The sequence below is a fragment of a genome, unplaced genomic scaffold (assembly GCF_019419815.1).
Source record: "Pyrus x bretschneideri cultivar Hongxiangsu unplaced genomic scaffold, Pyrus_bretschneideri_v1 Contig6, whole genome shotgun sequence".
Lineage (NCBI taxonomy): Eukaryota > Viridiplantae > Streptophyta > Magnoliopsida > Rosales > Rosaceae > Pyrus > Pyrus x bretschneideri.
This window is the reverse complement of record NW_025999798.1, coordinates 3431629-3712111: the sequence shown is the minus strand read 5'-3', so window position 1 is coordinate 3712111 and position 280483 is coordinate 3431629. Positions and strand designations below refer to the sequence as shown.

General features: G+C 37.8%; 35 protein-coding genes, 2 long non-coding RNA genes, 1 other non-coding gene and 2 pseudogenes across 44 annotated transcripts in view; 19 read left to right on the top strand and 21 right to left on the bottom strand.

Moving 5' to 3' along the window:
* Positions 1–2781, top strand: part of LOC125471540 (protein DETOXIFICATION 29-like) — a 6176-nt gene extending 3395 nt beyond the window's left edge. Inside the window, exons 4-7 of the mRNA XM_048572057.1 lie at positions 1646–1702; positions 1785–2142; positions 2254–2340; positions 2511–2781. Of these exons, the coding sequence (XP_048428014.1) occupies positions 1646–1702; positions 1785–2142; positions 2254–2340; positions 2511–2594 (586 nt within the window). The 3' untranslated portion in view covers positions 2595–2781. The remainder of the gene's footprint in view (positions 1–1645; positions 1703–1784; positions 2143–2253; positions 2341–2510) is intronic.
* Positions 2782–6211: 3430 nt separating this feature from the next.
* Positions 6212–21073, top strand: LOC125471539 (protein DETOXIFICATION 29-like). Of its 2 annotated transcripts, XM_048572055.1 has the most exons (7): positions 6290–6708; positions 6919–7460; positions 10160–10246; positions 19827–19883; positions 19966–20323; positions 20450–20536; positions 20702–21073. In XM_048572055.1, the coding sequence occupies exons 1-7, from the start codon at positions 6352–6354 to the stop codon at positions 20789–20791; spliced, it is 1578 nt and encodes a 525-aa protein (XP_048428012.1). In that variant the 5' UTR covers positions 6290–6351; the 3' UTR covers positions 20792–21073. The 2 variants fall into 2 exon arrangements, with proteins under 2 accessions (XP_048428013.1, XP_048428012.1); XM_048572056.1 differs by lacking the exon at positions 19827–19883 and having other exon boundaries at positions 6212–6708.
* Positions 21074–24521: 3448 nt separating this feature from the next.
* Positions 24522–25128, bottom strand: LOC125471529 (60S ribosomal protein L27a-3). Its single transcript, XM_048572016.1, has one exon. It carries the CDS (start codon positions 25099–25101, stop codon positions 24661–24663), a length of 441 nt encoding a protein of 146 aa, XP_048427973.1. The 5' UTR covers positions 25102–25128; the 3' UTR covers positions 24522–24660.
* Positions 25129–25762: 634 nt separating this feature from the next.
* Positions 25763–28069, bottom strand: LOC125471528. Its single transcript, XM_048572015.1, has 4 exons — positions 27569–28069; positions 27035–27187; positions 26715–26920; positions 25763–26104 (listed from the first exon to the last, which is right to left on the bottom strand). The coding sequence occupies exons 1-4, from the start codon at positions 28052–28054 to the stop codon at positions 25897–25899; spliced, it is 1053 nt and encodes a 350-aa protein (XP_048427972.1). The 5' UTR covers positions 28055–28069; the 3' UTR covers positions 25763–25896.
* A 1484-nt stretch (positions 28070–29553) lies between these two features.
* LOC125471386 (ABC transporter B family member 26, chloroplastic) lies at positions 29554–35021 on the top strand. The gene is made up of 18 exons (XM_048571711.1): positions 29554–30150; positions 30260–30387; positions 30694–30736; positions 30846–30890; positions 30994–31116; positions 31231–31334; positions 31739–31793; positions 31887–31957; positions 32065–32167; positions 32317–32527; positions 32774–32847; positions 33210–33266; positions 33353–33427; positions 33548–33622; positions 33700–33981; positions 34073–34137; positions 34207–34267; positions 34497–35021. The coding sequence occupies exons 1-18, from the start codon at positions 29554–29556 to the stop codon at positions 34575–34577; spliced, it is 2250 nt and encodes a 749-aa protein (XP_048427668.1). The 3' UTR covers positions 34578–35021.
* An 836-nt stretch (positions 35022–35857) lies between these two features.
* On the top strand, positions 35858–47773 carry LOC103949822. Its single transcript, XM_048571710.1, has 17 exons — positions 35858–36163; positions 36430–36469; positions 36755–37177; positions 38821–39128; positions 39211–39387; positions 39475–39663; positions 39849–39923; positions 40000–40066; positions 40195–41203; positions 41287–41343; positions 42338–42490; positions 43434–43854; positions 43958–44307; positions 44597–44849; positions 44930–45700; positions 45829–46072; positions 46236–47773. Exons 3-17 carry the CDS (start codon positions 36814–36816, stop codon positions 46670–46672), a joined length of 4875 nt encoding a protein of 1624 aa, XP_048427667.1. The 5' UTR covers positions 35858–36163; positions 36430–36469; positions 36755–36813; the 3' UTR covers positions 46673–47773.
* On the top strand, positions 46967–47773 carry LOC125471250. Its single transcript, XM_048571467.1, has one exon. The coding sequence runs from the start codon at positions 46967–46969 to the stop codon at positions 47603–47605; it is 639 nt and encodes a 212-aa protein (XP_048427424.1). The 3' UTR covers positions 47606–47773.
* A 253-nt stretch (positions 47774–48026) lies between these two features.
* On the bottom strand, positions 48027–51533 carry LOC125471249 (inorganic phosphate transporter 2-1, chloroplastic-like). The gene is made up of 3 exons (XM_048571466.1): positions 50415–51533; positions 49155–49346; positions 48027–48925 (listed from the first exon to the last, which is right to left on the bottom strand). Exons 1-3 carry the CDS (start codon positions 51168–51170, stop codon positions 48101–48103), a joined length of 1773 nt encoding a protein of 590 aa, XP_048427423.1. The 5' UTR covers positions 51171–51533; the 3' UTR covers positions 48027–48100.
* An 8565-nt stretch (positions 51534–60098) lies between these two features.
* Positions 60099–61242, top strand: LOC103949820 (cell wall integrity and stress response component 1). The gene is made up of 2 exons (XM_009360940.3): positions 60099–60377; positions 60465–61242. Exons 1-2 carry the CDS (start codon positions 60221–60223, stop codon positions 61004–61006), a joined length of 699 nt encoding a protein of 232 aa, XP_009359215.2. The 5' UTR covers positions 60099–60220; the 3' UTR covers positions 61007–61242.
* Positions 61243–61276: 34 nt separating this feature from the next.
* On the top strand, positions 61277–62947 carry LOC125471420. The gene is made up of 3 exons (XR_007253586.1): positions 61277–61616; positions 61723–61820; positions 62753–62947. It is a non-coding gene; the product is annotated as an uncharacterized LOC125471420 (long non-coding RNA).
* Positions 62948–75296: 12349 nt separating this feature from the next.
* LOC125471302 (non-functional NADPH-dependent codeinone reductase 2-like) lies at positions 75297–78377 on the top strand. Its single transcript, XM_048571567.1, has 4 exons — positions 75297–75637; positions 76400–76637; positions 76749–76928; positions 77959–78377. Exons 1-4 carry the CDS (start codon positions 75312–75314, stop codon positions 78187–78189), a joined length of 975 nt encoding a protein of 324 aa, XP_048427524.1. The 5' UTR covers positions 75297–75311; the 3' UTR covers positions 78190–78377.
* Positions 78378–90430: 12053 nt separating this feature from the next.
* Positions 90431–92902, top strand: LOC125471323 (ethylene-responsive transcription factor ESR1-like). Its single transcript, XM_048571634.1, has one exon. The coding sequence runs from the start codon at positions 91085–91087 to the stop codon at positions 92381–92383; it is 1299 nt and encodes a 432-aa protein (XP_048427591.1). The 5' UTR covers positions 90431–91084; the 3' UTR covers positions 92384–92902.
* Positions 92903–102689: 9787 nt separating this feature from the next.
* LOC125471385 lies at positions 102690–105267 on the top strand. Its single transcript, XR_007253580.1, has 2 exons — positions 102690–102987; positions 104783–105267. It is a non-coding gene; the product is annotated as an uncharacterized LOC125471385 (long non-coding RNA).
* Positions 105268–112915: 7648 nt separating this feature from the next.
* LOC125471530 (BTB/POZ domain-containing protein At1g67900-like) lies at positions 112916–116820 on the bottom strand. Its single transcript, XM_048572024.1, has 4 exons — positions 116002–116820; positions 115830–115899; positions 114428–115702; positions 112916–113942 (listed from the first exon to the last, which is right to left on the bottom strand). The coding sequence occupies exons 1-4, from the start codon at positions 116058–116060 to the stop codon at positions 113445–113447; spliced, it is 1902 nt and encodes a 633-aa protein (XP_048427981.1). The 5' UTR covers positions 116061–116820; the 3' UTR covers positions 112916–113444.
* A 32144-nt stretch (positions 116821–148964) lies between these two features.
* On the top strand, positions 148965–151894 carry LOC125471480. Its single transcript, XM_048571914.1, has 2 exons — positions 148965–149455; positions 150189–151894. Exons 1-2 carry the CDS (start codon positions 149375–149377, stop codon positions 151284–151286), a joined length of 1179 nt encoding a protein of 392 aa, XP_048427871.1. The 5' UTR covers positions 148965–149374; the 3' UTR covers positions 151287–151894.
* Positions 151895–156316: 4422 nt separating this feature from the next.
* LOC125471611 (probable E3 ubiquitin-protein ligase XERICO) lies at positions 156317–157026 on the bottom strand. Its single transcript, XM_048572249.1, has one exon. The coding sequence runs from the start codon at positions 156897–156899 to the stop codon at positions 156513–156515; it is 387 nt and encodes a 128-aa protein (XP_048428206.1). The 5' UTR covers positions 156900–157026; the 3' UTR covers positions 156317–156512.
* Positions 157027–160571: 3545 nt separating this feature from the next.
* On the bottom strand, positions 160572–165248 carry LOC125471579. Of its 3 annotated transcripts, none has more exons than XM_048572171.1 (15): positions 164848–165248; positions 163875–163959; positions 163650–163761; positions 163403–163558; positions 163046–163150; positions 162531–162614; positions 162323–162438; positions 162138–162239; positions 161934–162047; positions 161778–161834; positions 161616–161682; positions 161474–161527; positions 161281–161355; positions 161145–161180; positions 160572–160992 (listed from the first exon to the last, which is right to left on the bottom strand). In XM_048572171.1, the coding sequence occupies exons 1-15, from the start codon at positions 164912–164914 to the stop codon at positions 160879–160881; spliced, it is 1344 nt and encodes a 447-aa protein (XP_048428128.1). In that variant the 5' UTR covers positions 164915–165248; the 3' UTR covers positions 160572–160878. The 3 variants fall into 3 exon arrangements, with proteins under 3 accessions (XP_048428128.1, XP_048428129.1, XP_048428130.1); XM_048572172.1 differs by having other exon boundaries at positions 164910–165242; XM_048572173.1 differs by lacking the exon at positions 163875–163959 and having other exon boundaries at positions 164910–165242.
* A 3453-nt stretch (positions 165249–168701) lies between these two features.
* On the bottom strand, positions 168702–172230 carry LOC125471571 (chloroplast sensor kinase, chloroplastic). The gene is made up of 9 exons (XM_048572146.1): positions 171715–172230; positions 171402–171563; positions 170980–171309; positions 170792–170857; positions 170626–170694; positions 170438–170530; positions 169910–170118; positions 169458–169731; positions 168702–169309 (listed from the first exon to the last, which is right to left on the bottom strand). Exons 1-9 carry the CDS (start codon positions 172150–172152, stop codon positions 169055–169057), a joined length of 1896 nt encoding a protein of 631 aa, XP_048428103.1. The 5' UTR covers positions 172153–172230; the 3' UTR covers positions 168702–169054.
* A 988-nt stretch (positions 172231–173218) lies between these two features.
* On the bottom strand, positions 173219–173917 carry LOC125471382 (putative general negative regulator of transcription C16C9.04c). Its single transcript, XM_048571707.1, has one exon. The coding sequence runs from the start codon at positions 173915–173917 to the stop codon at positions 173219–173221; it is 699 nt and encodes a 232-aa protein (XP_048427664.1).
* Positions 173918–178610: 4693 nt separating this feature from the next.
* On the top strand, positions 178611–183707 carry LOC103949811. Its single transcript, XM_048571530.1, has 6 exons — positions 178611–179259; positions 179371–179532; positions 179797–179967; positions 180053–180232; positions 180563–181112; positions 182434–183707. Exons 1-6 carry the CDS (start codon positions 178963–178965, stop codon positions 183342–183344), a joined length of 2271 nt encoding a protein of 756 aa, XP_048427487.1. The 5' UTR covers positions 178611–178962; the 3' UTR covers positions 183345–183707.
* A 2472-nt stretch (positions 183708–186179) lies between these two features.
* LOC125471283 lies at positions 186180–188092 on the bottom strand (annotated as a pseudogene).
* A 1552-nt stretch (positions 188093–189644) lies between these two features.
* TRNAR-ACG lies at positions 189645–189717 on the top strand. Its single transcript has one exon. It is a non-coding gene; the product is annotated as a tRNA-Arg (tRNA).
* A 1464-nt stretch (positions 189718–191181) lies between these two features.
* Positions 191182–193966, bottom strand: LOC125471282 (GDSL esterase/lipase At5g14450-like). The gene is made up of 6 exons (XM_048571535.1): positions 193737–193966; positions 192795–193136; positions 192507–192716; positions 192251–192423; positions 191724–191994; positions 191182–191629 (listed from the first exon to the last, which is right to left on the bottom strand). Exons 2-6 carry the CDS (start codon positions 193102–193104, stop codon positions 191376–191378), a joined length of 1218 nt encoding a protein of 405 aa, XP_048427492.1. The 5' UTR covers positions 193105–193136; positions 193737–193966; the 3' UTR covers positions 191182–191375.
* Positions 193967–194733: 767 nt separating this feature from the next.
* On the bottom strand, positions 194734–197924 carry LOC125471520 (eukaryotic translation initiation factor 4B2-like). Its single transcript, XM_048571993.1, has 3 exons — positions 196713–197924; positions 195408–195860; positions 194734–195101 (listed from the first exon to the last, which is right to left on the bottom strand). The coding sequence occupies exons 1-3, from the start codon at positions 197825–197827 to the stop codon at positions 195077–195079; spliced, it is 1593 nt and encodes a 530-aa protein (XP_048427950.1). The 5' UTR covers positions 197828–197924; the 3' UTR covers positions 194734–195076.
* A 3307-nt stretch (positions 197925–201231) lies between these two features.
* Positions 201232–202661, bottom strand: LOC125471647 (sufE-like protein 2, chloroplastic). The gene has a single exon (XM_048572331.1). It carries the CDS (start codon positions 202417–202419, stop codon positions 201709–201711), a length of 711 nt encoding a protein of 236 aa, XP_048428288.1. The 5' UTR covers positions 202420–202661; the 3' UTR covers positions 201232–201708.
* Positions 202662–204450: 1789 nt separating this feature from the next.
* Positions 204451–209184, bottom strand: LOC125471525. Its single transcript, XM_048572006.1, has 14 exons — positions 208841–209184; positions 208116–208254; positions 207701–207958; positions 207305–207479; positions 207098–207159; positions 206754–206929; positions 206559–206656; positions 206198–206256; positions 205982–206116; positions 205638–205900; positions 205378–205537; positions 205147–205222; positions 204980–205033; positions 204451–204899 (listed from the first exon to the last, which is right to left on the bottom strand). The coding sequence occupies exons 1-14, from the start codon at positions 208900–208902 to the stop codon at positions 204679–204681; spliced, it is 1938 nt and encodes a 645-aa protein (XP_048427963.1). The 5' UTR covers positions 208903–209184; the 3' UTR covers positions 204451–204678.
* Positions 209185–210056: 872 nt separating this feature from the next.
* Positions 210057–214559, bottom strand: LOC125471524 (probable alpha-galactosidase D). Of its 2 annotated transcripts, none has more exons than XM_048572003.1 (14): positions 214393–214559; positions 213809–213947; positions 213443–213700; positions 213015–213189; positions 212803–212864; positions 212507–212670; positions 212313–212410; positions 211885–211943; positions 211665–211799; positions 211313–211578; positions 211055–211214; positions 210818–210908; positions 210676–210726; positions 210057–210587 (listed from the first exon to the last, which is right to left on the bottom strand). In XM_048572003.1, the coding sequence occupies exons 1-14, from the start codon at positions 214452–214454 to the stop codon at positions 210367–210369; spliced, it is 1941 nt and encodes a 646-aa protein (XP_048427960.1). In that variant the 5' UTR covers positions 214455–214559; the 3' UTR covers positions 210057–210366. The 2 variants fall into 2 exon arrangements, with proteins under 2 accessions (XP_048427960.1, XP_048427961.1); XM_048572004.1 differs by having other exon boundaries at positions 210833–210908.
* Positions 214560–215780: 1221 nt separating this feature from the next.
* Positions 215781–219734, bottom strand: LOC125471327 (protein PECTIC ARABINOGALACTAN SYNTHESIS-RELATED-like). The gene is made up of 11 exons (XM_048571641.1): positions 219432–219734; positions 219257–219307; positions 219078–219168; positions 218889–218965; positions 218065–218153; positions 217678–217797; positions 217456–217572; positions 217141–217284; positions 216924–217047; positions 216632–216823; positions 215781–216426 (listed from the first exon to the last, which is right to left on the bottom strand). The coding sequence occupies exons 1-11, from the start codon at positions 219717–219719 to the stop codon at positions 216067–216069; spliced, it is 1653 nt and encodes a 550-aa protein (XP_048427598.1). The 5' UTR covers positions 219720–219734; the 3' UTR covers positions 215781–216066.
* A 546-nt stretch (positions 219735–220280) lies between these two features.
* LOC125471328 (ribose-phosphate pyrophosphokinase 4-like) lies at positions 220281–223078 on the top strand. The gene is made up of 8 exons (XM_048571642.1): positions 220281–220766; positions 220881–221196; positions 221301–221396; positions 221518–221586; positions 221799–221927; positions 222038–222137; positions 222242–222371; positions 222866–223078. The coding sequence occupies exons 1-8, from the start codon at positions 220396–220398 to the stop codon at positions 222879–222881; spliced, it is 1227 nt and encodes a 408-aa protein (XP_048427599.1). The 5' UTR covers positions 220281–220395; the 3' UTR covers positions 222882–223078.
* LOC103949801 (anthranilate phosphoribosyltransferase) lies at positions 222950–226429 on the bottom strand. Its single transcript, XM_048571640.1, has 10 exons — positions 225461–226429; positions 225213–225370; positions 225047–225130; positions 224920–224972; positions 224742–224823; positions 224277–224384; positions 223973–224096; positions 223737–223822; positions 223294–223601; positions 222950–223167 (listed from the first exon to the last, which is right to left on the bottom strand). The coding sequence occupies exons 1-9, from the start codon at positions 226329–226331 to the stop codon at positions 223383–223385; spliced, it is 1785 nt and encodes a 594-aa protein (XP_048427597.1). The 5' UTR covers positions 226332–226429; the 3' UTR covers positions 222950–223167; positions 223294–223382.
* A 3067-nt stretch (positions 226430–229496) lies between these two features.
* LOC125471268 (protein POOR HOMOLOGOUS SYNAPSIS 1-like) lies at positions 229497–232076 on the top strand. The gene is made up of 9 exons (XM_048571511.1): positions 229497–229920; positions 230442–230558; positions 230649–230714; positions 230820–230914; positions 230997–231190; positions 231294–231392; positions 231493–231545; positions 231660–231687; positions 231831–232076. The coding sequence occupies exons 1-9, from the start codon at positions 229618–229620 to the stop codon at positions 231887–231889; spliced, it is 1014 nt and encodes a 337-aa protein (XP_048427468.1). The 5' UTR covers positions 229497–229617; the 3' UTR covers positions 231890–232076.
* Positions 232077–233034: 958 nt separating this feature from the next.
* On the top strand, positions 233035–236067 carry LOC125471267 (protein POOR HOMOLOGOUS SYNAPSIS 1-like). 3 transcript variants are annotated; one of them, XM_048571510.1, is made up of 8 exons: positions 233035–233429; positions 234045–234161; positions 234295–234360; positions 234520–234611; positions 234702–235021; positions 235160–235221; positions 235413–235440; positions 235799–236067. In XM_048571510.1, the coding sequence occupies exons 1-8, from the start codon at positions 233070–233072 to the stop codon at positions 235855–235857; spliced, it is 1104 nt and encodes a 367-aa protein (XP_048427467.1). In that variant the 5' UTR covers positions 233035–233069; the 3' UTR covers positions 235858–236067. The 3 variants fall into 3 exon arrangements, with proteins under 3 accessions (XP_048427467.1, XP_048427466.1, XP_048427465.1); XM_048571509.1 differs by having other exon boundaries at positions 234508–234611; positions 235166–235221; XM_048571508.1 differs by having other exon boundaries at positions 234508–234611.
* Positions 236068–236188: 121 nt separating this feature from the next.
* On the bottom strand, positions 236189–237504 carry LOC125471269 (peroxidase 5-like). Its single transcript, XM_048571512.1, has 2 exons — positions 237180–237504; positions 236189–236990 (listed from the first exon to the last, which is right to left on the bottom strand). The coding sequence occupies exons 1-2, from the start codon at positions 237423–237425 to the stop codon at positions 236217–236219; spliced, it is 1020 nt and encodes a 339-aa protein (XP_048427469.1). The 5' UTR covers positions 237426–237504; the 3' UTR covers positions 236189–236216.
* Positions 237505–239242: 1738 nt separating this feature from the next.
* Positions 239243–240485, bottom strand: LOC125471226 (peroxidase 5-like). The gene is made up of 2 exons (XM_048571430.1): positions 240174–240485; positions 239243–240016 (listed from the first exon to the last, which is right to left on the bottom strand). The coding sequence occupies exons 1-2, from the start codon at positions 240417–240419 to the stop codon at positions 239243–239245; spliced, it is 1020 nt and encodes a 339-aa protein (XP_048427387.1). The 5' UTR covers positions 240420–240485.
* Positions 240486–242808: 2323 nt separating this feature from the next.
* On the top strand, positions 242809–244808 carry LOC125471381 (annotated as a pseudogene).
* Positions 244809–245664: 856 nt separating this feature from the next.
* LOC125471638 (AP-1 complex subunit mu-2-like) lies at positions 245665–249229 on the top strand. Its single transcript, XM_048572311.1, has 11 exons — positions 245665–245946; positions 246184–246330; positions 246439–246501; positions 246583–246759; positions 246847–246950; positions 247526–247633; positions 247750–247846; positions 247975–248072; positions 248162–248303; positions 248409–248531; positions 248755–249229. The coding sequence occupies exons 1-11, from the start codon at positions 245818–245820 to the stop codon at positions 248851–248853; spliced, it is 1287 nt and encodes a 428-aa protein (XP_048428268.1). The 5' UTR covers positions 245665–245817; the 3' UTR covers positions 248854–249229.
* Positions 249230–249378: 149 nt separating this feature from the next.
* On the bottom strand, positions 249379–252598 carry LOC125471639 (L-tryptophan--pyruvate aminotransferase 1-like). The gene is made up of 5 exons (XM_048572312.1): positions 252288–252598; positions 251717–252023; positions 250561–250853; positions 250131–250435; positions 249379–249797 (listed from the first exon to the last, which is right to left on the bottom strand). Exons 1-5 carry the CDS (start codon positions 252407–252409, stop codon positions 249598–249600), a joined length of 1227 nt encoding a protein of 408 aa, XP_048428269.1. The 5' UTR covers positions 252410–252598; the 3' UTR covers positions 249379–249597.
* Positions 252599–257393: 4795 nt separating this feature from the next.
* Positions 257394–260932, bottom strand: LOC125471589 (lipase-like). The gene is made up of 8 exons (XM_048572199.1): positions 260001–260932; positions 259777–259871; positions 259515–259618; positions 259279–259379; positions 258829–258932; positions 258213–258650; positions 257989–258120; positions 257394–257891 (listed from the first exon to the last, which is right to left on the bottom strand). The coding sequence occupies exons 1-8, from the start codon at positions 260271–260273 to the stop codon at positions 257732–257734; spliced, it is 1407 nt and encodes a 468-aa protein (XP_048428156.1). The 5' UTR covers positions 260274–260932; the 3' UTR covers positions 257394–257731.
* Positions 260933–268872: 7940 nt separating this feature from the next.
* On the top strand, positions 268873–271059 carry LOC125471296 (pentatricopeptide repeat-containing protein At1g60770-like). Its single transcript, XM_048571549.1, is given in 2 exon segments — positions 268873–269140; positions 269669–271059. Coding segments are annotated over 2 exon segments (1470 nt in total). The 5' UTR covers positions 268873–268915; the 3' UTR covers positions 270914–271059.
* Positions 271060–273614: 2555 nt separating this feature from the next.
* Positions 273615–278172, bottom strand: LOC125471644. Its single transcript, XM_048572324.1, has 7 exons — positions 277301–278172; positions 277125–277211; positions 276660–276872; positions 275881–276045; positions 275528–275581; positions 275266–275412; positions 273615–274255 (listed from the first exon to the last, which is right to left on the bottom strand). Exons 1-7 carry the CDS (start codon positions 277685–277687, stop codon positions 273878–273880), a joined length of 1431 nt encoding a protein of 476 aa, XP_048428281.1. The 5' UTR covers positions 277688–278172; the 3' UTR covers positions 273615–273877.
* Between the last annotated feature and the right edge of the window lie 2311 nt (positions 278173–280483).

The window sequence follows — 280483 nt, the reverse complement described above, 5'->3', positions numbered from 1 at the left end:
AGTACTTAATCTCTTCAAATCTCTGCTGATTACATTTTAATATGTATTTTTTAGAGACATTATCAAGCCTAATTCATCTTCTAAGCGTGTGAAAAAATGTCTCACGGTGCAAGCCGCCCTCTATTACAATAGTAGAGAAGAGTATTGCTCTTGCACTACGACATGAGTTCGAATTCCGTCGATTTCCTAATCTAACATTTAACCTAACAAATCTATTGTTCGACAAAAAAGGAAAAAAATATCTCACAACGGAAGTTTACCAAACATTATAAGGACAAATAAGGAATTGGACCACACTTTTTCTTTTCTTTTTTTTTTTTTGAGCATAGACCACACTTCATATTAAACATGAAATTTGCCACTCAGTACTACGGTCTAGAAGTATTCATTTTCACTGGTAAGTGAGAGGTCTTAGGTTTGATTCTCGCCAAAGGCGAATTTGAATCACATTATTGTTAGCCTATTGTAAGACTTAGCCCGTTCCCTCACCCCTCTAGTGACATGATTATGAAACCGTCCCTTTAATCTCAAATTGCCTGATTGCATAATATATATATATATATATATAGAGAGAGAGAGAGAGAGAGAGAGAGAGAGAGAGGAAGCCTTTAAAGGAAGGGATCTTCATTTTTCATAAAAATGAGGATTAGTTGTAGGGTCCACACGACATCGAATTTTAACGATCCAAACCATCTATTTTTCAAGTTGCATCTCATAGATCATCCTTGCAAAATATTAGCCAAATTGGAAATATTTAAGACAAAATTAACGAATACTTTGTTATATAAGAAACAATGAAATTTTATCTTGATAATTAAATGGACAAATGATTTTGGATTGAATTGAATTTTTGTAAAGATGATCTAGGAATCGAGACTTACAAAATAGACGGTTCGGATCATTAAAGTTCGTGGGCCTCATATATAATCCCTATTTTTTGGAAAAAAGGAGAAACCCTTTGCATAAAAGGTGTGTGTGTGTGTATAGGTATAGAACTTTTTATGATTACCAATATTTTATTCCATTTTGCAGGTCTACATAAAGAAAAGATAAAATCATTTTTGCTTTTTTTTTTTTCATACTTTTGGACTCACGAAATGGAAAAGCTTCTTTCTGTCAAATTTAATTTTTTAGCATAGAAAATTATTATTAGCATTTTAAATTTTTTATTATGCACCAAACTTTTTATATTTAAAAAAATATATATTTGTGAAGAATGTAAAATAAAATTTTTAAAGTGTCAATAACAGTTTTTATAGCATACTCACATATGGGCACACACAAAGTGTGTGAGAAAATTTATTATGTTTGTTTTTGAAATAGAAGGAGAGAGGGAGAGAATGATAGAGAATCACATATCTGGTACTTTTTCTAAAGTGTTTTTGGAACTCAAAATAAATTTCACCAAAAGCGCTTTCAGTCATTTTAAAAGCACTTCCAAACGAGCTCATTATACAGCTTTTGAATACTATCAATATAGACGTTATAAATTAATTTTTCTTCTGGTTTATGAAAAACTGTATTTAATTGACTAGTTTTTTATATGTATTGTTTTTGAACAAACGATATTGTTTTTAAACTTACAAGTGAAGAGAAATATCACTAGAATGTAGTATTAAGTGACTTATTCACGCCGAATTTGCAGCATGAACATACTGGGATGGACTGTCATGGTAGCTATGGGCATGAACGCAGCAATAAGGTCAGCTTTCAATTCATATCAAAGTCCACAAACATTAGAACACACAAAAATGTTTGTCTTAATTAAATCAAACATTTTGTAGTGTGAGAGTGTCAAATGAACTAGGAGCAGCTCACCCAAGAACAGCAAAGTTCTCACTAGTAGTAGCGGTAATAACTTCCTTTTTGATCGGCGCTATCCTCTCGCTCATCCTCATCATCACCCGGGACAAATATCCAGCCTTGTTCTCAAGCGATTCGGAGGTTAAAGCTCTTGTGAAGCAGCTTACACCATTGCTGGCAACCTGCATTGTTATTAACAACATTCAACCAGTTCTTTCTGGGGTTGCAATTGGAGCAGGATGGCAGGCTGCAGTAGCTTATGTGAACATAGCTTGTTACTATGTCATTGGGGTGCCATTGGGCCTAATTTTCGGTTACAAGCTTGATTGGGGTGTTAAGGTAAGTTCTCATAATCCCACCTCTCAACGTGACATTGGTTTTAGTTTTTATATCGAGAGATGTTATTAGCACTCCAATTGTTAAAAATTAACATTTATACATCATTTTCAGGGCATTTGGATTGGAATGTTGTTAGGGACAATCCTTCAGACTTGTGTCCTTTTCATAATGGTTTATAAAACCAACTGGAACAAGGAGGTAAGGGTTTCAATTTACTCCCATTTCCTGTGCAACATAGCATATACTCTCTGTGTTCATCTCTCGAAATCATGTGATGTGTGATGTGGAAAGAGAGATATACACAAAAAAGCATATCGAAGTTGCACTTTTTAGTTATTGGCTAAAAGAGACCGATGTAATTTATGCAGGCATCCAAAGCTGAAGACAGGATAAAGAAATGGGGAGGGGCAGCAAATTCAAAAGAGGATGGAAAATTGAATCCAGAAGATTGATCAACGTCCACAATTTGGCCAAAATTAATTATGAGGAAAGAGTTTTGATATCCAAATATATGTCTAGCAAAATGCCATCTTATTGTTTTTACGTGCATGTACAACTCTTTAGTAACAACTAGCAGGCTACACGGCGGAGGATACATCCCATGTGCTTTTTTTTTTTAAGCGAACAAATAAGGCTGAAGATCACTTGTTCAATATTCACAAAGTAGTTTTAAAATGGGGAAATTGATCAAAATGATTATTTTTCAAATTTAAATTTTGAAATGGATTTTTTTTTAATATATATATATATATATGGAGCAGCTAGTGGCTTCATTGCGTCAGTTCACCCTTTTGGGGACTGGGAAGAGTCACAGAGGCATTTCAGCCTCCTCTTCGTCGCTATCGTGCGATTCACTAGCGTCAGGAATCAAACATAAGACGTATTGTGTGGAATACAAGCCTAAAATTCGTCTACAGCCTCGAAACCATCTCGTGGTAATTTAAAATGTTGAAATGTTGAGTTTTTAATAGTTGATTAATATGTCGCCTTATTTAATTTTGTTTCCATCAACAATTGAAATTCAATTTATGATTATTTTAGCTAATTTCTCAAAATAAAGAAGAGTTTTGGATCAACCTGATCAATACGGTAACGATAAAAATATAATAAACTAGTCCAACTAAGATGATTGTAATGCTAGCTTGCTTTTTTTGTTTTTTTAAGGTATTGACATCTCTTTAAAAAAACAAAATGTTAATTGACTTAATCCTAAATATTAAAATTAGCTTGTTGACCAAAAACAAAATGTTAAAACCAGCATGTTGTCACGTGCCATTTAGCACTATAGTTTAGTAATGTTACTTAATTTTTATTTGTAAATGAGAAGTTTTAAGTTTAGTTTTGTATATACAACACTCATTGGGTGGCTTAGGGTAAATATTTTTATTTTTAAGTGAGAGATTTTAAGTTTAGTTTCGTATATACAACACTCATTGGGTGGCTTAGGGTAAATATATATGGCCCCAATACATCATTATATTCAATATTATATGGGTTAGGATATGGACAAATATTTTTACATTCCTTTTAGGTCATTATATCAAAATAAATAAATACATATATACGAGTAACTAGAATCCCTTATAGTTTTTCCAACTTGTTTAGACTAAACATTTGTTACTTTACAAAATTCGATTCAGATACTTTGATCAATTGCCAACTTAGCATTTTTCTATTTAATATATCTATACTTAAGCTAGCTTACAACTAATTTCCTACAATTTAGGAATTTTAAATTGACACACCCCGACCCAAAATGTCCATCTAGACACCCAAATCTGGATGTGTTGGCCATCCCCTGGAAGGTGACGAAGCGATAAAATGTAGTGATGTGGAAAATGTGAATAAATTAAAACATAAAAGTGACTAATTTAGAGTGTACATGCATGTGAGCGGAACTGAATCCATATCACACAAGTGATGTTAGAGTATAGATAAATTGCAATAAAAGAAGAGTAAGAATATTTATACCGAAAGGAGAAGTCTCCTATGTAATAGCTTTTACCAACAATCCTTGTCGTCACAAAACCTCTGCCACTAAAATCCTGGAGGGGCGAAAAATAAGGGTAAGTGGGTTCGAAAATAAAGTTTTGTAAAACCTTTTCGAAAAGTGTAATCCCTAGATGTAAAACAAGTATATGGTTTCTCAAAAATATCATAATAATAGTATATAGTAGGTACCCTGCAGCAGAAGTATGTCAAAGATGCAGGGTACAACAACAAGGTATCTCAACGTTAAATCTCAAACCGTTATTATAAGAAATCAATGCTCATTAACTTATGTAAGCACACAAGTCCACTGCATAGATATTTAGACAATGGAATATACTGGGTGTAGGTTTTACATTCTAGTACTACATCACGTGAGCTGTACTAGTCACATCACATACGTGTCCAAAACATTACACAAAAACATAGGCTGACACCTAACTCTGGATCCAAAGTGAATGTAAACGGTGCATGTGAACTACAAGTGAAGCTGGTCCATGATCCAGGACAGTACAAATAACTAAGAGACACTGTACAAACATGTAATAATGAGCCAATAAAATGCAAGGATGTCATGCCACAAGTTTATACTCACAAATAATATTAAAAACATAAAGTGTACGACAAGTCTATTTGTAAAGCTAAACATGCCATGTCACATTATAATATATAAAAGCAGTTGTTGGGAAAATTATATATAGGGATAGAATCAAGAGACAAACATTTTAACAAATATTTTTACATTTCTTATGAGCCTTCAAATTTTATAACATCCAATGGTCCTAATTAAGAGTGATGTGGAGACTTTTAGTCATTAAATAATATAGTTGATGAAGTGGATTATTAACTAATATAATAAATAAATAAATAAAGATTAAAACTTAAAATGAATAAAACTGGGAATTTCGCTAAAAAGGTAAAAACCCTAGAAGCCTATTTGACTCTTGTGAACTCGTATCCAAAGCCTTACTACATCTGTGGAGATTGGGGGATGGAGATTTCCTTGAATTCCAACGATGTGATTAACTGTACAATGTTGAGTAGTTTATTGTTTGCTATTTAATGGTTGCAAAAAGTTAAAACTGGGAGGAAAACTAAAGTGGTAAACTCTGCAAACATGAACAAAGATGGTTGGATATTAAAATTTCATGAGGAAATTGTAATTGAATGAGGAAGACAAATCATATTTTCATGCAGATAGAAGAATTTTTTGGAATGACATCATTCTTGTTTAGATTTCCTTTTTTATTTTCATGGCAAAAAAATAGTATTATATAGCCATGAAGAAGCATTCACTGCATCAAAGACAATGATGAATTTCGTCACTGTCATATTGCAAACCTTTTTGTTGTTGTTGTTGTTGGAGAGTTGCAGACTTAAACGGCAAAAAGATTAGGAAGAAAGCTGGATCTATTTTAACTTCACAATATTCCTTTATCAAAATATTTATTTAAAATTTATTTTTATTTCCATGTCATTGCCACATTATTTAGTAGTCATCTTAACTTTTAATTAGAAGCGTCAAATGTAAATAAATCCAAGAGCTTATAAAAAGTGTAAATAAATCCTAAACCCCATATCTGGATCAATCTTACGGTTGAAATTTAACAACTTAAATTTACTTCAGCATTTTTTAATGGGGTTTTTTGAAATGGGTCCAAAGTAACTAAAAATTGAACCTATTTCAAAAGTCAAAAGTCACTAAAAATTGGACATATTTCAAAAGGTAGTCTATAAAATTAGACCTATTTCAAATTTTTCCTTTTTTAATTACAATTAACCATAATTAGACCAAAAGCCTGTCAAGTCATTTAAAACGAACAAAGGGTAGGTGTCGAAGTTTAATTCGTCTAGAACACCAGCTGTCAATCTGTGTTGGAGTGATGGTAACCTGCAAAAATTTCTCGTGCAGCACATGGAGGGATTTTTCCATGTGATCATCACACACGAAATGATATATTACGTGTTTCTATATAAATGATGGATTATGTGTGTTAAAAGATTAATAACTTAAAAATTAAATTTTTTTACAACTTGTATAAAAACACGTGATTTACTATCCGCGTTCTCGTCACAACTAAAAATTTCTCCAGCATACGTGGCAAAAGGGATCCTCGCCCATTTTCCATACACTGACTTAGGCTTCCACGCACGTTTCAGTTGAAAATTTCTCGACACCTACGCAAACGCAATCGCAAACTCTCTCCCTCTCTTTAATGTATGGCGGATAACAAGCAGCCGCTTCTGCCGCCGACAGACGAGTTTGATCATCATCACCTGCACGACCACCTAGAGTCCCTGGCTCCGCCGGCAAACCCATCTTTTACTTCCACCGCTTCCTTCACTCCCGATGCAGACGACATCTCTCCCATCGTCAGCGTCCGCGACTTCTTCCGCGAGTTCTTCAAAGAAACCAAAAGGCTATGGCTTCTCGCCGGCCCCGCCATCTTCACCTCCCTATGCAAGTATTCCCTCGGCGCAATCACTCAAGTCTTCGCCGGCCAAGTTGGCACCTTAGACCTTGCCGCCGTCTCCATTGAAAACTCTGTCATCGCCGGCTTCTCCTTCGGCGTTATGGTACGTATATCTCCCCCTCTCCCATACCCTTCAATCAAATATAAAAAATATGAATATCCATATATGTGGATTTTGTTCCACGCTCAACACTCACTACAAGAACTGGCAATAGTTACTAATATTAATGTCAGTAGCTATTGTCAGTTTTTTAACTGTGACAAAGACCCACTGAGTTTGAATCTCACATATTAATTGATAATATGTTTGAAGCTTGGAATGGGGAGTGCTCTCGAGACGCTATGTGGGCAAGCATTTGGAGCAGGGCAGCTGGACATGTTAGGAATCTACATGCAGAGGTCGTGGGTGATCCTCAACTCCACTGCCGTACTCCTCTCCTTTCTCTACATCTTTGCTCAGCCACTGCTCAAAGCGATAGGGCAGACCGCCGACATATCGAAGGCGGCGGGAGTGTTCGCGATATGGATGATACCGCAGTTGTTCGCGTACGCCATGAATTTCCCGATAGCCAAGTTTTTGCAGTCGCAGAGAAAGATGATGGTCATGGCGGTGATATCGGCAGTGGCTTTGATCCTGCATACGCTGTTCAGCTGGATTTTGATATTGAAGGTCGGGTGGGGACTGGTCGGTGCGGCGGTCGTGCTCAACGCGTCCTGGTGGTTCATAGTTTTAGCTCAGCTGGGTTATATATTTTCTGGGACATGTGGTCAAGCTTGGGTTGGATTCTCATGGAAGGCGTTTCATAATCTTTGGGCTTTTGTTAAGTTGTCTCTCGCTTCCGCAATCATGCTCTGGTAATTAAAACCCCTTTCACGCATCTTTCTTTTGTTTTCTTGTTCCGGCCCTTTGAATTCTTTTGTTTTTTATCTTTCACAATTTCTATTTAATTTTCGACCATTTCATCGAATGAATTAAAAATAATTAATGAACATAAATTAATAAAAAGTGTATGTAAGGTAAAAAGAAATGTGTGCATAACACTATCCTTCTTTTATTGAAAATAAATAAGTAAAAATTTTAAATGCTAAAATAACAGAACTTTTAGTGGTTACATTGTCACGTAGTACTACTAATTCAATTACAATAATACGGTAGTCTTAGTAAATAAACCAACTCATTATAACATAAATAAACTGATGTGACCACAAAAATAAATGTTTATAAGTACTGAAAACACAAAACACATGGTGTGTTATTTCATGTATTATAATAAGAGTGGATGAGTTTAGAAACTAAACAATATCACTTTCTTTAATAGATCACTTGGCGAAGTTTTTATTTATCAGTGTTCTAAAAAACAGCCTAGGCAGCCGCCTAGGTGCTGGGCGTGGTGGTGTTGATGCGATTAGGTCTGAATCGTTAAGAAAAATCGGAGAGCTATTAGGCACTCGCCTAGGCGCTCTTAGGCGACCTGGGCGGTCTAGGCGGAGTGGAGGTTTCCTGAGAAGAAATTCCACCGCTTTGGCTCCCTTTCTTTGTGCACCACCACCTTCTTACCTGTTGCGACTCCCTCTCTCTGAAATCCAGAAGAAGAGAAATTTACAATTCAAAACAGAAAAAGAGGAAACAAGAAAAAAAAGGAGAATGTATAGAAGGAAAACGGAAAGAAAAAGAAAGAAGAAGTGGAAAAGAAACAAGATGAAGCCGATGAGAAAAATGAAAGAAATAAAATGAATAAAAGTTTTCGGTTTTCACATCAAAAAGGAGTCTCTTGATTGATGTGTGAGGGATGGGGACTAGGGATTAAAGGTAAGAGTCACACATGACCACCCACGTGGTGCTTTTTGAAATTTGGGAAGATGCATGCACCTCTTCACATCACACCACAAACTGACACAAGTGGGATTTTTATTTTTATTTTTATAAAAATTAGATATAATCATTCAAAATATCTTAACTAATATGACATATATTAGTGTTTTTAAATTTTGAACTTTGGATACTAGTTTTGCATCTTATCATTTTTTATTTATTATTGTATTTATTAATTTTATATAAGTATAATTTTTTTGTAATGGTCAATATGCACTTACTTACAAGATGTACAAGAAATTTACCTAAATCCGCCTAGGCTGCCTAGCCGTCCGTCTAGACTCCGTCTAACCGCCCGACTAGCGCCTAACGTTTTTTAGAATCTTATTATTTATTAAAATTTCCTTGTTTCAAATAAAATATTTATTTTTAAATTGAAATAGAAATGAGAACTAACTTCATTTCAAAATTCTCGTGGATTTTAGTTGAGTAAAATTTCGTAATCCGATGCCAAACTTAGATTTTGAGTCTCGCGTGTCTACTATTTCACTACCGAGACATCTTAAAAATTCATCGTATTCCATGAACATGATATTGATATATATATATATATATATATATATATATATATATATATATGAATGAGGATCCTCGCCAAATCCTCTCTATGAGGATCTTGAGAAGCCTTCAATCACATTTATTTATCGTACATCGTGCAATAAAAAATCTTTGTAGATTTTTTTTATTTAAAATTAAATATAAATAGCATCTGACATTCATCCTCATAGAAGATTTGATGAGGATCTCACAAAGAAGATCTGGTGAATATCCACCCAGTGCGATGCACATAAGATATGACAGACAGATATCCCAAATATGGTTGTATCAAACAATCACATAAGGGTGTGATATCCACACATCCCTTTTTACTTCTCTCACACCTTTTTAATTTTTGATCGTCGGATTGGATGAATTGAAGAAGATCAATGTACAAAAATTAACTAAGGGTGTAAAAGAAGTAAAAAAGGATCCGTGGATAGCACATCCCAAAACAAATAGTTGTCATACCCATTTCAATTTTATAGAGGTGGATTCAACTTTACAACTGTGCCTTGGGCCATGACAAATGAAAGATTGGAACCACGAAGATAGTCAAAGTACGTACTAAAAATGCTCAGCTTTAAATACAAGTAGAAACGCAACTTTGCGATCACACCAGCTAACAAGCACCACCGTGTCTTTATGTGTGGATAACAATAATCTCCACATAGGTCGGACCGGCTGAAAGCTTTATGTCTTATTCTTCAACATGATTTATAATTGCCGTTTCTTCTATTGGTCGGCCTTTTGCTCCCTAACATATGATTTTATGTTTACTTTTTCTTATGCTTTTCGGCTTTTGCTACCAAACAAGTAGCCCACACCACACCGCACTTACTAAGTTAACCAGTTTAGGATATCTTTGATAATTATTTTTAGTAAATATTTTTATATTGGTAACGGTAAAAAATCTAAATAAGGTCAAATTTTAAAAACTTAATAAAGAAATTATCAAACAAGTTTTAAATTAGTTGTTCGTTATTAGTTTTGTGAAATGCGAATAACAATTATTTACAATATTATAGATTCTGTTAAATTCTAATTTTATATTATATCTATTGGTTTCATAGAAATCCCGAATGATCAAATGAATTTCCAGAACAAGCTCATTTGATTTTATGTTTTTTTAAATCTTGTGCAGTTTAGAAGTATGGTACTTCATGGCACTGATTCTCTTTGCTGGGTATCTCAAGAATGCAGAAGTTTCTGTGGATGGCCTATCCATATGGTGAGTACTTAATCTCTTCATAACTCTGCTAATTACATTTTAATTTTTAGGTATTTTTTAGAGACATTGTCAAGCCTAGTTCATCTTATAAGCATGTGAAAAAATGTCTCATGGCACAAGTGGTCCTCTATCATAGTGGTAGAGGATGTGGATGCAAATTTTTTCCTCTTTGTTTTTGGACAAAATTGCACCTACAAAACAAACAACACTTTAGGTCAAGGCCAAGAGTCTCATGCGCCCACGATGAATTTGGGGGGGGGGGGCTTTGGCCGAAGAATCTCCGATGCCAAAGTTATAATTTTGAGCAAAAAGTGTTTGGAGAATTTGGAGAATTTAGCAAAGGTGTAAAACTTCGTTTTTTTAGAGAAAATGGGGTAGTATGTATAGGGCATGGCCAGTCTCCTTTGGCGAGATGGTGACCAGTCCTTTGTGGCATTTTTGGCAGTTTTGGGTGTAATTTGTAGTTAATTAGCCAATTAATAGATTAGTTAGGTAATAAATTAGTTAATTAGCTAATTAATATAATTTGAAATGAATGTTTTAGGGGTTACCTTGTGGAGAAGATTTGATGAGGATGGATGAAATATGTTTTGAATAAATACCTATTTTGGGCACTTTTGACTTGATTATGGGATGATTGCCCACTGCCCGTGCGTAGGAATTCCAGTATTCATTGAGGGTAATTTTGTCCTTTTAACCATAGAATCCACGTGCCGCCTCCATATTTTTCTTGATTATTTTTTGCTCTACAAATGCCCTCACACTTACTGGGCTGCTAAAGGGCAGCAGGTGTAGATTCTCACTTGGACTTGGAATTAGATTCTTCTAGGAAAGGGAAATAAATCGCCTCCAAAACCTATTTAAGCCTACCTTAAATAGGGGTTAAATCAACTTCGGAGGGCAATTATTTATCCTTACAAGAAAGAGAGAAAACTAGAGAATATTTATTCCCCCTCCCCTAGCACTCTTCTTTGCTTATCCGTGTAAAGAACAATCTTCCATTGATTTCTTTGTCTTCTTCGTGCAGCATCGATGTAAGAAAAACTTAGTTCTCATTATCTTCTTCTTAGGTGGTGCTGTCGTGGGGCAGCCGTCAGGGTGGTGCGGCACGTTGGTCGGCAAGGGTCAATAGTCGTCTTGGCATGGGCCTAGGAGGTGGGCTGCTTGCCAAATATAAGGAAACTGCTTGAGTTTGATTTCTCAGCTGCTGTAGATGGAGCAGTCGGATGAGTGAACTGTTGAGTGCAAAATGGCTGCTGCTCCCTGACCATTCGCTGTCTAGTTGGTCTTCAAGCATTCGATCTTTTGAGCTATGTGGCCTTCTCGCACTGGAGAGCTTACCCAGATGGGTGTTGAGGAATTAGTTTACTCTATCATACTAGAGAGTAATTAGTTTACCCTCTCACACTTAAGAGCAATTGGTTTACCCTATCGCATTGGAGAGCAATTAGTTTACCCTATTTCACTGGAGAGTAATTAGTTTACCCTTTCGCACTGAAGAGCAATTAGTTTATCTTCTCGCACTAGAGAGCAAACCCGGATGGGTGTCGGAGAATTAGTATACCTTATCGCACTGGAGAGCAATTAGTTTACCCTCTCGCACTGAAGAGCAACTAGTTTATCCTTTCGCATTGGATAGCAGACTTGGATGGGTGTCAGGGAATTAGTTTACCCTCTCGCACTGGAGAGCAACTAGTTTATCCTTTTGCATTGGAGAGCAGACCTGGATGGGTGTCAGGGAATTAGTTTACCCTCTCGCACTGGAGATAAATTATTTCTCAGACTGGGGAGTAGACTTGGATGGTTGTCAGGGAATTAGTTTACCCTATCGCACTGGAGAGCAATTAGTTTATTCTCTCGCACTGGAGAGCAAACCCGGATATGTGTCGGGGAATTAGTTTACCTTTTCGCACTAGAGAGCAGACTCGGATGGGTGTTGGGGAATTAGTTTACCCTCTTGTACTGAAGAACAATTAGTTTACCCTCTCGCACTGGAAAACAATTAGTTTACCTTCTCGCACTGAAGAGCTTACCCAGATGGGGGTTTGAGCAGTCGTTGTAGACAATAGTTAAGCCTGGCTTATGAATAACTTCTTGAATCTTCATTAAGAACACATAAATGGATCAATTGTGCTGGAAGGTAGAAATTGCATAACAAACTAGATAATCCTCGGCTTGTAAGGTCTTGTTTGTAGAGCTGTTTGAGACTTCGAACTTATTTGGAAAAGCTTTGACAGGGTTCAGGGGGTGATGAAGATTTCCCCTGCTTATATAGGCCGTGTCGCTAACCTGTCAAGATACTTATCACACTGACCCTCATTTCTTAGCTTCTCAAGGTATTGCTTTCACGTCTGGCAGCCGTTGGTAGTGTGGCCTGGTCGTTAATGGAATGCACAATACTTTGTCTGATCCAGCCTGGTAAGATCGTTTTTATAGGTGGCGGCAGCTTAAACCAAGGTTCCTTCTTGAACTTATGGAGAATTTGGCCGATTGGAACTAAGAACTTGGTGAATGTTTTAAGCGTGGAGTATTCTTTGGTCGGGGAACATTCCATGCGTTACTTTTCCGACTCGTTTTTGTTAGACTACTTGGCCTCGTCCTATAGCGCGTGCTTCTCCGCCAAAGCATACGAAGTTGCTAGGGTCAGTTTTTCTCCCATGATCGATTTTCCGAATAAAGGGTGTTCGGTGGGAAACCCATTTCTGAATGCTGTCATTGCTATGTCTTCGTTGCAGCCAACAATCTTGGCCTTCTCCACTTTGAACCTCTTGACATAGTCGTGAATTGGTTCCCAAGGGTCTTTTATGATGTTGAAGAGATGGTCGGATATCCTTTTGATTGAGCGATTAGACGAATACTCCTTAGTGAAACTAAGGAAAGTTCGTTGAAACTGCGGATTGACTGTGGAGGTAGGGTGTGAAACCAGTCTTGTGCCTCGCCTTGTAGAGTTGTGGCCCAAATTTTGCACATAAGCGCATCATCGTTCCTGAAGATGATCATGGTACTGCAGTAGTGCTTAAGATGTAGATTCGGATCTTCGTCTCTCTTATACAAAGTGAAGTAAGGCATAGTGAATTCGTGAGGGGGATCTGTCCGCTCGATCTCATCCGTGAATGATGACATGCTTATGTTGGTCATGTCTCATCGAAGCGCATCGTCAGTAGCCTTGTTGCGCGAGAAATTACGCAATCATTCAGTCAGGAGCCTGTCAACTTCTTTTTGAATTTGCCTCTGCTGAGGCAGTAGAATTTTCGGCTGCCCTTGTGTCACACCCCAGACCCGACTCGGTAATAAAAACTCAAACCCGAATCCTGCATGAGTTTAAAGTTACATAATTAAAAGGAAATTGGAACGGGTTGGAAACTAAAGTCCTCTTATTAAAATAACTCCAAAATCCTTACAGGGTGTACAAAAGTAATAAATTAAAATCCTTAAAACTCTTATCTAACACAACCTCAGCTCATCCATCACCTGTCTTGCCAAATAACTCATCTGTAAAATAATAGGTGAGGGGTGAGCAACAACCACCATCGCTCAGTGAGTAGAATATGAAATATGCCAGTCAAGCGATGCCATTTTAACGTACTATAAAATAGGATAATAATATCAAAGCTTTAGCCACGTAATTCCTTGTCACATCATCCCTTTATGTGTTCATTATATCCTTCATAAATTGTAACTCACCACGTGACCCCTACTGGGCATCCTACCCTAATGTGCCCGTGTGCAGTTTACATTTTTCCCTCAGATTAATGCAACACTAAAGCTCCATGAACAATTCCAATTACTCACATATCACTATATTAATAATTCCGAAAGCATTTCTACAAATTCCAACATGCTTGACTTGAAATAGAGAGATATTTGTAAATAGATCAAAACCCACGATAGCTCGTGTTTTTCGTTTATCAGAAAATAAGAATATTTTGAAACACATTACATAAACCACTCACCTCGATAATCCAAGCTTTGGCAAGACAACCCAAGTAACATCTCCGCACACCTCAAACCCTAACTTTCCCTTTTCTTTTCTTTCTAAGCTCTCACTTTAACGTCTATATAAATATATACGCACAACATATATATATATATACAAGTATGTATGAATGTACACAATGCGCGTGCGTGCACGCACACACACACCAACCTCTATGTAATGCATGCATTGCATGCTATCTCCATCTCTCTTTCCTACGAGAGCTCTCAAGCTACACACCGCCTCCTTTCCAAAAACAATGGAGCGAGGCTCCTATTTATAGGTTAGGGAAACCGGCAACAACTTAGTTGCAATTGGATGGTTTTGGCAGTCTCAAAGGTAATGATAAACTAGTGTCCTAAAATCTTTCCATGCAGCCACTTTTTGATGAAGACTAAGCAACCTATATTGCTTTTTCATCAAACCTATAATCACACAAGTAAGAAATATAAGTGACTAAGCACTTAAACATATCCACACCTGCCACCTCCAGGTTCCATGTTGCACCATTAATTACCTATAAAATTGGCATCTAAAACTCTAAATAAATATTTATCTTAATTTTAAAATACGGGATCTCACAATCTAACCTCCTTAAAGAAATTTCGTCCTCGAAATTTCCTAGACCTTCGAGTCTACTCTTAAAGTTCTATATCACTAGCTCAATTCAATTCAACCTATCTAACTGGCTCCACAACATTCCAAGGGTATCTAATAACTGGGCTTTGATACCGGTCTGTCACGCCCCGGACTCAGCTCGGTAATACAAATTCAAACCCGAATCCGAAACGTGAGTGAAAAGCTACATAATTAAAAGGAAATTGGAACGGGTTGGAAAATAAACTCTTCTTATTAAAATAACTCCAAAATCTTTATAGGGTTTACAAAAGTAATAAATTAAAATGCTTAAAACCCTTATCTAAAACAACCTTAGCTCGTCTATCACCTGTCTTGCCAAATAACACTTGTCTTGCCAAATAACTCTTCTGTAAAATAATAGGTGAGGGGTGAGCAACAACCATCGTCGCTCAGTGAGTAGAATATGAAATATGCCAATTAGGCAATGCCATTTTAAATGTACTATAAAATAGGATAATAATATCAAAGCTTTAGCCATGTAATTCCATATCACATCATCCCTTTATGTGTTCATTATATCCTTCATAAATTGTAACTCACCACGTGACCCCTACTGGCCATCATGCCCTAATGTCCCTGTGTGCAGTTTACATTTATCCTTCGGATTAATGTAACACTAAAATTTTCACGCTCCATGAACAATTCCAATTACTCACATATCACTATATTAATAGTTCTGAAAGCATTTCCACAAATTCCAACATGCTTGACTTGAAATAGAGAGATATTTGAATATAGATAAATCTCATGATATCTCATGGTTTCCGTTTATCAAAAAATAAGAATAGTTGTAACACATTACCTAGACCACTCACCTCGATAATCCAAGCTTTGGCAAGACAACCCAACTAACATCTCCGCACACCTCAACCCCTAGCTTTCCTTTTTTCTTTTCTTTCTAAGCTCTCACTCTAACGTATATATAAATATATACGCACAACACACACACACACACACACACACACACACACACACACACACACCAACCTTTACGTAATGCATGCATTGCATGCTATCGCCATCTCTTTCTTCTACGATAGCTCACAAACTACACACCGCCTCCTTTCCAAAAACAAAAGAGCAAGGCTCCTATTTATAGGTTAGGGAAACCGACAACAACTTAGTTGCAATTGGATGGTTTTGGAGGTCTTAAAGGCAAGGATAATCTGGTGTCCTAAAATCTTTCCACGCAGCCACTTTTTGATGAAGACTAAGCAACCTATACTGCTTATTCATCAAACCTATAATCACACGTGTAAGAAATATAAGTGACTAAGCACTTAAACATATCCACCCCTGCCACCTCTATTTTCCATGTTGCACCATTAATTACATATAAAATTGGCATCTAAAACTCTAAATAAATATTTTTTTTAATTTTAAAATACGGGATCTCACACCCTAGTCATGACCTATTGGTCTAGGCCACTCTTCCTTATGCTCAACTCATCTATATCATGGCTGTGGTGTATGTATGATGTTTCTGGCGAGCGAGCAGGCTGTTTGCATGCTGTCGGTTGAACTTGAGTCAGATTGAGTGATTGCTTCTCTCCATCCGTCGTGCTGCCTACTCCAATGTGAGGTGGAGAATGCTCATTTTGAGTTGTGAATGAACACTTCGCCTAAAAGGTTGTCCATGTTGATAATCGAAGTATGGCCTCAACCATGAACGTATGCTCGTCCGTGGGCTTGATCAGGAATGCATGCTCTTCCGCGCGCTAAGATGAAAGTATATGCTATCCCAAGGACTCAGGAGGGAGGGTAAGCTGCTAGAACGCTCGGATAATGGCTAGTTGAAAGGCTGCTTGCTGAGACGCTGCTGGAGAGGTTCTTCGTCTGCCCTTATCCTACTTCGGGACACCTCATCAGGGGCACGTTGCATCTCGGTGTGCTGCAAGAGCTGATTCACCAAGGTTGTCTGCTGTGCGAAGGCGCTCGTCGACTCTATACCTTGTCGAGACAAGTATTGTTCTCCATTTGGGTTGGAAAAGCTTGGAAGAAATGCGTTTGCTTGAGCAATGTGATAGACTCTGGGCACGAGATTTGAGTTGGGAAATGTCAAATCCGCAGAGAAATGTGATGAAAATGCCCCCGGCTCAATCTTAGGCCCAGAAATTTGAAGTCGAGATGGTTGAACTAATATTAGACTGATTTGGGTTGCTTAGAAAGCTATGGGAGCAGGTTAGGCCATGGGAGTAGACTGAACCGTGGGAGCAGGCTGGGCCATAGGAGCAGGCTAGGCCACGGGAGTGGGTTGGGCCACTGGAGCAGACTAGACCGTAGGAGCAAGCTGGGCCACGGGAGTAGGCTACTCGGCGTGTGGCGCACGTGGGTGCGAGGCTAGGGCTTACGTTGTTAGGGCAGCGGTTTGGGCTGCTTTTAGTGCTTGGGCTTCCTGCTGCAAAGTGGCGTGGGCCTGAGCTGGTGGCTGCCTCGCAGCCCCCTACTCATCGTGGGCTCACTGCTATGGAGCTGGTCTACTCCCCACTGCCATTGTAGTCTCCATGGCTCGGTGGTGCTCCTTGGTGGTAAAGTTGTTCCTATTGCCATCGTGTTGAGCTTCGTGGATCATCTTGGTGGGGCTACGTCTCGTCTTCCATCATTCGATCCGGATCTTTGAACATAGGAAGTTTTGTTCGTCAAGGTTTCCAAATCCCTTGCCATTGTACTTTATTTTTAGAAATAAAAATTCTAAGAATAAGAACGTACGAAAAATTTACAAATGAACAAGAAAACGAAAAACCTTAAATGCGAGAGTCTTCTATGAGTGTGTGACTCAACTCTTAATGAAGGCACCAATTTGCTGATGAAAGCTTATTCCTTCTTTTTCTTGGATAAAATTGCACCTACAAAACAAACAACACCTTAGGTCAAGGCCAAGAGCCTCATGCGCCCACGATGAATGAGGGGGGCTTTGGCCGAAGAACCTCTAATGCCAAAGTTAGAATTTTGAGGGAAAAGTATTTAGAGAATTTAGAGAATTTAGCAAGAGTGTAGAACTTCAGTTTTTAGGGAAAATGGGGTAGTATATATAGGGCATGGCCGGTCCCCTTTGGAGAGATGGTGACCGGCCCTTTGTGGCATTTTTGGGTGTAATTTGTAATTAATTAGCCAATTAATAGATTAATTAGGTAATAAATCAATTAATTAGCTAATTAATATAATTTGAAGAGAATGTTTTGGGGGTTATCTTGTGGAGAAGATTTGATGAGGATGGATGAAATAAGTTTTGAACAAGTACCTATTTTGGGCACTTTTGACTTGATTGTGGGATGATTGCACACTGCTTGCGCGTAGGAATTCCGTTGTTCATTGAGGGTAATTTTGTCCTTTTAATCCTAAAATCCACGTGTCGCCTGCATATTATTCTTGATTATTTTTTGTTCCACAGAGGAGTATTGCACTTGCATCACGACGTGAGTTTGAACCTCGTTGGTTCCTTAATTTAACATCTAACCTAACAAATTGATCGTTTATGAATGAGGCGGGCTTTGACCGAAGAACCTCCGATGCCAAAGTTAGAATATTGAGGGAAAAATGTTTAGAGAATTTAGAGGATTTAGCAAGAGTGTAGAACTTCAGTTTTTAGAGAAAATGGGGTAGTATATATAGGGCATGGCCGGTCCCCTTTGGAAAGATGGTGATCAGCCCTTTGTGGCATTTTTGGGTGTAATTTGTAATTAATTAACTAATTAATAGATTAATTAGGTAATAAATCAATTAATTATCTAATTAATATAATTTGAAAAGAATGTTTTAGGGGTTACCTTGTGAAGAAGATTTGATGAGGATGGATGAAATAAGTTTTGAACAAATACCTATTTTGGGCACTTTTGACTTGATTGTGGGATGATTGCACACTGCTTGCGCATAGGAGTTCCGGTGTTCATTGAGGGTAATTTTATCCTTTTAACCCTAAAATCCATGTGTCGCATGCATATTATTCTTGATTATTTTTTGCTCCACAGACGAGTATTGCACTTGCATCACGACGTGAATTTGAACCTCGTTTGTTCCTTAATTTAACATCTAACCTAACAAATTTATCGTTTAAGAAATTGGATTTTTTTTTGTTTTTTTTTTTTTAGCATAGACCACACTTCATTTAAAACATGAAATCTATAAATTAATTAAACAAAGAAATGATATGATTAAGAAACCGTCCCTTTAATCTAAAATTGCCTGATTGCGCATAATATATATATATATATATATATATATATATATATATATATATATATATAACTTTTTATGATTACCAATATTTTATCCCATTTTGCGGGTCCACATAAAGAAAAAGATAAAATCAATTTTGTTTTTTTTTTCCCCATACTTTTGGACTCACGAATTGGAAAAACTTCTTTCTGTAAAAGCACTTTTCCCCTCTGTTTTTTTGGGTCAAATCACTTTTCTCTTTTGATTTCATGCTTCTAGTCATCAGAAGTCCTTGACAAATTTGTATTGGAAGCTTGCATCATTTGGATTACTGAGTGAGGTTCCTCTCTGGATCCAATCGTATTCATTCATCGTAAATCATGTGGTAAGAAATCATTGTAAATCTTTTTATTTAAAATTAAATATAAACAATACCTGACGAAACTGGCCACACAATGTACGATAAACAGATGTGATTGGAGGATCCTCAAGATCTTCACAAAGAGGATTTAGAGAGAATCCTCATTCCTTATTACTACGTACACTTAGTTATCTCTATTTTCTAATTTAGATATGTTCTTCCTCTTCATCATAGACTATCGCGTTGGAGTTCTCTCTTCTTTCTTTAGTCTAATTCAAAGTAGAAATATCGCTTGTAGTAAAAATTATCTAGTGTCCTTAATTTGTTCAACATAATATAGCTTTTGAATATTGTCAATGTAGACATTATAAACAATTTTTTTCTTCTGGTTTATGAAAAACTGGATTGAATTGACTAGTTTTTTTATATATGCATTGTTGAATTTGTAGCATGAACATATTGGGATGGACGGTCATGTTGGCTATGGGCATGAACGCAGCAATAAGGTCAATTTTTAATTCATATCAAAGTCCACAAACTTTAGAACACACAAAAATGTCTGTCGTAATGAACTCAAACATTTTGCAGCGTGAGAGTGTCAAATGAACTAGGAGCAGCTCACCCAAGAACAGCAAAGTTCTCACTGGTAGTAGCGGTAATAACTTCCTTTTTGATCGGGGCTATCCTCTCGCTCATCCTCATCATCACCCGGGACAAATATCCAGCCCTGTTCTCAAGTGATTCGGAGGTTAAAGCTCTCGTGAAGCAGCTTACACCATTGCTGGCAACCTGCATTGTTATTAACAACGTTCAACCAGTTCTTTCTGGGGTTGCAATTGGAGCAGGATGGCAGGCTGCAGTAGCTTATGTGAACATAGCCTGTTACTATGTCATTGGGGTGCCCTTGGGCCTAATTTTCGGCTACAAGCTTGATTGGGGTGTTAAGGTAAGTTTTCATTCATATTCCCACAATCCCACCTCCCAACATTTCGTTGGTTTTAGTTTTTACATCGAGAGATTTTATTAGCACTTCAATTGTTAAAATTAACATTTATACGACGATCATTTTCAGGGCATATGGATTGGAATGTTGTTAGGGACGATCCTTCAGACTTGTGTCCTTTTCATAATGGTTTATAAAACCAACTGGAACAAGGAGGTAAGGGTTTCAATTTACTCCCATTTCGTGTGCAATATGTCAAAATGACGTGATGGGCGACGTGAAAAGAGGGAGATCGATTTACACAAAAGAGTATACCGAAGTTGCACTTTTAAGCTATTGGCTAAAAGAGACTGATGTAATTTATGTACATTAACCATGCAGGCATCCAAAGCTGAAGACAGGATAAAGAAATGGGGAGGGGCAACGGTGAAAAGTTCAAAAGAGGATGGAAAATTGAATCCAGAAGATTGATCATCGTCCACAATTAGGCCAAAATTAATTACGACGAAAAAGTTTTCATATCCAAACATATGACGAGCAAAATGCTAATTTAGAGCATCTCCATCTGAGGCTATAATTTCACAGTTGGAGCTCCAATGTTACCGGTCTGCTGAAGCTGAGTTAGACTTTGGCATCAAGCTCTTGGCGTCAAAATAGGCAGCACTGTCAAATCCTTTATTTTGATTTTTTAACTAATTCTTCCTTATCTCTAAAAAAGAAGAGAGAACTTTTTATTTATGTTCTTATATTTAATTGTCTCTTCCTTCGTTAAAACAAAGTCATTAATATTTTCATAAGAAAACTTGATTAATTTGTTAAAATTTTACGTATATTGATATAAAAATGTACCAAGAAATAAAATGTATCAAAAATTCAAATGTACCCATAGGTAATAAAAATTACCAATATAATCAAATGTACCTCTAATAAAATTGTAGAAAAAAATGTTCAACCAAATTCTTAAAAGAAACAGATGTTTAATTAGCAAAATTAAAAAACGAGACACTTATATTAAAATGCCCCGACCGTGTGGTACATGAACAGATGCCCTTGGCACTTCGGTCGACAGAGCAACTTATATGGACAGAAACGCCATGACGATTACAACCACATACGCCTCTGAGGGACCATGCAGTTTTAATGCAATCTATAATCTCTGCAACCGTTTGGTATACGAACACATGCCCCTCATGGCCTCGGTTGGGACAGCAACTTAAATGGGGTTTCTGTGCATATTGCTGTCCATCTAAGTCCTGCTGGAGAGGGGATTGCTGCCTCACATGCCCCTCATGGCCTCTGGGACAGCAACTTAAATAGGTTTTCAGTCCATGTTGCTGTCCATCCAAGTCCTGTTGCTGGAGAGGGGATGGCCACTTTTCTCGAATTTGTCCATAAATGAAAGTACGTTCAAACCAAATAATGCCATCCACAATTATAATAGTACTGATTTTTTTTGTTTACGTTATGGCACTGATTATTTTTGCAGGGTATCTGAAGAATGCAAAGGTTTGTATGTATGGCCTAACCATATGGTGAGTTGTTTCTTCTTCTGCTAATTTGTTACGCATTCATGCAGGGACAGAGCTAGAATTTTTTTTTAGTGGGGGCAACCTGAAAATCAATTAAGAAGATCTTATTATAGTATGGCTTATAACCAATATGAAAATAGGGATGGTTTCAAATGATAATGTATCACAATTCAAATGTTACAAAAATTTCAATGTAGTAGTGGAAAATGGCAAAGTGATAAGAAAAATATTAATATATAATTACACAAGAGTGAGGTTTTTAGGTTTGAATGACAAAATAAGAGCACTTTTGCTCATATAATATTTGATATGGAGTATACGCAGTATGAAAGTATGTTGAATACTAGGTACATATATTTTCTTCAAACATAACGCGTGTGTATTATATAATTGTAGTTTGCAACTTAACAAACGAATCACTTGAGAGGGGACATATGCCCCTAGTGAGCCTTCATTAGCTCTGGCCTTGCATTCGGGTCAGTTTAAATTGGCACGCCTTGTTTGCATGGCATCTAGGGTAGAAATATAGAAATCTTTAACTATGCTTTGAAAACTCCAAGATAACACCAACTCCAAAATTTCCAAAAACTCCAAATGTTTTGAAACTTCGCAATTAGAAAGAAGGTTTGATTCAGAAATTAAAAAAAAAGAGATCTTGCTTCCAATTTGAGCATATTGAAAAGAAGGAAAAAACCAGAGATTTAAAGTTCTGAATCCGAATCCCCTTTTTCCAAGCCCAATTAGCAGTGTGAACATATTTGGGAGGAGATCCGGTCCAGATCTCTCCCATTAAAGGCCCAGGATCAAGTGAACCGGACCGTTCAAATAAGATCCAACAACTATAATTATTATAACTTTTAGAAGGCCCCTTGTTTGTAGTCATTAGATCAATTTTCAACGGCCCATATCACTTGATCCTGAGCCTTTGATTGGAGAGATCCGGACCAGATCTCTTCCCAACATATTTGGATGGACGTTCATGGTAGCTCTTGGCATGAACACAGCTATAAGGTCAGTCGTTCAGTCCCACATCCATACGAAAACATAACAAACTTCTAACTTTTCAAAATTCTTAAAAAGATCTTAAGCGTCTAATGAACTAGGCGCTGCTCACCCAAGAACGGCAAAGTTCTAAGTCATCGTCACCCGAGACATATATCCGTCTTTGTTTTCGAGCGGTGCAGAGGTAAAAGCTCTGGTGAAGCAGCTCACTCCATTGCTGGCGACCTGCATTGTTGTAAACAACTTTCACCAGTTCTCTCAGGGGTCGCCACTGGAGCATGATGGTAAACTGTAGTGGGTTATGTGAACACAGTGTGCTTCTCACAGGCCATCCTGCTGTAATGGGTTATGTGAATATAGTATGCTATGTATTTGTGGTTCCCTTGGGCCTAATCACGGGTTACAAGCTCGACGGGTTGCTGAGGTGAGTTCTCGCAAACTAACCTAACCAACATTTGCTTCGAACTAGTGTCCTTTTTCCGATGATTTGTAAAACCAGCTGAAACAAAGACGTAACGGCGCATATTCTGGTCTGTCCAATAATAAAACATAAGCCCAGACGTATATGTAACGAAATTGCGGGCAGCCGTAGTTGAAGATGGGATAAGGAAATAGGGAGGGCAAATAGTATAGAAACAGAACAGAGACCATACAGATTCAAAAGGAAAGGGCATAGAATTTTGAAGTTGAACGATTAAACAGCATTCAGAAATTGATAAAGATGGCCCGCTCAATCACAATGGAAAGACAACAAAGTCCCTCCCAAAGATTGAGTTATAAATAAAATCGAGTTTTGAACATGCCCGACTCATACAATAAAAGAAAGATTGAACACAAAGGAGGGCTGAAAGTAACATAGATCTTGTGAATCCTTGTATGGCAACGGAAGTCGACAATGAAAATAGTCGATAAATGAAATCTTATGTTGATATTCCTTAATGTTTTATATTGTTGCATGAACTGGAATGCCAAAATGGCGATAGCCCAACCCTATCGACATAAAACTGTGCAATTAGAACACCGCCTGAATTACTACAACTCGCATCATATGCTTATATAGCCTAGGTGAACAAATGATCAAATGCAGCTATATGTAGAGCCTAAGAACATCTGACGTGATAGTTACTAAATACTTATCGGATTAAAAAGAACGACAGAAGTTCTATTCAAGTTTACTCTTCCTCTATAGCATTCGTTGAACATGTAACTAACACAAAAACGCATGACAAACGAAAATGAATGTGAATCTTAAGAGGATATAATATGCAAAACAATGATAAAACTGTTATGCAGTCGGATGACCTCTACCCAAACTTGCACATTGCCACAACCATAGAGACCGGCAAAAAGCATTTGCGGCCATACATCCTGTGCATTGGACTAACAAGATAAAGTTAAGACATACACCCTGCACAAATGTTGTCTAAAAGAAATGAAATGCACAAATGCAAAAATTTGATCTCACACGTACAAGTGGTGTCGAATCGGCATGAATTTCAATACTGCATTCGCAAAGCATACAGAGCAACGATCACAAATTTTCGAAAACGGATAATCCTGAATCATAATGCCAACCAAAATGTAGCAAACAGAAATCCAAACAAACCCATCACCATAACAAAACATAGTCATACATTCACAGAAAAACCATTCATTTGGAAAAACAGAAATGCATATAAATATCCGCTCATTAAACTTCCAAAATATAACATAAACTGTAGCTCAGCAGTCTAAACTGAAAATTCAAATCCAAAAAACAGATACTTTAATCCGAAACCCTAATGCTCAAAAAAACAAAGCAACCCAAACCTAAGCGGTGAGCACGACGGCGCCACCGGCCTCCTTAATTTTCTTCTCTGCGGTCTTGGAGATGAGCTTGGCCTTGACCACGACGGGCTGGTTCTGCGGCAACACGCCCTTGCCGAGGACCTTGAAGAAGCCGTACTGAGTCACATCGATGAGCGGGGCGTTGTCCTTGGTGGCCTTGTCCTTGGCCTCCTGAGGGAGGAGCGACCAGAGCTTGTCGACGTTGACGATGGGGCAGTAGAACTTGTTGCGGAGCTTGTGAAAGTACCTCATACCGACTTTACCGAAATACCCAGGATGGTACTTGTCGAAGAGGATCCGGTGGTGGTGCATGCCTCCGGCGTTACCGCGACCTCCGGGATGCTTGCGGTGCTTGCCGATACGACCGTGACCGGCGCTGACGTGGCCTCTCTTCTTGCGGTTCTTCTTGAATCGCGTCGTCATTTCTCTCTGTTCCCCGAGTCTGCACCTCCTTCTCCCACTCACCTAGCTAGGGTTTCGGCGGCACTGAAGATTGAGGGCGGTAGGGAATTGGGATATTTATTTGGTGGGAATTTATGTGAGTTTACGATTTCGCCCTGAGTTAGGTTAGATTGTTTCTCAGCCCATAATCTGTACTCTTTGCCATAGCCCAATAATCCGGCCCACACAAGAAACATGTTTAGACCTAAGTCCACCGGTGTTTTAATTTTCTCATATTGCACCGTAAGGTTTTAGAATCATATCATTTCGTCTTCTATCATGTTGAACTGACTTCTAGACTGTATAGAGACCACACTTAAACATTAAACGATTCATCGTTGTTTCGGAATACGATTCGCTGATCGAGAAGAAGGGGAAGCTCCATCATGACTTCGTTTGGTAGACTCACCGGGACGACCCCTTATTAACCAATTGGATCTCGCATGAAGAAGTACCCTACGGAGTCTGTAGTGTCTTTCGTCCTGTACAAGCAGATAACACGCTCTCTGCAACAACGTGAGGAATGGAGCAAACCCAGCGACATGTAGCACAAGATGAGTTTGGTGACTCTTGGTGTGTCCGGTTCAAATGTTGACTTCATGTATGAATTGATACAATTTCAAATCGGTGACAAATTGCAACCTTGAGAAAGAAGTAGAGAAATTCAATATATTTAGCCCTGAAATGTACATATATTACAAGAACAACCTAAAATTACATGAACAAGATGATGAACACCTCAATGATACACAAATACAACAAAAGGGTTTGTACAATTCAGTTTTGAATAAAGAGGGCAGCTCCAACTAAACCCAACCACAATATCAAACCTATCCAAAAGGCTTGGTTTTTCTCCAGACCGATTGGAGGCCGCCATACCATAAAGTCTCCGAAATAGTCTTTAGACGAAGAGAGCTGATTGGTCACTGTTCCGCTGCTAATCGGTTCCTTGTCTTTGTATTTATCACTCCACGTTCCAGCATAGCTGCATTGCTCAAGCATCATAAACCGCATTAGTCAAGGAGGATTTGAGATGAATTGCAGGAAATGATAAAACACTGAGACGTAAATGGGTGCTCAAGACCAAAAGCGATATGGTCATCAAACGGCCTCCAAGTTATTCAGAACTAAGTCACTGAATTGTGAAGAAAATACGACCAACGGTTTTAGTTCAATATGTTTATTTGCAGCCCTGCTTCTCTAGAACTAGTAAAGACTAAGATAAGGGTGACACCAACTCAATGCACTGATTTCAGACAGACTCCAAATGTTAAATGAGAGAACTTCAAGATTACCAAATGTTTGTCAAGAGGTTAATTTTCGGTTTGACCATCTTAAACAAAGATTTAGGGATCAACAATGCATCCATTACTTTGGAAGGATCTAATGCTCAACGACGAGGGCACCAAATGTGGTGGCTTTATAATTGATACACTGAGAACTGGAAAGCCCTATGCAGGTAACACAGGGATTGCCCTATGCAGGTCAGAGGAAACACAAACTACCCACATATAATACTACACTAAGTACTAACCATATGCTAAAGGAACAATTAGGCAATTACAACGCTTTTGTTGAGTCAAAAGGACCAATACCTGTCATAACTGGAACCAATGAGTGGTATGGTTACCATCTCCTCTTGGGATATCTTGAGCTTTGGCGCTTGCAAAATGTAACGAAGCTCTGCAGCTTGGCGCCGGATGCTGACACTCGGATGCTTCTTCTCCAATTGATGGTAAAGTTCAATGCAATCGGTATGGCGGTTATTAGCCTCGTAGGCCATAGCAAGCCAAATTTGTATCTGAAAAGTATACCGCCAAAATTTCCATTAGCATTGATCAAACATGTAGTGGCATTAACACGATTGTCAAAAGGAGATCATCATAGTCAATGACTCAATGGGACTTAAACCAACCTCACCACCGAATAACGTGGGCCTAGGAATGATCGTGAGCGCGCCTTCTAAAAACTCAATGGCACGGCCGTACATGCCCCTTCCATACGCCTTCTGCCCCAAATCAAACATCAACTGTGCCGTGGCCCTCCGCTCCGCCTGCTCCTTAGCCACCTGCCCTCGTACCATAACAACAAACAAAATCAATCAATCTCATTACAACTACAATTGGAGCTACCAGTAAATTAACCACCAATCGTGAAATCGAATAACCAGATATACACCCAAAGCAGTGAACTTTTCGAGAATCGAGCTTCAATTTGGTATATAAATTTATTCGGGAAATAATTTCCGCGCAACTCTTTTCTCCTTATGCACACCTTCATCACACGTTGTATACATGTCACATAAGTTATGTGCCTCGTTTTATTCAATCTAAAAGCCAGAAATAAACCGGGAGTGCAAGGGAAAGAGGGTATGCGCAAATCACTTGTCAGTTATCAACGTAAAATCGGAAACTTTACTACTAAACATAAATTAGCTCAAAAGACTGACCTTCTCCAGCTCTTTCCTCACTCTCATCCGCTTCTCCTGCTCCGTCTCCTCCCTGCCGTCGTCTTCAAAATCCTCCTCCATCCGGCTCTGTATCTCCTCCGCCTTCTTCTCCAGCTCCCTCCTCTCCTCGATCTCCTTCACCCTCTTCCGCATTTTCTTCTCCCAATCCAACGGCTCCTGATCGTCCCCGTCCCCGTACCCATTCCCGTTCCCCTCCTCGTCCCTGTCGAAGTTCACGCCGTTTACCTTCGAATTCGCCTTCCCCCGAGCCACGACTCGCTGGCTCCGAGTCTCCCCGTCCGATTCAAACCCCTTTACCGCGATAAAACCGTTGTGTGAGTTACTGTGCGGGTCCCGCTTCGGCAAGATCAGACTCAGGTTCAAAAGGGTGTCGAGCGCCACCGGACGAGTCTTCCGGTCTGGAATTACGGTCCTGGGCGACGTGACGTCTAGTAGCAGAGCTAGGTTTCCGATAACCACGGCCATCGTGTCCCGGGAAGAGTCAGAGCGGAAGAGAGAGAGGAGTAAGGTATGGGATTCCCGCTGAAAAAGTGACGGCGAGAGAGATATTTGGGTCGTTGATTTATTTAGACGAAAATACCCTTAAATTTACACGTAATTACGTTTTTAATCTGGGCGCCATGGAAAATAGATTCTGTGTTTGGCGAGGGCAATATTGTTGGAAAGCATGTGAACGTGGCGCGTCACAGGCGAGAGACGTGTGGCAACTATAGCAGCCTCGACTTGTCTCGGGCAAACACGTTACTTACGCCGTCGTTTTACGACAGGCGCACACGAGTCAATACTTTCGCCGGAATTTCAGATATGCCCCATAAAGTTTTCGCTTCTTTACATTTCATCCTTCAAATTTTTTGATATATTAGTACAGGCTTAACTGTGATTTGGTTTGGTTTGCTTAACTATAATTTTAGGGGATATCCAATGAAAGAGGTAACTGTCTTGAAATGAGCATTTTATACTTTCGGTTGCTAGAAAAGTTCTATAATAATAATAAAAAAAAAAGTAAAATTTACATCTTGATTGAAAAATGTAAGTAGAAATGAAAATTTGCATTTTTTTTACCTCTTTTGGAGGTGGGCTTCACTAAACAAATAGAGAAAAATAAATGGGATTCTAAGTTTGTATCTTTATTATTGGAGCACAACTCACCCTTACGCTTCAAAAAATGTAAAATGAAATGTAAATGTGATGTTTGCACCTCTCCATTAAAAATGTTCCAATCTTGCACCTCAAGATACTTTATTGTGGAATTAACAAGGAGAACACCAATAATATTTTTTATGTACGGAATAAATTATACATGTTATTGTGATTTATAATATAAAATAAAAAAAAAAAAGTTTTAAGTTCAACTATTTTCATTGCACAATAGTTAAAAGTTATTAGTTCAAAGCCAAAATGTGCATTTGCGATGATATAACTTTTAAAGTCAACTATGACTTTTTAACTTTACACCGAAACATTAAAAATAGCCTAAATGAGGAAGCAGATATTGGTAATGAAATATGAGCAGTTGAATTACGGAAAAACAATTTCAAACGACTAAAGCTAAAGATTTCTGGAACCAAAACATATTGCTTTCATTAATTGTTTTCAATGGATATTGGTCTAGTCCTCCTCTTGTTTTACTTTTCCTTTGTCTTCATATTATTAATAAAATCTAGTAAAAAGGGGATGAACAAGGGGTTTTATGAGTGCAATGTTCTTTCTCTCTCGAAGAAGAGTTGATGTCTCATACATGATTGTTGACAAAGAACTAATATCTCATAGTCCTTCTCTGAAAAGAAAAAAAAAAACACAAAACTCATTTTTAAAACTTCATGGACCAATCGGGAACCAAACTAAAACTTAAAAGATCAAAGTGGAACGACCGCAAATTTCCGAGGGTAAATTTGCAATTAAATTTTGTAGTTTTCTATTTTTTTGGGCAACTGTAGTCTTGAGTACCCGCAACAGCTGACCTGATGTGTGAACTCTCGACGTCCACATCTTCGTCTCCTCGACTCAAACGTACCACAGAGCCACAGAGAGAGAGAGATAGAGAGAGGATATATACCAGAGCCATAGCTTTTTCTCCATCCAATGCTCCTTCAACCATGGCCAAGCCCCTCTGCAACTTCCACCCTCCTCTCCTCTCCTCCTTCCGCCACAAACAACCTCTCATCACAATAACCCATCGCAAACTCCGCCATTTCACCTCCGCAACCCGAACCACCACCCCCAACCCTCGCCTTTCTCTCTCCACCCATTCCTCCAATTCCACACGCTTCCACTTCTCTCCCCCGAAATCGACCTCCGTCAACGGCTACGCGACCACCGAAGAGTACAAAAACGGCGCCGAAGAAGCCGATGTCCAGCTGTCAGAGAAGCTCCGGCAACTCTTCGCGTTTCTCCGCTCGATATTACCGGGAGGGACTTGGTGGAGCTTCTCCGATGAGGCAGAGATTAGAATCTTCGCGAAGCCGGTGACTGTTGCGCGCGCTCTCACTCGGATGTGGGGCTTGGTTGCTCGTGACCGTTGGGTCATGTTTGCCGCTTTCTCTGCCCTAATTGTCGCTGCGGTTCGTCGTTTTTTCTTCATTTCAAACTTGAAAGCTTGTAACTTTTTCTGTCAATTTTGTTTTTTGTATACTGAATTGTTTGGCATTGCTGCTGCTGCTGCTGCTTCAGCTTTCGGAGATATCCATACCGCATTACTTGACGGCGTCAATCTTCACGGCGCAGAGCAGCGAAGTCGCGGTGTTCCATCAAAACGTGCGGCTGTTGGTGCTTCTTTGTGTTGTTTCGGGAATTTGCAGGTCAAAATCTTGTATGGACAAAGTTCCCTTCTTCTTTAATTTTTTGAGACACTACTATAATTTTCCGGCGAGCATTCAATTTCCGGTGCAATGCGGTGGCGCACTGCCCCGCCCTGCCGCTGCAATTCAACCTGTTTAATAACCATTAATATCGAAATTACCGCTTTTCTGGAAGAAATCTTGATTAAGTTGTTTTTATGTGCAATCACTGAACTTTTCACACTTGATATTTGGAATTTGTATACTTCTTGGGTGGTCAGTAATTTGACACAGCGGCTGACCTCATAATCTGTTTCTGGACTTCAGTGGTATACGAGGATGCTGTTTCGGCATTGCAAATATGCTTCTTGTGAGTCTTTGTCATGATTTTCCCCCCTGTTCAATTCTGTCCCGTCGTCTCTCATGCTTTTTTCTTTTTTCTCAATTACTTACTTGGATCATTTCATGTCATATTTTAGGTCAAGAGAATGAGGGAAACACTATACTCTTCGCTTCTTGTTCAGGTTCTGAAATTCTTAGATTTTTCATTTCTTGTATCCGTCAAGCTTTAACTTTGTAGATATGCTGGTTTATTCTGTGACTTATTACACAGTATTCCCATTGTAGGATACATTCTTTTTTGACACTGAAACAGTTGGTGATTTGACGAGTAGGCTTGGGGCAGATTGTCAGCAAGTATCTCGAGTTATTGGGAATGATCTCAATATGATATTACGCAATGTTCTTCAGGTAGTTTTACTACTTCAATCATCATATTCTGGTTTATCCACTACTTTATCAATTGATTCTGAGTTTGCCTATGCTCTTGAGATTTATTTTGTCCTTCCCATGGTTCTTTTTCAGGGGACAGGCGCGATGATCTATTTACTAATTTTGTCACGGCCTCTTGGTTTATGCATATTGGCGATATGCTCTACTTTAGCAGCAATTATGCTGATATATGGCCGGTAAAACTTTTCACAGTTTTGTCAGTAATTCTTCCTCTATATGTAGAACTGCCTTGCTATATTACTGTAAAATTTATCTGTTAATATGATTTGGGTGTGTTATAAACTTTTCAATAGAAGAATGGGTAACAATAGAAGTCTGTATGCCGTTGGAGGTGAATGATTTGTTGTAGTTTGGTCTGTGTCGCTTTACAAAGACAAGTAAGGAATAACGTTGGGGAAAAAAATGTTGTTGTCGTTTCAGAACATCAAGATGCCCTATGACTTCACATCAGATATTAATCTTTATTGGGGAGAAACGGACAGAAATGTCTGTGTCACACGCTTGTTGTTACTGAGTCCTGATCTTTCTTTTCATTGTTAATTTAAAAAGGTTGAGGCTTAAAACCTTTCCTTTCTTATAGGTACCAAAAGAAGGCAGCGAAGCTAACTCAGGAGTTCACTGCTTCTGCCAATGAGGTAGAATTGAAAATGTTAGATATAATTGTTTTGTTGAAGCTTGTGGTTTCTTAAGTGATTATAGTTTACCTGATTTTTCTTCGTATAATGTAGGTTGCACAAGAGACATTCTCTTTGGTGAGAACTGTTCGTGTTTATGGAACAGAAGAACAAGAACTTGGAAGGTGAGAGATGCTCTAGAATTGAACCTTTTACCAGTTTGAGATTTGACAAGTGTAGAGATGTTTCTTAGTGGTTGACTGAGATGTTTACATCTATGTATGCTGTATAGGTACAAACTCTGGCTGGGGAAACTAGCTGATATAAGTGTGCGGCAAAGTGCTGCATATGGTTTCTGGAACTTGAGCTTCAACGCTCTTTATCACTCAACACAGGTCTAGCTTTTTCAATGTTTCAGAGAGATGATTTAGTTTCAAAATAGGCACATTCTGGCATTCATGATCAATACAAGTTTCATTTTTATTTTCTTCATCCTGCTATTCCTTGTAGTTGACTTCGTTTATTGGCGCACACAATTTTCTAGGTCATTGCCGTGCTGATGGGAGGAATGTCTATTCTTGCTGGCCATATTACAGCTGAGAAACTTACAAAGTTTATATTGTACAGCGAGTGGCTAATTTATTCAACATGGTTGGTGGGGGACAATATATCCTCTCTGATGCAATCTGTTGGGGCAAGTGAAAAAGTGTTCCAATTGATGGATCTATTGCCCAGTGACCAATTTATATCGAAAGGCAAGGAATTTATAAATTTCATGAACATTTTACATCAATATGTTGTTTCCCGCTAAAATTAGGTTAATTGTTTTTTGGTGCTTTCTGTAGTTTATTTGTTTTGTTTCGCACTATTGACGTGCCTTAAATTTTTTTTGTTGATGTTCTTTGTCAGTAGTGACTATTCAGCACGTCTGCTTTATTTTTTTCTTCTAGTAACTTTTTTTTATATTTTATTTGATTGAATTTTTTATGTTTGTGTGGCAGGATCAAAGTTGCAAAGGCTGGTTGGACATGTTGAGTTTGTAAATGTGTCTTTTCACTATCCTACAAGACCAACGGTATATTCCCTATACAAATACTGCATCTGGGTTCTGTTTATGACAGCCGGGTTTCTTACATTCCTGGGATATTTTTTAACTAGAAGCTGCTTACTTTGGTTTTTTTGTCTTTCCCACTAAAGTTTCTCATCTTCTACCGAGTTTGTTTTTTAGTTTTGTTTTTGGTTTCTATGCCTTTAGGGGTATAAAAATTACTAATTTAAGTTTATGTAGCATTAAAATTTACACCACCAAATTCCTAATGACAACATTTTATTGTCACCTGTTTCATTTGACTAGGCTGTAGCTGATTTGAAATATTTATATAATTCTTCGTTGCTTAAAATTGTTAAAATTGCTGATGCAACTAGACATTTGAATAGGTATCTGTACTGCAAAACGTCAGCTTATCGGTGAAACCTAATGAAGTGGTTGCTATTGTGAGTATCGCTGACTCTCTTTATTTATTTCTTATTCTCCCTGCTAAAGTTAAGTACTCAACTTTGCAATCTTCTCATTTTCTTAGGTTGGTCTTAGTGGGAGTGGAAAAAGCACACTAGTGAATCTTTTGCTCCGTCTTTATGAGCCAACAAATGGTCAGGTAGAACAAGTTAAAGCTTTCCATATATGTGTTTCAACAAAAAGAAAAAGAAAAAAGAAAAGAGGAAGGATCTGTGATGCTGAGATTCGGTAGTTGAAATATACGTTGCTTTAATTGCAGATTTTGATTGATGGCTTTCCTATACAAGGTTTAGATGTCATGTGGTGGAGGGAAAGAATCGGATTTGTTGGACAGGTTCTTATTTTACTTTCAGCATGAAGATGAGCAGATTATTAAGTAGACCTTGTCTTCTTACATTTCATTCTAAACAGGAACCCAAACTTTTCCGTATGGACATTAGCTCAAATATTAGATATGGATGCACTAGAGATATAACACAGGAAGATATAGAATGGGCTGCAAAGCAGGCATATGCACATGATTTCATCTTATCCCTGCCCAATGGATATCGTACGCTTGTCGATGACGATTTGCTTAGTGGGGGACAAAAGCAACGAATTGCTATTGCCAGGGCTATCCTTAGGGACCCAACCGTTTTGATCCTTGATGAAGCCACAAGCGCACTGGATGCAGAGAGTGAACACAACGTGAAGGTAAGCATTTATTGGCAATAAGCTCCCCACACCCTGAACCACAAGGGATTAAAAGGATAAGTAATTTGATGTGGCATTCCCTCATATCCAGGGTGTTCTTCGTGCTGTCAGAAGTGATAAGACAACGAGGAGAACTGTCATCATTATTGCCCACAGGTTGGTTGTCTAATAACTGCTCTATTTTATTGTCCGATTAGGTGATTCTGAAAGTTTGCTTTTATACAGGCTATCGACCATACAAGCTGCTGACAGGATAGTGGTAATGGATGCTGGTAGAATTGTTGAGGTTAGAAACTTTGTCTATCCCTCACAGATATCCCTGCATAGAGAAAACCTTGTAGGATACTATTACTATCGATTGATCTCTCGTACTAGAGCTTTATTCAGTTTCTTTTTTCTTTTTCGGGGTTGAAGTTCGGGTGCATGATGTAGGCACCCACCCAACCAGGAGGCTTAGTGTCTTTTGCACCTGCTATTTGATTATGTAACCTGAATACAACTTTTGTGCTACACAGACTGGCAGTCACAGGGAGCTTCTCGTTGATGGTGGCCTCTATGCACGACTGACGAGAAGACAAGCTGATGCTGTGGCATGATCTAAGAGGATCATGACACCACAAGTTTAACTCGTATTTGTTCGATCAATGTATATGAGATGCATCATGGACCACGGAGGTGCAACCAAATTTCGTACTGGTGACTCATACAACACATGAAAGAGAAGTCGCACTGGGTGTAAGGCTGTGAAGCAAGGTCAATAGATCATGCAGCACAGAAGCTGGCTGGTGTAGTAGTGATGCTTTGCCATCTCCATAAGGTATGCAAATGCCGCTACAAACGGAATCTGCAACATCGGATTTACCTCTTTTTGGGACGTCCGAAGTATAATTAGAAAAAGCACAGATGTATGGATTGAATCCAGTGACCGGAAATAGACTTGTACATCAACTAGAATTTGTGTATGTACTGACCGTTGGAGTCGAGTAAAACGAACAGACAATTATATCAAATATTTTGAGTTATTAATTGTGATTTTACTACCTTGTTTGGCTCTGGGTAAAATTGCTTAATCCTACCACATTTTTGTGACTCACTCACTTTCTTTGTGTGAAGTCAAGCTTTTTTCGAATCTGTGATACAATGGATATTGGGGAACTTGAACACAGAATCTTGGTAGTAAACGCTTTTAACCTACAAGTGCTTTGACCCAAAAAAAAAAAAAAAAAAACCTAGAAGTGCTTCTCGAGAACAATTTATGATAGAGAAATGGTAAATGAGTAATGCTAGAAAGATTAAATTTTCATACTAAATAATATGTCACCAGTAAGAAATTGGCACATTAATCGATACTTGATTAACAATTCAATGATCAATAACCACATCATTTGGTTTAAAAATTTGATCTTCTATCATTATCCTATAGAGAAATAATAAATACAAACTGTTTGATTTATTCAATCTGATATAAAAAATAAAAATAAAATGTGCATGAGAAGCAAAAAAAAAATTGTGTGAAAAAACATTGCCCAGCGAACCGGAAAATAGAATGAAACATGTAATTTTTTTAACTTTCATCTGATTCGGTTATGGGCTCAAAAACAGGCCCACAAAAGGCCCAAGTTATAGAAACCCCCGCGGGCCCGCGGGAGTGGAAAACGTTCCTCCTCCGCCTTCATTCAATTACACTGCACTTGGTGTAAAACCCTCGCTGCAAATCGAAATCGAAACCCCCTTCAGCCCCCCATTTGTCAAAAGCAATAAATAACCAAAAAAAAAGAAAAAGGCGAATTAATAAGAAAAAAGAAGGAAAAAGGAGGCCAAAAATCCAAAAGGAAACGCAATGGATTCGTACCAAGCGCAGCAGCGGTACCTGAGACCGCCCCCGCTGCCGCAACCACCTGCCACGTCGGATCCCTATCACCACCAGCAGCAACAGCAGCAGCCGAGGCCACAGTGGTACCCCAATCAGTACCAGTACCCAGCACCTCCACCACCAGCACCTTACGCCGAGCATCTCCCTCCCCCGGGCTCTTATCCTCAGCCCCCTCACCCTTATCCTGCGCATCCCCCGAATCACGCCCACTTCCCTCCTCCCCCTCCCCCTCCTCCTCATCAATCTCACCCTCACCTGCCTCCCCCTCCGCCCCGCCCTCCTCCCCATTCTTATCCTCAACACACCCAGGTATCCCCTCAACTCTCTCTCTCTCTCTCTCTCTCTCTCTCTCTCTCTCTCTCTATATATATATATATTTGTATATGTATATGTATGCATGTGGGTCTGATCTCTGATGTTGATAAATTGATTATTTTTGGTAGTTTGAACTTGTTGGGTATGCTTGAATCTTGACGTTATTATGATTAATAAAATCGCTGTATCAATATTTGGGGTAAAAGTTATTTGGCATAGTGTAATGCTGATGTTCTAACGCAAAGCATAAACCTTTGCAGGAGTGGGGAGCCGCTCCTCCGAGTTGGCCGAATTACGCAGGTGAGTTCTGTTTACATCACATTTTATGTAAACCACAATTTTATTTGTTGAATATGCAGCAAAACACCATGTTCCCCGTTATATCTCTGTCATCCGCTTAATCTGTTCAGCGGAATTAGTTCCTTTGTGCAGTAAAACAAATTCAAGGTCCTATTTGTGCAACTATCCAATTGCTTATTTGATCTAGTGTAAAGACAAAATGTTGCTGGGAATAGGAGTTTCTGCTTTTTGCGGGTTAATGGCAATGAATTAATTTTGTTTTTTTTTTTTTTTTTGTAATGGTAGCCCAAAATAATCAAGATTGGGAAGCCAAGGCTAAGGCATGGGCAGATGCCAGAACGGCAATGGAGAATCAACATCAACAGGTGCAGTTTCCACCGGTGGGGAGATTAGAAGAACAACGTCATTATCACGAACAATATCCCCACAATGGTGACCTGCATTATTCTGGAAGTCACCATCAGTCATTTTCTACATCTAGCTATCAACAGGTTCCAGTTTCAGGCGCTCCAACACACTACCCACCGGGAATTCATTCCCAGGAGACTTCATCTATTGGCTCCGAACTATCTTCTTATGCTCATCACACTGTTGGAGATGGAACGCCAGCTGGGGACTCGATTGCTGTGTTTCACCATCAAGGAAGCCTATCTACAAGTCCATCTGTCCATCAGCAGGAGGTACCTTATAGTTATTCTTCTGTTACAGGTAATAATTCAAATGGTATTGGCTTTGCATGTGAAGCTTGTGTTCCACAACTGCTGTTATGGAACTCAATTTTAGTATTTAGTTCGACATTCTGGATTTTTTTCAATATTACCAAATAAGACCTTCCATTCAGATCATTAAAGTATAAGAAAACTAATGAAAAGGGCTTGAAAACTTTGAGTTTTAACGATAAGGACAAAATAAAGGGTAAAGTGAATAGTACCAGGATTGACTTTTTAGTGTAACAATGTGGTTTTTTAAAGTGAACAGTACTGGGAGTTTTTCGTTAAAGTTCCCTTAAAGTATCTTTAAAATGTTAGTTGGACGTTGCTTCTTTTTAGCTGTGATTATTTCAACCAAATTAATATTAATCTTGGTACAAGTAGGTGGTTTATACTTATTGGTTACGTGGCTTTCCTTCTTCTCCCTCTTTTTGGTTTGAGATAACTGTTCTCATTCATTAATTATCTATGTTGAATGGATGCTGAGTTTCATTTTCGTAATCCTAATACCATTTTTTGCAGTTGGTTATGAGATGTAATGCAATGAAATGCATAAACTTGACACTCTTTGTGCAGGTGTAGGCCTCCATCTGGATACTTTTAAAATAATAATTATAACAAGGAGAATCTGACAGGAAATTACAACATTAGAATCTTTTTCTGTGGCTGAATTAATGCTAAAAAAGGGACAGAGTATATTACTCCAAACTCCCTTGCAAGACTCGTTACTACCTCTCTAATATATAGTATGACTACAAATTGGTAGAATATAACAAAGCTTATTATGTGTGAATCCTTGCAAGCCGTTGTAATTTACGAATTTCACATGTTGTTTTAAGCAAGAAGTGTGCTGAGACCCACATTAGTCGGGGAGTGTTGGAGTATAAAATAATTGTTGGCCAACATCCTAACAACATATTTTTTTTTTTTTTGGGAATAGTTGTAAATTAAATTTCTTTTAATTGCAAGAGACACCTTAGCAAGCAATTGGTGCAAAGTTCAAAGGAGGTTAGAGTAATTGACTCATACCCAATCAGATACACTGTTATAGTACGTTGGCAATTAAATTATGTTCTCTTTTTAAGCTGGAGGAGTCTTACCATGTAGAGAAAGAATGCATTTTCCATTTGATTTAGTGCTGACCATCTCCATTAAAGAGCAATATTAATTGTCAAGAACCCCATCTTCCCTGTACAGATTCTCCGAGTTGGATTCGTGGTAATATAAATGGGTTTTGGGACATAATATGCCTACCTTAATCAGCTTCTGTTGAGATTAGAAAGAGAATAATTATCCTATTCTAATACTCATAGTTGAAATGGAATAAGATTTTAGAGTCTGGTTACATCTTTGTTCTCACATTTTCATCGGATTTTTATGGTGCATGTGTCTTAAGAATTCAGAACCGAGCGCAATGGCGTTCTAGGATTCATCTAGCCAACCCCACTTAGTGGGAAAAGGATTTTTTGTTGTTGTTGTTGACAATGTGTCTTAAGAATTCATACAAAAGAGATGAGCTTTGCTTGTGTAACTGGAAAGATCCAATTCCTAGTAGCAAATTTGTACCCTTATTTGTGCCAAGGATATTTCACCCCTAAAAAGTCTTTTGATTTGCTGTTTGACTCTTTACTTGAATGGCAGGCAATGAAGGGACTGCAGCTCAAGAAGGACAACATCACATGCAGCCATCGCAGCCCTTTCCTTTTGCCTATGACAGTCAGTCTGCTGATCCAACAACCAATGTTGCTGACCAGCCTTTGGAATTTGCACCCGGGTTTAGCTCTGATCATGGTCCACACATGCAGTCGAGCTATGCTTATCCTGATTCACATGGAACAATAAGAGGTGTCGACCCAGCGACCACAGCACCCTCCATGAATACCTGGCCTAGTTCTGTTGCACCTGGTGTAGGTTATCCTCATAATGTTCCAGTTCCATCAGGACTACAGGTGTTAATTCTGGTTTCATGTGTCTTTCTTCAGTTCTAAGTCCTTCGTATGAATGTGTGCTGACATTTGTTTAATTCTGCAGCATGATCCCTCTAATGCAATACCCTCTCCTGTTCCTGGGCATGCTCCACATTCGTTTGGAAGTTTCCCATCTGCTGCAATGCCCTTTGCTCTCACTGCAGGAACCACAGTTCACCCTACTGCAGCCTTCCCTGGTGATGCATATGGAGTTTCCACAGTTACTGAGCGCCCCAAAAAGGTAAAACTTTGCCATTGTTAACATATGCTTATACTTTATGGTGAGTTACATGATTGTTATTCAATCTGCTCCTGAAATTTATGCCAGGCTCCAGTGCCTAGTTGGCTTAGAGATGAAATTAAGAAAGCAGTCATCACAAGTACGTCTATGGGCCATCCTAAGGAGGAAACTCAATCTGTTGAGGATGAAGGTTTTGATAGATCTTCTGCGAAGGGTGACCAAGCAGACAGCAAGAGCATCGATTCTTCTAGATCAACAGAAGAAGAGGATGATGAGGTTTTTTTCTCACCCGAAGATGATTCATTTTGCATCTGAAGTCCCACTCACCTCTGGTGAAACTGTACTTTCTAAAAAAGTGCAGTTTTTTTTTCTTTATCCATATATACATCCCATAATAATAGCTATTTCATGCTTTTCATTTTCATTGTGGGATTGACATGCCATATCTTTTTGTTTTGTAGGATCAAGTGGATGCTGCTAGGACTGCAGCAATTAACCAGGAAATAAAGTGTATCCTAACTGAAGTTTTCCTGAAGGTTGCAGTGTTTAGGAGTGTAGATTGCCTATTTGACTCCATTATACTGTATCTTTAACTAATTTGTTTCTGTACAGGTTACTGATGAGCTGTTTGATGAAATTGCTACAAAAGTTCTTACTGAAGATGATCTGACAGTTGAAGGTAATTGTACCATAATTGCTCCTTAGATTTGTGCTTATATATTTAATGTTGTTTGTTTAGTCTAGCATTCTTTCTTTTTCTTTTCTCAAAAAAGGAAAGAACTTAACCAATTGTGTCATTTGTTACAGTTGAACAGAGCACACTCACTTCAAATCATAAGGTGTTGCCATCTCTGCCAGCAGTTACAGCTCCCAAGGCTTCTGCAAAAGTTCTAATTGCGGCCAAGTCTAAGGAACATGAGACTGAAGATGTCAAATCCAGTCCTACTTTACCTGGTGATGTATTGGGTCTTGCAGATTATGCTACAGATGACGAGGATGAAGATAGTGATATTCAAAGTTCTGGTATGCCAAATTCTGGGAAAGATGCTATGCTGCAGCAGTCAACTGTCAAAAAGCCTTCCAATGATAGGCTTGATGCCACTGTAAATGGCCGTTCTTCTGTAGAGCTTCAGGAGCATAGTAAAAGTCAGACAATTTTGGAGAGCGGACGGGGTAAAACCAGTTCACTTGAGTCCTATAATAGACACAAGGATGATGATAGTAATGGTGATAGAAATCTGCCAGATGGAACTACTGCCTCTAGGTTGAAGGATACCGTAGGAATATTCAAACCTGAACTACCTAAAGAAAATGTCAATGTGAAAACCACATCAAAAGATGACCCACAAGTTACGGAGTCCAGGATGAAACCTGATAAGCATGATCGAGACGAGAATAAAAAGAGTTCTGTGAAAGACATCAATAAGGAGGTAGAAAGTGGTAAGATTAGGACAGATGATAAGGGTGATGAGAATCGTAAGGGGCAGTATCCTAGAAAGGAAAGGGCAGATGATCGGAATGGCTCAAAAGAAAAGGTGAAAGAGCAAAATGTAAAGGAATCTGAGTCAAGAAAAAGGTCTTCCCATGCTGATGCCAAGGAGGGTAGAAGAGAAACAGAGCGACTCCATAGGGCAAGTGGTAAAGAAGATAAGGAAAGGAAAAGAGAACGGACAAAGGATAAGGAGGGTGATAGATCAAGACACAAACATTCTACTGACTCAAGCAGGCACAAGAGAAGGCGCTCCTCTTCTGTTGGCAGTAGAGGAAGAAACAGCAAGGATGATTCAAGCGATGAAGCTTCTGATGATTCTAAAAGGTTCTCCATTTTGATCATCTGATTATTTCTTTTTCAGTTCAACTTATATTACGCTGTGATTCATATATAATATAATGTGGCAGGAAGCGGCATTCAAGGAGACGTAACTTATCACCATCACCTGTCAGGTCTAGGAGAAGGTACCATTTATGAGTTTTTTTTTCTTCATTTTTTGTTCTTTGTTGCATCGTAAGGTTCATACCATTGAGTTTTACAAAGATCCGATAAATCGAAATTGATAATATGTTTTGGACTGCTGTCCTCTTGTGTCAAAGTTTTATACAGAGAAATCAATGTAAACTAAAAATAATGCCATTAGCAGGTTAATTCAAAAGCTATAAGATACAAAATGAACTGATATTAAATCTATTCATCTGAGGTACTTTTGTGGCTCCAATGTGACTGTTGTGTGAGATTGGAACTTTATTGTGATGGTTTATTTTTTATACTTAGCCGTAAATCAGTGTTTTTATTTTTTATTTTTTTATTTTTTTGCAACTACATTGCACTACCCTTTTTTTGTATTAGAATGTGTAAATCTTTCAGCATTCTCTTTTGCTTTTGTGAATGATTTTACTGACTTAACATTTTGAGGTTATGAAACGTCTAATATGTTTAGCTCTTTCATTTTGAATTGATTTACAAGGTCAGAAATAAAAACTAAAATTCAGAATGAAGAGTGAAAGGGTATACATGGTTTCATTGTATATTGTCTAGTACTGTTGTTGAAATCGATTTCATTTGGATATTGTTGTATTGCCTATATGAATAGCGATCAATCCTTTGGATCTTGGTAACCTTGTATGCAATGCTGCAGCAAAAACATAATTGTAGTAATGAGAGTCAGTATCCTGGATGTCTTTGTCCGTTTTACCATTTGGAACTTGTTTTATGTCTAGTTACAGTTGACACATAGTAATGTGCAGAGAAAAGCTTTAAACCTTTGTTTTCTAAACCCTTTTGAGAATTATGACTTGTTCATATAGGTTCTTTACATGGTCATTAAAGCTGAAAAATATGTTCTAATGGGTCACTCCTTATCAAGTATGGCTCTGCAAAAGGCTGAGCATTTGTCTTCTGAACAATGCATGTTTAAACTCACCAAATAAGTATCATGGATGTTTTCGTTTCTAGACAAGTTTCGCGGTCTCCACATAGCAAGCATTCTCAGCGCAGGCATTCTCCTTATTCTTCTCTTGAGACGAGCAGGTATGTATGTTGCCATGAAATCTTTGTTGTGTATTGTTTTTCAGACATATACAGCTCTATCAATAAGCAACAACTCAGGTGATATTGCCAGGCTTCCGCTTCTACAACTCTAATCACCGTCTGGTCTGTCTTAACTGTTCTAATCAATATGCAGGGGAAGAAGGTCAAGATCCAGATCACCTGTGTGGCGGCAGAGATGATTGGGGGAAGGATCCTACAGCGATAGAGAGCCAGAATTATGTCCAATACTGAAGAATCAGACAAGCGGTGGAACAGAGTTTCGCAACAAAGCCGGTGCACCATGTTCAGCCACCGCAGTTGGGTATTGTTCCAATTACGAAATCGGTGTACTTTGTTCAATGGTTCCATTTAGTACCGAGGATAATGGCAGGTATGGCACAGCATGCACGACAGCTTGAGTCCGGTTGGTAATGTGTGTGAACTGCTGCTGGTTTCGTAGGAATTATAATCACAGTTCTGTGGCATAGCGATTTGTGGTTTCGGGTCATATGTATTGCTCCAATGTTCCTACCCCCGGATTGTGACTCAAGGATCAGAAATATGATGTGTTTTTATGATTCGACCCAGATGATGTGTAATCATAGTTTTTTTGTAGAAGAAAATAAATGCGTTGTGATTAATGGATTTTAAATCGTATAATATTATAATGACAATCGTTCAAAGAAAATCAATTAAATTTAGTGAACTTTAATGAAAAAACATCTGGTACTGTTTACTTTAATGAAAAATCAATCTTGGTACTATTTATTTTATCTTTATTATTAAAATTTAAAGTTTTCGAACATTTTTCATTAATTTTCCATTAAATTTAAATCATCTGGTCATATTTATATCAATTGCATCACTCATCTTTAATTGATTCTTGCCAAGATAATTTTAAGTGACAAATAAAAAAGTGAACGGTTTTGATTATGCCACGTATGCATCTAAAAATTCGTTAACCACAATTGGGTTGACGTGCCGCGTGCGTAATAAATATTGTCACAAAAATGAAATGAAGCGAAACGACGCCGCAGGCTTTGGGGCCTGATATCGTTGACTCTGATGAGTTCCAGATTCAAAGAAGCACATCAAAATCAAATGGAGAAAAAGGTGGCTTAGATTGGAATCTGACGTGCGGAATACGACAAGTCGCACAACTCACATGGATCCCTCACGGCCTTTGTCCTTGGTGCGAGCGACGCTGCCTGCCCGACTGGTGCGTTCGTTACTCTCCCACCTCTCCTCTCTCTCTCTATCTCTCTCTCTCCCCTCTTCTTCTTCTTCTTCTTCTTCTTCAGTTAAAGTTCCATTCTCTCTCTCTCTCTCTCTCTCTCTCTCTCTCTCTCTACATTTATATTCAGCTCAGCTCGCGATTCATACAAGCAAAACAAAATCATCATTTTCTTACGTTGTTGTCGACAACTCCACGTCGAATGAAGGTCACAAACTCCCCTGCTTCTTACAATGTTTCATTCTCTCTGCCATTGTTTCACAAACAAAAACATCAAATCTTGTTCTTGTTTTCGTTTTTGGGTTTTGCAGGCATTTCAAGCTGGAGTAGGGAGTTTATGGTCGATTTGGCTAACTGGGTTGGGGCTAATTGCCCTCTCCCTGTATGCCACTCAATGCTTTCCTTCCCTTAAGGATCAGATCACGAGGCCCCAGCTCGGTCAACGGGCTGGCGGCGGTTTGGACACACCCAGGATTACTATATTCTCGGCGCCTGCGCCTTTTGCTGGTTCTGTTGGGGGTAGGCAGAGTTTGGCTGTTCGCTCGTGGCTTGCATTGTCTCCACAGATTACAGTTGTGCTCTTCAGCAGCGACCCTTCTGTTGTTTCCTTTGCCGGAGCGTTTGGTTTGCGGGTTTTGGTCGATCCTAACATCGATTTCACGTAAGCCTATTACTTTTTCATTCATTTCTTGCTCTTTACTTTATTCAAATAAAACCCATTTAGTTGAACATAAATGTTTGTAGTGAATTTCTGATGATTGAATAAATAAAGGAAGAAAAAAAAAATCGAAATGGTCATCGAACGTGCCTGTAAGGCGGTTTACTCCAAAAGATGGATTTTGATGACTAGTTCAGGCTTCAGGAAATCCTCGACGAGTAATGTAGTTGGAGCTAGAACTGGCGTATATTTATTGCCATCTGATTTGTGTCTGTAATCTGTGTCGGTCTAGGTTCCTTGGTACACCATTTTTTCATTCGATGATGGCAAGATCACAGTCCTTTTCAACAGACATTTCTGTTCTGGTTGATCCTGAAACCATTGTTTTACCTGACTTCATTTCCACCCTGAACTATGCTTACACACTTGACCGAGATTGGCTTCTAGTTGCTTCATCACGAAATGCGTCCTACTTCCCATTCTACTTGGACGAGGATGGAAAAAATTGGCAAAGAGAGGGTGGCAAATTGATGGGAACACAAGAGGTATGAAGTAACTTATTCCGGTCTGATATTTGATCGACAAGTCAGGACAACTCCATTAATATTGTGCTCTCTTCCATCAGTTGCAGGAGATTTTTGGTCAGAGTTGGCAATGGACTCCTTGTGAAGGGAAGTTGCTTATGGCATGGAATAACGGAGATACGCCACTACATTCAGGGGTCCTTCCTCCTTTCTTATACGGTAGAGGGGTGCACAACAGTTGGATCGTTAATGAGGCCTTGTCGTCTGAACTGAGGTTTGTATTTGATACCAGTTGGACAGTCTCAAGCTGCTATCTGATTGATCAGGACCGTCAGATTAGCTGGCCTGTTGGAGCTTCCAATGCTTCAAATCTTGAAAGAAACTGGGAATATGCTGGAAATTCTCACCTTGGGGTACTATATGGATCATTTTCTCATCATGAAACTAACTATTCTAGCCTAGCAAAGCTTTTGAAGTGTGACGGGCAATATACTTTCGTAAACACAGCAGAAAACATTGTTTGTCCAATGGAATACCAAAGTGCAGGGGGATTACGAAAAGGAAGGATATTGCGTTCCTGGTGGAAGAAGAAAACTTTGGGTTTGGTTGACGGTGTTAAATCACTAGGCTGGTTGTCAGATTGCAATCTGATGGTTCCACTAAAGCGTTCGAAACTATTAGACCTTCCGTTCTCCTTGGAGACACTACTACCATTAAATGCAGACAAAAATAACACAATTGTGCTTGCTGCTGCTGGATATAGTTACAAGGACATGCTCATGAGCTGGGTGTGCAGATTGCGCCAACTGCAGATCACAAATTTTATCATTTGTGCCCTCGACAAGGAAATATATGAGTTTGCTGTCTTGCAGGTATCTTTATATTTATTTTGTGAAATTTCGGTAAATGGAAATTCAATGTTGAAGCTAGTCTGTATTGTAGATTGATCTCCACATCAAATGTGTTGTAGTTTTGATTGTCTATTTTGTATTATTGTTAGGGCCTCCCTGTTTTCAGGGATCCATTAGCTCCGAGTGAGATCAGCAGCGATTGCCACTTTGGAACAAAATGCTTTCAAAAGGTGACCAAAGTGAAGTCCCGAATGGTTTTGAAGATACTGACGCTGGGTTACAACGTGCTTCTTAGCGACGTGGATGTTTATTGGTTTGGAAATCCGCTGCCATTGCTCTACTCCTTTGGCCCTGCTATTCTTGCAGCACAGTCCGATGAATTCAACAAAACAGGTAGTCTTTTTTTTTTATGTTATATAATCACTCAGCATGGAGGAGAAAAAAAATGATAGATTTCCCTTGATGTTTGGAATATAACTGAATAAATGTTCTGTGCGACTGCTTAGCTATTAAATCGAGCAACCTAAAACCCCTATGTGGTATTTTCTGTATGAAGGACCAATCAACGTACCTAGGCGCTTGAACTCTGGCTTTTACTTTGCCCGTTCTGATAGTTCAACAATCAATGCTATGAGGAAGGTGGTGGCACATGCAGCAACTTCGGGTCTATCTGAGCAGCCAAGCTTCTATGACACGCTATGTGGAGAAGGGGGTTCCAATCGTGTGGGTGACGATAGATGCTTGGAACCTGAAACAAATCTGACTGTCCATTTCTTGGATAGAGATCTCTTCCCAAATGGTGCATATCTGGAGCTGTGGCAGAGGAAAAACGTGAGGGCAGCCTGTGCGAAGCAGGGTTGTTTAGTTCTCCATAACAACTGGATCAGCGGGAGACTGAAGAAGTTAGAAAGGCAGGTTTTATCAGGCCTATGGGAATATGATACCAGCACAAGGATGTGCCGGCGCGAGTTCAACTTAGCAAACAAAGTTTAATTCCTAATTGGTGGTTTATTATATTCATTAGCATCTGCTTTGGTTTTCAACTTTTCACATCCGACAGTGACAACAAAATTGTTCCCCATATTTTACAACTATGGGAGCCTTGGTTTCATCACAGCTTCTTGTGGAAGAGAATATTATATGAAGGAAAGCCGGCCACGAAAAACCAGAAACCAGGAACTATGCAGTGTGGCCAATGCTCAATAATATCAAGGCAATATAATGCTCACACTTTCCACCGATGGACCATGCTAAAGCGTTTTGATCGGGCTACTTTTAACTGCGGCTATGCTGAAGTGGTGCCTCCAGTTGTTAGGCCTAGGCCGGAATCCTGGCAGAAATCAGTTGACAGGACCTTCCGTGGATGACAAATCCAAAAGAAAGGAAGTAGATGCTGCTTCCATATCATTAGACTTGAGCATGCAGTCGAAGGATATTTTCGTGAGGATAGTTCATGCAGGCGGTCGAGAGGAGCTGTACCAGAATGTAGTTCCTGCATCTCAGTTGATGGAAAAGTATCCTGGTTTGTGCGTCGCCCGCCCAGAAGTGTTCAAAAATCCGCATGAGGCCCTTCTACGGCCAGATGAAATTCTGTTGATTGGTAACAAGTATTATATGATCCCATGTACAACAGCGCAGAAAATTAAGAAAAAACACCAAAACAAATTGCAGGCCAAAGAAGCTGCTGAAGGAAAGGCTGAGGCTCCGGATGGGAAGATCACCGTGGATTCAGGAGGTTCCGACACAGATGATTCTGTTTGCTCCGATAAAGAATATTATGTCTCCAAGGAAAGATGGTCAAAATGTTTACAGAGAAAAGGTTTCAGAGGAAAGAAGCCTTTTGTTCCCCCACTTCCGAGGACAAGATCATGTAGAGGAATAAATTGGGAGCCAAGTCTCACTTCTGTGCAAGAGCTTTCTCCATGATTTTCTGTATGCTGTTAACCTGGCGTTCGGATTCTGCTGCGTGGTTATATTGCTACTGCAAGTATGTTTTTGGTTCCATGAAAATTCTGAGAGAGATTTATCAAAAAATTTATACAACGTAATAAGTAATGTACCGTTTTCCAGCAATATATTCTATTTTCTATATCAGACTACTCGTGTACGATAATCCTAGCAGTTTCTTTGAACAACTTTCCACTGTCAGATTCGTTGAATATATTGATGTTTCCCTGGAAATAGAAGATCAGTTTTGTCACAAGAGATTTTGTAGGTAGATTCAGCCGCAAAGAACATACATGTCTTTAATAATTCTTAAACTGAAACAGAAGAAACGCCCGATGAAAGAAATTTGAGAATAAAAAGGCTTTGAGAACAAGCAGGATCATTAGTTCGATAAATCAAATTCGGAAAAGAAGTGATTGTTTTTAATTAATGACTTACATTAGATGTCCATCACTTCAATCTTCAAATGTAGACTCATAAAATATAAGACAAAAACTTGGTAAAGATCCATGTGTATAAAACTGAAAAGAAAGCACCAGCAGGAATTGTCACAGCCCAAGAAGCCACAATTTCCCTCACAGTTTCTGCTCTAACTCTATTAAGCCCCCTTGCAAATCCCACCCCCATGACTGCGCCCACCAGAGTATGCGTGGCGGAGATTGGCAGTCCCAGCTTTGAAGCAAATAGAACCACCGAGGCTGCTGCAAACTCAGCCGCAAATCCTCTCGTTGGTGTCAGTTCTGTAATCTTCTTCCCGATCGTTGCTATCACACTGTACCCCCACATTGTGAGACCTGCTACAATTCCGAATCCTCCCCATGCCAGAACATCAGTCGGAATTACAATCTCCGGACCACTAGCGCAGCCATGAAGAATGGATAATGCACCAGCCAAAGGACCTATTGCGTTTGAGACATCATTCCCGCCATGAGCAAATGCCATGAAGCAGGCTGAGAGGACTTGCATGTATCCGAAAACTCCATATACTATTTCCAACTGTGTACCGGTTGGACCTGCAATATCAGAGAGAAACCCGATATTTTTTTGCTGGATGGTACCCTCCGTTTGCTCTGCTTCCGATGACATGGACTTGACGAGGAGATGCCCTAGCTGCCTATGGATAATTCTATACACGAGGACCGCACCTGCAACTCCACATGCTAAAGCCTTGGCAAGAGCCAAAGGCAAGCTTTTTCCAAGAGGAAAGACTGCGAATGAGATTCCAGTTACGCCGACTAGTACAGCAATTGGTGCTGCTGCAGCCGCAGCTTGTCCTGGATTTGGAGCGCTGTACACATACTGAAAGGAATAGAGAAAAATAAGGGTTGTAAGAAGTAAGAACTAAGCATTGTATTCGCAAATTCAAACAGAAAATCAGGTTCTAAGCACTAAAACATTCAGTCACGTCGATAGAAGAGAACAAAGTCGAAGAAAATTGAGTAGAAGTGACGTTTTCTCAATCTTTCATTAAAACAAGACGTCCTGCACAGAGTCGGTTTAGTTGCATCTCCAAAGAAGTAGAACATACCCTACGAATGAATTTGTACACAAGAAAGGACACCAGTGCTCCGATGAACGGCGAGATAACCCAAGATGAAATCACCCTCGCCAACGAACTCCAGAAGACAGCACCTGGGCCGCCATAGACAAGTCCAAATCCGACCATGGATCCAACTATACAGTGCGTTGTCGAGACCGGCCAGCCATAAGATGATGCAACCTGACTAGCAGAAAACAATCACTAGTGGATGGAAGAAAGAACATGGCAACGTAGTACATAAACTTATGAAACGAATAATAAATCGTGCACAACTAGGCTAAGAGGAATATCCTTGAATTTCATGTCTCCCAAGAGGAAACGAGATTAGTACCAAGTCCACCAAAGGTTCTTGTAACCATCTCCCCTTTTGTCTCATGGAAATTTTAGTATTTAATCCCATAAGTTGGGAAATGAAGAGAAGGAATTTTGAAAACAATAAGGATACTGACATGCTAACTCCCCTAAGTTGTAGACCACGTTTCATTTTACCCTCTGAACTTTCAATTTAGTTTTCAGCCCTCTAAATTTTCACGCCAATGTCCCGCTAACTATCAATTTTGTTACAATGTTATGTTAAGTCATCTTCTCTTTCTCTCAACTGAATAGCACATGTGAATTAGTCGACTATGTAGTTCTGTTTATTTTATTTCTTTCAACTATTGTTTTTCATCCCATGCAATGCATGCAAGTAAATTTTAGGGGCATGTACGTCCACAAAATGCTTTTATTAAGTGAACAAATAATTAGATGAAAATTCTGATAATCGAGTTGTGACATAAAATTAAGAAGAATCGGAAAACTTATACATTTGCAGTAATTCAAATCTAACGTCGGGGGAGATTGACACGAATTGGAAGTATAGAGACTCAAAACTAAATTGAAAACTTGGGCAACACTGTCGTTGAAGAGAAAATTTTCATTGTGACCGGTACATGAATGATACACCATATGTTTTTATAGAACTTGTGAGAAATTTTATTTTTTAAGTTACTAACTTTTTAACACATATATCTCACTATTTGTATAATGACACGTGATGTACCATTCCGTTTACCAATCACAGTGAAAAAATCTCTCTTCCTCTTTAGAGGCATTTCAAAAAAAAATATTTTGTTTTCCAATAAAACATCATGCAATCAAAAGAATTTTAACGAAAAGATAGTACTGTTTACTTTAACAAAAAAAACACATTTTTACAACAAATGAAAACATAAAACAAATGAAAACATAAGATTAACACAAATATACCTGCAACCAAGTACCAGCAGCAGCAAGAGAGCCAATCAGACCAGCAAAAAGCAGAGTATCCTTCCCCTGAAACACATTTGCCACAAGAATTCCCTTTTGCATTGTGCTCGTCACGTGAGTCCCCATCAGAAACGCCCCCGAGAATTCCAACACTGCCGCCGTCAGCACCGCCTGCCGCAGCGACAGCGCTCCCGAACCCACCGAAGTCCCCATGGCATTGGCCACGTCGTTGGCTCCGATGTTCCACGCCATGTAAAACCCGAATAGCAGAGTAGCATAAGACAGCATCTTGGTCTTCAAGGTCAGCCCTTGCCCCAGAGACTTCATGAAAAACGGAAGGCTCAGAGCCGCAAACGCTATGCAGATGGAAATGGCGGAGGCCGTGCTGGAAGATATGTGGAAGGCCTGCGCCATTCCAGGCGACTCAGCTTGCTCCCCTGTTTCAGCGATTTCGTGATGTTGTTCGGCTTTGACATCTTGGTTTTGTTCTTCGTTTTTGCCTTCGGCATCGGCGAAAGAGGATAAACTGGCAAAGGGTTGTGAGAGTTTGGAGTTGTTGAGCCCCAAAGTGGGGAGAAAAGACTTGGGAAGTGGTGTTTGGGAGCTGAGAAAGTTTGTGCCCTTCTTGGGAAAGTGGGGTTCTGTTGGGAGGAAAATGGAGCGGTGCTTTGGAAGGTAGAGGTGAGGATTGTGGAGGAGGAATGCTTCTGGTCTGGATGTGGTTCTTACAGAAGATAGGCAGTAAGAAGGAATCATGTCTTAGGTGGAGAGAGATGGCAGCGGCTGAGAGGGGAGGAGGAGGAAGAAAGAGGGTTGAGAATCCAGAGGGAATTATTCAGGTAGATTCTTGGCCAATGGCCATGGAATTTGGTGAGGGAGAGGAGGAGAATGCATTTTTTTTATTTGGATATGATTATTATTTTTTGTTTTAAATTTTTTTGGTGGAAAGAAAGGGAGGTGGGAGTGGATTTGGCAGCTCCTTGGTTCGATTGGAACGAGTGGTGGGCGTGTTTCTTGAGGGACTTCTCACCATTCATTCATATATTCTATTGGTCAAATATTCAGAAAAATTGAGATTACGAAAAAGGAGGAGAAAAAAGAGAGAATATTTCAAGCACCATATCCAAAAGAGATGATCCTGATGATTTTTATTGTGTTTGCGACTTGTGAGGATTTTATTGTGAGGAATGATTATATAGAATGTGTTCTTCTTTATTGTGGCATTCTATTTCAGTAAAATAATTAAATGTGCAAGTTTTTTAATATATGAAATTGTGTTATTAGATCAGACCGTCACATGACAATTAACTCGTTCTATGTGAGTTGCAAATGATGCTTTACTGCAATATTAGAAAGCAATCATGCCTAAGCACTCAAGTGTGGGTTCGATCTCCACTAATCTTCCTCCCACTTAGCAACTAATAATTTAACCTAGCAACGTTATCGTTTGGAAAAAAAACTCGTTCTATATAATATGTTATCCTCTGCATGACATAATGAGGTGGAGTGCTGGGGAATTGATCAGCTGTAATAGTTTCTATAACTTCTAGCGAGTAAAGGCTGGGTAAAATTAAATTAAGACAAATAGAATAATTTTTCATCCGAGAAGTGAGCTTCTAACTTTATGTAAAACGAATAAATGAATATCAACTCACCATCGATAGCTTTTAAAAACATAATAATCTCTCGACTTTAAGATAGGTGTGGCCATCATATCTAAGTGCCGCCGAAAAGTTCATTTTGGGTTAAACCAACTCGGTTTTCGATTTTACCATTAAAAAACCAAACCGGATATATTATGCACCAAACTCAAATCATCTGAACCAACATATCTCATTTTACAAATACCAAGCACATCATCCATAAGAGCAGATGTAATCCAAGAAGAAGGACCATGGAAAACAAGGTTTGCCAAAGCACAATTGAAACTCTAGTTCCCCATCTGATCAGCAACACAATTTCGCGCCCCGATAAACATGTGTATTTTGGCATGTACAATAGAGAAGCACTCGTTAAAGTAGTACAGGCTAAATTTCTATTAATTAGCCCAAGATGAAATGCTATTCATTTTTCCTAGGCTGAACCCATGATTAGTTAGGCCTCCAAACAACTGACAGCTCCAGCCCAATAGCTCCCCAATTGTGCAGGGCGGGAATAGACCCAACGTTAAATAATTTCTTTCCTTGACATAACGATATTTTGTTTAAAGGTAAAGATTTTGGGCCAAGCCATACTTCAAGTGAGTTTAAGGATGCGTTTGTTGCATACGACTATCTTGAACTGAACTAACTTCAGAAACTAAGTTGGACTGGCTTAAACTAAACTAAGCTGGATTAACTTAGTGAAGCGTTTGGTGCAGTGTCGGACTAAGAAGTATGATAGGAAATTTTCAACATGCAATTCACAAATCCGACACCAAATTAGCACAAACGACTCAAATTGGGCCCAAACAAGGACTCTTTCTTCTTCTTCTTCTTCTTTGTTGGAAATTACAAGCAGCAACAGCCAATTGCAATTTTCTTCCCACAATCACAAACAAATTTCCTACGTAATCTACTTCTTCAATTGTGAGAAAATCTCAATTTTCTCCCTAATCTAATCCCCAAATTTGAGTTAACTCTTGATGCTTGACCAAAAAATTCTAAAACTTGACAAGAAATGCAGATCAAAATTTTCTATTTTCCTAATGAAAATTTGGGATAAATTGCGAATTAGATTTAAGAAATGGAAAATTGGAGACAAAGATAGATGAACCCAGTCGTCGAAAATCAAGGTCGAGGTCAATGCCGTCAAAAATTGGAGACAGAGATGGATGAACCCAGCCGTCAAAAATCAAGGTCGAGGTCGATCCCGTAAAAAATTGGAGACAGAGATGGATGAACCTAGCCGTCGAAAATTGAGGTCAATGAACCCAAGGCAACGAAGCAGACGAAGGTGATAAAGGATGCAGCGAGAGTGGATGAAGGCAAGAGAGGACAATGGAAGGTCTTAGCTAGCCTCGTGGGTTTCGGGGTCTCTCGTTAAGACCAGCTAGTGAAGCTGTTTGTGAAAGTGAGTCCCACCTAGTGCCATTAATGTTAGTCCCGCAAGCCACCAAACACAAGACTACATTCATACTTAATCCAATCCAATCCAGTAAAGGCTAAGAAGGGCAAACAAACGTCCCCTAAGTTTTTAGTGTCATACTCATATCTTATATCTATGAGAGTCAAATATCAGACCTCTTTTTTTTTTTCAAATAACAAAATAAAATTACTTCTATATTGTAGTATTACGTGGTTAAGTGCAATATAATTTTACACGTACTCACACAGTACTGAGTACTGCAACATACCAAGTATACTGTATACTGGACAATTAGGTGCAATTGCTTTGTTGCTCAATTTATTAAGAATGTAGTCTCTTGCATCGGAGGTCTCATGTTCAATTTTCCTTCTCCAAAATTTAGATTAAAAAAAAAAAAAAGTGATTTAAAAACAATATTGGATAATTAGGTCGGTCTCTTGGGTTAAAAAAGTTCGGGAATGCCAATCATTATAGAGCTTCCTAGACATTGGACGGTTTTCAACCCTTTATGGCTTATGCTATTATCATCGAACACTTTTTCTACTCATTTTTCCAACTTCAAACTTCAAAGATGTAGTTTTCTCTACGAAACTAGATTCCTTGCCGACCTCGACTTGCATATACTCCCAACGCTTTTACATTGTATAGAAGATGGTATCAAAATTAGAGTGTTCAACCTAAAAGTAATATTTTGTAGGCCACGACGAAATCATGATTCCCGCGGACCTCTCACAAAGCTATCTAAGATTTTTTATTTATTTATTTTTTTTATTTTTAGTTTTTTGAACTTACGATGCATATCAAAAGATCATATAGATTGACTCTCTAAATGCAAACAATCAAGCAGAACTTTATTTGTATAGAGTTTAAAGTTTAGGATGAAGACTCAATATCGTTATACACTACTCATGTAACAAAAATTAGTCTGGTTGATTTTTTGCATCTTCTCTAATTTGGGATAACATATCATTAGTTGTATACAACCATGTGTATATCTCTCGTTACATAATTAGGATCCATAGTTGTACACGATCGACGATGGGCACCTAAGAATCTCTTCCCACGTGACCCTTGGAATCTTGGTCCATTTGTACACCAATTAACTTCTCAAAATCTAATCAACCATTTAACAAGAAATTAGTCAAGCATATATATTCATTATATACGTTGGTGGAAGAGGTGTCTAATTAGGAGGAGGCAACTTTTCTAGACTTGGATGAACTAGCATAAAACTACTAACCCTAATAAAAATACATGGATTCGAGTCTAATAAAAAAAAGAATAAAGAATAAATCGTTTTGGTAATATACTTTATAATGGAGACTTGAGTTTCAACCTTCACATATTCTTCTCTGTGAACTTTGTATCCGTTCAATGCTCTCAATTCAGTGACTCGCCATGTTCAACCCACAAAGAATCAAAATGTTCAAAAGTCCAATTGGGAGAGGAGGACCATCCACACATTCACTGAACCGTGTGGTCCCCCACTGAGCTCAGAAATCATAAGAAAGTCCCAAGGCTTCAAGACCTAAAGCTCAAGGTCCACTGGGTCCCAATTATCGACGTCCCAGCCGGCGGCCCCCGCCCATCACTTTTACCAATTCCACATCCAAAACCCTCCACAATGCATGCAGCCAATCCATTCACCATCTGCCACAGTAGGAATCGAACAATATCGAATTCACTCCATACTACCAGACTGGGTACGTGGCACATACGCACGGCAGTCTCAGAGGGAATTTGATAGATTTAATTATTTATTTTTGCATGCACAGTACTATATATTGATGTACATTTCATCTCCATACCATATGTGTAGAAGGAAAGGGTTTTTTTTTTTTTTTTTTTTTTCTTTCTATTTATAAAAGAAACACTTATTTGTTGTTCATGTAGCATTCAACAACTCACGTGTATATATGTAAGAAAAAGAAAGTATAAGTGTGTTACATCTTACTAAAACAAGGGTTAAGTACTTGACGGTTTAAATTAATTGTGAGCCAATACTGTACTGATTGATAACTTTAATGTTCTTTTTGCAATACTTGAATGACATGAACTATATTGTCATGGATCTCAAACTCGAAAAGTTTAAATTGTTTGGCTACAGGAATATCAGTAAATTAGTAAGAAACAAATCACATCTACTGTAAGTTTATACAAAAATACTTGTACTATTCTTAGAAGAGAAATTTATAAATACTAAAGTACTTTAACTCAATTCCTTTTAAATATGTATTAAACGAAGACTAGCAATGAACTACTTAAACTAGAAAAGCTACTACTAAATTAAACACTACAAATGCAGTACTAATGTGTTGCTTCTAGTCGTTGTCAGTCAATCAAGTTTTTAGGGTATTCCTCCTAAATGTGGTCTAACTTTTGTTTAACTTTTACCCTCATCCAAATGCACCACTAAAGATCAAAACTGGCACAAAAAACTTCTTATCTATCCATTTTTATGTTTTAATTGATCTTAATTGTGAAATTCGTATGGTATCAACAGTTTGTATGTTAAAAACTCTACTCATGTGAATCAATTTTAATAGTAAGTTGGTAAGTAGGGTCCAATATGGGTCCTATCCTATTTCAATATGCCGGCACAAAATTGTGTAAGGTGATCATCATTCATCATGCATGTATGGAGACCTCACTTACCAAATTTTTAGGTACATATATATGTCACACACAACAAAGTTTCCACCGTATATCTGATCTAATCATTTCATCAGTCACCGTTCTTGCCTAATATTACAGTTTACGGAAGCATAAATTTTTCATCGAGGAGGGTTTAATACTCTCATCACCTTCGAGCTTGGAGATGACACGAGTGACTCACGCTTTGGAAATTGATACAAACGACAAATGAGGATCCTCCACTTATGTTTGTTTATCGCACATTGTGTGATAAAAAATCATTGTAATTTTTTTATTTAAAATTGAATATAAATAGTACCTAACAAAAACTGATCGCACGATGTATGATGAATGAACGTGATTGAAGGATTCCCAAATCCTCACAAAGAGGATCCGGAGAGGATCCTCATTCCAAAACGACAGCCCACTAGCTATCTTAACACTCCAAGTTGGATGGTGACTTGTTAGGGTTGGACAACGAGGCGTCAGCATCCATTTACAAGTGTCCTCTGTGCATGGGTCCTTGCCAGGCGTAAAAAGAGACTTTGCAAGGTCAGGATTTTTCAATTGTGTTTATATGAATATCCGATCCCAAATATATACCACAAAAGGCAAATAAAAAGTGTGTAACTAACGGAATAAGGAAAAGGTAAAAAGAGCATCACAAAAGAACAGGAAAATGCTTATTATTCTCCACAAGGATGTTGCTAAATCCACACCTTCCCACCAGGAGGACTGTATGAGATGCAAAAATGGAATTGCAAGGAGTTGCGTTTCTAGGGCTTTTTATGTCCTCCACTATGTATTTGGGAATTGGGACCTGCTTATACTATATATTAATATTCTAGTGGCTTATGTATGATGCATAAATGTGAATAAACCAAGCAAAGTGTATGATTCTCTCGTAAAGGATAAGGAGATAAAGGTGGATATCCTCAGCATTTGAAATGTTATGCAAAATAATTATTACAAGACTACTTGCACCACTAGAAATCTCATCAATACACATTGTTTTTAAAGTGTGCGCATTGATGCTTAGACACGGTTCATCCGCGTACGATGTTGTTTAGGCAACAAAACAACACTGAAGAAAATTGAAATTTCACCATAAATAAAAATATGAGAAATAATCAATAGGGAATTGTTATTAACATTCTAAAAATCTCATTTGACACTCCAAACTTTCTATAATTAGAAAGAAAAATACACTTGTGAAGAGTGTAGAATGAGATTTTTGGAATGTTAATAATAGTTCCATAATCAATATCTTATAAGTACATGCAAAAGTCAATTTTCCTGATATGAGATTTAAACTCTCGGATATCACTTAATGGTGCTTAATAATAGTCTTCATTTGAACTTTAGATACCAAAAGATTAGAATGTGGAAGAATCAATATGAAACCCACCATTTGGCTCTCACATTTAAGGTCATTTATTTATAAATCACACCTATTCAAAACTTTTCATATTATTACAATCGCAACCAGAAAGGTTTATGCATGCATATTAAATTCTGCAAAGACAAAAGAAGGATGACTTCTTATAGGTATAGAGCCAAGTAAAAAGCCTTTACTATTGATTAGAATTTGGAGACAAATAGGATAGAGCGTATAAAGGGTTAGAGGGAAGGTGCGAGATAGGATTTGGTCGATCATGGCTAAAGTAGGACCCCTTGACATGTTCATCTTTTACATAATGACAAAGGATTAGAGGACTTTTAGTTTAATATTATTTAGTGTTGAGAGAAGTTATCCAAAAAGAAGAGATAGAGGTCGACCGGATAAGGAATTCATGACCTTTTGATCAAGTTGTCACTTGTCAATGATGCATATCTTTTGGATTTGCCATTACTATTTCATAATCCAAGCACTTACTTTGACAGAGATTTTTTTAGTAAATAGCAACTGAAATGTGATGATCATACGCATGTTATTTGGTTTCCAAATCACTTTACTGTAAACTTCTAGGAGATTAAAGACGATGCATGATTCTTTCGAGTCTATAGCAATTGGTTGGTAGAATAATCCAAATTTGATCCAACGTTAACAACTGTTTACAAGGGATGGAATGTGGGCCTATTGTGCATATTAGTTGGCTTACACAATGTTGGAAAATATATATAATGCACCTAACTACCTCATAATTTAATAATTTCGTGCCTAGATGGGAGACCCAAAGATTATTTCGAACAACCTTAATTAATAACGAGGCAGCATTATTTGAGCGTAACACTTCATTTGTTTGGTAATTTTCAGAAAACCACCCCCTCCTCCTCCTTCCTCCCCCCTCCCTTTTCTCAAATATCTTTTGTTTGGGGAAAGAATAGGAAAGGTGATTTCCTTTTCTCAAATATCTTTTGTTTGTTTAAGTGTATTGTTAGTCTCCAAGAAATTGGTGGGTCGTGGACATCGCAGGACCACATGACCTATCCAACATATATATATGTCAAATTAAAGCGGTGAATTATAGTTATTTCATTATACGATTTCATAGCACTTTTCTTCACTTATAAATAAAATTAAATCTCATAATTGATTATCAAATTAGAATCGCTAACCTAATCCCAAATTCTCCACCACATAATATTTTGTATTTATATTTGAAAAACCGATGGGATATAATTGTGAAAGAAGATATATATGCTGCAGTGAGTCATGACTGAGAGCTATTTATTTGTGTGTACATGTCATATGCTGCCATATGTTAGCGGGAACAAAACTTAGCGACGGCATGATCTACCCAAACTCAAGTCGGCTTCTCCTCTAAAAAGTAAAAGCAAAACAGTGTCTGTGGATCCCATATGCCTTTTCCCTACCTTCCCGTTTGCATCAATGATTAATGACTATGAACCTGACTACTTCTATGTATGCATCATGAACGAGTTTAAGCATGATTTTTTTTTTTTCAACAATTCTTTTGAATCTGTATTTTTGATAAATGATAGGAATTATAACACGAAGTTCATTTAAACTACAGAGATGGAGATCCTAACTTAAACGTAGATCATAATACATATTACGTAATATAACAACTTAGTTAAATTCATGTCTTCATCTTAACCAATAATAAAGGTCAAACAACGATAAATTTCAGGTACCGTCATGTTCAAAATATGAACTTTTTGGTTGGTATCAAGATAATTATCTTAGAGCTTGTGCGAAAATATTCTTCTTTTGTTCACACACACGATAGTTTCATTTCCTGGTTTTGTAATTAGCTAGCTAGTGGCCATGCTTTGAACATTCTCTTTTCCGGTAATCCTATAGTTTTTTCTTTTTAACAAACAATGATATTAGTAGGTTAAATTATTAAATATTAAAGATAAAAAGATTGATGAGATCGAACATGTACCAAAATGGACAAATATTATTATTTTTTACCAATAAAACACCATCTTGTCTAATAATCCAAAGATCAAAAGGAACAATCGAAAGAGAGAAGAAAAAAAAAAGTAGAACACAACGACAAACCATTATAATTTGTTTTGAAATAAAATAAGGAGAGAGAGATGGGGAAGTGATACTGCACTTGTAATGTAAGTGATTTATACTTACGAGGAATGAGTTTGTATGTATAGGTATCATTCAACATTTTTTGTCTAAACATAAAGTTTGTAAATTATGTAAATTGTGCCATAAAGGGGAGTTGTTTGTTTCGTTCTAAACAATAAGGTATCAATTTTTTTTTTTACATTATTTTCATACCTGAATTAGTTAACATAGAGTTCGTAAATTATTTAACCAGTTGGTCAAGTAACATGTCAATCCTCTTATACTCAAATTTAGACCCTCGTTCTCTCAAACGAGAGTAATTTAGAATATCATCTTTGTTGGAAGAAGAAAAGAAGTAAACGTAAAGTTTACAGTTTACTCCGAGTGTAAATCTAATGACCGACGTAAGCTGACCAACCAAATCAATTCTATGTTAGTTTCACTTCCCCTGCTCCTTTCCCTTTGAAGACTCCAAGTCTATAAATAAGGGCCAAAGGGTACCATACATAGGCTTGAGCACACAACTCCAGCCCCATCTTATAATCACTCTCTCTCTCCTAAGCTATCCTCATCTCCCAGTTAGTAGTCGAAGCAAAACCCTAGTATTAAAATCATGGTCGGACCCTCGCCTGACCTCACCAAGGTCACCATCATCAAATTCCTCTGCAGCTACGGCGGCAAAATCCTCCCCCGTTACCCCGACGGCAAGCTCCGTTACCTTGGCGGCGAAACCCGTGTACTCGCCGTTCCCCGCTCTATTTCCTTTTCCGGTCAGTTTATATATAAATTCCCCCATTTTTTCTAGACTTTTGTTCGGAGGATGTTGTATTGAATTTAGGGGTGTGGTTGTGTAACAGAGCTGTCGTCCAAGCTGACTGAGTTGTGTGGGCCATCAGTGACGGCGGTTAGTCTCCGCTGTCAACTACCCACCGAAGATCTCGACGCCCTCGTGTCCATCAAGTCCGATGAGGATCTCGTTAATCTCATCGAGGAATACGACAGAGCAGCCTCTTCCGCTAATATGAAGATCAGAGCATTCCTCTCACTCATCCCCACCGCCAGGACACCCAAAAGCATTTCATCCCCTTCAACTTCCTCGGCCTCCGCCGCCTCCACGACGTCGTCCTCCGGCAACTCCTCGTCGTCAAATAACTACTTCAGTGCTGCTTCCGGGTCCACCCCAAGATTTCCCATGCCGTCCTCCACTCCCGTTGACCGTTGCCTCCGTCAAATGCCGCCCCAGCCATCCCCGTCAACGGTGCCGTTTCAGAGACCCCCCTCCAAGGTTCCTCACTGTGCTAATATTTACCATGCTCGCCAAGGCCACGGAAGCAACAGACGTGCAAGTACTACCGGTAGTCGTCCCTACCTCGTTCACAACGGCAATCACTGGCAATAGCATCCTTTGCATGGTCGGAGTTCCGGGCTACAAAATTACAAATATGCCACGGCCGATTAAAACAAGTTAAATACTACAAAACCCTAAAATTTAAAAACACAAAAAAAAAATATATCAGATATATAAAATATCTGATCAATCATGATGTAATTGGAAATATGGAGCTGTAATCGTTCATCAGATGGACTGCTTTTGAATATCCGTGGCGATTAATGAACTTCGGTCCTATTTCGTTTTTTCAGTGTGCACACAAATACGTACATGGTGAGTGCTCTTTTTCCTTTGCAATCCTTCCCTTTTTCTCTCTTTTTCATTTTCTTTTTCTTTTGTTCTAGTCTTTCTATAGCCGTTGCTTCTGCACTAGAGTTCTTTCCATGGCTGTTTTCCGTTAGCGTCCCGTTAAACGCCGTTGGGTGTTGTGCATTGCATTGTCGTTAAGCGCGTAACCTCTGTTAGGTTTCTGTCAGGTTCCTTGTACTTCCGTGACACATAGCGTTTGGTGTGTGATTAGAGTGTCCACCGTGTTTGGTATGTGTCGCTCTAAGTTTTTACGTGGGATAAACAAGCCCCATCCCCATCTGACATGCTGACTCATGTCTCTTCGTTCGTCGTAAATTCCACTTCCTTTTTTCTCTTTTGCAGAAGTAGTTAATCAAGTTTGTAAGTGTTATGTATATCTTTTTATCAATATTTTTAACATCGTGGACGTACTGCAGGTTCATGAAACAAACAGGATGATGTTCTGGAAAACAGCAGAGCGAGTGCGATCGAGATCAATTTCTGAGGGTATATAGAACTGATGAGCTTGCAGCATGTAAGTACTAAGTAGCGCTAATTCTTTTTGCAAATTATACTTCATGAATCGATTATGTTATTTGGAACTAGTTAATCAAGGCAAAGCCATAGCTTTTGGTTAAATTGATTTATATAATCTTCAATCCTTTATGCACAAAAGGTTTTTTCTCGAAATTAAACTTTAATTTATGTTCTGAGATATGTACACGATGTTGTGTTATTACCATATATTTGTACAATTATTTGTATCATCTCTAATAGTGGTAAAGAACACCAACACAGGTAAATTACATTTAAATTAAAGAGATGATATAAATGATAATACAAATACGTAGTATTACTTTTTTTGTACTTATTTTTTTAACATTCCGAGGTTTTGAACCACACTTAGCCTACTCTTACGTACCACCTTAATTATTTACACTAACCGGTATACTAACTTGGGTGGCTTATTTGAAAGATGTGGAATGCAAGACCCGCGCTTGTTGACACTCTTGTATTTGTAAGGTCCTACGTTACAATGTTAAGACTAATCATAATATTTAGATACACAAAAATTAACACTATTGAATAAATGTATGTCCTACAATTGTAGGCGAGAACTACATATAGAAGAGAGGGTTAGCAGTATGTCTAGTTTGTGGTTTAAATTGTACTACGTAAGACAACTTTTATCTGAAAATATGTCAACAAGTTTCAATGTTGTGGATCTATAATATTTAAACAGTAGTACTATTTCTACGATCTTACCTGCCCAGACTTTTAAAACTTAAATCAAGATATTTACACACACACGCCTCTTGGGTTCCTTTCTTCTTTGTTGGCATTTCTAATCTCGGACGTCAATATGCTTTGACATATTTAACCTTTACGAAAAATGGAGTTCATGATGGTTATAACGTATGGTCCATACATGCATGACCGCAATGACAAAAACATTTTCTTGACCAGATTCGATCGATGGCTTGCTGCGATTAAATGTGGAAGGCGGTTGAAGTACAGGAGAATTTAAGAGATGAGGTGGACCATGCATGGTGATTTCACATCAAATCAAATAAACATATGATTCCAAATATGCAATAGCGATATAGTTTGGAAGCATCGAGGGACCATTCATTATATATACATACACATTGGGGTATCAAATCACAATTTTTATTTATTTTTACAATTGAATACCTACAGCTGCATGAGGGAAACAACTCAACAAATATGGATATAGCAATCCTTCATACATGTCTCTGAGCTAAACCACTAACACTAACGGGAGGAGCCTAAGAAATATGACAGTTATACTTCAAAGAAGGACGAAATTCTGCTAATTTGTCTGCAACATAGTTTCCTTCCCTATAATTGTCCTGGATCCTACATTTGTCATCATGCATTAAAGATTTACAAGAACTTATCAAATATTAGTACCCAAATGTTTATTGAACGTGGAATAAAATGGGACTGAACCATAAAAATACACATTTGTCACATAGATGCCAGCTGGATATTGTATGTAACCTAGCTACACTGGTTCACGATGCTGCACGTAATTAGTTTAAATTCCAGTATTTGTAAACTATATAATACAGGAAGAATGATGACAGCTGATGGAATGACTTTTTATTGATAAAGAAGGCTCTCCAGTCCACTCCACTCACGTAGCATTCAGGGGATTAGATTCCCCGGCCCCTCTCACCAAAAACATAAAAACAAAATTATGAGTTCCATTTATATTTGGAGAATCTTGAGATATAAGATTTGAAAAATGTAATTATATGTCGGAAGCTTAATAAATAAATTCTAACTTAATTATATGAAACAACTACGTTTTAATTGCATCGACATTTTTTGGTAATAAAACTAAACATCCATTAAGTTATATAGATAATTAAGTTGTAATTATTAACTACATTGTAAAAGATGAAGAATTGGCACAAAAGAAGAGGAAGATGATAGAGAGAAACAGAAGAGATTGTAAAAGAAAATGATTATCTGTTACAATAGTCTAGCTATATATCCATAATCTAACACACTTAACAACCTAACAAACTTCTAACAGAGCTAACAACTCAATACATTAAATGATGCCATCTCTCCATTGCATCCAACATACCAAATGACGACACATGTCACTTAATGGTAATAATGTCTTTTTGACTGGTATTGGTCAGGTGGCCAAATCTGAAATATTGTTGACATAAAGATACCTTGTAATCTAACTTATTTATTTGCTTAGGTAAAGTGCCAGACAAATCTAAAAGTGTTGTGAATAATATGTGGATGGCTCACATAAATTGTTTGTTACTATTTATGCACAATATTTTCACTATTCATTTGTGGAAAATTGGCAAAATGAATAGTGTTCTCTTTGCTTGTAAAACGAATGAGGATATAGAAGACAGAGAGGCTCACAGAAGAGGAAGAGATAAAAGAGAAGAAGAGGAAGAGAGAAAAGAGAAGAAGAGGATGAGAGAAAAGAGAGGAAGAGGAGAGGGGATAATAAAGAGAGTTATTTTGTACTCTTATTATTCTAAATTATAATAGAAGCACCATTGCTACTCTGAGGACGTACTCTAGTCACACTGACTATAGAGGAACCTCGTAAATTTTGTGTCTTGTTTTATTTATTCCACTGCACACAACATCGATTTTACAACACGTTATCAGCACGAGAAGCACTCATGTCAGTGGAAAGTATAACGCCATAAATTCGGACAAACAAAGGTACATCAAAACAAGTAAAGGTATGTCCATTTTTTCGTCTCTCCCACCGCGCCAAAAGCGCCCCACCGAATTCCAGTGAGAATTGAAATTTACAACAACCTGTTGTCAGGTACGAGTTTTCTGTAGTCATCACGAGATAAGAAAACTCGTACCTGACAACTGGTTTCCAGAGATCCAGAAGAATCTCATCAGACTTGGAAACCCAGATCGCGTCATTTTCGACGGATCTCAAGAACTCCTATGAATACTCGGTTGTCTGAGATGGTGATGGCAACATTGACTCCACATAGGCCTCCCTCTCTTGTACCTCCATCAACCCCGATGTCATCTATGTTCCTGTATGGAAGTTCTTGCTTCGTGATGCCATGTTCTCTAGACCATGCAAGGAAAATTGAAGAAAACACGGGGATGGGAAATGGTATTCCTTATCTGGCCTCTCCCATGCAAAAAGTAACAGTCTGTGGGTTTTTGCAGAAAGAAAAATGGGCAAAAGCAATGGAATGATGCATCAACACATTTTGAAAAAGCATAAGACAAAATAATAAAATAAAAGGAAAAATGATGGTGCGTCTGACACCATGTGAAAACTAAGAAAAAAAAAACAAAGGTTTTTTGGATTGTTGCACCATATGAATGAATAAGAAAAAATAATAATAATAAAAAAAGATAAAGGCTTTTGGATGGTGTTGTTCCATCTGAAAAGAAAGAAGAAAAATATATACATATTTATTTATGTGAATGGTGTTGGTTTAAAACATTTTCACAAGTTCTATTTACTTTAAAGCAATTTATTTATCATGGACGGTTTTACCGCCTACTGCTTTAAGTTTTGATTTATGTGAATGGTGCTGAATAAAAGCCCTTGTCACAAGCTTTATTTACTTAAATGCAATTTATTTCCTATGGCTAGAATTACCGCATATTACTTTAATTTATTTATTGTACTTATCTTTTGTTACGATGAGTATATACAGGATTTGAAGTTCCTTGATCAGATCAGAACCTGCAGTTTCTTGATCTTCATCATATAAAAATGATTGGACCTGAAGTTCCATCATGCAAAAAGATCGGGCAAAAAGTCCGTAGATCCTCAAGATCAGGACATGAAGTTCCTTGATGAGTACCTTAAGTTTGAAGAGCCAAAGTGCCACAATTTAATTGCAATAAAAGCCATTAGAGTCTCAGTCTACAAATTATTAAATAAGGAACAGAAGTTCCTTATGTTCATACTCAAAATAGTTTAGCAGAAGTATTTATTAAGCGGATAAAATTAATTACCCGCGCTCTGCTAATGAAAGTGAAATTGCCAAGTTTCTACATGGGGACATGTCATTTTACATGATGCAATATTAATTCGGTTGAGACATGTTGCCAACCATCAATATTTTTCAATACAACTTGTGTTTGGGCATTAACTAAACATTACACATCTACGAGTTTTTGCTTGTATTATCTTTGCGCCTATTGCACTGCCACAACGTACTGAAATAAGGCATTAACGCGGTTAGGCTTTGACGTTGAACACCATCTATCATTCAATATTTGGAACCCTTGACTGAGGATATGTTTACCGCGTGGTTTGCGGATTGTCATTTTGATAAGACAATTTTCTCGCCGTTAGGGGGAGAATATAACTTCGTTTCAGAAGAACGATGAGAAAATATCATTCCAGAAGAATGATGAGAAAAGACCATTCCAGAAGAACGAAGAGAATTTGTCTTATTTTGATTCATGAAGCAATCAATATAAAAACGAAGTGAGAATAATTGAATGATGCAACGATATGCAAATCAAATACCAGATGCATTTAATGATGCAATGAAAGTGATGAATTCACATATACTTGCTGCAAATGTGCCTACAAGAATTAATGTTCCTATTGGACAATATAATGAAGTAGTAAATGATTTATCTGTTGCACGCCTGAAGCGTGGCAAACCTTCAGACTCAAAAGGTTCAGTCATTTGAAAAAAGAAGAATATGGCACTACTGAACTATTGCATTCTCGAAGCATAACTGTTGCATGCCAGAAGCATGACAGTCGCTGCATGGATATACGTCCCAGAAAGGATAATCCGCGGATATAGGAATGTTGATGTCTCATGCATTAAGCATGATAGACATATAGGTTCCAATGACTTAACTCCCGGAAATGGAGATTACAATCCAAGCTCTATAACGCTCAAGAAGAGGTTATGATCCGCATTCTCTAAAGTATGACTGTCCTGGAAGAGATAGTGTAATGCCCTTGAAGAGGCAATGGATATCCAAATATGTAAAAAAAAAAAAAATAAATAATTTATGCATGCGCATGCACTTGAAAATATGAGATCAAGAATTGATGATAACCAATGGTAATTTTGGTTTCTACAAGTAGCTACTAAATTCATCAATGAGCTGTGTTGATATTGAGTCCCGTTCTTTTTCCGTCAACAAAATTATTGGCCAAAAATGGAGAAAGGTAATTCCATTACAATTTTGTAAGAACGTGGAAAAATGGACCTATATACTTGAATACAATACAATTAGCCAAAGGATGTTGAACCTAGAAGGTTACATGTGAGCATTTGTAATACCATGAAACACACTCACTTGATATGACACAAGGTTATAAACAAGTTCATATGAATGGAGAATTATATAAGAAGGGTTATGAGTCGCTCACATCATATCTCCATAAGTAAATCCCTCAAATATACATGGAAGCAAATTGCTCTGTATAAATTCCAAAGGAAAATGTGTCATGAAGTGTAGAAAATCCCTGAAGGATTCAAATTGCTTGAAGTAAGCCCCGAAGGGTAAAGCATAAAATATGTACTCAATACTAATGGATTGTATAAATTGCCTTAGTGAGTACTTTCATTATGGTATTGTTGCAACATACTAAAATCTCTTGCAAGAGTTGATGATATTAAATTGGAACTCCTGAAGAGTCAAGAAAGATTATAAAGTGTTGAGAGAAATATTATCTCGAACTACAGATCGAACAATATGCCAACACGAATCTTATCCATAATGTTTATGATATTGAAGAATCATATGGATTAAAGATTATGAGTTGAATACTCAAATGATTTAGACACTAAGAATGATCATTTATCTTCGTGAGGGTAAAGATAAATTGATATTTGGTCCAGAAGTACCACATCTTAGTAAAGTATATGCTTTATTGTATTTGGCACAATACATTGAATGAAATAAAGCTTATATATTGATATCTCCAAGAAATTATAGATATGTGTATACACATGAGTTAGAACAAACAAACAGGATTAAGCCTTCACAAAAGTTGCTCATGTGAAGCCTCAGTACTTCGCAATACCCCAGAAGGGGGAGGCACTGGAGATTGATCATGTGGCACCCCAGTATTTGACAAAACACCAGAAGGGGAAGGCATCAGTTGCCTTTGGAATCTAGCAACAAACCTCTGATGATCACTTTGAATCCGACTTTCGAATTCCTGTAACTAGTCGAGATCTCTTTTTATGCTCGTCGAGTAATTATTTGCAAGCACGTGTAACACTCTATTCTCGTGCTTGAGCCCTCTGATCTCTTGTTTAAGACTTGCCACCTCAGCCATCAATGATTTAACTTGGTGAGTTCGAGCAAGTAGACGTTGACCTATATTGGATACAGAGCCCGCACATTGAACATTGAGAGCCAATGAGTCTTAGACGGCCAACTCATCAGACCGTTTTGAAAGGATTATGTTATCCTTTGGAGTGAGAAGATTCCTAGCTACCACAGTAACGGTTATGTTATTCTTCATCACAAAGTCCCCAACCGTAAGAGAACCATTAGAAGATAAGAAGGACGGACGCCATATATTATCCTGACGCTGCTCGTCTGTATCACTCCTAAGACTCAAATCTAAGCAAATGTTAGATGGGCAAACCATTTTCAGAAATGATGAAGGAAAAATGAGGTCAAATAAAATCTCAGAAGTGCAAGAAAGGGAAAATTTCTACAAGTAGCAACTTTCTGAGCATACTTTTGAACACAATTAATGTCTCTATAAAAGAAGAGACAACAGAGCCACTTGTTCAAAGATCGAAGAATCACCGCTCTCCGAATTTCAAAAACCAGATTTTTAGGATAAAGTTCGTCAACATTTTTCAGATGCAATCACAGCTTTTTCGGATATCGCGTGCAACTTTGTCAAAGATCTCTGACAAAGTTGAAAACGCGTAAATCTTACTGTTCTAATTACACCACAGTTGCTAACAAGAGTAAATGCACATCATCACCACTACTTGCTATTGAAAAATCTCTATATATGTCGATCTTCGTTCTCCATAACAAGGCAGATTTGCAAAAATACCTAACTCTTCCTTATCTCCGAGAACGGATCTTCAACAAAGCATCTCGAAATACTCAGTTTTCTTCCTCTCCGAGAATACCTCTTCAAAACCAGTCATATCAGAGCAAGATTATCTCATATCATTAGGGACGAGAGCAAGAGTATCTTATATCATGCAATCTCCCTGTCATTTCTTTTGTCATTGTTCTCACCTGTAGGATAAGGAGAAAAAGAGTAATCAGTCGCCACATGAAATCAAGCTCATGATTTGGAACTGATTGCCCGGAACTTTTGTTTGGTTGCTTATCTTGCATTGCTCTCGAGTACTCATTTTCAACTATTGATATGATGTTGGTTATTTACACTGAAGCTGACAAGCATGATAAGTTGCTGAGAAGTAATGTTCTGAAGGACCATTCAAATGCAAAGGTTGCATTTCACTGCTGCATCAGGGGACAAATACTACAAGAGAAGATGTCACACCTGCATATGGGAAAACTTGGGAAAATACCACTTCTACAAGGGGAACAGATAAGGCAAGTGAAAATGATACATTGAAACATGTGGAGACAAGCACAGCAAAACACGTGCTAATTCATCCTTGAGAAAGCCTAAGATCACTTGTCACATGAAGCTCCTCATGATCAAATTTCATTCAAGATCAAGTCTAGACGACCCTTGAAGAAATCATAAGTCCGATTCAAGATCAAGTGTCCACCACCCTTGAATCAAATTCAGCTCCAGATAAAAGTAGTAAATTCAGACCTTTTGGAGGAAGTCTAGCAAAAAGCTCTCCAACCTAGTTCAAGAACAAGCTTATGGAAAGTTAACAACAAGTAAAACACCTTTTTCGGCAACTCTTCTTGCTAAGAGACTGAAGCAGAATGATCAGCGATCAGCCTAAATGATTTGAAATCAGAGGGAGATACTCATCAAGGGGAGCATCCACAACAAATCAAGATTTTAACGAGTCAATCGAAGACTTGTGACCATTCAAGGGGAGTGTTGTGAATAATATGTGGATGGCCCACATGAATAGTTTGTTACTATTTATTCATAGTATTTTCACTATTCATTTGTGGAAAATTTGTAAAATGAATAGTGTTCTCTTTGCTTATAAAACGAATGAGGATATAGAAGCCAGATAGGCTCACAGAAGAGGAAGAGAGAAAAGAGAAGAAGAGGAAGAGAGAAAAGAGAGGAAGAGGAGAGGGGATAATAGAGAGAGAGTTATTTTGTACTCATATTATTCTAAATTATAATAGAAGCACCACTGATGCTCCGATGACGTACTCCAGTCACACTGATTGTAGAGGAACCTCGTAAATTTTGTGTCTTGTTTTATTTATTTCACTGCACACACCATCGATTTTACAACAAAAAGAGATGTGAGCACTGCATGTTATTATCTTGAATATCTTGTGGGTAAATTAGTCAATAGATTAAGATATAATTAAAGTGGCTTAAGGTTTGATCATCCTCCTGCCCTACCCCCACCACGTGTGGTTCTTATGATCTGGTCCTTGTTCGAAATTGAAATGTGGCACTAGAGGCCATTGACTTTTGACAAAGAGAGAAAATAACGTTTTACGGTGATGTGCGGAAAAGTGGTAATAGATTGTGTTGGATCCCACGTATAGGCCACGGAGAGCAACAGCTGTGAGCTGTGTCTGATCTGTGTCTCTGATTCTGCATTCTGAAATGTATGAAATTTTAAGGTCGATCAAACGGATAGGTTGGATTTTTTACCATTTGTTTGGTGTAGACTACTTCCAACGGATTAGGATTCGATTGAAACGTGAAAACAGAACATACAAGGGTCGATGGTGTCGTCCAGGGCAGCGAATAAATGGGAGATTGGATTACTAGATGTTAGTCACGCTACAATGGTGATATATATATATATCCGTGAAATAGAAAGGTTACTCGAGACAGTGTGCACATCCACTCGCGCTGATTTCAATCATTTACCTATGAATTCGTTCGGTTGGCTGCGTGCGCATGACACACAACTATCCCACCAGTCAACTACCCAGAACTGTGTTCTTGTCTGTACAATAATTCCATTTAGGTCACCCGATCAAACTCAAACAGTCCTTCCTCAAAAGATGGCATCCTTCCAAATGGCAATGGACACCTCTCCTCTATCCCTCTCTCCAAACTTCATTCTCCCAGAGAATCACAGGCCACACCTCCCAAATGTTTCAGCTCTGGAATCAATCCCCACCATTGATTTGAACAATGTTTTAAAAGACCCTAGGCGCTAGTCGGGCAGCAAACTGGGCGGCTAGGCGAGTACCTAGGTGGACTAGACGGATTTAATTAAATCTATTATATTTCGTATAAATAAGTGTTTGTTTATATTTAAAATATATATGATTTCATCATAAACTACAAAATGGAATGACATATATTTATGAGCTATTGGAACATAATGAAAATATGGAAAACAAGTATATAATGTGTGTGTTCTTTTAAGTATTCAACAAGTCTCTTATAATTTATTGAAAAAATAAAATGCAAAATCAAAGTTATCTATTTTCTGTCTAAGTGAGTTGCAATCTAGGCTGGTGTCTAGGTGGGTTTAGGAGGGCTAGGTAGGTGCCTAGGAGGTATAGGCGGGCACCTCGGTAGGTCTAGGCGCCCCTTCTTAATTTCAAACGCCTAGGCATTAATCGGGACGGTGGCCAACCGCCTAGCGCCCAAGCGGAACCTAGGCGGCGCTAGGCGGGGATTTTTAGAACAGTGGATTTGAACGACCAAGGCAGCAGCAACAATGGAGATGGAGTACGGATTTTTCCAGACCATCAACCATGGAGCGCCTGAGGAACTCCGCAATAAAATGATGTCTGCCGTGAACCAATTTTTCAAATTGCCTCCTGAAGAAAGGCCAAAATACTTTACCACAGATCACTCCAAGTAAGTGAAGCTTTTCTATTACTACCTCAAAGTTGAAGGGCAAGAGCAAAAGGTCACTATGTAGAGTGAACCCTTCTCTCATCTTTGGCTTCCTCTCAATTCTTTACCTGAAAATCCTTCCCAATACCGGTACCAGCTTAATTTTATTCTTTTTATATGAGCGATATGTTATACTTTAAACTAATCTAAACTGTGGAGAGGGAAGTTTGAGCTCTAAGTGAATAACCAATGAGCACGCCCATGTTTGCCTTGCAGCTTAATTTTTAGTTTGTGCTAATTTTATGTAGTTTTCTTGGGAGACGTAACACAAATGTAACTAGTGACTGCTTTTAATAAAAAACTGGGCAAGATATCAATAAAGGAGCAGTACACCGTAAATTATATACATTTTATGGTCTGGTTTGTGTCATCTGATTCTAATTTTATTAAAAGTTTGTAACCGGTTCTAATTCTGTTTCTTCACTTTGTGTTTGGCGGTTTTGGTTAGTGAGGTTTTTGCTGAGTATGCAAGAGAGATTGGACATTGATGAATAGGATTTTGGGATTGATATCCCGAGGGCTTGGGCTAGAGGACTGCTCACAAAAGAAGTTGGGTGAGAATCCTACTCTCAAAGCACAAGGAAACCACTATCCACCATGTCGCTCACACTTGGACTAGTTGTCAATACCGCTCTCAATACACTCACAGTACTTAGGCAAACAGAGGGAGTGACTGGCCTTCAAGTGATCAAAGATAGGCAATGGGTTGCTGTTGATTCTCTCCCCAGTGCCTTTGTTATCAATATAGGTGACCAAAATCAGGTGACTTAAATAAAACCGTTTACAAACTTTTAAAAACAGAAACAGCAGATATAAACAAACAATAAATGAGTACTAAACCGTGATTTATATGCAGTTTTTATTCTATATAAACGTATTTCACAGTTTATGGGTTAATTTGATCCATCTCTCTTTTTTATGTAGGTTTTGAGTAATGGAAGGTACAAGAGTCAGTGTGCACCACAGGGCAGTGAGTCCAGTAACCAACAAAATTCAGCCCCGTCTGTCACTGGCAATGTTTTATGGACCCAACGGGGACACTGTGAATGGTCCAATTGAGGATTTGATTGATGAGGAGCACCCTGCATTGCATCGGAGCTACAAGTATGCAGTTTTTTTGAAGAGTTCTACAGGCAAGAAGGAACAAGAAGGTTTTCAATTATTACTAGGAAAAAATGATTAAAAGATCTCAAATTTAGTTAATTTAAAAATATATGATTTTTAGACAATTTAGATTATTGTGCAACATTATGGAATAAGAACCAAAAAAAAAAAAAAAATTAAATGATAAGATTGTTAACAATACATTTGTTAATGCTCAAAATTGGGACGTCAACAAAGATCAGTATGATTAACTCTTGATGAGTTTGCGATAAAGACTTTAAGTCAGTATGATTAACTCTTGATGAGTTTGCGATAAAGACTTTAAGTAGTTGTCAACAAAATTTAAGTGGTTCATCCCTGAACTGGTTATGTCCACTATAATGCTCTCTATATATTAATATAGGTTACAAGTGTTTTGTAATCGTGTAATCTCTTCTTTTCATTTTTTGTCCGACCGCTTGTAAAAGTCATGGGCTCCAAGTCACCGTTCTAGCATTATGAACTAGATATGTAGACTTATCTTGCTGGCTACTCCTCCTTACTAAGTCAACACGCGGAGATGAATTGACATTTGCTCAGGGCTAGTTGCGATGTATTCTGGGCCAACACATACCGAGTGCTATGCTAGGCTTTGGGTGGTTGAGAAAACACTGCCCCGAGCGCTTAGGGCCTTCGTGCTATAAATTTATCAGTTCACCAACTTACTTCAACCGATTGGAAAGTACCTTTTTGAATAAGCGCTCGTATTCTTTGTTGATGCTTGATCTAGACCGTTGAGCAATCAGAGTTCATTCGTCTTGTTCAAATAGCTCAGAAGCCCAAACTCTGATTTTCTTTTCCTTTCATGGGCTTTCTCTAAGTCATATTATATTAGGATTAATTACACTAATACACTCTAAGATTTATCGAGTTTTCACAAAACTTCCTTCCGTTTGAGATATTACACTAATATCCCCTCAGGTATTAATTCTTTTTCGTACAACCCCAGTCAAAATATGTTCATAAGTTTACTAATTTACCCTTATTAATTCCTTAAAACTAATAAAGAAATACTTTATAATTATATAAAAAATGTTATAGAACGTTAAATACTTCAAAGAAACACAAAAAGAAGACCATGTGGACAAATCTCCCCCGTCCTCCAACCCCTCTCAGTCCCCCAAATCTCCCCTTCCTTCCATTTCTAATCCCCCTCGAAAGTCATCCAACCCCCCCCGACTTCCCCTGCTTCCACAAATCCTTCTCCGCTGCTTCTATGATTTCTTCTTCCTTGTTTAGTGCGGAATCAAATAGTAGGGATTTGATTTTGATTACCAATTATTATTTTATTAGACGGAGATCGTTTTTTGGTTTGTTAAAAGTTTGAATGGGTGTGGTGATGGAGGAAGAATGAGGATATGGAGATGGAGGTGGAGGTGGTTGCTCGATCGGGTGGGAGGGAAAGAAGAAGACGAACAACTTCTTGTTTTAATAAAATACTAGCAATCACCCCACACACTTTGCGTCTGCAACTAAGTTTGCCTTTTATTTTACTACAACTTATCATTAATGAACAGGATGACATTCGAAAAAAGCAAAGAAAAATGAAAAAAGAAAGAAAAGAAAAGGAGAGTGTGGAAGAACGTGGGGAATGCAGAGAGAAGAAGAGGATGAGAGAAGTGGGGTTTTTTATTTAATTTTTATTTTGTAAATAGGATATGTTATGTTTACATGGTTGTGAGGTTGGTGTAAAAAACTACAAAATTTATGTTGGGTGTAATTACTAAATTGTTCATGTTTTTTTGTTCAATTTTGGTAAGAGGGTTAGAATGGTAATTTTACGGAGTTTTAATTGACAAATAGAATTTTATTAATAGATAGTTTAGATTATTTTCAAAGTAATAATTAAGTTTTTTTCTTAATTTGTTTTGTCAACATCGTCTTCTTCTTGTTTTTTAAATGTTTAATGTTTTATATTTTTTTATATAATTATAAAGTTTTTTTATTAGTTTCAAGTAATTAATAAGGGTATTTATAAGCTAAATTTTGACTTAAAGTGTTGTATGAAAATGAATTAAAACCAAAAGAGGTGTTATGTAATGTCTTAAGCGTAAGGATGTTTTGTAAAAACTTGATAAACTTCAAGGAATGTTTATGTAACTAACCCTATATATTAAGGGTCTAAAACGACCGTTAACATTAAAAAAAGTAGTCAAATGGAATTTGGTTACCCTTTGAGAGTTACATAATCGTTGACGATTCAGTTTTCTAATGAAGTATTAATAAGGGAGTTTGAGAGTTACATAATCGATGACGATTGCAGATTGAGAGTTACATAATCGATGACGATTGCAGACCCAAAAATACCAGAAAATCTTGCGGTTTAAAAGCAAACTTCGCCTGGAACTAAAAATCAAACAAGCAAGCTTCAATTCAATACTCGAGTTTTCAAAGATGGCAGCAGCAACCCAAATCCCGGAAGTGTTGCTCGACTCCTCCGCCGGCCCCAAGAGCATGCCCGTGCTCGCCTTCGGCACGGCGGCCGACAACTTACAACCTGACACGTTGAAAATGGCAGTGGTTGAGGCCATCAAGCTCGGCTACAGGCATTTTGATACGGCTTCGATATATGGCTCCGAGCAGACTCTGGGCGAAGCCATTAAGGAAGCTCTCGAACTTGGCCTTGTTGATTCCAGAGACCAGCTCTTCATCACTTCAAAGCTATGGAGCAATGATGCTCACCCTGATCATGTCATTCCTGCTATCAAGAAATCACTTCAGTAAGTACTAAGTAGTTATGGAAAATCACTACTTATCTATATCTGACTGCGACGGTATCTCAAACTAATTGTATACTGTTTCGAGTAAAAGTTAAAGTGCATTGTAGAGTATAATTGATTTAAAATAATGTCACCGTAGCATTTCATGTGTAGGTAAATTTTTTGTGTCCAACAGTCGAATTTTGGAACCCTTGCACTAAAGTTTGTGCTTGGACCAAGTGCCACCCGAAAATAGACCAGCGATCTTAGATTTTTAGGACTCTGCAATAAGGAGTTGTTGTGAGAATGTGACAAAGTCCTACATCGGTGAGAGACAAAATCATGTAAAGGTTTATAAGAGGTTAAGTTACTCCCATATTATTAATTGGTTTTATAGTAGAACCTCAATTTCTTCATTGCATCAGAGCATGTTGATCCACGTGTGAAGCTTAATGGCCACACATGCTCCACTTCACCCCGATTGTGTTGTCCACGTATTAGGCTTGAAAATTCACCACATGTAAAAGGATGTGTGAGAATGTGAGGACAAAATCTCACATCGATTGTCGCGTTAAGTCGAATTAACTAAAAAAGCGTGTGCGCTTTTGCGAGAGAAGGGGCATGTTGCCCTAAAGTATTTCTCAATTTAAAGACTAGTTTATTTGTTAGTAGGTTGATCAGTCCACCTAGTTTAACTCTCGAACACAATAATTTCTTCTCAAGACATCACTTTGACGAAATGGAGTTTATTAGGTGATGATTTGATTGTGTGATAATGTGCAGGAATCTTCAATTGGAGTACCTTGACTTGTATCTGATTCACTGGCCTATCAGTGCCAAGCCAGGAGAATTGGTGCACCGATTAGTTGACCTTATGCCTATGGACTTCAAAGGTGTGTGGGCAGCCATGGAAGAATCTCAAAGACTTGGCCTCACCAAATCCATTGGAGTCAGCAACTTCTCTAGCAAAAAGATCGAAAATTTACTCACTTTTGCTTCCATTCCTCCCTCTGTAAATCAAGTAAGTCCATTTTTCAACCTACCGTATTGCTTCATTTGTGTCTGAAAATTGATTTTTTTTTCCCTTTTTTCAGTCTTTAATGTGTTAGTGTGTGTGCATGTGTAAATATAGGTTGAGTTGAGTCCATTCTGGCAACAGAAGAAGCTGAGAGACTTCTGCAAAGCCAATGGTATAGTGGTGACTGCATTCTCTCCTTTGGGTGCAATTGGTTCCAGTTGGGGCAGCAATCATGTTTTGGAAAGCAAAGTGCTTCAGGATATAGCAGAGGCTCGGGGAAAGACTGTTGCTCAGGTTCGGTCACATTTTTTTTTCTTGATGATATTTTGGGTCAGGGTTGTGTGGCTCGATACAAGTTATGAATGTGAATGGGGTTAATCCGGAAAAGTACCACAACAATATACAAGTTATGCACTCTATAAACAACATTGATGCCTTTTGAGATAAAAATTACATGCATTTGGATGCCTGTGTATACGTTCATTGAGCCTAATCCAACTCAGTATTAGACTTGAGTGATTGAACTGGTGCCAGCGGGGGCGAATTTGATGAAGGGCCAGGGGCTCTCAGTTTTTTTTTTGGGTTCAACAAATATACACTTCATTTTTCGTGAAAGAGACAAGTTCAATAGAAGCTAAACAACATCGATATTTTTCTAGTACAACTCTCACTCGATTCTCATTCAAGACCACTAAGGAAAAAAAGTATATGTTTTTAGCAAAACGACACCGTTTTTAATAAAGTTTAAAGTTAGTCATTTTTTTTTAAATTAATAAAGGGCTCATTAACCAGCCATTTTTCCAGTCATCTTATAAATTTGAGCTCCCAACCATATACATATTTGATTTACTCTTTGTTTGGCCTATAATAATACTGACCTAAAGACACAATTAAAGAGCACTAAATAATGGGGATGTACACTAAGCACACAATAGTATGGGTCAGTTAAGTGCTCGATGAAATGCCTCATCGAAAATATTGAAAGAAAAAAAAAATTTGGTGTTGCACGATATTGTTGGGATGCAATGAGGATAGCCTGCATCCACTACTACTTAGTCGTGTCTATGGTGAGCTAACATTCTAGCTTCGTCACTAAATATCGATTGGGTAAGACTTGATGGTGGTTTGCACAACATTCATGTGGTTTATGTAGTTTACATAAGAGAATATCTAACTAGGAAGTAGGAAAAAATAAGCATACACAAACGTGATTAACAATTTCTCAATCAAAATTAGGATTAGTACCCACCATTAATTTTCATATGTTCACAATTTTGTGAATCAATGGACTGAAACTTGGTGAGTTTTTGGTAAATTTTGGCAGGTTTGCATTAGATGGGTATACCAAATAGGGGCAACACTAGCTGTGAAGAGCTACAACAAGGAGAGGTTGAAGCAGAATCTGCAGGTGTTTGACTGGGAGCTATCAGAAGATGATCTTGCCAAGATCAATAAAATCCCACAGAAGAAGATGCTGCCTAGAGAAGACCTGGTTGCAACTGATGGATCATCTCCATACAAGTCTGTTGAAGAATTATGGGATGGAGAGATTTAAGCATTTCTCACCTTGTTGTGTTTGTCTGCGTCAAAATAAAAGCGCGAGTGAGGATGTGCAGGATTTTCCAACATCATAATTATAAGAAAAAAACTCATATTGTTTCTATTATTACCAATTGATTGTAGAATTTGAACACAACTTTCTTCAGCGAGGATATTGTCTAATGGGATTATTCTCTTTCATTCTTTTCAAAATGTATTCCTTTCTTTTCTTTTTTACGCTGTCGTTGAACTATGTAATTCGTTACAAAACTTTTGCCAACTTCATATACTCCTTAGTTTCTTGGTTTCGAGAAAATATTTTTTATGGGATGAAGGCCCACTTCTTTCGCAAACTTTATAACAACTATATTGATACTCGGTACATTTTGGGCCAACTATATTCAAATTCCTCAATGTTTTAATATCGATTCATCAGCCATTGATTTAAGGGAATTTTAACGAAAAATTTTCGGTACTGTTTATTTTAACTAAAAATCATATTTTTACACTAAAAAGTCAATCTTAGTACTATTCACTTTACCCTTTATTTCCCCTTATCGTTAAAATTCAAAGTTTTCAAGCCACTTTCATTAGTTTTTCTTTGATTTAAACCCAAACCAACCCTAAAATTTGTGGTCGAGTTTCTTTGAGGAACCTATGTACGCATGAATTGCTCCTTTTCCTCGTGGCCTAATTTGCGTAGTTTACAGGACCGGATCACTACCTCGTTGCCCATCCTGGGATGTCCCTCAAATCTTTATTTTTTTTTTAACAAACGATATTATCTATACTAAAAAAAAGGGTGAACTTAGCCTCACAATGATCTAGCAATAATGTGGTTCAAATTCGCCCTTGGTAAAAATCAAATCTAAGACTTCTCACTTACAAGTAAAGAGGAATACCACTAGACCTTACCTTACCTCTCAAATCTTTACTTAGTTCCGAGTTTTAACATCCTTTGCCTTTTGCCCTTTGTTGTCCTGTCTTTTGAATACATACAATATTATTCACTCATGTCCTCTTTCTGGTCATAAAGATGATCGTTTTAAAATCATATTTTGTAAAACAAATGATGTGATAATTAATTTTTAAATATCTTTTTTAATAATTTAAGAAAGAATTTAACAATCAATTGTTATATCATATTATTTGTAAATATGATATAAAAAAAAAAATAATCTCTATAGCATGACCCTATCCCTTCAAATTCTAGGCAACTCTTTTTCATATAATTCCGTCCATACAACATGGAGCCTTGACACTTCTCATGACTGATGAGCCGCATGGCCGATGAGTCTGACAACATTATTATCAACTAATTACTAAAGTGGAAGTTAGCTAATTGTAATTAGTTTAGTGAAAATCATCTTTGAGTACTAAATTTTTTTTAAAAATAAGTGGTCAACTACTGCAGGTGCACGGCATGCAGCCGCCATATTAATAAAGAACAATAGGGGCACGATGAGTACTCTACTAGCACTAGAACTACCTACCTACCACGCTACATGTTGGCTTCTTTTGGAGCAACTCCAGCTATTGGTGGCTAGCGTGTGAAAAGGCACGCATGATTGTTCAATCGGTGCACCCGTGGCGCATGATTGCTGGTGATTTACAAGAGGCAATATCATGGCAGTATATAAGGAATTGGATCCTCTTCTGAGCTAACGAAGAGGATTCTCCTCATCAATCATCGTGGATCGTTAGATTTTTATCTAACGGTTACAATCATTATAACTTTATAGGGACCTCTATGTTTGTAGCCGTTGGATAAAAATCCAACATCCTGCGATGATTGATGAGGAGGATCCTCTCCATTAGCTCAGGAGAGGATCCAGGTCCAATATATAAGGGATCAGGATCCTCTCCTGATCTAAGGATGAGGATCCTCCTGACCAAGGAGTATGGGCCATTGGATGAAAATCTAACGGTTACAAATAGGAGGGTCTCTTTAAAGTTATAATAATTATAACCGTTAGATTTTCATCCAACAACCCATATTCTTTGGTCAAGAGGATCCTCATCCTTAGATTAGGAGAGGATCCTGATCCGTATATAAGGAGCCAACAGGATCCTCCCCGGATCTTTTGGTGAAGATTATGAGAATTTGTAAATTATGTTCATTTATTATATATCGTGTAATTAGTTTTTATCAAGTAATATTTGTGTTTAATTTTAAATAAAAATATTTATAATAATTTCTCACATCTTCTCCTTATAGAATCCGAATCCTCGCTGGATCACTTTTGTAAAAATCTTGAGAATTTGTTAATTATGTTCGTTTATCGTATACATTGAAATATTATAAAATGTGGTTTTTTTAAAAGTATGTTTTTTCATGTATTCTATGCCACTTCGTAGTTTAGCATTAGTTTTCATACTAATATTATAAATGGAATTTTAACAAAAGGTTTCTGGTACTGTTTACTTTAATGAAAAATCATATTTTTACACTAAAAAGTCAATTATGGTACTATTTATTTTACCCTTTATTTTATCCTTATCGTTAAAACTCAAAGTTTTCAAATCTTTTTCATTAGTTTTCCTTATTATAACATATTGTATCAAATACATAAGGTTGCGGATAGTTTGTAGAGAGTTTCATTTTTGACAGACTCATCTATAAAATAGCAAACAAGCTTGATATTAAATACAACAAAAATGCTACTCTTATCATATATTTGTACCATTCATTTATATCATATCTTTAATAGAGATGAGACTCACATGTGTTAATGGATTCTAATTTTATTAGAAGAATGATATAAATACGTAGTAAATGTATGATCTTCTTTGATTATTTATTTAATTTCTTGCTAGTTATTCTTGTTCTTCAAGATACATACAGTACATGACGTGGAAGTAATTCAATTACTGGATGCAGAACTGGATTTATAGCACGAGTTGAAGATTCGAACAACTCATTGAGTTAAAAAACTACACATGCACCGTTATACTGCTCTATCAAAGCTGCCTAAAACAGTAATATTATTAGGTGCTACTCTGATTCTCTTTTATTTATTTATTTTATAAATTGCTTTAAACTAAAACGATAAAAATGTCTTAAAATATAGAGCAACCTTATTTTTGTTTATTTTAAAAGAATTCGGGTAAAATAATAAAAAAAAGGTTAAACATTGAGGATAAAACATTGATTTATTTACGACATAACGGCTACATACTGAAAAATTGATCATTTCTATTAATTAAAATTTGAAAATAATTATTTTGATCTATTTCGCTAATTTTAGTGGAGTCCTTGACCTATTGTGTTTTGTGATTATGGTTGCATTTATACTTCATAAAATGCCATGGACCTTTTAGGAGGAAAAGCTAGGCCATATAAGTATAAAGTGCTTTTTGGGCAAAAAAAATTCAAAACTACTTTTGCTATATTTGTGTAAGTATAAATTTGAAGAAAATTACTGTGGAGCGATCAAATTAGGGGACAATTAGATCAGATAGTCTGTTAAATTTTCAGTCTTGCATTTACATCGATCTTCATAAAAGTGTAAATACTTGTTACTTTATCTAAAAGGGAAGAGAGATTTCTTAGTGTGACTGGAATATATGTTTTAAAAAGTTAATAACTTGAATATTAAAAGTTTCTACTATTTATATAAAAACACGTGATACATCATTCATGTTATGATCATAACGAAAAATTTCTCTAAAGAGAAAAGTTAATTGCATTACTGTTTAATTGCAATACTAGTTACATCTACCCCAATTGGCACAGCTGGTGTGTACGAGCAAAAGTTCCCTAGACTTGGGCATGTTCGGCAGGTGTTTGATTGCAATGCTAGTTACATTAATCTATATGATTAACTTGCATTATTATTAAAAATTTGTTTCAAAAATATTTTATTTCAAAATGTTTTTAGTCATTTAAAAATATTTTTTAAACGAACTCTTAGTTTATTTAAGTTAGTTAGAACAGTGTTTAGCATTCTTTATAATTAGTTTTGAATCTTCCTTAATATAGCTTGTGTTGAGAATGAATCATACATTGACGAGAGAGGAGAATTTGTATGTACTTATAAAAGGTTGAGCTACTCTTCATACTGCCAAATGATTTTATGGTGGAATCACAACTTTCTTCATAGCATCAGAGCAGGTTGTCCCACGTGTAAGCCTAACGGCCACACGTGTCCATATCACCCTACTTGTGTTATCTACATATTAGGTTTGAAAATTTCTCACACATGAAAAAGCGTTTTGAAAATGAATTCCACATTAATAAGCGAGGAAACCTTGCATGTACTTATAATAGGTTGGATTACTATTCATATTACTAATTGATTTGTACTTATAATTTGTAAATAAATAAAAAAATAAACAACATTCTATTGCATGTTTCATTATTTGGACAAAGTTACTGAGAAATCACCACTTGTGAGCATTTGTTCAATCTCAAAACTCCAAATCAGATATGCAACTTAAGAATGCATTAGTACCGTAATTAGGAGACAGTACGTCATAAATTGAAAACCCAATGACGTAAAATTAGGCAGTAGTCAAATTCCAATAGGTTAATCATGGATCTCCAACCGAGCTGGTCAATCTTTTTCCCGAAAGAACTTTGAAAATTCATCAAGGGGACCAAACCTAGCGTTCAGTACAGAATAGCTTAGGGCGGCAACAGCTAACCATAACCCTTCAGAGGAGGTGAAATGCAAGCTTAAAAACTAAGCCGTTTCGCGGCGGATCGAGATGGGATTGGTATAGGGAGAATAGACGGTAAGATGACTCGTAGTAAGATCTAACGAGGACAAGGAGAACATCAATGGACAAGAAGTGAACTAGGGGATGGGGATAATGAGAACAAGGGCGAACATCAATGGACAAGAAATGAACTAGAGGGGGAGGGGATGGTGTCAAGCGAAACGTCTGGACACATTCCTCTTTTATATTGCGATGCAACCCAATCAATTGCAAAATTTCAGAAATAGTGGCTAGCAACAACTTAACAATATATTGTTTCAAGTAAAAGAAGAAATGAGGCTTTAGATGCCCGCGGTCTCTAGCCATTGTTGTTTTATAACTGAAAACTTATTGGTCTCAATGTCAAAAAATGTAGCCACACATAGACATTCTCCATGTCAAAAGAATATAGCAATCTCAGTTTTGTTCAAAAAAGAAAAATCTACCAATCTCAATATAGAAAGGAAAAAAATGTTAAGTACCCACAAAATGTACCCGCGACCTAATTTAGGGTACGTATCAGAATTTAAAATTATTAGTTCAAGGAAAAGACTTAATCCACTTACATTACAGTCTAGTGGTATTTCTCTTCATTTGTAAGTAATATGTCTTAGGCTCGATTCTCGCCAAATGCGAATTGAACCACATGAGACTTAGCCCACTCCCACCCACTTAGTATAAATAATATCGTTTGTTCAAAAAATAAAAATAAAAACTTACAAAAATTAAGGATACAAATAAAATTTTAAAAATATAGGCACAAAAAGAATTTAAATATATGGATACAAATAAAAATTAAAAATAAAGCGGAAACAAATTAAAAAATAGTTGCAAATTCAAAAATGAGTATAAATTAGAAATAAAAATATTTGATGGAAAATTTAACCATAAATATAAATATACCATATGTTACGTTTTGGAAATGATTAAATAATTTCAATAATAATAAATTTACATATCAGCTTTTAATTATAAAATTTAAATATCCTAACATGTAAATTTAAGGTTATTGAAATTGACATGGATAAAAATCAAATGAATTGATCAAAAATTGAAAATGAATAAGATTTCAATTAATAAAATAAAATAAAAAACAATCGAAAACCTAATTTCTTAAAGAAAGAGGGAAGTATTAGTGGCTTAATAAAACGAGGGGGAAATTTATTATCGAAGTTTGATTAAAATACATTGGTTGGTCCACACTCCACAGCTTTGATTAAAATACATTGAAGTAGTTGACCTAAACGAGGAGACTAATCTCATTTTGATATTTCGTCGTAATTTATTGTATGCATTTGCTGCTAGCTAGGTTTAGGTTTAAATTTGTAAGGTTAATGGTACCTTAATTTACCAGTTTCGTATCTGTTGCTATATCTTGAGTAATTGAATTGCATCCAAACCAAAGTATGCCGGAAAGATGGCGACCAAAGAAAAGTAGTGACAGAATATTACCGAATGAGAGTTTGATAATATAAAATGAGAATGTTAATGGCATTCGCAAAGTAACATCACCAAAAGCAAGGAGCAGAAGATATAAAATAGTGGACTTGGAGCAGTCTCGGTAGTAAAACACGTAAAAAAGCAAAATTTGGATGGGGGATATGCATGCATGCACGCTTTTGCTTGCTGTAGCCTGTAATACGAACCCTGAACCCAGCTGATTTTTAAGGAAAGCCATGAGATGATCACAGAATGGTACTGTGCTGTGCCGTGCAAGGATCCCCTGCGCTTTTCCCTTCCTGTTCCTTCTGATACAGACGTACCCAGCGCTCCCAACAGTGGAGAACCGTTAAAAGCTGTAGCCTATGTCATTAATTATTCACTTCATTATTTATTCTCAGGGGCATAAACTGTCTCTCCCATTTTTTTTTGCCCTTTTTCTGGAGAGCAGGGCAGGTGGGCGTGGGTGGTTGTGTTTTCCATGGTTCGAAGCTCTTGGAATTGATGTAATATTTTTCATGTTTTGCTGTTCGTGTTCATGTTTACGGCCTCCCACACCCCACCTTCAAGACTGCTCATCAAGAGATGTGATGTAGAATTCCATCCAACAACAAAACATTCTAGCTAGATCACACATACAGAAAGGTCTTTCGTAGTGTTGCCTAAATCTCATTGTTCATTCATTCTTAAAAGATAGAGTTCGTTTTATAAATCACAAGTATTTTTCAGATTTTAAGTTTCATTTTGTGTACATTTTTTTTATACATTTCTTGTGACATCCCACATCGTCCAGGGGAGTGATCCTTAAATGTATATTCCTATCCTACTTAGCACGAGGCCTTTTGGGAGCTCACTGGCTTCGGGTTCCGTAGGAACTCCGAAGTTAAGCGAGAAGGAGGCTAGAGCAATCCCATGATGGGTGACCCACTGGGAAGTTGCTCGTGAGTTCCCAAAAACAAAACCGTGAGGGAATGGTAAGCCCAAAGCGGACAATATCGTGCTACGGTAGTGGAGCGGGCCCGGGAAGTGATCCGTCCCGGGCCGGGATGTGACCATTCTTGTATATCCTCATTTTTCTCACGTATTTGCTCATCTATATCTAATGAATATCATTAAACATTTTCCCGAGAACAAGCTAAGCAGTAAAAGTTTTTCTGAGTAAATAATTAAAAGAAGTAAAGAATGGGAGGATGATATATTTGGTGAACAGTAATATTAAGGAAACTAAATTTGTAGATAAAATTTTGTAAATTAAATGACATGAAAGTTAATGATTGAATTATTACTTAAACGTTGATAAAAATGTTCATTATTATTAATGATATATCATTTAATTTGTAAATTTTATTTATAATAAAATGAATTTCAAGACATTCCTTACCACTCCAAGTCGACCACAACTACAACCAACAAAATCTTGATTATTGAGAAGCTCAATTTATAAAACATTTTGTAGTAATATTTTAAGATTCGATAATATATGGAAGAAGAAAAAGGTCATAAAGTCTCTGACCTTCTCATTTCCCATCATCCAACTGCAAACAAAAAGAAAAAAAGCTGCCCAAATTACTTTCCATTGATTCTAGTGCCCCTTTTGACTTGTCTTCGATCTCCTTGTCGTTAAAATCTCTGCTGCTCCCCTCCATTTCTTTCTGGTTAGGAAATACTCTTCACCGTCGTTTACTCGCTCTCTGAAACCTCTCTCTTCTCTCTCTCTCTCTCTCTCTCGTGTACTACTGCTAATATTATTTTCTTTTGTGTCGGTGTTCATGAGGCAATGCATATATGATATGCTAGCTAGGGTTTATAATATTTTAGTCACGTACCCTGAAGTGACCGTCTAAAACAGGGAGCTACCAGTATTTTGGATAAAATCTCAGATATTTATTAGCATTGCATGAGATAACATGTTCAGATGATCATAGCGTATATGAATTTAAAGAGTGATAATCTTTGCTTGCGACTTGCGAGATCATTATACAAGACAGACGTGCATCCTGGTTTGACATGAACAAGATAGATGTAGATACATTCATACAGTCACTCAGGCAGTGATTCATGATATGTTTTAGGATAAGGATAGTGATTCAAGGTTAAAACTAATAAAGTTTTAAAAACATTCTAAATCCTAATTATATATTATATAAAAGAAACACGTAAACAAAGTTTCTGATAAACAAAGCTCGAGACTAAAGTTTTGGAGAAACATACTAGAGACCAAACATACTTGGGATCAATAAGACATATTTGGTCAAAACTGATTCTTGTTTGGTTTAGGCCATCTCCAACCGAAGGAGGGTGAGAGTGCTCATTTTAGCCCTCTGACCTTCCAAGAAATTAATATTTTAATAAACAATGCAAGACTATATTTCTTACCATCTCTAACCGATGATCAAAGGGCCATAAAGCTAAATATAGCCCTGTGACAAAAAATCATTTCCAATCGAGGGTCAAAGGGCCAAACATAATTTATTATTTAAATTTAAAAACTACAACAACTTAAATTTAAAAACTACAAAAACTTAAATTTAAAAACTACAAATTAAATTTAAAAAGAAGCATGGAGTATGTGTTTAAGTTTCATGTTGTTAAATGTTTTTTTTTATGTTGTATATTTTTATGTTGTTTAATGACTTAGGAAGTTATAGGAAAAAAAAATAGAATTTTAAAAAAAAATTTGTAAAAAAAAAAAAAAAAAAAAAAAAAAAAACCAAATACGACGGCTAGCTGTTGCATTCAAATTTGTGGCCTGTCCCGAGGCTGGCTTGCTGGCTAGGTTGCCTTTTGGTCCTTTTTTGTCCCATAGGGCCCACAAGCCATTTGGCCTAACCCTCGGTTGGAGACGGTTTTCGGGTTATTTTTAGTCATCTGGCCCTCTGAACCCTTCGGTTGGAGATGGCCTTACACTCTTCGAGCTATCCGAAAAGTTTAGAACACATTAACTTTTAGAAAATGTCAATAAAAAAAAACTTATAAAAGTTATTTCTTGAGAAAATTCTTACTAGTATTTTAAAATTTTTATTGTGCACTCCAAATTTTTATATTTATAAAGAAAAATATACTTGTGACAAGTGAACAATTAGAATTTTTGAAATGTCAATAATAGTTCACTTTCTTTATTTTAATTCTATCATTTTTCTTGATTAAAATTCTTACTTTATTTTTAATTCTATAGTGTATCATTTGATAAAAACTAGTTTATTTTCTCATTTATTGTACAAAAACAACCTTGTACTGTTACACACTGTTGTGGTTCATATAGAACAGCATCCCTATCCGTAATATACGGCAATGAGTGCAATAATCAGAGTTGATTACTTGATTAGATATATAACTAGGTCGGTCCTGAACAGTCCACTATGCTGGGAAATTCTCTCTCCCCTAACTGATATTGAAATTAAATATCTCAACCTATATTCCAATTATTGGTACCGGATTAATTAAAAGTTTGCCAAACTTGCTGAGAGCATGAACTGGGTACTTTCTCAATGGATTCTCTTGGCTAAACCCTAAGGTTTCCTTTTGAAACTAACGGGTTGTTTGGTGCCCTTTGTCCCTGCCTCATTTCTTTTGGTGTTCTAGGATATCCCTTGTTTGGTTAAAAACATAAGGGCTCGTATGATCTTGGACGGAACATGCCCAATTAGTTACATTGGGAAGGAAGAAGTTGTACCGTATCTGTGAATATTTTTTTGGTTGGATAATACTTGTGTCCATTCCAATTAAACTACGTTAATCACGACTGAACAAACAAAAAGATGGACATGAATAGACACAAGTATTTTTCTTAAAATGCAGCATACACACGTGTAACAAAGATGTATACTCGTTTTTAAGCTAGGGCAAAGACTTGTAAATAATTAATTAAGGTAAATATAATAAAGATAATTAAGAAGAGCATTAGATTGGTAGACATTTAACCTCCTTTCCTTAGTCCAGCCAAACAAACACATCCTTTGTCTCCATCTCACAACCAAACAGAACCTAATAATAAAACAAAACTTAATAAAAGAAGGCCTAAGAGCATTTCCACGTGAATTTGGATAACTTACGAATGTTACTATTCAGAAGAGTAATTTATTTTTAATGTACAATTCAATTATTTAGTAAATTATTGAACGGATGAAATTAATTTAGAATAGGTGATTACAATTATTGTAAGAATCATTGGATTAAAAGTAAGAATTTGAAATGGACATCTGAGATGTGGCCACGTGGCTAGTGACCATTGGATGCCCAACCGACTGTTGTGGCAGGCTCCAAACGTTAGTTTTTGTCACGCCATTCTCCTAGGTGGGCGCGTGTAGCGCACGCTTGGTGCAAAAACATAAAAATAAAAATTTAATGTGGACCCGCTGACGTCAATGCCCTGGATTTGGACTTAGACTTAGAATCAACATGGCGCCAGCCATGACTGGGTAGCCTTGGTGACCCCAAAATTGATGGAGGTGTCGTTTTAGTTGGATTTGGAATCTAGACATATTAACTTAACATGGGTAAAAATACTCTAATAACAAAAACCCTTTTATAAAGAACCTAAAAACACCCTAACTATAAATCAGACAAGTCCATGTGACCATTAAATCCTTGGTTTTCAAACCCTAACTCATCACGCTAATGCAAAAAACCGGCGAAGCCATTGAAAGTTTGGAACTGTAAATATGGAAAATTTTGCCAACATGCATGAAACCAATAAAAAATAACAAAAACCAAAGTAGGAGGAACAACTTCTGAGCGCCGCCAGTGTATTCATTCAGAATGTTAATCACAATGGACAAAGAAGGAAAGTACAGAAAGAACTCTTGGTTCTATAGACCACCTTTGCGCGTATCGGTCTCACCCTTCACGTGAGGTTATAATTTCAATAACGTAAATACATATAAAATAAAATAAAAAATATATATATATATTTTATGTTTTTAGATTATATTTTATAAACTTAAGATATGACGATTTATAAAATATAATTCACATAGATAATCTTTTTAACATGAATTAAATTATATTATTAAATTGAAACACCGTTTTGACTATGAAACAGTTTTATATAAATCATTGTTTTTCTTCTCCAACTCCTTATGGCTATAATTTATATTTCTTAATTTATTAAAAAATTAGAAGGTAGCAGCAGCTACTTTTATATGCTTGTCCAGAACTCCAGGCTCTTTCACGGTTTCATTGCCTGTTGCCATTTCCGGAAATGTGGTTTCGTTTGGTTCTTTGCTTTTCTTCGTGTTACTAGTGTTCCAGTTTTTTAAGTGGAAATTAAAATAAAAGAGTTGAGATTGAAAAGCAACCTGTAATTTACGGCAATATCATTAATATACAATCAACATCAATCGTATTCTTACTTTCCCTTTTTTTTTTTCTGTCACCTAAGATCAAAAGATAAATATAAAATATTAATTTAATAGCTGATGTGATAAGTTTCAAATATTAATTTGAAAACCGATAAATATCAAATCATATTCTTATTATGTGTTATTATACAAATTCCAGGATATGTATGTTAAAAAGTTAATAACTTAAAAAATAAAATTTCTCATCACTTTACTTTTATAAAAACATGTTTCGATCATAATAAAATTTTTCTCCGCATGTTACTCTCAGCTGTCAAAGGAAATGTCCATGCGTAACAAGAATATGTAGTGAAATTAATTTTTTGTATTATGTATCATGCCGGTAAAACTCCTTAACAAAAAAAATTAAAATTATATCTTGAAAATTTATAAAATGAAATGAGAAATATTGAAGCATGGTGTTTGAACTTTGGTTCAACTGGAACATCACTTATGAATTAAATATTCGTGAATGTTATTTCTTAATGTGTTATATATGAAACAATGCTTATATTAAATAATATGATAAATAAGAGACAAATGTTGTAGGGGAGTTACTAAAAAGGATCACTGCTCTACATTTTTATAGAGCAAAGTTCCAATTCAGTCAAGGATTAGGAACCAATACTTCAATTTTCTCTAATAAAAATAATGTTTTAGAAATTTTATAGTAGTGTAAGTGAATTTGCATCTCGTATACACAAATCAAGCTGTTTGAATTTGATTTTAAAACGTATTGTTATTGAACTAATATGAGTTAACAATTGTGACACCTTTATACGTTATAAAAAAAATTCATGAAATTCATATATTACACTCAAGAATTAAACTAGGGTTTAGGGTACTCTAATCCACATGTAATTTTTTTTTAGGAAAACTAGTTTCATATCTTCTATGTTAGTGGCAATTTGTCTAAGCAAACTGTAGGTGGTTGGTTCTCTTACGCCGATTTTCATCCAACAACTTCTGGGTTGAAAATATGAACAAAGATGGAGGAAATGACCAGTAGAACACATCCTAGTCGTTAGAATTTTACTCTGAAAAATACATGCAAACAACTTTTAATGTATGAAGTATTTACAACACTACACATTATTTTCAAAATTTAACATACTGTTAGATTGAATAAATTGAAAAAGTTCAATGAACAAAATATTTAAAAAATAAAAAATAAAATGTAAAAGATAAAAAAAAAAATAGTGCTCGAGTAGCACCATCTTAATATAAAACGTGATTTAGACTCAAATACTCCATAAAAATTTCTACATGCCTAGAATTGAAAGAAAATTAAAAATCAGTCACTTTCCAGCTCCTTAATGGATCTCCAGCTATAAATACACCTCCCACAACTGTCTTCCTACTCATCATCATCATCAACAAACCCAACGCACATAATATCACAGATACCCTTTCATCTCTCGCACAACAAAAATGGAAGAAGCGATCAGAAGGATGGACGAATTCACTCATTCTTCTGAACCCGACCCGATCACTAAAGAGCTAAGGAAGTCAACGACTGCCGCCACCAGTAAGCGCTCGCTGAGAGACACTGCGACAGCCACTTCCTCGGGTGCAATGAGATACCGCGGCGTGCGACGCAGGCCGTGGGGTCGTTACGCGGCGGAGATCCGGGACCCGCTGGCCAAAGACCGGCGTTGGCTGGGGACCTTCGACACGGCAGAGGAAGCCGCCTGCGCCTACGACTGCGCCGCTCGTGCCATGCGCGGCGTCAAGGCTCGGACCAACTTCGTCTATCCTCCTTCCCCGCCTACCGATGTCGTCGCCGATCACCCCTTCCCTCCTTTCAGCTACCACATGCACTCTCACCCGTCTGCTAAAACTCGTAATGGTTACGGCGGCGCTAACTACTCTCCTAGTTGGAATTCTGTACCCTTTTTGCAATACCCATCTCCTAATCAGAACAACGGCTACGGCGGCGCTACTACTGCTGCTGCAACTTCTTCTTTCAACATGCTTTTCCTCCGGAATTTCATAAATCCCTCACAAAGCCCATCTCCCGTTTACAATAACCAGTTTCCGTACAAGATAAACGGCTCTTCTTCTACTTGTTGTTCTTCAGCTTCTTTGGTCAACCACCCCTCTTCTGGTCCACGTCATGAAGCCAACATCTCCGGAAGTACTAATTTCACTACTGGTTCTTCTTCTTCCATGGCTACTACTCCTACTTCTACTACTACAACTCTTCCCTTCATGGATATTACTTCACCTCCTCCCACAAAACCCACCTCCAACGACGATCAACACTACTCCTCCGACTTCTTCCCCACGGAGCCGTCCGATTCCGGGTTTCTAGAAGAGGTGATCGACCGCTTCTTCTCAAAACCCACCTCCAAGAAACTATCAAATGATGTTCCCAAATGGACTGACGACTACGCCCATCCTTCCAGTGCAGCTCAGACACCTAGCTTTGATGGGTCTTCGACAAGGTCCGTTGGAGGGTACTCAAAAGACGATCACCGTCAGGTAAATGTTTGTTACAGTTTCCAAGAGCTGCTGCCGCTGCCTCAGCCGCAGAAGCTGGAAGGATGTAGTTTCAACGAATTAATGGATCATCATCATCAACAACAGCAAGTGTCACATCCACAGGCAGTACCGTTTTACAACGATCACGCGCCGTTGGGCGGCGGCTCAGATCACTCCATGGGAGTGGATAACATGTTTCAGTACCCTGAGGTTATGGGTGAGTTTGCAGCCAGGGTCCAAAACTAATAATTCCTATATAGCTTCCTGCAAAATGTTCCCATATGATAAGGTAGCTTAAGATAGCTAGAAAAAAGAAGGGTATGGATGTAACCAGTTTGCATGCAACTTTCTATTTTTCTTCCCAACTAAAATTAGGGTTTCTGTTTTTGTTTTATTTTAAAGAAGGTTAGCGGAAACTGTTTCTGCTGCTTAGTTTTTAGTGAGGAACAGACGGGAAGAGAGAAAAATATCTGAATTGTTATCGTATTTTGATTAAATTATGCAAATTCTGTGTTTCTTTTTATGTTTTATTTTTTTTTAGTTTTGGAAATTTGTCTCGTTTTAATTTTGCTTTTGTTTTTCAGACCTGTGACACCAACTGTTCAGTCTGTTCAGTTGGCCTTAGAGTGATATGGTTGACATTGGAAATCTGGGAACTTGTAAGGCCATCATTGGACTTTTCGGCTCTATCTTCATTATTCTTGTATTGTTGATACCTATATATTCAATGAGCTCCATATCCAATATTCTTGAACTCAGCAAGCGAAAATAAAATAAAAATTAAGAGTGAAAATTGGAGAAAATTAAGTAGAAACAGTTTGTTCTTCACTCTGTTCCAAAGATTGAATCGTTTGAAAAAAAATAATAAGTGAAGTTGCATTTGCCTTGCTTAGCTAAATAGAACACCTCCCTTGTAAGTTAGGGGCATAAATACGTCGAGTTCAAATATTCTACATCTAAAATTCTATGTGGTCTTGGTGACTTATCTACTTAAGTGAAACGTGTTCTTTTAACTTTATTTATCTTTAGTTTTTAAATTTTTATTCATGAGATAATTTGAAAAGTTGACATTGTTAAGTAAATTTTAAATGAATGACAATGTGTCAACAAATAAGATAGGACACAAAAATACCACGAGTTTTGAGGGCAGAAGATTTAACCTAAAAAATGTTACATAAGTTCGTTTTAGGACAAAGTTTTTCTTTCCTTGATTTCTCAGTAATCGGTCTGCCAATGGCAAAAGAGTAGTAGTGCCTCTCCCGAGTCGTTTCCAGGCCAGCCACGGTGTTGGGAGAAATGACTTTCACATCTCATTTTCCTCTAGTGTATTTTCTCTTCCTCGCTAATTTTCGAAGTTCATCTACATCAAGTAATTTCTAAAACAATTTTAACGAGCAAAAAAAGAGAGAAAAAATCAATGCAAACACAAGCAAAATATATATTTAACTTTTTTCAAATTTGTTAGATTGCTCAGGTTTTGTGTCAAACCCTGGAAACATGCATTTGGCAGCTTTCTGATGAAAATGAATCAAGTGGTCGCATGAACCATCAGGTGCCAGGTGGGATACCCTTTTAAAAAAAAGGGCCCTGACTAATTAGGGTTGAACCGACCACCACTAACCAAGTGTTCAGTACTTGCTGTGCTATTTAGGCAAAGGAATAAGGTAGGAATGGTCCTCCAAGCCCCAGCAATTAATTTTGTATCCAGAGTTTATTGCCTACATAAAATAATGCAAAGCTCTTTTTCTCTTGGCCTTTATTTCCCTTTTATATAACTATTGTTACCGAACCCCTTCTCTACTGTTCTATTTATAGAACTAAAATTTAACTACTTAGTCATTCAGTGGTATTTTTTTTCGCTTAAAAATGAGAGGTTTTACATTTGAATCTCATGGATGGCGAATTCGATACCAAATTAGGCTGCTCATTGTGTGACTTAGTCGAACTCTCCCTCCCCTTAGTATAAAAATATCGATGTATTAAAAAATTTACCTACCCAAACCCTTTTAATATATATATATATATATGATATTTTTGGGTCGACCTGACAATTTCATGCTCGACATGTTAATTTAACGTGAAAAAAGGGATTTCGAGAAGAGGTTTAAAGGGAATCGTTCAAGCACCCACTAAAATAACGGGTTTATTAAGGTTTACCCATTGGTAACCTGTTAAACTAAAGCCCTAGCTCTCTTAGTCTCTCTTTCAATTTATGCGGCATGTAGATGTATTGTTAAATGAAACGATTGTGTATCGTTGAATTAAAACCAAAATTATGAATTTAGATGTTAATGTTAAGTATAATTTTCATTTTTCATTCGATTATTTATTGAAGTAATATATTGTCCTAAACGGGTAAAAGTAATACGGGTCGGGGTAGGTAAAATATTAATTTTAACATGTTGAGTTTAGTTTTAAAGTTTAAAGTCCGTTAAGATAACATGTTTGACATGACATAATCCGTTAAAATAACGAATTTAACACGAAAACGATACGAATACAGTACACACGATCCGTTTGACATGTCTACTTTTGGGACAGCCATATCCGTTTTGTTTTTATGAAGAGGGAAACTTCATTAACAACAATACATGGGATACATATATTGTTGCGAATATTGTTAATTATGTGGCGGTCACAAATATGTATCTATGGCCAATATGTAATATACTAATATTTTAGTTCCTCATTGCTGTGAACTTTGAGCCTATAAATAGGCATGCTAATGAGAATAAGACACTAATTTCTCCTCCTACTCTCTCTTTCTCTCTCTCTTGTCTCTCTCTATTTTATACTTTATTTCTAACATATATCTCACTTTCTTTTGAAAATTATATGTTTATGTTTCATTTTATGGATTTCGGAGTATGCATATATACTTAGAAGATGTTGTCTACAAGAATATTTTTTAATTTACGCAAGAATTCAAATTTGTGACCGCTTCTAATATTGAAAAGAAACAAATCACTAAAACTTATACTCATGTTTATGTCTCATTCATTCATATTTGTTGCGTCATGTGCTTGTGCCACACGCATCTGTTAGGCCAGTGGCCCGACAGTAAAGTAGGGCATGGAGAAAACCCCAATGGTCAGCAACGCAAATAACGCAACTCTGTGACACGTGGCACAATTCTTGCCTTTTGATTCAAACTGTCACGATTTATTTCAAGATAAAAATTATAAAAAAGGGTAAAAATTTAGGACAAATTAGAATTTTTTTATACGTAGAAAAGAAAAAACTTCAACGATTCCCTTTTGTCTTCTATAAGTACCAAATCATATTCTTCACTCCACACACCAAAATCCATCCTTAGTTGTGGCAAAGCTACGAGTTTAATTCATTTCGTTGTTCACTTTTTGAAAAGTATTCAAATCTTAAAACGAACACCAAAAACAATATTCACCAAAAATAAAAGATGGACACAAAGCGCAATTATAGCAACCTATTACAAATTAATCTCATCCGTTAAATGGTGAGTAGATCGGGACGACTGCGAAGTCGAGTAATTTGGCATGTTTGTTGAGAAAAGCAGGTGAGGAATCGGTGACGTGCAGAGCTCAGAGTGAGTGAGAGTGTGGTGGGTGTTGTTGGACCATAGACTGAGGGATAAAATACCGAGTGGCGGTTGGTGGTGGTTTGCTGGGGTGTAGGATAAGGAGGAGGAGGGTGATGGTTTCGGTTTGGGTTTGGGTTGGGGTGCAAGATAAGAAGGAGGAAGAGAAGGGTGGGGATTAAGAGAGGAATGGTAGAGGAGGTGGTGGTTGTGGAGAAGGGAGGATAAAAATGGGGGAGAGAAAAGGGAGAGCCAAAAAGGGTGTTGCAGAAGGGAAGGAGGTGGTTGGGGGAAGGTAGAAGACGGTAGTTTTTTTTTTTTTTTTTTTTTTTAATATTGAAGTGGGCTCATATTGACACGTGGCGCTCAATTATTATCCACGTGGGTGCCACGTCATCAGTTAACAGAAGTTCTAACAGAAAACTTAACGGAGGTATGAAACTGTCCCAAACTTAGGACTTGAGGTATGACTCTGGGATGAAAAAAACTTGATGTACCAAATGTTGAAAACCACGAAACTTCAGGGTAGTAAACTGAGATTAACCCTAATTAAAAACTCTGACTTTAATTAGAAATAGTGGATTTATTGTTCCCTTACAATTTAATTTTTAAGTTGAATGCTTAAGTAGTGTGGTACAAACCTTTGCATGACAACAGCCTACAAAACTTCTAGCATTGCGTAAGCAAATTGATATATAATCTTACTATAGATTCATTAAATTTGTAATCGGGACTGTTGGTTGCATTAGATTATGCTTGGATTCTTATTTGTATGGTGTAGATTAAATATAGCCTTTAAATTGTCTCTGAGATTTGCATAACTAATTAGTTTAGTCTCTAAGATTTGAAATCAATAGAAGTGGTCCTTGAGTTTGTCCATCATCACTCATTTTGGTCATTCCATGAAAAATTATATCAAATAAGGATCAAAATGATAAAAACACCCTCAATTTAATAAACAATAGGCCAAATGATTTGACAAAATTGTGAATATTTTTCATGGAATGACCAAAATGATTGATGGTGGACAAACTCAAGGACTACTTCTATTGATTTCAAATCTCAACGATCATTTTAACTAAAATGCCTTAAATATATTTTTAGAACAGAAAAGAGGGACTACTTTTCAAATGACCTAGTTAGTTTAGGGTTTATTAGATAAACATATTTTTAATTTGGTTTTAACTTTTGCCCTTGAGATATGAAAAAATGATAAAAGACGAATGGTTATGAGAGGGTGTGTACGTGAAGAAAATTGGGTGTGAAAATCATTTCTCTAGAAGGAGACGTGAAGAAGGCTAGACTTACCTTATTTCTTGTACGCTTACATGCATAGGGATGCACCTCACAAAAGCAGCTAAAGATCCCATTTCCTCTACCTGTTACGTGTTTAACTCTTTTAAGTTACCTGTTTAGTGCTTTTATAAATGGTTAATAATTGAGATCAATAGAAGCTGGACCACGGTTTAGGAGTAAAGGTTAGACACTTGGACTTCAACGGTGAATGTAAATACAGATACTGTTTAAGAGCTCCTAATGACTCTACTAATTAGCTACTTCACCAAGAGAATGGCCTTTATTAGGTTTGGAGGGAGCTCTCTTGGACCAAGTTTTAGGTCTATGTAATGCCCTTAACAGAGGATAAGTAGTGGGAGTGGATTAGTATGTTAATCCTATCTCTTGTTTGGTTGAGATAGAATATCATTACTCCGAACTCACGACCCCAGGCTGTGGACACATAACCCTGGACGGTATGCGAGAAGCTCAACGCCGTGCACCACGCTCATGAAAATCAAATTCAACTATTCTTGTTAATCCCTCCCCTTAATCATGTCTAGCACTAAAAGCATCATTGGATAGATCTGTACACCTCTTTTCTTCACTTGCATTTTATTTTTTATTTTTTTATTTTTGAACAAACGATATTATCTACACTAAGGGAAATGAGATGAGTTTAGCCTTACAATGAGTTAGCAATAATATGGTTCAGATTCACCTTTAGCAAAATCGAACCTAAGATTTCTCACTTACTGAAGAGATATACCACTAGACTGTAGTACTAAGTGACAAAAAACAAAAAATCTAGAGGACGGGAGATGGCATTATAGCCAAGTTTATACCCATCTCATCGAAGGTTCGAAGCCCAGTTAATCAGAAAGCTCACGATTGAGTTCTCCCGATCTTTCAGAAAGCTCTGCTGTCAGAAGCCCAGTAATCATGAATTACTGTGGGCTAGAAAGTTTAACAGATGGAGATAGGACCGGCCCATATTATGTAAGCCCAATAGTACAAAACAAAATCGCCCGATCCAATTTCTTCCCATTGCTTGAGAAAGAAGAAGCAAAAAGAATTGTTACACTCACCGCATTTGTAACACCTCTTTAATAGAGATGGGAGAAGCTGTGAGAGAATATATATATATATATATTTTTTTTTTTTTCCAGAGCATTTACCTTTTCTGTCCAAATTGATGACAATTTAAACCCTAAATTTGAGGTATGTTAGTTTGTAAATGTATCAAAGACTATTTTAATCCATTTCCTATAAAAGTGTCTTTAATTAATTTGTAACATGTGTTATGAAGGACTTTGTGTTGTCCCAACTTATAGGATCAGAGCCTTTCTGTGAACCCTCTCCCTTTTTTCTTGCAACAATCTTTGCTTTCATGTGAATGTACAACCTAATTGGGGAAAGTCGATATGAATAAGCATTAGAACCCTTCTATATACTGGTTTGTGAGAGTGCCTGCAATTACACAGCACCCTCAATCATCTCTCTCAAAGAAAAAAAAAAAATACATGCACCCCATGATAATGTGTACCATGATAATTTGTGGGGTGTCCCTACATATATAGTTATCTCCATTTGAAGAAAAAAATTATTTGAAAAAAAAATTGGGTAGAGGTGATCAACAGTGAAATCTCTTGTGTTATAAGTATTTTTATATTGATTTTAGATATGCGAGTTGTCATGATCAGACAATATGTCAAAGTTTCTCTTTATCAATTTAAGAGGGTAATATATATCGTCTCATAAAGTTTCTTGATTCAATGCAATTTAAAAAAAAGAATAGTGTTATTCACATACTTATTTTTATCTTTTACGTACTCTTGTTAATTTTTAGTTATTAATCTTCTTTCATCATTCGATCTGACGACCACAAGTTAAAAAAAAAAAACAAATGTAAGAAGTAAAAAAAAAAGTGTGAATGAAATAGAAAAATTAACTAATGCTCGCTCTGTTATGGATGACGATGGTGATGGGTTTTTACAAGTGGTTGTGCATTATCAAAAGGTGATAGTGATGTAGGTGGGACGTTAATGGATTATATTGTCACACCCGTGGAGAGAGAGAGAGAGAGAGAGAGAGAGAGAGAGAGAGAGAGAGAGAGATTGCATGGCCTCGCCTCAAGGTTTTTAAATCAAAGTGTAGATACCCTTTACCTTTACTTATCTTTTTCTTGTCCCTCCTTGCTTTCCATCAATATAATTCAAACTAGTAGTAGTAGCAGATATAGATCCTTCAAGTAAAAATTTCTCCAACAATATTTTCGTGCCAAAATTTTAATTATTGGTTCCGTTTCTATCTTGTCACACCACTCACTAGTTTTCCGGATCACCAAGTTTTTATTAGGTGCACGATTTACTAATTCTTTCTTCTTCTTCTTGTTTTTATTTTCTTTGTTCGCTTTGCGTCCTTCTTTGTCCCATATAATTCAAGGTGTACTGATCGAGTCTAATGGAAAGTCACGAACAAGTAAGCAAGAAGGACGTGATGAAGGTGGAGATTCCATCGGATAATCAGGCTGATCAAGTCGCGTGCGCCGTGCTTATGAGACAGCAGAGCATGACCAAGAACAATTGCCTTTGCTCCCCGACCACGCATGAAGGTTCGTTCCGTTGTAGGCTTCACCGTTCCCCGAGCCTCCAACGGACCAAAAGCATGAACTATGCTTCGCCCCGAGGCCCAGCGCCTAAGGCTGGCTTCTAATGCAACTCACCTCTGCTCATCACCATGATCCTAAGCTTGTAACGCCAACAGTGATCTAAAGAAAAATAAGAGCGTTAATATATGGCATGCCTCTTTCCTAAAGTTTGGAATTTTTGTATTTTCTGTGTACTTTGTAACCATCCTTATTTTGTATTGAGAATTAAAAAGCTGGCATTTTATCAAGGGTTTCATAATCGCTGCAAAACTAGCACATTTGTAGTATAATTTATATAGAATTTCTATATATTGCACGAAATCTGGCTGGTTTTTTTTTTTATTTTATGGTTTGTGTCTTATTGCAATACTTGAAGCTGTGTGTCAATGTTTTTCTATACAATTTGACATTCGCTTCCACACAATTCTGGCAAAATGTAGAGGAAAACTATAATGACCATGATGACGGTAATCATATCAAAAGGAGTGTTGGAGCAGTTATGTTTTTATTTAAATATTCTTATATATATATATTTATTTATTTATGTTTTGTTTTATTAGAAATATTAAGTATATAATTGTTAATTGCTATTAACCTTATCAGTTAATAAGGAGTAATTGGTACCACATAAATATGTTTTGAGATACCTTCTTTGTATAGAGAAGAAGAACAAGTCTTAATCCATAATCATTCTGTATTGATTTTCTTTTTCCGTTTTGGATCTCATTGGTTTTAATTTTTCCTTATGATTTCCAACGGTTTTAAACCCAAATAACTCCTACAATTTTGATTCCTTACAGTTTTGTAATCCCAACATCTCTTTATAAATATAGGCCATTTAAGGGAAATGATCCTCATTTTTCAAAAAAAAAAGGGAACACCCTCTTGACTATTAGATTTCACTTTAATGAAATTCTGTGGCTGAGATTAAATCACAGGCCACAGAATCTCAAGCACAGGATTTCATTAAAGTCAAATCTAACAGTTAAGAGGATGTCTCCATTTTTTTTTGAAAAATGGGGATCCTTTCCTTTAAAGGCTTCCTATATATTTAAGTCATGCGAATTGTAGAAAGGTATAGTGAAAAAAACAAAGAAGAAGAAGTTTTACATATATTGGTTTGATAGCAACATACCGAAAAGGTGTAAGTTCAAGGGTTCTTCTGGCGTGCAAGGAAACCTCATAAGAAGAAGAAGGTTATGAGTTGTTTTATCCTGGGGATGACATGATATTTGTGAACTACTTGCACACTTTGGGCAGAGCCGCGAAACGTCTTAAAGAGAGCGACTTAGTCCACGACTCATCCCAAGAATCATTCACTACTTAAGGCTTCTACATTTTTCGGGTAACTTCGTTCATTTCTATTTCAATTTACAACAATTTTAAGGCAAATTCAATATGCCATGCATTATAAGGAAAACTTTGCTTCTTAGGCAAATCTTGTTGAAGAGCAATTGATTGCAATGATATCAGAAATCAACTTTGTTGATGGATTTGAGGGATGGTGGGTGGACACTGGCGCTTCTCGCCATGTTTGCTACAATCGTTCTCTTTTCAAGACCTATTATGTGGCTCAGGGAAGAAAGGTGTTGTTGGGTGATTCGCACTCAACTGATGTTTCTGGTATTGGAGAGGTGGATTTGAAGTTCATCTCTGGAAATACCATGATTCTGATAGATGTGATGCACGCTCCAGCGATAAGGAAGAATCTGGTCTCAGGCTTTCTTCTCAACAAGGCTGGATTCACTTAAACCATTGGAGTAGATACGTATACTCTTACTAAAAATGAGGTTTTTGTGGGAAAGGGATATGCTACTGATGGAATGTTTAAATTGAATGTTAATAAAATGTCTACTTCTACTTACATGTTGGCTTCTTTTAATACTTGGCATGCTAAACTTTGTTATGTAAACAAACGCTTGGTAAGAACATGAGTAACTTAGGCTTTTTACTTAACTTATCATTGACTGATTTTGAAAAATGTGAATATTGTAGTCAAGCTAAAATCATTAGAACTTCGCATAAATCTGTCAATAGAGTATCTGAACCACTTGACTTAATTCATTTCGATATATGCAAATTTGATAAAGTGCTAACTAGAAATGGAAAACGTTATTTTATTACCTTTATTGATGATTGTTCGAATTACTGTTTTGTCTATCTTATGAAAAATAAAAGTGAAGCTATTGACATGTTCAAAACTTTCTTGACTGAAGTTGAAAATCAATTTAATCGTAAGATTAAAAGATTTCGTAGTGATAGAGGACAAGAATATGAATCCACTGAATGTGTTAGTTTGTTTAAGTCACATGGTATTATTCATGAAACTACTGCTCCTTATTCTCCTGAAGTGAATGGTAAAGTAGAAAGAAAAAATCGAACTCTTTGTGAATTGACTGTTGCTACTTTACTTAGTTCTGGAGCTACTTCTTATTGGTGGGGTGAAATTGTGTTGACTGTATGTTATGTGTTAAATAGAATTCCTAACTCAAAAAAGAATATCTCTCCTTATGAAATGTGGAAAAATAAGAAACCAAATGTGTTGTATTTCAGAACTTGGGATTGTTTAGCATATGTTCGTAAACCTGATCCAAAAAGATCGAAATTGGCTAGTAGAGCATATGAATGTGTTTTTATTGGTTATGCATGTTGTAAAATCCCGTTCCTGAATTTCACTGTTATAATCTACGTATTGTTATTATTGAAATTTTATGTTATTTTTCGGGAATTTATATTAATTTATTTGAATTTAGATTTTAATTAAACTAATTACGAAGTTTGAAGTTTGGAAATTAATTAATTTAAAATGTGTAGACCTTTTGAGGTCACAATTAATGTTTTTGAATAAATCTCGAAACCATGAGCGCATAGGCAAAAATCATTTGTGAGTCCGGATTATAACGGTATAGTTACAGACATTTGAAGTTGTTTTTCTAAACTTTAGATTTTAAGTTAATTAAACTCTCACCTTGTGGGAAAGAAGATGAATCAGATTAGTGATTGTGGACCAATTAGACAAATGGCAGGAGGTCAATTAGGCATGTGTATTGTGGACCAATAAAAAAAATGAGGTGAGGAAGGCAGCAACCAATTAGGGAGGAGGGGGGAGAAAATAAAAATCCTAACTCTCCTTCGGAGGAACTCTCTGGAACTCTCTCTGTTTTCTACTTCCAGATGATCTCATCAACTACAAGAGGGAAGAAGGAAAAGGATTCTCAAAACTTAAATCCCCAGAATTGTAAAACATTGAGGGGGAAGTCCACACTCTCACTCTTGCTCTGAGGCAGAGCTGTAAAGGGAGAATCTCGCTTCAATTTGCAGTGATGGTTATCCAATTGCAACAGCAACAACAAAAGGTGTTGGCAAGTGGTGAGGTTTTATTTATTTATTTATTTATAAATTTAGAATTCTGTTGATCTGTATGATTGTGGTTGTTGATATTTTTGGATGCTGAAGAGTGTGAAACTATGGGTGCTGGCAAGTGGATATTTTTGGTTGAGTAGATAAATTCATTTATGCTTGCAAGGTGTTTGATTTAATACCCAAGAGAACTTACGCTTCGTTTGTTCTATGAAATTGTTGGATGTGGATGCTAAAACTTAATTGTTAGTAAACAACCAAATGTTAATGCGGATCTTTATTAAGTTTTATTATTGATAAGGTTATTATATCGATTAACAAGCAAATGGTATTACCTTCTGGATTTAGAGTTCTATTATATGAAATGCTTTTTTTGTTATCAAGCATCTAGACCTAGAAGGGAATTCTAGTCGAAATAACATCCTTGTTAATTTTGTGCTTATTTGAGTGTGGTTGGGGTTTGAGAGTTTAGATTGTTTACTAGTATTTATATTCAAATCAATGGTAAACGAACCAATTTCTCTTAATACACACACACACACACATACATATATATATATATATATTTGCCGCATTTACATGTCAAAAAGGGGTAGTGGCAGGAGTGAAGAGGTAGTGTTTTAAGTTGAAAATCATTAACTTTAAGTTGGTTTATTAAAGGATAGAGAAAGAAGGTTACGAAGCATAGGCATAGAACCATACAATGTTGATTGCATAGATGAGAAATAATATGTATGGTTACTAGTATGAAAATGTGACTTGGTTTTATAAATGTGTTTTCTATGAAAATGTGATTCTTTTATTTTATCAAATGTGAATGGATTCATGAATTGGTAATATTTGAGAAAAGGTGATTTGAAGTGCATATTGAAATGTTTATGAATTGTGTTATAAATATACATTTGAAATGTTGAGAAATGCAAGGGCTAGTAGGGGACTGTTACCCTAGTGTCACGGGGTTAGGTGACACCGTGTCTACACCATGTAGCAGTGGTATATGGATGGTCATGCTTGGTTAATCTGTGATGGGGACCATATTATTTATGGATAGCGTTTGGTTAATCCACAATGGGCGATCCTTATGGCCATGTATACTTGGGAGTGATCATGCTTGGTTAATCCGCAATAGGTGATCACTACCGTACGTGTGACTTTGCTTGGTTAATCCACGATAGGGAGTCACTACCTACTTAGTTATCTTAGTGTTGCTTAGTTAATCCGCGATAGAGGACCATATTTTCTATGGATCGTGCTTGGTTAATCCGCGATAGGCGATCCTTATATCTTTGGTATGGCCATACACACACACTTAGGGGTGATCATGCTTGGTTAATCCGTGATAGGTGATCACTGCCTAACAGATGCATATGAGTGACTCTGCTTGGTTCATCAGCGATAGGGGGTCACTGCTTACTTGGTTACTGTAGGGGTGGTTCTGCTTGGTTAATCCGCGATAGGGGGCCACTTCCTATTTGGTTACTTATGTAGGTTTCGGCCGAACTGCGTCCCTCTAGCCCTAGTTTTTAATGCACATAGGAATGATGGTTTTTGGGAATCTTGGTGGTTTGAATGGGAAAAGTCGTTGGATGTCTGGATGACTCATTCAGAGTTTTCAGTGACTTGATTATGATTTCATAAAGCATGATTTTATACTCGATGTTTATAGATTGTGATCAATGTTCTGTTTTTATTAAATATCACATACTTGTATTATTGTCACTCACCCGAGCTTCACAGCTTAACTGAGTTCTGATTTACCAGTGCATCATTCCCTTGATGTAGGCATTGATTTTACATATGACAGGTTTGGGTAGATTACGAGAAACTGTTTGGTATTTTGGTTCCGTTGAGTGGTCTGGGACCCGATGTTGTTGGATTCCATTGAGTGGTCCGGAATCTGCCTAACAGATGCGTAAGAGTGACTCTGCTTGGTTCATCTGCGATAGGGGGTCACTGCCTACTTGGTTACTGCAAAGGTGGTTCTGCTTGGTTAATCCGCAATAAGGGGCCACTTCCTATTTGGTTACTTATGTAGGCTTCGGCCGAACTGCGTCCCTCTAGCCCTAATTTTTAATGCACATATAAATGATGGTTTTTGGGAATCTTGATGGTTTGAATGGGAAAAGCCGTTGGATGTCTAGGTGACTCATTTGGAGTTTTCAGTGACTTGATTATGATTTCATAAAGCATGATTCTATACTCGATGTTTATAGATTGTGATCGATGGTCTGTTTTTGTTGAATATCACATACTTGTATTATTGTCACTCACCCGAGCTTCACAGCTTAACCGAGTTCTGATTTACCAGTGCACCATTCCCTTGATGTAGGCACTGATTTTACATATGACAGGTCTGGGTAGATTACGAGAAACCATTTGGTATTTTGGTTCCGTTGAGTGGTCCGGGACCCGATGTTGTTGGATTCCATTGAGTGGTCCGAAATCCTTGCTCTTGTTCATTTCCATAAGGTTATCTTAGTATCCTAGATTCGAGTGAATGAGAATTACCCACAATAGATCTTGTGAATACAAATTAGAATTACCATGTTATTTCTCATAATCCAAGTAGGGAATTATATAGAGTTCATTGGTTAAATTTGTGAAATGATATGTTACTGTATTCATTGATTAACATAATTAAATGCTAAGATCCTGCATCTTTGATTCATGAATTGATTAATTGACGGGTTTGTGAAATGACGATGGATATGATTGTTATTAGTATGATTATTTTAGTTGATCAATGTGGCTAGAAAATAATATTGTGCTTTGTTGATTCTTTAATTGGTTACATGCTATGTATTGTGATTTTATGTGGAGAAACATGATGGTTTATGTGATGGATGAAGTGGAAATATTAATGGTCATGTGGGATTTGTTATGTAACCCTTAACCTAGTAATTTCAAGCATGTCAAGTTCTAATAATTGATTGGTGAGTGCTATGATTTTCCACTTAAAAGTACTGTGATAAAAGTTAAGGATAATGTTTGAATGAACTACGAATGACTTGATCTCTATTTATGATACATAGGCAGTCTAACGAGGATGTTAGATGCAGCCATAAAGTCTACGAAGAATTATTGCCCAATTGGATCTTAAGTTATGTTTTGCCATTTCCCGAAGGCAAGGTATGTTAGAGTTACGGGTATTTGGTGACGTCATGTGTCGATCCTGGACGTATGTCGGGATTGGGGCGTGACGCATGTAATAGCAAAGCATATAGATTTTATGATTTGAAAAACCATGTCATAATTGAGTCACTTAATGATGATTTTTATGAGAATAAATTTCCTTTTAATCTTCGAAATAGTGGGTGTCACATCATGGCCCGGACCCCCACCACATCTCGAGCTCGACTTCACCGTAGCACGATATTGTTCGCTTTGGGCCCTTACCACGCCCTCACATTTTTGTTTTTGGAAACTCACATGAGAACTTCCCAGTGGGTCACCTATCCTGGGATTGCTCTTACGCAAACTCCCTTAACTTCGGAGTTCCTACGAAACCCGAAGCCAGTGAGGTCCCAAAAGGCCTCGTGCTAGGTAGATATGGGAATATACATATAAGGCTTATAGGATCCACTCCCCTGGGCGATGTGGGCTGTTACAATCCACCCCTCTTAGGGGTTCGACGTCCTCGTCGACACACATCTGACTAGGGATTGTCTCTGATACCAAATTGTCACATCCCGGCCCGGGCCCCCACCACATCCCGGGCTCGACTCCACCATAGCACGATATTGTCCACTTTGGACCCCTACCACGCCCTCACGGTTTTGTTTCTGGGAACTCACACGAGAACTTCCCAATGGTCACTTATCCTGGGATTGCTCTCACGCGAACTTGCTTAACTTCGGAGTTCCTACGGAACCCGAAGCCAGTGAGCTCCCAAAAGGTCTCGTGCTAGGTAGAGATGAGAATATATATATATAAGGCTTATAGGATCCACTCCCCTGGGCGATGTGGGATGTTACAATAGGGGTTCTAATTCTTCAAAAATTTATGAACCTATTGTTGTAGAACATAGTCAATCTGCATTAGAACCTAGGAAAAGTAAAAGAGCTCGAATAGCTAAAGATTTTGGGCTTGATTTTCATGTATATAACTTACAAGAAGATCCTAATACAATTCAAGAAGCTTTAACTTCTTTAGATGCAGATTTGTGGTAAGAAGCTATAAATAATGAAATGGACTCCCTGGAGTCAAATCAAACTTGGCACTTGGTGGGTCTTCCACCTGGTTGCAAAACAATAGGTTGCAAATGGATTCTTAACAGAAAAGTAAAACTTGACGGATCAATTGAAAAATTTTAAGCCCGACTTGTTGCCAAAGGCTATAGACAAAGAGAAAATATTGATTTCTTTTATACTTATCCACCTGTGAGTAGAATAACATCTATTTGTGAATATTTTGCTTTAGCTTCTATTCATGATCTTGTTGTGCACCAAATGGATGTTAAAATAGCTTTCTTAAATGGTGAATTAGAGGAAGAAATATATATGGATCAACCGGAGGGTTTTATTATTCCAGGACAAGAAAATAAAGTTTGCAAGTTAGATAAGTCTCTTTATGGATTGAAATAGGCTCCTAAACAATGGCATGCAAAATTTGATTGTTTGGTTACTTCGAATGGTTTTGAAATAAATGAAAGTGACAAATGCATCTATTATAAGTCTGAAAATAATATGTACACTATAATATGCCTATATGTGGATGATTTGCTTGTTTTTGGTTCGAATATTCATGTTGTGAATAATGTCAAATCTTTGTTATGTGCAAATTTTGATATGAAAGACTTGGGGTGAAGCTAGTGTTATACTTGGTTTGAAAATAACTAGGTCCGAAAATGGGTTTTCTTTAGATCAATCCCACTACATAGAAAAGGTTTTAAGAAATTATAATTATTTCTATTGTAAACCAGCATGTGCTCCTTATGATCCTAGTGTAAAACTGTTCAAGAACACTGGTGACAGTGTTAAACAATATGAGTATGCGAGTATTATTGGTAGCCTTCATTATGCTACTGATTGCACTAAGCCTGATATATCTTATGTCGTATGAGTTTTATGCAAGTTTACTAGCAAACCCAGTTTGGAGCATTGGCATGCTATAAAGAGGCTTATGAGATACCTTAAAAGAACGATGAATTTCATATTTCATAATGAGAAGTTTCCCGTTGTCCTAGGATGTTGTAGTGACACTGATTGGAATACCCTTTCAGATGACTCTAAAACCACTAGTGGATATATTTTTAGTATTAATGGTGGGGTTGTGTCATGGAAGTTTAAGAAACAGACTATCTTGGCTCAGTCTACTATGGAGTTAGAATTAATAACGTTAGCTACGGTAAGCGAAAAAGCAGGATGGTTGAGAAACCTACTGTCAGATAACCCTTTATGGGAGAAACCGACTGTTAGATACCTCTTTATGGGAAAACCTGATTCCAGCAGTTTTGATCCATTGTGATAGCACATCGCCAATAGCTAAAGTGCAAAATCGTTATTATAATGGGAAAAGACAACAAATATGTCGTAAGCACAACACTGTAAGGGATTATCTCTATAATAGAGCTGTAAGAGTGGATCATATACAGTCTGAAGAAAACTTGGCTAATCCTTTGACGAAAGGACTAGCATGAGAAAAGGTTTGGAAAACCTCAAAAGGGATGGGACTAAAGCCCATAGGAAATTGAGTCATTTGTGATAGCAACCCAACCTATAGACTGGAGATCCCAAGAAATAAGTTCAAAGGGTAATAACAAGTCACAAGTGATGAGTGAAGTCTTACTAATTTTAATTTGGAATATTATTCCATGTCCATCCCTAAGAAGCATGACATCCTGAAGCGTTTTTAGGTTGAGATTTTTTTCTTAGTAAGGTCTATTCTCTGTGTTGAGTGGGATATCTAGATGCAAGAATATCCTTGATAGTTTTACCTATGTGAATGTGGAAGTAAGGCCCCTTCCTATGAAGTCTTAGGCAAGTTTCTAGAGCGTTCACTATACTGGGATACAAGCACATGGCCGTAATGTGCTGGCTTTTTGAACTTCACCTTAATCAAGTTGTGTGTGTGGTATTGTCAGAGATAGAGTTCAAAACCAAAAGTTATTCTAGTATAATATGGATCACTAACACTATGTGCAGGTTCAAATTGAGAAACACCTTTACTTATGCATAGCTTTATGATATGTTGCTTGATATACAGTTTTTAAATAAAAACAAGTGGGGGATTGTTGGAGCAGTTATGTTTTTATTTAAATATTCATATATATATATATATAGATATATGTATATTTATATTTTGTTTTATTAGAAATATTAAGTATATAATTGTTAATTGCTATTAACCTTATCAGCTATTAACCTTATATGTTTTGAGATTCCTTCTTTGTATAGAGAAGAAGAACAAGTCTTAATCCAAAATCCTTCCATAATCATTCTGTATTGATTTTTTTCCGTTTTGGATCTCGTCCGTTTTAATTTTTCCATATGATTTCCTACGGTTATGAACCCAAATAACTCCTACAGTTTTGCACCCCAAATAACTCCTACAGTTTTGATTCCTTACGGTTTTGTAATCCCAACGTCTCTTTTTATATATATATATATATATATATATATATATATATATATATATATGTCATGCGAATTGTAGAAAGGTTTAGTGAAAAAAAATAGAAGTTTTACGTATATTGGTTTGATAGCAACATATCGAAAAGGTGTAAGTTCGAAGGTTATTCTGGTCTGCAAGGAAGAACTTCATCAGAAGAAGAAGGTTCTGGGTTGTTTTATCCAAGGGAAGAAGTGCTATTTGTGAATTGTTTGCACACTTTGGGGAAAGCCGCGAAACGTCTTAAAAAGAGCCACTTAGTCTGCGACTCATCCCAAGAATCATTCACCACTCAAGACTTCTACATTTTTCGGATAACTTCGCTCCTTTCTATTTTAGTTTACAAGAAGGACAACGATCGCCGCCCCAATTATGTGTCGTGTCACGGACATAGCAGGTGTCCTCCAGTAAAGCCAAACCATACCGGGATATTTTGTAACTGTAGATTATTATTGTACTACCTCGACGTGCGATCCTGCACATCTCGCACATAATTCTTTTGGCTTGTATCCAGCCAAATAACACCATGTTATGAAGCACCAACTCAAAGGTTACACATGCGAATCAATTCCGTCCATCTCTGAAGTCCTTCCCCAAACAGCAAGATGTTTGTTTCTGCATGCAGAATTCGATCTCAATGATACATTGGCATCTGACTCAGTATATTCCTAGCATTGCAACAATAGCAATGGCATTCCTATTGCTCTAATCATTTTGGATGGCAACCATGGAACTTTACATATCAACAGGAGAAGGAAAGTGACCCCAACTTGTTCTTGCAGATTGGAAGTCTCAACTAAATTGCCAAAGATGGTTAAAATTAATGCAAGTAGGTAAAATCCAAATGCAAGCAAGGTAACATTTGTCTTCGGTTGAATCAGCTTCTACAGATACTCACCAATATCTGTCGTGGGAGAGTTATTGAGATTATTTCCAAGATATGAGGTTTTTCTTCTTTTATAAACCGTAAAGTCAATTTCACTCCAGCATAGCTCTCATGAGAAGTGACTATGAGGTGAATTTATTAATAAGATAAAATAAATACAATATGTTAAGTGAGACATGAATCCAAACCTTGACTATTAAAAAATTCATAGAAAATAGGTCAAAATCTGTTGCAACCCATTTGTCCCACATTGGACAAAGGGAAAGAGAAAGAGCCATTTAAATATAATTATCCCACACTAACTAAAATCGAGGCTCTTTGTGATAAAACTTCACACCTGACGGATTGGGTAGGTGGTAAAGTGAGGACACTATCGGTGTTGATGGAGTGGGCCATTGGCCCATCGACTTGAAAAAATCTATATAGTATCACAATCAGGGGACGGGCTTGTACTGCCACGTGATTGGGTGGGCCCTCATTTGGCCCCGCTTGTTGGGTGAGTCCCGACATGGCTCCACGTAGGCCAAAGATGCCATGTGATTGGGTGGATCCCCTTTGGCCCTCGCGAAGGGTGAGCCTCGACTTGGCTCTGCGTGGTTGCTGATGTGTGGATTTTCATATGTGACCCATAAAATGGGGTCTCACGTGCGGGGGAGTGTTGCAACCTATTTGTCCCACATCGGACAGAGGGAAGGAGAAAGAGCCATTTAAATAGAATTACCCACTCTAACTAAAATTGAGACTTTTTGTGATAAAACCTCACACCTGACGGATTGGGTAGATGGTAAAGTGGGGATAGTATCGGTGTTGTTGGAGTGGGCCATTGGCCCGTCGACTTGACAAAGTCTACATGGTATAAGAGGGATTGGGCAGGGGGAGTGTTTAGGGTTTGTTGGAGTGGGCCCTGGGCCCGTTGACCTGAAAAATTATACATGGTATCAATGACTATGAGGTGAATTTATTAAAAAAATAAATACAATATGTCAAGTGAGACGTGAATCCAAACCTTGACTGTTAAAAAATACATAAAAAACACGTCAAAATCACTTTTAGCAAAACCTATAATAAGGAAGCTGAGAAAGGTTATGAGAATAAGCAATTGCAGCATAAGAAGGGCATGAATCCCACCAATAAACATCGAGATGATCAACACCATAATTGGCCAAACAATATGAGAAATCTGAACTTGCATGAAGGATAATAAAACTCGACAACCATGTCACCTAACCAAAACCCTCCAAGGGATTGATGTCAAAGGGCGAAGATGAAGAAAGAAGGTGAACAACCACTGATGAGTCACACTCAATTCATAATGAATGCCAACCTCTATCCTAAGCTAAGATACAACATGAATAACAACGTGTAGTTCAGTGTCCAAAGGAGAAGCCAAACTTATTCAACCCGCAAAACAACCAAGAGAATGTCTTGTAAAATCCCAAAATATACCACCAAATGCAATCAAATTAACCAGGGAAACCTCTTGCAATATCATAAGTATTTACTTGGATCCAAAATTGAGATCGCAAGGGTGCCACAACACTTTAATGATTTTTTTTTTTTTTAATCCTTTGTAGGACGTTCATGAACACAATAGAAGGAAGAATGCAGACTCTTCCAAAGAATTCTTCATAAAGTCAGAACTGAGATAATCAATTTCAAGGAATTGAAATTTAATATTCTAAATTGTATTTGTCTTCTCTATACTGAAGAATACAAATAGGAATACACACAACGGAATATACAAACGAAGTAGTAATTCCCAAAAACTCTAATTTACAAGGTCAACTAAGCTCAGTTGCGCTGAGCTTACATTAACATCTGGCACCAAAGGATGAAAGATTACCATAACTACTTAAAAATCTTGACCTTCTTCGGTTCATAATCAAGTAATTTTGGATTAGATACTTACATTCTAATATGGCCGGATGCTCATATTAAAACAGGAGTAGCCTTTTACTAGGTGCCAAATAGGCTTTAGCATTATGACTAGTTCCATGCAACACAGTACCAGGTAGTTTGATGTCATCTTCAATTTGACAAAATTTGTAAAAAGCAAAAAACATGAAGTGAATATGTCGGCTAGAGGATGCGGTATGCTTGTTGAAATTTAGATTTTGTTCCAAAGTAAATAATTTGTGTCTCTTCTTGTATGTTTTTTGACTTCTTAGCTTTAAATCCTTTCAAGTGCTTTGTTTACAGCACCTTGTCTCAACTTTCCAAAAGATTTCCCTAAACCAACAATTAAAAAAATACATAATTATTTTTGTTTATTTTGAGAATATAATTTTCTGCTACTCAGTACTACGGTTTGGTTGTATTCGTCTTCACTTGGAAGTGAGATGTCTTAGGTTCGAATCTCTTGGATGGCAAATTCGATACTAAATTAGGTTGCTCATTATGTGGCTTAGTCGAACTCTTCATCTTCTAGTGTAAAATTATCAATGTACTAAAAATATATATATATATATATTTTTCTATTAATCTGAGGAATTTAATCTGCATAAATTCCAATACTACAGCAGTGCATTTAGTCAGGTACATGAATTCCCTCTCACAGCACAGGAATAAAATCTGATTAGAAGGTGGGGATCCAATGGAGGTGCAGCAAGGAGACAAAGACAGGTGTTGCAGATTAATTGACAATGACAACAAAATTGGTCCCCCAGATGGTCTGATCTAGTACAACTGATTGAGATTTGCTGCAGCCACTTGATCATGCCCTCAAAATCTTCTTTCTTATTACAAAAGATTACATGAACATTAATTAATTATTGATCCTTCTTAATTTTGTTCCTAGTAAGTTTACAAGGAATGAGGAAAAAAGCATACTATTGTATGCTACTCTCTGGAATATTACCACATCCGAGCTTGAAGAGAAACTTACTTATACTGAAAATATTATTGTCACTTACTTACGTCAAGAAAGTCACTTTGATGAAATGCCGGATGAATCAAATTAAACAAAAATCACTCAGTTCTTTTCACAGCTACTTCTGTTGATGGACCACAACTTACTCAACATTCTTTTGGGTCTAGTAGGAAGTGAGCAAAGAGATTTCATCTTTGAGTTTCTCCCAATTCCATCCGGGTGCATATTATTTTCGTCCAAATCATCATCTTCCGCCAGCTTCATTTGTAAAGTTGACATCCTCGACTTTGGCAATTTCAGGCCTGAAGCGCTCCATTGGTCCTCTGCTGGAACAATGCTAGCGTTGCTTAGCGAGGGCGGAGGCCTCGATGGATCAATGTTATGTGACGCTAGCAGTTCCCTAATGTTGCTAGGAAGCTCGGTCACTTTGCCGCCGGCCATGGCAGCTCGGGCTTGCTCAAAGAAGAGAACTTGGACCACCACTCTTAGTGGGAGTAGCTCATTTTGTGCAGCATGCATGCAGACCTCCATTGAGAGCTTTTTGCAGTCTAGAATTCTGCAAAGCCTCTTCCTTTCACTTTTGTTTAGGTCTGGATGTGCCTGATTTGTAGGCAATAACAACTTTAATTAGCAAACTTCTATAATTAACATCAATAAAGTCCAAATCAGAGCATGGAACAAAATTTAATGAAAAAAATTATGATCATTATGCTATTGAAAATGTGGACTCACCCCTTCTTAATTTCTTGTGGACCTAATCCTTACTGACAAGAAGTTATGAAGATGACAAGATTTTAAGGTCAAGAAAGTTGGTTATCTACTGATTGTGTCCCACATTCGAAAACATGACACTGAAATATACCTAGAAATCTAACAGAATAGTAGTTTACCAATGGAAAAAAACGTACTATCAAATATGTTATGGATAATATGTCAATGTTATTGTTGCCAAAAATGTATGGACAAGTTATCTCTTCGTTTTCGACAATATCAATGCACTTCTGTTCTTTCTGGACATCTTGCGCGGATAACTTATAATACGGTAAAACATGAATGTAGTTTGAGAACTAGTATATTGTTATTACCTTGAGGTAAATGTCAATTGCTCTGTAGAGATCATCATGGTCAAGCCTTGCAAACTCTGGTATTGCCTCAGCAATTGCAATGAACTTTGAGAGGGACAAATTGACATCCCTGGCAATCTCCTGAAGATATTCATCCATAATCTTTGCCACCTTCAGCTTCGAGCTATGTGACGCCGAGGAAGATTTCCGGCTTTCCTGAAACTCAAAATCAATGTTCTCCGCAGAGCGAGACCTCCTCCTCCTTTCAAAACCAAGCTTGGACCTCGGAGGACTAGTTGGGGGACTCTGCCCCTGCAGCAAGAACTGCTCCAAAATTGTCATGACTATGTCCACATCATATCGCGTTGTGCTTTCGCACGACGCACAGGGGATTAGCAAGTCACTGACTGTTGCATCATCCAATTGAAGCCCTACCCTTCTGGCCAACTCCATTTTTGAAGAAGAAGAAGCATTGAGAATGTTGGCTGCCTTTAAAAGTTTAAGCAGAAAGCTAGTGGAAGCAGCACATTTTTCAACCGGAACTAAACTTACAATGGACTCCAAGATCAACCTATGCTTTGAGATTAAATCATTAGCAGAGTTTGAATCCGAATCCAACTCTGCTTGTTGATTATCAGTGTCGCTTTTCGATATTTTAGGCAACCATCGAGCAGCATAAATTTTCAATGCATCTCCAATGAGACTAGAGGGAATTTTTCCACCAGATTTTATTGCAATCGTAGTTCTCCAGTACAAGTCAATCCCCAATTCTGCAATGTCCTCAGCCCACCATCCCCTGCCTTCTGGCCTACCGTTATGCCGGAGGCTCTCGGCACCATTGCAAGACACAATGTCGTCTCTGCCCCTCCTGGAATAGCTGTGTGAAAGGCTTACTTTGGAAGGGTTTGTGAGGACTTTTGTGGCAATTGCTTCAATGCACCTGGATGTGATTCCGAGCTCCTCCGACCACAGAGGAAATGCCTTTGTGCTCTGAAGCGTGGCAATTGAATCCCTCCAACCGTGGAGGATGCAGGAGTTGAAGAACACCTCGAGTTTGTATATAAGGTTTCCCTTCTCGACATCCTCGGTCATCTGCAGGTACTCGGCGGCACAGCGAGAAGCGACAATGTTGTAGGCGCTGAGAGTGATTGTGATGCCGTAGCAGAACTTTGCGCAGAGCTCGAAAGCCTCGACGCCACAGGGGAAGTCGTGGAGATGGATTAGGTGGTGGTTTGAAGATTCTTGGTACTCAGAGCAGAGCCTCTGCAGCCTCAAACACTTGGATAACAGAGGAAACTGCGTGACAAGTGGGAAAATGAACAATTTAGAGAAACCCCATGTGTGATATTGAATCTAAATTACAACAAAACATAACTTTAAGAAATCCCAGAATTTATTTTTGTGAAAAGTAACAAGTGTGAACCTTGTGAAGCAAATATCTGCTTCCTTTCACTTGAATTATGAGATCGCTTGAAACTTCAGAGGAAACTGACCTGAATTGAACCCAAAAAAAAAAACCTTTTAGTACCTTTGATCGATTGAACATTTTTTTTTTTTTTTTCATATTTAACCAGAAAATTCATAACAAATCTTACCTTACAGCCTCAGTAGTGTAGAAATTATCCTGCCGGGATCCAAGTTTCATAAACTTCATGGCTGATTCCTCTGTTTTCTTCTTATGACATCATAAGCTCCTTAACGCATTTGAAACTATACAGATATGTTAAAATTCTCCCTACCCCCTAGTTAATTAGAGATTAGTCCAAAGAGAAAATGAAGGATTTTTGTTGGATGAGATCTGATATGTATCCAAGAACAGAGGAAAACCAAGAGCTCTTGTTTTGTGGGTGTGACAGTAATGAGTATTCAAAAATGACAAAACTCAGACTCAAAGGAGGATCAAATGGAACAACAGCAAAGTCCAGGTCCTATCAGTCAAATTCTATACCCCATGTGACCTGGACATGCAAACAAAGAAACCCAAATCACTCTGCAATCCCAACCAAATCACACACACACAGAGCAAATCCCCAGCAGGTCAATCAAATTATTTAATTATTTTTTAACAAAAAACTAAACCAAAGCTGCTCTAAACAAGTAGACAAATCAAGATTATGCTTACAGAAAAACAGAAACTGCTGCCAAACACTCGTGAGTAAGAAAACTTTTCCTAGAAAATGAAATTTTTTCTGGAAAATGTAGGGGTTTTGGTAGCTTGGAAGGAAAATATGGGATGGCCATGACAGTGTGCAGTACAAAAGGTAAGTCACACGTGCTTGTCTAGAGCCCACTTGTGCCCTTATCTCTCATCATTGCCACACCATTTTTTATTTGTGAGGAGAAAGACCCCTCCTCCTTATCAAAGATTTTTCAATATGCACGAATCATATTTTCGACATACTAAAATACTTCTCCTCTTCATACCTTCTTTAGATTATTTTTGTCAAACTCTATTTTATACACAATATCGTATGTCTCCTTGCTTCGCAATTATTAATTTCTAAAAGGGAATACAAGAGAGGGATTTGAAATAATTGAAAAGCTAAAGAGAGATGTGTTTATGAAATAAAAAAACAAAGATACAATAGGAAATTTTTTTTGGCAATGCCCCATGAATTACGAGCTATTTAAATTTTTAATTCATGTTAATGTTCTTTTCTCATAAATTTTTAATCTTTGCCCCACCCCCCTCTTACCATTAGCATTTACATGGCTACTTTTTTTTTTTCTTTCTGCTGCCAAATTCAGACATTTGCCTTTTTTCTTTCTATTGATATGCATAAGCAACAAATCAAACAATTCATCTCCTTATATTTATCAACAAACAAGGAAATTTATAATCTAAGAACATTGGTAATAAGTTTTTCCTTAGAATTTTCCAATTGCAGAAAGTTTAACAAACCATTCGGGATTGATGAAAAAAATTGAAAGACAAATACTCATCTTCTAAACTTTAAAAAAATTGAAATCAAACGAACAAAATATTCATGAATTGAGTCATACCTTAGTTGGAGGATTCAAAACTTCAAAATCACCATCCATCAATAAAAAAAAATAGACTTGTTTTTCTCTACAAGACGTATTAGGGTTTTAGCCAGAATGAATATAGGATAAACAAGAAGTGATGATAGGGTTTAATGAGTTTATTGATAAATTTGAGTTTTATTATTAATTTTATTTTGTACTTAATAGTAATTATGCAATAGGGTAAAATAGACAATTAACAATTTAAATTTAAATTGGGTGTAGAAAGAGGTTATATGAGTTCAAATAAAATTTCCCTTTCGCTTATTAAATATGACATGTTGGTGGCATATATGCTTCTTAGAGTTAATTCATGGGAATTGTATGAAGAAATGTACCAAAAAGTATATGACAAGATTGACGGTTTGTATGACATTGATACAAATGAACGTTTAAGGCGGCTGAAAACCTTATCTCCCAAATCCTTATCTCTAAATTTCTCTAAATTTATTTCTATCTTGCAATTGGAGGAGCTTGTTGAAATCTTCCCAGTTGTTTTGGCTGTTTGATTGACATCTTTACTCACTATCATTCACGGTTAAATTGTTAGAAACAAAGTTTTATTCATATCTATGTAAAGGCTAGTTGCAATTGCCAACGGTGCTATTTCTTTGAGGACTTACAGAGGTGATAGCGACCCCTCTTTTTTTAATTTAACAAAGTCCAAAATCCAGGTTATTTTTTTAATAAACAATATTATTTGGGAAGGAGTAGGTTTAGCCTCATAATAGGCTAACAATAATGTGGTTTAAATTCGTATTTGCCAGGAATCGAATCTAAAACCTCAAGTAAAAAAAAATACTATTAGACAGTAGTACTAATTGATCAAAATTCAAGTATTATCTCTAAAGCTTTCCCAGTATAATAAAGAGGGATGCTAAACGCAAGAATTGGATACGTGAATCGCTTTCAAGATAGGCTTTTTTCAATCAAGGCTTTAAGCCTTTTAACCATTATCTTCTCCACCTACAGTCTGCATAGTCCACACCGTATCATATAAAATGCCTATTCTCTTAACTACCCTTGTTTTTTGCTGCATCATCTAAACTACCCTTTTTCTGCATTTATAGCATGTGGCCCATGAATGTGAAGCTTTGAATATTACTGGTGTGTGACATGAAAAAACATGCATGAATTATGAATATATATGGTGTTCGGATTATACTTGCATCCACTATAATGTAGGGTGCTCGTATTTTTCTATTTGAGAATATTGTTTTTTGACAGAATGAAGTCAACAATTGTTCAATTTTTTAATTTTCATTTGAACATCAATCCTACAAAAAACCATTTAAATTTAAGATCACTTAATCATCCAAACACATCAAATAAATGGACGATTCATCATGAATATATTATTTAGTACTTACATAGTAGATTTATTATATACATTTAAATGACTAAATGATCTCGAATTGAAACAAATTTTTGTGGAGAGATTTTCAAATGAAGATTAAAAAATTGAACGATTTCAATTATGAAATTTATACAAGTAAGATACTTAATTTGCAAGAGGGGAATGAGCTCACCCCGAATGAAGGAATGCAAGTATTATTCATGATGTTACATATAGACAAATGAAAGCTGTTTTTGGTCCTAAACTTCCATCAATGAAGGCGAAAAATGCATAAATTTGGCGGTTGAAGGTCAATATTTCACATCGGATTATTAATGGTTTGAGATATTTTTTTCTTTTTCTGTTCATATATACAACAGCAATGTAGGGCCATACGAGTTATGATCAAGTGATAGTTGAACTAATTTCATAGAAAGTAACATTGGTATTGTTCATCCACAAGTTTTCTCAGCATTTTTCCTTTTGCCTTAAAAAAGTTTGGGCGGGGACGGACCTTAAGAAGGACTCCCATGTCCGATTACCACCTGAACTCGCGAAAAATGCGCTGATATAATTATATTCCTAACACTGTCTCGCCCAACTCCAAACTCACTTTAACCTATAAAGCTAGCATCGTCCAAGGACGAGAATCGCTTTAAGGATTTAGCCTATGCACTTCGTGCGGGTGTGAGGAGCATATGCATCTTCTCCAATCATAAATGGTTGGTTACATGCAAACTAATTATACGTGAAACGTGTTAGAGAGGTCGGTTTATCAAAAGAGAAATGTCGAAGCGTTTGTCTACTTGAGTGTTGCACCATATTCAAGCATGACAAGGGAGAGAACAAGACCCATTTTACGTTAAGTCTCGATCAATGCCCACCCTTGTTTCATTTCGTTTTAATCCTTTGTCACAATGGTCCATGCCTACCTCAAATTTGGGGAATTGGCAATTGGGACGTTTGATATTTTGAGGCAAATTAAACGGCAAATGAGAAATATGGGAGAAATTTTACGTTTGGAAACACTTGTCAGATAGTGTATCATTTCAAGTGTTATAATATGAATGAATGACGGAATTTATATGTCTTACGGTTAGAATATATTAATCTATAAATATATTTTTATATTATAATTTAAGTAAAATAATAACATTACAACCAAAAATATCTTCAAATTTAGGGCAATTGGCAAGTTTGATATTTTACCAATAAGTGGAGGGTAAGGTGTAGAATGAGTGGTGTTGAATACTGGTAAAGGTCATTGCCAGCATAAGTTGATGTCCACCCTACGTGAGAAAGAGGGTTCACCTCAAATGGCGTCATGGTATGGTCCTCTTGATGCTGCCCAACGGGGTGGCCAACCGACAATATGGGGCCCCAATAGGCTCGGATTCCTCTACATACTTCACTACTTTCTTTGTACATGGGACCCTCGTGGTGTAAGACTTGGGGCCCTTTTACAGTTTGCATGTAGAAGACGACTGCAGTTGAGCTTAGATCACACATTCACTCCCTCTGAGATTCTTACTCCAAAGTCTAAACCCTAATAAAACCAAACCAATGATTTTTTTGTGTGATTTTCTCCACAAAAGTCACCAACAGATTCATTAATTACCAATTGTAATGGACCACAATTCGATAAAGAGATTGTATAAAACGATGATCTTTAAGTAAAAGCAAATTAGAATCCACAAAGATTACGAAAAAAACTAAAAGTTTATTGAATGAATAATATGAGAGAAACAAACCCTAGACTTTTTAAGATTACAAATCGGGAGCAAATTTGAAAAATAACAACAAAAGAAAAACCAAACACGTCTTAAGATCTTAAAAGGCTGATACAAGTTAACAACATAATAATTATAAAATTTGGCCTAAAATCTCATATATCACAAGCTTCATAAAAAATCAATGAGTTGTACTCATGACACCATATATTTTCTTTGACATAGTTAAGCCTAAATTGAAACCGAAACCTAATTAGGCAAAATTTTGGATCTTTCAAATCTGTGCTTTTCAATTTAATCTTCAACTTATTTTGTCATTTGATCTACATTAAAATGTATTGTTAACGTATTAGTGTCGTCACACTATAAATTTAGATCACACATTTGACAAGAATTATCAATCAAAACAACGGAACGGTGAGGCTATGACTTTAACTATTTATCTAAGCAGAGATTCATTAAAAACACAAGGACCCCGCGAATTGTATGCATATAATCCTCTTTTAAAGTGAGAATTTATGAGAAGGGGCACCACTATCCCACATTGGAAAAGCTGAAAGAGACTCTGGTCCGTGCGTTGAGGGGAGAAGACGGTCCCTGCTGAAAATATGAATGATGCAATTCATACGATCTCGAACACAACAAGATTGCACCACAAGAATCGTATCTGGCTAACTGGAATACGTACAAAATTTGATGACCCAACAAAACTAATAAAAAGACCGATGAAAGTAAGAGAGACGGACAGGGACAGTGATTACACAATAAACTGTGCCTGCGTGACATTTGATCTTTCATGTGAGCCGAACAAGGCTTTCGTATCTTATCAGCATTTCCTTGCAGAGATTTCAAGGCTTTAGCACGATTTGGAAAGGTAGGATCAGATGTATCTTACAGGTGCAAATGGAACTGTGGCCCTGACTGGCCATATTTAATCAGTACGTCATCTCATTTTCTCTTGTTTTGTTAGGATTTCAATATTTTTAGTGCCTAAATTTTCACTTGTGTTCTAATATAATTCAGGAGGATATATTTTCATGGAATGGAACACCCTAATGGTGGAGTATTCATTCCATGAAAGCTGATCTCCTAATTCAGTAAATAAACAATATTTTGTTTCAATTTAGTCCATGATTAATTTGTTAACCATACAGTAGTATTGTTTTTCAAGGATTTAATGTTTTTCACTAATATGTTCTCTCAGGCTATCCAAGACATAATTTTCGTGATGATTAATTCTGCCTCTTCCATATAATAATATTTAATTTCTCATGCTGTGGGAGATTGTAAATTAACAGAGAAAGCATATAATTATTGCATCATGCTTATTTATTTTTGTATATAAAACATGAGACAGTTGAGTGCAATTGGCGTGCAAATATCACGTTCATAGTTCCTCCCCCAACATGGTATATATATATATTTTAAGTAACTATTTAAGAGGTCAGAATCTAACGTCAAAGAAACCGGAAACAGAACAATATTTGGCTACTAAAAAATAAATAGGAATTCGTACTAAAAATTCTTAATGTTTTAATCACAAAGTTTTGTGCTTATGATCAAAACCGTTCATACTATAAATCACATTGTAAAGATCATCTCTGCAAAAAATAAATTAAAACTAAAGTCATTTAGTCAATCTATTGTAGCAAATACATAGTGTGACATCCCACATCGCCCCGGGGAGTGATCCTTATATGTATATTCTCATCCCTACCTAGCACGAGGCTTTTTGGGAGCTCACTGGCTTCGGGTTCCATGGGAACTCCGAAGTTAAGCGAGTAGCGCGTGAGAGCATTCCTGGGATGGGTGACCCATCGGGAAGTTCTCATGTGAGTTTCCAGAAACAAAACCATGAGGGTGTGCTGGGGGCCCAAAACGAACAATGTCGTGCTACGGTGATGGAGGGGGCCCGGGAAGTGGTCACTCCCGGGCCGGGATGTGACACATAGACGGTTCGTAATGCTTTTATCAATTCTGTTCATTTGTTTTTAAGCAGTTTAATGACTAAACAACCTTAGTTTTAATTGATTTTTTGCACAGGTGATTGATAGGATTTTTACCATCTGAAAAAATAGGGATAAAAACACTTAAAAATATTAGCAAAAGTACAAAGTAGTTGTAGTATAAACGGTTCAAACAATGTCATTTTCCATAGGGATTGAATAAATAATTTGTATGTAAAACCAACTCTTATTTAATTATTTGAAACAAAGTTTGGAAAATATTGATTTTTAGATTTAAAATAATAAAAACGAATTTAAATTAAAAACAACTAAAGAAATTAACTAGAGAACAATTTAAAGAAAATCAATTTGTAAAAGCCCTAAGAAACACTAGGGTTCTGCCGCCACCTTAACAATCCTATGTAGTTTTTCCAATTACTTATGAATTATACATGCATATTTCGAAGGTTAGGTTTTCCTAATATATATTCTACTTGGAACCTCCAACATAAAACGTATATCTAGCATGCAATCCGTTTAGATGTTCGGATCAAATACGAACATGAAAGACTCATTCAGTTTTGTGAAAACCCTTTGAAAAATTGTGCAATCCTTAAGACGTGGTGTTTATCCTAAGTGAAATTACAATTATTACCCACAAAAAGCCAGCGCCAATTTCAAGGAACCTTCTGACCAAAATTGCATCAAATTACTTTTCTAAATATCATAATGGTTGCAAATCACTAAGACAATTAGATAGTTTAAAACGGTGATGAATAAATCAAAACATACATGCATAATATCATAAGTAAATTGAAAAAAAACTACATATTCTTGCTAAGGCTTAAGGTTTCGCCCTAACAAAAGAAACTAGCTATGAACAATCATAAAACAAAATATTATTAAGAAAATGGAAAGAAAACTCCTAGAAAATAAACTTGAATCGTCAATCCAAAATAGTGCATGCATTCTCTTTCTCTCATTCTCCTCTTTTCTTCTCTTCTAAACCCTAATGGCGAAATAACCTTATTTATAAATAAAACCATAAAAAGTCTTAGAATAAAACTAGGAAACATAATAAAATAATAAAACAAAAAATAAAAGGTTTCCTATTTGAACTAAAATTCAGACTTCTCATTAAATCAGACTTTTGACCGAACAAATCAACTCCGATTTGGTCCCAAAAGATCTCTTTTGAAAGCTTAAGTCATCCCCTACAAATCCTCAGAATGAATATTCTTCAAAATGTGCCATCTTGACCTCCAAAATATCCAAAATGTCCAAAAACATCAATCTGGGAAAGCTGCACGCTGGGCCTTTATTTTATTGCCACAGTCAAACAGCTAAGTAGAAAAATCTGAAACTTTGATACAATCATCTTGAAAGACTCACGAACATCCTCCAATTAAAATCACTCTAAAATTCATCCGTTTGATCACTTTTTACTCCAGAAAAATTTGAATGTCCATTGAAATTACGTAACAAAATATCAAAATTCTACTAAAATAACCAATAAACTATAACTAAGAATAGGTAAAATATGGACTCATCAGTGATATTTATAGGGTGATTTATAATATGAACGGTTCTAATTATAAACACGAAGTTCTATAAATTGACAACGAACACTTTTGAGTAAAAGTTCCTCATCTTTGAGTAACCAAATATTGTTCCCGGAAAAAATCCAAAATGAAAAGTTAATCATTGAGAATGCTATGGAGATTCTGACAAAAAAATGCTAATGATATTCTTTTAAAAGATGGATTTCAATAAATTTTCTGTCATCTTAGTTTTTTTTCCACAATGTTTTATAATGTTTGGTACGGAATTAACGTCTGTAAGATGACAAACAGTTTATAATTAAAGAGTCTTACTTTAAAAGAGTCTCCTTAACATTTCTCTTTACGCATTTCAGGGATCCCACATGACTGCCAATGAGCAGTTGCAGTAATGAGAGTGTTGTTCGATCGAGTGCAGTAATGAGACGTGAAGAGTAAAGCAGCAACAAAATTTCAAATGCACAATTATACATGGCCTGTCGTTTGAAAATTTGGTCTCTAGTTCGGTCGAGAATTTACGTTAAAATTGGAAGTGGAACAAAGACGAACCCAAAGAAAACGAGGAGAGTTTCGAGGGTTATAATGCATCAAAAAGGTTATTATGATCACTAATTAAGCGATTAAGGAATGCATGATCATTCACTCTTGCATAATACCAATAAATATGTTACAGTATTTTAATATTTATCTCTAATTAACATTGAATTCAATAATCGGTGACAATAAATTCTTGATCATCTAAAAATCAAAAGAACGAGTTCCCATAATGTTCCAATGTTTTTTTTTTTTCATAGGTTATTAAATCTTAAGGATCGAGTAGGGCCAGCATGAATAATATGAAGTGTTTTCTTAGAAACTTCTCTATGTTGCATTACAAATTTCAATTGTCACATTGTTCTACAAAAGCAAAAGAATAATGACAGAGGCTACAATCAGTGTTTAAAATATTGGTATCGATGGAAATATCGATAGACAAATTTGTGGAAATATCGATGGATATATCGTATATCTATATCGATTGCCTTCAATGAAAATGATGGAAATTTGCTCAAAAACATGAAAATTTAAAATTATTTTTTAGGGAATGTCATATGAGGTCACAACACACGTATGAATCAAGAATTAATGATTAGATACTGTGTAAACAATAAGTATGTGATATGCGAGAAGAAAAACTTCCTTCTAATGACAAGTTTTATTGATTGAAATTTTCATCATGAAAGCAGTACAAGTTTTATTGAAGTAAACTAATACCATAAAGAAAGAAGGGTTTTTTATCACAAATGGTCCCTAAAATTGACCTACTCCATCAAGATGGTCCATGAAATTGAAAATCAATCAATGTAGTCCCTGAAAATAGATGTCGCAAATTAAATATTACCGCGTCAACACATAACAGAAAATTTGACGGAATTATAATAGAAGGACCACATTGATTTGTGACACCCATTTTTAGGGACTACATTGATTGATTTTCAATTTCAAGGACCATCTTGATGGGGTGGGTCAATTTCAGAAACCATTTGTGATAGAAACCCAAGAAGAATTTAGAAATTAAAGAATACATAGGCTCATGGATATTTCTTGCAAACTTTCTACAAATTGTCTACAAACATTGGATATTTCTTGAAAATATCGAGGAAATTGACTTATTTCTGGAAATATCGCGTATATGGGGTGAAGTCTAAACTTCACCCCCTCTTTTCATTTCGTTCTCTGAATTTTTGGATATTTCCATGGAAATATCGAGCATATTCAGGATATTTTAAACATTGGCTATAACTTGTTAGTCAATGTGTAGAAAATTAAAAATACTTCTCCATCCTAAGATCGAATCTACTCCTTCCTTTTCACTTATCACATGACAATGTACAACGAAAATTGCATGATAAATTAGAAATAAGCTTTTATTTTTACTATATAAGATTATAATTCTTTTTGGAAATATCAGAAACATGAGTCACGTGGTGTATCGTTTTATGTGTTATAATAAGTTTTTATTTATAATAATGATAAAGTTAAAGTTATATACAAATAACCAAATACCATATACAGATATGAGTAATGGTGGAGATCAGAGGGGCAATTAGTCCAAATCAAGAGGTTAAAAGCTTGAAAATCACAATTGTAGTTGGTAAATGATGAGCGACATCTCGCTTCCCTAAGATACCCACCCTTCCTTTGGTTTTGTCAAAGATTCGTGTGCAAAGCATGTAATGGGCAGGATGAGTGTGACATGACAAATATGTTTTTAGCTTTTGCATATTATTGAATATTGACCTTAAAAATAAAATAAAAGGTGATGATAATCTCTTCTTTATGTGCAAGCATAATTAGTACTAATCCAATTATCATAAGCATGCTTTTTACTCTCAAGGCTTTCTTTGACATAAAGAATCTACATCATCATGCATAACATCTTTTCTTTCTTGTTTGCTGGCTGGCTTGAAATTCACACTCGACGTCTGTGTTAAATTATTAATGCTCAAGGTTTACCCAAAAAAAAAAAAAAATTATTAATGCTCAAAACCCAACGAATACAATGGTACTTTTGCGCACAGTTTTCACTGTTGTTGAATATAATGTAAATGTCTTCATTTTAGCAAAGATATCATTAATGTCTTCTCATCTCATTTGACCAATGATTTTCTTTTGTTGTATATAGGACTACCTAGATTTAGGAGTTAAAAATAGGGGTAAATCTCAGTTTACTATTTTTAAATTTCGTGATTTCAATATTTGGTACATGAAGTTTTTTTTTATCTCACAAATCTCAGTTTACTATTTTTAAATTTCGTGATTTTCAATATTTGGTACATGAAGTTTTTTTTTCATCTCACAGTTATATCTAAAGTGTTAATTTTGAGACAGTTTCATACATATGTTAGTATGGGTGTTAAGTTTCCTATTAACTGATGATGTGGCGCCCATGTGGACAATAACTAAGCACCACGTGTCATTAAGGGGTCCACGTGGAAATTAAAAACTAAAAAAAAAAAAAAAAATACCACCCTTCTTCTACCTCCCCCCAACCCCCTCTCTCCCTTCTTTCCTCTGCAACCCGTACCCTCCCTTTTCCCCTCTGCAACCCCCACGCATACTCCCTCCCTTCTCTCCTCTGCAACCCGCACCACCCTCCCTCATCTTCTTTGATCCATAGCTTGCCTCAGATCCTTGCAGCGACATCGACATCAAAACCACCATCAGCAGGATAAACTGCCTCGTCGCAGCCAAAGCGCCAACATCAACAAGATGAAGGGGATGTTCAAGTCCATGCCCAAAACCCCCGCTGACATAGTTCGGCAGACCCGAGATCTCCTTGTCTATGCTTAGCGCACTCCCGATTCTCGTGAAAGCAAATGCGAGGAAAAATTACATATTTTCCTTTCATTATCGATTCTGTCAATCAAAATCGATTCAATTCAATCCGATTGAAATTTTGATCAGATTCTTCCTTGCTTCTATATTCTATTATCTTAAAACATTGAGAAAATTAGGATCGGCAGTGTTTTCAATAAGCAAAGTTGATTGGGATCAGTTGAAGATCAAAGTTTATATTTTTGAAGTTTTTTGTTTATACGGATTTTTGAAATTGGCGATTTTGAATTTTGAAATCGTTAAATTGGTTTGTGAATTCTTCAGTCTAATTAGTTTTTTCAAATGCAAATTGTGATCATAGGAGGTGAGGGAGGGTAGTAAACTGAGATTTACCCTAAAAACAAATTAGGAATTGTTTGTGACGTGTCTTTACTGACTATACATAGAGTTTAAATTTTCAGCACATTTTTTGTGTGCAGTATTTATAGTCTTTATCTGTCTATTATTGATTGACAAGTATAAATAAATTGAACTTTCATTAACTTTGCTGTCATGAACTTAACACGTATCAATCAATAATAAAAGCTACAAAAAAACCGCACACAAAATAGAATCAAAAAAATTAATCTCCTGAACATTGTTTAGAGTTTTTGACAAGTATTTACCAACTACCTCTTAATATGTGTGTGTGTGTGTGTATTTTAATGATAGAAGAGATCATAAAATTGACTTTCCCTTCTCCAATGTTTTACTAAGTTGAGCATCTGCAAAAGCTAAATGAAACAATAATTGACTACTCAAAGCGAGGAACCGAATTGCATATTAATAGTGCCAAGGCCTTGCAATTGATCAAGGATCATGAACTTTTTTTTATGTTATTGTTATTAAGGGAAGGAAGATGATTCAAAACTATTACAATAGTTTGGAAGATGGAGAAGTTTCGAACTCAGAACGAATGAATAGAAACTCAACACTCTTTGTACGAAGATACTGAAAAAGTCACAATGGTACTTTGTCCATTCCTTGACAATCAAGACTACAAATTGAGAATTAAGCATGTACGTACTTGCAAAGTTTGGCTGCCTTCTCCATTCCTTTATCATTTTTTATAGTTTATGTAGATTTGTGTTACTCCCAATGCGGATACTTGCCATCTTTATCGTGATGCCGTTCTAAGAGTTGTAGCTTTCTTCTTTAGACATGGATCAAATGTTAGTCTCTTTTGTTTACTATAAACTCTTTTTGCCTCGTAGGTGCATTATCATTGCTCTAATCTTTGATCATACCTCGGTCTACTTTTTCATTGTTTGGTATTCAGTCTACCTGACGTCTCGAAAGCAGGGCATTAGTAGTCAATATATATACACACACACGCGCACATGCATAGAGGAGCGCTCAAACGCCTAGATGAGTTATTAGTGTACCAAACTATTGCTATTTTTTGTCGAGGTTGTGTGATTCTGGTAAGTGTTGGGTTTTCACTTATGGATCATAGTTTGAACTTTCTTCTCTCCTAATTTAAGTAATAATTTCGAATTCTTTCCTTCTAGAAAATAATAATAATAAAAAAACACTCCTACTTTTTAACTTTTTGAGTAAATATTATTTAGAACATGAGGAAGATTTTAAGTTGAAGTTTGAGTTGTTGAAGTAAACTTTGTTCATGCGCCTTCGAGATATTTCCACTAGTATGTTTGTACGTGTACCATATTCTATTTCCTGCAAACTCTAATGGCGTGTTTACAAACCCATCACCGAAATCAAATTGCAGAATTAAATGTCGATTAAAGAATTCAATTTCTCATTTTGAATGAATTGGACTCCTTGATTGGAGGTGGTTATCGAATTATGAGAGTATGAAGGAATTGGAACCAATTTTTCTTACCCATATCCACTGCTAGCAAAGGGCTTTTTTTTTTTTTTTTTTTTTTTTTTTTTTGAACAAACGATATTATCTACACTAACATGAAGGGGATGGGCTCAAACTCACAATGGGCTAACATAATGTGGTTCAAATTCGTCTTTGGCGAGAATCAAACCTAAGACCTCTCACTTACAAGTGAAGAGAAAAACCATTAGACCGTAATACTAAGTAGCGCTAGCAAATTAATGTTTTTTCTTTTTTGACAAACGATATTGTTTACATTAAGGAGAGAAGTGAGCTTAGTCTCACAAAGGGTTAGCAATAATACGGTTCAAATTTACCTTTGGCGAGAATCAAACCTAAAACATCTTGCTTACAAGTGAAAATGAATATCACTAGACCATAGTACTAAGTGGCACAAATAACTAATGTTTATAAGGTAATTATTTTATTAAGGTTTTATTATGTTCCAAAAAATAATAAGGTATTTTAGTGTCATAGTCACTTATATTCCGATTCAAATGAATTAGTAAACAACTTATATGAACTCAAGTTCATTCTTACTCCGATTCCAGAATATTTAAGTAAACAGTTTCAATTGAAATTTGATTATGTTTCTTCTTCATTTCAATTTCTTCTCAATTTAATTCCTCCTTAATTGAATCTTCTTATTTTGATCACGATTACGTAAACGAGCCATTTTACATATGTTTTCGCAGTGTGTGCACTCCGCCAAAATGGTGGAAAGTAAACAATAGAAAAGCAGTCCATCTTGGTATGGATTTATGTTACCTTTATTAAAGGTGTTAGATTAACATCATCTGAAGAAAATATACTAATTCCTTTCTCTATGTCGGCGTGGGGTTAAAGATAAACTCGATCTTGATGATCACGAGATCAAGCGTACGTGTCATTCAGCTTCCGTCGCGCTTTCGGGTATAAAGCTTTGAATTATAGAGGAGGATTATCTCCTCTCCTTCCTTTCGTTTTTATTTTTTATTTTTTTTATGAAAGGTAAACTTTATTAGATTCTAACATAAACGTTTATGAAAAAATGGCGAAGTGTATGTATGTAGAAAGAATAGATTTTCAACTGTTGTGTATTGAAAATATTACAACCCTAATATATAAACTAGCACTAGCCTTCACAAGGCAAGTCTACAAAACATAACCCAGTCAAGATCCTATAATCAAGCTTCATAGTCAACGTGCTATACAAGGCAAACAACCCTAGAATGAATCAAAGAATATTTACAATTAATACAAGAATTTCAACAGTTTACATCTTGAGCAAAAATATTAAATAAAAACATTGGGTCAATTACATCCCAACGAAAAGCACCTTCATATGAGGCCACATATGAGACCACGACATGGGCATCAGCATTTCCACACTGCTTAACAAAACCAAACCTCACCCTTCCAAATTGAGATACCAGAAGACGTATATTATGAATAACGCATTCCAAAGTAGCATCGATCATTTACTCTCCCGTAAGCATTCGAATAAGAACTTGAGAATCAGATTCAAGTTCCACATCCGCATAACCCAGCTCGCAACAGACCCGCAAAGCTGCACGGATAGCAGCAGCTTCTGCCATTGCTGCCGAGTTAAAGAATAGCCCCCCTTCCCCACCAGCAGCTTGCAACAAGCCAGCGAAATCCCGCAAAGCCCATCCATAACCACCCTTGCATGTCGTTCCACACCATGCACCATCACAATTGATCTTCATCACCCCAAAATGAGGCCTCTTCTATCGAACCCGTAGCCCTGCAAAGCTGTCTACATTCACCTTCGTGGCACCACCATCCTCACTCCGCTTATTGCATTGCCCAGCTCTAAACTCCAAGATATGACCCCTTACCAAATTCACCATCTCCATGGGATTAGCCAAGATTCCCTTAAACACCATTTCATTCCTGCTCTTCCATATGCGCCACATGATAAACACACACTCCTTCATCAATTCCTCCTTTCGGTCATTACCACGAAACCGGGCACAGAGCATCTGCCAATACTCGCAAAAATCCTTGCCTTCCAAAGATGCCACATCCAGCTGCAAGGAACAAAAATACCATAGCACACGACTAAACTCACATTGGAAAAACAAGTGATGTGGGAACCTCATTAATACCACAGCACCGCCATATAAAGAATTTCAATTTATTGGGAACCTCTAATCTCCATATATCCCTCCAACTCCGGTCCCCCACATCCTCCCTACTCCCTCCTCTCATCCCTTTTCTTCCAAACTCCCCATTTTCCCCTATCTCCACGGCAACACCATAACCCGTTCGAACTGTATAGGCACCATTAGTTGAATAGTGCCACATAAGTCTATCTGGGAACCTCATTAAGCTTACAGGTAGACCAAGTATTACATTACCTCCTCAAAGACCCTCTGTATAAGATCCTCCTTCCACAACCCACCCCACCGTACAACCCCGCCCCCCTCCCCCCCAAAGAACGGCTTATCTGGGAAGTACTTAGCTTTAAGAATTTGAATAGCGACTCCGGGTTTAGAAGAAGTTGCCAGCCAATCTTAGCTAAATAAGCCAAATTAAAAGACAGTAAATCTCTAAACCCAAGCCCTCCCGTCCTCTTCCTTCGTTTCAATTTTTGCCAAGAAACCCAATGCATGCCACCCCTCTCTTTATTCCCTATCCACCAAAACTTTGTTATCGCCGCTTCCAGCTCCTTACACAGACCAACCGGAAGCTTAAAGCAAGACATCGCATAATTCGGTAACGCCATAGCCACCGATTTAATAAGCACCTCTCTACGTGCGGGGGATAGAAATTGTTCCGCCTATCCATTGATTCGTCCCTCCAGAGCCTCACGAACCCCTTCAAATACCTCCTTTTTAGATGATCCAAAATCCGTAGTTATCCCTAAATACTTACCAAATTCCTGTCAACCCATAATATTCGTACACGACGCAATTCTCTTCCTTCTTTGCTTCGTACAATTGGCCCCAAAATACAAGGAACTCTTCTCTGTATTAATAACTTGCCCAGACGCTTCCCCATAACACTTCAACACATCCATGACTGACATGACCTCATCCTCTTCTACCCTACAAAAAATAACAGTGTCATCGGCAAAGAACAAATGGGATACTGCGACCCCACCAGTTGCCACCCGCACCCCATTAAGGGACCCCCATTCCTCCCTCCGTCGTAGCAACGCCGAGAATCCCTCGGCACAAATAAGAAACAGGAAGGGCGACATAAGATCACCTTGCCGCAGGCCTCTCTATGGTTGGATAAACCCCGTAGATGCCCCATTAATCAAAACACTATACGTGACCGTAGTTATACACTCCGCAATCCTATGACGAAATTCCATGGGAAAACCTAAGGCTTCCATCATTGCCAAAAGAAAACCCCATTCAACTTGGTCATAAACCTTTGCCATATCCAATTTCATTGCCATCGACATCTCTTCCCCATCCCCTCGGTGATTAAGAGAATGCAAAATCTCATGCACCACCAATATATTGTCCTAAATCTGTCTCCCAGCCACAAATGCCGATTGATTTGGGCTAATGATATATGGCATAGCCATCTTCATACGGTTAGTCAAAAGCTTAGCAATCACCTTATAAGCCACATTACATAGCGATATCAGACGCAATTGAGCCAGTGACCGAGGGCTTGCCACCTTCGGAATAAGGACAAGATGAGTATGGTTTAACTTCCACAGAAGCTTCCCAGAGAACCAAAATGCCTGAACCATCTTCACGACGTCCTTACCCCCACATCCCAATATTCATGATAAAAACTTCCAGTAAACCCATCCGGACCCGGAGACTTATCAACAGGGATTTGAAACATAATGTTCCGCACCTCTTCCTCCGTCACTGGCTGCATTAACTTCTTTGTATCCTCAACCGATATCCTAACCTCCATGCACTCTGTTATCTCCGAAATCCTTACCGGATTACAAGTAAGAAAGAGATTTTGAAAATAGGTCACTGCAATTGCATCCACTTGACTCGGTTCAGTACACCAAACCCTTAAGTATTTTCCAATCCCATAATTTTATTACATCGATGCTGTTTCACCATTTGGGCATGAAAGAACTTTGTATTTTTATCCCCCTCCTGGATCCACAGGACACATGATTTTTGCTTCCAATACACCTCTTTCTCCTTAATCATGCGTTTTAACTCACTTTCCTTCCGTCGAATATCTGCACTTGCAAAAGCCGAGGATTTATAAGCTAGCCTTAGCTCATTCTTTAAAGCATCAATAGAAGCTTTAGAATTACGCCTATTCAATCTTCTCCATTCCTGCAACCCATGCCGTACCCCCCTCAATTTTTCCACTGCACGGAAAGCATAGGACCCCACCACCCCACACCTCCAACATGTCTCAACAACACCATGACACTCTCCCACCTTATTCCATCAAGCATCATAAATAAAGCGTCTCCTTCGACTAGAAAGTGCAACATCCGTACCCAGAATAAGCATAGCATGGTCCGACCCTTCCAAAACTTCGTGCATGACTTTCGCCTTAGGATACATGTTAACCTAACCACTCGTTGCCAAAGCACGATCCAACCTTTGTTGTATGGGCCCCTCATCTCTTCTATTCCTCCACGTAATTGGATAGCCAACAAAACCCAAATCCAACAACCCATTACCCACAATAAACTCACAAAAATCCCTTCTACTTGCCACAGACCTATAGTTGCCCCTTTCCTTCTCCGAATCATCCATAATGTCATTAAAATCACCAATAAGCAAGCACCTGTCTCCCACCACCTCAATCCTACGAGACAACACCTTCCACTGCTCCTTTCTTGTATTATCATCCGTACTTGCATAAATCGCAAACAATCTCCACTGCTTAGTTTTCTTTACATCATTAATACCGACTTCAATGAAAAAATCCGCATACTTAACAAGGACTACATGCTCATAACTCCTCCAAAAAATACACTGCAATTCCCCGTGGCTCCACCGCATGCATGAATTCCATCCCAAGCCTCATCTTCAAATAACTGTAGCGAGTACTCCTATTTTTTGTCTCAAGATGACTATTCATGAAGCACATTCATGCATGAATTATGAGACAGTTAATCCTTACAGCTTATTCCCTCCTTTTTTATTTGAATGGTTACATTTTAGCCACATTAACATTTTATATTGATTTTTTTATAAAAACAATAAGACAAAAAATAATATGTGAGAGGAATGGAGGGAAGATGATGATAATAGGAGGGGATAGAATCATACTCCTTGAATTGTTGCATCGTTCATGGGTAACGTCTCCTACATATTGATAAATGTCATCAAAAAGTTCAAATGGTGGTTTTGAGGTTGGTAGAAACTCTAGGGCGATATTTGAGTGATAGAATTTTACTTAGGTTTTAAGGGATTAAAAGAGACGAATTATAAAAAAGTGAGACATGAGAAATTAGAAATGCACAATATGAGTGTGATGCAGGGATTTACAAGTTACTGACACATGCCATTATAATTAATGCTCTTATGATGAATTTCTAATATCTCATATCTAATACTTTGTAATCCATTCTTTACTAAATTGACATTAATTTTTTAGGAATTTGAATATTCCTCTTGTACCGTCTGGTACAAATATATTGTTTGTAATTGAAAAAATAAAACTTAACCTCAATCTCTTTAGATTTGAAAATTCCTCACCCAAGCATAACCTAACGAAATTGTCTTAAAACATAATATTTTAGAATTTCAATGGAGGAGCTTATATACACCCACAGAAAGAAAAAGATAGTGGTAATCATTGAGGCCCCATTGATTAGCAATGAACACCAAATAGCAAGTCTTGGTCAACCTTGAGTAAATTAATTAAAGGAAAGTGGGAAATCAAATAAAGAAAAACATTTATAGGGTTTAGCCTTTTGAGCAAGTTATAACTGGTCTCATAATTCACAGTGGACCTTGTGGCCAAGATGCATAAGCTGTAGTGATTAGGTCACCCAAAGGAATGTGCTTCATGAATTCTGTTGGACCACCATGCGTACGGGCAGGTGTCTGTAATAAGTGTAGAGTACTGCTCTTCCACACTCCCATATGACCAAAAGTTGAAGATGAAATTGTTAAGATTTTATATAGACGGCGGCGGTTGCCTCAACATGGGATTTTGCCAGCGGTTGCCTCGACATACTAGCCATTTCATAAGTGCTCGTATGTGCATAGATCATTTTCTTTTTAATCACGTGTTGTCCATGTTTATTCATTTTAATTTTCCTTTAATTTAATGTGAGGAGCAAGAGAATACTAAGAAGCAAATACTTTTAAGTACGTGGTCTTGTGGAAGGATTGTATCATGTAATTAATTAGGATATCTTTCTCGTTTTAAATAAACCTCCAGTTATATCCAAGATTTTGGCGTTCAAGTGAAACCAAAAGTTTTGAGGTCCCCGTTTCTTTTTTATTGGTGAGTTTATCAGAATATTGGGCTTTAGGGTTTCTCACATGGAACCTGTTGATTCAATTTTTTTAATTTTCTTGATGGAACCTGTTGTAATATGAATGGATTACAAAATTCACATGACCCACTACTAGGACATATTACTCACATACCTTATAAATTTCATCTTTTTGACCATTTTATACTCTACCATTAATCATGCTATACCACCTTGAGTCTTTGAGATAACAAATTATGCCACCTTCACTTCAATTTATATCCAATAAGAATTCATTTACAGGCTGTACAAATTCTAACCTTATCAGCATTTTCAACAATCACTATCAATCCCACCATTCTCATCTCGGACAAGCTGCGTAAAACTTGGACATCGTCTCCTACATTGCATTTTGGCCTATCAAATATGTTACAAACGGTAATCGGGAACTGCGTATGTACCAGCCATTGTTGACTCCAGCAGCCTGTGGTCCTCTACCTTGGTTCTACTTATCACCGAAGAGGCGGAAAGTGTATCGCAGGGCTTGCTTGTAGAATCCTGGTACCCAGATTTTCTTTTCAAAAGTTGTGCAGAAGTTCATAACCCGTTTTCAGTTATCTAATAATTTAGTAAGTGATGTGAATGATTTCACGAACATAAAACAGATGCAGAATTGGTAGTTTGACTTGAAGATCAAAATATTTTCTCCAATTTCCGACAGACGAGATTCTTCAACAAAATTGATATCACCACTGGATGCCACTATCTTGTAGAATAACTGTATGGTGGGAGGGGGGAGGGAGAGAGTTCAAAATGAAAGCAAACCGCTGCTTGCATAAATGTTGTGTGCTTTGTAACATCTAGCTATCAAATACTAGTCTCCATCTGTTCAAACTTTCACCCAAAAGCTCTCTCTCTCACAGACAAACCCTAGCCGTCTACCCCACTGCCGCCAGCCTCTGGCTATGGCTGGGGGCCGGTGGCAGCCTCTTCCTTTGTTTTCCTAGCTCCTCCCCCCTCTTCCCCATCCCAGCCATCCTCCACCCCTCGCCACTCTTGATTCTTCCCACCACCTCACGTCGACCACTCATTCCCAACCTTTACCTACCTCCCTTCCCCTTCCTTGCTTCTCACCCAAAATCTCTCCCTTGCTTCTCTCCCACCATTTTGGGTGCAGATTTCCATGGATCTATACCCTATACTCTGACCCGGGCCATGCCCTTTCAAGATTTCTTTGATTTGGTGCTCGTTCTCTTGGTGTGGGGTTTAGATTTGTGTTGCAGGTGGGTTGGATCCCCCTTTGTCAACTCATTTCCATGGTGGTGTCACCTTCCTCGATGGGTTCGGTGGATGCACAGACTTGTGCTTTCAGATATGGCGTCTTGGCTTATGCGGCTCAGCTTGTACGTCTTGATGCGGCTCAGCTTGTGTGCCTCGATTCGAAACTTGTAGGTGGCCTAGGCCTGAGTGCCTCACCCACCCACCCCCCCCCCCCCAAATTGTAATGAGTTGCACAACGGATCATTTTTCGGTGTTGTTTAGTTGTGTTTCAATCGCCTTACCGTGGTGGTGCTATTGTTTTGGCTAATTTGGTCTTCGCCTTTGTGCGTTGTGTGTTGTTAGTCTTGTTTGTCAACGATGACTTGATGTGGTCTTGCTCTAATGCGATGACTTTTTGTGGCCTCGCAATTCAGCAGTGACCATTGTGACTGCATGCATCTCTATTGTGGCTATCATTTATTGCGACAGATTTGTACAGGTAGTTTTTGTGCACTTGGCGATTGAATGTTTGCGCTTATGGTTGTCTATTAGGGGTTTATTATTTGTATGTTTGTGCAAATTCATTTCAGATCAATTTATTGGTCACTGGAATTTTGTATCCAATGACATCCTTGTAATGTTTGTGTTGATTAATGAAATACTACTCTATCGTTTCAAATCCAAAAAAAAAAAAAAAAGAGGCTATCAAATACTAGAGAAATTCTAGGTACCTTCATCATGGTCTCAATTTTTCCAATTCTTCCGAGAATATGCAGAGGTTGATTCACAACACCAGTTGAAACTCTAGGTAGTGAGGGGCTCAATCAACTTAATCAATTCCATTGTTGTTCTCCAGTCTTGTAATCTTCATTCCAAGTTCAATTTTCAGTTTCTTAACTAACATAAAAGAAGTCGCCCAAAACAAAAACTAATACAAAAAAAGAACTTAAGGCAAAAGCATAGAAACTATATATAATTCCACTGAAGCAAATTTAATAACTGGGAACATAAATGAAGCAAAACTTGCAAGTATAGAACATGGAACTACTGAATATGGACACATGGTGCTAAGAAAAGTTATTCATCAAACATTAATGTTTGGGAAATTTTTGAAATGTACAGTTCCATCTTATGTAAGGTAATGTTGTATCAGTCAATTAGCTGCTACAAGTGTGCATATTGATACAATGTTTGGATGAATTCCATCTCACGCAAGACTTGTACAGCTTTGTCTAATAAACCATTGGGTAAATTACAAAAAACTAACTCAACTATTGGTGTCACAACACTTTCCTACCTCATCTTTTAAAATTGACAATGTCATACCTCATCTTACGAATTTATGCTAATGTCATACCTCTGTCAGTTTTTCTGTTAATTTCTCTGTTAAGTGCTGACGTGGCTAGAGATGGAACCCATTTTTTATTAAAAAAATAATTAAATATTAAAAAATAAAAAATAAAACCAAAAAAAAACCCATCAACCCTTGTCCCCCCTCCCAAGATCCCCTTCTCTCCTACCCAACCCTTTCTCTCTCGCCTCTCTCTTCTCTCTCCCTGCAACCTGCATCCCTAAAATCCCAAAACCTAGAAATCTTTCCCACCCGACCTATAATGCTTCACCCTAACCTGCCCTTTCTGCAGGCCAGGGCACACCAGCACCAGCGACCCCGCCACCTGCAACACAGCGCACAGCCCCTTAGGGTTCGCGATCGTCTCAACGAAATAGCATCTCGACGACGCTGATTCCACCCCTGTTGTCGAAGTCGTAGCGGAAGAGCTCGTAGAACGGGTAGCAGTTGTAGATCCAAAACCCGTGGTCCGTCCCCACGACAAAGTAGGCTTGGTCTTGGTTAAAGCAGACATGGAAGAGCGACGAAGGCGATTGGGGATCGTGGTTTTCATCGCTAGAGTCAATGACAGATGTAGGGTTGTTATCGGTGGGATCGGAAATAACGGTTGGGGGAGGGATGGGTTTCTGGGTTTTTGGATTTTAGGGATGCAAGTTGCAGGGAGAGAGAAGAGTGACAGGGTTGGGTGAGAGAGAAGCTGATCTGGGGAAGGGGGACACGGGTTGATGGGTTTTTATTTTCGTTTTTTGTTTTTATTTTTTTAATATTTAATTAATTTTTTAAATATTTAATTAATTTTTTAATAAAAAAAAAGGGTCCCGTCTCTAACCATATCAGCACTTAACGGAGAAATTAACAAAAAAACTGACGGAGGTTTGACATTGGCACAAATTCGTAAGATGAGATATGACATTGTCAATTTTAAAAGATAAGGTATGAAAGTGTCGTGACACCAATAGTTGAGGTAGTTTTTTGTAATTTACCCTAAACCATTTCAAGTTGTTTTTCTTCATCATGTCAAAAACGTCCCTGGCCATTTGAGGTTGCCGTGATCTTCCAAAAGCATTGAGCAGAGATGCATAAGACAAAACATCAGGCCGGAAACTACTATTCTTAATCTCATTAAAAACTGATACGCCTCTTTGCTCATCCCAAGTGAAGCATATGCACCTAATAGTGCATTATATGAAACAGTGTTAGGTTTTAGCTAGGGCTCCTGCAAGTATTGTACTGAATACAGCTGTGTGCAATTTTCTATCTGCCCGGACATCTATATACAGATGAATGTCACAATGGCAGGGCCGCATTCTTCCAATGCTGTATTGTTTCATAACCTTAATCTCAAGATTAACATTACAATTAAATGTTGGAAAGCATTTAGGAAGTGTTATCTAACTAGCCTAACAAAATGCGATGGTTTGACCTATAAAGTTAAGGTATTCCACGTGAAGAAGCTTGTTTTCTGAATGGAAATTAAAGGGCTATGAAGCTGCAGGGTATAACAGTTAAAGAAGTTCCATTCCAGAATAAATTGAATAGGTGAAGACGTAACTCAATCAACACTCAGAAGTTCCATCTGATTTTTTTTTTGTTTTTTTTTTTTTGTTGAACAAATGATGTTATCTAAATAATGTGGTTCAAATTCATCTTTAGCGAGAATTGAACCTAAGACCTCTCACTTACAAGTGAAGAAAAATACCACTAGATCATAGTATTAAATGACAGTTCTATCTTAATTTTAAAGTAGTAAAATTCAGAAATCGAGTATGTCTTTGTCGATAGTCATACTAGTCTAATAAACAAATCCGTCTTCATCTCATTCGACGGCCCCTCAATGCCCACAAAATGCCTCCTCGATGAAGACAAAGGGATCGCAATCAAAAGTTCAAAACTCAAATTACTGAAAAATTGTAGATGATTGCTACGCCAACGAACAATCACCAACCAGTATTGTTTCCATCAACTAGTATTGTTTCCAAATATAAGCAAAATTCATATGCTAATTCACACAAACTTTTCATGAAAAAACACCAAACCGGTCGCCATTGAATCTTGATCATACATCATCACTGAAAACCACCAAACACAACGACACTTGTTTAATAATAAGGCTTCTTGTTCTAAAAGACTGACATAACTTAGAAATTACAAATGCATTTGTCTCCACTGCATTCTATCTATTAAATCCTCACAATCCCCAGAGGGCAGTTTTTAGTCGCGTGGCCTTTCTCCTTTCCACAACATTCACAAGGACCATATCAAGGTTTTGCTTCTTCTTCTTCAGGTGTGAGTTTAGTCCCAGAGCCAGCAGCCCTTCGTTCATTGACTTCTTCTACTGTTTGTTTGTGGTTCCGTTGTTAAATACCAACCAATAAACAGAAACAATAACAACATAATATATATATATATATATATATATATATATATATATATATTAGACCCACAAATTAAGTAAACAAATGGCAGTAATTTTCCCTCGAAACACAGCGGATCGACGAGTCCAATAAAATTGATAGTCTTCTTCACAAAACTGTGAAACAAAAATAATCAAGAGCATACCTATAGCCAGCCAATACGCCACCGTACCTAGGGGAATCTCTTCCGCCGAGCGACACTCTTCGTAATAAGTTGATGATGAGAAAACCAAAAAAGAAAAAAATAAACAGTCGGTAAATGAATGGGCTAAATATTTAGATGTTTATTCTTCTCCAAGATGGAGGCACTCACGGTAAATATAATGAAACAATTATATATCAAACGCGGAAAGCAACTAGAATTAGGAAACATAAGGAAACTACAAAACTATGTATATACAAATAATCAAAGTATTGAGCCAGTTACACAAATTCCCAGGCAGCTAATTCCTGGCACGATTTCATTCAAATACTACAAACAGAAATTTTACTACATAAACCCTGAAAGTAATAACTAAAACGAGAGTTGGGACCAACTGAGTTCTAATCCAATGGACAGAGAGATGTTGTAGCATATTGGGAGGTATTAATGGGATTTGGATCCCATCTAGATTCTCTTTGTGATGTTCCTAAGAATTCAAACATCTTATCTATTCATTGTACATCATGCGGCCAAAAATCATTTTAATTTTTTTATTTGCAATTAAACACAAACACTTTTTAACGAAAGATGGTCGCACGATATACGATAAACAGATAAAATGTAAGGATCCGAAGAAGATCCTTATAAAGAGGATCCTCATCCGTATTAATGCAGCCAATTTACCAGTTTCCAGGAAGGAGATGATTTTGTTTGGATTTAATATCCAAACTTCTAATACAACGGACATCGGGACTGATGGGGTTATTCCTATAGAGAGTAAATATATTGTTTGAAAGTTCCTCTTCTTCTGTTTGGTGTAAATATATAGTTAGCAATTAATAAAAACCTTTGAGCTCATTCTCTTTGAATTTGAAAAAACTCCTCATGATTATAGCCTAACAAAATTGTTTTGAAACATAATATTTTTCAAATTTCAATAGAGGAGCATATATAATCCTACACAGAGAAAAAGATAGTGGTAATCGTTGAGGCCCCATTGATTAGCAATGAACATCATATAGCAACTCTTGGTCAACTTTGAGTAAATTAATTAAAGGAAAGTGGGAAATCAAAGAAAGAAAAACATTTATAGGGTTCCAGCCTTTTGAGCAAGTTATTATCTGGTCTCATTATTCACAGTGGACCTTGTGGCCAAAACTGCTTACTGTCTAAGGAGCAAGAGGATACTAGTAAGCAAATACTTTTTAAGTCGTCTTTTGAAGAGATTGTACCTTGTAATTAGAATATATCCTATCTTTCTATCCCTCTCGTTTCAGATACACCTCCTGTTGTATCCAAATTATGGCGTTCATATGAAACCCAAAAGTTTTTGTTTTGGGGTCTCTTTCTTTTATATTGGTTAGTTTACTAGAATATTGGGCTTTAGGGTTTCTCTTGGCTACTCTTGGGTTACAATTGCTATTTAGTTGTATATTCCTGTTAGGCCCAAGTTTTAACAACAATTACCGGCTCCTACTGGGTATCTTAGCATGCTGAGGAGAAAGAGAAGAGACAATGGTGCCAAGGGAAAAGAGGAGCTTAGCAGAGGCCGCGAGGCCATACGACCCAAACAACGTGAAGGCCTAACTTCTTCGGTGTGGAGTTCAAAGGTGACATCGGCCTTTGTGTTTTTTAAATGCAGAATGATACTATATAATTATAGTACATATTATATGATTTAACAAACGTTAATGGGAAGCCTCTTCGTTTGACTTTTAAATGCGCAAAACAGAGCAATTAATCCAAATGCATGCGTCACAATGTTTTTTCAAGAGACATTTATGCTCATAAGCGATTTTGATTATCTTCTCGTTGTTTTAAAAATAGTGCTAAACGAGCCATAAAGTTTATTAAGCCGACAACATGCACATTCGGGTGGTGACAAAACTTTTACCCTTGGGATTATTGTCCTCTTCTACTCATTGATTCTCCTTTGATATATTCAGTCTAAAAGCAATTTACACTCAAAATTGGCAAGGTCAATAAAAACTAGAATAGTAATGTGTCCAGCCTTAGTGGGCTTGAGATTTGCAAATTAAAAAAATGAACAACATGATTTTAGTGGTTCACCCCTCAAAACTAGATTACATCCATTGTGTCTCTTGGATAGATATACTACCCGGCTATGTATAGTGCTCGGCTTAATACAATCTAATTTCTCACCTAACTCGTCCGACCCTGTCTAAGGAATATTCGTCCTCCTTATATAGGGCATTTTCTGAGCCATTAGCCTCTGAGCTCAAATGTATCACTTCCTTTGCATTTATGTGTCGAATGCACAAATTTGACATTCTAGTTGTCCCTCCGGCCTTTGCCTGACATGCGGCAAGGAGGTGACATTTATGCAAGTCCACTTGTGTCCTTTTTTGGGACGACGCTACCCAGCGCCTTGCTTAGCCCTAGGGTTGGTGGAAACCCGTATCCGAGCGCCCTATTTGTCAGTCTTTACGTCCCTTTGTAGGCATTCGTCCACTCAATTAGCCATCACGTGGTTTGGAGTTGATGCTATAGTAGGCCCACCTTCTGTTCCTGGGACCTCGTGCCACAAAGCTGTTAGTGCACCAACTTGCCCCTTATTGGTCGGAAAGTACTTTATTAGGAAGCACTCGGCTTACTTGTTGATAGGACATCTGGAGCCATGGGCTCTTAAAGAGCTTGACTTCATCTTTCCAAGTTCATCAAGCCTTAACCTTCTTTTGGGCCGGTGTTCCTTTAGGCCTATCAAGGTCAAGAAGGACCATGCGTTAACAAAAAAAAAAAAAAATGAAGTTTAAAGAGGAGTGTGACAATTTTGTTTAACGCTTCACCCTTATCATCCTCTTTCGCCTCCAAATCCAATAAGTGGCAAGTGGCAACCATCTAGATGGCTAAATTTTTTTATATCAATAGTAGAGGAGGTTCATAAAGTAAACATGCATGCATGGTAAGAAAATGAATCATACGTAATTAACGATTGACGTGAAAACAGCAAAGATATGGAAAATTTTCTGAGTTAGAAGTATGGTATTAAACGTATAGCAAAGATATGAAAATTTTTCTAAGTCAAAAGTATGGTTCTAGCTTCATAGACACAAATTGTATTAATTATGTTTCATTTGATGTTATTTGCATAGAACGTGATAGATACGTTAATTTGTTCCTTGTAAATTATAGAGTCGATTCTCAATTCTTGATTCTTGAAGATGCTCTAATGGTATGACCTAAAAGCTACTTGACATTTCCAATGGAAAGGTTAACATTGAATTATCATATTTTTTTTTTTTTGGGACTATAATGATATATTTATTAAAAAAACGTGAAAGATTCAGAATAATTATTCGTCCGAAACTACTTTTAAAATAGCTACTTTTAGTGAAAATGTTTTTATACTTGAAGTGCTTCCTGCAAGAGTACCAGCTATGTGAAGTGCTTTTTCAAAATTCACTTGCATTTTTAATAAGGATTGGTTCAAAAAACACTTTTATAAAAAACGCTTTCAGTCATTCTAAAAACATTCCAAACAAGCCCAATACTTTGAATTATCCTTGTTTAAACCACATTGAATTATCAATTATTCGGTGCCTGTTAGCTGCACACATCAAGTAAGCTTGATGCAGTTGGGCATCTAAATTGCTTTGTTCTCCTTATCCAGCAGGTAGAAATGCATTTCCAGATTTTTGTATGTCCAGCCTTTTTATATTTTATCTCATATTGTTCCTTTTATTTGAATGAAAAGTATTTCTATGTCAGTATAGAAAATTAAAATAAAGAGAAAAAACGAATATATATCAAATTATAAAAGAATATAAACACATGACATGTTACTGGAAAGCCAAGCTGGTTGTCCTGTATTTTTACTCAAATTACAAGGAGGGGTCTTCTCCATTAAAATATTAGATCATATGCAGACTTTACACCAATTTATTATTAAAGAAATTAACACAATTGGCAATATTTTAATGGTAATGAATAAAACCTCCATTTAGGGTTCCTTTGTGTTTCTCGTCAACCAAAGCTTAGCTAACTGTCGTTCGTCCAAAACAGGAAAATAAAACCCCACGCTGACCAAAGTCACCAAACTCCAGCGTTCTTTCTCGCCCACGCCCAAAAGCCCTCTTGGGATTGTAAGACGTGCAAAAGCCAAACGGACAAAACCTCCTTAGATACATCATTTGACCAAAATATATGTCATCTTTGAAATCATTTAATTCTTTTATTATCATCTAAATGATCATCATTGATAAGTGAAAAGTTTTACTATGTTCAAATTTTATGAACGATGAGTTCGCAACCATTCCTTTTAGTGTAACTATATATTGTTGTGCAAGAAAAAATCATTAGCTAGAGAAATTTACTCAAACTGAGACGTTTGATTATTAATTTATTCGACATATAACGGTTTTCAAATTAAATGAACTTTTTTTGAATTAGCCTTTAAATGATGATAATTACACAAAATAAAAAGTTTCAATTTATACAGTAAAATAATGTCACGTTAAAAATGAATGAGGACTGTGTTTCCTGAGAATAATGAAAGTTCAAAGTATTACTCAAGCGAAGATGCAAATTAAGGTTTTTCTTTTTTGGTTAGGTCAAAAAAGTATAATCCTATTCTAGTTGACGTGAGTCTTGGGTCGTTGCTCCAAACACTAGATTCCGTACTCTATGGTCTAGATTAACGTTTAAATCAAGTCGATGCACAACTCAGCAAACCAATTATTACGAACCGTTGCTAATTTCTAAATAATTAACGTTCATTTTTTAAGATTAAACGTTATTTTCACTAATTAACAATGATTAACATTCGTAATAACTGGGGTTTTGACGTGTCAGCTGCTGCATGCTCCACATATGGCAGATTATGAGTCACGGTGAAAAACGCAGGAATGAAAGGCAAGCAGATTGTCTGCTTCCTATTTGGATGTGCTTCCAATCCCTTTTTATTTTGTATAGTCACGATTAAACCACGTTAACATTTGTATTAATTTTTTTATAGAGATAATAAGACAAAAAGTAATAGGAATATAAAATATTGACGTGGCTTAACCGGGACCGCACAAATAAGAAGAAAAGAAAAGAGCATCCAAACAGAAAGACAGACAATATGCTTCCAAATGAAAGAGACTAAAGTCCAACAAAGAGAGAGAAGACTCAGCTATTTTATTTATTTTTAATTCGGAATTTGGGTCGATATAATGTTTAGTAGTAGCACATTGACTCATAGATTAGGGTTTTTTGGATGGATTTTGATTCATATCCTAGTTTGCAGTTGACCCGTCGTCCTGGAATCGTTCCAACCCGCAACAAACACTACTTGTTTATGGATTTAGACCGAAAAATTGCCCCAAAAAACAAAAGGATTTAGACCAAACAATGATTGGTTGAATTGTCCACCCATCTTAGTTGTCCTTAGTATGAAAACTATTTAATAAGGATTTTGAAAGTAAAGATCAAAGTACGTAGAAATGTTGTTTGCCAAAGAAAGTAACTTGCTTGATAATTTGGATTTTGGAGAATGAGATGTTTAAATTAAATGGCTTCATGAATATATTCAATGTGACGTTTTTGTATCCGACATTTTTGAGTAACAAAATTGCAACATGTTTTTGAGATTACAAAGTAGAAACAGAGAACGAAGATGCATTTTAATTTTAAATTATTATAAAAGAAATTATAAAATAATGACCTAAACCATTGAAAGAACAATATTAGAAAGAGGGAGAGAGGAATAATTTGGCAAGGACTTTGGTAACCCCTTCCACCAAAGTCACGAGATATTTTTGAATGTGATTGGAACACGGATGGTACCGATGTATTACTATACAAATTGTGAGATATGTGTATTAAAAAATTAATAACTTAAAAAATATAATTTTTTACCACTTATATAAAAGCACTTGATATATTATCCGTGTTTCAATCACAATAAAAATTTTCTCCATAGTCACCACCTTTCACGCATATTCATAACCATAAACCCTAAAAAACTGAAAGAAAAGATAGAGCAGTTAAGGATTATTGGGAAACATAATAATAATAAAGACGACTTAATTAGTTAAGAGTAATTAAATTATTAATAAATAATGCCTAGTTGATCAAGATATTTTAATTTTATAGTGTAAAACAATGAATGTACAATGATTATATAACCAATGTGCTGCTCTGGCATCAAATGGCCTCTAATATTCTTGTCACCTACCACCATATCTTCCAATCTAACCCCTCCATTGGAAACCTAATCAATCCAACGAAAGGTAACCCTCGCGGTGGGACCCACGAGCTCCTTAAACACTTCAGAATTTTCAACCGTTAAATTTCGTCCATTATATATTATTACAGATTTAACGGTTGAAAATATTCAGATATAAAATATCTTGCAGTATAATAAGTATCGAGTTTCCCTCACAGTGTAATATAGAGTTGGATTTCACTAATCTGTTAGATCCAAGGCCCAAGAAGGGCCCAAAAAGGTCTCCGACCTAGAAATATACGGCACTAAACGAGGAGAGATTTTTTAGTGTGGTTATCACAGATGATAATACATCACGTGTCGCTATATAAATGGTATGATATGTATGTTAAAAAATTAATAATTTAAAAAATAAAATTTATCACCACTTACATAAAAACACGTGATGTACCTACCATCTGTAATCCTGTCATAACTAAAAATTTCTCCTAAACAAGATGTTATCACCCAAGGACAGCGAGCCACGTTTCCCTAACGAGACCCGGCTGGCTGGAAGTAACAACGCACCAATTGTCAGCAAAATCAAAAAGGGGCGACACATCGTCATGGCGTTATTGTCATGGGGAGAGCCAGTCACAGACTTACAGCACCGCGTGGCCCCCCCACCCATTGAAACAAACCGACTTTTCACCATCCACGCTAAGTTTTTTAACGTATCAAAAACACGTGTTAAAACACTCATGTTATTGTACAATTAGAAAAACATTGAAACAAAATACATTCTTTCAATTGTATAAAAACATATAACGTTTCAGTTTCAACTTGTGTTTTAGACACACTAAAAAATCGCGGCTAACGTGAACCCGGCTAATACCGTTCCCTTCCCATGTGCTCCCACACCTCCTCCGCACAATGACATCAACGCCCTCACCTCCCCCTGTCACTTCCCGGATTATGGAAACGAGTACATGGGTATTGTTGTAAAATCAAGATAAAAGGAAAAATTAGTTTTTTTCTTTTCTTCCTTAAAGAAGAAAATAATTAATTAGATAACATATTAAAACATACTTATTTGAGACCAACAATATCTCTCGACTCTTAACAACTGAGAATAAGGCACTCAACGTCAAGATAATATTTGACAAAAAAATTATAAAAAAAAAAAATTTCACGATAGTAAAAGTTGATCATTCTAATATAAGAGGGTGTTAAATATATATCACATAGGTCGTACGTCTTAGAGCATAAATATTATGGCAGAACTATTGTTATGTCCAAAACCCTACTACTTGAATTATTAAGATTTTGATAAGATATACAATGTTTCAAATATTTCACATTACTACTTGAATAAGAATTATTAATATTTGAGGAATAAAAGAATTACAAACTACATTTAACGTTTGGAGTACTTTTCAATAAGGGATACAAAGTTTCAATTGTTTTTTCACAATACGACTCAAATATTAAAATTCCGAGACTAACTACGATACATGAATTTCTTCGTGTCTAATCAAAATCCAACAAGAAAACAAACTAAATTTGGAGTGCAATTTAATTGTGTTTGTAAAAGTGATTTTCGCACCCGCTAAGTCGCCAAGTAGCAAAAGTCTCTACACTAAGACACAAGAAAAGTTTTCTTTTTAAACAATGGGACCAAACGCCCAACAAAGGAAAACTACAATAATATACAAGGCTTAGAGGTCTCATCAATTTCTGTCATTAGAAAATATCAACAGGAGACCGTACCTTGATCAAAACACGAATAATTTGAACCATTTATAACAAAAAGTTTTCTTTTTGTGCCTTTGCATGCATGGATTCAAATCTCATCGATGACTAATCTAACATTTAACTTGCTAACCCTATCATTTCATTCAAAAAAAAATAAAATTACCATATCCCTTGTCGACAATGAATCCAAATTTGCAATCAACCCTAAAAACTAAGTCTAAATATTATTATTGATAAATTTAGTGTATTTAGATGTGAATTTCAAAGAAAATATAAGTTAAGAGGAGGAGGGGAGGTGTGGGGTAGACGACAAGTGAAACGGCTCAATTCGGTGTAGATGTTTGAGTGTTGCGTTGTGAGGACAACTGCCACCCAATACCAGAGAGGCCACAGCCCACAAACACACAACGCCCTCCTTTCCCCTTCCCTTCTTCCACTTCTCTTTCATTTTTTTCTCTCAAACCCAACAAAAAAGGCTCATACTTTTGGAAATTCTTAGGCATCTCTGATCTGTTGATTCTCTTCCCGAGTGACACACAAGCTTCAGCTTGCCTGCTTAACCACAGGAGATCGGGGGAAGCAAACAAATCTGGGATAAAGTTTCGATTTTGCCATCGGCTTTCTGGTGGGACATTCTGGTAATTTTACAAGCCCGATCGATCTGCCGTGGTCGGAACTCCGGTGGGTCGTGGAGGTACTGAGAGGAGGAAGATACAGAATGTGGTGGATGATGGGCGAGGGAGGAGGCCAGTACTGCTCCAAGAAGACTGATGATATCTGCGACAATGTTTGCGGCCAGGTACTTAAATTTCTGTACTTTTTTTTTTCTTTTTTTTTGAATTAAAGTTTGGTGCTTTTTGTTCTTCTGTGTATATTGTTTGGTGATTTGATTGTTTTTGTTTTCTGGGTTTGCGTATTTGGTTGCTCTGGTAATGTAGCAGCAATGGGATTGTTGGGAAATTGTGAAAATTTGGTATATCCGGAAATTTGAGTTAAAAAGCTATGAACTTTTTGTAAGTTATTTCCTATGCAATTTTTTGGGGGAATTTTAGTATTTAACCCATTTTATGAATAAAAGTTTTTGACTTGTTTCCCTGAGTATTCTGCAACCAAAGGTAATCTGTGTGTTTTTTCATGAAGTATGGGTAATCAGATCGGATGGATTTTCCTAATCCATGTTTTGTTAATTTGAAATTTTGCATAACAAGAGGTCTTTGTTTTTCGATCCATTACACCTTTGTACTGGAATTTTCTTGAATTTTAGGTATCGGATTATTTTCAGCCTTTGGTTTGGAATTGACAATTGTTTTTGCTAATTAAAAAGATATTATAGCTGTCATATTTTTATCGAAAAGATCATCGCTTGTAAATTAAGAATTATTTGGAGTATTATCATCTGCCATTGTGTTTGTGTTGTGAATTGATTGTGCATTGAATCTATGCCTGAATTACTGCAATTTCTTGGAATTTCTTGATCGGTGGATTTCACGTTTGTCTTGCGTCTGACAAATATTGCCTTTACGATTGTGCAGGAATCAGGCAGAATGTTGAGCATGGCAAGAGTTCGCTGCATTCTACGTGGATTTGACTTCAAAGTTCTCCTCATTCTGTTTACACTTGTTCCGTTGTGTATCTTTGGCATTTACGTGCATGGACAGAAGATCTCATACTTCTTGCGGCCGCTATGGGAATCGCCACCCAAACCTTTCCATGATATTCCACACTACTATCACGAGAATGTGTCCATGGAGAACCTCTGCAAGCTTCATGGTTGGGGGATCCGTGAGTACCCTAGGCGTGTCTTTGATGCTGTGTTGTTCAGTAATGAGATGGACATCCTTACCATAAGATGGAAAGAATTGTATCCCTACATAACACAGTTTGTTCTCCTTGAGTCAAATTCAACATTTACCGGATTTCCAAAGCCTCTGTTCTTCTCCCATTATCGCGAGCAGTTCAAGTTTGTGGAGCCCCGGTTAACTTATGGAACTTTTGGAGGAAGATTCAAGAGAGGTGAAAATCCATTTGTTGAGGAGGCGTATCAACGAGTAGCACTGGACCAGCTTCTCAAAATAGCTGGTATTACCGAGGACGACTTGTTGATAATGTCTGACGTTGATGAGATCCCAAGCAGACACACCATCAATCTTTTGAGGTGGTGTGACGAAGTTCCTCAAATCTTACATCTTCAGTTGAAGAACTATCTCTATTCCTTTGAGTTTCTGGTGGACAATAACAGTTGGAGAGCTTCAGTACACAGGTATCGGGAAGGGGTGACGAAATATGCGCACTATCGGCAGACGGATGACATCTTAGCAGATGCAGGGTGGCATTGTAGCTTTTGTTTCCGCTATATCAGTGAGTTCATCTTCAAGATGAAAGCATACAGCCATTATGATAGAGTCAGGTTTTCAAAGTATCTAAACCCAACAAGAGTTCAGAAAGTGATCTGCAAGGGGTCTGATTTATTTGATATGCTTCCCGAAGAGTACACGTTCAAGGAAATCATCGGGAAAATGGGACCTATTCCTCATTCCTTCTCTGGTGTCCATCTTCCTTCCTTTCTGTTGGAGAATGCACAGAAGTATAAATTTCTCTTGCCTGGGAATTGCAGAAGAGAGAGTGAGTGACCTTTGTTTCAGCAAGGTTTGATGTCTGTTTCTGTAAAGATAGTTGGCCATGCAGCTTCTGTGACTACTCACGAAGGGTTCGACTGAACAATGATGACTGGTGTGTCGCTGACATAGCTGTGCCTCATGCTCGGCTAAATTTACATCATTCTTTGGAAATGTTTGGGGGCTGGACAAACTCATGAGTTCTTAGGGTAATGGTTTTGTACATAACTTTTCCCGGAGTTGGGTTTAGTATAAGTGGAGCATGTCTATCTAGTATCTACCGAGAGGGAGCCTGCTGTGCTGGGAGCAGTTTCACAACGTGCTGGTGTATCGTGTGATTCCCCAGATACCCCGAAAAGATAGTACAACAGCCCTGCATTCCCCTTGCTGGGAAGTTTTGTTTATGAGACAAATTCTTCGTTTATGCGATGAACTGACTTTATTTGTGACATCTGAATTGCTTGTAGATCTTCTTATTGATCAAAATGCATCGCTAGATAGTGCAGTATGTGCAATTTTGCATGTTCTGTTTACCTGTCCTGCTCCTTTTGGTTCAAGATATTCAGTGGAACTAATATTTTTGTTCTCCATTGGTTATGTCAATGATATGCATTGCCCTGCAAGTTGTTTGTTTTCTTTGTCGAGTTTCGATTTTTATGGTTTGTGCTCAAGTCGGGAAGGGCTTACCTACACCAGGGGCGCCACTTTACGTAAATCTCTTTCGTTCGAGTCAGGTGGATATCTAGTTAATCAAATGTTCAAAAAATCATGATGCATTCGCCCTGTTCTTTTCTTGAAAATGAAATAAGGATCCTTAGCTACAATGAGAATCTATCCCTTTTCTGGTGTAGTTATTTTATTATCCAATTGACTGGAATATGTTCAATGCTATCCATACCTTATCAAACTAAATATACGGATTTGATATGCATTCTTAACAAATTACAACTTTTATTTACATTCAAAACAAACCTTATAAATAGCACCCAAACAAGAGGGAGAGAACCCAGTTTTAAATCATGCAGATATACGCAGCGATCGGAAGAAAAATGCGTCGTGCCTTCGGGTTTCCGCAGCAGCAGCAGAGCTACGGCATGCGCCAAGAGGTTCAAGAGAGCAGCTACTCCATGCACAAGGAGGCAGCTTGGGACTCAAAAGATGACTATCACTATCACAGCAACCATATTTCAGGTGTGCCAATTGTGCCTTCATTACTCCTCGACTCTCAGTTCATAAAGCGAAATTCCATGTTTGACGGGAGGCAGGTTCTGCAGCTGCATGGCGGCAGCTGGCGTGCTGAAAACACAAACCAATACAGATGGTCTGGCCAAAAGTTACTTCCCGAGTTTTCACTTGGTGCTGGTGGTGCTATGAACTTCAACACTGCATTAATGGAATTGGAGAATGCTGAATATGAAGCTAGTTTCCAGGAGGTGCATCGTCTTCCGGCAACGATGAGAGTGCAGGAAACCAGATACGAGCGCAGGATATGGGGTGACTGTGATGAGGATCATGGCCTTCAGTACTGCCATGGATTTGATGACAATGTGAGATGCAAACGCAATGGGGTCTGGAAAGCTGAGTGGATATCAAAGGGAGCTTAAAAAGATAAGTGTCAAGTCATTGCAAACTTCTCTGCACTGATGTTTTAGGGTAACAATGTACCGAAATGTCCAAAACTATAAATAAAAAGCTTTAATTTAGTGTTGGTGTTGGCATTCTGTTGATGAGGTAGACAGCAACTTGACAAGCAAAGGACCAAAAGTTTGGAGGCAATGAGGCAGTTTGTAAAAGGGTTATAGCTATTTCAACAATGTGTCTATACTTCCTTTCAGCTAAGCCATTTTTTTCAAGGGTATATGGACATGATAGTTGGTGTTTAATACCCTTATTCAAAAGAAACTGTTGAAATGGCTTGCTAATATATTCACCTCCTCCATCACTTTGTAATGTTTTAACAGAAATGGCAAAATGATTCAACACAAAGTTGTAAAAGCTTAAAGAGTAAGCAACCTTGCTAGATATATACCTTTGATAACTGCCATTGTAATTAGTTAAGAAAAAAACTGTTAATGAAAAACACCTTTCTCCGTCTAATCTCTCTCTCTCTCTCTCTCTCTCTCTCTCTCTCTCTGAATTCTTCTGCAAGAATACAATTTTTCATCTTTGCTGTTACATTTACATGGTATCATTCGCCAGAAGAGCTTGGTTACAATTACAACCACAGGATCACAAACTGTTAAGCTTGGTATACTGTTATCAGATCCTATGCCTAATAGGTTCATTACTCGTACCCAACATATACCAAAACACCATGTGAAGTTCAGCGATGAGTATGTGGATCGTGTTGCTGAAGCACCAAGGACAACGAGGAGGGCACCCGTGACACATTATGTGGCTCGTGACCAGATGGAGGATGTCGACGAGGAAGCTGAGGAGTTCATTAAGTTTGAGCACAAGAAATTCCTCGTGAACCAGCAAAGCATGAGAAATGATTAGGCTCAAACCCCCTTGTTTATATCCAAGGTTAATTATTATATATAGTCCTTTATAAGTTACCAACTAAATAATGTAAAAGCGATCAGATTGCTTTTGACATTTGTACCTCAGATTTGGTATGTACTGCTAATGATTTCTTATAGATGAAATTACAGCTTTAAGTTTGTACTGATCTGTGTTAAGGTTTTTTTACTCTTCCTCTTTCCATCCATTTCTATTTTTTCTTATTTAACCAACTGCAATATGAATAAATTTATGTTTCGTTGTCAAATTGCTAATCTAAATTATCGACCCAACATCATATTATTTTGTAAAAATAAGAATTTGGCAGAGCAAAAGCGAATCATCATGGTGCAGACCTAACTTTCTGATCCATTCCAAGTTCCAACCCTAGCATATTTATTCCTTTTGTATATTGTGCATTTTTTGAGGTTCGAAGATGCGTTTCTTTTTCTGGTGCAAGTTCCAAGTTTATGCGACATAAGTCACAGAACAAATATCTATGAAAATAAATTAGAAACCAAAGCCAACCATTCAAATTAATTAGTTGATGCAGTTCAGATCAGAATCTAATCCGACAGTGTTCTTCCTCCATACCTAATAAACGTTGCCTTTTTGGTATGTGATGTGATACCACCCCAAGGTTGCTGATTTTTATCTACTCGAGTTTCAATTCTTGAATAGTAATGTTATTCATACCATGTTTTTATATTATATTTTTATACCACCTTAGGTGACATCTAATGTGGACAACCACATCATTTAAAAAATTTGCAAAACCCAAGGAAATGAAGGAGAAAGACTCCTCCTATATCACAATCATTATTTAATTAACTAGTTTTTCTTAATTATTAGTTTATTAAGTAATGAACTAAATTTAAAAATCTGATTAATTCAATGATGTGAATGTCCACATCAAATGTCATCTAAGATAGTATGAAAATGTGATACAAAAACATGGTATGAATAACATTACGCATTCTGAGTTGAATGGCAAAATTCTAGAGAGTACGCATGATATTGTTAATTTAATAACAAGATATGCGTTCGGTTGAAAAATTCAAGATAATCAACAAATGTATTTAACATATTTGAGCCACTTAAAATTCAGAGTTATGTTTATTTAAGAGAAATAAGAGAAATGAGGAATCATAAAACATAGAAATAAGGAAAGTAAGAAAAAGAATTGTATCAATCTTCTCTTAATTAATCTGATTTCTGACTTCTTGTACATATTTCAATGAGAAAATCACATAAATCTTTAAAATACAGAAGTAAAGAAAATCAGATCAATTTTCTTCTAATTGATCTGATTTCTAATAATTTTTAAATATTTGAATTACATATGTATTAACCAACACAAAATGTCAAACAATTTTTTTAATAAGCATAAAAAACTCAAGAATCAAAATAGTTTTAATTTCTATACTCGATAAGTAAGCATGCATGTGTCATTCTATGGTTTAGTTAGTACAGTATAAATAGATTTATAGTAGAAAAAATCCAAAAGAAGTTTAGAAGATAATTACTTTGAACTAAAAGTTCTCAAGAAAAAACTAAATAAATAAAAATAGAAGTTACTAAACCGAAAAAAGCAAAAAGGAAGGCATCAAATATTATTTTTTATAAAAGAACTTACTTTTCTCAAGAGAAAAAGTAAAAACATGTCTCTTTTTCAAATGGCTCAGAGACCATCTCAAGAGGATATTGTCTAACAACCAAACTTATACTTTAAATAGTCAAATTAAAAAAAATTCGACTCTAAAAAATATTGTAGAAAAATCTTTATTATAACAAAATGAATAATCATTCTTTAAATTTAAATATCAACTACTTACTTGATAAATATTGAAAAAATAATAAAATTCAATAGTGAACCATTGAGCAAGAAAAAAAGGAAAAGAGAGAAGGTTGTTTTGAAAAGAGTGATGCCAGGAGACTAAATTTGGTAAACTAATTGATATGAAAATTGATAATTAAATTATTACGTAAATGATGTTGTTGAATATTAAAAGTAAGTGGTTTTGTTGAATATTAAAAGTTAAATTGATTGGTTGAAATAGTTTGTTTTGAGACTCTTCACTTACGAATTTAACAGAAATTTTGAAATTTCTCTTGAAAATGCTCTAAATTAGACATGCCGAATTCTTGAAGACATGCTAACACCCACTTTTTTTTTATGTGCTAGTAAATACTTTAGACCCACGTTATCGATAAGTTTTTTAATTTGTTAAAAACACGGCTCAATATAACAAATCTCATAATATATGTTAGTTTATTAAAAACACGGCTCAATATAACAAATCTCATAATATTCATGAAAATGTATAACTTGTACGACCACATATGATGTCCCGAGCCATTTTTAATATGTTGCAATCTTTGAGTGTACCGCACCGTATTAAGAATACGATAAAAGAAGCTATCCAATTTATCCAATTCCCAATCCCCAAGTCCCATACTTTTTCTGCCTCCTGCAGATGAAGATTTGGTTGCAGAAAAGAAAACACACGCCAATAGATAAACCAAAACCCTAAAAAAATGGATGCTCCAATTCCTTCCTTTATTTTTTATCTTTTAATCCTCTTGGTACTTGGACGCACACACAAATAAACCAAGGGGTAAACACTTTTTCTAATTTGTGCTAAAAATAACAAGATAATATAAGCAAAAAAAAGTACAGCTGATGAACCCAAAACTCCATAACACACAAACCTCAAAAACCAAAAAACCCTCATCTTTTCAGTCAATGGAGCGGCAAAGAGGGCAAGTTGTACGGTGGTTGTGGTCGAACCACTTTTCCAGACAACCTTTGTGGAAGAAGTGCTTGCAGGACAACTCACTCACTTCTTGCTCTGCTTCGAACCCACAGAGACAGACACAGCACTGTGTTTTTCCCCCGTTTCTGCAGAAAGATTTAAACTGTGTTATGGAGATTCTTCTCTCTCTAGAAATTTCCTCAGGACACCCATCTGAGTTCTCTTCGAAAGTGTGGGAATTGATATTGGCACGCATCACTTGAAGCACAGATCTTGCCATGTTTTTTAGCAGAGCCACGGAAAAAACTGTGTTCATTACTAGCAATGGCAGCACGCCCTCTGCTGCACTTGGGAAATTCGAGAGCCCCATTTGAGACAGTGCTTCTGCTATTTTCTTAAGAGAGGAAGAGAGAACACGCAAGCCACAAGCCACAAGCCACAAGCCAAAAACTAAAAGCTGGGAATGGTTTTAACCATGGGCTTACGTTTTACGTTGGGCTTTGCTGCTGATAAATACGCATGGGCACTTAACATTGTTAACCGTGGTTAGATGGGGGTTGGGTTCAGTTTTAACCACGGTTCGGTGGCCACGGATGCAAACGTGGCGACACGTGTAGGGTTTTGGGAGAGACAGTGACTTGGTTGTTATACAAGGGTGAAAACAGCAAGGGCAAGAGAGAACTGACATTTTCACTGGCACAAAAAGGATAAATTTGACGTAGCAACGTGTCGGCGGGAGGTTCTGTGAGAGCCAATGAGGTGGTGGTGTCTTGTGCGCCGTGGCAGATTTGGAGACCTTTCAGTTCTTGTGTCATTGTGTGTGTGTGTGTGTGTGGGAACTGGAAGTTTCTTAATTCCCGGAGGAGGAGCTGAAAAATAATATGGCGGTAGCATGCAAAGCCAGCTCAAAGGCAATGCAAACTAGGCATGTGCATTCAGTCAAACTGATTCAAGCCGCATTCATATCTTATGTTACGTATGTACAACAACAACAACAACAAAATTATCATATTAAAAACATGTCGTTTGCATCAATCTTATAATATAACTTCATTTGTTTTTACGTCAAGTTTTTTTTGTTAGTTCTAAATACTTTATTTTTCGTATAGTTTATTTCCAAGTCTAATTCATTGTTTTCTAACAAAATAAAAGGAAAAGGATTTTCCTAAATCTAATATAATGTCCTCAATTTTTTACTATTTTAGAGATTGTTAGTAGATTAGATTGAAATTTTTTCTAATTTTACTATTAAAGAAAAATATTTATATCATGATATGGAATTAGGAAGATTTGGTTGCGTTTCGTCCGACAACTCTCTTGTAAATATAATAGAGAATATGATTCTTTCTCCTCTAATTATCCGTCCTGCCAGTTCCTTTTTATTTGAATAGTTAAGTCACATCTATATCTTTATTGACTTCTTTGTATATAAAATAAAAAAAAACAAAGATGAAAATTTGAGAGAAAGTGACAGAAAGAAAGAAAATTTGAGAGAAAGTGACAGAAAGAAAGAAAATTTTAACAGTGCTCGACGAGGTGATAATCAGTCTGAAAAGCGAGGGTTGTGTCGGTTTGATGCACATGTAACGTAATAAATAGTAATGGTGTGATTCTGATGACTGAGTGATTGATATCTAGCTTTCTCTCTCTAGGAACCAAGCGAGTGGTCCACCTTTTTGTGACTCAAAAATCATCTTCCCAAAACCAGAAAACAAAACTTGGTTCGATTAATACCGCCACAGCTATGGCTGCTTGCTTCCACACAGGCAGTTGGCACTGTATGTTTCTAATTGTTTGTGCAGTTGCAGTGAAACATCACATTCATCAGCTGCGGGATTCTTGGCAAAAAGATGAATTGAAAACCACCAGAATATAAAAAATATCAGGATACTTGACGTTATTGCAGCATGTTTTCAAAGATTGTTGGCGATTCAGAGATGTTCCTAACTTCGATGCTTGCTAGATGCCTACTATTTAGAGAAATGTGCCTAACTTGGAGAAACCAGATTCATGTAACCGTTTTCATATCTCTAATCGGAGAGACAGAGACACAATACACTTCCGGAATGTTAAAGTAATCTCTTCTAATACCATGAAGAAGTTAATGTTTTACCATAAATTCATGACAATACGAAGAATAACATCACTCCTCATAAGCACTTGCAAGGTCTTTTAATTATCCAATACTCTCAACTAAGATGGAAAGAGAGGTTACATAAACCCGTCGCGGGCAAAGTGTCCTCCAATTTAGGGTTTAGGGTTGAAATCCCACTTTGAAGAAGAAATAAAGAACTAAAATCATCTCTTTCTATCTCACTCGTCACTTGATTAATTTTAAATAATTTTTCTCCTATTTAAAGGGATTTCATCTTAAACATGTAGCCTGTTATACTAGGAATATATTCGTGCACTTTGTACGACCATTGATACAAACTTGATAAGTGATATTAATCAGAGGATATCGGTACGTGCGACTTTTTATCTCCTTTTGCGAGATACTAAGAATTTCCTACACTTTTGATAACCATGATACCAGCAAATTTCTTTGCCAAATCTTGGCTCCTCATGAAACACAAAGTCACGTTAAATGAGGTGGTCGACAAATCTACAACAATCCAGCTCTAGGTTAAACTAACAAACACAACAGTATGATTCATGTTTTCCAGGCAATGGCGGGATCCATCGCCGGTTTAAATATTAGGCCCATTTGATGGGCGGGATGACTGATTAATTAAAATAGACTTGAGTTTAATCCGTTGTTTGTTGTGCCAAAATGTGAGATGAGCAGTGGACATGATAGGTTATGAATCCACAATAGTGTGGGTTATCTAACTTATCCTTATATATAGGTTACAAATCATGTTTTACAAGTCTTTGCCAATCCATTCCTATCCCTAAGGCCCAATCTCATCTAGACCACCAAACAATGTTTGGTGGGCTGGTTGGGATAAGTTGTGACCAAATAAAATAGACTTTAGTCCAATCCGTTATTTGTTGTGTCAAAATGTGAGATGGACATGACTGGACATGATGAGTTATGAATCCATAATGAAGTGGGTTATCTTGTAGAATTATCAGAGAGATGGGTCATACGGCCCACTTCCAACAACACTGATATTGTCATCAACTTGGTAATTATCATCTAAACAATCTGTTAGGTGTGGAGTTTTATCACAAAAGACCTCGGTATTAGTTGAAGTGGGTTATGATATTTAAACTCTTCTTTTCTCATTGATACGGTGGATGTGGGAGATTTCAACACACCCCCTCACGTTGAACCCAATTAGTGGGTCACACGTAGGAGATCCACACATCGACAACCACAACCACGTGAAGCCAGGGGACTTACCCATCACATGGCAGTATAGTACAAACCGGCTCCCTAGCTTTGATACCATGTAGAATTATCAAAGAGACGGGCCATACAGCCCACTTCCAACAACACCGATATTGTCCTCAACTTGATAATTACCACATGCACAATTTGTCAGGTGTGGAGTTTTATCACAAAAGACCTCGGTATTAGTTGGAGTGGGGTTATGATATTTAAACTCTTCATTTTCTCATTGATACGGTCGATGTGAGATATTTCAACATATCTAATCTATAATTGTATGGGTTGCAAATTTGTCTTACATGTCTCTACCAATCCAATCATATTCTAAGGTCCAATCCATCCAACTCACCAAACGGGCCAAGTGACGTGAATATGAAATCCCAAGTTTTTGAAAGTGACCAAGTCGGGAAAAACAATTCCACCTTTGTTCCCTATCTCCTTCTGTATCGCTCTCCTCGCGTGATATAGTCGGGATAATAAAACTGGGACGGGCATTAACCGCAGCTAAGTTATTCAATGATTCCTTATCAAAAATTCAAGTAATCTTCCATCTTAGACATGAGACTCATAATCTCCTAAGAATTTTTCCTGCACTTTCACATGACCGTGATACGATGATACGAACAAAGTTGTTCACGTCGTTTTAAGAAACATAAAACCAGGTGAAACAAGATTCATGTGCTTCCGGCAATGGCAAAATCGATCACCTCTCCAAAATTCCGATTTATTAGTCTCTGGTATACGTGTAACAAGCACAATATCTGATACAGGAGCAATGATATGAATCCTAATAAGAATATGTTACACCGATTCAAACGAGTTGTCACTAAAACGCTGAAATTCTAAGGGATGATTTAATCGACGCTGGCGTTTTTACTCAAGGCCCGAACTCTGAGATTTGGTCAATTAATGAATATCACAAATTATAACGGATTTTACAGAACTCTAATCAAGATGGTGGTCCTGACTCGTAGATTTGAGTACAGTACCTCTGTCATTGCTGCTGTTTGCCCTAATGGGCTGTCGAATTTGAAGGATCTACACCGATAGCCTTAAAATACGCATTTTCTGCATTTGCTACCCGCATCTGAAACATCGTCCATTCCTTTCTACACCTTTCCCTTACCTGGAATCAGTATAGACAATAGCGATATCAGCAAACTTCATTAAAATAATTGCGCGTTTTTGTTGTTTATAAGATACTTTTGTGTGAGTAGTTGCTGTTTATAAGATAAAAATGCGAAACAATGACTCGTTGGAATAAGTGTTCTTGCATACCCCTTGCCATGGCGCCTTTCCATTTTGCGATTCACCCTACAGAAAGCCGAAAAAAAACTAAGCTTTTCGTACCAATATCTAAAATATGTTTATTAAGGAAACGAGATGATGACAGCCGCTAAAAAGTGATAATTACCTGGCTCCCCAATGAAGGAACAGTTTGATGAACGATCCACTGAGAATCTACAACGCCAATCTTCTCGTGCGCAGGCTGTTTGCAAAGAAAAAATGTGTTTAATTAGGAGTTCCATACAAATCCGGCCATCTGCAGATTACGAAATAAAGAACAAAACAGAAACGTTAAGGAGGTTAGGAAGTGGGTCACCAACCTCTACACATTTTCTCAGGGCAAAATCAAGACCCCAGCCGTGGACCAAGTCATTCTGCAAACACCAAGTGTAGCAATCACAGAATTAAGTAACAAGACGGCTAATTTAATCAAGTGCTATAAAGGTTATCCATCCTTAATACCTGAATCATATGCCACACACAGCGCCAGGCACTTCGAGAAAATACTGGAGCCATGATTTCAATAAAGCTGAATCAAGAAAAATTTATTAAACACAAATGTCAGATAAAAGGGGAGACAAACAACAGCACTAAAATGTCCTCTACAATTTCTTAATGTCTTACGCTGCACATGGAGGCAGAAGTGGGTCAGTGCACCAGCCTGGTTTTTCCTCTGTTTGTCTGGAACAATTCGAGACAAGGATTACAGGATTACTTCATAGTTCATAAACTAAACCCGAAACAAATAAATATATTTCAGTATAGGTTCCATGATTTTACTTATGAACTTCACGATCACCCCTCCTCTTTGTCATCTGCCATGTTAAACCTTTGTTGGGTTCCAAACCAGGCTGTGAAATCTCCAAACCATGCTTCTTCACTAGTCTTAGGTATCTGAAGTTGGATTGAAAAGGAAGGCATAAGAGATTAATTTAGTAGACTAACAAGCTCAACCTAAAAGAATTACTTCATAATGAAACTCACACTTCTGCATTAAAATGCTCTACTCCCAGGTCTTCATCCCAGATAAATATGTAGTCGTATGGCGCCACAATGTCAGGATGCAAAAACCGCTTGGCATACCACCTTTGACAAAATACTTAAAAGTAAAAAAACCAGAGAAACTATTCATTATTGAAGTAAAAGTAGGAGTTGACAATTGTTCATACCATTTAGTCTGCTTACGAGCACTAATATGTATAGCACGCTTAGACCACTCTAAGTCATCCCACTCAGTTGTTTGGCCATCGTAATGAAAAAGGAGAATTGTAAAGTTCTCTGAAAACTGTGAGAGAAATATATTTAGTCACACACATCCACCAGAGAGAGGGAGAGCGAAAGAGAGAGAGAGAGAGAGAGAGAGAGAGAGATGGAAACCTTTTTCACTGCTGCATCAATATTCTTTTTCTGATTCAAACCCACAGTGAATGTCACTAGGTACCTTGGTTTGATGGTCAAGTCCTGCAATTGTCAGCTTAATCAAAAGACTTGCACTGTGACTAACAACGAAACATCAAAATCAGAGGTATTGTGTGCCGCCGAAAACAAAGGATTTAACTTTGCATCCTCACTTGGACTAGAGAGAATTCAATAAACTAAAAAAAAAAAAAAAAAAAAAAATTCTTGTCATAGGCAACGAATACATATACTAAAGTAACTATTTTCTTTGGTATGAATTCCTAGACAAATCAAATGCGTAACACAGAAGATTCCACTTCCAGCTTTATTTGCAACAGCCATATACCAATATTTCATCATCCCATACGCATTAATTCAAGACATCCGAGAAACTGTAACTATTCTGCATTATCTTCAGTTTCCACTGTACCATTCTAGGCATTGCGGAGAGTCTAAAACTATTTTGCTTGTATAAGAAACAATATAATACACACCTCACTAGGCTTGCCCCATAATCTGCGCAAGTAGAAGTCTGACTCGGCTGCAACAATTCCTGGTGGTAGCATTTCTGCACCTCTAGGATTTGATGGCACCCAAATCTGCAGGGAATGTAAGCGTTAATCTAGATAAGTAATGCCTATATAATGAGGATTTACATGGTAGAACAAGAAGCTGTCAACTATATCGGAAAGGACACTCAGATTTTTTGCAACTATAGACCTGGTTGGACATTTGTATTACAAGTAGCCAAGATTCAATACACCCCTCATTACATAAAAACTTTCATACTGATGTAAAACCAGTCATTTCCGAACTTGTACTACTGCTAATGTCAGGGAGAGAAGGTATACCCTCGATTTGCCATTCGAACTCTGATCTTGACTTGAGCTATTTTTACTCCTTTCAGAAGGCCAAGAACTTAGATGTGATTGGCTGGAGATGTCTGATTTCTTGTCCTCAGTGTACGAAAGATCAACAGTTGGAAGAAGGCTGGATGAGAGATTCAGCTGTCACAAAATTGCACACGCAGTAAATATGTTTCGCCATCTAGGTAAGCAACCGAAAGGAGTGTAACAGATACCCAAAAAAATTGTGTACCTTTGTTAGTGACAATGTTGGAAAGGACACACCTATCAAGAATCCAAAAGCTACACCTACAAAAGTTGTCACAATAAGCCTCATGTTCTCATTTGGTTTTTTACCACCCGAACTGCAGCCAACAACATGCAAACGTAATTAGTGATGATCAGATCTCCATAATAAACTTAAAGAGCAACAAAAGTTGACTTCTTCCAATGGAAATAGACTGTAACAAAATTTAACCTGCGCGAAAGGATTCTCATGTTATTTACAAGCTTCTGACTATACATACAATCACGGAAAAATGAACTGCAAAGCGATAGCTGATCTGCATTATTTAACAGGTTTTCAGTTGCGAATTCCTTTAAAAGAAACGACAACCCTCATGGAGGAACGCAAAACCTAGTTTATCTTATACACAGGAAAATAAGTTTGAGCACACTACTTCAGGTAATACAAGAATATACAACTACGAAAATGACCCGACCATTTTTGTAAATAGATGAACAAACCATATTAATAGATGGGTAGCACTTGAAACTCACAACCCAAAGCTGCTGTAAGATGGATACGCTTTATCTCTCTCAATAACAACATCTCACTTTCCGCCGCATTTCAAATCGAATTCAGAGAATACATTGACCATTTAAAGGCAGAAACCGCATACCTATACCCCTAACCTACCAAGCAGGATTCTTCAAACACAATATAAAGAAGCAACAAGCAAGAAGTCATGTGCCCGTTCCTCGATCCCCGTCTACATACGGAGAAACGAAGCGATCATGTGCTTCCATTTGACAATGAGCAGCTAACACAAAGTCACAAAATCAAACACCCATTCATTGAAATGCTCCACGTGCTCCCTTTGAATTAAACACTAAGTAACAAAGACCACTTCTTCCCCACTACCTTAAATTACGACATAATAACAGCTGTTCTTGCTTAATTTCAAAGACAACGAACAAAACGACCAGGAAAACAAAAACATAAATCCAATTACTAAGTTAGCTCATGTGATTGAACATTTCCCGATCAAACATCTCTATTAACTTCAAAAATCAAAACATTAAAATCCACGAACGAAATCGCAAGCGAGTAGCACAAGGATCTAGCAACTTCGTAAATAGTGAAACCAAATAAAAATTCAAACAAAAATGAAAAATGATATTCGAAGCTAGATAATAACTTAACCGAGTTGAGCTGAGCAGAACTCTACCTAATTTTCTCGGTAACCAAACAGAAAACGAAACGAGTGAATCGAGAGAGAAAATAACCGACCTCATATAGCCCTGAGCAAGATCTGCTGGAGGGAAAAGCCGTTCAGGAGCTGGGAATCACGCGGAAAAGCACCTTCTGCGAATCCAAGCTTTTGCCGAGCTCAGGTGTGATCTCGGGGTTCAAATAGCGTGAGAGAAAAGAAGACTATAATTCCTGATATTTCCGAGGTTTTGAGGTTCACGTGTTTTTTCGGCGGTTGGCTGCAGGTACTTCGGCCGTAACGAATCGGTCGGAAGTGATTTGAATTGAGTGGGCGGTGGAGGTGATGGTGGAGGACGACTTTGTCTAGACTCGGGAGGGAAACACAAGGAGAAGTGACAATAAAGGGGATTTATATATTTTGTTTTTATTTTCGGTTTGTTTGTAAGTGCTTTCGAAATAATCGAAAGTATCTTTAAATGAAATATTTGTAAATTTTAAAATCATATAAAGTGTTTTTTTTTTTTTTTTTTTTTGTTGATTTTTGTATAATGAAATAAAATGTTTTTCTAAAATTGACTTGCATTTATTTATAGTATTTTCAAACAAGTTATTATTTGCGTGAGATCTCAGTAAAACAATTTAATTAAAATACTAATTAGTAGGATTAGTAACCAATTTATATTCCAAATGCGACTTTAATTAGAATTTTGACCATGATCAGACTCCTGAGTCCTTAATAGGTAAGCCACTTACATTCTTTCTATTATTATATTGGATTTCCATAAGAAAAATGTAACAGCATTTTAGTGCTTTTGCTTTTCGACTTTTCTTCTTTTCTTTTTTTAATTGAACGTACGATATTCATTGAAAATAAATCAAAATATATACAAATTGAGGATAATGTGCATAATGAATCTAGATAAAATCTTGCCAGTACTTTTAATCCAGTCGAAAGGAAAAGGGTGTCCCGCACAAACAAAAAAACCTATCCTCAAATGACAATACATAAGCAATTTACTCAATATCTTCGAACAAAATATCCCTAAACAAGTCAGGAGGTTCTTCAAACCACATAAACTTTGGATTACTACCGATTCCCACTCGAGCAAGGTGGTTCTTCAAACCACATAAACCTTTTCTTCTTGTTTTTGGCTTAATGCTGGTTTTGTTGGTTCCTTGTTTCATATTTTGGATTTATGGAGAAACGTGTGGGAAGGATGTCAAGGTCAATTACCAAGTGCCCTTGTATCATTGAAGTCGGCCAAATAAAATATATTACCACGATTTAATAAGGAAAAACAGGAGACGTGACTTATATACATATTTTTTTCTTTTTTTTGCATAATTTGATAGAAATTTTTCTATACAAATTATTAAAAAAACTATTAAAACGTAAATTTTTGTACAAAATTGTAACAGAAAAAATGTTGTACAATTTTCTTTTGGGGTGAAACTTATTACAAAAAATTTTGTAACAAAAAGTAATGTGTTAGTAAAATCCAAAGTAATTAAAGAAAATAATAAAAACAAGGCTTTAGCCAAATGGTCCCTTATTATCATAACTCCTTACTTTTGTCAATGAGATTTAAAAGTGATAAAAGTGGTCTTGATATTGTCCACTGTCAATCATTTAAATTCTTTTGTGAAAAATCTCTATTAAATTGAAGAAACCACTAGTTCAAGGAGATGAGTTGATATGACAAAAATACCCTCAATTTAACAGAGATTTCTGATAGAATCACCAAAGTGGGGAGTTATGTCAATCACAGTAACCATTTGAATAAAAGCCTAAAAACAATATCTAACTTAATAAATTTTGCACAATACCTAACTTAAAGATGCTTATTTTGAGGCCATACCAAAATTTATGATGTCCATGCTGAATATTTAGCATTTAATACCATAAGAAGTATGCAACAACAAATTATCTGATTGCAGTTGTGAATGTTTGTAATTAATTTTTGTTTATTATAACGATATATTTTTACACCAAGGGAAGGGGAACTCGGTTAAGCCATAAAATGGACAACCTAATTTGGTATTAAATTTGTCATCTACGAGATTCAAACTTAAGACCTCTCACTTGTCAATGAAGAAAAATACAATCAGATCGTAATATTGAATGACGTTCGTAATTAACTTAACTACAAGCTTTTTGTTGACGAAAAAGTCTTTATATACATATATATATATATAATTTTTTTTTTTTGAACAAACGAAAGAAAGTTTGTATAATTGACTTCTTTTTAGACATTACGAACTTATAGCGGCGTTCCACAAAAGATAAAAATAAGCATTTCGTTTCCACCTTTTCTTTTCCCCCGATTCATAATGAGAAATTATTTTTCTTTTAATTATTTATAAACCGATTCATAAGACAACAATTAATACATTCTTTCGAGGATGCATTTGACAAAGGCGATTTTTATGAGGCTAGCTAAAACATTGACTATTCTGGCACTGACTTTCATCGGACGGTGGAGAAGATTCAACGAAGCGTAGGAAGCAATCACTGTCCATCCTTTGGGTTGACCCTAAACTGAAGTTTGACCCGGCCAATAATAGGCCAACGGAATTCTCTCGGAATCATTTTGGTGAGAATTCTAGAGATTTGTAAATCGTATTTATTCATCATATATCGTACGATCAATTTTTATCATATAATATTTATATTTAATTTTAAATAAAAATATTTAAAATAATTTTACTAATCTTCGAAATCTCCACAAAAAAAAATCTAACAAGAATCCGGAATCAATAATAGGAGCTGTACGTCCCCGCATATTAACGTTGAGCGGGGCAGTGGGCAGTGGGCAGTTGGCCGGTCCGGAAGGGCCGCATAATCTCGAACCATCGTGGTGCTTCCACGTGGTGCCATAATACTAAGTGGGTGGGACACACAACTGCATGTTCCCAAATCGATTGGCCAGATTGTTGGGCCGACATGTCGTATAAACGTGTAGACTAGTCATCAAACTTTGGGCAATCGATAGTGCCAAAGGATGTTCCGGTTTGGTACTATTAATTGTGTGGATATAAACAAAGTTAATGCGAAAAATACAGTGCCATGCTTCCGCTATGCTCTTGCTTTGCAAAGTGGACAAATATTAATGCGTCAAAAACGATGTTATGAGAGGTCTTATTCATTAAAATTAGATAAGAAAAGGGGGGATTTGAGTGGCCAACTATACGATCGTGACATCGTTGCCTATACCCTTTCACAAATGTTATTTGAGGTTGTTTTAGGAGTGAAATTAGTACACTAAAAATGGTGTAAAGCCAATCACAAGATAGTTATTTAGGAAACACGAGGGTAAGGCTATGGTTAAGAGCTCGTGTGAAAATGCTTTTAAAATAATCGAAGATGTTTCTGAAGTGCTTTTTAGAAGAAGAACTAGATGTGTTTTTTGCAGGAAGCACTTCAAGTGATGTTTCAAAATCCACTTGATTTTAAAAAAACGATTGATTTAAAAAACATTTTCATCACCAGCCTTAAGTATTTACGGTTTCATGCAGCTCCGCTCTATCTCTCTTATCCTGTAATCAAGAGTGACAAACTTGAATTATTATAATTCCGACATAAAAAAAGCAACAAACCAAATCTCCCAAACCCAAGCTATGAGTATGGCTTTGACGCACTAAGATGTTGAGCAGCGTGCACCAACGGGGGGTCGGGTCTTGTCGGTTTTTCAACTCTTGTTTGGTTACATCTTTTTGTCATTAATAGCCGACCACACGTAGTGGAAAAAGATTTTGTTGTTATTGTTTTAATCCCTTAGTTTTGGACAGTATAATTTTTGTAAAAGCCCAAAAGGCACAAAACAAAGCAGGGCCCAAAAACAAGGGAGGGCCACATGAAATCTAACGTACTCAAGAAATCAAGTTTGCTAGGTGTTTTATACTCTTTTAAGTTTGTAAGCTTTACAGACAACTTTTACATACGAGTGAAGAATCTTCAAACAGGAAACTACACATGGTGCATATACGCATGCGGATTCCGATAGCGCCCTATTTGTCCTTATTTATGTACAAGAGTATGCATGGTGTGGAACGGGGGAGAAACTATACAGAACTTCCACCAAATTGCAAGTATTAGGTTTAGACGCATCATCAAGGAAAAAAATTTCCAAATTCTACCACCTCATTCTCGCAAATCATCAGATAGAGGCAGGATTAATTCTCTGGTCTTTGAACAATCTTACCGATGAAAGCTTCAATTCTTTCTACGCCCCCTGAGCAGGGCCATCAATATCGGATATTTCCATGAGAGAAGGCAGCCACAGTTCTACTCGAGTTCCACCTGCTCCAAGTTCAGCATCTGTGATTCGGGGTGATATGACACGGACAACACAGCCATAACTTTCGAGGATCTCACGAGCAACTGTCAGCCCGGCCACAAAGTTCCAGGTCATGTTGTCTTCAACCATATTTTCTGAGAAGAGATCGGCTCCAAAAGGAGTGAGAGAATGCATTTGTGTCTGAAGACAAATAATCCAACACTAAAGTTAATCCATGACGAACTGTATGCAGTGATGGTGAGTTACAATCGACGAATAAAAGAAAAGTTAAATCTCTAATTGTTTATAGAAGATCAAGTTAGCAGAGTTCAAAGTCTGCAACTATTACCATATAGTGCATATCAGGCCCATCGTCATCAATTACTACAAGAGCACCACCTGCTGGTGCTCCAGTAGACACAATTTCTACCTTTCCCCCACTGTGCGTACGCAGTAATGCACTCTCGATTAAATTGCTCAGAGCCTGTCGCAAAGCAGGTTCTTCTACAGCAACTTGCAAAGAGTTTTCAAGTTCATTCAGTTCTACCACGCGCTGCTGGTTTTTAGCCAGAGGTCTTACAGCTTCAACCAAATCTACGAGTATATCAGAAACATTGCATGGTCTTCCTGACATAATTGACAAGCATTAGGAAAATGATACGTTCTATGTTATAAGAGGGGCATTAATTTAAAGTATCCAGCTCTATGCACTAGTGAAAACAATAGTGATATACTCAATTTTGTTTTTCTTTTCCATATTCTTTGGAATCTGAAATGATGATCTCAGAATTTATAGGCTACCTAATCCCATTTTGCTGTAAAGGAGCAAGGGCTAGGGGTGGCATGGGCATCTCCATATCTTTGGTTGCGGCATTTAGAGAATGTTGTTCGCTTGGCACTTGCATCTTAATGCTGGAACTATCCCTTGGAAGGTTATTCAGTAACCGAGACCTCACTGAGTCAGGATAGGAATATGTTGAATCATGTTCACCAGAGCGCATGATATTAGCCTAGAAAAATCAGATGGAAAGGTCAGTGTGTCTGACCCATAGCGATAATAATATAGACGGAACTTCAAATTTTGTAAGTCTCAGAGAAAATTTGTAAGTTCCAACTACATAGTACAGGTATGACTGAAAAATATCTTGAGCATGCATATCTCAGAAAAATTTGAAAGGACATACAACAATGGGAACAGATTGCCAAAAATGACTAGGAAACTGCTGATAAACAGATTGACTCCTTGAAGACAGTATAAGAAGCCTCAATGACAACGGAATGTATAAGATTAAAACGTGTCAGAGAGAGAGAGGGAAAGAGACTAAGTGCCTTGGTCAAGTAGACAGCATCCTGGAGTTGCTGAAGGGTATCTTTCATATGATCGCCTTGCACCCGTATATTTTCAACAATGTCATAAGAAATCTACATAAGCACACCATTACAGTGTAAATACAGGACATAAAATGAATATATGTAAGGCAAAAATTATATAAAAAAGGTCATATACAAAGACAAACCTCACTCCTCTTCATATGCATGGATAACATTTTACTTAAGGTTCGAAGGCTAGAAAGAGGACCACGAATCTGGAAGAATACATGGCGTGAGGAAAATTAAAAAATAATCACTTCCATATTAAGAAAATGCAAAGCCAAATCACAAATGCAATAACAGTTGTCTTACTTGTTCAACCAGACTACCCATCCTGACATTATTCTGCCATGATGACTGCTGGAGTAGCATTGCCTTCTGCAGAAGTAGGCATTTTTTTTATCAGCAATTAAGACGAATGGACTTTAAAAGACACAAATATAGTCATGGCCGCCACACACCATAAGTAAAAATTACCATTATTAATTCACTGTTAGTACCTGATCCATAACATACGCCAAAGCTATAGACCGAGAAATGTTGATAGCATTTGATATCTGCTCAGCACTAAACTTGTATACTCTTAATGATGGTTCCACGTGATCATCCAGACTGAGAGGAGTACCCCAAGATTTGACATTGGAGCTTGGAGGCAAAGCATAGGCTTCCTCAGGAGTCGGGCGGCAAACCAAATCACGATCCTCACCCTGAACACTCCCGGGTGGCGGAGGCATTTCCATCCCGGGAAGTTCAGCAACCAAGAAGCCTACCACAAAAGGGTGCTTCACCATCGGAAAAACCACAGCTTTACACTCAGCTACAACTTCCACCTACAAATTCAATTCCCAACTGAATGTATTCAGTCACAATATATCAATCCACAACTAAGACTAAACACTAATACTTCAAATTCAGTATCTACTTTGTGATTGGAGAGCACGGCCTCCGTGGCGCGAAAACCGGCAGCAACACTAAAACTTCCGACTAATATCACAATGTCTGATGCCTTCACTCCTGGATGGCAAGTTACCCTACGAAGCTCTAATCGGTCCATCACATAACTACCAGCTGGTCTTACATACACCTATATACACACATATATACGTATGAATCCAAAATTATACATATACTATACATACATGAACGTACACAAATGTAATCCATAATTAATCATGCAGAAACAAAATTAGCAATGTGATTAATAGATAGTAAGATATTATTTTGCCTAAACTGACCGAGAGGAGAGCACCGGGGTCGACGATTCGGCGAAAGAGGTCCAACTGCTGAATGCAGAGTCTTTGAAAGTCGGGGCTGGGAAGCACGATGCCGCTCTTCTGGTCCTTCTCGATCCTCTGCATGAAGTCGACGGGGGAAGTGGAGGCTCTGCGGATGGCGGAGGCGACGGCGGAGGCGGAGGGGACCATGGAATTGGAGTCGGGGTCGCCATCGGAGGCGGAGTGAGTGACGTGGCGGATGGTCTGCGGGGAGCTAGGGTTAGGGTTTTGGAGGGAGGAGGGGGAAAAGGCGTTGATGGTGAGGAGGTCATGGGGTCGGGGAGTGGAGGTGGCGTTGGGTTTGAGGGAGGCGGGGAGTTTGTGGGAAATGGGGGGAAAGAGGAGGGTAGAAGCGGAAATTGACGGGTGCTGGTGGGTGGTTGCAGAGAGAAGAAGCATTTGGAGACGGAGGAGGGGGAGGAGGAGGTTGTGGTGGTGAGTTGAATGGAGCGAGTCAGAGTGAGTGGACGGAGGTAAAAGTCAATCTGCCGATAAAACGCTGACTGATTTTCTGTTGCGGGCTGAGCTTAGAAGGACTAACCGACAGTAGTACAAACCTCTGAAATTACTGAATGCCATTTCAGTTGTCCGACGTCGTTTGGGCGCCAAAAATTTTGCCTTTTTCATTTGTTATTTATTTAATTTATGTTGCTAAAGTGTGAATAACAATTATTATTATTATTATTTTTGAATCGAAATAACAGCAACAATTCTTTTTTGAATTTATTTCGGAGACAAAACGAGATTTAATTGTTTAATTGATAAAATCTTTCTACTTATTTTCTTGTGTTTTGATTCAATTAATTGATATGATTGATTGTTTAAGTATAATATCAATCACAAATAAATCCCGAATTGGTTAATCAATAATGACAATGAATGAAATTATAGTTAAGCAAAATTAATCATGAACAAGATTTTCTTGAAACATTATTGTTTAAGAATCGAACATTGTTTAAAGCTATATAGATTAAAATAGCACATTTGGGCTTGACAAAGTTGATTTGGTGTTCACTCATGAACACTTAAATTTGAATCCCTTTTTTCAAAAGATAGAATCTAACCTCTTACCGCCACACTCACCACCATGATATTGGCAACCATCGAATTTTGTTAATTTTTAAATATTGGCTACCATCTCATATTCAAAATGTAAAGTCATGTTTTTCTTTTTCGGGTTCACAAAACAGTTTCATTTGTAAAACATAATCGAACGAGACCTTAGATTTTTGTGATGCAAGTATAAAGTGTTGGTGCATGTATCTTGGAGAGGACAAGTCAACTGGTTTGTGGACTTTATAACCACAGTGGGTTTGAATCTTCTTAAAGAGAACGAGATGCACGCGTCTCAGCCTAATTGTCCAAGTGCTTCTTAGAAAAACATTATAATTTACTTGTAATTTTTCCAACGTAAAGTATCGTATACGTATGAATATAAAATTTAGGAATCATGACAAATTGATAATTACATCTTTAGGGAAGAATTAAACCCTAAACTATTCCTATCTTGAGAATCCGAGACTTGGCCTCCTTGTGCAGAAACATACAACGAGGATTGTTGCAAGGCACACTTTCTAGGCATGCGTGACAATACCTTCTCGTTACCAAAGCATGCCCTCAAGGCTCTACCATCCGACCAGAGGAACGTCCGGCCATCGACTCTTTGAACACAACGAATCGCTTCCACCTCTTTCGAGTAAGTAATAAATACATTACTACACGTATATTCTGTAAATCGCCGGATGAAAACATTCACAACCTTCCCATACTGCCCGAAATATTTTCTCCGCCGCAAAAGGTGTTCGTCCGCCAGATCAAGCGGCAACCCTACTATGTGAACAAGGTTCCGTTGGACCACCCGCACGCCACTGAGCTGCTGCTTCCGGCGACGCGCTTCCATGTCAATCTTCATCTTTTTCAGTTCAGCCGCCAGTCTCTCATACCTTTGGCCCGTCGACCCTACGATATTCTCCTTGTCGTAAGGTGCACGGCACGCAGGGCATCGCCCTTCCCTCTCGTCCTTCTCGGCCATGTCCATTATTTGGTGCCAACACCAAAGGCATATCTCGTAACCGCACTCGCACGGGTGCAATTGCTTATCTGTCAAATCCATCTCCTCCGCGCAGAGCGGACAACAAGGCTTTTCTTCCTGCGGATCACTCATGACTTATAATTGTGTATAATTACGAATTTACCAGTTGTGGATCGACAGGAAGAGGATGAGATTGTGATAACCCTAGGTCGATTGTGTTCCAAAACAAAGAGACAGAGAGGGAGAGAGAGAGATTGGTGTAGGTATGTTTCCGTCTTATTGAACCACACCCCTTATATATAGAATTAGGTTGCTTGGAGGGTACCCCAAAATTTCCCTATTTTACGTGGGAAAAATATTTGTTGTCGGTGGGAAAAGTATTTATATACCTAGATATTGTACGTATTTTTGGGACAACATAATTTACCGGATTTATATCATTATTCATGTTTACTTATTGAGGATACAAGAAAAAATAGATCGGGAACATGCCAAAAATTTTAGTCTTCAAAGGAGATAGAGCTTCTGTATATATAATATACTCAGAATCACCACTAAGGGGGTATAAGAGGTGCCACGGCACAATGCCCCAAATTGCGAGGGCCTGATTTTTCATTTTTGCATGTATATATTTATATACAGGTTTTTTATGCAAAGAGATTCTTATTTTTTTTCAAAATATGAGGATTATGTGTGGGTCCACTCCACGTCAAACTTAAACAATCCGAACGTCTATTTTATAAGTCTCGATTCATAGATTATCTTTACAAAAATTCAATTAAATCCGAAACCATTTGTCTATTTAATTATCAAGATAAAATTTTATTGTTTTTTATATAACAAAATATTCGTCAATTTTTTTTAACCCAATTAGATGTCTTAAATATTTCTAATTTGGCTAATATTTTGCAAGGATGATCTATGAGATGCAACTTGAAAAATAGACGGTTTGGATTGTTAAAGTTCGATGTGGTATGGACCCCATAACTAATTCCTATTTTTATAAATAAATAAAAAATGGAAATCTCTTCCCTTAGAGCAGCTCTAGTGTAGGAAAGGCCCCCCAAGGCAACTGCCTATTGAATCCCCTCCAGTGAGCAGTAACTGCATTTAATGAACAGTAATTGTCTTTTGCATCTCCACCCCTAAACTGAATAGCCATGGCAATATGCAATAAAATATTAGTATTTTTTTATTTTATAAAATAATAAAAAATAATTTTATTTCAAATTTCAAATATGATTTTTAATCGGTATCGTTGTACCACGTTTCATTAAATAAGAAATTACAACCTAAAGTATTTGAGAAAATATAAAACTGTGGGGTGGAAGATAATGATAAGATATTTATAGAAAATTAAATCTTTTTTTTTTAATTTTTAAATTTTTTTCGGATTTTTTATTAATTGTTTACATTTTTTTTTATTAATTTTATAATGTAGTTGATGTTAGCTTGCCCTAAGGCACTCGAGCCTACGATTCGAGCCCGCCCTCTCACTCGCCCCCACCAACCCCGCTAGCCCAATCGCCCGCATGGGCTGGAGTAAGGAGGGGAGGCAATTGGATTGAAAACCTCCTTGATCCACCCGGTTATCCACAACGGTGGAGCTGCTCTTAAAAGCTTCCTATCTATATATACCTAAATGTGTAGGTAGTTAACAAACATGATTTGCTAGCGCTGGTGGTCTTTGGGCTATTTTATATCCGATTTCTTTTCTTCTTCTTTTTCAATTTTCTATAACTTTCACAAAAAAATGACACAAAGGTTTGAACCTGTACCTCTTAAAATCAATGGAAAACACTAATACACGGCTCCACTAGTGGTGTTTATAAAATTCCTCGTCCTATTACAATTTATAGATCTACAATTGAAAACCAATTACAATTTTAGAATTTCTCAAGGTTTTCGAATTACTTTCACACAAGGCCCTTGACATCTCAGGGCCGGCCTGAATATACACTATCATGCATGCATGCACATCCTTCAGATTAGCACAAATCATTTTATCAACAAAACAGTGGTTATTGCACTCCTTTCTTCCTTATTTGTTTCACTGGCTAGGGAGGATGGTGTTTTAGGATTTTTCTCAAGACTTGCTAGGACCCCTAATCCAGCTGAGCTTGCCACCGAATACCAGAATTTTCTTGACCATTGGTCTTCCACCTTGAACATGGCGATGGATAGCAGTCCTGCAGTCTCATCAGCAATTATGTTAGTAAACCTTTTTGGTAATTGCCCCTGTTTCATGTTTTAATAGATTTTTCGTAATTGCTTCCGTGACACTGGCTTAGAATTTGGTGATAACACTTACACTGATCATGTTGCGATGGAATCGGGATCGAAGATTCAAAAGGGTTTGAGAACAAAAACAGTCAGGAGGCATTCGGTATTAGACACGGAAGGCGCTCATGCGGACTACTGACGCTCAAGCGGACTGCGACATATTTGTTTTTCTTTTTGAATTTCTATTGTAATCTAAAGTTGATTTTACGGGTGTCATTTAGTATTACGGTCTAGTGATATTCCTCTCCATCTGTAAGTAAGAAGTCTTAGGTTCGATTCTCACCAAAGACGAATTTGAACCATAGTCTTGCTAGTTCTTATGAGACTTAGCTCACTCCATCACCATCTTAGTGTAGATAATATTGTTTGCTAAAAAAAAAACAAAAAAAAGCTGATTTTACGGCTTATGCAAAAGGGTAATGCTAGGGAGACCAAATTTTGTAACTTAAATGACATGGAAGTTAACAATTGGATTATTACTTACGTGTTGATTAATGTGTTTATTTCTTATTGGTAGCACATCACTTAGTTTGCAAATTTAGTCTATCTAGCATTACTATGTGAGAAAGCATATGAGAATACAAGTGAGCCACCAAAAGAGTTAATTTAAGGGGTGAGAAATAGTTTATGACCTTAGACTGAGAAAGAAAGGGTTGTTTTCTTGAACAAAATTTGTACTCTCTTGTAGTGAAATTTCTCATGGGATCGCCGAAGAGGGATTAGGATTCTCGCTGGATCCTCTAAATCACCCATATTCTCGTTCCCCTCTCCTCTGCAACAATCACCATCACTGCTGCAAACAAACCTAAACGCGCTGCTGCAAACCTACCGCTGCAAATGCGGTGGAGGTGAGCGTGCAACACGAGAACTGCATAGAGGACGCAAGGGCTTTCGTCGTGTTGGCTGCAGTTGTTGATCTGAGGATGGATGCTTGCAGGATTTTCTCGCAACGGCTAAGGAATGAGCTTGGATGGGGGTGATGTCGATGTGCTTTGGTAATTGCAGAGGAGAGTGGGGAATATGAGTTGAAGAGATAGTTCATTTTCAGCCACACAATTCTATTACGGACGGCTGAGATTGGGTGATCCGGAGAATCCGAATATAATGGATCCGGCGAGGATCCTAGTCCGCCAAAGAGGACGTAGGCACGTTGCCCAACCTCTATAAATATTGTTAGGTTTAATTTTCTGCTACTATTAAAACCTCTAATCCAATCCATTTTCACTAAGGTTCTAAAAAACGCTAGGTGCTAGTCGGATGGCGGACAGGCGCCTAGCGCCTAGGCGGATTTATGTATATTTATTATATATATTATAAAGTATGAGTATATTTGTAAAATTTTAGGGCTTTTTATGTTAGTTTTATAACATTTACTCAGCCCACATATTTTAATTATTATTAGGCTTTGCTTCTCATTTAATAAACAACATTGTTTTTTTTATATAAAAATAATTTTTTTATTCCCTAATGGCAGACAAAAAATGATAAAAAGAGAAAAAAAATTGACATAGATGTGGCAACACATCTATCTTCCCACTTTATTTCTTATCTACCCGTGAACCATATCACAAAATCCCAGGAATCTCATCTCTCTTCCAACTTTATTTCTTATCAACCCGTGAACCATATCACAAAATCCTAGAAATCTCTCTCTCTCTCTCTCTGTCTCTTTCCAGAAACCTCTCGCAAAGCAACCTCCATGGCTATCTCTCTCTGTCTCTGTCTCTTTCTAGAAACCTCTCGCAAAGCAACCTCCATGGCTATATATATATATATATCTCTCTCTCTCTCTCGTTATTTTTCCAGAAACCTTTAGCAAAGCAATGCCTATATTCAGATGCGGACGTAGATGGGAGTTTCGATGCAGATGCGAGAGTTAGAGTTGCAGATCCGATGAGAGTTCAAGATGGCAAAAGTTGTAGAGCCTTCAACGCTGGCAAGAATTTCAAACCGCCTTGAGCATCGCCTAGCACCACCTAGAGCGCCTACGCGGCCGCCTAGATACCCACCGACTTTTGTAACGATTTCCCCCAAATCGCATTGGAAGACCACCGCCAAATGCCTAGGCGGCCGCCTAGGCGTTTTTTAGAACACTTTTGACTAATTCAAAAGGGCCTAACGTAACTTGAAGATACTTGACCGAATAATTTAGCTAATTATAGAGCAAGAATTTTATGGTTATAATACAAAAACATACCATATACAAGTTCGTTATCATCGAATTCATAATTGGTTTAATTCAAATCAATATTCGTTTAATAGAGAATTGAATTTACAAAATACCATTCCCGCAGTTGAATCCTAATCTTTCTTTATTTGGATCAAGGACTTCGTCCCAATTGGCGTTACATTGTTCAAATAAGAGCATAAAACAAAATACAAGCGAAAGAATAAACTACAAAATAGCATTTTTCTATGGGAAAAACGGAAAATACAACCGAAAAAGTAAACTACAAAATAGCAGTGAAGAGTTTCATGCTAAACTTTTTTTAACAAATAATAGATCAATCGATTCAATTCTGTCGATGAACACAGACGAATAGATCAATCCTAAGTCCTAACCCAACTGGGTCAAATCCAACTTTTTGGCTCGAAAAAGTCAAAATTGTTGTTACAACTGTATATAGTCGTTAGACTGAAATCTTGAAATTTCTGTTTTTTTTTCAGTTAAATTTATCCGGTAAAGTTTCTGGAACCAAATTTATTTCAAAGTTTTGACCGCATTCCTAACGGCTCCTAGTTTTGACCCCACGAGAACCCTAACTTCTCTCTGCCCCTTCCAATCCTCTGCTTTACTACTTCACTCCTCCCCCATCAATTTCTCTCACATTTTCTTTCTTTCTAGCCGTTGGCGCCTCTCTCTCTCTCTCTCTCTCTCTACGTTTTCTACAGCAATGGCGAGCTCAGAACTCCCCGTTTCGCATTCCGATTCGTTATGCGCTACCGCCGCCGTGCTTGATGCGGTTGCCGCTTCATCTTCTTCTCTGAAGCGGAAGAGACCCCCGATGATTGCGATCCCGAACGTCCTGCAAGAAATTAAAACCGAGAAGCTCCGGGATTTCACCCCGCAGAACGGCGCCGTCTGCTTTAACGGGATTGGAGTTGGGGTCTCCGCCTCCAAAGGCAAGAAGAAGTTTATGGAAGATACCCACAAGATTGTTTCTTGCTTACAGGGACAGAAATCAAAGAAAGTAAGCAAATTTGTTCTAATCATTTATGGGGTTTGCTGGAATCCCTTTTTTTTTTTTCAGTACTTTCTTTGTTGGCTTTTCTAATTTAATTTCTTTTTCTTCAATTTGTAGGCGTTTTTTGGGGTGTATGATGGGCATGGTGGGAAGAGGGCCGCAGACTTTGTTGCTGAGAATTTGCACAATAATATTGTCGAAATGATGGAAATGCATACGGAAACTGAAGAGGCAGTTAAAGCTGGGTATCTGAAGACAGACCAGGAGTTCTTGGAACAGGTAATTGCAATCCTGGTTTCTCTGCATCCTTAATTCTCTTGACTGATTACATGTTAGAGGTGTGAGGTGTAAACGTGACATTTGGAGGCCAAAAAAAATGATGAATTCCATCCAATTTGCTTAGAAAACTTCATTGATTATTAGCCTCGATACATGAAAATGTTGTTCAGCTCAACTGAATTGTGGAGGGTAATCTTGTTAGTTATGACTGAGAACATGGTCTGTATTAGTAAAGGTTTATTGATGATTTCGGGGTGAATGCAGGGTTTAGGCAGCGGAACCTGCTGTGTCACAGCCTTAATCGAAGGGCAGGAGGTTGTTATTTCAAACTTGGGAGATTGCCGGGCTGTTCTTTGTAGAGGTGGAGTGGCGGAAGCTCTTACAAAGGATCATAAGGCAGAACAGGAGGACGAACGCAAAAGAATAGAGCATGAGGTATTTAACATAATCATTGTCACAAATACATAGTACTGACATATATTGGAAATATTTTGATGATAATTGTTGGTATTGTGATTAGGGAGGTTATGTAGAGTTCCACCGAGGAGCATGGAGAGTTCATGGGGTTCTTTCTGTTTCTAGAAGCATTGGAGATGCTCATCTGAAAAACTGGGTGGTGGCCGAGCCTGAAACAAAGATACTGCAGCTGACTCCAGATATGGAATTTCTTGTATTGGCTTCGGATGGACTATGGGGAGAGGTAAACAGAACCTTTGATGCGTGAAGTATCTGTCTTATTATTCGGAAGTGTTGTAAAAACTGGAAATGCAGTCATTAATGCTTTTGCTGATATCTCATTGCTTGTATTGACTTGCCTTTTGCATGGATAAATCTCTACGATTGTTAGGCAGTGTGACAGCACACATTTTTGCAGAACCTTTGTTTTTGTTTAAACTATATCTCCCATTTGCTTTTTCTGCTAATTGTTAAAGTCTTTCTTGGTGCATGAATGGATATCTGAGTCCACATCCCTGCCGAGAATAATGAAAGTCAGTTCTTTCTAACTCTGATGTTGAACTGTTTCACCTAGGTTGACAACCAAGAAGCCATCGATACTGTGAAACGATTATGTTCAATTCAGAAGAAATCGGCACCCTCAGGAGATCTTCTGAATGATGATGGCCATGGCTGTGTCAGTGTGAGCCCTTCATCAAAGTTGCGAAGGGTTTCGCTGGTTAAGCAAGTAAAAGGGATGCAATCCCCAGGCTTTAAGAAGGCGGTCAATAGCTGGCAAGATAGTGAGAATGACTTTGCAAGTGAAAATGAAAGCCCTCCATCAAAGTCGAGAAGAATATCCTTGGTAAAGCGATTAAACATGAAGATGGAATCACCCAAAAAAGAGACTCAATCTCCAGATATCTGGAAAGATAGCGAGAATGAATTTCCGAATGAAAATGAAAGGCCTCCATCAAAGTCGAGAAGAATATCAGTGGTAAAGCGAGTAAGCACGAAGATTCAACCTACCTCTTCGGGTGGACTGGTGGCTGCTTGTAAGGAGCTTGTGAGACTTGCCACGAGTAGGGGTAGTTTGGATGACATCACTGTAATGATAGTTGATCTCAATCACTTCAGATGCAACAGTGGATTCGCCCAGCTCAATTGATTCGCATTTGTACTCTTGCTGTAGGCCCCCCTCCTGTAGTAAAGGGTAACCTTCCAGAAAGCTATAGAGAAAGCTGTGCAGGTACCATATGTTAGATTCTTTAACTGCAAGTAACAGGAAGTCGCTTTCTCTCTTTTCAAAAGCTCAATGATAGTGCTCGTGGACCACCATTCTTTCGTTAGTGCTTCTTCCTCACGTTCTGAACACCTCTGATGTATCTATCTGATGTATCTATATGTTGTGCACGCGCATGCGCGATTGTAATTGCCCTACTGACTATAATTTGTGATAAATGAAGCTTCAGTAGCCTGCTCATGAATTTCTTTATGTTGGTATGTCTATGAATGAAGTTTTAATTCTTGTTCAGAAAGACAACGCCGCTCAACTGTTCTGCGACTTCAGCAATCAATCTGACTCTTGAGAAAGGTAAAGGTCGATTCATTTAAATTGTTTCATCGTCGTAGTTGCAATGTGGAAGTGCTGTTGTTTCCATTCCACCTGCAGGTCTTCCACCATAATCCCTTAGGGCTCGTTCAGTAACCATTTCACTGTCACCAAAGCGTCTTCGAGACTAGTGAAGACTCTGAGTTGGAGCAGAGCAGATTCCTCCTATCTTTCTGCACCTGCCACCCAGGATTCCTGTTTTCTACTCACTTCCCCACACACAACTTACTCCGTACTGTTCAGTCCAGGAGTTAAAAATACCTGTTAACACAGTAGAAATCTGCTTAAAACACGTAAACCACGTGGAATCATAATTTACCCACATCGTAAATCCAAATTATTTAATATTTAATCCAAATTAATTCCCTTTACCCTCCCTAACATTAACCTTTTTGAGTTGTTTAATTTCTGGTACACTGTCACATGAACTTCATATGTGATGGAAAAGGAGCTCGTTTGCTTTTTTCCATGCAAGAAAACGATAGATTTTATTGGGGTCAAACTTATTCTCCAAACCCAAACCACTTCCAAGACGAAATAAAGTAGGTGTTGTTAAAAACGGAAACCCAATAACAGATTGGAAAAAGGCTCGCACGGTTTACATTAAACGTAAACGCGTTACTCTCTTAAATTTAAGTTTAGTGTAGACTATCGCTTGTACTATCATAATATAAACTGTTTACTCTCGTCCTCGCTTCTCTCTCCCTCTAAGTCTGCCAGTTTGGGAATTTAATCATTTGAATGCCATGCTGCAAGAAAACCTGCCTTTCAAATCTTTCGTGCAGGATCTTAGCTAATCGAACGTATTCCTATTTCGTTCGTTAAATCAATTGGTTTTCTTACATTTCGTTGAGTAACCATGCACGATTCAATTGGAATTCCGCCCTGCTTCTCAGCCGGCGCTCATCTCACCCCAGCCGGCGTGATCAGGTCGGGGCAGAGCATGTTCATGTCAGTGTACAGAACGAAGATAGCCGGCCAGTGCCGGCTGATCACCATCACCTGGTGCAAGAATCTGTTACTCCACGGCCTCTCTGTTTCGGTGCAAGGCCAAAACAGAGACGAAGAGTATCGATGCAAAATCGAGCTCAAGCCGTGGTACTTCTGGCGCAAGCAAGGCTCCAAGCAATTCACGGTGGACGGCAGCGCCGTGGATGTCGTCTGGGACCTCAAAGCAGCGAAATTCAACGGCGAAACGGAGCCACAATCGGACTACTACGTCGCCATTGTCTGCGAAGACGAGGTGGTTTTGCTCGTTGGTGATCAGAAGAAAGACGCATTCAGAAAAACTGGCTGCCGGCCGTCGCTCATTGAACCGATCTTGGTTTCGAGGAGGGAGCATTTGTTCGGGAAGAGGAAGTTTTCGACACGAATCAAGTTTCACGAGAAGGAGAATTTCCATGAGATTTTGATCGAGTGCAGCAACGGCTCAGATGGGTCAGATCCGGAGTTGGAGATAAAGATTGATGGGATCCAGGCCGTTCGTGTGAAGCGGCTTCATTGGAAGTTCAGAGGGAATGATTGTGTTGATGTGAACAGAAACAGAGTTGAAGTTTTTTGGGATGTTCATGACTGGCTGTTTTGCTCTGGTCCGAGGCACGGAATGTTCATATTTACGCCGGTATCGGCGGAGCAACCGTCGCTTTCGACCGTTGACCAATCTTTGACTGAAGAGGTGTGTTCTGCTGTGGCAGTAGAGCAGGATAACGCAGGTGGCACATCCTCTCTGTTTTCCTTGTTCGTTTATGCTTGGAAGGTGGAATGAGGTGATTAGCGGCATGATTGGATTAAGTTAAAGCAAAAGTGATTAGGGATGAATGGAGGTGATTAGGGTCCAACGTTGATTAGGAACATGATTAGACAAGGACAGATTGAATCACATTAACATGTCCTATAATCCTCCAAATCCTAATTATCCTACTGCCTACTTTGAGTTTATAATTTATCTAGATATTTGGATCGCATATTTGTTTTTTTTTATTAGATATTTAGTAGAATTGTCTATGATAGGTTGTGCAATAGTCGAATTTTTCTTGTGAGTATGAGATAAGAGTATTTGTATCACTTGAAGTACATGGTCATGTTGCAAAACAATCGATTATGTATAACATAACATAAGTAATATGATCATTTTTATCATGTTTATTAGTCTGTAATGGAAATCGAAATAAGAAGTTTGATTCTAATGGCAGATTATTAGGGTATTTAGTAGTCCAGTTTCTTACTCATTACATCCTCACACTATTTGTAAACTTTCAAAGTTGCCCCCATGTACTTTAACCTAACATGGCATGTCAATAGAATAAAGTCATTTTGAACGACATTATTGTTAGTTTATTACGAAGTTATGCCCATCCCCTCTTTCTTAGTATAGATAATATCGTTTGTTTTTTAAAAAAAGTCATGTTGATGATCAAATTAGTTGAAGTAGTAAACAACCTATGTAGAATCAATATCACCCGATCTGAATGTTTAGGCAAAATAGTTTCAATTAAAATTTGGACTATGGCTCCTCAATTTAATTCTGTACATTTATCCAAAATCTTTTAGATATAAGGTGTATTCCTACTATCAAGGTATTTGATTCTCTCTGGATCTTAGTGTCTGGGGTTTAAGGACTAGAAAATATGAACTATTTGTTTGTGTGAAAGAGAAATCAGAGCACTTAGTTTGTATGAAGTGGGTCAGCGGAGTGAGTTAATGAAGACAGTTGAATTCAAATTGAGTAATCTAAATTGTTTAGTCCTTAAGCTCTGGACAATGAAATCCGGAATGAATCCATCCCTATTCAAGGATCTGACCGTTCAATATTCTAGAAAGCAGGCCATACCTGTAAATAGACATGTTTAACTAAGAAAGAAACATAAAAATCTTAGAGTTGGCCCATAACAGCATGCCGATCACGTAACATGCATGTAAACCTCTAAGACGACAGGAACATAAATGCTCGAGGGCATGAGATGATGGGCCTCTTTGGTGGCCCATCTACTTTTGCTTGATATTTTTCAGTTTGTCAAAAACAAGCCCAATCATACATTCCAAGTAAAAAGTTTGTCAACTCCTCTCACTTGAAAATTTTGAAAAATCAGTTTAGAACTCGTTTGGAAAAGCTTTTAAATTGATTAAAAGTGCTTTTAGAAAAAAATATATTTGGGTTCTAAAAGAATTTGAAGTGCTTTCTTCAAGAAGCACTAATTGATTCAAGTACTTTTTCAAGTTTCACTTGTATTTTGTCTAGATCTTAGAAGTTTTTTTATCAAAAGAGTTTTCAGTTATTTTAAAAACATATTCAAACAAGCGCGAAAAGGTATATGCAAAACAAAAGGAAAAAACACCAAAGTGATTTTAGTGATTCAGTATTTCAGTGGTCCTTTCTACTTTTAACGACAAGCTGTTTTCAAAGGGTTTGGTGGTCCGAAAAGGAGCCATTCACAATTTGTTGGAATATCCACTTGTTGGGTGCCTACGTGAAGTGGCTCCATCCCAGTTGATTTGAACCGTTGGATTATCGCATAATTTTGCAATTAAGATCTCTGTGATGTTGAACATCTTCTTGTATTAATCAAATTGAATATTGCACTTGTACCCATTTTTCAACTTGTCATATAAACTAAAATTTTAAGTAATTTATTATACAAGCTTTCCAAAATCATCAATTTGTCATCTCATCCTAATTCCGTTAAGTTTTTCATCCAAAATAAGTCATGTGTCTCATACATAACTTGTGTTTAGAGTTATTTCTTTCATTTTAACACCCCACTTCTTTCTATTAAGTTGCTTTGGATTAAAACAATTCTAGGGTGTTCAGTTTAGCATGTCATGAAATCAAATTTTATATGTGCTCTGTAATATAAGAAACGAGTTGAGGTTTGGTGCTAGAAATGGAAATGGAGATGCATATACGCTGTTCAAACACAACGATCTGCATGAACACTCTCGAACCCAAAATTTAAGAGTTTTACTAAAGAAAAGTAAAGACCTTGTAAAAAAATCTTAAATGACATAAATAACCTTGAACACAAGTCATGTGCCTCGCACATAACTTACTTTGGATAAAAAAAACTTAATGGAGTTAGGATGAGATGACAAATTGATGATTTCAAAAAGTTTGTATGACAAATTGCTAAAAAATTTAGTTTATATGACAAATTCAAAAATATGTACAAGTTCATATGACATTTTAAAACTTTTCCCTTTTGCAATTTGTTGGAATATTCATTAACATGGTTTAAATCTTTATGCAAAGTTTAATCAAATTGAATATCGTTTAATTATTTATGTACAAAGAATGTAAAACGGGTCTGGTAGCACTTCATATTCTCATGATTAACCGTGCGACCATTTTGCTTGATACAAATATGATTGTCAATTTCATTGAAGGCCGTTAGTCATTTAGGTGATCCTTAAATATGGGTTAAGAAAATGTACCCTTTCGGGTTATACGCCAACTAAAAACTTGATGTATAATGAAGTGCATGTATTGGGAGGACGCATGTATGCACGGTTTCGATTATGAACATTCTCAATAATAAATGATCATGTTGCCATGAATAATTGATTATTATAGCAAACAGTTCCAAATAATCTTAGTCCGAAAATAAAGTATCAATATGTTGTTGTTACTAGCGATATTATAATAATAGTTACTTTAGACCTTTCTCCTGTTTTTATATGAATAGAAAAAGAGTCACATGTGATCTAATGAGCTTGTTGTAGCTACCTGTGGCAAGCCAGTTTCAATGGAATTGGTGGGTCGGAAAATGAACCATCTGCAAATTAAATCAGAGACCCTTTTGTTAGCTGCTTGAGTGTAGTGAAATCCATCCCAATTCACCCACAGTGACTGGTCTTTGCATGCCTTTCCCACCATTATTTCTTTCACATCCACCATAACCTTCCTCCACAGTGGATCTGGTTATTGTACTCCCCACCCTGACCACAACATGCTCTTATCGGCTCGAATCCTGCAACGTTTTTTACATTCACATTAACAAACTCGATATAAACTGTTGGAAGGTTTCTTACTTTCCAACGCGCAAAATCAGATGTGTATGTTTAAAATTTAAGCTTACCATGCTTCTTGGGATGGCTAATGAGGGAGTAGACATCAACGTATGTGACTGCAGCCAATGGAAGTTCTTTTCTTGATTGGACAATAGCTTCTTTTAATCCAAGGTTGAAAAACTGAGCAACTTCCTTGTAAGGTGTGGCACATCCGGCCTTGTCCACCTGTCCGGCTAAGATAGGTGGGCGGGACAATACGTACCGGAGGCAACCTACGGGACCTGAATTGTGTATCCAAAAGTATCTACCTCCTAGACCGTATTTATTCTATATATAGCAAGTACGTCACATACAAGTTAAATTGACAAATTAGGTAAAACACAAATTATTTTGCTATTTAACCCTTAATAAAATGTAGTAATGATCACACTAAGTACCTTGACAGTGTTTTTGAACTGATTTAGTACATCAGGAACATATGCTTTGACTTGGGTAGTAGATATGTTGAAGAATAACCCGGCAATTAGATCGTTCTGACCAATATCAAATGTGCATAAAGCACGAGAGACAAGATCTTCTGGTTTAGGCATTAGTTGTTCAAATACTCCACACCTACATTGAAGTTTATAGATGACACGTCGAAAATCGTATTATACTGTTGAAGTATTAGCGATATTAACTTACCACATTCGGATTTTAAAAGAGTACAGTTAGCTGCACTAGAGAAAACTACACGCGTATAAGTAGTATTACGAACCTTGACTACGAACGATTTGGGATCTTGAAGGAAAAATGTAGAACTCGTTGTATTGAACGTCCAAGGAGATCGGACTAATCCCACTCTGACGAAGAGTTGTGTTGGGAGGTCTTATGGTCGAGGACAACGTTGCAAAGTTGGCTCCATGAGTGAAGTTGCTGCCCATTGAATCCAGATATGCGCTAAGAAATGGAAATCCGAGGCTTTTAGCTGAAAAAAATGCATCCCATCGAGCCATAATTATTAGATAATTTTTCTCGAGCAATTATTTAGAAGTGTTACTAGTCCACTTGTTATAATATAAATCGTTTTCAATCATATGGGCAAAAAAAAAAAATGTGACAATAAATAAAAAAAAGTCGATGAACTGTATATTAGTGGATGTTAAAGTTTCGGTAATAACTACCAGTCTACCATATTTCACAAACTGTATGGATGGGAAGATGGCAAATGGAGTGTTACCTATGAAATCAATGACCAGGCGGACATCGCAATAACGACCGGCCAAGCAAATAGAAAGATTAAAAACAAAAAATTCTGCTGACATTAAGTATTTTAATGAGCTTGCTGATGATGCTTTCGATGGCAGGCAAATTTCGATGGAAGTGGTGGATCTGAAAGCGAACCATCTACCATCTGATCAAAGACTCTTTTGTTAGCCGCTTGAGTGAAATGCACACCATCCCAATTCACCCAAAGTGATGGGTCTTGACATGCCTTTCCCACCAAAATATCTGCTTGTTGAAATTGTACTGCCCACCATGACCACAGCACGCTCTTACAGGTTGCTTGAATCCTGCGACATTTTGTACCACATGCTTGTCAGCAAACTGTTGAAGAATATAAAACATCACATCCTAGTGAAGCTGTTGGACTGTTTCTTTGAAATCTTGACACAAACTTGGAGACATTAATATTCACCCCATAGAGGAAGTGATTTCAATCTAGTAAGGGCTTACCGTGCTTTTTTGGTTGGCTGATGAGGGAGTACTTGGCTGGGTAAACATCAACATATGTGATTGCAGCTAATGGTAGTTATCTTCTTAACTGAACCACAACTTGCTTCAATCCACGGTTGAAAAATCGAGTTCGTTGTAAGGCATGTCACAACCAGGCTTGTCCAGCTACGCGGCTGCGATTGGTACGTGGTCCAATACATATGGAAGACAACCAATGGAACCTGTATTGTGTATCCAAACGTATCTACCTCCTTGATCATATATATACTGCGTGTAGAATTAAAACACACATCACAACCAAATTAGCCAACATTAGTTAATTTTGAAAATGTTGTTATTAGTTAATTTTGTGTTGCTAATTACCTTAACAATGATGTTAAACTGATTTAGCACATCAGGAACATATGCCTTGCCTTGGGTAGTGGACATGTTCAAGAATAAACCGGCTGTTAAATCATTCTGCCAATATCAAATGTGTATAAAGCACGAGAGAAATCGTCTGCTTTCGGCATTAGCTGCTCAAAACTCCACCTGCATTGCATTAATGCAAGTTTTTTCAACTAATAAAACATTTAGATGTCCGTAGAAATACTTCTTGGTTCCTTACGTGTAAATTATAGTTTGCCACACATGCCAAATGCAAACATAACTCATTTTAATACAAAAAGAAAACGTATATGTACACATGTCAAATTCTGACCTCGACTACGAGCGGTTTGGGACCTTGGTTGAAACTCGTAGAACTCGTTGTGCTGAACGTCCAAGGAGATGGGACTATACCCGCTCTGGATGGTTGAGCCCGCCGTGGCAAAGTTGGCTCCATGTGTGAAGTTGCTTCCCACGTAATCAAGATATGCGCTAAGAACGGTAATGCGAGCCTGTCAGCTGCAGTAACGGCTGGCAGCCGGCAGGGCGGTGGAAGTAGGACTCTCCGTGGGGCAAACGCACCTGACCGAAAACTGCAGACAAGCCGCCGGTGTCAGAGTTTGAGTCGCCGAAGTTGAATATGGCCGGATATTTGCATGGAGATGACGAGGCTGCCAAAATAGCAGTCACAAGTAGTAGTTTTTAGAAATGTGATTGCACTCTCAGAGACAAAAAAACGTTAAAAAAGGATATTAAGAAGAAAAAGAAAAAGAAAAAGAAAAGGTAAGCACTTTCTTTCAGAAATCGGCTTATGGCTTTTGGAACAGAATTTGTATCTGTTGAGTTTCCCTTGAACTCTTTAGGCTCAATTTATTTTGACAGGAAGCGCTCTGGCTCCTTTCACGAGGGATCGGTTGCTCTTATCTTATGGCCATTTTACTGCGTATAAAACAATAAAACCTAGCCAAACAAGCATTCGGACTTCATGGCCCAATGGATAAGGCGCTGGTCTACGAAACCAGAGATTCTGGGTTCGATCCCCAGTGAAGTCGTCCTTTGTTTCAAATTTTAGTTTATTTTATTTTTTCTTTTTTTTTTTGTCAAAGTTGATTTTTTTTTTCTCTTCCCTCTTTCAGGTAGTCAGATATGTTCAGTTAAATAAAAAAAAAATTATAATCATGTTAATACAACGATATTTTGTGTTGATTTTAAAAAAGTTAATTTTTAAAGATAGCCTAGAAAATAAACGATCATCAATCAGAAAGAAATGAATAGCTACATTTAGAGTTGATTTTTCGCAGTAGACCAAAAAAAAGGTGTCATTACGTGAAATTTGAATAAGTAACTTTCAATCAAGGACGGATTCATTTGTTTTTTTCTTTTTCTGTTGGTGTGTGGTACAACCGCAACTGGGATACTTGAAAGTTGAATCAAGTGTTGAGTATTGTGACATGCTTAAACGATTGAAACCGGATGATCAGAGAATGCGCGGTCCATAATTCGGTTGGCTATCCACTGGTTTGCAGCATCAGAATAGTGCCCTCCATCCCAGCTAATGTGCTGAGAAGGATTGCTACAAGAAGCTCCAGCTGCAGTGCCATTAACAATAGCTTTCACCCCACAGTGGACAGGGAAATCACCGTAGCTTCCACAGCATTAAGTTAGAGGACTCGTAAAACCTGCGAATTCCACACAACGGAGAAAAAGAGTTTAGGGATTTGGTTAGGCCAAGGAAATGGAGTAGTGAAACACTAGCTAAAGGCATGAAGTGGAAGTTTTGATCGGATGTGTTCATTAGAAAGAATCGATTTAATACACTTCTTATGTACCCCACGGAGTAGAACTTCGTCAGTGGATGTAAGGTTTTACCTATCCCGAATAATGTTAACTTACCATACTTCTCCGCCTTCACTTGTAAGCGTGTATTTTTCTGCATAGATATTGACGTAAGTAAGAACTGCTTCTGAAAGTTGGGCTCTTAGTTCAAGCACTCTCTCCTTGAGCTGCACGTTAAATTCTTGAACCGCCTCATTGTAAGGCTTCAAGCAACCTTTTTTGATCCAGGTTACCGGGTTCTGGCAGCTTATACGCAAGAGTTGAAGGCAAGCACCCGAGCGGACCTGTGTTGTGACTTGTGAATCCAAAAAACTCTTGCCCCTTGTTGGTAGAGTTGCTGCACATATAAAACAATCTGCAATCTGTTTATAGAGCCATCGGGATTTTAGGCATTTCATGTGACACCTAGGTTGGAAAATAATCTAGAGATAATGTTTCTGACTTCGTGTTATTAAGGTTGTTACCTCAGTTGATTTAGTAATTATGAAACTTGTTACCTCAGTTGTCAAGGCTAACTGCGCTGCTATGGTGGAGACGGATGCCAGCACTTGGCGATAGTAATAAACCTCGCACGGGCCATAAGAACCTCCTACTTCATGAAATCGACAGAATAGCCCTTACAGATTTGAAGGTCAACGGGCAGGCAGGAAGCAGAATGTGAAAGCAAAAAAATTATGAAATAGAAAATATGTTGTGATATCATCACAAACATAATTGGATTTCATTTGTTTGGTGTCCACATCGGTCGTTTTATTTTTATTCAAGAAGAAAACAAAGTTGGATCCTTAATTTAAACACACTCTCATCTCAATGATTAAGTACAATGTTAAATCTGTACCAAACTTATAGCACAAGTTATCTGCTTGAAGTTGAATCAGAACTGTGGAGAACTGTGACACGCTTCAGTGATTGATACTGGAGGGTCGGAGAATGAGCCGTCCATAATTTGGTTGGCTATCCATTCATTTGCAGCATCGGAATAGTGCACCCCATCCCAGCTAATGTACTTCGAAGGATTGCTACAGAGAGCCCCAACTTCAGTGCCATTAACAATAGCTTTCATCCCACAATGGACGACATGGTTATCACCGTAACTTCCACAGCATTGAACTAGAGGACTAGAAAAACCTGAAATTTCCAGACGCCAGGGAAAAGGGTTTTGGATATGCGAAAGAAATGAAGTATAGAAAGCTAGCTAGACGCATGAAGTGAAAAAACTTACCGTACTTCTCTGCCTCATTGATAAGCGTGTATTTTGCTGTGTAAATATCGACATAAGTGAGAACTGCATCAGAAAGTTGGGTCCTTAAGTTAAGCACTCTTTCCTTGAGCTTCCGGTTAAATTCGTGAGCCACCTCATTGTGAGGTTTCAAGCAACCGTTTTGGTCCAGGTCGCCGGGTTCTGGCAGTTTATATGCAAGACTTGCAGGCAAGCAGCCAAGGGGACCTGTGTTGTGAATCCAAAAAACTCTTGCTCCTTGTTGGTAGAGTTGCTGCAAAACTACCAATATCATTATTTTGTTTAAGATTTTAATCTCTTTAAGAACATTTACGAGTTCATATACACTCTGTTGACAACTAAATTTACACAGTTTTGCCATTTCATGTGACAAATATGTTAAAATGTAGCTGTCTTCATGGTTAACAATTTTCCACTCAAAAAAATCACAGGTTACGCCCAAAACACTGGTCATCCGAGTCCATAAGACTTCAAAATGAAAATGGATAGCTCCTTATGAAACTTATTACCTCTATTGTGGAAGCAAACTGTGCAGTGATATTGGAAAGGGATGCAAGCACTTCATCCAGAGTCTTCAATCTTAATCCCGCATGAAGATCGTTTTGTCCAATGTCTAATGTGTACAAGGCCTTGGAGAAGTCGCTTGGTCTCGGGAGGCTGGCCCTGACCTTTGAGCTTTTACCTGAAAACCAAGCTTATGATTCAAGTTATTTTCTCTACAACTCGATAAGACAATAGACTTCCTCAGCAACAATATATCCCAACCTTCAGCAAAACCCTCATTCGCACGTGCTTTCAACTGCGCAAATTGGGCAAGCTGCACGTTAAGAGAGATGGGGCTATATCTCGCTTCAAACATCTTGCCATCTAATGGCTGAATGGTAGATCCTCCGGTCGCAAAACTTGCTCCATGATAAAAATTAGTTCCAACAGCATCCAGATAAGCACTCACAAATGGAAACCCCAACTTTTGAGCTGCAAGATTGCCAAATGCAGTTTCTAATTGTCTTAAACATAATGCATGATACATTACAACACAGTTGATGCACTAACCAATAAAATCGATCATGAGACGCCCGTCTGAAAACCTGCCTGAAGGTTTACCAAAGAATGTATTGCCATAGGGGGCAGGAAGTCGATAAAATGTGGCCGATAAACCACCCGTGTCGGAGTTAGAATCGCCAAAGTTAAACATTGCTGGGAATTGGCAACCATTACTTGATATGTTTTGTGGTGCAAGGCCTAAGAAAACCGAAAGGGCACCAACTAAAACCACTCCTACTGCCACTGCCTCCACACTCTTCTTAACTCCCCAAGGGCCTCTCCACCACCTATTGATACTACCAAAACTTGCACGGTCCATATGAATCTCCTCCTACTGCTTTCTCTCACTCCCTTTTCACCAAACAAGAGATAGTGATGTCAACCACACAATCCATTAAGTCATTCCACACTCATTGAAATCACGTTACGCGAGTCCCTCAACCTATCGGTTGAGTCACATCGCTTCACTACCCTTAGAGAACTGAAAGTTACTTAAGGAAGAACGGACTCAAAGGAATTGTTCGGACTGCTTTTAAAATGATTATAAACGTTTTCAAACAATTAAAAGCGCTTTTGACACTAAAAATAAAGGGCTCGTTTGGTAGTAGTTTTAGAATGCTTAAAAGCGCTTTTGATGATAATGTTTTTGTGACAAATCCTAAGTAAAAATGTAAGTAAATCTTGAAAAGCACTCGAGTGCCTCCTACAAGAACTGCATAACTGGTGTCTCTTGAAATCCAAAAATATTTTTCTCAAAAACGCTTTCAGTTACTTTAAAAACGCTTCTAAACAAGCCCAAAAGCGTTTCTAGGTTATGAAAGAACATTTCTTTAGTGTTTTTATCTAGTGGCGCTTGAATTTTCAATAAGAATTTCGACATGTTACCAATAAAATCACTTTTAGCAAAAGCATTTATGACACAAGGGAAAAAGATGAGGGTGAAACTTTCACCTTGAACAATAGGCGATGGAGCTAGCTAGATGGTTGTGTTCTTCTGCATGGATTGCGCTTCTCTCTGTGGCTCATTTGTTGAAGAAAAGAAACTGATTTGGGGCTCCATAGGATCGGTGGAGGAGACCTTGCAAATTTAGGTCAACGGGCAGCAGGTACCAGAACGTGAAATGTAGACATTAAAATATTAAAACAAATGCGTAATGATACCATCAATTCATCAACATCTTCATCATCTGAATTGGGAATATTGCTGGTGAAAGATCCAACGATTCAGACTGCGCCACATCGGTTTCTCCTGACCGAGTTTATTAAACTTGCAATTATATAAAATTTAGAATTTATAAATTGACATGCACCAATTCTTTTATTTAAATTCATAAACATAGAATTTTAAAATTTCCGCATGGAAAAAAAACCTTGGAATTTGGGACCTCTACTCCCCAAGTTTAAATACCATGTAAATATGTGTTATTTCCCAATTTATAAGATTTAGAGCTTAAAAATAACAAATTATGTATTCAATTTCATTATTCTTTTAGGTTAACCAAACAAGAAAATTCACAAATTCTAAAAATAAATTCCGTTATTTCAATTTATGTCATTTTAAAATTCTTTAATAATTTTAAATTTCTTCATTTAAACATAGAGTGAAGTGTAATAGGCTAGAGATACAGCTCCCTACCATGACATCCTTGTATAGGCAACCCACAAAACTTGGCATTAACTGTGGCCCATAAGCTAAATACAGAAAACAAGTTTAAACACACATCAATGAGCAACGTAAGATGGAATTTGAATCGACGGCTTACCCAACGTTTGATATTTCGATCATTTTGAATTTTCAACCGTCGAATAAAATGAATTGAAAAAGATCAAAAGCTCAAAATTAACAATGCTTATCTTTATGTGCTACATTCCGTACAAAAATTGAGAAATTTGAGTTCCGGGACTTTCTTGCACATAATATGGCACCCAGCAACAAGGTCATGCAAAATAGAACCAAATTATGAGTATATTACCCTGACGATCGTCACAAAAAATAGTCTAGTGAGTCCCGTAGTGTTCAGTAAAATTGGATCCTAAGAACAATACAGGCTCCTTCACATAAAAAAAAAAGACAAAAAAGAAAGCGGAAAACTGCAATTTTACATAGTTTCGAGATGTAAGAACAGATCATCACCGCAAGAGTTTTCCCAGTGCCGGTAATCAATAATGCTTGCTCCATTTTTCCCCAGAGCAAAATGAAGAAAACAAAAAGAGTGAGGCAAAATATTATTTGGTTCTGGTTGTCGGAAGTGCTAGGCAGTTCAACGAATCCATTGAAACGGCGCAGTTGTTCACCATCTTTCTCTTGACCTTGCCCTGCCAAATAAACAACAACCGAACATCACATGCATTTTGAGGCATTCATAACCAATATTTAGCTCCGAGAGTAAATATATCCTTCAACTTCTCCAAAATTCTTAAAGCTTCTAGCGAAATTTTTTTGACCGTTACATATCTTTTGTTCTAAAAGGGATGTGCTGATTGGTTTTTTTACAACTACACACAATTAACCGACCCAAAATGTTCTTTCGTAAAGCATAACATATCAAGTTTCTTTCGTAAACAGGTTAACTTCCTCCCTAAGACTGTAAAAAGTAAAGCACAGAAGCACTTTATTCTCACCTGTCCATGTCTCTGTTCCCCAGAAATCCTCCTCTCTCCCTGCCACCATGGAATGACCTTCTGTCATCAAAAGGCCTTGCCCACGGATCTCCTTTGCCTTGCGAGGGAGGCCCATCAACATATTCCATGCTTCTAGAATCTTCAAATGACCCGGAATAAGAAGGCGTCCTCTCAAAAAAGCTACCACCCCTGCCTGCTGCAGACCCAGGCCTACCTGCTCCAGACCCAGGCCTATCGATGGCCTTCTGCCCAAAGCGAACTTTGTCATCCAAATTTCGGATCAATGTCTCCAATTTCCTTTCCTTCTGAAGTACTATATCACGTAGACTTGGCTGGTCACCGCCAGACTCTCGCACAGTTTCACTATTCACTTTATCCGTAGATTCTTTCTCCAGTTCCTTCTTTAGATGATCTATTTCTTCCCTTAAAATCTTTTCCTCGTCTGTTTCAGGTCTGCAACAAAAGGCTTAAGAGATCAATTCCACAAGACAACCACAGGTTACATATAAACACGACAAGAAAACTGAAAAATATATAGTTTGCCAAATGCTTACAAGACGAACTACTATAGTTTATTGATAAGGTTTCATCTGCCTACAGCATTTTACAAAGCTAAATTACTTCCTAGTGGAAAAGGTAATCCAGTGAACAATATATATGACCAATTAAAAAGCAAATTCTAATAATTTTGGCATGTGGGTGCAATCAAATTTGATTATAAAAAATATTATTATCTTGTGATTAGATCAGACTCATTCAGCAAAGAAGAAGACAACAGACTGTATCAGCATAACATCCAGACAACTCCCAATTACCACATTACAAAAACACAAGAAGTCAAAAGACATGGTCTTCCGCATTGTCTCTAATTGCATAGTTGTCTGCAATGAATATTACTTCATCGGGGAGGGGAAGAAAACAGTTTGTGTAAACTTTTTTCTCCCCCGCACCACAAACAGACAACAATAGGACAAGAATGTGCCCCAAGAGGAGGTACTAACCCAAACATAATCTAATCGTTTCAACTATACACTAGTCTACTTATTTCGATACAAACTTTTCCAACCGAAACATAAACTCAATACACATAATCCAAACGGTACTAACCCATCTAACTTCTTTGCATGGAATCAACCCGCCATTACCATGCATATTCAAACCATACAATCAACCCAACTCACTTGGGCAACTCTTAATAGCAAAAAAAATACATAACAATCAACCCACCATTACCATGCATATTCAAACCATTACTTAGCTGAATGCACTACCTACAAAATTGACATAAAAGAAGTCGAAACCAACCTGTCAATAGCCTGATGCTCCAGCTCGAGATCAATCTTCCGCCAATCCTTACCCCGCTCCTCCAGCAAAACCTCCCTTGGCTTGGCATCACCAAAGGGGTTTACTTTCGGCCGCGGCTTCACTGCATTATCACTCCCATGCAGCCCGGGCCCTTCAGACCGGCTTGACTGAGCACTCGAAGGCCTGCTTGAGTGGGCACTCGTCGGCCTACTCGTCTTCTTGGCTTCAATTTCCGACTCCAGCTTCTTCCAATCCATCCCTTTCTCAGCCAAAATCTCCTCCCTAGGTCGAGCTGCTCCGAATGGGTTTGGCTTATTGGTCTTCACAACCTGCAATGGCTCATTCTCGCCCTTCGGAGGATCCAACACCAATTTGGGTCGCTCTCTCTCAACTCTGTCGACCTCACGTCCGCCTCTAGCCCAGCGATCCGGCTCTGCACCCGAATCGCGAAATCCAGACCCAAACGTGGATGACCTAGAAGGAGCAGGCTTCTTCCCAACAGTCCAGTTATCAACCTCGTCTGCCCTAGACCAAGCTGGGGCGCCCATCATACCACCATCACCACCACCCCCAGCACCACCACTACCGAGCGAGCTATACCGGCTCTGCCTACTCGAATCCGCAGAAGGAAGAGATTTTTTAGTCATTGCCCAATTGTCAACCTCGTCCGCCCTTGACGGCTGATCGAAATCAGAAACCCTAGAAGGCGGGCCCCTCCGGTCGTCGTCGAATCCACCGTAGGATCTTCTTCCACCGCCACCCCATGACCCGTCTCCGCCCTCTCTGTCCCCGTCCCGACCCGGATTTGGACCTGAGCGACCATAAGAGGAAAACCCGCCACCTAGGCGACCGTACTGCATATCTTCGGCAGAGCGCTCCTTGGGGCCGGTAGGGAGGCGCATCATCTCGTCGGGAGTGAGACCGACCCGATTAGAGACCGGGGTGCCGGAAGAGTTGTAGAATTCGGAGAGGCTCATCTTCTTCTTCTTCGGCTTGGCGCTGGAGGCTTCCTTTAGGCTGGGGAAGCTCTGAGCCGCGAGCTCCTCAGCCTCCCGCTCAGTCTCCCGCTCAGTCTCGGCGGCCCAGGCGCCGACACCTCCCCAGGGTTTGGCCATCGTCGACGGCTTGCGAGATCTGAAAACGCAGTTCGAAATGAAAGGGAGAAAGGAACCAGAAAATTTCAAAAAAATGGGAAGAGACGAAGGCGAAATTAATATAAAAAGTGGTTTTATTTAAAAAAAATGAAATTAAAAAGAAAATAGAAAGTGGGGCTCCGTTAATGGAGCCGGAGCTCCGAGAACTTGTGAAGTAGAGGGAAAGGCAACAGTTGGCGCGTGCAATAGTGGGCGCGTGAGCGTTTGTGTGTGTGTTGGATGATGATGTACAGTTGTACCGAGCCAGAAACACAAGCGAGACATACAACTCACCAGCTAATCAGCTACGTGGCGTTTTCTTAGGGCGGTCTGGTTGTGAAAGTGGGGCCGCGAGGCCGAACTGGAACCGTTGGTTTTGCGGCCTCCGAGTGAGTCGTGGGGCTCATTCAAGTTTGAATAGCTGCTTATTATCGTAAATTGGATGCTGATTATACATCTAATCATGTGTTACGTATTATTTTATTTAATTTTAATTTTTTAAATTTAGAAAAAATATCTTTAATATGAAATTAACTAAAATTAAATAAAAAAAACACTTTACATATAATAAAGTGTATAATGTTCATACATCGTAGTTATAATGATCAAGAAAAATACTTTACTTCTTGTTTTTGTGGTGTGGGTATGTGGTCCGCTGCATTTTGACTTCTTGGTAGTTAACAGTTGTGATGCTCTTTTTTATTGGACCTGGCTTTTCTGACCTACCACTTCACGTGTACTCCTATTTCCTCTTATTTGTGCGGTTACGGTTAAACTACGTTAACATTTTATGTTACTATTGATTTTTGTTTTATTATCTCTATAAAAAAGTCAATATAAAATGTTGACATGACTTAACCGTGACCGTACAAAATAGGAGATGATAGGAATGTATAGGAAGTGTGAGGGTAGAGAAGCCGGATCCCTTTATATTGGGCTTTTTTCTTTTTGCAAAAAACAAAGTAATGTTAAGAGAATTAAATATTAAATTTGTAAATTATGTAGTGTTTCTTAAATAAAAAATAAGCAAATTAATTAATAATTTAATTATTAACAATTACATTATATAGTTTTAAAATATAATTTAAATAGTTAGTATTCACAGTATAACCATTAAAAAAATAACCTCTATTATCGAAAATTCAATGAGAGTTTTTCAATTTTTTTTTTTTATACTTTTAATTTATAGGTTTGGCCCGTTTGAGCAATCTACCATGTGAAAGCACATTGCATTTTGTTTGTGAATAATCTATTTGTTCTCACTTAATGGTTACAATTAAGCCACATCAACATTTTGTGTTAATTTTTTTTTTTGTAAACAAAAAGACGAAAAGTGAAAAAGAATAGGATGGAAGGGAAGTGGATTCGTAGGAGAGAGAATCCTATTTCGTATTTTTTTATTTATCTAAAACATAAGTCGTCTCGGGTTCGAAACCCACTGCTGGTGTGGTAGCCAGACTTGTGATCATAGGAAAGCTAAAATGCCTTTATGAGTCTTATCGGTCCTCGAAAATGATAAATAATCATGGTTTGCCATCAGTTATCTCCCTTGAAAAAAATGCACATAAGTCAGTATGTCACGTAATAATATTAATATTAATGAAGGAAAAATAATAATTTTTAGTAAATTTATCGTTTTTGCAAATTGAATCTTATTGCTTTAAAAGTGGGAGCGTGGGAGTGGAAAGCTTTCTTGTTGTGGAGGTAAAGGGGAATCAATAAATATAGGCGAGGACAAACATCCCAGCGCCACTAAATTTTGGAATAAATGGAACGTACCCATGTTCAACTTGACCAAATGCTCCCTCTAAAGCTATATGATAGGAGGAGGCAAAGGTTGTGCTGAAACTCTACTTTTTGTAACCAAAACTAAAAGCTTTGTACTTTCTAATTGGATGGGCTCTCTCTACATCCTCAAACTCATCACATGATTGGTTAAAAATTTAATTTTGTTAAAAAATTGTGTTGAAATATTCCACGTCAATTAGAGATAGAGAAGAAAAATAGTTTAAATACTTTAATTTCACACTAACTAATACGAGGTATTTTGTGATAAAACATCACACCTGTTAGATTGTGCATGTAGTAATTAACATGCTGAGAACCATATAGTGTTATTGGAAATGGATTTTTTGCCCGTCTCTCTGATAATTTGACAACATGTTGTACACATCTATCCTTGAGGCACAACTCAAGGATAGTTGCAGATAAACCTTCGGTTTTCAGCTTAGAGTATTGAGAGTAGTCATTCATCAACGTTTAGTTGGTGTAATGACTATAATTGCAACAAAGTTTACCGTTTTAATCATGGTTCGTGAAAAGTTCATATCATTTAGATCCTAAATGCCACCACATATAAATAGATACGTGTGTTTTGCATGAAAAGGACTATCCTCAAATTAACTTTCTCTCCTCCGGTAAGAGTTTTTCTCACTATTGTGTGAGTGTTCTTTCGTTTCATAGATTAGCGTCGCCATAAGTCCCAATTTTGTCTTGGGTCGATGGCAGTCCCGTTGCCTGCCCTTCTTGTCCTCCTTCTTCTTTTTCTCTCCTTGTCCGTGCTCCCATCCCTTTGAGCACTTTAACCCAAGCCTCAATGTCCCCTTTCTCCTCCATCATTTGGTTCCATCCTCTCCCTTTTCCCTAACCTCCGTGTTGTGCTTTTTCCTCACTAATTTTCCCTTCATTAATTTCATGTTTTGGCTACATCATCTCTCGAATCATAGTTAAGTCCCTTCGGGTATTGTCGGTGTTCCCGGCGTTTTGCCGCGATCTATGAGAAGGTGTGTAGAACTTTAACTTGGGTGGTCACACCACCACCTTTGTTGGTCCTTCCCAGTCTTCACTTCTGTCGGTGATGTTGCTCGTGGGATCTCTCTTCCTGCGTGCTTCCTTTGTTTTATGGCGGAGGTCGCTGTGGTGGTCCTTGGAGAATGATGCGGCTGCTTTTCCTTTTCACTTTTGAGTTTCTTGCTAACTTGGTCTATGGTGCTCCCGGGGCGGCGATTGTGTGGCAACAACAGCGCAGCGAGGGTTATAGTTTGCTTTTTGTGTGTTTCTTTGTGCTTGTTGTGGGCTCAACCTTTGGGTTGGTGTTTTTTTGCTTTGTGATCCATCTTTTAGTCTAAATTCAGATCCTAGGAATCCGTAAATCATATCCGTAAATCCTTCATCGTACAGTTAGAAATTGTTTTAAATATTTTTATTTAAAATTAAATACAAAAAGTATCTGACAAAAACTGATCACACGATATACGATGAACAGACATGATTTACGGATCTTCATATCCTCATCAAAAATATCCGGAGAGGATCCTGTTGGTTTTAATCTTGCGCCTTGTTTGAATTTGGGTTTTTGTTTATAAAAGTTTGTTTTGTTGGTAATGAATTATTTTCATTGCTTCTTTTTTCGAAACAACAAACATTATTCCACTTAACACCTTCCAACTTCACATATATTCCCCTATTTTTCAAAAGGGAAGTGTTATCGGCACTCAAAAAATCTCATTCTACACTTTTCACAAGTGTATTTTTCTTTCTAAATATAAAAAGTTTGAAGTGTAGAATGAGAAATTTGAAATACCAATAACAATTCCCTTTCAAAAAACCCGACTTCCCCACATCAGCAACTCCACGCCCATATTCTAATACTCCACAATAAATTTGTTTCGACACACCATATTTTACTAACACACAATAATGTGGTTCAAATACAGCTACCTTAATTCAGAAGTTACCAAAATTATTGAGGGACTTGTATCTCAATAACTTTGCATCCAAAGTCTCGAATTCAATTACCGTCTCACCAAGTCGATTTACCCTTTCGCGCCAATATCGCTCATCAAAAACGAAATAGCGATGGCTTAACCATTGACCTCGTCAAGGAAAGAATTAGCACCCCGCATCCCCTGCTCTCGCTCCGCCACCAAAGCCTGAGTCTTCCTCTGCATCGCCAGCAGCACGCTGTGCCACGTGTTCACTCTTGAATTGACCTTCCCGTACACCCCCACGTTCACGTCGTCCAAATCCCGCGCCTCCACCGCCAGAACCTCACGCGCCTCCGCGCCGTCCAGCAACCACATCAGGCACGAGCAGAACCCCTTCGCGATCTCCGAGTCGCTGTCAGCCCGGAACCTCATCCTCCCCACCTCGTCCATCTCTGCCTCCACCCACACCTGCGTCGAGCACCCCTGGACCCGGCTCTCCGGCTCCCGCGCACACTCACTGTGCGGCGGGAGCCTCGCCGCGTAGTGTAGTAGCCGCTTCACGCGGTCAATTGGCTCCGACAGAGACTTGAATTCCAAAACGAGGCGTTTCAGCTTGTCGGCCACCCTCTCCCTGGGCTCCGACGGCCGAGCCTGCGTCGCCGTCAGAGCCAACGCGTTCGGGATTCGAATTCCTCGACTGGGGATGCATTTGATGGACAAGAAATTTATGTTGTTGTTTTGGGTGTCAAGTTTCAATTTGGAGGGTACAGGGTTGTGGAATTGGCGGTTTGACGATGACTCGGCGGCGGCGGAGCGGGCGGAGGAGAAATGAGGGAGTGTTGTTGTTGTAAATGCGGTGGAGTTCATGTTTGGAAGGAGAGAAAGTGATGGAAAGTGGGAAACTGGAAGTTATGGAGAGCAAGAAAATTGGAGATACTTCAAGTGCAGTGCGTCTTCCCTCGTTGTCTGCCGCGAAGTTTCAATGAGAGTGAAAAATGACGATATTTATAAAGGAGGGATTGGTTCAATAGGTCGCCACGAGGGAGAGTCGATACGAGCCGCCAAACATTACCAAATTGAAGTCCTAACGTCTCTTCGACTTTATTTTTTTGGGATTAAATTGATTTTTGATAGAGTAATAGTGTTTTTGATTTAAGTAGTTAGTTGTTAAGAGAAGATAATCAGTGAAAATTAAACTTGTGCTAGAACGCATAAACATAATCGAACATCATTTGCGAGAAATATATTTATATTTTTTTACGGGTATATAGAAAACAATTAATACTAATTACATGATACTTCATTTCATCTTAGTGTTGTAATGTGATTTGATGATCGAAATTGTCCAAGTGCTAGATTATTTCTTTAGTAAGTTTGTGTTGTTAGAGTTCACTCTCAGTCACCCTAAGACAGGAAACAAAATATATTGTAGATGCCATCAGGGGCGATGGAAATAGGGATCCAAGTGGAATGTATACATGTGAAGATCTTTTGAAGACTTCTGAATGTTTGGTAAGGTTTCCTCTTGTGCCTACTAAATGTTTGATGTAATACATGTTATGGCATATCTCAACAATTTGTGTCAACATCACTCAACAAATTCTCTCTATATTATTTATCAGATTGCTTCGCCATATGTTGATAATTATTGACATGTACGCAACATGGTTTGACTAACAACCACAAGCCCACCAAGTGTTAAACGAAATGCTGCAATGAATAAACTAAATTCTTTTGCGCACTTTATGCTTTGTTTTTATTTTAAAAAAAAAATTATATTTAACACTAAAATCCCAAAATTCAAAATTTAAATCTGCTACTGGATGCCATGTGATTTCTATAGACGGTCTCCTCCCCTGAATACTGTTCTACACAACAAACCAATAACCAAAACATAGATTCAGAGAATATACTCATATAATTAAGTGAACTTAATCTAACTAGGACAATAATAATATAACATAACATAATCATACTCCCATACTTAAATGACTAATTATTTATAAATTCTTTTTACAACGTTATGACTTGTGTGCTTACGTAGCCAAATCCACTAATTAATTCTTGTAACTCATGATTATAAGTAACCCTACAATTATTATGGGTGCACACATGAAAGATGAACCTTTATAATGAGGGATGTATTAACCGTTAAGTGGTACTTATTCTTAAGTTGTACTTGAGATTTTTTGAGATGATTGTTTAGGAGAAATTAGAATTTTCTGCATTTTTAATATTTTTTAGATCAAACATTAATTTTTTTTTTAAGATTGACACCACTCTATTTATCATTGTTGAATGAATTAAATTTTGAGATTAGTATGGTAAATATACACAAATCTCAAAATTTATACACATTCAATTGTATTACGTAGGGCGGTAAGCATAAAAGCGAAAAAATTAAGGTGTCTCTATTAAAAAGCGACATATTTTTACAAGGCTTGACTCATAACATGATAGACATAAAATACAAAAAATTGATGTTACACTTTATTCTCGTTCAAAATATTATTTTTATCTTTATTTTAGATCGTGTTTGATATGTCGCATTCACCTTTGTAATCGCAAAATTATCCAAAAATGTGCATAATGTGCAGCTAGTGATGTAACATTCTTGGAAGCATTTGTGTTTCTTTTTTTTAAATTTGTGCGTATCATGCGGTCATAAATTATTTTAAATACTTTTATTTAAAACTAAACACAAACAGTACTTGATAAAAACTGACCGCACAATATGATGAACAGACATAATCCACAGATTTTCAAAATTCTCATCAAAAGAATCCAAAGAGAACCCGTTGAATGTTTGACGACCGCAGACAGTGACAATCAGATGACATTAGGCATGACGTCATAACATAAAAATAACGAAAAAGATAGATTTTAGCCGCCACCAACTAAAATAAGAACACATGTCGAAATGGACGACATGTCGTATAAAAAGTGAAGACCATCTTATTCTTTCATTCTCAAAGGTAAATATTTTTCCTTCCATGATGGGGCCTGCATATCACATATATTACAGCATGTGCCACTCCCCTTTTCCCTTTTACTTGCGGATAAAGAAAGAAGGGGAAGGAGAAACAAGCAAAACTAGACCCCAAAAACGCTCTGGATTATACTGCACTAACTGCAGGTCAGGATAATCAGTGCAGCCCCGTGCGACGGAACCGAAACTGAAATTGTGTCGCCTACAATCCCCAAGTCTTTTCCGGTCCATTCTTCTATTCCCCTGCACGAGCCGCTGGCCAATTTCGTCATTGGAAGTTCTTTGGCTATGTCTGCTTTTTGCGCGGTTATAGTAGCCCAGTCGCCAAACAGATTGAAAAACGCTACGTATACTTCATCTGTAATTGCAGAGTCGCAAACAGAATTAGTTGCATTTACATCGATAAAGAAAAAAGAGTTGAGGAAATTGCGGCATGACCTGGGGTTCCAGTTGCAATCCAAGAGCGAGCAACATCAGTGACGGCTTTGTTATCTGAACATGTGATCAACTTGTAATTTGAGACTTAAAACCGTGATGGAAACACAATTTCAAGACTCGCCGACAGCATCAATGTATGAAGAGGCACTCGCGTTTTAGTTTATTACCTTCAAAGGAATCAATTCTTGCGCAGAGGCCGGAATAACTATTCACCAAGGTTCCATTGGGGTTCAACTCCCACATCTGTTAAGATCAGATATGCCATTTCAAAAAGTTGCTCATCCGCGGGATAATGCATTGCGTGCAGCTAGTTCAGATTGAACTCTAAGTGGTGTATCTATGTATGATATCACTTCTGTATAGAATTCAAAAGATCTATGAATCGGGACTTAAGATACCTGGTTCGCATCCCATCTACAAGGTGAAAGGAAACCTCTCTTAACGTCCTTCGAAGTAACCTTTTGCTTAGGAGAAGCATGCAAGCAAAGGTCCTTCCCGTCACTTGCTAATAAATTGACCTTCCCCTGATATCGCTGTTTGTCCGTTATGTCTTCATCTCTATATCAGCATTGAAACCAGATTAATCAAAATCGTAACAGTGCAAGTAAACATAATAAAATTGAGAATAATGGATCAGCAAAAGATAAAGAAATATTACATTGCCAAGAGAGAATCTCTTTTGTTTAAGCAAAAAGGTGCCCAGTGTTTGCTCCTTGAGTTATCTCTCCAGCAGATGTGTTCAAGATCCCGGTCAAGAGCTTGAGCAGACCAACCAATTGCTTTCGCATCTGCACAGGTAGTGAGGCCAAGAGAATGTGTATTTGAAGTTTTTGAATTTGTCAGATGTCTTCTTGATTGCTTGGTGTGAACTCGATCATCTTGCTTAACGGCTGCGCTCACATTACTTGTAAAGAGTGTAAACTGCAAATGCAAGAAGTCAAGATTTATGTTGATATCATGAACAAGTCTTAGGATTTTACGAAATTACGTTTTTCATCATACCTCCCTATTATTTGAGCTAAAAGAATTTATGTCCAGCAAGGCATCATCTGTGAGCATTCTCATTAATTCATCTGTAACTTTTCTCAAATCTCCTCCAAACATGATAGGAGACTTGGCCATAGACCACAAAGTCATCTGTGAAAACAAAAGCACAAGGTCAAAAAGATTGCTCAGGGAAAATCGAGGACTTAAAAACGACCTTGTCCATGTATGCACCTGTGTTCTTTGCTCATCCAAATTGAGATTCGACCATCTGTGTGGACCGTCATTTGTTTCTAAGGTTTCAACAAGAACCATTCATCAAATATAGAACTCAAATTTCAACAGTTTGAGCGAATAAGGGGCATTTAAGAAAATCTGAAATTGCCAGAAGATAACCCTGAACCGCGTTAAAAAGATTAAATCTAGAACTATCCGGTTGAAGTTGCTCAGCGGTATTAGCATGGACAATGTTGGTCCTAGATATTAAACCGATTGTTTTGGCACTCGAAAATGTTGTATATCTAAGAATATCGAAAGGAAAATATTCATTGCCAATTTGCCATATGAATGAAAGGAGAAGGCTGAGTCCAATAACCTGGTGCACTAAGCCATCCCAACGGTAGCATATCTAAATCAGGCCATGACTTCCCCAGCATGCCTTTGGCTCCTATCATATTAGCAGCAGCAAAATCCCTGATACGGAATGTATTGTGTTCAGCACACACGAGAAACAACGAGTATGTGAATTCAATCTGAACGAAAACCTTTTACTGAAAGACAAGTTATTCACCTGGCTACATCAAAATGGGCTAGGATATCTCCCCATGAATCCCAGTCATCCCCGGTTATACGGTACATGTTGACCATCCCATTTATAGGCTTGGCCATATCAGGCGTTGCACTGGTTCCGGGAGATAGAGAATATAATATAGGCTGTTGCCCAAGCGCACGCAGTTGCTGCAGATACTGGAAAATATACATCGTTTCTTAAGTATAAGGCTATAAGCACCCACTCTCCACCACAATATTAATGAAGATACATGTGTATGTCTTCGAGAGAGAGAGAGAGAGAGAGAGAGAGAGAGAGAGAGAGAGAGAGAGTTCGGGGGCAATGGGAAGGGAGAAGAATTATACCTCTGAAATATAGGTTATTTCAGGTACATCTAAGTCATCACCAAACACGCAGTCATTTTTTACTGCAAGGGGGTTAAGTAGAGAAGCAACGAAACAGAGTTAGCAAGGGATAAAGTATTCCAATCATACGTAGGCCGTCATCCATAACTGATGCAATCTTAATACCGAACCAAGCACAGTAATTTCTATAAATATCAGTTGGCTTACCAAAATCAACACCCCAGTCAGCATACTGGTAGTAGAGTGACCTCAAGAAGGCCTTTCCGGCATCCAACTCGGCATTCACACTCATGAATCCCTTGTCCATCCATGCGCACCTCCTGTCGGGGATCCCTATATCTTTTGCAGTCCATTGTCTTCCACCCTCTTCATAAGGAGACCCCTGATATAAAAAGCTCAAGTACTAAGATCAATGCCAACGCCGAATCTTTCATTTCGCCCATTAAGCCACTTATGCTTTCGAAGAAAAAATAAAATCACGTAGGTGTGTGCTTCCTGATTCTTTGTTAAAGATATAATTACGTTATACGATTCATCCTCCAAACTTATGTAAAATATAATGACAAGGAAAATGAGAGTCATGGGGCGATTAAGTAGCAGTACCGTTCTGACGTCCAAGATCTTGGTGTTCGCATCAAATGCCTGTGTACTTATTCCTCTCATGACATGGATCCCAAATTTCAGACCGAAGCTATGTACAAATGCTGCCACTTCAGTGAACCCTGTCCCATCTTTCGACGAAGGCCACCTATCTGGATCAGGCTGCGGCCTCCCCCATTCATCGATTACATCAAATCCATAAGATTTGACATCAGCGCCAGGAACTTTCTTCCTATACCACAGGTAATCCACCACAGCATACTGCATTGGAGAGAAAAAAACAAAGAACTACATTAAAACTCTCTCACACATACAAGTCCAACAACCAACAACCAAGCCTTGTGGTGTTGGCTGCATGAATCCTATGAATGAATGCGAAAAAAAAAAAAAACAAAAAAAAACAAATTCCACCAAACACCTCATATCCCTTACGAAGGAGCTTCTCTTTCATGATTTGGGCACTTTCCAGGAACTCATCCTCCGTAATAACCCAGATAAACGAGTCATACGAGTTCCAACCCCTCGGCGGGGTGCTAGCAAGTTCTTGTGATGAAACCCTGAAATCAGTAAACATTTGCACAAATAGTTTCAAATTAAATTTATCATTGCCATCTGGAAATGTCAAAAACCAAGTAGTAACTGCAGATCACAAATAATTACTGATGAAATTGAGGTTCCACCATAAAACCAATTGGCAATATGAGAAGTAGCCCAAGATCATATAAGCACATAGCAAACCTTGTCTGTGGGACAACTCTCAACAATTACTACCAAAAAAAAGAACAAACTGATAGCATTTATCCAATGCAGATGTTCCCAGTTACATGAAATTTGCAGAAACCCAAAAGACAATTACTTGAGCTGAAAATTCCAAAAGACAAAATCTTTTGGGTTGAAGAATTTCACAAATGCATATACATGATTTATTTTTTTTAACAACGAACCTCGTCTGTACGAGGGGATTTGATAATATATATGAATAAACAAATGGGCAAGTTGCAATTAACAATTCAGAAGTGGAATCTCACAGAAACAGTGAAACAAATTCTGGGTTGTCGAGTAAATGATCATGCTTATAATCAACAGTAAAAAGTGAAGAACTGGAGATGAAATGGTAAAAAGTAAAACTGGCTTTTTTTTCACCTCTGGCTGAGAAGACCGATGAAGAAACAGAGAGAGCTGAAAAGAAACAAGGAGGTGTTCATTGCTAAATGCCGAGGCTGTAATCCAACTCCGACCGCACCAGAATTCAGACGACGGAATCAGACAGCCGGAAATGGAGTTAAGGATGGCAGTGACACGTTACAGGCTTAAACCTTTGTCTTGACGCTGACATTTTATAACAACGTTTTGGTTTGGTCACGTCTGGAAATCACGTAATGTTATTTAGAAAAAAATCTGGTGATTTAAAGAAGAATATTAAGATTTCTTGTTTCTAAATTAATCTTTCGTGCAAAGACGATCATTCGATTCCATCTTTTATTGTTTTAGGATATTTCATAAGTAAATAAAGAAAGTTTTGCTTTGTTCTTGGTCAGTGTCAAGTGCCAACCGACATATATTTCACGCGCCTCTTCATTTTCAAATTCTTCTTGTATAACTAGGCTTAGTAGACAAAATAGTATTGAGGCTGACATAACTTCTCATTTTGACCCCCTAACAATGAAAATTGATAGAAACGGTCATTGAGTTTGTTTGCCGTATATCATTTTAGTCATTCCGTGAAAAATTTGTTAATATCTTTGTTAAGTGAAGGAGTTAGTTTGACAAAAATACTCTTTAAAAGGTGGTTACGTGACCGTTTACGTGACAATTGAACAATAATATTAACAGATTTTTCACAAAATAACCAAAGCAATTTACAACAGACAAACTCACTTCTATCGATTTTCATTGTTATGTACCAAAGTGAAGAGTTATGCCAATCTCAAAGACCACTTTGGCTAAAAAAAACCTTGGTTATATATGTTTAATTGGGATACTTTGATCCAAGTCCAAAAATTTGAGTTGTTATTGGATTTAGTCCAGTTTTCCTATTTTTCGACTTTAATTAAATTTCTTGATTTGAATATTTAATTATGAAAATCTAACCACTTTCATAGAAAACAATTAAAAGAAAATATATGTGTAATCATATATGAATCCTATATCGTAGGTTGACAAAATATATTTAATCTATGACAAAGGTATCTATGAAAATAAATAAAAATTAATCTACCCATCATCCATTAAAATAATTCAAAAAATTTCATCTTTCATACATTTATTAACCTGTGATGGAGTTGAAGAAAAAATTGATAACGAATTAGGAGCAGGAAAAAGGGCAAACAATATTTAATTCTTCTATTAAACCCTAAAATTGGGACAAAGAAAATCATATAAATAAAGGATAATATTTATCACAATTTAATAAAAAGATAATAAAAAACTTTATGTGAATAATCAGGAAATGGACCTAATCCAACTAAGTGGACTAAACCCAATAATGACTCGTAAAATCGGACTTATATTATTGCCCGGGCTTTGCCTTCCATGATGGGGCCTACATACCACAGATATTACAGCATGTGCCACTCCCTTCTCCCCTTTTGCTTGTTTCTTCCCCTTTTGCTTGTAGAAAAAGAAAGAAAAGGAAGGACAAGAAGCAAAACTACACCCAAAAAATGCACCTAACTACAGTGCAGGACAATCAGTGCAACCCCGTGTGGTATAACCGAAAACGAAATTGAGTTGCCTATTACCCCTAAGTACCGTCCCGTCCATACTTCCGATCCTTCGCAGGAACCTCTGACCAATTTTGTCATTGGAAGTTCTCTGGCTAAGTCTGCTCTTTCTGCGGTTATAGTAGCCAATTTACCGAGCAAATTGAAAAACGCTACGTATATTTCTCCTGCAATTGCAGAAATGCAAACAGAATTACAATTTGACAATTGAGAAATATGCAATAGTTACATCGACGATTGAGAAATATGCAAAACCTTTTCTTCCAGTTGCAATCCAAGAGCGGGCAACATTGTTAATGGCCTTAGCTGAACAGGTGATCAACTTGTAAGCTAAAATCATGATTTATACATAATTTCAAAACTCACTGACAGAATCAGTGCACGAAAAGGCACTCACGTTTTAATTTATTACCTTCAAAAGGATCAATTCTTGCACAGAGGCCAGAATAACTATTCACCAAGGTTCCGTTGGGGTTTAACTCCCACATCTGTTAAGATCAATTATGTCATTTCAAAAAGTCACTCAATCACGGGACAATGCATTCCGTAGACCTTGTTTAGATTGGACTCTCAATGGTGTGTGCAAGATATCAATTCTGTATACATTAAATATATGAATCGGGACCGAGGATACCTGGTTCGCATCCCATCTACAAGGTGAAAAGAAACCTCTCTTAACGTCCTTCGAAGTAACCTTTTGTTTAGGAGAAGCATGCAAGCAAAGATCCTTTCCATCACTTGCTAATAAATTGACCTTCCCCTGATATTGATGTTTGTCCGTTATGTCTTCATCTCTATATCAGCAGTGAAGCCAAATTTATCAAATTCCTAACAGCGCAAGTAAACATAATGAAACTGAGAAAAATGATCAGCAAAGCTAAAGAACTATTACATTGTCAAGAGCGAATCTCTCTTGTTTAAGCAAAAAGGTGCCTGATGTTTTCTCCTTGAGTTTTCCGTCCAGCAGATGTGTTCAAGATCTTGGTCAAGAGACTGAGTGGACCAACCAATCGCTTTTGCATCTGCACAGGTAGTCAGACCAAAAGCATGTGTATTTGCAGTTTTTGCATTTGTCAGATGTCTTCTCGATTGCCAGGTGTGAAACTGATCATCATTCTTAACGGCCCTTGCATTCACATTACTGGTAATGTATGAAAACTGTAAATGCAACAAAACAAGATTTTACGTTGCTACCATGAACAATTTTTATTCTTAGAATTATATGAGTTATTTATTCAACATACCTCCCTATTATTTGAGCTAAAAGAATCTATCTCCAGCACGACGTCATTTGTGATGATTCTCATTAATTCATCTGGAAGTTTTCTCAAATCTCCTCCAAACATGAGAGGAGACCTGGCAATAGACCACAAAGTCATCTGTGAAAATAAATGCACAAGGTCAAATTGATTGCTCAGCTAATCGGAAAGGACTTAAAAGACCCACTTGTCCTCATGCAAGTACCTGTGTTCTTTGCTCCCCCAAACCGAGATTAGTCCACCTGTGAGGACCGTGATTTGAACCTAATATTTTCAAAACATAAAACAGAAACTATGAGAACCACACATCAAATATAGAACTCAAATTTAAACATTTCAAACTAATAAGGTGCATTTCAGATTTTCTAGATTTCCAGGAGATAAATAACCCTGCAATGCCTTATAATGATGATTAATTCTAGAACCATCTAGTTTAAGTTGCTCAGCCCAATTGGCATGGATAAAGTTGGTCCTAGATATTGAACTTGATTGTTTTGGCACTCAAATGCGTCACGATGACAACCCATCAGCATGAAAGCATGCACATCAGGCAAGCGTCAATAGAGCTCGGTCATCTATCTAAGAATATTAATAGGAAAATATTCATTGCCATATAAAGGAAATAAAGATGACCTGGATCGCTAAGCCATCCCAATGGGAGCATATCTAAGTCAGGCCATGACTTCCCCAGCAAGCCTTTGGCTCCTATCATATCGGCAGCAGCAAAATCCCTGATACGAAATGTATTGTGTTCAGCACACACGAAAAACAAAGAATATGTGAATTCAATCTGAACGAAACCTTGTACTGAAAAACAAGTCATTCACCTGGTTATATCAAAATGGGCTAGAACATCTCCCCATGAATCCCAATCATCCCCAGTTATACGGTACATGTTGACCATCCCACTTATAGCCTTGGCCATATCAGGTGTTACTCTGGTTCCAGGAGATAGAGAATACAATATAGGACGCTCAAGTTGCTTCAGAATCTGGTAAAGGATGCATTATTTGTTAAGCACCCACTCTACACCACAATACCGCTGAAGATACATGTGTGCGCGTGTGATAGAGAGAGAGAGAGAGGAAAAAGAGGGGGGGGGTGGATGGGAAGCCAGCCTTACCTCTGAAATATAGGTTATTTCAGGTACATCTAAGTCTTCACCAAACACGCAGTCATTTTTCACTGCAAGGGGGTGGGTAAGAGAAGCAACCAATGATAAAGTTAGCAAGAGATAAAGCATGGACTTGACTAATAATATCAGGGGAAGTATCCTGATGACACGACTGATGCAATCTTAACATTGAACCAAACATGGTAATTTTTGTTAATTACCAAAATCAACACCCCATTCAGCATACTGTTTATAGAGTGACCTCAAGAAGGCCTTTCCAGCGCCCAAGTCGGTATTCACACTCATGAAACCATTGTGCATCCATGCGCATGTCCTCTCCTTAATCCCTATATCTTTTGCAGTCCATTTTCTTCCAGCCTCTTTGTAAGCAGTGCCCTGATAAGGAACGAGAATAAAAACTCAAGCATTGAGATCAATTGCTGATACCAAGTCTCTAATTTTCCCCCAGTACACCACTTATGTTTTTGAAGTTAAAAATGAATTACGTAAGTGTGTGCTTTCTGAATCTTTGTTAATGATAAACTACTACAATATTCGATTCATCCTCGAAACTTATGTATGATCACTACAAAAATGTGAGTCTATGTACATTTTCTGAATCTTTGTTGGTGGGATTAAGTAGTATTACCGTGTTGGTGTCCAAGATAAAGGTATTCGCATTTACTGCCTGTGTACTTATTCCTCTCATGACATGAATCCCAAATTTCAAACCGAGGCTATGTACTTTTGCTGCCACTTTAGTGAACCCCTTCCCATCTCTCGACGAAGGCCACCTAACTGGATCAGGTATAGGCCTCCCCCACTCATCAATCACATCAAACCCAAGAGAATCAACATAAGCGCCTGGAACTTTTCTCCTATACCATAGGTAATCCACCACAGCATACTGCATTGAAGTGAAAAAACAAAGATACATAAAAACACTCTCACACATACAAATGAATGCGAAAAAGGAAAAAAGAAAATCGAATTCTTATTGTATTCCAGCAAACACCTCGTATCCATGAGGAAGGAGCTGCTTTGCCATGATTTCGGCATTTGTGGAGAACTCTTCCTCTGAAATAGTCCAGATAAACGAGTCATACGAGTTCCAACCTCTGGGCGGGGTGCTAGCGCGATCTTGTGATGATACCCTGAAATCAGTACACATTTGCAAACACGATTTGCATCACAAAACCAGAAACATTGAGATGATCAAACTAAAACAAATTAGTAACAGAAAATCGCCGATTTGTACCCAAAAAAAAAAAAAATCCTAATAAATAATTAAAACAAAATAGTGATAACATGTATGCATCCAATTAGTTACTTGAAGTATACAGATTAATTTTCTTTTAAATGTTAGCAATTATTTGAGCTCAAAAACCCAAAAGAAGCAATCTTTTGGAGTGAAGAATGCCACAGATGCAAATATTGACAAACAAATGGGCAAGTTGCAATTAACAATTCAGAAGTGGAATCTCACAGAAACACTGAAACAAATCTGGGTTGTCGAGTAAATGATCAACAGCAAAACACAGAGCAAGTGAAGAATTGAAGATGGTGAAATGGTAAAAAGTAAAAGTGGTTTTTTTCTACCTCTGGCTGAAGAGACCGAGTAAGAAACAGAGAAAGCTGAAGAGGAACAAGGAGACATTCATGGCTAAAAGTAAAGGCTGAAGCTTTAACTCAAATCCTGGAAATTCGATTCCGATCAGACCAGGCCGGGATTCGGCAGATGGGGATGGAATCAAACAGCGGGAAATGGAGTTAAGGATGCTTTATCCTGCTCCGTTGTCTTGGGGCTTGGAAATGACGACATGCCATTTAAACAAGAAGAAGAAGAAGATTAAAATGTTTTTATCTTCCGGAATTTTGTTTTCTTGTGCCTCGCTTGGCGTCGACGTGGAAGATATATTGACGTACAAGAACGGATATCATCGGAGGATTGTTGTTGGATTCTTGGGATCTTTCCAAAGAGAATTCGGTGAGGATCATCTCTTTTAATCTTGGTCATCAGCAAGTGCCAAATTCTAAGAAAAAAATTAATTGGGCTCATCAATAGATGAAAAGAAGTTCTCTTCAATAACCGATTTAAAGACTTTTATGCTTGTAATTAAAATAATTTATATTATAACTCAGTATGTAAAGGTAATTTGTGCAAAACAAAAAATCAATTAAATATGAGATCGTTTGATCATTCAACTGTACCAAAAACATATGGATGGATTCGATAAATGAATTGTGAACCTATTATGTATTTAATACAATTGATTGACTAAACAACTTTAATTTTAATTGATTATTTGTTGATATAATATTTATTAGTAGTTATAATATGAACGATTCCAATCATAAGCACGAACTTGTGTGAATTAGTTGCAAACTAAATTAAAGAGAAACTTCTCCTCAGGGACTAGTGTAAACTTTCTAATAATAAAGAGCCAAATTCCGAAAATGAGATTAATTATTGAATGTTTTTTTTTTATTAATGTCATGATCAATTAAACGGTTTAATTAAAACACAAATATGGTTATTGATCGTATTAAATGGGCTGAGGTGATCTTATTTTTTATTTTTTCTCATTTCATAGCACCACTATTTTTTTTTAAGATCTTAGATTTGGATTTAAGCCAAAAAAAAAACAAAATATGCGCCCAAAATGGGTTTTAATAATAACGTCTTGTAACTAGGCACGAATATCTCTGTGTATATAAAAAAATAATAATAATAAAAAAATCTGCATGAATTTAAGTTTTTATTTACATCTTCTATCGAATATGGATAATTTACTTCTGTCATTGAAGAATTTTCCGGCAAATAAAAGAAATAAAATGTCCATATGAAAGCATTTTGCGTCTCCCATAAAAGATCTTAAGTTTGACCTTCGTAAATTACGAGTAGTATAATAAAAAATAGATTAAAAGTACTAAAATAAGCTAAACACCACTAGGCTGCTAGGTGCTACAATTATGGCTCACAAAAATCAGCATGGAATGATTCAAGCAGCAATCACTACCTGAAAAACATCTGTCACATTCCTCTAATAATTTACACAGTTCTGATGATACAAGCAAAAACTATCTGACATTCTTGACACAACCCAAACAAGTTTGATTTTTCCTCAATTTTCTTCATCACATAGAGCAACATTCTTTCAAACCTTTCGGGTACAAGTTCACGATTCCATCTCCCAGGTATACGTTCTCCGAGCTCTTGGAGGAGATGCTTCTCAATAATCGACTGTCAAGTTTGTCAACCATATGTTCTGTTCAAGCTTTACACATGCAAGGAGTTAGAGGGTTCTCCCACAAGTCGTAGTTTGGGAAGGTCGCTTCTGGTAATCCAGTTCGTGTTTCGTGGGTGACTACTACATCGTCTGCAAAGGTGGCCCAGCCCATGTAAGGGTCCCCAAAAGACTTAGACATCAGCCCCTTGTCTGGTTTTATTGATTTTTGACGATGACCCATGTACCGTCGTGCCCCTATGATCAGCTTAGCAAAGTTTCCTCCGTGGGTCATCACGAAAACATCAGACTTCAAGCACACCAGGAAGTCGAGTGCTGCCAAGCTAGTCACATGCTTCCTGAATTTATCCAACTCCGGCTTAGCTGCCAACTCTTCTTTCGTTACCTTTATGAATAGTAAAATGAGCGGATCAAAACAGTGTCCACATACAAATCCACTGATTATTCTCATTCGGAATCTCATTTTCTATAAGATGCTCTAAATAATGGAAAAAGGTATAATCTTTTTGATCTAATTGAAACTTATGAGCCGTCTTCATCAGACAAGTTCAGTCAGTAGAGCTATGGTAAACGAAATTAGAGGTGCATACCAGATTTGGGAACATGTTCCTCAGGGGCGCCATCCTGTTGTGGCCACCATAAACCTGTCCTGAAGCAACATAAATTTGAGTTTCCTTAGGATAGCCCATTGCTCGAAGAATGACAGCCACTTCCCCAGGCTCAAGGGGGCATCGCCCTTCCTTTCGCTTCTGCAGGGCTAGTTGCCATAGATGGGTACCATTCTGCATACCAAAATCACCATCAAAAGAAAAAGAAACACAGCAAGACTGATATTCTTTTAAGATTCTGACTCCATAACGTCAACCTAGATATTTTATTTACCTTGTATCGTCTCGGCCATTCTTTATATCTATATTCTGCCATTAGAGCTTTCTCTTCCCTTGTGCCCACAAAATCACAGAAAGATAAGCCTACCATTCCTTTCTCAAACCTAAGATGAAGGGCCCTGCAAGTGTAGAATTGTTAGTGAAGTTAAGGTACAATTACCAGAAATCTGAATGGATTTTAAGCTCATTTTCATAGTGCCAATGTTACATACATATAAGGATTGGAACCTCCAGTGCGATTTCTCATCCTTGATGCCAACAGATCAGCCATCTCCTCTATCTCGGGAAGAAATTTAAGAGCATGATAATTCACCCTGCACCTTAGCCTGTTGATTTCTTGAGGGACATTGTCATACCTGAAACCGGAGATGTATGATATTGTTAGCTTGTTATACATTGTTGATTTCTAACAGATATAAACGCTTACATTTTTTTAAAGACAAAAGAAACTTTCAGTCCTTTTCTTTCTACAAGAGTGTGTCTTGTGAGCTTTGGACAGCAGACCAGTATAAGAATTCCCAACTTACCCGAGTCGATCAACAAAAGGTTTTAGGGCCATTATCTTCTTCTCCTTAATTCGTGGCAGAACATTGTCTATGTAAAATTGTGCAGGTGCATACTTTGGAATGTTCTTTACTGTTCGTCTAAAGAAAAAAATTCACAAATCAGTGCGAGTTGCAGAGAAAAATCCATACAAATTGGAGGGAAAAGGAGAGGGGGGGGGGGGGGAGAGAGAGAGAGCGCTTAACCTTATACTTGTAAATAGCTCAGCTTTGTCAGTAAACCACTCAGGAATATCACGAACAATTCGTACATCATCCTTCAGGTAATCAATGAAATGGTCAACATCAAAGATATCTTCAAACTTCCTGCAGACATTGTCATACTCAAATCAAATTGCAATAATAAGAGATCCCAAAACAATATCTTATGAAGCAATTTCAAATAGGGATATTTCCAAAAGATCTTTAAAAAGCATGAAAGCAATAAGATTACAGTTTTTCAAGATTTGTAACAGAGACCATTAACATCAAAATGGAATTTTCCTGTTGTTTAATCGCGTATATACTTATATACTGGTTTTACGACTTTACACTATTATGACAGTGTGTATAAAAATAGAGGCAAAATCTCACGTTTGGTCTTTCCAAATCTGGTCCTGCTTCAGCACAGGCAAAATAAGGGTGGCATTCATTATTTTAGCCACAGCTACTGCATTGCATATCTGCATGGAAAAGATATACATTACAGTTCACATACAAAGATAAGGCAGAATCATCCGGCTTTAACTTTCTAAAAGAGTAATGCAAATAAACTTACAGAACCATATCTCAAACTAATAAGCAAATAAGCAATCAGAATAGTGCAAATCTCCACCATTATAATTTATGGAAAACTAATGAAAAGGGTGGAATGATTGCTTTTCATACACCATAGAAAAGTAATGGAAAATACGGGGTTGAAAAAGTAGATGAGTGAACAATTTTGTGTTTGAACAAAGAAATTCAGCCAAGCTACAATGTCATATAAAAGACCAGTCAAGCTCTTATGATGACAACAACAGCAGAGAAAATGTAATGAGCTTAAAACCAATGAAAGAGCGACAAGCTAACACACAAACACAACAAAGCGACTGCATTGCCGCATCAGCAGACAAGCTGTTGCCTTAGTCAGGCATCCATCCAGGTGGACACCAAGCAGGAAAACATAATATGGTTGAAGTTGTACAAGATGAACTATTACAGCTAATTAATTGTGACTAATTGGTAACAGTCTGTGGCCATCACTTAACATTACAACCAATGCTCAGGAGCTCCTGAAAAAACTCTCCATAAAATTCTAAAAATGTTTTCTTCCGTTTTCTCTAAGTTTCTCATTCACTTCATTCTCACAATGTGCAAAAATTAGGAGAAAGAAATTTTCTTGAACAGATAAACGGTATGACGGAGCAAGAACGTACCGCAATTCTTTGCTGATTTAGACCACCTTCAGCGTGAATAAATATGTATCCAGTTGTTTCATTTTCGGGTGGAAGATCTGCACAATGCCAGAAAGATTCTAAATTTAGAACGGTAGAACTAGACATAGTATTAAAGAAGATCACAGATCCAGTGCATCAAGTTAACAACAAAACAAGAGCTCAGCTCACCTGAAATCCCACCAAGGCGGCGCTCGGCACAGGGCTTCCAAGATGTGGTTGCTGAATACGGATTCTCCCACAGCGAAGGCGATTCCTTGACCTAGAAATGTAAATTTAAGTTCAACAATCTCACAATTACATCACAGAAATTCCAATATTGACCAAGCAAACAGCTTTCCCCAACTTACATGAGGGCAGTGAAGAGTAATGCCATCTTTTTTACACAAGTAAGGAGCATTCTGCAACACAAAGCCAAACAAACCAATTCAAAAACATCGAATTGCACAGCTCTAAGCAAGATTATCTTATCCCAATTGCCAAACACCAGAAATCCGAACAGGAAAAAGCACAAACAAGCCATACCACTCGTTTCACGATCGCCAGAATCGAGACCAGGCCGAAGATTGCGACGGCGATGACGATGAAGAGTGAGATCCTGGAGCTGTTGGGGTCGTCGGAAAGGGAGGGGCAGATGGATTGGAAATGGGAGAGGAAGGGACGGTCGCGATCCTTGAAGGGGGGGCGACCGCGGCCGTCGTCGTCGTCTTGGGGCTCGGTGTCGGTGATGAGAGGGGAGGAGTCCTCGTCGCGCTTCATTGGAGAAGAAGTGGCTCGAGCCCCCATCGAGATGGAGTGCCTGAGCTCCGCCATGGCTCGTTTCGGACTGTAAGTCATGTTTCCTTTGAGGTTTTACTGGCTTCTGGTTTGTTAAATGTCGAGTGGGGTAAAGCCAAAGCCGATGTAGCTTATTTTATTTTCAGAGGAAATTGGAGCAATGTGGCTTAATTTTAACCAAATTAGTGTAATGATGTTTTAATTAAAAATCTGTAATTCATGCGTCAAAATATGCATTTATGATCATTTTCGTCAATTCTGTTAGAATTTCCGTCAAAATGAGTCATATGTCACTCATGTGAGGCATCAAGAGCAAATATGAAAAACTAAATAAGAAAAATTGTAATATTAGTCTCACAATTTTAACTTAATTGACACTTTAACTCAACTGGAACAATAATTTCTCAAACTTCATTGTATTTATGGTCATTCCAACATGACTAATTTTGATAGAATTCTGACAGAACTGACGAAAAAGATCATAGTTGCACATTTTAAAAAGTTAAAAAATCAATAGTCATAGATTTTTAATTAAAATTAAATTTGCCGCAATTTTCACTTATTTTTATTTATGGGCAATGTAAATGACATTTTCGGACATTTAGACCAACTCCAGAGATAAGTCTCAAAATTTGCTTTCTGTTCCCGTCGAAAACACGCAGAGACGGAGCCGAGGAGCTCGGCACTCTACAAGCACACCAGTGACCGCCACATGGCGGCCACTCGAGGCCTCCTGTCTTCCTTCCAAAACCCTGCTTTCCCAGCCGCACCCAAATGTCCCATTCCTTCCTCCGCCGCTTTCCATATCAAAGCCTCCACCTTTACGAAGAAGAAGCAGTACAGCAGCAACATCATCAGGTGCGACATCAAGAGCTTCGGCCACCCGCACAACCTGACCATCGAGCGGGACTCTCCGGTTCACGTCTTCCGCGATGCTTCCGAAGCCCAATTGTCAATGGCATCCGATTCGGCAGGGAAGAAGGCGAAGAAGGTCTGCCTTTTCTACTGTTCCGAGACCAAAGCCCTCGCCCAGAACGTCGCCGCCCAGTCGGACTCCATCGTGCTCCGCAGTATCACGTGGAGGTGAGAGCTCCGACTGCAAGCGTGGCAATTGGGCATTTTGCCTCCAAGAATTTAACTTTCGTTTGTGGGATTTGTTTCTGTTGCTTCAATTTTGTAAATTTTGGATTCTTTTAGGAAATTCGACGATGGGTTCCCCAACATTTTCATACCCAATGCTCATGGAATTCGAGGGCATCATGTGGCGTTTCTGGCCTCGTTTAGCTCTCCGTTGGTCATTTTCGAGCAGTTATCTGTGATTTATGCATTGCCCAAGTTGTTCATCTCCTCATTCACTCTGGTGCTTCCATTTTTTCCGACGGGGACTTCAGAGCGTATGGAGGACGAGGGAGATGTCGCCACTGCTTTCACGCTCGCCAGGGCATTGTCGAACATTCCCATTTCGATGGGAGGGCCTACTAGTTTAGTCATCTATGATATCCATGCCTTGCAGGTTTTTCTATACCACATTTAGCATACAAAATTGCCTTCTCTTGGTAATGAGCAATGTGCAATGATTTCTGACCGTGTTGTTTTGATTGTTTGTTGCGTGTTCAGGAGCGGTTTTACTTTGGAGATAATGTCTTACCGTGCTTTGAGAGCGGGATCCCTTTGCTCAAAAATAGGCTTCAGCAGCTCCCTGATTCCGACAATGTAAACTGTGTATCTCCTCCCCATCTGTTGAGTCATAGAAAATCGTAGACGGCGACAAGGAGTAATTATTCAAAACAATTCTTATTTCTGACATTGTTTGATGAATTTCTTCACATTTCAGATATCCATTGCTTTTCCTGATGATGGTGCATGGAAACGATTTCATAAGCAGCTGCATCATTTCCCAACAGTATGTTATGCTTTCCTTTTCCTAATAACAAGGACGATATTCATCTGAAGGCTTATAGTCTTGTGTACAAGGCACAGCTAAACAGTGTTCGTTCAACTAATGTTGTGCCATCTCCTTGGCTGACATTTTCATGGGCCTTACATTTTCTGTGAGACGGCTTGCTTTAATTATGTTTCTCGCCGACTGCCTAACCTTCAAAAACTTGAATGCAGATTGTCTGTGCTAAAGTTCGGGAAGGTGACCAACGAATCGTGCGTATTAAAGAGGGAGATCCTAGAGGACGACATGTTGTGATTGTTGATGATTTGGTTCAATCTGGTGGTACCTTGATCGAATGCCAGGTATCCAGATCCTGAGCAAACTTCTTACTTACTGCCTCGTAAAGAAAGAGTTGTTCGATTTGTTCACAAGTTAATCTGAAATTCCATATTACGTTCTCATCTTGTTTTAGAAAGTTTTAGCCGCCCATGGAGCAGCAAAAATCAGTGCTTACGTAACACACGGGATCTTTCCTAATCGATCATGGGAACGCTTTCAAAGTGATTACGGAGGTATTACATGCTCTACTTGCCACCATATGGTGCTAACTTGTTTGAGACTCTCCAATTACAATTTCTAATTCCCTTGTGCATTCCTTCCTTCTTTTCCCAACCAGGGCACCCCGAGCATGGGCTGACCTACTTCTGGATTACGGACTCGTGTCCACTGACAGTGAAAGATGTGAAGAACAATCCACCATTTGAAGTTCTTAGCCTTGCTGGGTCCATAGCGACTACTCTTCAAATGTAAGAGTAACTTGGAAGCACTGGTTAGAAAGTGCCTTCTCTTTGGTTTTTGTTATGTTTTTGCCCCACCCGTTCTTCCTATGACGGGGTTGAATCATGCATAGAGAACATTAAAGCACTTGAGAATCCGGATGCGGCGAAGAAATTTTCACCTTATGATAGCCAATTTTGGAACTTCTATAACGATAAATTAGTTCAGTCCGTCAGCCATAACGTAGCTCTAGGAATAGAGCAAGAACGAATAACTGTTTATAACGACACAGTGGTTCTAGGCTTCTAGCATACACTTTCTTAAATTATGGATTTTCGTAGTGTAATTCAACGATCAGAACCATTCAGTTTTTAAGCTCTTTCAAGTATTATTCAGGCTAAATTTGCCTAAATCAATATTTTGTTGATCATCTACATTTTCATTTCAACTTTATCTAGAGAATTGTGACTTTATGGTCGTTTTAAATGACGCATTAGTTTTGGATTTGGATGATTTTTTGCAGGATGGCCCATGAATGAAGACCTGAAGACCTAAATATAGACGTCATGCTGGTTTAAATCCATCATGGGATTAGCTTGACCATAACTTGAGAAAGCCACGGGCATCCTTATTATAGAAAGCGTGTATATGCATACATAATACTTATGTCATATATTTATAGGCAAAACAAACAAAAACTTTCGATATTTATTTAATTCTTTGCCTAAAAAGTGCAGACCTGATGTACCTAACAGACTGAACCCATCAGGCGAGCTCCCAAATCTCCACTTCTGCAACTCCAAATTCATACCGCGCAACCACCTCCTACGAGATACCGACGACATGTGTATCACAACTCATGTATAACATATAACATTCGGTTTAAAGTTTCAAGCGGATTCATGATAAGTTGATAACCAAGTGATGAAAGCGAAAAATGAGCACAAGTACCTGTAGTTTGAGCAAAACTAAAACACATCCCTCCTCTGCTCCTCCTTTATCGCAATATCTATGTATTGAAGACTAATTCTGGGCCTCTATCACACTTCGTTAGATACTTTTATGTAATTCAAGAGCTTTTTTAGAGCCTTTCCACTGTCGATTGCCTCTCTGGCTCTATCCAGGGCAGAGGTTATGTCTTCTGCACCATCACATCCAAGTAAGTGATCAATCATTCCAGCATTCAACACTATTCGATCATAAGCTGGTCCCTTTTGACCGCGGAGTGCTGTTAACCCCAACTCTATATTCTTCACTACCTAAACTCGCAGGAAAAGTAATTATTTGTCACAAATTGCTGGCTTGTAGAAAATGAATGCAAAAACCTGTGTGCGCGCACGCACTTGTGTGTGAGTGAGAGAGAGTGCATGCCGCAAGATGGAAAGGGACTCTACCGATCTATCAGTTCTTGGAGTGTCAGTGGGTTCAAAACCATAGTCTACAGCATTAACCTCTAGACTGAAGCTCTGACGTGAAACACCTGCAAACCAAACTTTCAAGAGTCAGTCCCTCTGGTAGGATATTTGATGCAAGAATCTCAACATTTGAGGCAGCTACATAAACAACACAGATTTTTGAAACTAGTGGTTGGGAAAATACAGAAAATAACGTAAGGACTTAAAGAACAAACCATCAACTTCACAAGAGGATGCAAAACTTGTTGAACGAAACCCTGAACAGTAGTTTACAGGAAGTCCTTTTGATGAATGTGCTGAGCGCAATCTTGTTGTCATCGAGAGAGCTCCTTCCTCACCCTTCAGTAATAATAAAGTTAGACAGTAGTAGTTTATTTGAGTTACTCGGTTGATTAAAAAATAGTTGAGCTAGACTTATAAACTCTTATGTCTAAGATTTCAAAAGGGTTGATTAAAAAGTATTAAACACTACTATTTGAAGCACCATCCTCTTAAACTGCATAATAGCAAAGTACCAACCTTCACCACCAAGCCAGCATTGACACCTCTTCTTTTCATAAGCATTAAGAGTGGCTCCTCAAAACCTTCATGATAAAACCCAGCAACAATTGCTTCCTTCCCCCGGGCCTGTTGAGAAAGCAACAGATATTTCATATCTCTGTATGGTGCATCCCAAATTTGTATAACGATGCTGGGGTACTTATCACTTCAATCAATATTTCGATTGGAGGTATTGCATGAGAAAATTATGTTATTTGTTGATGCCTACTAATTTTTCAGAATTTAAAGTAGATAAATGAATTGCATGGTAGGTAAACAAGTATTCTGCATACGTACTATTTTGTGTAAATTCTAAATTTTACGCACAGATTTCTCTGCATAAAAATGCCAGTCGAGGTTTCAATGTAATATTTTATTTTTCAGGGAATAGAAATAATAAACCGTACTAACAAGTTATCAAAAGAAAACATTGATGTTGCTTACCTTCACAAATTGCTGAACCTTTTCAGTTGTCGCCAGTGGGGGACGTTTCTTAATATGCTCTCTCAACCTAACTAATGAATATCTGCAGAAGTCAAAAAAATGTAGCTATTATCAATATCATCCCGATTAGAGTACATACTAAGCTGAGCATGCCAAAATGTTGGCTAGAGATTCACACAGAGAAGGGCGGGCTTCGCGTTGACTTATATAGGCAAAACCAATGTCTTCATCCTGAAATAACGGAATAAAGAATTAAACCACTACCCGAAAGACATAAAAACAAAGGAATGAGTAACCACAGATACCTCAAGAAGTACTTTTGCTTGCGACGGGGTTACACTCGTATTTGCCCCCATAAACTTAAGCATCTGTTCTTCAGTAACACCTCCCTAAAAAAACCAAAAGCATCAGTACTCCGGCTTTATTAGTTTCCGTTATCAGTCAATTAGTTGAGCGGGGATGAAATCTCACCTTAGGCGGCATCCAATCCAAGCCGTGAAGCAAGCAAGATTCCGAATAGCAAGATCGAACCGCAGCAACAAACAATGTGCTTCTAAAGAAACGTGTGTTGCCATCGTAAGGTTCACCATAGTGGGTAAGTGATTTAACATCAGCAATTGGAGTATCACCTAATTAATCAACCATTAAGCAAATAATTCATCCTCTGAAGAAAAAATGAAGAGAAACTAATTGGGATAATTAATTAGACTAGAGCTTACCGAGTTCATCATCAAATGCAAGGCAGTAAGCTTTCAGCTCACGGTCCGTTTCTCTGTTCATCCGCTGACCAATCAACAATGCCGAAAGCAACGCTTCACTCACACTATCAGACGACGTTGCATCATCCATTGATTTCAACGGAAGAACGTCTCGCAGTACGCCTTGGACTTCTTCGAATCCGAGGTGGCCGCCGGCGAGGACCTCTCGGAGGGCGCCGACCAATCTCATATCGCTCGCGCCGTTCCCGACGAAATGGGGTCCGATTGAGCTTCCCGCGCCCATCAACGACCCCTCTGGATCGGCAATGAACACCACGTCCGCCGGAAGAGCCCGAACCAGAAGCGGCCAGAACTGGTTCATCGCGCGGGTCTCGCCCTCGCTCCACTGCGTCGCCTCCGGAAAAGCGTTGGCGCGAATAGACATTGCCGCGAAAAATGCGCCGAGCTGCGACTTCGACACCGGCTCCTCATCCTTCAGCACGCCCTTAACCGATCTGTAAATGGTGTCGAGCACCTTGAAGGCCTGATCCTCGCTGAGAGGTTTGGTCTGTGTGGGGCCCGTGCAAACCCTAGTCTCAGCTTCCAGCACCGTCTGATTCGGCTTCGGAATATCGAAGCACCGATACGAAGACGAAATCGTCGGGTTTCCGGTATCGGATTCCGGTATGTTTGATTTTTTGACGGTGACGGATTCCAACACGGCTTTGGTGGTTAAGGTTAGTTTTCTTCCGGTACGGCGGCGGGCGGTATATGCGGGGAGGTTGAGGAGTGTTTGGGTAAGAGAGTGAGTGAGGCTGCGATGCTTGGCGGTGGTGGAAGTGGTGGAGATGGAGGTGAAAAGAGAAGGTTCTGGATTGAGAAGAGATTTCATGGTTCGCTTTTCTTCGCGAGTTTTCTTCTTCCTACAGCTGGTGCTGCTTCGAGAAGAACGCAAAACTGGAGATAGCAGCGCCCACACTAAACCTTTTGTTTATTATTTTAAAACTTCCAACGTTCGAACGTGGTTTTTATTTTTAAGAAATGCTAAAAACTAAAAAAATAAACGACGAAAAGTTTGCAATATTGTTCACTTTTAACGAAAAATTATATTTTTACATTAAAATATCAATGTACCATTCATTTACTCTTTATTTTATCCTTATCGTTAAAACTCAAAATTTTCAAGCCATTTTCATTAATTTTCCTAAAAAATAATGATAGAGAGATTAAATTTATTATGATGTGTCAGTAATAAAAATAAGCACGTTTATCAACGTTTAAGTAATAAACCAATCACTAACTTTCATATCATTTAGTTTTCAAAACTTTGTCTTCAAATTTAATCTTCCTAACATTACCCAAACTAAAAAAATATGACTCTCTGTCACTTTTTCCTCTTTTTTCTTTTTTTGTATAATGTGGTTACTGTAATCGACGTTAAATTATGAAGTGAGAGAGAGTCCATGGAGAGTAAGAGAGTTTCCTTAACATATTTATGTTATTTTTATTTTTTAATACTAAAGTGTGCAATAATTGGGTTAAGTCACACAATAGTTCAAAAATAATAAGTTGGTTTGAATTTGTTTCGACAAAAATAAAACTTAAGAATGTGTCAATAATAATAATGTGTTTTGAATTCATTTTCGACGAAAATAAAACTTAAGAACTACCACTTAAAGGGAAAAAAAAATTACTAAACTGTAGTATTAGGTGACCAAAAAATCACTTTCAAGATGTATAATTTGGTGTGTTCATCATAATAGATAGATTTTATACGATCATAGAGTAAAAATGGCATAGTAGGCAAAAATAATTAAATCAAATCAATTGTGATTTAATTTAATTTAATTTGGTCCAAGTTTACACATTTTAGTGAAGAAATTGAATCATATCCAACGCTAGGAATTAGTTCAATAATTTTGAATTTTTATTGAATCGAAAGTGTTTATTACGTTGGTACCCTAGTGTTGAGATACGATGATGTCGAAGGCATCGATGGCGATGGCGACGGCAAATTCGATGAGAAGATGTTGCATATCTAATGGAGATGAAAGACGAGTAGGTATGATAGCAACCGCGTGATGCATATCAAATGAAATAGAAGCAGGTGGAGAGGAAAACATGATAAGACGAAAGTAGGTGAAGGATGTATACTGAGAGAAACAGCCAAGAGAAAATAGGAATTTAGGATTTAGGGGTCATGTCAGGCCATCTTCAACCAAAGGGTTAAGGGGATCAGATGGTCGAAAATAACTCGAAAACCGTTTCCAACTAAAGGCTAGACCAGAGGGCTCGTGGGCTCTATGAAATCTGAAAGGGCCAAAGGGCCAGAGGCTGACCCAATCCAGCCAACCAACCAACCTCGGGCTAGGCCAAAAATTCTAGTATTCCTGTCTAATATATCTGATAGGTTAAATATATTTTTGTCGGTTATATCCAACAAGAATTCTAAGCCAAATTTCAAATGCAACAGCTAGCTGAAGTCAGCTAGCCGTTATTTTTGAATTTTTATTTTATTTTTTACACAATTTTTTTTCCTATAACTTCTTTTTTTTTTTTTTTCTATAACTTCTATTTTACAATTTTTTTTTTATATTTTTTCTAAATTATATTCTTTTTCCTATAACTTCTATTTTACAAAATTTGAATTTAATTTAAGTTGTTTGTTTTTAAATAATAAATTATGTTGTAGTTTTTTTACAGTACTTAGCCGTTGAATTTGAATTTAAGTTGTAGTTTTTAAATAATAAATTATGTTTGGCCTTATGACCCTTGGTCATCGGTTGAAGACGATTTTTTGTGACAGGGCTAAAACGAGCTCTAGCCCTCGGTTGGAGATGGAGGCAAATATGATCATGTATTGTTCATTAAAATATTAATATCTTGAAAGGCCAGGGGGCTAAAATGAGCCCTCTAGCCAGCCTTCGATTGGAAATGGCTTTAGAAAATAGAGAAGGAGAAGATTTAGGACTCGTTTTGATGTTCTTTTAAAATAATTGAAAGCGCTTTTAGAGAAAATGTATTTAGGTTCCAAAAGCACTTAAAGTGTTTTTTTTGCAAAAAAACACTAGTTATGTGCTTATTCCATGAAGTACTTTAAGTGCTTTCCTACAATTTACTTGCATTTTTACTAACGATTGGTTCTAAAAACATTTTCACCAAAAGTGTTTTCAGTCATTTTAAAAGCACATTCAAACGAGCTATTATTTGCATGTCGATAAAGTGGAGTTTTTACCATATATTTCAAATTTGAAATTCTCTTATCTCATAAATTATTGTAATAGTTTCAAATCCCTCTTCTCCTTTAAATAATAATAAAAGATTTATTACTATTTTTTTAAGTATTTTGGGTTAATGGTCATTTACGTATTTCAGTTACATTCATATCTCAAAGTTCACAACAATTATAGTTGCTCAAGTTGTTCGGTGGTAAACCATTCCACCTTTAAGATTTTTTACTGACTCGATCTCGTTCAATCATTTGGCCAAATTTTGGTTCAATAATTACAACACTAATCGTATTCGAACTCAACTACAAAGAGATAAACGTACTTTCTTAATTAGCTTGCCTAATTCACACGTTTCCAAAAGAAATATATTAAGCAAACAAGCATAAGATTTTGCAAATAATGCTCTGCAGTAACAAACATAAATATGTTTACGTCTCATGATGCTAGTCGATTCCCACAAATTTATTTTTTCATAATAACTAATTATTAACTCACCAACGTTATTACTTGTGAAAAAAATAAGCAAAAGATTTAACACCTACTAATTAGTTAATTAACAAATTAAACTCTTTTATTTGCGGTAAATAATTTATGGTTGTCTATAAAGAACGTAGAGACGTGATAGAGAAAATTTTCAGCGTGATCGGAAAATAGATGGTATATCACGTATTATTATACAAATAGTGGAATATGTGTGTTAAAGATTTAATAATTTCAAAAGTAAAATTTCTCATCACTTATGTAAAAACACGTGATGTACCTTCCGTATGCTGGTTATAATGAAAATTTTATCAACGTGGCGACCCAGTACGCACTCTCACGCCTGACCACTGCCACCACTCGCACAAGTCACTCCCTTGCCCTTCTGCTTTCACTCCGTTTCGTTTTCAATTCGGCTGCGTAGGGGCCAAAAGCATAAACCCAACAACAGAGCCTCGAAACAAACAAATGGGGGACATCACTGCTCTTGCTTTCTTGCCAAGGAAACGTAGAGGGAAGAACCGGGCGAAAACGACTTCCGGCGCCGCCGTCAGGGAGCGGTGGGAGGTCCATTTTTCCCGCTTCTTCCGCTACCCTCCGGCCCACTCCACGTGTCCTGATCTCGTTCCTCTGTCCACCAGGATCAGAAATCGATCTCCAGCTGGCAACTGGGTCTCCTCCTCCTCCTCCTCCCTGGCTATGCTCCAGCTCGCTCACGATCACTCCTCCTCCGACGTCCTCCTCACCGTCTGCTTCGCCGGCAGAGTTATGGTGAGGCCACGCTTTCTCTCAGGGGTTTTGAACTGTCGATTCCGTTTGGTTGCCGATAAAATCAATGACAATGGGGACTCAATAAGTAGGCCTGTTTTCCATACGTACACTGCGCATTTTCTCGGCAACCAAACGGCGTTTGAGCTCAAATGCCGTCTGTGATATGATAAATAAAACGAGTAATTGTAATTTGTAAGTGCTAGATTGTTTATAGCATGCTTCTGCCGGAGATTAATCATACGGCGTCGTCCTGGCTTGTTTCCGAAAGGAGAAGCTCATGAACTGTAGCCTTGTAACCTTGCAGGCAAAGTATTCGATAGACGTCCACTGTTAAATATTAACTAATTAGCTGTTAAGATCGCATTAGTTTCCTTAACTCGTGTTCGATTATTTCCTTTTTGATACGTAAAATGCTTGAGCATTTAGGCCAGACTCTCTTTGTCCCCAGTTTTTCGGTTTCGCTGAGATTCGAAGATTTCATCTGGCAACTCTTCGAATGATTGTGATTTAACATGTTGCAGGAGGAGCACTATGTTTCCAAGCTGCAGTATGTTTGGCCTCACGTTTCATGCAACCCGGGACTTCCTGCCAGGGGTACCAGAGCCGTGTTTATCAGCTACCGAGACTGCGTGGGCGAGGCAAGCCGCAATGCTTCTTTTTTAGGCTACATGGATACATATTATTAGTTGAAGAACTCACAGTGCCCTTGTGTTGTATCTTGTTTGCAGGTTCAGAAGTTCGCGTTGCGATTTTTGTCAGTCGATGAGGCAGAGAGATTTATGAACTCTTTGAAGGTGAATCATTGTTGCAAACAATGTACCGTGTGTTTTTAGATAGATATAAGACATTTTCCTTTGTATTGCAATGGTAATGGTGTTACAATTGGTTTGTTTTTTCAGGCGATCTTTAACATTGAACCTCCTCATACTGACATGGGATCTGAAATTTCAGCACAGTCTGAGTTCATTTATTCGACTGGACCACCCCTCGAACGGTGAAAACAAAACCTGCTATCTTCTAAATTCTTCATTTTCCCTTTGATGAGAAACTGTTATGGTGTTTTTCTGTGTTTCCAGGGTTTGCACGGACTTTGTCATGGCTCCGGCTCAGACTTATACCACTCAAATACCGCCAAGCTTCGGCAGTGCAGCTCAACAATACTCACAGGCTCAGCAGATGATGCACATTCATAACATTCAGCAAAACTTTCCAGTCGTTCGTCCAGGTTTCACCGCATTGCTGAATGGCTATCACCACGCTGTTGAACAAGGTAAATTACTTACTTTCCGACAATTGAACAAGGTAGAATGTGTATGCCTTTGCGGAAAACCGGCAAATTTACTATCATTAACCACGATTGAATGTACGGGCAGCACGATCAACTGTATCAGAGGCGGTAAATCTCAGCTCCCATGTCATGCCTCCAAGTTTCACCTCATGGCTTGGGAACTCTCAACCTGTTTTTGAACAAGGTACATTCGTCGTTGCAATAAATGGAAATTTCACTCAACGAAAAATTTGTTCTGATTCCATGCGATGAACTGAAACATTGTCCTTGATTGAATGACTCAGTGGCAACACAAGAAGTCATTTCACCGGAAGCCAATGCGATATCCCAACTCGCGGTAACCATTTCTAACGCCTCAAAATTTCTCGTCATAGACGATGTTCTTAGTCAGCAAAACAATGTGATTCCATTTGATGAAGTATTAACACAAATGTAAATGCTTGTGCTGCAGAGTTACAGGGGAGATGCTTCCTTCCAAGGTAGCTTTACTTTTTACCTTCTTACCTTCTTACCTTCTTCTTTCTTTCTGATGAGAATCCTTTTAAGGTAAGTTATGATCTGCTGCGACGCGTGAAATGCTAATTTGTTTCTAATTATTTCTTTCTTCCCTGTTATTTTCCAGATATGTTGAGTAAGATGGAGAGAGTTATCAGTGAAATGGGGGGTGATTTGAATCTCTAGTTTTTCATGAGCTCTGTCTCTAAGATTTGTATATGAAGGCTTTAACCATCTCATTTTATTTTATCTTTTAATGATATGATCTAGGTTGAAAGTTTCAATTGGAGGTATTTTAATTCTTAAGGTTGTGACTAGTGCTACATTTTAATAGTATTTCTCGTCATTTGTGAGTGAGAAATTTTAAGTTTCACTCCCGTGTATAGTGAGTACAATAACAAATTATTATGGATGACCCATTGTTAACTCAGCTGAAATCTCATCACCCCTTAGCAGTGGAGGATCCATAATTCGAATCTTGGGGGGTTCTACTGTTAAAGGTTCAAAGTTTTTAGATAGAAATAGTGTGTGAAATGCGCAAAATATATTTAGTTTATTAACTGAGACATTTCGTTGAACACTTTGTGAGTTTGTTACTGGCCGAATCAAGTTGTGCACATGTCAACGAATATTGACATATGTCAAAGTAATCTAATGAGTGCTAATGAGAGAATTTGAAGAGTGTTGTCGACATAATATGTGAGAGGCTTTTCGTCAAACACTTGGTGAGCACAAAAATAACATGTATCAAACATTTAGAGGGACTCGAAAAATCTTCACATATATATTTCTTGGACTACGATTGGTCTTGAACCATCTAAGTCCCAATATGCATTCGCCACTGGTCTCTAATGTAAAATATCGTTGTATAAAAATTTGCACATGGTCTCTTCACATAAAAGTCCTCCAGATCCAAACTGTGTCTCCTAGTTTTAGACACTTAAAATACTATTTTCAAGAAAAAAATTAACTATTTCATTGTTATTACATTATAATTAAGGGTTTTTTTTCCCTTTAATTAGATTTTTAAGCGATTCTCGTTAACATTATGAAGTATAATAATTGTAAGAATATATGATTCTTCTAAGTATTTATACTTATAATTTTTTTTCTAAATGCTATTGCAAATTTGCAGGTAATAAAATTACAATCCGGCTCCAATTTTGATGACAGATAAACTCAAGTAAATACGGTTAAGGAGAGGCAAACAAGATTAACTGATCGCGGTAATAAAAAAACGCGCGGGACGTGACGACTTTTGGTCTACCAATGCCCCAATCCCACAGCGCCACCTGTCCGTCTTTCCATATAAATTCATTTCTTCCTTGATCGTTTCTCCACAAATTTGAATTCCGATTTCGTTGCGATGGCCCCAAACGAGCAATCCGGAGTGAAGAAGCGGAAATCAAAGAGAAAGAGTCTGGAAAAAATGGCGGACTCTCTCTCTCTGGTTGTGGTACCGAACGAAAGCGCAGAGTTGGCGGCGACGGCGGCAGCTGCAAGCGCCGCCATTAAAGGTCAGTGGGAGGTCCACTTCTCTCGCTTCTTCCCCTACCCTCCTCAGATGTCCACGTGTCCCGACCTGGTCCCTCTGCCTCCTAAATTCAGAAAGCGACGGCCGCGTAACAACTGGATCCCTTCCTCCTCCCCCGCTCAGCTCCAGCTGGCTCGCGATGGCTCTAGCTCCGACGCCATCCTCACCGTCTGTTTCACTGGAAAGACTTTGGTGAGCCTACTCGGTCTCTATTAGTTAACTTCTCGTCTTGTGATTTGTTCATTCAATTTTCTCTTTGAAATTTTCTTTCGACTGCTGATTTGTGTTTAGCTGCTGAGAAAACTGAGGGAAAGTGAATAAACTACTACGAATTGAAATTCTAGTATCCAAACGGCGCTGAGACTTCATTTGAATTTAATTGGAGAGATTTGTGTTGAACTTTCAGATCCTTTTAGAAATATGTTCCTGAATACTTCTTTTGATTTTGATTTTCTATATTATTACGAGTGTTTAGGATCAATTTAGTCTAAAATGTACGGACGCTGTGTCATTTCATTCTGGCCTAGCTGTTTGGTTACTGGAAGCATTACTTAGCGGTCTGAATAATCGCTATTCGGCATTAAATCAAGGCCAAACACCTCCGATAATCGCAATTCTGGAAGTAGAATTAGAGTGATTTGTTAATTAATTATCTATTTTTGGACATTAAAATCAAGTAGTCCGAGTACGTCTTCATGAATTTTCCGAATCTAGAATTTACGAGGCCTTTTTCTTCAAGTTATTTAGCATGTTTATTTCTACTAGATGTTACAACTTTTTGAATTGCTATAATTTGACATGGTTCAGGAGGAGCACTATGTTTCCAAGCTACAGATTCTCTGGCCTCAGGTTTCATGCACGTCTGGATTTCCTGCGAGGGGCACCAGAGCCGTGTTTGTCAACTACAAAGATCCTGCGGGCGAGGCAAGCTGCTCATTCTTTGTTTCAGATATGTAGTTCATCTTTGTGTATGATAGGCAGTATCTGTTATGTTTATGATACAGGGGACGGAATAATTCGAAACTCACATTGCCATTGTGTTGCATCTTCTTTGCAGATCCAAAAATTCGGCCTGCGATTTTTGTCTCTCTCTGAGGCCGAGAAGTTTATGAATGCTTTAAAGGTGAATCCATTACTTCTGGCAAATTAATTGCGTTATTGCAATGTTAGATTTCGTAAAGAAAAAAGGAACATGTTTGATGCTCATTGTCAGTATAGAAGACTTTTTTGTTTGTCTTGCAATGGTGATGTTAAATGGCTAATTTGTCAGGAGATTTGCCAGGAAGGGAAGGATAACGAAGCTGTTAATACCGACTGCGGACCTGAAATGTCATCACAATCTGGGTTGGTCTCTTCCAATAGACCCCACAGTCGGTAAAAACAAAACTATTTTCTCCTGAAACTTCATTTTCCCCTCACAGTGGAAAAGTCGAAGAGTAGTGATAGTTAATTCTGTGTTTTCAGGGCTTGCAAGGACTCGACTACTATGACTTCTGTTGAGACCTGTACACCTCACATATCGCCAAGTGTGTTGGACAAGGAAGCTGATCAAACTGTTCAGACTTACATGCCTCAAATATCACCAAGCTTGTTGAAAAACGAAGCTGATCAAGCTGTACAGAGTTATAAGCCTCAAATTTCACCATGCTTGCTGAAGAGCGCAGCTGGTCAATCCTCGCGCACTCAAGAATCCATGCATATTGATAACTTTCAGAGCAACTTTGCAGCCTTGCCTCCAAGTTTCGCCTCATTTCTGAGCAACTGTGGCCCTGTGATTGAACAAGGTAGGTTTCTTCCTTCAAGTTTTGTTTGTCTTATTCGGGGATGATTTGAACACGGTAGATTGATTGCCACAAAAGTAAACAGGAAATTTTATTCTGATTCCATGTGACGACTGATGAATCATTTTCCTTGATTGAAAGATGCAGTAATGGCAACACAACCAACTGCTCCACAGGAAGAAGTTCTCAAATCCCAAATTGCGGTACCTTTTCTTGACGCGTTAGTTTAATGGATTTACTGTTCTCAGTCAGCATAACGAAATGGTTGTTTGTGCCTATTAGTACACGGATTTGTTGCAATGCGTTCTTTGTAAACAGTGCATTTGCATACTAGTTACTGATGTTCTACTGACGTACTGCTGATGTATTAACATAAATATTTGTTGTTTTGCAGAAATATATGGAAGATGCTTCCTTCCAAGGTAAGTTATCTTCTGAAATTAACATTTTGCGAACGTGTTATGCCTGATGCCATATCGATCTTTGTTCTTTCTTTACAGCAAACAACTTTGTCCTAATTTTAGTGAATATGCATATTTCATTTCTTCTCACTGAATTTGGAGCTTGCTGGTTCTTGCATGTAGATTATAACTTAAGTTGATGTCTTTGTTTGCGTATGTATATGCACACTAAAAATTTGAACACCGTCACATTGAGAAGTTGCTAGTATCTCAAACCGATTAAGCACTACCATGTCACGGAAAAGCTACTTGATAATATATCCTATCACTTGAAAGTTGATTCGTTTCTTGTTTCGTTCTTTTTCCCTGTTATTGACAGATATGTTGTTTAAAGTGGAGAAAGTTATCGGTGAAATCGGAGGTGATATGCTGCTGTAGTTGTTCATGGCCCTGCACCCGCAGTATCTGAAGCGGTTCTTCTACAGTTCCCCCAGCCGTGAACCAGCTTTCACCACCTACCGCCCAAAACTTGTTCATCCTCCCCTCTCTTTTTTCAAAATGTTACCGTACATTACTGAAGTTGCTAGGGTTTTATAGTAGATACAGAATTATAACATCAGTGAATTGGTAACCTCACGTTTTGTTTCACGATGATTACACCGAAAAATCAATCAACAAATTGTTCATTTAACAAGTACATTTAATTGTTATAAACATGCAACAAGCTTCCTCCAGGCCAAGCCACAATTGGTGTTTGAAAATTAAGAGCTGAAATATGTGATCTTAGTTAGTTAGAGTTAGTTAAAGTTCCGACAATTTTTTCTTATCTCTCCTGCATCTCCAGTGAGAACATTGATTCTCCCCATCTTAATTATGGCCCTAACAAATTGCCGAGCCCAAGAATCAGACCTAATAGCCAGTTTCGCCACCTCAAAGCCGGTGCGAGGATCCGTCGCCAGAGCCTGATCCGATTGCATCAATGCTTTCCCTTGCATCAGGTTCGTGTAGTAGTGATTGTCCAGGACGAGCGGTGTGGCATCAAAGTCAACAACCCTGTTTTCAGCCTCCTCAGCAGGCAATGTGTTGGGTGCAGGGCACTGTTGAGCCAGCTCAGCCGCAAACACTGGGTTTAGTGAAGGGTCTTGTGGCATACCTGGTGCGAAATTGTACAGCCTGTAATCGAAGAAGTTGCAGTGGACGGCCCCGATGGAGTGCGCGCCAAACAAGACGACCATTTCCTCAGGGGTCAAGTTTCTTCTGGAGAAGAAGTCTATGATCTCGTCCATTGGTGTTGCGGGAGAAGGAAGAATGACATCGGAGGCACGAGATGTGCGGCTATCGCGGCGCCCGGCGGGGACTTGGTGACGGGGTAAACCGGAGAGAGCCACAGCTTCCCGAGTGGCAAAGGCTAGTATGTCGGCGCAGGAGACGGTTTCCGGGCATTCCTGCTCTAGCCTAGCCTTGATCTCTTCAATGACTTCGATACCTCGGATTCCACCGCTGGCCGGTGATTGCATCTCTACGGGTTCGTCAGAGGGCGTGGCATCCAGCAGAATTGATGCATCGCATCCCTATACATTCATGAATAAATTGTTATCAATGAACAATTTTAAATAAGTAATTCTTCATCGCTAACAAATCACAATTTCACATGTGAAGAAACTTTTATGAATGATAAACTGTGATTTGTAGATAACGAAAATGACTTATTACATGTAAGGAATCAAACAACGTTAACTTGTATCACAAAAGGCACATACCTTCACAAAGCAGTCGTGGAAGAAGAGGCGAATGAGGCCAGCAGGAAGCTTTTGGTCTGTCTCTACAGCCTTGGCCACAACGTCAGTCACAATTTGCTCCAAATTGGGACATTTCCGATCGTAAAATCCAACATGCAACCCATTCCCCGGGTTGTTCGCCTCGTCCGCCGAACAAGGAATGATGATCATGGAACACAAGGTGACGGCAAAAACTGCCGTGGCAATTAAACAAGGGCCCATCTCCATGGTAAAAGATCGATGACTGTGACTTGCAATGCCACAACCTTAGCTAGAATTGTTTGTTTTCCTTCCCTTGTTTGCCACAACCACGACGGAGACATGGTGCGGGTTGTGCTTATATACAATGCACAACCGCGTGTGTAGGGGTTTTGGTAGTTTCTATGATTTCACATAACTGATTGAATTAGGTTCGCCTTTGTCTTGCCTCGTTGTTGGTTGTTAAAATTGCAATAGTCTAGAAACATGTCCTTTTTTTTTTCTTCCGGTAAAACCTTAAAGTCGATCCTGCCCCAGCATCGCTATTTTGGTTAGGTATATTCACAATTTGTTAGGCTCTTTTATATTTGTTGATGCACAAAATAAGTAAAGATTTTGGAACGTAAAGTGTCAAGTTTGTGATATTCGCTTGGTTGCTTCGGTCACTAGTGAGGATAAATATGTAAAAAGATAGAGATAGGGAAGCAAACGCAAGATGTACGTGGTTCACGCTAGAGTAAAAGAGTTCTCATTAATTGTGAAGGGTTTACACCAATACATAGGTTCAAACATAATCATCCTTGGTGGGTTCTAATAACTAGTAAATAACTAGTTTAAGTACAATAATGACATTAGGGATTTGTAGGAGAATGATCTTCTTTTATAGTTGAGGAGAGTCTCCAACTTTTGTCTGCGGTTGATGTGGGATGTTGTGAGCTTTATTTTGATGTTGACATGCGTCGTGCTGTGATTGATCTCTTGTTTGGAGGGAAATTCTTGTGCTTCGGCAGGGGTGTCTCAGCATGAACCCCTCGGTGGGTCCTTGAAGGTATGACGTTGACTGGTGCTTAGTAGTTTCGGGATTGGTCAAGTATGGTACAAACAGTGCTCCCCTTAGTTCCCAAGCGAGGAAAGCTTCTCGGTTGTGAACTTGACAAATCCAAGTCACTGAGTAATCATGAAACTTCTAAGTACCGAGTTGTAGTAGCATATAATGAGAGTCCTCCAAGTCTCTGAACGAGGAGGGTTGCCAAAAGAGGCGCCTATAAAGTTTCCGGTTCATCGAATGAATAAAAAAACCCACTAAGGATGATGGGGAGCCTTGAATAAAAAGCCCACCGGGGAGCTTTGGATCTTGCTGGTGAGCCTTGGACACGATGTCAACCACAATTTGCTCCACATTCGGGCAACTGCGATTGTAAAACCCTACATTTGAGCCTTTCCCGAGGCCTTTTCCTGCTGCCTCTGTACAAGGAACGATGATGATGCATAAGGTGAAGAAGATTGTACGTTGCGTTGACCATTAGACGAAGCATAATGTGTATGTGTTCGTTAATTAATACGGTTAATGGTTGCTTTTCTTCCTCGGTCAGAGGATGCTGGAGTGAGAAGTAGGAATTTTGCTTATTTTAAACTGCCCAAAACTAAGAACAAAAATATCGACTCACCGAAAAAAATAAAATTTCGGAATATAGCAAATGTTTAGGGCTCAAATATTTTAATTTTTTTTGTTGGAATATTTTCCTGTAATTAGTTAACAAATGTTCACAAGTCGATTGCTTTCTATTTTCTTGTTGTTTACTTGTTTCACAAGTTTCCTTATTTTGTGTGTTAAACTAACTCCTTTTTTATTCGAGTAATATATCGTAGATACACAGTTGTAACATAAATGAATTGGTAATCCCACGTTTTGTTTCGCAATGATTACACCGAAAAATCAATCAACAATTTGCTCATTTAACAAGTACATTAATTGTTATAAACATACAACAAGCTTCCTCCAGGCCAAGCCACAATTGGTCTTTAAAAATTAAGAGCTGAAATATGTGATCTTAGTTAGTTAAGAGTTAGTTAAAGTTCCGACAATTTTTTCTTATCTCTCCTGCATCTCCAGTGAGAACATTGATTCTCCCCATCTTAATTATGGCCCTAACAAATTGCCGAGCCCAAGAATCAGACCTAATAGCCAGTTTCGCCACCTCCGCGCCGGTGCGAGGATTCGTCGCCAGAGCCTGATCCGATTGCATCAATGCTCTCCCTTGCATCAGGTTCGTGTAGTAGTGATTGTCCAGGACGAGCGGTGTGGTATCTAAGTCGACAACCTTGTTTTCAGCCTCCTCAGCCGGCAATGTGTTGGGTGCAGGACACTGTTGAGCCAGCTCAGCCGCAAACACTGGGTTTAGTGAAGGATCTTGCGGCTGACCTGGTGCGAAATTGTACAGCCTATAGTCGAAGAAGCTGCAGTGGACGGCGCCGATGGAGTGCGCGCCGAACAAGACGACCATTTCCTCGGGGGTCAAGTTTCTTCTGGAGAAGAAGTCTATGATCTCGTCCATTGGTGTTGCGGGAAAAGGAAGAATGACGTCGGAGGCACGGGAAGTGCGACTGTCGCGGCGTCCAGCGGGGACTTGGTGACGGGGTAAACCGGAGAGAGCCACAGCTTCCCGTGTAGCAAAGGCTAGTATGTCGGCACAGGAGACGGTTTCCGGGCATTCCTGCTCTAGCCTAGCCTTGATCTCTTCAATGACTTCGATACCTCGGATTCCAGCGCTGGCCGGTGATTGCATCTCTACCGGCTCGTTAGAGGGCGTTGAATCCAACAGAATTGATGCATCGCATCCCTATACATTCATGAATAAATATTGTTATCAACGAATAATCTTAGAGAAGTAATTCTTCATCGCAAACAAATCAAAATTGTAATTTGCAGGTGACGAAAATGGCTTATTACATGTAAGGAATCAAGCAGCGTTAAGTTGTATCGCAAAAAGCACATACCTTCACAAAGCAATCGTGGAAAAAGAGGCGAATGAGGCCAGCAGGAAGCTTTTGGTCCGTCTCTACAGCCTTGGCCACAACGTCAGTCACAATTTGCTCCAAATTGGGACATTTCCGATCGTAAAATCCCACATGCAACCCATTCCCCGGGTTGTTCACTTCATCTGCCGAACAAGGAACAGTGATCATGGAACAGAAGGTGACGGCAAAAACTGCCGCTGTAATTAAACGAGGGCCTATCTCCATGGTAGAAGGATCGATGACTGTTTGTGACTTGCAATTCCACAACCTTAGCTAGAATTGTTTTTTCTCTTTCTCTTTTTTGCCACAACCACGACGGAGACATGGTACGGGGTTGTGATTATATACAATGCACAAACCGCGTGGGTAGGGGTTTTGGTAGTTTCCATGATTTCACACAACTGAGTGAATTAGGTTTGCCTCTGTTTTGCCTCGTTGTTGGTGGTTAAAATTGCAATAGTTTAGAAACATGGTTTTTTCCGGTAAAACCCTAAAGTCAATCCCGCTCCAGAATGGTTATTATGGTCAGAGTTATTTTTTCACAATTTGTTAGGCTCTTTTATATTATATGTATATACAATCGTTAATATGAGTGGATTCAATACGCTACATGGATATATATTTGCAATTGTTTTTTACACAAAGCTAATTGATCGTAATGTTAGTTAAAGGGTTCTACAGTTTTTCCTTATCTCTCCATCATCTCTGAGTGAGAACATTTATTTCCCATCTTGATCATGGCCTTAGCAAATCTTCGAGTCCAAGATTCAGACACAAGTGGTCAATATTGATTGCCATTTTATTAGCTGTGTAATTGATTTTAATCAACACGTTGATCCTTAACCTTTGTCGGAGAAGAAAACCGAAACAAAATGTGGAAGTTCCAGATAAAGCTATATCGAAAAGCAACACTCAGACTAATCTAGAAAATTAAACATGTAGGCCTCAATGTACGAGAATCGAACATGTAGGCCTCAATGTAGGTGGACCTTACCTTTATTAGAGAGATGTGTAGCATGTTAGTTTAGATGATATAAATAGCACAATGCTATACGTACCTTGACAAACCAATCATGGGAAAAGAAGCGAATGAGGGCTTCAGGGAGCTTTGAATCTTGCTGGTGATCCTTGGACACGATTTCAGCCACAATTTGCTCCACTTTCGGCCAACCTCGATTGTAAAACCCTACATGTAAAGCCGTTCCGAGGCCTTTTCCAGCTGCATCTCTACAAGGAACGACGAAGATGACCATGATGATGCATAAGGTGAGAAGATTGTCCCATTGATCATTACACGACGGATAATGTCTTCGTGTTAATTCATACGGTTAATGGTGATTACTGGCTAATGCTTTTCTTAATTGCAAATGCCACAGCCGAACTACGTACCAGTGAATCGTGAATGGTTGCCTGCCTTCCTTGGCGAGAGGATGCATTTTGCTTATTTTCAACCTCCCAAAACTAAGAACAAAAGTATCTACTCACCGAAAAAAGAATTTTCGGAATGTTTTCGATCTCTGGAACTCCCTTTGTTTTCCACCTCTGCTTCTTCTATTGCCCCCTTGCCGGTCTCAAGAGTGGTAGCAAAGGTTTTCTAACTTTGGCGGGAAAATAGCAAATGTCTAGGGTATTTGATATTTTCTTATAATTAGTCAACAAGTCGATTTCTTTCTATTTTCTTACTGTATACTTGTTTCACAAGTTTCCTTATTTTCTATGTTAAAGTTAAAACTAACTTTTTTTTTTAGAAAGAGCGTTTCTATTGTGCTACTTCTTGTTTTTCTTTTATGATTCAAGTGACATTAAAAAATAATCTAATATAACTATTCTGGGATCAAAATTATAACGTGAATATGAAGAAAGAAGTACACTGCTCTAGCTAATTTAACTAAACTAAATTTCCCATTTTTTGTATTTATTAATCTATGATTGTGACTTAGGTCAACCCTGGAAATTGGAACACCTCAGCATGCTCCAATATAATAGAATTTCGTCCCCTCTCGTCCCCTCTCGTCCCTCCCAAAGTCGTATTGACTTTCTTGCATCAAAGCCTCTAAATATGGTTTTTCTTAGCCGGCACATAGCTCCCACGAACTAATGCCTAACCCCATCGTTACTTACTCTAACCACAATTAAACGTTAATTCGCTCTTCGTTGCAACCTGATGAAGCTTTTCCTTTCTTTCTCACGTATAATAATGTTCCGTATCGCTACCTATACGAGGACATTCCCACTCGAACGACACCAGATTAAGGTAGAAGGAGAAACGAAAAGGACGCACCAGTGCTTAGCTAGCTCTTAGCAGAGTTCTGAAGGTATATATATAATTCTGATTAGTAACAAGATTAAAACATAAGCATATATTTAATTGCTCACGAAGAATATTCTGTTTCCATAATCCAGAACAAAGGGACGGTCAATATTGATTTCAATTTTATTAGCTGTGACATTGCTTTCAATCAGCACATTGATCTTCATCCGTTATCGGAGAAGAAAACGGGAACAAAATGTGGAAGTTCCAGATAAAGCTGTATCGAAAAGCTTGAAAGGCTCGAAAAGCTTGGCTCCTCACTGATCCTTTTCGTTGCATAATCAATTGCCTCATAAAGAAAACATGGAAGGTCAGATAAAACTCCAGCCGCATCTCTAATGCAATAATTTGTGCATGTTAATATGCCTGAAAAGAGAGAAATTTCTAATCATGACGGTAAATCTACATTGTTGATTTCATAGATGGGGCAGTTTTTGAATCAGACGGACCGGTCATATTTAGCCTTGAGGAGATTGAGGAGGCTACTAGTTACTTCGATGAAACTAAGAAAATCGGATAGGGTGGATATGGTAGCGTGTTCTTTGGAGTAATAAGGAAGAAGGTATATGGCAGGAACCCCACATGTTTTCTCCATTTCTACCCGAAAAAAGTTACGAAACTAAGCTGTATATGTTCAACTTTCAGGAGGTTGCCATAAAGAAGATGAGGTCTAATAGTACCAAAGAATTCTTTGCAGAGCTAAAGGTCTTATGCAAGATCCATCACATTAATGTTGTGAGTGATCGATCATTTCTGAATAAGTTGACCTCTAACATGGTGCGAAAAAAAGTGCTTCGAGTACATTAATCACTTGTGTAAAAATATCTGTTTTAGGTGGAACTTTTGGGGTATGCCAGTGGAGATGACCACCTCTACCTGGTCTATGAGTATGTCCAGAATGGATCGCTGAGCGAACATCTTCACAATCCGCTACTGAAAGGTACTTGAACCATTGCACGCACATATCTTTAGTGAAGCGTTTACGCAAGGAGATTTAATTGAACTGCAGATAAATGATTTGCAGCTAACCAAACATATTAAACCAGGTCACCAGCCACTTTCTTGGACTGCAAGAACACAAATTGCACTGGACACTGCAAAAGGTATTGAATACATTCATGACCACACAAAAGCGCGATATGTGCACCGCGATATAAAGACGAGTAACATTCTACTCGACGAAGGGCTCAGAGCAAAGGTATACCTAAAACATGAATCCATCCATTTTTATTGAAGTTCACTGAATTATTATATCAATTCTGCTAATTGATATGATTACTTCATGCTTTTAATTAGTAGCTTAAAAATCCATTTTCTGTAGGTAGCAGATTTTGGTTTGGCAAAGCTTGTTGGAAGAACAAATGAAGAAGATGTTATAGCGACACGGTTGGTTGGAACACCAGGCTATCTTCCCCCAGAGTAAGTTTCATTAGGGTTTACCTTCACAAGGAAGCAAAGCTTGTCCCAGTTTTTCGTATATCTGACTGTGTCTGTTTATGAAAGATCCGTGAAGGAACTCCAGGTGACTCACAAAACAGATGTATTCGCATTTGGAGTGGTACTAGCAGAGCTGATCACAGGGCAACATGCACTTTTCCGTGACAATCGAGAGCCTGGGAAGATGAAATCCTTAATTACAGTCGTAAGTTCCAACCGAATCTTGAACAGAAAGACCAATGCATATCACTCACTAGTACAATCTGAATTTGATTGATTTGCTGCACATTTTGTCAGATAAAAAAGGTGTTCCAAGATGATCATCCAGAAGCAGCTTTAGAGGCTGCCACAGATGGAAACCTCATAAGAAACTATCCTATGGAGGACAAATTCAAGGTGCTCTAATGATTTCATACACATTTATTCGCAGTCCATGCTCCTTTGTCTTTAATGTTTAAACATTGCTCAACTCCTTAACTGTAAGGAGTCATTCTGATGAATCACACATTGACACAATAACGAAATATTTTAGCACACGTGTCAACCTGTAACTTGTCTGTTGAAAATTTTTGTTCAAAACAGAGTCAAATCACTACTATTGTTGCAGATGGCAGAAATTGCGGAATGGTGTTTGAGTGAAGAAGCAGTGGAGAGGCCAGAGATGAGGGAGATTGTTGTGATGCTCTCACAGATTGCGACATCTTCGATCGAGTGGGAAGCAACACTGGGTGGCAACAGCCAGGTTTTCAGCGGTGTATTTAATTTTAGTGGAAGATGATCCAAACCCTAAGCCAAATGATTGATCATTCTTGTGTTATATGAAAGGTCATGATATATCAAGTGATTTTTTTTCGAGATGATTTGTTGTTGTATTTTGCCCCCTTTTCTAACAGATCGAAGATAGCAGCTTTTTAACCATCTTATGTTATTATTGTAACTCGTAAAAATTTGTAATTTATTTGTTGAGAGCATTTATCTCACGTCGGAAGATAGCATCATTTTATTAGTAAAATAATTTAAAAAATTCTGAGAATTTTCGTTTATTTTTAATTAATTTGAACTAAATGTTCATATTCTGATATAGTGTCAGACTATCCACATGTTGGTCTTATGCGTCACTATACGTGAGACATAATCAAATTTTCAGCTCTAAACATATGAAAATGATCCTTAATATGTAATAAATAAGAGCAATGTTTAAAATATCTACGAAATTGTTGATATTTCTCTTGAAATATCCGAAAAATTAAGGATCAAATGGAAAAGGGGTGAAATGCAAACTTCACCCCTATAACGGCAGGATATATGAAATCAATGAGTATCGGCAATATTTACCGATTTAGTATAGAAATTTTGCTAGAATTGCAGATTTCGAACTTTTGAACTTTTTGGAGAAACTTTCTCTAATTTTGACTAAATCTGACATCTATTCCATTACAAATTTTCATAATTTCTATCACAAACAACCGACCATTGATATTTCTATAAAATTGCATATCAATATTTTAAACACTAAATAAGAGTCGCTATTTATCCATTTCCAAATTAATGTAAGAAGGGGAAAACTTGAAATGTATAATTACCTTGGAGTTTAACATAAAACGTCGTCGTAAGAAGGAGACGGACGCGGGTCTCTAACGTCTGGAATAAGCAAAATATTCACCGCGAACACCTCCATTTCCAAAACAAGACTCCTCCTTCTTCAGACTCTCAGACAGATTGAAGATGGCGGTTGATGCTGCAACAATAACAGCAGACGGCGAACGGAACCCTAACGCCTAAGATTCAGATTCAGATCTACTACTACGCCAATCGACTCCGCTGCTATATCTGAATCAGATCGCGTCCAATTTCTGCAACCGCCGATCAGATCTCATGGCAGGGGCAGTCTCGGCGCTGTTCCTCCTAGACATCAAAGGCCGCGTTCTCATCTGGCGCGACTACCGCGGCGACGTCTCCGCTGCTCAAGCCGAGCGCTTCTTCACTAAGCTCATCGAGAAAGAGGTAAAAAAAAATGTTCTTCTTACTTAAATTTACTCAATTTCCAGAATTTCTGCGTTTTTTGATCTTGTAATGGTTTGGAGAACTGATTGGTTGCCGAGAAAACAAAGGAAACGAAATTGAATTGTCGTTTGTTGATGAATTATTCCCCTGCAAATTTGGATTTGATCTGTTTTGTGAGAGTAGAAATTGATAGTGGCATTATGTTTTTCTTTCCATGCTTGTTGAGATGCGGTTCAGGTTGATCCGGAGTCTCATGATCCAGTTGTTCATGATAATGGCGTGAGCTACTTGTTTATACAGCATAACAATGTTTACTTGATGACTGCGTCCAGGCAGAACTGCAATGCCGCTAGTCTTCTCTTCTTTCTACACCGAATAGTCGATGTAAGCTCTATTGGTAATTATGATAAGTTTTGTTCCTCATTCGTTCTTGTTATTTGTTTCTGCACTTATTTGAAATGCGTAATTAGTGAATTGATTATTGGACGGCAGGTGTTCAAGCATTACTTTGAAGAGTTAGAAGAAGAATCGCTTAGGGATAACTTTGTGGTTGTGGTAAGGAGATGTTTGTGCCGGTCATTTTGCTTAATTTTGATTGAGAAACATTGCGATTTGATGTGTTTTTTTGTGTTGTAGTATGAGTTGCTCGATGAAATGATGGACTTTGGTTACCCTCAGTATACTGAAGCCAAGATTCTCAGTGAATTTATCAAGACTGATGCTTACAGGATGGAAGTTACACAGAGACCTCCCATGGCCGTAACAAATGCGGTGTCTTGGCGAAGTGAAGGGATACGTTACAAGAAGAATGAGGTATGTGCTTCGGGAAAAACTGAAGAGTTTTCACTCTTCTTTGAAGCCACAGCAATTGGATGACTTTCCTTCTTCTTTTTCACCTAGGTTTTCCTGGATGTGGTGGAGAGTGTTAATATACTAGTCAACAGCAATGGACAAATCATTAGGTCTGATGTTGTTGGTGCATTGAAGATGAGAACTTATTTAAGGTGTGTTTCCGTTCTAACCCAGTGAATTTTCATCTATGCTTTAGCATTCTAACTTGTGCTTGTTTCACTGGATATGCTTTTTAAATGCCAAGTGAATGCATCCATTTTCATTTGGAGATGTCAGTTTAAGATTTGCTAGCTTGTTTGGTTTATGCTAGAGTTATAATCCATTCGTAAGAAGAAACTATGTTTATGAGGACAGTGGTATAAATCCTAGTTAAAATTTCTCTTTTGAGTACTCTGTTTCGTCGAAGCCATTAACTTGATCGAAGTCAAAAACCAATGCACAGAAAGATCAAAGATAGAAAACCAGGGTTTGGAGAAAATCTCTGAAAAAAAACAAGAGGATCTGAATTTCTTTTCTCAGTTGCAGAAATGAATAGTAGCTTTACATCTTCAGAGCGGTCTCGTTTATACACTCTGCTATTGTACAATTTTTTTTTCTTCTCCAGAACACAACAATTTACTGTAGCATAGTAATGTATAGCAATTCCATTTACTTTTTTAACTATCTACCTTTCTCTTTTATATGCTGGTATCAGCTATCAACTAGTACTTACCCATTTTGCTTGCAGTGGTATGCCTGAATGTAAGCTTGGCTTAAATGATAGAGTGTTATTGGAGGCACAAGGGCGAGCAACAAAGGGAAAGGCCATTGATTTGGAAGACATCAAATTTCATCAGTATGTAGCTTTCCGATTTATCTGAGTGCTGCTTTTGTGTCTTACAAGTGTTTTAGATTTTACATAAAACTAATCTTCCTGCAAGTCCTTACATTAAATCATAAAATTTGTTTTAGGTGTGTTCGTTTGGCTCGGTTTGAAAATGACCGGACAATATCTTTTGTACCACCTGATGGAGCTTTTGATCTCATGACATATAGGCTGAGTACACAGGTATCCCTCATGTTCTGCTGATGCTTTTTTCTTTTCTTTGTGTGTGTCTGTGCACGCATTGAGTGGGGAGGGGAGGTTTATTTATTGCTTATCTCATTCCAGTTAATTGTCGTCATTTTCCCTTTCAGGTTAAGCCTCTAATTTGGGTTGAATGTCAAATTGAAAGGCATTCAAAAAGTCGCATTGAGATTCTGGTAAAAGCTAGAAGCCAGTTCAAGGAGCGTAGGTATCAAAAAAGTTCTTTAATCAATTTCTTTATGCTTTGGGCATCCTAATGTTTATTCCCTTAGTATTCATGAAAATTTAACCGCACAGTACTGCAACAAATGTTGAGATTGAGATCCCTGTGGTATCTGATGCCACCAACCCCGATGTTCGGACATCATTAGGATCTGCAGCATATGCACCTGAAAGTGATGCGCTTATCTGGAAAATAAGATCTTTTCCCGGAGGCAAGGTGTGGACTCGTATTATTGCTAGTTTAAGAAGATTATTATGTTGTACCTCGTGCTGTGCACTTTATCCCCTTTTATTGATCTTGTTTCTAATCCAAATTGTCTAGGAATACATGTTGAGAGCAGAGTTTCGTCTTCCGAGTGTAACAGCTGAAGAATCAACTCCTGAGAGAAAAGCTCCTATACGTGTGAAGTTCGAGATACCATATTTCACTGTTTCTGGAATACAGGTATGCCTTTATGAACCTGATTGCTTTGCTCTATTTCGGGGACATCTGGATCTCTTTCTACAATCAACTTAGTTAAGGGCACCTAAGCCTGTATTAGGACCTGATATTTCAGAGCAACGATGGAATTTGTATTCCATATGTCAACATGTTAAATGATCAGCCATCGTAGAGCTAGGAATTTGTTATCGTGCGGTTTTCTTATAAGCAAATTGGGGTTTTGTAGGTTCGTTACCTCAAGATCATTGAAAAAAGCGGATACCAAGCTCTTCCATGGGTGAGATACATAACCATGGCTGGCGAGTATGAATTAAGACTGGTATAAAGTTGCCCCTGCAAGGTGTTTTCTGAGGCGCTGCTCTCACGTACGATCTTGTATGGTTCAAATCCAAAATTGGTGGATAGATTAAAGACCGTCTTTGAGAGCCAGTTGCCCGCGATCGGTCGTTTGTTGAGAATGAGTCATCTGGCCTTTGCTTTTGTGCATGTATAATGAAGGTTTATCTAACAATGTTGTAAGTTTATCGTCACCGGAAGGTAGATTTATTCAGCACGTTGAATTAAGATTCGTCATTGTGGTTTTGGATTTTTGCTGTCATTTTTCCTATTCGATTCTTATTTGTCTGGAGACTGTCCAAATTGGTACATATTTTTCTTTTTTCGATTGAGATTCGTATTGAAACATGGGCTCGTTTCAACCATTGATCATCGGCCATATACTCGAATTGGTCTTTCTGTGCCCATTGAAAAAGCCGCAGTTCGATTCATTTTTTATTTCATTTATTGGCATGGTTACTTAGGTTTTATGCACCAAATTTTGGAACCAATCGCGCAACAAATGAGGTAAAAATTAAAAGAAAATTAGGTAGAAATAAGGTTTTTTCAAAGCGTAATGCATTTATAAGATGAAAATTATTCACTTTATCGATAATAAACTGCTCTCGGGTTTACTATTACATTAGATATAGAAACTACTTTTAAAATAAATATGCCTGCGTAGCTTGTATAAGGTATACAGAAGTTGAGTAAAACTGTGCGATCGCTGTGGTTTAGTAGTAGATTAAGCTAATTAATGACCATTAGCAACGGACTTGATGGTTGATAATCTCTCCAAGAAGTGGTTAAACACGTCTTCCCTGCTTAGCATGCTAATCCTGACGTACCTCTGATCAACCCCAAAGCGCCTCCCTGTTCTTCCTTGTACCTTAATCTGCCCTCTCAGAACCTTCTCTGTGTCTACATCCTCCTTGGCCTCCATCCATGCAAATGCTGGCATTGTACAAAAACATTCCCAATATTAGAAGACAAAACTTTATAAATATCATAATTTCGTCGATGTGGAAATCGTGAATCGGAGAAAAGAAAGAAATAATAGGTACAGGATTAACTAGCCTCGTTAGTTGATGTGAATTCTGTTTTATTAGGTGTTAGATTAAAAAATTTAACGTGGATATACAACTCACATTTTGTTTTATCACGTGATAGTAAACACATGGGAAGTCAGAAATCGGAATTAGAATGATTTTAATAAAGAGAATAAGTTTCTAATTATGTTTCGAATTAGTTACTTTTTGCAAAAAGAGAATAATAATTATGGTTTACCTGGATATGTTTCAATGGAGTCTCCAGAGAAGATGCAGTACTTTTTGGGGTAGTTGGGTAAGCTGAAAACTTCACTTTGCTCGACCACTTTTCTTAACCTCTCCCATCTGTTCCCCATTATTTGATGGCAGTGGTCGAAGAAGAGCGCAGATTTGTCAGTGGACTTGCAGTTCTCATAGCCGTCGCAGATCACTCCCATTATCTTTGCAGCTCGTTGCTGCGAATCCTTGGACACACCAAGTGAACTCAGCTCTACAAACTTTGACATCTTTCTAGCAACCTCTTTGTCCTTAACAATGGCCCATCTGATCATACAAAACAAAACCAAATTGAACAAATTCCGTTTGAAAGATATTAGTAAGATATTGCACTTTAACGAGTTCTTAATGACTTTTATATATTTTTTTGAGTGTCAATAATGGCTCCTTACCCAATGCGAGAACCGGCATGTCCGGTGCTTTTGGAGAATGTGAAGTACATGATGTCATGATCGGCCGGACGAGTAATTGGGGTGTACTGAGGCCAATAGTAGGCCAGGTCATGAATGAGCTTCCCTTGATCACCTCTGTTCTTTACGACAGCCTCTCGGAGAGTACCATCGGGGTTGTTTGGGGCGTTGACCACCTCAATGTAAGGTCCATGTCCAGTTTTGTTAAAGGCATAAGCGTCGCCTGTCCATTTGTACAGGGCAGAACGAAGATAGTCTGTCTCATCCGGATATGACTGCAACAAATAAGTAAATATTTGTTACAACTTAGTTAATAATGTTCTAGAAGTAAAAATCAAAGTTATATTGAGTTTAATAGAAGTAAAAATCAAAGTTATATTGAGTGGAAGAGGTGGTTAACAATAAACAAGACATGCCCATGTTACTATGTTTAATTTCGATCCAAGGGTTTCAAAACACAGGGCTACGTGCATATGTTTGCTGCATGTTCCCAAACATGCATGGTTATGTTTTCAAAAAGACATATTTGCCTCTTTGTCGCATTTCCCATGCAGAACATCTGCATGTTCCACGACAGTCTTCTCGTAATTTCACCCCTCACAACTCGAACACCTTCGCAGCATGCATGCCAAGGGAAAACTATGACATAAATATATGTGGACGCCGTAAGTTTTCTTAGTCCGTCAGACTTGACATGTTATGTTTAAAACTATTAAGTCTAATTAAACTGCCTAATATAAAACTTTGTGATCTAGATTGATTGCCTCATCTCATATATTGTATACATGTGAATTTAACATGTTATGACGTAAAACTATTAACATAAATTGAGTAATCAAGATTGATCGTTAAATAACGTAACATATCACATATATTATAATAGAAGAAATCTCAACAGGCCCAATTTAATCGGCCTTTGAACATAGCTAGCACAACCTCTGAAAGCACGCTTGATTTGATATAATTTATAAACAGTGAAGCTAAAGCAGCATTCTGTTGATCTTTTGCAGTTGACAAAAAAAAAAATAACAAAGCCAACATCAAGTTCCACACATGATCAACAAAACACAGCAAAATCAACGGCTGTAATTCAATCAAGAAAAGGTTGCCAAATGTCAACGAGTATAGAGAGCCTCACCGAGTAGTAAGGGGCGGCAGACACAACGCTGACGGGCTCGGACCCGCCGGGGGAAGTGAGGGCATACAGCGCAGCCTGAAAGAGCTGAGTGGAGCCTGTCCCGACCACGATATGCCGATCACCATCCACGACGGCGTTTCCAACCGTACGATGAAGTCTTCTAACCGCCGCCTCCAATGCTGGCTCCAAAAACCAGCACACGCTGGTGAAATCGCTGATGTAGCTCATCAATTCGCTTCCGGAGATCACCATCGTACACTTGTCCCCCATCTTGCTCCAATAGGACTCGAACACTGTCGGGTCGCCCCTGTCATCACCAAAACCGGAAACACCATTAATGTCGATTGCATGTTATCCTAATTAGTAAACAAACCAGAACTCAGTTGTTGGAAAATATAGTTTTATAGAAGAAAAAAAAAAACGAATAATGCATTGTAAAACATTCGTATTCAAAATCCAAACGTGAAAATCAAGAACTAAGCTTTAAAAGGTTCTCGACCTTAACCTACAGTACATAACAAGATGTTGCATCCTTTCTACTTGGAATAAAGAAGCTAAGGAGAGAACTTACTGTTCGAGATTGAGGACATGGTCGGATGAAAAACAAGGCAGTTTCATGCCGTTACAATTGGCCGGGGACACATGGGAGGTTTTGTTATTGGAAGTAGGGTTCTCCGTGCCGCATATTGTCATCTCTGTTTCTCTAACAATACACAGCTATTAATTTGTCCGAGTTTTTGATGCGGCTCTCTTCTCTTTCTCTCTGAAGTCTCAAAGTTGGGTCTCCTCTTCTGTGCTTATGCCTCTATTTGTAGAACATATGGAGAGGGTGTCTACCTTCAGGGACACCCAATAATATGGGGAGAGGTGCATCAACCCTAATTCCTTCCTTTTTTTTTCCCTTCCTATTTCGTAAGAAAATCTGACCATAAATTCCTTATAACTTTAGAAAATCTAAGAACCTCCCGAACAAATCTCAACAGCAATGACCGTATTGGTTAATTAAATAATTCTGTTTGATGGCAAGATTTTCTAAGTTAATTACTTTCCAATTTTGGAGGAATTTTTGAATGTACCCACCTTATATTTTAAGTTTCCCGTTATAATGTTCAGGTACCAACCACACCAAACGGTGAAACCTTACATTTTGAACTCACGGTAATTTGTAAATTTAATTTTTATATTATTTAAGATTGACGTAAATGATCACGATTATTTACTAAATATATGTACATTTGCAGATAGATTGCCAGTATAAACATGTGTATTTAAACAAGTAGTCTAATTTGTTTGGTTTACGTAGTCTATTTTTTAAGTTGCAGAATTGCAACAATATATTCTTATTACAGATCGTTTCCAGAGAAATTGGTAAACTATAGTAAATCCAGATATTAACATGGCTGGTATGGAAATTTCATATCCATATCTTAAAAAAGGCTGAATATTAAAATGGCTAAATGGCAAAGAAATGGAAAGTAGCAGACTGAATGATTTCGTATGTATTATTGATCAACTTTACAGTACAATATATACATCATTGGGTCAACCAATTAACCTTACATCAAGGTCCTAGAAAATCGTATCCCTCTTTTGGTGGGATTTGATTTAAACCATATTAGATAAATATATTACAAAATATATTACACGATATTTCTTAATACTCCCCCCTTAAGTTGGAGAGTGAATATTATGAACTCCCAACTTGTCGCGTAGTGTCGCAAATTGATCTTTTTGTAAATAAATCTATTAACTGGAAACATGTAGGTACATGTGAGGAAATAATCATTCCAGCTTGCAGTTTTTCTCAAATGATGTGACAATCAATTTCAATATGCTTCCTTTGCTCATGAAAAACAGGATTAGCTACAATATATAGGGCAGCTTGATTGTCACAAAACAATGATGTGGGAGCCTTTTGCGGAACTTTTAAATCCTACAAAATATAGCGTAGCCAAGTTAACTCTAAACATGTGTTGGCCATAGCTCGATATTCGAATTCTGCAGATGATCGAGAAACATTGTCTTGTTTCTTGGATTTCCATGAGATGAGAGAATTTCCAAGAAAAACACAATATCTTGTAACTGACCTTTTTGTGTCACGACAACCTCCCCAATCGGAATCACAAAAAGCCTTTAACTAAAGATTGTCAAAGACATGGAATAACAAAACTTGACCAGGAGTACCCTTGATGTACCTGAGAATTCGTAAAGCTGCATCTCAATGAGTTTTACGAGGCTCATGCATGAATTGACTCAATGTACGAACTGAAAAAACTATGTCAGGCCTAGTGACAGTAAGATAAATCAATCGTCCAACTAGTCTTCTGTACTTGGTGAGATCATCTAACAATGCTCCGTCAGTGGGAGTGAGTTTCAAATTTTGTTCCATTGGAAATTTGTTTGGGTGTGCTCCAGTAAGTCCAGAATCCTGCAAAATGTCTAGTGCATATTTTCTCTGAGACATGAAAATGCCTTTCTTAGAACGAGAAAATTCAATGCTCGAAAAAATATTTCAAATCACCAAGATCTTTGATGCAAAAGCGTGTGAGAAGAAATGTTTTGAGGCGTTCCATTTCTTGAAGATCATTTCCTGTAAGAAGTATGTCATCTACATAGATAAGGACTGAAGTAAATGAAGTACCTTGAGCCTGGGTAAAAAGAGAATAACCAGCTTTTGTTTGTTGATAACCTGCTTTTTGAATGGTGACTGAAAAAGTCGAAAACCAATTTCTAGAGACCTGTTTGAGTTCATATAGAGATTTGTTAAGCCGACATACAATGTTATCCCCTTGTCGACAAAGATCAGGAGGAGGTTCCATGAAAACAACCTCATGCAAATCACCATGGAGAAAATCGTTTTGAACATCCAGTTGATGAATGAACCAATGATGGGCACTGGCAATAGCAAGGTGATAGAGATTTTTACCAGCTGCAAAAGTAGGGATAAAAACACTTGAAAATACTTGCAAGAGTATAAGGTTGTCGTAGTATAGCAGCTCAAGCAAGTTGTTTCCACAGGGATTGAATGAATAATTTGTATTTGTACTAATCCTTAGCTAATTATTTAGAACAAAGTTGTGAAAAAGATGATTTTGGAATTTAAAATAATAAAAAGGAATTTAAATTAAAAACAATTAAATAAATTAACTAGAGAACAATTTAAGGAAAATCAATTTGTAAAAGCCCTAGGGTTCAACCGTCATCTTAACAATCCTACGTAATTCTTCCAATTACTTATGAATTACCCATGCATATTTTGAAGGTTAGGTTTTCTTAATATATATTATACTTGGAACCTTCTACATAGAACGCATATCTAACATGCAACTCGTCCGGAAGTTTGGATCAAATATGAACATGAGAGACTCATTAAGTTTTATGAAAACCCTTTAAAAAACCATGCAACCCTTAAGACGTGGTGTTCATCTTAAGTGAAATTACAATTATTAACCACAAGAAGCCAACGTCAATTTCAAGGGAACCTTCCGACCAAAATTGTATCAAATTACTTTTCTAAAGATCCTAATGGTGATCAGGCATTAAGACAATTAGACGGTTTTAATCACGGTGATTAATAATTCAAAACATGCATGCATAATATCATAAGTAAATTGAAAATAAACTACATATTCTTGCTAAGACTCAAGGCTTTGCCCTAGCAAACGAAATTAGTTACGAACAATCATAAAACAAAATATTATTGAGAATAAGGATAGACAACACCTAGAAAATAAACTTGAATTGTCAAAGGCTTGTGCGTCTTCTCCTCTCTTCTCTATAACCATAATGGCTAAATATCTTTATTTATACTACTACAAAATAAAACCCTAAAAGGTCATAGAATAGAACTAGGAAACATAATAAAATAATAAAACAGAAAATAAAAGGTTTCCTATTTGAACTAAAATTCGGACTTCTCAGAAAATCAGACTTTTGACTAACCAAATCAACTTCGATTTGGTCCCAAAAGGTCTCTTTTGAAAGCTTAAGTTGTCCCCTACAAATCCTCAAGAGGAATCTTCCTCAAAATATGCCATCTTGACCTTTAAAATGCCCAAAATGTCCAAAAACGTCAATCTGGAAATGCTGCGCTGGGCCTTTATTTCATTGCCACGGTCAAACGGCTTGGTAGAAAAATATGAAACTTTGATACAATCATCTTGAAAAACTCACGAACATCTCCAATTAGAATCACTCCAAAATTCGTCTGTTTGATCACTTTTTTTCTCAAGAAGAAGTCGATTGTCCTACATCGGAAATATAATTCAAAGTATCAAAATCTCACCAAAATAAACAATAAATTAATACTAAGATTAGGCTAAATTATATAGAAAATATTGACTCATCACAAGGAGACAATGAAGAATGATGAGTTTGGCAGTAGGAGAGTGACTGAATGATTTCGTGTGTATTATTGATAAACTTTACGGTACAATATATACACAATTGGGTCAACCAATTAACCCTACATCAATGTCAAAATCGTATCCCTCTTTTGGTGGGATTTGACATTAATCATATTAGGTAAATATTACAAAATATATTACATGATATTTCTTAATACCATACATGTTGGTTTAAGCAAAAGAATTCAGATCCCTCGCAATTACCCCATTTTTAATGAGAGGTAAGATCGAATGAAACTCCAAAGTGATTATACGTTTTGTTCGGATATGATACTTGTACCTAGGGCAACCAGTTTGGGTACAATCAAATAGGAAGGTCTGCCAGGCAGCCGAAGGAACAGTTCTATCCCAAACATTTAAAATCAGCGCAACAGAATAACCGACACTAGGTATGGCATCTGCTAGAAAATTGGCTTTCCTAAAGGCATGCTTCCAACAAATGTCCTCAAAAAACCCAGCAAGCCAGCGAATATCCTCCAAGATGAACTTCAATCTCCAAGGGGGGTTATAAGTGTTACTCAAGGACTCAATCACCAGCTTCGAATCACCCTCCACCACAATACGAGCCAAACCCTTAGACTTGGCCATCCACAAGCCATCCTGAAAAGCCAGACATTCCGCAACAGAAATAGTATTTTGACCAATAAATCTAGCCCCTACAACAATAGGCTCCCCTATATGTGGACTGAGCTGTTACATGTCGTAAACCACACAAATGCAAACTGTTACATGTCATAAATCACTCGATGCACAATCGCTCGCTTAGAAGTCAATCTTATTATAGAGATGGATGAGAAAGAAAAACGGATTTGGGCTTTACCAAAATAGGAGCACAAACATGTACGGACCTAGAAAGTGTTGTTGGTCCAGTTCAGCCCAAGTTTGATTTATCCAACTAAGCAATGTACGTATGATCCAGATTTGATGGAGTAAAGGAAAGAGGTTTAGAGGAAAGGGCCAAAATCTTGCATGGTTATGTGTTTTTTTATGAAGTGTCAGTGACAACTCTTTTTGTTTTTTGTTCTTTGACTTGGGATAAGTGATAGTAGAGTTGTGAAGATAAAAAGTAGAGATTGAAGCTGAACGGCGCCTGTATTCAAGATTTATCTTGAGTTCTTGATTCTAGTAAAGGAGAAGGGTGAAGAGACGAGAGTCGAGACAAGCTTGCAGCTCAAGTGATTATGAACATTTACTTTGTACCCGAGCTCTGTATCCCTCGTATAAATTGACAATTAATGCACATGTTCGTATTTAGAAATGGAATCATGTACTGTTGAGAACTGAAAATGGAATTATAGGCGTGTAACTTGAATGATACTGTTTGTTTCCAAATACATGCACTTTGGAAAGGCCAGAGAGGTCTGATGTACAAAGCTAAACCCTATAAATATCTCTCACTACACTACAACGAAAGCTACGGAAATTGTACCAGCAGTGGAGGGTGAGGGAAAAAATTAAAAAAATCGAAGGACAGGAGAACTAAACATCTACATGAGGTAAGGGAAGGGGAACAAAGGGCTACTGCTGGTGCTAATTCAATAGCTTTCTTTGTTTTGAATTCTATGCTCTAGTTTTGTAGTATATTGTGTGAGAGTACTGGAATGCTGAACTAATGGTGTGTTTCATTCGGTAAAGTCTGAGGAGTTTTTCTAAATACATGCTTTCTGCAGCGTTCAAAAATGCTGTCGTATATCAGATCAAACTGAACTCCGGCTCTCTCCCGATTCACAATGAAGAATATGTGATCAGCTTCCACAATCTTGTAGTACCTGCATTGTAATCAAATTCCAAATTTATTGTTTTGTTCAATGAGAAACAATGAAGAATAGGTAGTAGTGATGAGCAAAAGAGTGTGTTTGTACTAACCAGATGCCCGGTTGCAAGGGATGACAATCTGATTCATCTTTTACAAACTGGCTTGGATGTTCAATGGGAAGAAGAGGGCGTGTCATGGAGATGGTATTCAAAGCGCCATCATTGTCCTGCCAATCCTCATCCCTGCACACGAATTATTCACACAACCATTGAGTCATCATGAAGCAATTGAATTTGAGCATTCCATTACCATTGATATGTGCTTAAGAACACACCTGTAGCCTTTGTATGGGGGAGAGACATCTGGAGGGTGACGCCATTGGCTCATCTGCAACACTCTAATAAAAAGCAATGGATGAATTCCGAATATACTTGAAGGAACTGTGACACCCAACACCTTCTTGGTACGCTTAGTGGCATAGCTGAAGTAGTATGTGTTGGGGAAGGAATGGAGATGGCTGTTAAGTCTTATGGAGCCTTGAAGTGTTAGGTCTGGAAGAATCCAGTCACCAGAAGCAAACGGGCCTGAGTTTCCCAAGAGGCAATCAACAAGACCCCTCACACCCACTTTCTTCCATGTGAGGTTATAGTGATCAAATCCGAAGTTGTAATAAGCCTTCAGCCAGGGAATGTCAAACCAATCGTAAATTATCACTCCTAGCCGGCATAACTGCAGCAGACATATCGGTTTCAAAGTTTTTCCATCTTCTGGCCTGAGAAATACAGAAACCACAGCAAGAATTTTAGCACTAGAAAATCAAGTACAATTCGCATATGAAATTAATGTGTTATTATAAATATAAAACAATACTCATCCTCTTATATAAGTATTTGCATTCATCACACAAAGTTTTAAAGACAAAAGAATAAGATGATGAAATGGAAACTCACTGCATTCCATCCAAGTAGGTTCTTGTTGTCCCATTGAATGCTCCTGACAATGATGTTATGCTCAGTACCCAATTCTCATTCGTGTTCTCAAACCCCTTGAACGCCTGCAGACAAAATCAAACGTTTCAGTCAACAAAATGAAACATTCAGTAAAAAATAAAAGCAGGATTCTTCCTGCCATCCTCTTTTTACCTTAAGTAAAGCTTGTCATACTTACTCTAAGGATTTGGAGTGTTGTTTAAGGCATGTTTACATAAAGAATGGTCATGGAAATTTTGCGTAGGGGTTATCTGATCACGTCATCTGTAGGGCACCTCTCACAAAAGCACGAGACATTTTGGTCCCGCCTGACCCCCTTGTTGGTCTCAGCTTGTGTGAGAGCTGCCCCCCTACCGAAGTTTCTCTCACTCAGAAGAACTAGTCTGAAACAAATTCATAGTCTTGACTTATCTTATCAGCAAGCATTTTCTGCAGCACACGGACAACCTGTGCTCCAGCTGAATGGCCGACAAAGTGAAGAGGGTGATCCTCATCCCATTCAGGGTAGTGCCCTGCATATCCCAATCACACATTAGCAATGACACGCTTACTATAAGGCCTAACAAAGCACGTACTTTTGTGGTTTTAGAATCCTAAAAGCACTTTCACAGAATGACAAAATAATATGAACACAAGGAAATGCTAACCTTGTTCGTAAATTCGACCGAATTGTGAGTGCCCACAAGCCTTGCTGTGTTCTTCACCATAATCGACTCGCCCACCCTTCAAATAGTAGAACAATTCACGAGCCCTGAAACCCCCAAAACCCCCATGAAACCTTGTTAGCTCCGAAGGGTACAATACAAAAACAGCCATTGGGGATCGAGGTCCTGAGTTCGATTCTCCCCAACCAATATCGCTTGTATCGAAAAAAAAGGAAAAGATTTTGAGGCTCCAAACAGCACCAACCTATCATAAATGCTCGTGAGAGATCCCAAATCAGGCACCAGAACCCTGTCATCCTTCTTCTCCGCCCCGGCGAAATACGATAAACTTCCCAATCTCTGCAAAACAAAAGAAATCGAAAATACCCAGTTACAAAAACTGAACAAAAAACAATTTAAAACCCCAAAATGCTCCATTTGCAGAGCGAATCGGAACCCATTTCGGAACAAAAATCAATACAAACGTACCCCTTTGCCAAAACCAAATATCCCATGAACCAAAACAATAGGTGGCAGGCTTCCATTGGCCGACAGGTCTCTCTGTGCCACCTCATCCTTCACCTCAATGCTCACATTCGGCTTCGAGAGCAAATCGTTCAGCGCCTGCGACAGATCGCCGGCCACGGCGGTGCTAAAGATATAGAACCCGTACAGCATGTGAACCAAGCTGCTCACAAAAAGCTCCGAAAATTGTAGCGCCGCAATCCATAGTCTTATCATTTTCTCCAAACTCGTCAGCATTTACAATTGCAGAGCCTTCTTCTTCAAGAAACTCAGAAAACACAAAACCCAGAAGGCTCCTCGTTGCAGAAAACGAAAAGGCTCGAGCTTTTTTTATATAAGCATGAAACTCGAAGCCCCCCCCTCTATGAAATTTCAATAGAAAGGGGAAAAATCCGAAAATCCAAAGTCTCTGAAACTCCGCGGGTCTTTGTTTTTTTTTTTTTGTCAAAACAAGAGGGAGAAAATCAAGGGGGCAAAAAAAAAAAAAAAAAAAAAGGGTAAAGGTTTAATCTTTGAATGCTCTGAGAAATTGAAAAAAAAATGGGAGTTGGAATTTGCAACCACAATTCCCTCGTTTCCCAACTATCGGAAGTTTTCGTTGTTAATTCCTTCCTTTGTCGTTTGAGTTGAAGGCAGAGAGGAGAGAGGGAGAGGGAGGAGAGGGAGAGAGCGTTGGTGTGGATTGGTGCAACGTGTCCCCTTGAGAAAACCGCTCTATCCCGCTGAGTTGACAGCAACGTTGATTAAGCTAATTAAAACGATTAAATAAACAGTAATAATCTAATTAATTTTCTGGGGATTTTGGATAATGATTTTTGTTTGTGTTAACTGTGGATGAGGAAAACAGCAAAATTCTAGGCGTTTCTACAGAGGTCCAACTGTCCGCTGGAGCTCCCGTGAATTGAATTTGGTAGATTTTTGGAGATTTGGAAGGCCTTTTATATTTGACTCACCTTGAAATTAAACGACTTTGAAAGGTGCCCTAACCCTCAACGACCAACTAAAACCGGCCCTTCAATTTAGTGCCTAACAAGAAAAACCCATACTTCCAAATCACGCGCTTTCAACGAAAGGCGGAGATTCATCAAACAAAGAAAGTATGGCGGAGACGAGAGCAACAACTTATATGAAACGTTTCAATTCTGATGGTATGTTGTTGTGCAATAAATTTATACAAAAATTATACGTTATTAAATCAGGATGTCACACAACTGAGAACGGATTTTATGCAAGTTATTTTCTTACAAGTGACATGAGAAATTAACTTGTTCCTTTCATGAAAAACTTGTTGCATATTGAGTTTTGATGGTGGTGGACTGGTGGTCTTTATGATTTTGAAAGGGACAACTCTAGGTTAAGGGCATTTTGGCGCAACGTGTAAGATTAGATTGACTAACAAGAGCCTTATGGTCTGATCCAGTGCGTGCAAGTCAGTGTCTAAAATATTGGTACCAATGAAAACATCAATATATGAATTTGTTAAAATATCAATGGATATATTAATATCGGTATCGATTGGTTTCAATGAAAATGATAGAAATTAAAAATGAAACTTTTGGTAATATCAAACACTAATTTGGACCAAATATAAGAGTTTTTTTTAATTTTAGCGTATATGTTAGAAATATAGATAAAATATGTCGATTATATCCGGAATTAAAATTTCTTTTTTCAGATATAAGATGGATTCTAAATTTTATTCCATTTTCATATTTTTTTCTGATTTTTTTAATATTTTCACAAAAATATCAATCGTATTGAAGAAATTTCAAATACTGATGCAAGCACACATCTGCTAGCTACTAACTGTTCTCGTCGGCATGGTATGGCATTGTCGGTTCTTAACTTCACACACTGACCAAGTTTGATGCTATAGTCTGTGTTCATTGTTGAACATGTCAAATTCTGCACTTGGGAGAAAGATTATTTCCCTTCTTTTTTTCCTTTGTCTTCCCTTCCCTCATATTTGAACGGTCACGATTAAGTCATATTAATATTTTACATTAATTTTTTATAGAAAGAAAAAGACAAAATAGAGAATGTGAAAGGAGATGATGGAAGGGTATGGATAGAGAAGGGAAGAGAATCCTAGTCCCACTTTATGACTTACAAGTCAAAACTTATAAATGCAAGGTACTTCTTAGTAGAATGAGGATCCTCTTCGGATTCTCTTTGTGAGTATTTTGGGATATTTCAATCACATTCATTCATTGTATATCGTACGGTCAGAAATCATTATAAATTTTTTTTATTTAAAATTAAATATAAACAGTACCTGACGAAAATTGACCGCACGATGTATGATGAACGGATGTGTTTAGAGGATTTCTAGAATTCTCACAAAGAGGGTTAGGATAGAATCCTCATTCTTCTTAGTACACACAAGCTTAAGATTAATTAGGATCAATGAGAGGAGTGTCGAAGTCAGAATTTTAACGTAAAAAGGCATGATAAGATGATCCTACCAAAAAAGACGCTGAGCTATTTTATCTTAGTTTGTTTAGACAATTTATCAAACATCTTATTTTGATTATAGACAAGCTCGGTGAGGACATAAAAATGAATAGTTAGTCATATAGCTGTTGACTCTGAAAATTACAAAACCTACGTGGCGCGCAGGTCGAGTAACTAATAAGCTAACTACGTCCTTCGGTTGAATGCGGGGCGTGCCAACTCGTCGGCCGAGCTTGGCCGAGGAGTAAAGTTGGTTGATGTCGCGTTGAGCGCGTCGGTGACTTCTTTATCTTGCGATTGCGACCGAGGAAGGAACCCTCTCGGTCTCTGGGTTCTATAGCCTAAAGACAAGGCTACTAATTCTGCGGAGTTCACAAATCGTCGGAGCTTGATTCGATCACTGTGATTATATTTGTGAGAGTATAAGCACGTCGAATCGAGACCAAACTATATGGACACAGGTACTCAAATGTGATGTATGTCTTGATGGTAAATGTAGTTCGGCCGTCGGAATGCCGAACCCTGAAACTTACTTGCGAGTATCCAATCATAAAATCACTCGGCATCCAGTACGCCGAGTAACACAATTCGTAACACCTGACTATGCCGAGAAGGCTAGCAAGGTGACCTCTACCAACAAAGGTCCGAAAACCCTCCTCGGCCGAGACTTAGATAGGTAATCGGTCGACTTCGACGCAGTGCTGTTTATCCAAACTGAAGGTGCTTCTTGGTCGACTGATTCTGCGGCAGCAGTGCTGTTTATCCAAACTGAAGGTGCTTGCCGGGTGCCTCCACAGTGCTGTTTATCCAAACTGAAGGTATGTCGGCAGAAAAAGAAAAGGAAAAAATCTCAAGGTATTTGAGAGGTTTTGCGCAGGGCAATTGTATGCTGGATTGAAGGTCCTTTTCTGTTACATGATTTCTTGTATTTATAGCACCCCATTCCTTGAGACCGATTTGCATCCTGATCTGGATTGGGAGTCCTTGTCCTATTTCAACTCTAATTCGAACAAACCTACTCCCACTGGGATTCTGAACTTTCCCTCTTTTCGAGGCTTTATTCTTTGCCGGTCGGGAATCCTGGTCGCACCAGGACTTCCCTGCCCTTTTCTATTTATCCGGACAACTTAGGATAGGACTTGACCGACCCTGCCAACTGGCCCGGGATTTATCATTCGGCCCATAGCATTTGACATAGCCTTGGGCCGAGCACATCCTGCTGCTCGGCCCAACAATATTATTTTGGGCCCAAACAATAACATAACCAAAAGTGGAGACAATTGCGTTCATGGCGTCGTAATGTGGATTTTCCTAATAATTATATTGATTAGGATTAGTTTGGTTTGAACTTGATGCCCAAAATTAGGGTTAGTAAACTAAACAGATTCAAAGTGATATGGGTCGATATTTCACGTAACAATAATTGGGACGCGAAGCTATCCCGCACGACTTGCAAAACGTGGTGGCGTTGGTGTCTGCACATGCAAATTGATTGTTGGCTGTGACAGGATAAAATAAACAAACCCTGGACTAAATAAAAAAGAACCAGATTAAAATACTAGTACCGATGAAAACATCGATATGCACATTTGTGAAAATATCAACGGATATATTGATTTCGATATCAGTTAGTTTCAATGTCGAACATTGGTTTAAACTAAATATAAGAGTTTTTTTCGATATTTAATTTATATGTAAGAAATATCGACGAATTTATTGATTTTGGCCGAAATAAAAAAAATGTTTTCAATACGGGGTGGATTTTAAACTTTACTCCCTTTCTATATCTTTCTTTAATTTTTTTAAATATTTTAATATAATATTAACTGTTTCAAAGAAATTTCAAACACAGGTGCAAGCACGCATCTACTAGCCACCAACTGTTCTCAACCTCTCATGGTATGGTTGTCGGTTGGTCATAACTTCTTACACACTGACCAAGTTTGATCTCACTTTGCTAGTCTTCAACAGAGAATACTTAACCAATGATGATGTTATACTCTGTGTTAATTGTTGAACAGATACTGCACTTTATGACGTACAAGTTAAAACTTATACATGCAAGGAATTTCTTAGTACACACAAGCTTAAGGTTAGTTAGGACCAACGAGAGGAACGTCGAATTCAGAATTTTATCGTAATAGGACATGATAAAATAATCCTGCCGAAGAAGTTATTTCATCAAAAGCATTGCTTCCCTTTCTTTGAAAAGAACTCAAAGTGAGATCAAGGTGTTGTTTGACCTTTTATTTTCACAACAACGATATGGTATTATATTGATAATAGATCTAAAGTAGTAGCGGATTACATAGCACATGAAAACTCCTGAAACGCCTAAGAGTTATTGTCAGACAACAAAACATCATGGATAATATTGAGGGTTCCTCAAACCAAGCACACTCGCATGGGGACGATAAGGCATAGTGAGCAAGGCGGTGAGCAGCTTCATTTGCTTGGCGACGCACATGGGAAGCAGTAGCTCTAGTGATCCCTAGCAGCAAAGCCTTGGAATCTTCCACAACATGTCCAATGGCGTACACATCCATGGAATTCCTTTGAAGTACTGTAACGATCTGGAGTGAATCACTCTCAAGGATCAAATTGTGTAAACCCCTATGCATAGCCATAAGTAGACCTTCACAAGCCATGAAGGCTTCACCATGAAGAGGCGAGGAGAGAAACTCGAACACCTAGGGTTGTGAATTGAGTGTTAGGTTCTTTGTGGAAGAAAAGATGAACCTTGTGCATTTGTTAGTTTGCTTTAGTTGTTTTAGTACTGCTATTTTGTCTCGGTTTTTTTAAAATTTTTATCGAACATCTTATTTTAATGACACTCATGCTCAGTAAGAACATAAAAAAGGATAATCAGACATATATCATTTATTAAAAGTGGAGGCAATTGCGTTCATGGCGTCCGAACGTGGATTTTCCTTAATAATAGAGTGAATAGGATTAGTTTGGTGCGAACTTGATGCCCCAAAATTAGGGTTAGTAAACTAAACAGATTGGAGTGATATGGGTCGATATTCACGAAACAATAATTGGGAAGGGAAAGTATTCCGCACGTCTTGCAACACGTGGTGGCCTGGTGGGGTTTGGTTTGGTGGCGTTGGTGTTGTTATTGGATAAAATAAACAAACCCTAAATTAAATAAAAAAGAAAAAAAGACAAACAAGTTGGCCCGCCTTCCAACTGGAGAAATCTCAGCCTCACATAATAATTAATATTCGTGAGCGGTGATCCATCCTGCGCTGTTGTTTGCTGTGCAAAGGGGACTCGTTGCATGATTTGAGATATCTTGACAATTTATAAGCCACCAAAAGTTGCTTGCCTTATTTTGCATCCTGCTGTGACTCTAATTTGGTTTGTTTACCGACGAATTGTTTGTTGGTACCTTTCTTCACATGCCATGCCATTAATCAATAATTTGAATAAATATTTTCTTTTTGTCAAATTTGGATAGGTCAGAAGGACAACAAACTTGTAAAGAGTTGTTACAACTTATTTAAACTCGCACAAGAGTCGAACTAAAAGTCTAAAACCAAGCCATAAGTACAAGGTCATCCCAATAGAGAGGGCTACGAGTCCAAAAACCAAAAAATGATATGGTTTGTCGAAAAATTCATTTTCAACCGATGGTTAGACTATAATTTTATCGAACCCACTAAATTATTATTTAGCGAAATAGGCATCTTGGCCAAAATGTAGCCCCTCTTAACTTTTTTTTGGAGCCAGATCTTTTGTCACATCCTGGCACAGGGCGGATCATTTTCCGGGCCCGCTCCACCACCGTAGCACGATATTGTCCGCTTTGGGCTTACCATTCTCTCACGGTTTTGTTTTTGGGAACTCACGAGCAACTTCCCAGTGGGTCACCCATCGTGGGATTGCTCTAGCCCCCTTCTCGCTTAACTTCGGAGTTCCTACGGAACCCGAAGCCAGTGAGCTCCCAAAAGGCCTCGTGCTAGGTAGGGATGGGAATATACATTTAAGGATCACTCCCCTGGGTGATGTGGGATGTCACAATCCACCCCCCTTAGGGGTCTGACGTACTCGTCGGCACACAAGTGGCCAGGGTTAGGCTCTGATACCAAATGTCACATCCCGGCCCGAGGCGGATCATTTCGCGGGCCCGCTCCACCACCGTAGCACGATATTGTCTGTTTTGGGCTTACCATTCCCTCACAGTTTTGTTTTTGGGAACTCACGAGCAACTTCCCAGTGGATCACCCATCATGAGATTACTCTAGCCCCCTTCTCGCTTAACTTCGGAGTTCCTACGGAACACGAAGCCAGTGAGCTCCCAAAAGGCCTCGTGCTAGGTAGGGATGAGAATATACATTTAAGGATCACTCCCCTGGGCGATGTGGGATGTCACAATCCACCCCCCTTAGGGGTCTGACGTCCTCGTCGGCACACACGTGGCCAGGGTTAGGCTCTAATACCAAATGTCACATCCCGGCCCGAGGCGGATCATTTCGCGGGCCCGCTCAACCACTGTAGCACGGTATTGTCTGTTTTGGGCTTACCATTCCCTCACAGTTTTGTTTTTGGGAACTCACGAGCAACTTCCCAGTGGATCACCCATCATAGGATTACTCAAGCCCCCTTCTCGCTTAACTTCGGAGTTCCTACGGAACCCGAAGTCAGTGAGCTCCCAAAAGGCCTCGTGCTAGGTAGGGATGGAAATATATATTTAAGGATCACTCCCCTGGGCGATGTGGGATGTCACATCTTTAGTTGTAATAATTAATTTAAGTTCCACGACTAAATTTAAAAATGTTCAATGGTATTTTAACTAAATTAACCAATTAATTTAAAGTACAAACTTAAAACTAATAAATTATTGAGAGGCTATGTTTAGCTTGGAAATGATATATAATTCTGACGTGACATTATTCATTTAAAAATATTTTTTGCATGAATATAATTTTGGACGAAACTATGTTTAGCCTTTTCAATTAGAAATAGTCTAAGAGCTCAATTGCTTCTATGAGGAGCTGCCACCATTTTTAACAATGGGATACACACCGCCATCAAAATAGAGAACATCAAAACCAAATACAATTTTAGAAAACCCTACTGGCTGTAAAACTAACGGTAAAGGTTTATCGCCACAGTTGCACTATAAATAAAGGAAAATGATTTCTACACATTATTTTTCTCATTTTTTACACATATTTAAAATTATCTTAAGATTCTCTTTTGTTTTATCAGATCCAAAATGTCGAATATTGACTATTTAAAATTGAGAAGAGATTCTCTCTTAATCTCTTCTACCAAGATCACCGGATCAAGTGATCCGAATCTTTAAAATTTTATTAAATGATCTACTTGTTTCGACTTTCTAAACGTTATAATAATTTTTTTATCATTGAATGAAATTTCAAAGATCTGAATCACTTGATTCAATGGTCTTGATAAAAGAGATCTAGAGAGTCTCTTTCCTCTTTAAAATTGATGTTGAGTGAATCATATTCATACGTAAGTGGTCCCGTATTGGCCATTTGTTAGGCAAGAACACTTGAATTCGACTTAAATTAGTTCCGGTAAGTGGTCCCGTATTGGCTATTCGGCGGAACCTATATTTGGAAGAAAATAATATAAAATGTTTAAACAACATTGTGAAAATGCCAGAAAAAGAAAGAATAAATGATACTACCCGACACGAATGCAACAAAGCGAGCGACGTTTGTACTTTATACGATACGCGGACCACGTGAAAGTCCAGCGCCAATTCAGAAAAGTCGAGTCAGAAGAATCAACTTTATCCTGGAAACTTCTAGTGCATCATTTACCACATTAATCACGTGACGTAATTGATGATTAAAAACTGCTAATCCAATTTTCAGTCGTCGCTCGAGTAGTGGAGATAGATTGATAAAGTAGGCCCAACGCCACTTCACCCTGGCCCAAATTAAATTTCATGCCCGGAATTAAACACTCCCTCATAATTAAAAACTGGTAATAGAGTGTGGTGATTTTCGCGTTCTCGTTTTTTTTCTTTTCTATTCTCCTTTCATTGTTTTCGTCTTTGTTTTTTGGCTAACCATTATTTTCAAAACAAGTACATTTTCACATATTTGCATGTGACCTAATATCCTAATGGATAAGGTGTTAGATTTCTACTCATATGTCTTATTCCGAAACTCTTCATCTCCTAAATTATTGTAATAGTTGAATTCTCCCATTCTCCCCTTTAATAATGATAAAATTTTAAATTTAAAAAAAATAAAAAATTTGAAAAAAAAATCCAGTTCAATATCTGTGGCCCAAAATTGCCCATCATGTCAAACTTTAATTGGGCTTTATGATACATAGCGGGCAGGCCCAAACTACATTTTCAGCCCAAGACTTCACTCCGCCGTTAATTTTCACTTTCAGTAAAACCCCTCTCGATCACGCTCCCTAATTTCAGAGATCTAATGGCGCTGCAACAGTTCGGGCGCACGAAGAGCATGACGAAGCGGGCGAGCAAGTACTTGGAGGAGGCTCTGTACCTGAGGCTGTTCAAGGACGGCGGCTCGGAGGTGAGCGTTCGACAGCAGCTCAATGAAGTCCTCAAGAGCCGCAAGCGAGTTTACAAATGGGAGGTCGGCGACACTCTCAAGAAGCTTCGCGAACGCAAGCTATACTACCCTGCCCTCAAGGTCCGAAATCCCTAAATCCCAAGAGTAGTTTTTATAGTTACTTGATTTGTTGAATTTATGCCGAGTTTAGAAGTAGGATTTGATGGATTATTTTTTAATGTGTATGATTTGGAAACTTAGTAAAATGGTTGGAAGTGTTTATTGTAAATTTGATGATTTTGTTCGAGATATCTTTTTTGTATTCAGAGGTTAGAATGTATGAACGTTTGTCGAATCGCCAATGTGAACGTACGCTTATGTGTATATATGTGGATTTTGGCTATTCTTTGTATGTTTTTCTTTGGGGTGAATTATTTTCGATCGATGCCAATTTGAATTGATTCATTAGAAAATATCCAGCTCCAGATCAGTACCCCTTGTTGATTTATACCACATTTCTTCTAGTCTCCTTTTCGAAAGATATTAGATTAGATAAAGCTTGATCCTTGAACATTTTTCTTTGTTTCTAGTTTATGTTTCCTTGTTCTCCCTTTTCTAATTTGAACTGCAAGGCAAGGCGTGTAGATGCTAAGCTGTTTTACATTACAGCTATCGGAAGCTATGGATAGAAGAGGAATGAACAAGACAGTCAGTGATCAGGCAATACATCTTGATCTTGTTGCTAAAGCCCGAGGTATTCCTGCTGCGGAAAATTATTTCATTGATCTTCCTGAATCAGCAAAGACCCATCTCTGTTATGGTGCCCTGCTCAACTGTTACTGTAAGGAATTGATGACTTAAAAAGCTGAAGCCCTCATAGAAAAGATGAAGGCTCTTAACCTTCCTTTAACCTCCATCCCTTATAACAGCCTTATGACCCTTTACTCAAAAACTGGAAAGCCGGATAAGATCCCAGCCATCGTACAAGAAATGAAGGCCTGTAATGTCATGCTTGATTCCTATTCATACAATGTTTGGATGGGGGCACTTGCTTCTGTTAATGATATTTCTGGGGCTGAAAGGGTTATTGATGAGATGAAGAGGGATGGTCGAGTTGCCAGTGATTGGACCACGTATAGCAACTTAGCTTCAATTTTTGTTGAAGCCGGCATGTTTGAGAAGGCAGAAAATGCGCTTAAAGAATTGGAGAAGAAAAATTCGCGCCGAGATCTTTTGGCTTTCCAATTCCTCATTACATTGTATGGTAAAACAGGGAACCTGCGTGAAGTTTATCGTGTATGGCGTTCCTTGAGGCTGGCTTTCCCTAAGACTGCAAATATCAGTTATCTAAATATGATCCAGGTTTTGGTCAACTTGAACGACATACCGGGTGCAGAGAAAACTTTCAGGGAATGGGAATGTCAGTGCTCAACATATGATATTCGGGTAGCAAATGTGTTGATTGGAGCTTATGCTGAACAGGGTATGCTAGAGAAGGCGAAGGAGCTCAAGGAGCTGGCCCGCCGGAGAGGAGCCAAGCCTAATGCAAAAACCTGGGAGATCTTTCTGGATTATTATCTGAAGTCTGGAGAATATCAGTTGGCAGTTGATTGTGTTGCCAGTGCAATATCCATTGGTAGAGGGGATGGTAAGAAGTGGAGTCCGTCAAATAGGATTGTGAAAACCTTGATGGAGCATTTCGAGCAAGAGAAGGATGTTGATGGCGCAGAAGGTTTTCTGGAGATTCTGAAGAAGTCCGTAGAATCCTTAGGGGTTGATGTGTTTGAATCATTGATCAGAACTTATGCTGCTGCTGGAAGGACGAGTCCTGCTATGCGTGCTCGTTTGAAAATGGAGAAATTGGAGGTGAGTGAAGCCAGTAAAAAGTTGCTCGAGGCCGTATGTGTGGAATGAGATTTGTTTAACTTCACATATGTATTTACTTCAGATTTTCAATTTCGAGGAAACGAGTTTTGCTGGTCTTGCTTGGGGGTTTTTGTTCTGATAATAAAACGTTCATTTCTGCACCATAACAAGCAATCAAAGGATTATTGTTGTAATCTTGATACTGAGTTCAATTCTTGATTTAGAATGCGTTGCACCAATTGAGATTATTAAATAGAACCATGTTCCACCTAAGAAACCCAACTCTTAGGCTGGGGTTTTGGGCCCCATCCTTGATCACCAAATTAATAACACTCCTAAATTCGAACCCTTGTGAAATCAGGAGAAAAACTTAAGTGGAGACACATCATCAACTAACTATTACATCTGTATGGTATCTTTGACACTAACGTGTAATTTTTCGTATTTAGTCTTGCTCGAACTCATGGTAGTCACATGTTACGTGAGAAGTGCTTACCGCAGCCCTACTGAAGTTTCGTTGCTATAGTTGATTGCTATGATGCCTTATCATTCTCTTGCAACCCCACCAATGTGTAATGGTGAGTGGCTGTTAGTCACCACTTGCATGAGAGTGTTGGATAGGATCGCCTCTTGTGCCAACTTACTCACACAAATGGGTGAGAGCTCTTGCATGTTTGTCTCAATGTTCTCACATCTTGTGAGTAAATGCTGCATGAGACAATCATGCTTGATGAAAAATTCTCCTATGCAGACGGCTGCACACTCAAAAGAGAGTGCAACCCTCCTGCCAAACAAGTTGTGTATGTCATTTTCGTGTCAGCATTTCTTCATACCGTTATCTTAATAAGCTGTGTCGTGTCAAACTCGTAAATTTGACAGGTTCTTAACATGTGATCTAATAACGACTTGATTCATTGATGGTCGTATCGTTTTGTGTCGGGTTAACGGATCATGCAAGAAATTGGTGTGCCTAATGTCTAGATCTGGTAAGTAATATTTTATCTAGTTCTTAACGGATGACATGATAACGATCTGACTTGTTAACAGGTTAACCTGTTATTTTCGTGGCATTTTCATTTTGGGTTACCGTATTGCGCAAAAAATTATCAGGCCTTGCGCCCCACTCGGCCCACCATTGAGTGAGATGAAGAATTTATCCACACGACTGGTTAGTGAGAGCTCCATTAAGATGTAGCGGAAGACCAGGCACACTTAGATGATCATAGATTGGATCGTCTCATTTGAATCTACTTTCCAAAGTCAATGCTCTCAACACTGATACTTCAATTCATGCAACATCATGGAATGTGAGATGATGTGCCTATTCATCCAAAAATACATTTGACAACCACCGACTTGGCTTCCAAGTCAGATTGTTTTTGAAGTCTTCTCTATTCTTCACTTGTTGCTTTGCTACAAAATGAGAGAGACTTCAAAGCATGTATATTATCATTGTGATTACTGCAACAGTGACAGATACATGAATTTTTCTTTTCAAAGTAAGATGAAACTCGCACGTCACTTTGCTTAGTTGCTCTTGGCTCTTTACCCTATCTCAACCTCTTTGAGACATTTTTCCGGACGTTTTTTTTATCTCTTTTGCAATCATACTCAAAGAGAAGATCAAAGGACCATAGGACAATTTTACGTATAATACAAATTAGGGGCATGCAACTGCATACACTAACCCTAATATTAGACTCGATTTCCATTGGAAGGAATCTGGTTTATAGGATAGTGTCGACACACTTTTTCCATAGCATCAAGTTTAATTATGAGTAATAAGAAATAAAGTAGACTTTAAGAAAAAGACTGAAACCCATATCATGCATGGAGGAGGCATCATCGACGTTTTCATGTGGGAACACGAAACAAGGACTGAGAAATATGCATAACATTGGTACTGTATGTCACTAATTAATATATTCATATGATTAGTTTTGGGGTTCAAGTTAATTAAATACATTATTGTATAGTTTAATGATTTTGTGTGTGTTAAACAGTACTGTCATTGTCTTCAAAGGCAAGTAACCCAACTGATAATCTTTGAGCACAATTTCTGTGCCATGAGTAAAGCTTCAGCTTCACAGTTGTAACCTTCGGCACGCATGGGACACCAACTTGTAATTATCTTTAATTAACAAATGAAAAAGAGGATTGACCCATTTTTCTTCCAACTTTTAAAGAGATGTCAATTTCACTTCCCAAACTTTAAAATTTTAGCCAATTATCCGTCTGAACTTTTATAATTAGCCAATTTTTTCCCATGAATTTTAATTTTAGCCGATTATCCTCCTGAACTTTTATAATTGACAAATTTCCCCCCTAAATTCTAAAATTCAAGCAAAAAGTTGTGAACTAGCGAAAGCGAAGAAAAAGATATAATTACCTTTTTGGAATTATAAAATTAAACTTCAGGGGAAATTTGTCCAATTACAAAAGTTCAGGAGCTAATCGGCTAAATTAATAGTTCAGGGGTAATTGATCAATTATAAAAGTAGCGTATCAATAAACTAGATAGGGTTTTCAAAGCTACACTATTTTATTTTTTGGGTTTTTGAGACATTTTCCACTCAATATATAAATTTTACTTTTCTTTTGGACCAATCATTATACGATTTTTTTGCCTTATGTATACTCTTAATTCTTTCTTGATTTGTTTAATCTAATCGTTAAAAAAAAACCGAAAAGAAGTGAAAATAATTGTGCAAAAATCAGACACAATTTCGCATGTATTTCCACAAGAGTATGAAAAATGACAAGCCATAGTATATTTCACTAATTTTTTTTGCCCAAAATTTACATAAGTCCCAAAGGGTGGTATAATGAATGGATAACCTGTTAGTTGGGAGATAAAGAAAGAGGGATTAATAAGAAAGGAAGACAAATACAAGAAATATACCCCAAACTGAATTGCCGATGGTTTAACCCAAAATCACCCGAGAAAAAAAAAAAGAAAATGGAAAATTTGAATATTATGTAAATATAAAACCCTAGCTGTATACCTTTCCCTTAGGGACACCTCACATTTCTTCCAGGACCTCCATAGTAAAAATAATTCCCCCAAAAGTTGTTAATCCCTCCTTGAATGTCGTAGCAATTTGGATGATCAGCCAAAACTTTAAGGTTGGATAATGGGATTAAGCTGTTATCCCAATCCACAACCTGCATGTTTCGAAAATATGAAGCTTTTCCAAACCCTTCACCTGCAAAGTGCCCACTGCCCATCTGTGTAGCTGTGTGGGAGCCTGAAGGCCTCGAGTTCACAACTTCTCCACCGAATTGTACCATGCTTGCGTGGTCTTGAAGGTGAGTGAACAAGAATGATGGCCAGTATCCGACTAGGACTCCGTTCCCGAATTCCAGCCACCAATTTCCATGCTTTGGATCCTACAATATGTCAATAAAGTTTTTTAATTTCTTCTTCTTCTTCAGTACTGCTACTTATCCTTGAAAACTAGTTAGTTGGTTCATGATACTAATACACCGGTTTTATTCGAGCGAAATTGAGGAGGGGAAAGTAAATAGAGAACATAGGTACTTAAACACTTGAGCTACAAACGACTTGCACGGTGATTACAAAAGCATATGGGAAGTGAGTAAAATGGATAAAGCAAAACAAAGTTGATTGTAATGTGTCACATTCTTCTTGAGGAGTAAAAATAAAGGAAAGCCCTAGAAAAGAACAAAGCAAATGATGAAAGAGCCAAGGAGCTCTTTCTCAGTGAAAAAAAGAAGGGAATCTGGCAAAGCAGAAAAGCACGAGGAATTCACAGCCCATTATTTTGGAATTTCCCAGTGCAGCAGTGCACGCCTGTGGGTAATTTTTATATTCTGGTGTTAGGGTTTTCACTCTTTTTGTCACTTCTGGATGAATATTTGTTGGCTTGTTGCAGTTCAGGCATTTGGTTAGGGTTCTTTAACATGGCAATCCTCTAGCACATGGGACACTTCTAAATCTGTGGAGGGCCTATTACTGACCGTTCAGATTTGCATACTCTTTTGAAGTTTCATGATTGAGGAAACTATACAAATCGCACGGTCAAGTGTCATCCATCACCAAATACCTATGCTATAAAGTATTTACCTTCCAGGTACATAGGGACCCCGAAAATTCTTGGCTGTGGGTCCTGAAACACCTAACTTTGCATGCACAAAAATGGACTGATAAGGTGACATAACTAAAAACCTCTAAGTAGGACACCATTTCCATGCCAGATTTACTAAGTGGGTTTTTTTTTTTTTTTTTTTTTTTTGTTGGAAAAATACATAGGGAGATAAGCATATGTTTAAATTTCCAAGCTATATATGCATCTGAGTTCGAACATCCTTCTCGTAGCTTAGATTAATTAAATAGAAACATGGTATGAAAAGAAAAGGTAAGGAAGATAAACAGTTACCTTCCAAATCAACAAGCTAATATCAAATTGTCCACCATGGTAGGAAGAAGTTGGAGAAATTGCAGCTCCAATGGCGATTCTACTATTGGTCTGAACAAAACCCGAACACAGCAAATTGTAGCATCCAGTTGCTTGATATGCATCCGTCTGCAATTAACAAATTAATTATTATTATGTGTATAACTATTTATAATTATTATAATAATTATTATTATAATATCTTATGCTTGAAGTGGAAGGCAAGGTGATTTTGTATACTTACAGTCCAATAAGTAAAGAATCTGGGGTAGTTGTCCCCATAAAGCTCTGGGCTGACCTGCACAAAATTAAATGAATTTAGCCCCCATTAATACAGAGAAGAAGAAGACTCAAAGCAGAGAGGTAGTTGAGCAGTAAGCCTTGAATACCAAAATTATTGTTTCATATTAAATGTGTTGAAATTTAAGTACTCTTCCACCGTCATATTACGTGGTACCCTGTAGCTATCGTTTGTCTTTTCTTTAAAAATTTGTAACCAGTTCTATTTGTGCATGTTCCGAGAATAATAGCCCGGCAGGTTCAATTATTAAACAAAGGGAATTAGAGGGGAAGTTTAGTGATGAAATATAAACATGCCTGCCAACCAGCTTCAATGGTGTTGAGATCATCACCAAAAGAACCAGAGATGACCCACAATTGAGACAAGCTAAATTCGTATTGATTAACAACTGTGGGGGCCCACACATTGATGCTTGCTTTGGCTCCATAGTACTGATCTCCACTCACATACCCAACTGCATGCTGCAATTGCAAACCCAATTATCATAAACCACAATCAGTGCATAATTATTTGATTTAAATTTTACTAATCTGATTTTTCGTGTATTTTTGTACAAAAAAAAGAAAAAAAAAAATATATATATATATATATATATTCTGCAGGGCATGAAAACATGGTGAGTTGCAAGTTCCTTGGGAATTGGTGCAACTCCAAGCAGCAGAAGCAGCCATGAAAGCCTGTAATTACTACTATTGGAAACTGGAAGCTCAATTTCTCTTCAGATACTGAGATAATCTGTGTTTATTTTTATCATATTACATGTCAATTAAATGGGAAAAAAACGAAAACACAAAAAAAGAAGTGCAGAAAAAAAGCAGTAGATCACTGACTTTATTCTCATATACATATACATAAAAAGAAAAAGACGACTTAATTGAAAAAATTAGTAAAAAAGCAGTTTTTGTACCTATACTCTTTCATTCATTTCCTCAATTAAATAAGATTAAATGACTGAATTTTTTTTTTTTTGGTCGAATGACTGAAATTAATTAAATTAAAGTGATGGTGACTCTTGGGAGGAGACAAATTCTGGGATTTCCTCTGTTTCTTGTTTGGTCAATTCACAAGCACTAACCTCATGGCCGTTGCTGGATGTATCTCTTCTGACATGCCTACTTAGTTTTCTTCCAAATCTTTTAACAGAGCTTGCTCTCATCATATCCTCCTCTCTTGTTCTTCTAACTGGAACTGTTCCTTCTGGGCAGAGATTTCCTGACATGCTCCACAGCTGGTAGTTTTCAGTCGCCATTTCTAGAGGGATCCGGCCTTTCGGTCTCTCCGGCGGGTCCTGAATATTCAAATAAAACAAGTTATGAACTTATAAAGACTTCTCCTTTGCCGGCTCGTCAGCTTAGACCAATTTGATAACCATTTCGTGTTTTAGTTTTTGGCTTTTATTTTTCATTTTCTATGCAATGTTTTGACAATAAGTAAAAAGCTAAAAACTGCAAACGAAATGGTTATCAAGCGGCCGTTAAGAATTTCCGGTTTTCTAACAACCCTAGTAAAATTTGAATCTGCTTATGGAAGTTTTAAGTACCAATGGCTTCTGTCCTTTTAACTGGGGATGATCAAAAGCTGGTTGGTGATGAGAAAGAACACAATCTATAAGATCGCCATCCGGACTCTGAAGAATCAACAAACAAAACCCAACAAATTACAAAAAAGAACAGAGCAAAAACTGAGGAAAACAGAGCAAAGTGAAAGTAAAAATGCCTGAATTGTCTTGAGAGCAGGCTTGTTGATCTTGTTAAGACGTGCTCTTATAATCTTCAACTTCTTCAATTCTTTTTCAGGATTCAACGTCTGATTGGCGGTGCTTTCGCGGCGGATATCGGAGGAATGGGCTACCGGACACATTGAAGAAGCAACAAGAAGGAAGCAAACAAGAATGGGGATGATTGGGGAAATCTTGGGGTAGCTACAAGCCATATTGCTTGAGAAACTTTCTTGTTTTTTTGCTTTTGTTGAATCCTTTTCTTCGTGTTGTTGGTGTTGTCTTCTTCTGGGGTCATGCAATTCGCAGCATAAAATATTGGTGCTATTTTCTGTCCATGGAAGCTCAGCTCCCACCAAATCCAATATCCAATACACGACGACCATATTCTAAGAAGAAACCCTACTCACTACCTCACCATTTCCAAGGATTTGGAACCCCCAAAAACTAAGAGAAAAATTTGCTTCTATTCTTCTTCTTCTTCTCTCTCTCCTCTCCGTTTCTCTCTCTACAGCTCTCAGAGGGGTTCTAAATTCTAATTAAATATAGAGCTTGGTTCTATGTTCTGACAAAATTGAGCTTCTGGGAATGAGCAGATTAATAAAGAAGCAGATGGGTTGTGTTTTCTTAAAGTTTTGGCCATGTGGGTGGGGAGGTATAAATACTGGGTAGTGATGAAATCATGCTCAAAATTTTAAATTTGGAAAATAAAATAGAAAAAAAAGAAGAGAGAGAGAGAGAGAGGTTGTGTATGGTGGAACCCGGATCCTCTTCGGGTCCAAAAAATTTGAGCCTAAGAATCAAATGATTCAGATCGTTGAAATTTGATTCAACTGCTACAATTATTATAACTTTAAAGGGGTCTATTTATAGTTGTTGGATCAAATTTCAACTGTTTAGATCATTTAATTCTTAAGCTCAGATCTTTTGAATCCGGAGGCTATCCGGGTCCATGTATGGTGTAGTGTGTGTTTCCAGTCTCCAATACAAAGACTGAAACTTTAGCTTTTGTGTTAATTTTATAGGGGGAAATGGGATTGATTTCTGTTGTTCTTTACTTCTTGCCCCCAGGGAGAGATGGGAATTACACTTGAGTCTGGGTTTCCAAAGTTCTTTGCTTTGGGTGTGTTACCTTTCTCCCTTCCCTAGATGTTCTTTCTGTCAGCCGTGCTAGGTTTATATCATCTCCCAATTTCCAAATTTTACCATTTTAATTATTTTTTTACTGCAATTGTGACATTGTCTTGTAACTTTACTAATATGCAAGTTAAATTACAAATAGATGATACGTGTTATACAATAAATAAATAAGTAACATCACGTAAAAATTTAAAACTCAGTACTTTACAGCACACTCTAATTTTGATCGTGTATTTTTTTTTTTTTTTGGGTTTCATTTACTTTTTAAGGGATTGGATATTAACAGGAACAGAAGAAGAAGATGAATATCGTTAAATTTTGTTAAACTTCAATATTAGAATACTTAATGTTGATTTAATATTTAATTATAGCATCCCTTAATCTAACTGGATTTCATCTGAGAACAAAGCAACTTTTGGAGCTGTCTTTTCATGCGACGCGTCATATTGTGTTGGGCATGCTGAGTTGGCAGTTGGCATGCGTACCTGGTTATGTCCAGTCATTGCATGCTTAATTATGCACTCACCCATGCATTTCATTATCGTTAAATTACGTTTCGTTGCTCAATCTTGATATTTTGTTTGGTTAATTGCCTTAAGAGATCAGCTATTATCCCACTAATTATCATGTTAATAGTATAAGAATTTCATTTCTTTGTGAAGAACAATACACATTTAATATCAAAGTTATTCTACAACGAAAAAATAAATCCAGAAATAAATATGAAGAGAAAGCATATTGTTATAATCAACTTGACTAAATATGGGTTTGTAGTTGACTTACTCAATTAAGTAGATGATAAAGAGATTGGTGTTCCCTTTAAAAGTTGTTGATAATTATTGCCCTAAATAGAAGGATCACATCCCATGTTCTTGCTCTCATTTTGTTTTATTTTTGTTTCAAATTTATCATCCAAAGCTACAACTTCTACAACACATGACATAAAAGAACAAAACAAACTACTGTAGTGATCAACATTCAACTCCTGGGAGACATGATTTATATAAGAAGAATTTTTAGCTAAAATGACCACTAAGATTGTCTTAACTCCTCACTTTGGTCCATAAGATTTAAAATCAATAAAAGTGATCTCTAAGATTGTTTACCGTCAATCATTTTGGTCATTCTGCGAAAAATCTCCACTAAATTAAAGAAATCACCAGTTTAAGTGGAGGAATTGATTTGACAAAACTACTTCAATTTAATAGAGATTTTTCATGAAATGACCAAAATGATTGATAGTGGACAATCTAAGAGATCATTTATATCAATTTTAAATCTTAATTATCAAAATGAAGAGTTATGCAAATGGCAAAAATCATTTTGACTAAAACAAACCTTCATATAATTGCATCAATTGAGAAACTATCAGCAAATGCCATTGAGATTTTGTCATCAAGACCTCCAATTCATTTTTTTTCTTGTTGTACATTAAAATTGAAATTAACTTGTCTTGACATTTGATTCTGTTCGAGCTGTTTTAATAATGGATAGAGGCCACGATGCATGGCTTGGTCAAATGCACAAATACCAACAGTGATCGTGATCACCAATAAATTGGACTCTTATGTTAATTTCTGGTAGTTCCTTCTAATTCACTTCTGCTCAATTATTAAATCAATATTTTATCGTGTTTAAACAATTGAAGTTAATATGCAAACCAGTCGCTTAACTGTTGTTTCAAGCATATGATGCAAGTCTCAAAAGTTTTTGCGGCAGTTATCTATTCCGATCTCTTTCTTTATCTGTTTCCGATCGTGGTGGCTCTCTCACTCTGTCGAAAAGAGCCTTCAATATATGATTGTGGCCGCTCTTTGTTTTGTCGATGAGAGTTTTCATGATTATAGTCGTGGGTATGACTTTTTTAATAATTTTTTTACATTGCTCAAGGACCATTTGTAATATCATCATTTACCATGCATGCAGTACTGGAATCTGTATTTTTTTACATTATTGTGTATGAGAGGAGACTGGTTAAATTTGTACGTGGGAGCACCAAGGCTGGGCTACCTTTCCACAAAACTCCATTCTCTTTTTAGGGT

Coding starts and splice junctions, on each gene's coding strand:
- LOC125471539 (XM_048572055.1), top strand. CDS start 6,352: ATGGCGGATAACAAGCAGCCGCTTCTGCCGCCGACAGACGAGTTTGAT. Junction 7,461..10,159: donor GCTTCCGCAATCATGCTCTG/GTAATTAAAACC, acceptor AATCTTGTGCAG/TTTAGAAGTATGGTACTTCA. Junction 20,324..20,449: donor AGCTTGATTGGGGTGTTAAG/GTAAGTTTTCAT, acceptor GATCATTTTCAG/GGCATATGGATTGGAATGTT.
- LOC125471529 (XM_048572016.1), bottom strand. CDS start 25,101: ATGACGACGCGATTCAAGAAGAACCGCAAGAAGAGAGGCCACGTCAGC.
- LOC125471528 (XM_048572015.1), bottom strand. CDS start 28,054: ATGGCCGTGGTTATCGGAAACCTAGCTCTGCTACTAGACGTCACGTCG. Junction 27,188..27,568: donor TGAGGAAAGAGCTGGAGAAG/GTCAGTCTTTTG, acceptor GTACGAGGGCAG/GTGGCTAAGGAGCAGGCGGA. Junction 26,105..26,714: donor ATTGGTTCCAGTTATGACAG/GTATTGGTCCTT, acceptor TGAGCAATGCAG/CTATGCTGGAACGTGGAGTG.
- LOC125471386 (XM_048571711.1), top strand. CDS start 29,554: ATGTGTGAACTCTCGACGTCCACATCTTCGTCTCCTCGACTCAAACGT. Junction 31,958..32,064: donor GAAGAACAAGAACTTGGAAG/GTGAGAGATGCT, acceptor TATGCTGTATAG/GTACAAACTCTGGCTGGGGA. Junction 34,268..34,496: donor ATGCTGGTAGAATTGTTGAG/GTTAGAAACTTT, acceptor TGTGCTACACAG/ACTGGCAGTCACAGGGAGCT.
- LOC103949822 (XM_048571710.1), top strand. CDS start 36,814: ATGGAGAATCAACATCAACAGGTGCAGTTTCCACCGGTGGGGAGATTA. Junction 39,129..39,210: donor CAGTTCCATCAGGACTACAG/GTGTTAATTCTG, acceptor TTAATTCTGCAG/CATGATCCCTCTAATGCAAT. Junction 41,344..42,337: donor CCTGTCAGGTCTAGGAGAAG/GTACCATTTATG, acceptor TTTCGTTTCTAG/ACAAGTTTCGCGGTCTCCAC.
- LOC125471250 (XM_048571467.1), top strand. CDS start 46,967: ATGCTGAAGTGGTGCCTCCAGTTGTTAGGCCTAGGCCGGAATCCTGGC.
- LOC125471249 (XM_048571466.1), bottom strand. CDS start 51,170: ATGATTCCTTCTTACTGCCTATCTTCTGTAAGAACCACATCCAGACCA. Junction 49,347..50,414: donor CTGCTGGTACTTGGTTGCAG/GTATATTTGTGT, acceptor TCTGCTAGTCAG/GTTGCATCATCTTATGGCTG. Junction 48,926..49,154: donor TGTACAAATTCATTCGTAGG/GTATGTTCTACT, acceptor TATTCCTTTCAG/TATGTGTACAGCGCTCCAAA.
- LOC103949820 (XM_009360940.3), top strand. CDS start 60,221: ATGGTCGGACCCTCGCCTGACCTCACCAAGGTCACCATCATCAAATTC. Junction 60,378..60,464: donor CCGCTCTATTTCCTTTTCCG/GTCAGTTTATAT, acceptor GTTGTGTAACAG/AGCTGTCGTCCAAGCTGACT.
- LOC125471302 (XM_048571567.1), top strand. CDS start 75,312: ATGGCAGCAGCAACCCAAATCCCGGAAGTGTTGCTCGACTCCTCCGCC. Junction 75,638..76,399: donor GCTATCAAGAAATCACTTCA/GTAAGTACTAAG, acceptor GATAATGTGCAG/GAATCTTCAATTGGAGTACC. Junction 76,638..76,748: donor TTCCTCCCTCTGTAAATCAA/GTAAGTCCATTT, acceptor GTGTAAATATAG/GTTGAGTTGAGTCCATTCTG.
- LOC125471323 (XM_048571634.1), top strand. CDS start 91,085: ATGGAAGAAGCGATCAGAAGGATGGACGAATTCACTCATTCTTCTGAA.
- LOC125471530 (XM_048572024.1), bottom strand. CDS start 116,060: ATGAAGTTTATGAAACTTGGATCCCGGCAGGATAATTTCTACACTACT. Junction 115,900..116,001: donor TACACTACTGAGGCTGTAAG/GTAAGATTTGTT, acceptor GGTTCAATTCAG/GTCAGTTTCCTCTGAAGTTT. Junction 115,703..115,829: donor GCAGATATTTGCTTCACAAG/GTTCACACTTGT, acceptor CTTGTCACGCAG/TTTCCTCTGTTATCCAAGTG.
- LOC125471480 (XM_048571914.1), top strand. CDS start 149,375: ATGTGGTGGATGATGGGCGAGGGAGGAGGCCAGTACTGCTCCAAGAAG. Junction 149,456..150,188: donor GCGACAATGTTTGCGGCCAG/GTACTTAAATTT, acceptor ACGATTGTGCAG/GAATCAGGCAGAATGTTGAG.
- LOC125471611 (XM_048572249.1), bottom strand. CDS start 156,899: ATGGGGCTCTCGAATTTCCCAAGTGCAGCAGAGGGCGTGCTGCCATTG.
- LOC125471579 (XM_048572171.1), bottom strand. CDS start 164,914: ATGAGGTCGGTTATTTTCTCTCTCGATTCACTCGTTTCGTTTTCTGTT. Junction 163,960..164,847: donor TTGGTTACCGAGAAAATTAG/GTAGAGTTCTGC, acceptor TAAATAATGCAG/ATCAGCTATCGCTTTGCAGT. Junction 161,528..161,615: donor GTGTGTGGCATATGATTCAG/GTATTAAGGATG, acceptor TGGTGTTTGCAG/AATGACTTGGTCCACGGCTG.
- LOC125471571 (XM_048572146.1), bottom strand. CDS start 172,152: ATGCTTCTTCTCTCTGCAACCACCCACCAGCACCCGTCAATTTCCGCT. Junction 171,310..171,401: donor CCGTGCTCTCCAATCACAAA/GTAGATACTGAA, acceptor TTGAATTTGTAG/GTGGAAGTTGTAGCTGAGTG. Junction 169,732..169,909: donor TTACAGCAAAATGGGATTAG/GTAGCCTATAAA, acceptor TATGTCAGGAAG/ACCATGCAATGTTTCTGATA.
- LOC125471382 (XM_048571707.1), bottom strand. CDS start 173,917: ATGAGTGATCCGCAGGAAGAAAAGCCTTGTTGTCCGCTCTGCGCGGAG.
- LOC103949811 (XM_048571530.1), top strand. CDS start 178,963: ATGGCGAGCTCAGAACTCCCCGTTTCGCATTCCGATTCGTTATGCGCT. Junction 179,968..180,052: donor GCAAAAGAATAGAGCATGAG/GTATTTAACATA, acceptor TATTGTGATTAG/GGAGGTTATGTAGAGTTCCA. Junction 181,113..182,433: donor CAATCACTTCAGATGCAACA/GTGGATTCGCCC, acceptor CATTTCGTTGAG/TAACCATGCACGATTCAATT.
- LOC125471282 (XM_048571535.1), bottom strand. CDS start 193,104: ATGGACCGTGCAAGTTTTGGTAGTATCAATAGGTGGTGGAGAGGCCCT. Junction 192,717..192,794: donor TCTCATGATCGATTTTATTG/GTTAGTGCATCA, acceptor GCAATCTTGCAG/CTCAAAAGTTGGGGTTTCCA. Junction 191,630..191,723: donor CAATGAGGCAGAGAAGTACG/GTAAGTTTTTTC, acceptor TGGAAATTTCAG/GTTTTTCTAGTCCTCTAGTT.
- LOC125471520 (XM_048571993.1), bottom strand. CDS start 197,827: ATGGCCAAACCCTGGGGAGGTGTCGGCGCCTGGGCCGCCGAGACTGAG. Junction 195,861..196,712: donor GAGCATCAGGCTATTGACAG/GTTGGTTTCGAC, acceptor CTTTTGTTGCAG/ACCTGAAACAGACGAGGAAA. Junction 195,102..195,407: donor GGGAACAGAGACATGGACAG/GTGAGAATAAAG, acceptor TTTATTTGGCAG/GGCAAGGTCAAGAGAAAGAT.
- LOC125471647 (XM_048572331.1), bottom strand. CDS start 202,419: ATGAACTCCACCGCATTTACAACAACAACACTCCCTCATTTCTCCTCC.
- LOC125471525 (XM_048572006.1), bottom strand. CDS start 208,902: ATGAACACCTCCTTGTTTCTTTTCAGCTCTCTCTGTTTCTTCATCGGT. Junction 208,255..208,840: donor ATCGGTCTTCTCAGCCAGAG/GTGAAAAAAAAG, acceptor TACTGATTTCAG/GGTTTCATCACAAGAACTTG. Junction 205,223..205,377: donor GTAGATGGGATGCGAACCAG/GTATCTTAAGTC, acceptor TGATCTTAACAG/ATGTGGGAGTTGAACCCCAA.
- LOC125471524 (XM_048572003.1), bottom strand. CDS start 214,454: ATGAATGTCTCCTTGTTCCTCTTCAGCTTTCTCTGTTTCTTACTCGGT. Junction 213,948..214,392: donor CTCGGTCTCTTCAGCCAGAG/GTAGAAAAAAAC, acceptor TACTGATTTCAG/GGTATCATCACAAGATCGCG. Junction 210,727..210,817: donor TGAAGGTAATAAATTAAAAC/GTGAGTGCCTTT, acceptor TCACCTGTTCAG/CTAAGGCCATTAACAATGTT.
- LOC125471327 (XM_048571641.1), bottom strand. CDS start 219,719: ATGGCGGAGCTCAGGCACTCCATCTCGATGGGGGCTCGAGCCACTTCT. Junction 217,798..218,064: donor CAGATTTGGAAAGACCAAAC/GTGAGATTTTGC, acceptor CAATGTCTGCAG/GAAGTTTGAAGATATCTTTG. Junction 216,427..216,631: donor GGAACATGTTCCCAAATCTG/GTATGCACCTCT, acceptor CTATTCATAAAG/GTAACGAAAGAAGAGTTGGC.
- LOC125471328 (XM_048571642.1), top strand. CDS start 220,396: ATGGCGGCCACTCGAGGCCTCCTGTCTTCCTTCCAAAACCCTGCTTTC. Junction 220,767..220,880: donor CTCCGCAGTATCACGTGGAG/GTGAGAGCTCCG, acceptor GGATTCTTTTAG/GAAATTCGACGATGGGTTCC. Junction 222,138..222,241: donor CTTTCAAAGTGATTACGGAG/GTATTACATGCT, acceptor TTTCCCAACCAG/GGCACCCCGAGCATGGGCTG.
- LOC103949801 (XM_048571640.1), bottom strand. CDS start 226,331: ATGAAATCTCTTCTCAATCCAGAACCTTCTCTTTTCACCTCCATCTCC. Junction 224,824..224,919: donor CGCGAAGCCCGCCCTTCTCT/GTGTGAATCTCT, acceptor TGACTTCTGCAG/ATATTCATTAGTTAGGTTGA. Junction 223,823..223,972: donor ATCCTCTTGTGAAGTTGATG/GTTTGTTCTTTA, acceptor TTTGGTTTGCAG/GTGTTTCACGTCAGAGCTTC.
- LOC125471268 (XM_048571511.1), top strand. CDS start 229,618: ATGGGGGACATCACTGCTCTTGCTTTCTTGCCAAGGAAACGTAGAGGG. Junction 231,393..231,492: donor TCAACCTGTTTTTGAACAAG/GTACATTCGTCG, acceptor TGAATGACTCAG/TGGCAACACAAGAAGTCATT. Junction 231,546..231,659: donor ATGCGATATCCCAACTCGCG/GTAACCATTTCT, acceptor CTTGTGCTGCAG/AGTTACAGGGGAGATGCTTC.
- LOC125471267 (XM_048571508.1), top strand. CDS start 233,070: ATGGCCCCAAACGAGCAATCCGGAGTGAAGAAGCGGAAATCAAAGAGA. Junction 234,162..234,294: donor ACAAAGATCCTGCGGGCGAG/GCAAGCTGCTCA, acceptor TCTTCTTTGCAG/ATCCAAAAATTCGGCCTGCG. Junction 235,441..235,798: donor GGAAGATGCTTCCTTCCAAG/GTAAGTTATCTT, acceptor TGTTATTGACAG/ATATGTTGTTTAAAGTGGAG.
- LOC125471269 (XM_048571512.1), bottom strand. CDS start 237,425: ATGGAGATGGGCCCTTGTTTAATTGCCACGGCAGTTTTTGCCGTCACC. Junction 236,991..237,179: donor TCCACGACTGCTTTGTGAAG/GTATGTGCCTTT, acceptor ATGAATGTATAG/GGATGCGATGCATCAATTCT.
- LOC125471226 (XM_048571430.1), bottom strand. CDS start 240,419: ATGGAGATAGGCCCTCGTTTAATTACAGCGGCAGTTTTTGCCGTCACC. Junction 240,017..240,173: donor TCCACGATTGCTTTGTGAAG/GTATGTGCTTTT, acceptor ATGAATGTATAG/GGATGCGATGCATCAATTCT.
- LOC125471638 (XM_048572311.1), top strand. CDS start 245,818: ATGGCAGGGGCAGTCTCGGCGCTGTTCCTCCTAGACATCAAAGGCCGC. Junction 245,947..246,183: donor CTAAGCTCATCGAGAAAGAG/GTAAAAAAAAAT, acceptor GATGCGGTTCAG/GTTGATCCGGAGTCTCATGA. Junction 248,304..248,408: donor GATCTTTTCCCGGAGGCAAG/GTGTGGACTCGT, acceptor CAAATTGTCTAG/GAATACATGTTGAGAGCAGA.
- LOC125471639 (XM_048572312.1), bottom strand. CDS start 252,409: ATGACAATATGCGGCACGGAGAACCCTACTTCCAATAACAAAACCTCC. Junction 250,854..251,716: donor CTGCCGCCCCTTACTACTCG/GTGAGGCTCTCT, acceptor TATTTGTTGCAG/TCATATCCGGATGAGACAGA. Junction 250,436..250,560: donor CATGCCGGTTCTCGCATTGG/GTAAGGAGCCAT, acceptor TTGTATGATCAG/ATGGGCCATTGTTAAGGACA.
- LOC125471589 (XM_048572199.1), bottom strand. CDS start 260,273: ATGCTGACGAGTTTGGAGAAAATGATAAGACTATGGATTGCGGCGCTA. Junction 259,872..260,000: donor TATTTGGTTTTGGCAAAGGG/GTACGTTTGTAT, acceptor TTTGTTTTGCAG/AGATTGGGAAGTTTATCGTA. Junction 258,651..258,828: donor ACCTACTTGGATGGAATGCA/GTGAGTTTCCAT, acceptor TGTATTTCTCAG/GCCAGAAGATGGAAAAACTT.
- LOC125471644 (XM_048572324.1), bottom strand. CDS start 277,687: ATGGTCGTCGTGTATTGGATATTGGATTTGGTGGGAGCTGAGCTTCCA. Junction 276,873..277,124: donor TAAAAGGACAGAAGCCATTG/GTACTTAAAACT, acceptor TTGAATATTCAG/GACCCGCCGGAGAGACCGAA. Junction 276,046..276,659: donor CATCCAGCAACGGCCATGAG/GTTAGTGCTTGT, acceptor TTGCAATTGCAG/CATGCAGTTGGGTATGTGAG.